Source organism: Nomascus leucogenys, chromosome 4, assembly GCF_006542625.1.
Source record: "Nomascus leucogenys isolate Asia chromosome 4, Asia_NLE_v1, whole genome shotgun sequence".
Taxonomy (NCBI): Eukaryota; Metazoa; Chordata; class Mammalia; order Primates; family Hylobatidae; genus Nomascus; species Nomascus leucogenys.
Genome location: NC_044384.1, coordinates 109,259,306 through 109,503,098, shown reverse-complemented (window position 1 = coordinate 109,503,098; position 243,793 = coordinate 109,259,306). Strand labels below are relative to the sequence as shown.

The following is a 243,793-nucleotide window of genomic DNA, read 5'->3' as shown; positions in this document are numbered from 1 at the left end:
GAAGAGGTCTTGTTACATTGCCCAGGGTAGAGTGCAATGGCTATTCACAAGTGCAATCATAGCGACTACAGCCTGAAACGCCTGAGCTCAAGCGATCCTCCTGCCTCAGCCTTCCAAGTAGCTGGAACTACAGGCACAGGCCACCATGTCTAGCTATGTAATTATATATAATATATATTTACATTTAATTTAATATAATAATTTATATAATATATAAATTATATATTATATATGAATGTATATATAATGTATATAGGTATTATATATAATGTTTATATAATATATAAATATTAAATATATACATATGTATTATATATAATGTATATATAACGTATACATAACATACAAATATACACATATGTGTGTGCTTGTGTGTGTGTGTGTCTGTGTCTGTGTGTGTGTATGTATGTGTATATATATATATATTTTCCCCCCCCAAGATGGAGGTCTTGGTCTGTTGCCCAGGCTGTAGTGCTAATGCAGTGGCATGATCATAGTTCTCTGCAGCCTCCAAACCCTGGGCTGAAGGAATTCTTCTACTCAGTCTCCTGGAGGAGCTGGGACTACGGGTACTGTCATGCCTGGTTAATTTCTTTCTTTCTTTCTTTCTTTCTTTCTTTCTTTCTTTCTTTCTTTCTTTCTTTTCTTTCTTTCTTTCCTTTCTTCTTTTTTTTCTTTTTCTTTTTTTTTGTAGAGATTGGGGGGGTTCTCGCCATGTTGACCAAGCTGGTCTTGAACTCCTGGCCTCAAGCAATCCTCCCACCTTGGCCTTCCAAAGTGCTGGGATTACACCTGTGAGCCACCATGCTTGGCTGTGATTCTATTTTTAAGTTTGAATTTTTTTCATAATAAAAAGCTTTTAAAAAAACTGCTGAATGTATTGGTGATGTTGTTAATCTTGGAAAATCAAAGGATGAGATAAGGACCCTAGAGATACAATATCAGGATCATCTCTTTAAAAAGAGGTAGAAGGCTGGGCACGGTGGCTCACGCCTGTTATCCTAGTACTTTGGGAGGTTGAGGCAGGCGGATCCCTTGAGTTCACCAGTTCGAAAGCAGCCTAGGCAACATGGGGATAAACCCCATCTCTACTAAAAATACAAAAATTAGCCAGGCGTGGTGGTGCACACCTGTTGTCCCAGCTATTTAGAGGCTGAGGTGGGAGGATCCTTTGAGCCCAGGAGGCAGAAGTTGGAGTGAGCCGAGATTGGGCCACTGCACTTTAGCCTGAGCAACAGAGCGAGACCCTGCCAAAAAAAAAAAAGGAAGAAGGTCAGACACAGTCGCTCACGCACTTTGGGAAGCCAAGGCAGGCGGATCACTTGGGGCCAGGAGTTCAAGACCAGCCCGGCCAACATGATGAAACTCCATCTCTACTAAAAATACAAAAATTAGCTGGATGTGGTGGCGCTCGTCTTTAGCCCTGGTTATTCGGATGGCTGAGGCACGAGAATCGCTTGAACCCAGGAGGCGTGGCTGCAGTGAGCAGAGATCTCGCCATGGCACACCAGCCTGGGAAACAGAGCAAGACTCTGTCCCCACACCCCCTAACCAAAAAAAAAAAAAAAAAAAAAAAAAAGGAACACTTAGAGAACCTTTTTGAAAGTATTTTCTGTGGACTACATACTTCCCAGGATTTTCCCCAGAACCCATGTTACGGTAGACACCATATGATTAATACAACTTCTTAAGGTTTTCTTCCAGTAAAACAGTTTCTATTTGAATTATTTAGAAACCCAAAGAATCTGGACTACTAAGAAGTAGAGAAAATAGTACCCCGCTAGATATAAAACTAAATTCTCACAGATATATTATTCTGTTTTCAACTCTCAGTTCTGTGCAATTGATGTATTTGTCTATTCCTATGACAGAAATAATCCCTTAATTACTGTGACTTTATGTTACATTTTGCTTTCTGGTCAGGAGTGGTACCAATTGATTTTTTAAAATAGTTTTAGATATTCGTATGTATGCATTCTTCCACAGCAATTTTAGAATATATTGTCATTTCCTTAAAATAAAATTTCTTTTTCATTTGGTTGGAATTACATAAAATTCACTGATTAATTTGGGGATAAATGACATATCACAACATTGGGTCTTTCCATCTGGTGAACTTGTAATTACTATCCTTAGGTCTTAATCAATTCTAATTAAACATGACAGCCTGATATTAGCTGTGCTTAGGCAGACAGTTGTGGGACCTTGAAGTGGCATAGATTGAAAAGATGTGCAGAGGCAAGAGACCTGCAATGAGTCATTTAGTGGCCCGAGGCAAGAGGTGACAAGAATAAGGAAATGGATTTTTGGAAAATGTAAACATTTTTCAAAATCCTCAGATTTACTGGGGAAAAGGGTGGAATGAACTGCAATCAGGCCTGATGAGGACCCAGGTTGTATGTGAGCTGACTGAGAAACACAAGAATAGAGATGTTAAGGATACCATGCTTTAGTAATAGAGTCATTATGCTTTCTTTTTCTTTTTTGCCTTTATTTACTGTGTATTCTTTTGTTATATTTTTGCCCTTCCCACAATTTTCAAATTTCAAAAAATCATGTTCTTTCCGATGTGGTTTTGTAAATTAATTCTGTGGAGTGTCTGTGCGCGGTGGCTCATGCCTATAATCCCAGCACTTTGGGAGGCCAAGGTCCTGAGGTCAGGAGCTCAAGACCAGCCTGGCCAAGATGGTGAAACCCTATCTCTACTAAAAATACAAAAAAATTAGGCCGGATGTGGTGGCGGGCGCACTGCACTCCAGCCTGGGCGACAGAGGGAGACTCCGTCTCAAAAAAAAAAAAAAAAATACAAAAAAATTAGCCGGATGTGGTGGCGGGCGCCTGTAATCCTAGCTACTTGGGAGGCTGAGGCAGAGAATTGCTTAAGCCTAGGAGGCAGAGGCTGAGGCTGCAGTGAGCCGAGACTGCGCCACTGTACTCCAGCCCGGGTGACAGAGCAAGACTCCATCTCAAAAAAAAAAAAAAATTCAATGGAGCTAGATTTTCTTTCTTCCCGCCCACCCAACCCCCAACACACACTCTGAGAGCCTTCTCTCTCTCTCTCTCTCTCTCTCTCTATTTTGAGAGAGGGTCTCACTCTGTCACCCAGGCTGGAGTGGAGTGGCATGATCCCGGCTCACCTGCAGCCTCTAATGCCTGGGCTCAAGCCATTCTTCCACCTCAGGCTCCTGAATGGCTGGGACCACAGGAAATTGCCACCATGCCTGGCTAGTTTTTGTATTTTTTGTAGAGATGGGGGTGTCTCACTGTGTTGTTCAGGCTGGTCTGGAACTCCTGAGCTCAAGTGATCCACCTGCCTCAGCTTGCCAGACTGCTGGGATTACAGGCATGTGCCACAGTGCCCAGTGAAGCCTTCTCTTTTTTTTTTTTTTTTTTTTTGACAGAGTTTCGCTCTGTCACCCAGGCTGGAATGCAGTGGCACGATCTTGGCTCACTGCAAGCTCTGCCTCCCAGGTTCACGCCATTCTCCTGCCTCAACCTCCCAAGTAGCTGGGACTACATGCACCCACCACCACACCTGGCTAACTGTTTTGTATTTTTAGTAGAGATGGGGTTTCACTGTGTTAGCCAGGATGGTCTGGATCTCCTGACCTCGTGATCCGTCCACCTCGGCCTCCCAAAATGCTGGGATTACAGGCGTGAGCCACTGCGCCCAGCCTCAAGCCTTCTCTTTCTAAAGGAGAATTTAACCTTTTAATATTTACTGTAACCACTGATAACTCATTGGCCCTATTCTTGTTATATTTCATGTTTTGACTATATTATGCTTTATCAGTTTCTCCTCTATTGATTTAGGTGTCCTATAACAATTTCAGCTAACACCTAGCATCTAAAAATATTATATTTCTCCATAAAAACTATACACTACATAGGATGAAACCTACATTTATTTATTTAGTTATTTAGTTAGTTAGTTAGTTAGTTAGTTATAGAGGTTCTCGCTCTATTACCCAGGCTGGAGTTCAGTGGCACAATCATAGCTCACCGAAGCCTCGATGTCCGGGCCTCAATCGATCCTCCCATCTCGGCCTCCTGAGTAGCTGGGACTACAGGTACGCACCACCACACCTGGCTAATTTTTGTACTTTTGGTAGAGACAGGGTTTTGCCGTGTTGTCCAGGCCAGTCTTGAACTCCTGGCCTCAAGTGATCTGTCCGCCTTGGCCTCCCAAAGTGCTGGGATTGCAAGCACGAGCCTCCATGCCTGGCTGAAACCTCTCAATTTACCTCAGTTCTCCATCCTCTTCCTTCTCCTATGACTTTCCAGATTTTGTAGAAATAGTATATTTTAACTTTAAATTATATTTACTTTTTATAGTTAAATATTTCTTTAGTAACTGATTCATTAAATATCTTAATCATATTACAAATTATTTAAACTATCTTTTTCTTTTAAAAATATTTAACCACTATACCACAAGGAACAAATTATTTAAACTTTATTTTATTATTTTCTTTTTTGAGACAAGAGTCTCGTTCTATTGCCCAGGCTGGAGTGCAATGACGTGATCTTGGCTCACTGCAACCTCTGCCTCCTGGGTTCAACTGATTCTCTCACCTCTGCCTCCCGAATAGCTGGTACTACAGGCATGTGCCACCATGCCTGGCTAATTTTTATATTTTTAGTAGAGACAGAGTTTCACCATGTAGGTCAGGCTGGTCCCAAACCCCTGACCTCAAGTGATCTGTCCGCCTTGACCTCCCAAAGTGCTGGGATTACAGGTGTTTGCCACCATGACTGGTCAAATTATTTAAACTTCAAATCATACTGGTTTCAATGTTTATCACTATTTTTAAAATAAACCTTTTATATTAGAATAATTTTAGATTCACAGAAAAATTATAAAGATAATACAAATTGTCTCCATATGCCCCACACCCAGTTTCCCCTATTATTAACCTCTTACATTAGTATGGTACATTTATCATAATTAATGAACATATACCGATGCTTGTTATTAATGATAGTCCTCGTTTTGTTCATATTTACTTAGTTGTTACTGAATGTCCTTTTTCTGTTCCAGGATCCCATCCAGGACACCCCATTACATTTAATCATCTTGTCTCTTTGGGTTCTGCCCCAGACAGTCTTTCATACTTTCCTAGTTTCTGATGACCTTTCAATTTTGAGAATTACTGATCAGGTACTTTTAGACTGTCACTTAATTGGGATTTGTCTGATCTTTTTCTCGTAACCAGACTGGGGCTATTGGTTTTGGGGAGGAGGAGCATGGAGATAAAGGAGATAAAGTGCCATTCCCATCACATACTACTAAGGGAACATACTATCGGCATGACTTATTACTGTTGAGTCAATCTTGATCACCTCACTGCCTGAGGTAGTGTTTGTCAGCTGTCTCCACTGTGAAGGTACTCTTTTTTTTGAGACAGAGTCTCATTCTGGAGTGCAGTGGCACAATCCCAGCTCACTGCAACCTTCGTCTCCCGGGATCAAGTGATTCTCCTGTCTTCTGCCTCAGCCTCCCGAGTAGCTGGGACTACAGGTGTGTGCCACCACACCCGGCTAATTTTTGTATTTTTAGTAGAGACAGGATTTTGCCATGTTGGCCAGGCTGGTCTCGAACGCCTGACCTCAGGTGATCTGCTCACCTTGGCCTCCCAAAGTGCTGGGATTACAGGCATGAGCCACGATGCCCAAGCCATACTGTACTCTTTTGAAGGAAGTCACTAAGCACAGCCCACACAGGCAGAGTGGGAGTTATGCTCCATCTGTTGGAAGTGGAGCTCTACATACTTTATTTGGAATTCTTCTTATGGGAGATTTTTTTTCCTTCTTCCCCATGTATTTATTCATTTATGTATTTATGTCAACATGGATTCATGGATATTTATTTTGTACTTTGAGTTATAATCCAATACTACTTTATTTATTTTGTTGCTCAAATTCTTCCAGCTTTGGCCACTGGAAACTTTTTCAGTTGACTCCCATGCCCCTTTGACATAAACCCCATGATTGTGGGTTTAGTTTTTGTTTTAGTATGTCTTTACTTCTTGGCACTACAAGATACTCCAGGTTCATCTTGCATCACTGTGTTTTGCATGTGGTCTTTTAGCCTCTTTATTTGGACTATTATTATTATTTATTTATTTAATTTTTTTGAGTCGGAGTTTCACTTGGTCACCCAGGCTGGAGTGCAGTCACACGATCTCAGCTCACTGCAACCTCTGCCTCCCGAGTTCAAGTGATTCTCCTGTCTCAGCCTCCTGAGTAGCTGGGACTATAGGCGCGTGCCACCATGCCCAGCTAATTTTCATATTTTTAGTAGAGACGGGGTTTCACCATGTTGGCCAGGATGGTCTCTATCTCTTGACCTCGTGATCTGCCCACCTTGGCCTCCCAAAGTGCTGGGATTACAGGTGTGAGCCACCGCGCCCAGCCCTATTATTATTATTTTGAGACAGAGTCTCGCACTGTCACCCGGGCTGGAGTGCAGTGGTGCTATCTCAGCTCACTGCAACCTCTGCCTCCCGGGTGCAAGCGATTCTCCTGCCTCAGCCTCCAAAGTAGCTGGGATTACAGGCGCCTGCCTCCACACTCGGCTAATTTTCTTGTATTTTTAGTACAGACAGGGTTTCACCATGTTGGCCAGGCTGGTCTCAAACTCCTGACCTCGTGATTTGCCCGTCTCGGCTTCTCAAAGTGCTGGGATTACAGGCATGAGCCACCGTGCCAGTCTTTCTTTTTTTTTTTTTTTTTGAGACAGAGTTTCACTCTTGTTGCCCAGGCTGGAGTGCAGTGGTGCGATCTCAGCTCATCGCAACCTCAGCCTTCCGGGTCCAAGCGATTCTCCTGCTTCAGCCTCCCAAGTAGCTGGGATTACAGGCATGCGCCCCCACATCCAGCTAATTTTGTATTTTGTTGTTGTTGCTGTTTTAGTAGAGATGGGGCTTCTCCATGTTGGTCAGGCTAGTCTTGAACTCCCTATCTCAGGTGATCCACCCACCTTGGCTTCCCAAAGTGCTGGGATTACAGGCGTTAGCCACCGTGCCAGTCTTTTTTTTTTTTTGAGACAGAGTTTCGCTCTTGTTGCCCAGGCTGGAGTGCAGTGGTGCGATCTCAGCTCATCGCAACCTCGGCCTTCTGGGTTCAAGCGATTCTCCTGCCTCAGCCTCCTGAGTAGCTGGGATTACAGGCATGCACCACCACATCCAGCTAATTTTGTATTTTGTTGTTGTTGCTGTTTTAGTAGAGATGGGGTTTCTCCATGTTGGTCAGGCTAGTCTTGAACTCCGGATCTCAGGTGATCCGCCCACCTTGGCCTCCCAAAGTGCTGGGATTACAGGCGTGAGCCACTGCGCCCTGGCCTTTTGTTTGTTTTTGAGATAGGGTCTCACTCTGTCACCCAAGCCGGAGTGCAGTGCCATGATCACTACTCACTGCAGCCCTGACCTCCCACCTGCCTAACCCTCCTAAGTAGCTGGGACCACAGGCACATACCGTCATGCCCAGCTAATTTTGTTATTATTATTTGTAGAGACGGGGTCTCCCTATGTTGTACAGGCTGGTCTTGAACTCCTGGACTCAAGTGATCCTTCCCCTTTGGCCTCCCAGAGTGTTGGGATTACAGGTGTGAGCACCGCCCCTGGCTCCTGCTGTGTATTCTTAAGTAAGATTAATGTCTCAAAGCATGATGTAGGCTGATGCAAGAAAAAATTAATGTCATATTTTGATAAATATAAAATTGTTAAACATTTAAAAATAAATATATTAAAGAAATAGAAACACATTGTAAAACTTTCAAAACAGTTGAGATGGGCAGAAAAAGAACCAATAAAATGTGCTCTATCCAACAGAGTTTTGAAATGGGAGGAGGGTGGTAAAGGAAACAATGACTTCATCAAGTTTCTTCAAATTGTGTGTTATTTCTTCTGCGTGCCACTGGGATGGGCAACCTTGAAGGATGCTTTGGACAAGGCTTCTAAATGGAAGCAAACACAAGTTTGAGTTCTTGTCAAAAGAAATACCCATCCTCTCTGCAGCAATGTCCAAGATGATCAGCCATAGATGTTCCTGCATTTTGGTCTTGGTTTTGTGCCTCTGTTGCAAAAACCATCCCACATGGGTTGGGGTAGTTTTTGTATCCTGTTACATTCAGTGATTCAAATAAAATGAAAGGCATAAACACTCCTCATTTCTATTCCTGAAAGTCCTTCTTTGTTGATTAAAGGGACAAGCCTGGTACCTTCCTTTAAGAGCCTGCTGCTGCTGAGACCTCAGTGTAATTGGTCTATGTGGCATGAGTTTTGGAAGAATAAATATACTCTCCCTGATACTTTCCCTTAGCTAAGTTAGCTTCATCTTTGCCAAGTTCTTACAATCCACTTGGAGGTCGTTTCTTTGGGGCTTATTTATATCTAAGGCCCAGTCAGAGCAAGAGGAATCTATTCATATGGGTCAGCTGCATGATTTTGTTAAATGTGTTAAATTTAGTAATACCAGGAGGAAAACATTCTACTAGCTAGTGCTGAGCAGTGCATGGTTGTTACTTTTGTCTTCTTCTCACAGTCCTTGCAGCACAGAAACAGCTGACCCTGCCACTCCTCACCTCATCGCCCAATGTGGCATCATCACGGTGTCTAAGAAGTTTCCTTGGAGGATCTGTGCTTACTTTGACAGTTGCCAACATATAGGCCTTGTGCTAAACTCTGACCAAATGCAAAACAGTAACAGTAAGAGAAGTGTCTTAGTTTGGGTTCCCCCTAAAGTAGCCCCTGAGATATGCAATTTATCTGGAAGCGATCCCAGAAAACACTGGCAGGGGGACAGAGAATTGAGACAGGAAAGGAAGGTAGCTGCTGATGAAGGGTGCTTTATCAAGCAAAAATAACTGGAGCCTAATCACATGAAGGAAGTCTGGAAGCCAGCAGAGAACATACACTGCCCAAAGGGACAAAGGAACAGGGACTTCTGGAAGATCTTCAATTCCCCATAACTTCCAACCCACTGCATCAAGCAGAGCAGGCTTCAGTAGCCAGAGGTTTAGGACAGCATGCTGGCAGCTGGTGCTGGCTCCACTACAGCTGTAAGGCTGTGGGGGATATGGGCAGAGCCCCAGCACTGTCCCCCACAATAGGCTTTTCCCAGTTCTTATCAAGTAATTCTTTCAGATGTCATAACATGGTGTGATAATGCTTGTACCTTGCCTGACCATATGTAGTGGCATCTTCTTTTGGTAACAGGCCCTAAACTTTAGTCCCAGCTGGGCCAATCATAAAATCTCATGCTTCCAAGTGAAACATAAAGTGAGCCAAAACCATAATCTTGTGATTTGTACTGATAAAGCTCTTTCTTTACAAAACATTTTCAGAATAACATAAAATAAATTGAATAAAAATAGTTATTTTGGCCGGGCGTGGTGGCTCACGCCTGTAATCCCAGCACTTTGGGAGGCCAAGGCGGGTGGATCACCTGAGGTCAGGAGTTTGAGCCAGACTGACCAACAGGGTGAAACCCCATCTCTACTAAAAATACAAAAAATTAGCTGGGTGTGGTGGCAGGTGCCTGTAATCCCAGCTACTCAGGAAGCTGAGGCACGAGAATTGCTTGAACCCAGAGGCAGAAGTTGCAGTGAGCCGAGATTGCACCACTGCACTCCAGCCTGGGCGACAGAGTGAGACTCCATCTCAAAAAAAAAAAAAAAAAAAATATATATATATATATATATAATATAAAATATAAAATATTAAAAAATACTCTGTCTCAAAAAACAAACAAACAAAACTGCTGTACTGTGGCATGACATTTTAGGTTTTATTTTTTAAGACAGAGTCTTACTCTGTCGCCCAAGCCACAGTGCAGTGTCACATGTTGGCTCACTGCAACCTCTGCCTCCCAGGTTCAAGCATTCTTATGCTTCAGTCTCCTGAATAACTGGGATTACAGGGGCTCACCGCTGCACCTGGCTAATTTTTGTATTTTTAGTAGAGATGGGGTTTCACCATATTGCCCAGGCTGGTCTTGAACTCCTGGCCTCAAGTGATCCGCCCGCCTCAGCCTCCCAAAGAGCTGGGATTACAGGCATGAGCCACCGCACCCAGCAGGTTTACTTATTTTTTATTTCAGTTTTGTCCACCCTAACAAATATACTCCCTGATGCCCACCCTTGAACTCCCATGGACTCTGGGCTTGGGTCAAGATTGCTCAGGGGAAAACAAAACAAAACACAGAAAGAGAGAGCTAGAAGCATGTTGCTACACTTAAAATATCAGTTACCAGAAACTCAGACAGGCATACAAATTTGGAAAGATTTAAATAAGAGCAACTGAAGAATTAAAATAGAGGTATTTTTCCATGAGGATAAACTGTGACTAACTCTCTTTAGCTTGGGGCTGAGCATGGTGGCTCATGCCTGTAATCCCAACACTTTGGGAGGCCAAGGTGGGAGGATCCCTTGGGTCCTGGAGTTCAAGACCAGCTTGGACAACATAGTGAGACCTCTGTCTCTACAAAAATTTCTTTTAATTAGCCAGATGTGGTGGCACACACCTGTAGTCCCAGCTACTCAGGAGGCTGAAGTGGGAGGATTGCTTGAGTCCAGGTGTTCTAGGTTACAGTGGACTATGATTGTGCTTCTGCACACCAACTTGGGTGACAGGGCAAGACCCAGTCTCAAAAAAAAAAAAAAAAGAAAAAAAGAAAAAAAAATACTCTTCAGCTTAGGAAGAAGATTAGATGAGCTCAAAGTCCATAAAAGCCTGAGATTTAGCTGGTGTCAACATATCATAATCGGAAAGTAGTACAGGACACTCATGACCCCAAGAATATTATTGTATAACTTGAATACAAATAGGATCTAGCAAGGTTTTGATAGGTGGTCACTTCATAATGGGTTGTGAAAGGGAAGTTAAGGAGGTTCAGGATATATTCTCAAGATCTTTTAACTTTGATATGAGAAATGAGAATTACTACACTCTCCACACCCAACAAAACAATAAAATGTTAATCAATGAAGGTACTCCAAGTCATATGGATCTTTGGTTAGATCCTGAAGGTTTGATCCAATCAACAAATATTTACTGAGCAACTACTATGTTCTAGACGTTGTGCTGAGAATACAGCTGAGAATAAGACTACCTTGTGAATTAAGAGGGTTTAAGAAAATAAATAATATATTAAAATGTGCTAAATTTTAAAAAAGACAGAGCAGGGTAAGGGGCATTGAGAGTGTCAGGCGAAAATAAGTGGCAGTATTAATGAGATGGTTCAAGGAGGCCTCATTGGTGAGCCATGTGGCTCATGCCTATCATCCCAGCACTTTGGGGGGCCAGGAGGGAGGATGACTTGAGGCCAGGAGTTTGAGACCATCCTAGGCAATACAGCGAGACCTTGTCTCTACAAAAATGAAACTAAAAAATTAGCCAGAACGATGATGTGCACCTATAGTCCCAGCTACTCAGGAGGCTGGGGCAGGAGAATTATTTGAGCCCAGGAGTTCGAGGTTGCAGACAGCTATGATCATCCCACTGCATTCCAGCCTGGGTAACAGAGCAAGACCCCTGTCTTGAAAAAAAAAAAAAAAGTCTTATTGAGATGAGGAGAAGAGCCATAAGGATAAGTAGAGGAAGAGCATTCCAGGCAAAGGAAATGGCCAGTGCAAAAGTTCTGAGGTGACAGTGTCTCTGGCATGTTCAAGGAACAGCAAGGAGACTATTTTTCCTGTGAAGTTAGTGAGTTGGAGAGAAGAGGAAAAATGAAGTCAGTGAGATGAGGGGAGTAGACTGTGTAGGTCTTGTGGGCCATGGTAGAGACTTTTTTTTCTTGAGACAGGGTTTCACTGTCACCCAGGCTGGAGTGCAGTGTAACAAACACGGTTCAGTGCTGCCTCAACCTCCTGAGCTCAAGCAGTTTTCCCATCTCAGCCTCTCAAGTAGCTGGGACTACAGGTGTGCACCACCACTCCTGGCCCTATAAAGACTTTTGCTTACATTCTGGGAGGAAGGGGAACAATTGGAGGGTTTTGAACAGAGGAGAGCCATGATGTGACTCACATTTTACAAGATCATTGGCTCCTGCATTGAAAAATGGACTGAGGTAGGGCAGGGGCAGAGGGCAGGTGAACAAGTAAGAATTTAGGAGGTTCTTGCAGGAATGCAGGAGAAATGATGGTGGTTTGGACTAGGATGGAGGCAGTGAAGGCGGTAAGAAGTAGGTTCTGGATTATATTTTGAAGGTAGAACCAACAGGTTTTCCTGATAAATTGGATGTAGGGTGATAAAAAAGGGAGAAGTCAGAGATAAATATAAGGTTTTTGCCTGGACAATTGAAATCTAGGAAACTGTGGAATAGTAGAATTTGGTAGAAGTCCAGCAGCTCAGTTTTGGGCATAATAAGGTAGAGATGCCTATCAGACATCCAAATGCCAGTGTCAAGTAGGAAGTTTGTTTACATGAGTCTGGAGTTCAGAGGGAAAGTCTGGACTGGAAGTATAAACTTGGAGTTATCTATGTGTAGATGGTGTTTAAAGCCTTGAGATTAGATGAGATCACTAAAGAGTGAGTGTAGAGTGCAGCTTCCTAGAATCCAAGTAAAGAAGGTGTTCCAAGAAGAAAGATGACAAAAGTTGTGTCAAATGTGGCTGAGAGGTCAAGTAAAAGGAGAACTGAGAATGGACCCTAAATGTAGCAATGTGGAGGTCAATGGTGACCTTGACTGGGTGGAGTAGTCTGAGTGGAATGGGTTTGAGGAAAAAATGGACAAGAATTGAGACAATGATGATAAGCAATTCTTTCAAATAGCTTTGTTTTGAAGGATGACAAAAAACAGGGTGGCATCTAAAGGTGGAAGTAAAGTCAAGAGAGTTTTTTTCTTCTATTCAAGATGGAAGAAATATAGGCCAGGCATGGTGGCTCAAGTCTGTAATCCCAGCACTTTGGGAGGCTGAGGCTGGTGGATCACTTGAGGCCAGAAGTTTGAGACCAGCCTGGCCAACACAGTGAAACCCCATCCCTACCAAAAAATACAAAAATTTGCCTAGTGTGGTGGCAGGCACCAACTACTCAGGAGACTGAGGCAGAAGGATCACTTGAATCCAGGAGGCGGAGGTTGCAGTGTCATGCTGCTACATTCCAGCCTCTGTGACAGAGTGAGAGTCTGTCTCAAAAAAAAAAAAAAAAAAAAGATAGAAGAAATAACTATGTTTGTATGCTGGTGAGAACGCCCCAGTAGAGAGGAAAAAAATTGATGATGGAGGAAGAAGGGGAGAAAATTGTAATGATATACCCAAGCAGGTATGTTAGTTTTCTAGGGCCACCATAACAGATTGCCACAAATTTGGTGGCTTAAAACAGCAAAAACTTACTCTCTCAGAATTCTAGAAGACAGATATCTGAACTCAAGATGTTAGCAGAGATGTACAGATATACTCCCTCTGGAGGCTCTATGGGAAAATTTGTTCCCTGCCTCTTCTGGCTTCTGGCAGCTGCTGGCATTCCTTGGCTTGTGGCTGCATCTCTCTCTTTTCTGCCTTCACATTGGCTTCTCCTCTGTGTGCATTCTACTCTTCTGTCTGTCTTAAATGTCCTTCTGCTTTTCTCTTACTAGGACACTGTCATTGGATTTAGGGCCTCCCCAGGTAACCTAGGATGATCTCATCTCAAGATCATTAACTTAATGACAGGTGTTAAGTTAAGACACCCGTAATCTCAGCACTTTGGGAGGCTAAGGTGGGCAGGTCACCTGAGGTCAGGAGTTTGAGACCAGTCTGGCCAACATGGCGAAACTCCATCTCTACTACTAAAAATACAAAAATTAGCCAGGCATGGTGGTGGGTGCCTATAATTCCAGCTACTCTGGAGACTGAGGCAGGAGAATCGCTTGAACCTGGGAGGCAGAGGTTGCAGTGGGCCAAGATCGTGCCACTGTATTCCAGCCTGGGTGACAGAGTGAGACTTCATCCCAAAAAAAAAAAAAAAAAAAAAAACAAACTTAATGACATCTGCAAAGTCCCTTTTCCCAAATAAGGTCACATTCATAGGTTCTGGATATTAGGACCTGAAATACATTTTGGGGGACCACCATTCACCCTAATGCAGTAGGTGAGAAGGAATGGGGTCTACTTCACATGGGAGGAGTCAGCTTTTGATGGGAGCATCACTAATTTCAGTAGGGTCAGTAGATGATTTGGTCCCAGTCACAACTAGGTGGGTAGACATAGTGGTAGGAGCTTGTAGAAGTTTTTTTGGGCTGGGCATGGTGGCTCATGCCTGTAATCCCAGCACTTTGGGAGACCAAGGAGGGTGGATCACCTGAGGTCGGGAGTTCGAGACCAGCGTGACTAACATGGAGAAACCCTGTCTCTTCTAAAAATACAAAAAAAATTATCCAGGCCTGGTGGCGCATGCCTGTAATCCCAGCTACTCGGGAGGCTGAGGCAGGAAAATTGCTTGAACCTGGGAGGTGGAGGTTGCAGTGAGCCGAGATCGTGCCATTGCACTCCAGCCTGGGAAACAAGAGCAAAACTCCGCCAAAAAAACAAACAAACAAAAAACAAGTTTGTTTGATTCCTTCCATTTCCTCAGTGAGATGAGAAACAAAGTCATCACCTGACAGTGAAGATGGGGAAGGAGTTTGGGGCGATTATAGATGAATACCCCACAATCATTTGGGGTGCTCTCAGTTCAATTCAAGCTGATACTTTGTCGTAATTGTTCCATTTCCTACACATGTAATAATAGAAAAAATTTTTCCCCTTTCCCTCACACACTAATTGTAAGATTGTCTGAGAGTTTTTTTTTTTTTTTTTTCTTTTAGACAGAGTCTTGCTCTGTTGCCCAGGCTGGAATGTAGTGGTGCAATCATGGCTCACTGAAGCCTCTACTTCCCAGGCTCAAGCAATCCTCCCACCTCAGCCTCCTGAGTAGCTGGGACCACAGGCGTGCACCACCACACCTAGCGAATTAAAAAAAAATTGTAGAGACAAGGTCACCCTATGTTGCCCAGGCTAGAAATATTGGTTTTGTTTGTTTGTTTTGTTTTTGAGAAGGAGTCTCACTCCGTCGCCCAGGCTGGAGTGCAGTGGCGTGGTCTCGGCTCACTGCAAGCTCCGCCTCTCGTGTTCACGCCATTCTCCTGCCTCAGCCTCCCGAGTAGCTGGGACTACAGGTGCCCGCCACCACGCCTGGCTAATTTTTTGTATTTTTGGTAGAGACGGGTTTCACCGCGTTAGCCAGGATGGTCTGGATCTCCTGACCTCGTGATCCGCCCGCCTCGGCCTCCCAAAGTGCTGGGATTACAGGCATAAGCCACCGCACCTGGCCTAGAAATATTGGTTTTAATTAACCTTCAGCTATGGAACCTGATAGTCTACCAATTGCCATTTTTGAGCCCATTTATGTTACAGTGGGTTTTAGCATATTCCCGAAGAATTACTGGTGGCAGTAGTGGTGGTAGAGGGGATGCTGTGGCAGCTGACCCTTCTGGACTGGTCTAGATGTGGTCTGGTATTCTTCACACCCTCCACAGCCAGCAGTGTGGAGGTTCTTGATTATCCACTTGAGTTCATCCTCTACACAGCGGCTAGAAGGAGGTTTTTAGAAAGTGAATGTGACCATGTCAGTCTTACCTAAAACTCTTTACTCCTTACCAGAACCATGAAGTCCCATTGCCTGGCTTTTCCCTGAAACCCCACCATGGCTCCAGCCATCGAGGGTCTTTCCCACTTCTGGGTCTGATCCTGCCCCTCCACTTTGTATGGTAGGTTCCTGTTCCTCCTTTGGGTCTCAGCTTAAGTGTTAGCTCCTTAGATCTTCCTCAACCAACTAATCTATCATAAACCCCCTTCTTATCCTACTTATAGCACCTGCATCCTTTTCTTCATAGCACTTTTCACAAACTAATTTTTTTTTTTTTTTGAGACAGTCTCACTCTGCCGCCCAGGCTGGAGTGCAGTGGCGCGATCTTGGTTCAATGCAGTCTCTACCTCCCAGGTTCAAATGATCCTCTCACCTCAGCCTCCCAAGTAGCTGGGATTACAGGTGCACACCACCATGCCTGGCTAATTTTTGTATTTTTAGTAGAGACAGGGGTTTCATCATGTTGGTCAGGCTGATCTCAAACTCCTGACCTCAAGTGATCTGCCTGCCTTAGCCTCCCAAAGTGCTGGGATAACAGGCGTGAGCCACCGCGCCTGGCCTTCACAAACTAATTAAATATGTATATGTGTATCACATTATCTGACTCCTCTCCTGGACAGAAAGGTCCATTAGGGCTAGGAATATACCCGTTTTTTTTCTCTTTTTTGACACTGGGTATCCTTCTGTCACCCAGGCTGCAATGCAGTGGCACAATTATGGCTCACTGCAGCCTACACCTCCTGGGCTCAAGCAGTCCTCCCACCTCAGGCTCCAAAGTAGCTGGGACCACAGGCACATGTCACTGTCCCTGACTAGTGTTTTGATTTTTCTGTAGAGACAGGGCCTCCCTATTTTGCCCAGGCTGAGGAATGCATCTGTTTTATCCACTACTCTATCACCCTAGCCTAGTCCAACAGACACAGGCTGGGCATGGTGGTGCATGCCTGTAATCCCAGCGCTTTGGGAATCCAAGGTGGGAGAACTGTTTGAGCTCAGGAGTTGGAGACCAGCCTGAGCAACACAGCAAGACCTCATCTCTAAAAAAAATAAAAACGAAAACCAAAAAAAATAGACACACATACGCAAAACTGTCAATATATGACTTATGGACCTACTTTTTATAGTATTTCATTCATTCATTCTTTTTTTTTTGAGATGGAGTCTCGCTCTGTCGCTCAGGCTGGAGTGCAGTGGCACGATCTCGGCTCATTGCAAGCTCCGCCTCCCGGGTTCATGCCATTCTCCTGCCTCAGCAGTCCAAGTAGCTGGGACTACAGGTGCCCGCCACTATGCTCGGCTAATTTTTTGTATTTTTAGTAGAGATGGGGTTTCACCGTGTTAGCCAGGATGGTCTCTATCTCCTGACCTTGTGATCCGCCTGCCTCGGCCTCCCAAAGTGCTGGGATTATAGGCATGAGCCACCACGCCCAGCTTCTTTTTTTTTTTTTTTTGAGACGGAGTCTCGCTCTGTTGCCCAGGCTGGAGTGCAGTGGTGAGATCTTGACTCACTGCAACCTCCACCTCCTGGGTTCAAGAGCTTTTCCTGCCTTGGCCTCCCGAGTAGCTGGAACTACAGGCATGTGCCACCACTCCCAGCTAATTTGTTTTGTATTTTTAGTAGAGACGAGGTTTCACCATGTTAGCCAGGTCGGTCTGGAACTCCGGACCTCAGGTGATCTGCCTGACTCAGACTCCCACAGTGCTAAGATTACAGGTGTGAGCCACCTCATCCCGCCCATTTTTTTTTTTTTTTTTTTTTTTTCTGAGACAGAGTCTGTTCTGTCACCCAGGCTGGAGTGCAACTGCATGATCTCTGCTCACTGCAACCTCTGCCTCCTGGGTTCAAATGATTCTCCTGCCTCAGCCTCTCAAGTAGCTGAGATTACAGGCATGCGCCACCATGCCAGCTAATTTTGTATTTTTAGTAGAAATGGGGTTTCACCCTGTTGGCCAGGTTAGACGTCAACAGAAGTTGAAGTGATCCTCCTCAAGTGATCTGCCTGCCTCGGCCTCCCAAAATCCTGGGATTACAGGCATGAGCCACCGCACCCAGACATCATTCTTTCTGTATTTATTTATTTATTTATTTATTTATTATTATTTTTTGAGACGGAGTCTTGCTTTGTCGACCAGGCTGGAGTGCAGTGGCGCGATCTCGGCTCACTGCAGGCTCCGCCTCCCGGGTTCACGCCATTCTCCTGCCTCAGCCTCTCCGAGTAGCTGGGACTACAGGCGCCCGCCACCACGCCCGGCTAATTTTTTGTATTTTTAGTAGAGACGGGGTTTCACCGTGGTCTCGATCTCCTGACCTCGTGATCTGCCCGCCTCGGCCTCCCAAAGTGCTGGGATTACAAGCGTGAGCCACCGCACCCGGCCTCTTTCTGTATTTATTGACTGGGCATCTATAGGTCAGGCACTGTTGTTGGTGCTGGGACTGCAGCAATGAATAAAGCTAGTGTCAGGCATCTTTTATATATGTCCCATGTTGTATCTTAGTTAGCTTTTTTTGCTTAGCATCTACTTTTTTTTTTTTTTTGAGACAGAGTCTTGCTCTGTTGCCCAGGCTGCAGTGTCATGGTTCAGTTATAGTTCACTGCAGTCTTGAGTTCAGGGGTTCATGCAATCCTCCTGCTTCAGCCTCTTGAGTAACTGGAAGTACAGGCATATACCTTCATACTTCTATAACCAATTTTTAAATTTTTCTTTTGTAGAGATGGGGGTCTTGCTATGTTGCTTAGGCTGGCCTTGAACTCCTAGGCTCAAGTGATCCACCCACCTTGGCCTCCCAAAATGCTGAGATTACAGGTATGAGCCACCACTCCTGGCCTCAGCATCAAGTTGGCCAATGGGAGATAGGAACTGGTGGCTAAATATTTCCTCCTCTGTCTTACATTCTGTGCAGTTCCTCAGGGGGCCTCAGTGGGACTAAGCTCCAGTTGTTTATAGAAATTTTGTATCCTTCGATAGGCTTTCTTTCCTTCCTGTTTCATTCTTTCTGGTCCCAATTTCTTTTTCTACCCATATCCTACAGGATCATTTTCCAAAAGAAAGTATCCGCCCATGAGTCCTTCTCCAATGCTGCTTTTGGGGGGAACCCCAGCTAATATAGTTAGCCTTTTAATTGCTTTTGTTGGGTCATTTTCAACATTTCCACCTTGGGTCCCTGGATGCATTCTGGGTTCCTAATGGGTAGGGATCAGATATTCTATTTTGTATTTTCCCACAGTTACTAATGAGGGCCTGGCAAATGCAAGTAAACATAGATTAATTTCAATTTGATTCAACAAAAGGAAAGAATACAGTGGCTATCTGTGGCTCAAGAGAAGCCAGTTGCCTCTGTTGCAGCTACTTCTGCCTCATGCTGGATAAAGGGAGGACTTGCCAGGGCAATTACTATTTTCCTTTCTTGTATCCATCCCGCTTCCCTCCCAGGTTCCTGTTCCACTGGCTTCCAGCAGCAGCAGGTCAGCAGCTGCTCCAAGTAGCTCATCAGCTCAGTCAGGCCCAGAACTGGGGCTGTCACTGGGGCCCCGCCTGCCATCTGCTTCCTCCAAGCTGGGAGTAGGAGAGGAAAACTGGTCCCTACTCCTCAGGGGCAGAATCCACATTCCTGTCATCTGGCACTACAGAACAAATCAGGGACTCCAAAGAATGAATGACTTCAAAATTCTCTACCAGCCTTAACTGAATCTCATAGATACAGGGAGTGACAGACAGCTGGTAAAGGTGTAAAGAAAGTAGAACATATTTGACAGACAAGCAGTAGTTAACGGGTCTACCGCTAATTTGATGCTCCTGTGGACACACGCTACTTTTCTGCCCACAGTTTCCAGAAAATGAGTAGGTTGGACTAGATGATCTCAAAGAACCCCCAGCTCTAGGATTGTTAAATTACAGAACTGGAAAGAATCTGATCGGTCAGTTATACTTCAAATAGTCTATTTTTTTTTTTTCTTGAAAGTCTTCACTGTTGGTAACAGCACCATGTCTATTCTAGATCCACTATGAGAGCTCCAGCATATCTGCCCTGGCATGCTCTCAGATGGGCATGCCCATTTACATATAGTTTTTTTGGAATTAAAAATGATTTTTTTTGTAATTAAAAATTGTATTGAGATAATGGTAGATTCACATTCAGTTCTAAGAAATAATATATTTGGGCCAGGCGCGGTGGCTCACGCCTGTAATCCCAGCACTTTGGGAGGCTGGGGCAGGTGGATCACCTGAGGTCAGGAGCTCGAGACCAGCCTGACCAACATGGTAAAACCCCATCCCTACTAAAAATGCAAAAATTAGCCAGGCATGGTGGTACACGCCTGTAATCCCAGCTACTCGGGAGGCTGAGGCAGGAGAATTCCCTGAACCTGGGAGGCGGAGGTTGCAGTGAACCGAGATTGCGCCATTGCACTCCAGGCTGGGCAACAAGAGCAAAACTCCGTCTTGGAAAAAAAAAAAAATACACACACACACACACCACACACACATACATATTTGGCCTAGTTTCCCCCAATGACAACATTTGCAAAACCTTAATATGATATCATAACTAGGATATTGACATTGATATAATTTACCTATCTTTTTCAGATTTTCCCAGTTTTATTTGTACTCATTTGTGTGTATATTAAGTTCTAGATAATTTTATCACCTGTACTACCATACTCAAGATGTTTAACAGTTCCAAATTCACAAGGATCCCTTGTGTTGCCCTTTTATATCATACCTGCTTTCTTCCCACCTTACTTCATTCCCCAACTTGATGGATTTTTCCAAATCTTTTTATTTGGAAATAAGTTCAAACTTACAGAAATGTTCAAGTACACTCTATATGCAGATTCACTGATATTATGCAGCTTACCTTTATTGCCCACTTGGCTTTATCATTTTTTCCTATCAAGATTTTTTTTTCCCCTGAATCATTTGAAGGTAAGCTGCATACATTATGACCTTTACCCTTTCAAGATACTTTCAGTGTGTATTTCCTAAGAATTAGATATTCTTGTACATAATTATAGAAGTTATCAACATCAGTACATTTAACATTGATCCAATACTTTAATCTCTTACATGGATTCTGATTTTCTCAGCTGGAATGTCCATGATTTATTTCCCCTCCTCTAGTACAGGATGCAGTCTAGGATCAGGCACGGCATTTAGCTGCCCTGACTCTTTTGCATCCTTTAGTCTGGAACATTTCCCAAGCTTTCTTTTGATTTTAATGACCTTGACATTTTTGAATAATACAGACCCTTCCTCTTTTTAATAGATGTTCCTCATTTTAGGTTTGTCTGATGTTTCATCATCATGATTCAGGTTATGCATTGTCCCCAGGAATACTGCATAGCTGATGTGGCCATGATATCCATCTGCTCTCACCGGTGATGTAAATTTTGATCACCTGGTTAAGATGCTGTCTGCCTGCCTCTTTGTATAGGTACTATTTCCGCTTTTGCTACTAACAGGTCTAAACCACCTATGGGGAGACACATCAACCCAGACAAATATCTGCCAGCCAGTAACAGCCCCCTAGAGTAAGCATTCATGGATGATTCTTGCCTGAGCCAATCTTCACTATACACTTGATGATCTCTTCAAGTCAAGTCTATGCCAGTATGACAAATCAGGTTTTGCAGGGTTTAGTTTCCTTACACCTTTGGTTCTGGTCTGAGTCTTCTTCAAGTCCTCCCAATGTCCTCTATGACCCTGGGTTGAAAAGAAGAAGTAGACTCAGTAGCCTCAACTGGAAATGAGATCATGTGGGTTTGTTCCCCGTTAAACCATCCACAAGTGATTTGCATAATAGAGTGGCCTGTGAGCTCTTACTTCCTGGATCGGTTCCTGATCCCCCCTCTGCTGTCCACCACCTCCCTGCCTGTCACCCTTTGGTGGCATCTTACCCCAACCGCCAGTTCCATCCCCTCCAGCCTTTTCCCCGTCCCCGGCTCCATCCTCTCTCCATTTAAGCCTAAGGGCGGCTTTGCTAGGAAACAGCCTGCCCTGCAGGAACAGAACGCCTGGACTTACACTATGTTCACGACAATCAGCGCCCCGGGCCGCGGGGGCCCCATCCTTCCCTTAGACTGACTCTGGAAGGACCCCGAGAAGTGCTAGAAGTAAATAAGCGCTCGGGGAGGGGTGTGATCAGCTTTTCCGGATCCAGGTCTTTACCGGATACTTCTCTGTGCCCCACGGCGTGGGTAAAAGTGCAGGGGCAGCCGCGGGCGAGGAAGGCGGGGCGCGGCTCCAGGCGACTAGGACATGGCCGGCGGGCATCCTGGAGGGCGGCCCGCAGGTGGCGGCGCGGGGCGGCGGGCGGGGCGGGGAAGGGGGAGGGCTCGGCGCGCGTCGGGCGGTGACGGCAGCGCGGAGGGGAGGTGCGAGCCGACCGCTCGCGGGGGAGCCATGGCGAGAGGCCGCGCCGCGGCGCCCGCAACAGTGCCCGCGTCCTCAGCAGCGCCCCCGCCCGCCGCCCCGGGGCCCACCCGGCCGCCGCCCCCGCGCGCCCCGAGCCCTTGACGCCCGCGCGCCTCAAGCGAGGCGTCCCCCGGAGTGGGGCCGCGCGCGGGAGAGCCCGAGCGCAGCCTTAGCGTCCCCGAGAGTCTCGAACGCCCCGACGACCCCCGCGTCTCGGAACCCGGGACTCCGAGCCCAGGGGCGCCAGGGCGGCAGGCGGGCAGCAGGAGGCGGCGGCACCAAAGCGGAGCTCCCGCGAGTGCCCCCGTGCTACCCGGCCGGCTGCAGCGGAGGGAACCCGAGCCGCCGTGCGGCCGGGGCCGGGCCGAGAACGACGCGGAGGAAGCCCCCACCGAGGCCCCCCGGCACCGCGCCTGCTGCTGGGTTGCGCTCGGTGCACCTCTTGCGGGTAAGCCAGGGGTCAGCTCACCCGCGCCGCCTGAGCCTCGGGCCCAGGGGCTGGGGAAGGACACGGGTGTTCCGGGAGTATCCGCGTGAGATAGTGGCGGCGTGAGAGGCCGGGCGCCGGGACCCTGCGGGGACAGCTCCCCCAATGCACCGGCCGCACCTGCAGGAGGCCCTCGGAGTCCGGAAAAGTGCCCCTAGGGCATCGTGTCGGCCACGCCGCGTGGCCTGGATTCCGTGCTCCGGCACTCCGAAGTGACAGTGAGGCGACCTTCAGAGAGCCTGGAGCTGAGCCAGGCCAGAGCGCGGGCAGCACCCCGATTCCCACTCACCCGCAAAACTTGATGAAAATGACATTATCTGAGCGTGTCAGAGAACAGAGAGCCCTTAGAGCCCTCCTTTGCATCCTTGAGAGTTAACAAGTTTACTTTGTCACTTTCTTGACCTGATTTTTAAAGTTCTTTTCTAGTCTCCAAGGTCAACCTCTTGTAGGTAAAAACAAATGTAATGAACTATATCGTTTCTTCTTTTGTAAAGTTGTGTTTCAGGAAAGATGTTAAAAGTCGGCCTGCTCTTGAGGCTGGCGCTGGGTGCCCCCTCCCCGTTAAGTTTGCCTGTTTTAGAACCCGTGGCTGCACTTGTTCAGACACTGAAATTAGCGTCCGCTTTGAGAGCCTTCAAAGTATTCGTCGTTGGACCGCTGATTTTTTTTTTTTTTCTGATATGCTTCACTAGAACTTTATTTGCTTCAAAAGTGTAAACGTTGTCAATACTGTCTGTGAGTGTGTATTCGGGACTGGTAACCTTTTCTGGAGGGTCTTTTGTTGATCTGGAAGGGGAGTGGAGGTTACCGTAGGGAAACGATCTAGTTCCAGGGTCCTTTCCAATTTCCAACTACAAGAGCAGCGAAGAGGAAGGTGCTCAGACTAAGCTCTGATTAGCCCTGGAACCAGTCTGCACTGGGGAGGGTCTCCCCAGATTGAGTGAAGGGACAACAGGCTGGGAGCTTGACTGGTAGATTTGGAGAGCTGGACCTGGAGTGACAGATGGCGCCTTCCCCTCTGTCTCTCGGTTTGGGATGGTCATACTTGGTTGCTCTTTGATCTTGGACCTCAGCTTTGTCACAGAGATTCCCAGGCCAGTGTAGTCTAAGCCAGCTGGAAAGTTGAGCCCGGCCCTGGGGGATGCTGAATCGGGTTAAAGCCCTTGTCTCAGGGCTGCGAGTTTGGCAACAGTTGGGTTTCAGCTTGGCCCCAGCACCAGCCGTTTCCTGTTTGATGCCCCAGGGACCAGTTTCCCATCCCCAGCGCTCCGTTGAGGGTGTCTCCACTCTGGCTGTGTTGCTTCTCCTTCTCTGTGGTCTTGGAGTGGGAAACCTGGACTGAAATTCCAACTCCTCTCTCTATTGGCTGTGTGACCTTACTTAACCTCTCTGTCCTGCTCTCCCCTCTCTGGGAGACAATGTTTTAAATGGAAGTGTCTGTAAAAGTTTGACTCAATGACTTGGGAGCGTTTTCAGGTCTCATTCCTACATGATTGGGTTTGTAATTTGGTAAGCTTTTTGAGCCCCAACAGGGATAATAAAGCATATAATAGTAATTATTGTTTTATAGGTTTATTATGAGGGTCAAATCAGGTAATATAAAAGAGCTTTGGGCCGGGCATGGTGACTTAATGCGTGTATTCCCAGCATTTTGGGAGGCTGAGGCAGGTGGATCACTTAAGGTCAGGAGTTCGAGACCAGCCTGGCCAACATGATGAAACCCCGTCTCTACTAAAAATACAAAAATCAGCTGGGCATGATGATGGGCACCTGTAATCCCAGCTACTAAGGAGGGTGAGTCAGGAGAATAGCTTGAAGCCGGGAGGCAGAGGTTTCATTGAGCCAAGATCCCGCCACTGCACTTCAGCCAGGGTGACAGAGCAAGACCCCATCTCAAAAACAAAAACAAAAAACATGAAAATAAAAGGGCTTTCAAAAATAATAGAGCACTATTCACATCGAATGGAGTTCTTAAACTTTCACTTTCCAAACTAACAACACCTTAAGGTTTGCCATCTTAAGTGAACTTTGCTCCTGTCATTGTATTCTGGTTTTTTTTGTTGTTGTTGTTGTTTTTGAGACAGTGTTGCTCTGTCACTGAGGCTAGAGTGCAGTGGTGCGATCTTGGCTCACTGCGTCCTCCACCTCCCAGGTTCAAGCGATTATCTGGCCTCAGCCTCCCAAGTAGCTGGGATTGCAGGCACCTGCCACCACGCCCAGCTAATTTTTGTATTTTTAGTAGAGACGGGGTTTCACCATGTTGGCCAGGCTGGTCTCAAACTCTTGACCTCGAGTGATCTGCTGGCCATGACCTCCCAAAGTGCTGGGATTACAGGCATAAGCCACCACTCCCAGTCCCTGTCCTTGCATTCTGAGTCCCTGCCTCTGACCTTGTATATAGTAGGCCACTGTAATTGTTTGGTGATTCTTGAATTAACCATCTGGGCTCTCCATCTTGACTGCGTGCTCCCAAGGTAGAGAACAGACCTTAGGCGTTCTCCTCTCCGTCAGCTGTTGGAGTTTTTATAGATGCGATTGTTCTGTTGCACCATATAGCTCATAAGAGAGCCAAGGAGAGTAAGCAGATAGGTGGCCAGTTTTTCTACAAGGGACAGTTCTTTTTTTACCCTTTGGGGCTCAAGTAAGAAAGGCATTGGAGGACGAACAGTCATTTAAACTCACTGAGGGTTGCAGATATTCAGTAAAGCCTTTTGTGCATGCCAGAGTTTAACACTGTATGGTTGGGAAGTTTAATAAACTTTAAAGTTACCATGACCAGCCTCTTCACATATATGATTCTGTGACCCTTGGTTTTGAAAATGGACTCTGATCACTGGCTGCGGTGGCTCACGCCTGTAATCCTGGCACTTTGGGAGGTCGAGGCAGGTGGATTGCCTGAGCTCAGGAGTTCGAGACCAGCCTGGGCAACCTGGTGGAACCCTGTCTCTACCAAAACACAAAAAAAGTAGCCGGGCGTGGCAGCATGCTTCTGTAATCCCAGCTACGTGGGAGGCTGAGGCAGGAGAATTGCTTGAACCCAGGAGGTGGAGGTTGCAGTGAGCCAAGATTGTGCCATTGCACGCCCGCCTGGGCAACAGAGTGAGACTCTGTCTCCAAAACAAAACAAAAGAAAATGGACTCTGATTTATTTAACTCATCTATATTTGGCATGCACTGTGATTTTTGTAGGGGAAGACAAGAGGATGCTCTTTTTTTTTTTTTTTTTTTTGAGACGGGGTCTCGCTCTTTCTCCCAGCCCGGAGTGCAGTGGCGCAATCTCGGCTCACTGCAAGCTCCGCCTCCTGGGTTCACGCCATTCTCCTGCCTCAGCCCCCCAAGTAGCTGGGACTACAGGCGCCCGCCACTGCGCCCGGCTAATTTTTTGTATTTTTAGTAGAGACGGGGTTTCATCGTGTTAACCAGGATGGTCTCGATCTCCTGACCTTGTGATCCGCCCGCCTCGGCCTCCCAAAGTGCTGGGATTACAGGCGTGAGCCACCGCGCCCGACCAAGAGGATGCTCTTTTTAAAAGTTTGAGATAGAACCCAAGGGCTTATGTGGGTTCTTAGATTTTATTTTATTCTTGGATTCTCTGTTGTGAGACAGAGATACACTGTTGAATGAATGGGTCTTCTGGCTTCTCACCTCCTTTTCCCCCCTTCTTTTCAAACAAATGTTCCCTATTCTGACTTGTCTTCTTAGATGTATCTAAGTGGAGGCCACTTGCAGTGTTGAAAAGTGCAAATTTTAGTGAAGAGACAGTAAATAATTGCATATGTGTAAAACCGGATGTCTCCTGAGTTACACAGAATACCAGTGATGTTTAGCTGCTTAAAGGCTTTGATAGGCATTTTATGAAAGGCTGTGTAATATGATTCATTATAGTGAGAAATTTAATTATTATTGTTAATAGTGCACCTGAGGTGGAACAGGGTGGAATGGGGTGGGAGGGGAGCTCTTGAAATCCTTGTTTGCACTTAATTTTTTTGTTTTCAAAATTTATTATTTTTATTTTACAGCACTGTTCCTTGCAGAGCAGGGCTAACTCATAGGCAGTGTGCCTGTAGGCAGCCTGTTTGGACTTCCTTAAACATTTTTTTTTCTTAGAGACAGGTTCTTGCTATGTAACAGGTGAAGCTGGTAATAGCCCTTCCTAGAATGCTGAGGTGGGAGGATCACTTGAGCCTAGGAGTTCGAGACCAGCCTGGGCAACATAGTGAGACCTCATTGTTACAAAAAAAAAAAAAAAAAAAGAAGAAAAATTAGTCAGGTGTGGTGATGTGCACCTGTAGTTCCAGCTACTAGGGAGGCTGAGGTGGGAGAATGTCTTGAGCCCAGGAGGTTGAGGCTGCAGTGAGCCATTATTGCACCATTGTACTCTAGCCTAGGTGACAGCGAGACCCCATCTAAAAAAAAAAAAATTGCTGTCTGAGTCAAAAACTGCTCTTAAGGAAAATGTACCTTGTTTTCCCTGAGGTTCTGGGGAATCCCCAGCATAAGCACATGTACCCCAGTTTGGGAATTGTGGAGCTGGATTATTTCTAGGGTCTCTAGTTCTAGGACATTCAAAAGCAGAGGATAATGTATCCAGAGGAAGTGGATTTTGTACTAACACGCGACAAGGATGCTCCATCACAGTATAAATTATCCACATTTGAATGTTAAATAAGACCATGCTGTGGGTACTCAGGTGACTTTAAAAATCTTTTTTTTCTTGTAAGAAGTAGGAGAAAATAACTGTGAACATGTGGACTAAGTGGCTTGACATTTTCTGAAAAGTATCTCTTTAGCATACTATTCAGAGCACTTGCTGCATTCCTCCTTAATGACTAGAATTAGTTACTAGATAACATGATTATGTTGATTAAAAGATGTCACTGTCTACTCATTTGTGTTGATACAGATGAACTATTAGCAAATTCTATCTTCCATTACATAGATGCAGGTTGATTTATGTCACTTAAAAAAATGCATATTAATGGCTGAGTGTGGTGGCTTATGCCTATAATTCCAGCACTTTGGGAGGCGGAGGCAGGTGGATTGCGAGGTCAGGAGATCGGGACCATCCTGGCCAACATAGTGAAACCCGGTCTCTATTAAAAATACAAAAATTAGCTGGGCGTGGTGGCGGACGCCTGTAATCCCAGCTACTCGGGAGGCTGAGGAAGGAGAATCGCTTGAACCCAGGAAGCAGAGGTTGCATTGAGCCAAGATCGCACTATTGCACTCCAGCCTGGCAACAGAGTATAAAAAAAAAAGAAAGAAAAAAAGCATATTAATTAGAATAGGGATATAGGATCTCACTTTTTTTTGTCTCTCTCCAGGATTACAGAGATAAAGCATTTATGCATATTGAGAACCATGGGATTTTAGAAGTTGTCCATCAGTTCCTCTGGTTGTTTTGGTATAATAAAAAAGTTCTTTTTTTAGAGATAGAATCTCTCTCTGTTGCCTGGGCTGAAGTGCAGTGGCCTGATCATAGCTCACTATAACCTTGAACTCCTGGACTCAAGCCATCTTCCTGCTTTGGCTTCCTGAGTAGCACGTGTGCTGCCACACCTGGCTAATTTTCTTTTCTTTTCTTTTCTTTTTTAAATTTTTTTGTAGAGATGAGGTCTTGCTATGTTGCCCAGGCTGTCCTAGCCTCAAGCGATCCTTCTGCCTTGGCCTCCCAAAGTACTGGGATTGCAAGCATGAGCCACTGTACCTGACCAGGCAGTTCTTTAACATAAACAACATGTGCTGTGGGTCTGGATTTTTTTTATGCTAACATTCTGTAAGCTCTCAGTTTTTAAGTTTTGCAAAATGTGGAACATATATGATACAACCTACTCCAGATACACAGCCTCTAGTGTAGGCTGCCTCCTTTTATTATGAGTTTCTATCAAATAATTTCCAGCTTGAGATTTGAGATGTGACCAAAGATAAAATGTCTCCCTATAATGTTAGAAGTGGTTTGGCTTCACCTGTATTGTTGAGTCAGGAATTTGGACCTTGAGGAGCAGGTAAACAATGAGAGCTGAAACTACCCTTGAATTTATGTTTGTCTGAGGACCATTGGGAAATATTTCTTGGAGAGTGGGGAAGACAAATTCCTTTGACCTCCAGAAGAATTGATTGTCCTCACTGTGATGAGAAAATCAGGGAGAGAATGACTGAAGACAGCTCAACTGTTCATGCCAAAGGGACTGACAGTCCAGATTCATGGTGGAACCAGGTGGCCGTGTTCTGGCTGGAGAACAGCAGTGGGAAGAGGACAATGCTCATGAGAGGGAGATCCTGGCTGTCTCGGTTTCTGCCTGACTTTTGGTTCCTGCTGTGTTCTGTGGAGCAAATATTTTATATCATGTTGCGTTGCCATCTAAGGTTGACAAGTTAACTAGAACCTTTAATTTCTTATGCATTGAACCTTTAATTATCTTAGCTCCATTAATTTTACTTACATACACCACTTGTACTGCCAGTAACTCCTTGTAGATAACCACTCTTGTGACCTCTATTACCATAGGATAATTGTGCCTGTTTTGGACTTCATGTAAATTGAGTCATATAGTGTGTACTTTTATGTCTGGTCTTTTGCTGAATGTTTTGTCTGCAATGTTCATCCATTTGTTGCATGTACTAGTGCTTCATTCCTTTTTAGTGTGGGATAGTATTCCATTTTATGGTTATATCATGATTTGTTCATACATTTACCTGTGGATGGACATTTGGTTTTTTTCCAGTTGGGACTATCATGGATAAAGCTGCTATGAACTAAGTATATAAGTACTCGTTTCTATCAGGTATATGCTCAGGAGTGGATCATTGGGTCGTAAGACATATGTTCGGCTTTAGTAAAAATTAAGCTTTCCAAGTGTTCATTCTTCTTTGGATTTGGTATATAAGACTTCCAGAATTAAAAAAGATAACTTAGTAAAAGAGTATGCTACATCTTGTGATTCTGAATACAGGGCTCCCACAGTAAACTGGGTTTGCCTGTCGGACTTCCAGTTGGGGAGTTTGGTAATCTGATATTTTAAGAGATCTAGCAAGACAGTTATAGTATCAAGGGTCATTTTTTATTTGCTGGGAGATCCAGAGGTGTGGGCCTTGCCTGCACTGAAGAATTTCAAACCTGGGAAGAAAATTGGAGGTTTACTTAAACTAAAGGGACAGATTCTTGTCATGTTAGGAAGTTGGAATTGGCAAGCTTTATACTGGAGAATTAAAAACGCAAAACAAACAAAAAACCAAACCTATGATTCAGGAATAGCATTATAACAATTTAGAGGAAAGGTGGGGAGGAGGAAAATGAGCAATTTGTTATGTGTATGACTCACTGGTGCTGTGTCTGTGAGTATTACATTTGGGTGCAGAATTTCCAAGACAATTGGTTTACTGGCTTTCATAGTAGAGAATAAAGGAGTGTCTCCTAGACAGTGAGCATTTCATTTCAACCTTTGCATCTAGAATATATTTTAAATCAAATGCGGAATACTATGGGAATTGTACAGTTGTACAATTGCTTTACGTACCTGAGTGGGAAGTAGCTTTGTTTTCATTCATTAGTTAAAAAGTAAAAACCTTCAGATTGAACAGTGTAGATACAACGCAGCACGCCATTGATGTGTTTGAAGCCATGTTCTTTTTTCCCCTGTAAGATTGTTGCTTAGGTGCGTTGAATCCAGCAACTCCTGTTTATGACAGGCAGCTTCGGAATCATTACCTTATATGATAACCTCATACAGTTATTATTTTTTTGAAATGGAGTCCCACTCTGTTGCCCAGGCTGAAGTGCAGTGGCACGATCTTGGCTCACTTCAACCTCCGTCTCCCTGGTTCAGGCAATTCTCCTGCTTCAGCCTCCTAAGTAGCTGGGATTACAGGTGTGTGCCACCACACCTGGCTAATTTTTGTATTTTTAGTAGAGATGGGGTTTTACTGTGTTGGCCAGGCTGGTCTCGAACTCCTGGTCAGTTATCCACCCGCCTTGGCCTCCCAAAGTGCTGGGATTATAGGTGTGAGCCACTGCGCCTGGCCCTCATACAGTTATTAAGAGGATTATGTGAACTTATACATATGCTTGGTGAGAGGAAGCATTTGTGTTAGCCATAATTATTGTTTTTACTGAACTCCTTATGATCCATTCATCCAAAGATAGTTTGGAACAGGTATTCTATGCCACACCTCAAGGGTAGGGTGTGCACTGGACTTCATCTATATGACAGTAACAGGAATAGCCCCCATGGCCTGAAGCATTGATGTGAGCTATGGTTTTTGCTGACCCATCAACTAGCTTCCCTGCTTTGACTTTGAGGAGAAAGGGTTAATTTTGCAGCGGTCCCAAGGCATTAGAAGAAGCGCTTTGGATTTGAATATCAAGACATTCCAAAGGTCTCTTGTGGAAGAAACATAGTTTGCTGTTATGTACTTGGGAAAACATCTTTCTATTTGAGAAAACAAGCAGATTGTTATTATTACAGCAGTGGATAAAAGGTGTGACAGGCAAATCATTGGCAAAATAGACTAAAATGTTGACTGGTGCAGTGGATGTTTTATACTGTATTTGAAAGATAGGAGTTAGTCTTGTTAAATAACTGGCTGGGTGTAGCAGCTCATGCCTATAATGCCAGCACTTTGGGAGGCCCAGGCAGGTGGATTGCTTCAGCGCGGGAGTTGGAGACCAGCCTGGGCAATATGGTGAAACCCCATCTCTACAAAAAGTACTAAAATTAGCTGGGCATGGTGGTGTGCCCCAGTAGTCCCAGCTATCTGCGAAGTTGAAGCAGAAGGATCACTTGAGCCCAGGAGGCAGAGGTTGCAGTGAACCATGATTACACCATTGTACTCCGGCCTAGGCAATGGAAAGAGACCCTGTCTTAAAAAAACAAAACAAAACAAAAAACTTTAGTACAAGAGGAATGTTTCACAACAATTGAGTGTTAACTTGCAAAACCTTTAGCTGGGCTAAGTCTATTGATGGTATAGTAGAAGTGATACTCATGGAAAGGAATAAAGAAAATAAATATTCCTGGCCTGGCGAAGTGGCTCACACCTGTAATCCCAGCACTTTGGGAGGGTGAGGCGGGCGGATCACGAGGTCAGGAGATCGAGACCATCCTGGCTAACACGGTGAAACCCTGTCTCCACTAAAAATACAAAAAATTAGCTGGACGTGGTGGTGGGCGCCTGTAGTCCCAGCTACTCAGGAGGCCAAGGCAGGAGAATGGCGTGAACCCAGGAGGTGGAGGTTGCAGTGAGCCGAGATTGCGCCACTAAACTCCAGCCTGGGTGACAGAGTGAGACTCCATCTAAAAAAATAAATAAATAAAAAATAAATAAATATTCCTGGGAGTTTGGCTATCTTATAATCTAGTTTTTGTTCTTTATAGTATACTGAATTCTCTGTTTGGCAAAAGGCAGCATGGCAGATTGATCATCACAAGCAAGTTTGAGAATTTCCCTCACAAACTCAAGTTGCATCCACATTTGGTCACTAGGGTGGAAAAGGGATGCAGTTTGTAGATGTTCCAAAGAGAAGGCCCATGGCAGAGTTGGGTGACATTAGGAGTAGTGGCTGGCTTTACTTTGGTAAACGTGTCCTAGGCCGTGTCCTAGGCCATATGTGATCCTAGGCCTTCTCTTACCTTCATGATGACTGAGACCCAGCTGGAAGCTCTGGCTGTACTCAAGGTGAGAGAGGGTGGGGGCTAGTGAGTGATAGTGTGGGTAGATGTTTAAGAGATAAGCCTTGGTTGTTGAAGAGATAGTGGTAGGGTAAAGGAGGGGGTGGAGTGAAGGATAAGGCTGAGGTTTCTGAGTTGGACCACCATTAATCAGTTGTCCCAGTGGTGAGGACCTGGGGGGTCTTGTTTTGAATATGCTGAGTTTGACGTGCTCATGAGGGTTTTTTTTTTTTTTTTTTTTTTTTTTGAGATGGAATCTCGCTCTATTGCCCAGGCTGGAGTGCAGTGGCACAATCTCGGCTCACTGCAACCTCCGTCTCTCGGGTTCAAGCAATTCTCCTGCCTCAGCCTCCCAAGTATCTGGGGATTACAGGCGCCCGCCACCACACCTGGCTAATTTTTATATTTTTAGTAGGGATGAGGTTTCGCCATGTTGGCCAGGCTGGTCTCGAATTCCTGACCTCAGGTGATTCACCCACCTTGGCCCCCCAGAGTGCTGGGATTACAGGCGTGAGCCACCGTGACCGGCCACTCCTGAGATTGCTAAGTGGAGATGTTTAGGGCAGTGGGACATCTGGGCCTGACAGTTCGAAGAGGGATAGGAGTTTGAGGCAAGGGTTTGGGGACCATTCCTGTGTAGTGATATCCATGTGTAGGAGAACTCACAGAGGAGTAGTGACTAGAGATTGAGAGAAGACCAGAGGTGCTAGGGGAGGGAGTGTTCTTTTGGTGAAGGGTAGGGTTCACAGGGTTACTCTGCTGTGAGAGGCCAGGTGAGATAAAAGCTAAAATGTCTTTGGGTTTGTTTATACATAGTAGCTCTGCAGATATTTCTAGTTGTATCATTTGGTTCTTTGTTTTTCAGAAGAGATGCTGGCTTAGCCTTGTAAACATCACAGTTGTATAAAAGTATTTATGATAGTCCTTAAAATGCCGTAATTATCTTTGAAGTTTTGTAATTTTGCAGTGTTTAGCTTATGGCAGCAATAGCATTGGTATTTTAAATCAAAACAGAACACTGTCAAGGGTTGCATAACTTATTTGTGATATTAACAAGATATAAAGCACCATGTTTTTGTGTGTAACTGTTTAACAGTAGATGAAGTTAATGATTGCCCACTTTCAGCTAATCATATGATTGCTATTGAAATAAGTACTTGCTAGACAGGGATAGAATCTAGTAATTTGTTAGCTTCAGTACTTCATGCTTGCATACACACCCATGCTATTGTGTTACCAAGCCTGAGTTTTGAAATGTGGCGTTCTTTGTCCTTTTCTGGTGAATAAACCCCATGTGTCTTACCATAGCCATTTGACTCTTCCTGGCTGTCAGGATGTGTTGCCCTGGACTGAGAGTGAGAGATCCCAGATTTTTCAGCTTCTCTTCCAATTGCTATGGATACCACATTAGTGCCAACATGAGTCTCCTCTTGTCACTTTCTGCTAGGCTTCCCCTTAGAAGCTGAAATTCTTTCCCTTCCTGATGCTAAGGTGCAGTTTCTTAAAATGCTAGAGAGTTTTTAAAAGTATACTGTGATGGGAATTAGTTTCAAAAGATTATGCCAGAGGGAGTTAAAGCTTCCCAACCTTGTAAAAACCTCACTTCTTTATGTCCTCCCTGCCCCGCTTTCTGCTGTGCTTGGTTTCCTCCTTGCAATATGCCTTGGTCAGTGGGAGAGTCTTCCTGTCAGACATAACTTCCCAGACCAGGGCTCCTGGAGGCGCCTGTACCTTGGACCCTGGCAACGAGGCACGCTGGGGCACGCTGGCCTTTCATTGTGGTGTAGAAAGTTTTTCATTTGGAATTCCATTTTAAAAATAGATAAAGGTTTATTTATATCTTCTTACATTAATTTTGATAAGTTGTGTATTTTAAGGGCTTTATCCACTTTATCTAAGCCACTGAATTAATTGGCACAATTATTACTCTTTCAATGTCCATAAGACCTGTAGTGATGTCCCTATGTTTTATTTCTGGTATTTGCCTTTCATGTTAAGAATGTGTCTGTTCAAAGGGAGAGGGGAAGGAAAAAGAAGAATGTGTCTGTTCAAAGCACTGCTGGATCAGAGTAACTTAGCTCAAGAAAATGGGAGGGGGTGGTTTCTGGAAGGGGAGAATGAAAGCAGTGGAGGAAATAAAGCATGAATGTGGGGGAGGGTGGGGGTGGGGACTACTTCTCTTGCTGGCTGCCTTCTCTCTCTGGAGAAGCTGCTGGAGAAGGAGCAGTCACGTGGGTGGTGAGCTCATTAGGCTGGGGACACCAGCTGTGCTATTATTAGGGCTTTTAATGTCCGTGGCAGATGTTCTTAGGCGGAGTTCCAGCCTTGTTCACTTCCCACATATGGCATGATACAGTACACAGAAAAAAGAGGGACTCTTTAACAAATAGCTTTTCCATGAAACACATCACTATTTTTTTCCCCGTGAACTTTTTTCTTTTCTTTCTTCCTCTGTCTCTTTCTTTGTTTCTCTCTCTGCTGTTTGTTCTTTCTTTCTCTTCTTTCTCCCTTTCTTTCTCTTTCTCCCTCTGTCTCTTGCTCTCCTCTTTCTATTTTTCTGTATTCTCATTCTCCCTGTCTCTCCCTCCATCCCTCTCTTCTACACTTCCTTCTTTTATCCTTTGAGGCCCTTTTTATTTAATCCTTTGTGGAACCAGAAGAGGACTCAGAGGCACATGAAGAAAGTTTGCCTATTTTAGATTAAAAGTGAGCCTTAGCATTTCATAGAAAGTATAAGAAGTGTGGGTAAGTCTCAGGGTGATCATATACTAGAGAATTTTTTTGACAAGAGCCTGTTTTGAATTGCGTGGTTAGCTTGCTGCCTCTTCGCTCCTCTGGCACAGTGGTAGTTTTGTACAGGACCACTTTTACCTCAATGGACTGATAAGCTAGCCAGGGCACTGATTATTTTTACATACCAATTTGTGTGTTTGTTTGGCTAATCACCCCTTCTGCAGCTGTTGTCCTGGGTCTCAGTGATTAAGTGATCAAAGAGATCAGTGATCTCTCTCTTTTTTTTTTTTTTTTTTTTTTTTTTTTTTGAGACAGAGTCGTACTCTGTTGCCCAGGCTGGAGTGCAGTGGCGTGATCTCAGCTCACTGCAACCTCTGCCTCCCAGGTTCAAGTGATTCTCCTGCCTCAGCCTCCCGAGTAGCTGGGACTACAGGCACGTGCCACCACGCCTGACTAATTTTTGTATTTTTAGTAGAGATGGAATTTCAACATGTTGGCCAGGCTGGTCTCGAACTCCCGACCTCAGGTGATCTGCCTGCCTCGGCCTCCCAAAGTGCTGGGATTACAGGCATGAGCCACCACGCCTGGCCAGTGATCAACTTTTGTCAGTAAGCTTCCATGTGTAGACCCTCCTTCTCCCCTCATATTTATGGTAACCCATGTCTTGGCTTGGAGTTACAGGGTATAATCAATATCAAATTTACTTAAATAACTGCTTGGGTAGACTGACTTTCTACAGGAAATGGGCTCATGTGAATATAACCTCAGTGTATACTCTTTAATAAATCTCAGAATGATGCAAGGTTCCTTATAGATGTTTCTTACTGTTTATTTCAAATTTCTGATATTTTGATATATTTACACTAATTTTACAGCTAAGCACAAAATTAATTACCTCATCATTTTTATTTCAAAAATAATAAGATAATATATGCATACATTAGTGGCATATCTTACTCTAATAATGGCCACAGCTTTCAGAAGTACATTTTTAGAAAAGCTTTTTGGCTGGGTGTGGTGGCTCACGCCTGTAATCCCAGCACTTTGGGAGGCCGAGACGGGCGGATCACGAGGTCAGCAGATCGAGACCATCTTGGCTAACATGGTGAAACCTCGTCTCTACTAAAAATACAAAAAATTAGCCGGGCGTGGTGGCAGGCGCCTGTAGTCCCAGCTACTCGGGAGGCTGAGGCAAGAGAATGGCGTGAACCTGGGAGGCAGAGCTTGCAGTGAGCTCAGATCACGCCACTGCCCTCTAGCCTGGGAGACAGAACAAGACTCCATCTCGAAAAAAAAAAAAAAAAAAAGTAAAGCTTTTCTAATCCAGGCATTTTTCTTCAAAATAAAGTAAATAAATCTATTTTCGAAAGGTACTTTTGTATTTAAAACACTATTTAGTTGTAGAAAATATTTTTTAAAAAGCCCCAAACCTAAATTATACAGTGAGGCCAGTATGAGAATAGAGGTACTGAAATGGGTAACTAATTATTTATTAATGTGTTTATTTCCCTGTGAATTCAGAGATTGGGAAAGAAAACCAGGAACAACCATTTTTCATTTCTCTGATTTTATCTGAAGGAGGGGAATCATAAAGTAGGAAGCCTTTTATCTCAATGGCAGACTCTGTTATTTTTTTTTGAGATGGAGTTTTGCTCTCGTTGCCCAGGTTGGAGTGCAGTGGTGCGATCTTGGCTCACTGCAACCTGTAGCTGGGATTATAGGCGCCTGCTATCATGCCCAGCTGATTTTTTGTATTTTTAGTAGAGACGGGGTTTCATCATGTTGGCCAGGCTGGTCTCGAACTCCTGACCTCAGGTGATCCACCTGCCTTGGCCTCCCAAAGTGCTGGGATTACAGGCATGAGCCACCGCCCCCAGCCACAGCCTCTGTTCTTACAAACTAGTGGATGCAGGTGCTGGAACAGCAGGTGGTGGGCCACCTGTTTACATGCTGCTCCCCAGTACATTTGCTGAGTGGTTTTTGTTTATTCCAGAAATATATGGTTCGGTCTGATTTCACAGGTCTTCAGCAGGTAAGAATCACCTTTGATTAGAGCCTCCAGCAGAATGGGGAGCTGGAGACCCACTTAGATCAATGATTGCTAAGTGTGAGCTGTGTGGCTTCCGTGGGCCAGGCACTGAGTTATGACAGTAAATGAGACAGTCCAGGTCTGGGGGCAGACCAAAGAGACCCAATGTAGTAATAAATGTAGGATATGATACCAGGTAGTGACTAGGGGAGAGAATGAGGTGACAGCAGAGGTGTCTTTAGGGAGGTTATAGGTGAGCAGAGATTGAATGGGGATTGGACCATGGGAACATATGGAGGAAAAGCTTCCCAGGCAGAGCAAACAGCAAGTGCAGAGGCCTTGGTCAGAAGGCCAGTGTGGCTGCAGTGCAGGGGCCCCTGGGGAAAGTGGACGTGGATGAAGCCAGGAGATAGTCAGGGGACAGCTGCATCCCACTGGCCTGCCGGCTGCTGTAAGGAGTGGGTATTTTAATCTGCATGTGATTGGGAACTACTGGAGGATTCTGAGTATGGAGGAAGCTGCAGGAGAGTGACAAGAATTGATTGATTTTTAGATTATTTATTTATGAGACGGTATATTAGTCTATTCTCACATGGCTATAAAGAAATACCTAGGATTGGGTAATTTATAAAGAAAAGAGGTCTGATTGGCTCGTGGTTCTACAGGCTGCACAGGAAGCGTGGTGCTGGCATCTACTTGGCTTCTAGGGAGGCCTCAGGAAACTTATAATCATGGTGGAAGGCAAAGGGGGAGTCAGCACTTCACTTGGCTGGAGCAGGAGGAAGAGAAAAGATAGAGGTGCTACATACTTTTAAACAGTACCAAGGGGGATGGTGTTAAACCATAAGAAACCACCTCCATGATCCAATCACCTCCCACCAGGCCCCACCTCCAGCATTGGGGATTACAATTCAACATGAGATTTGGGCGGGGACAGAGATCCAAACCATATCACAGTGTCTTGCTCTGTCACCCAGGCTGGCGTGCAGCGGTGCAGTCCTAGCTCATGGGAGCATCAACCTTCTGGGCTCAAGTGATCCTCCCACCTCAGCCCCTCCGGTAGCTGGGACTGCAGGTGCACGCCACCATGCCTGGCTAATTTTGTTTGCTTTTTGGTAGAGATGGGGTCTCACTGTGTTGCCCAGGCTAGTCTTGAACTCCTGGGCTCAAGGCATCCTCCCTCCTTGTCTTCCCTAAGTGCTGGGACTACAGGTATGAGCCAATGTGCCCAGCCTGATAGACTTTTTTTTTTTTTTTTTTTTTGAGGCAGAGTCTCACTCTGTTGGCCAGGCTGGAGTGCTGTGGTGTGATCTTAGCTCACTGCAACCTCTGCCTCCCCGGTTCAAGTGATTCTCATGTTTCACCCTCCCAAGTAGCTGGGATTATAGTTGCGTGCCACCATGCCTGGCTAATTTTTGTATTTTTAGTAGAGATGAGGTTTTGCCATGTTGGCCAGGCTGGTCTCAAACTCCTGGCCACAAGTGATCCACCCACCTCAGCCTCCCAGAGTGCTGTGATTACAGGTGTAAGCCACTGTGACTGGCCCTGATTGATGTTTTAAATGCAACCCCAGCTTCTGTGTGGAGAGCCAGAGTAGGGGAGGCAGGATTGGAAGCAGGGATGGTAGAGAGGGTTTTGCACTGGGATATGTGGGAGAAGGAGGGTGGTAGACGGTGGCATTTCAAGGCAGTGGAAGGATGTGATGTGCTCTGAGGGGTAGAGGGACAGGAGGAGCCAAGGGAGAGAAGAGACGAGGGTGATGCTGAGATCTCACAGACATCTAAATGGAATTTTTTAAGTCAGAAAACATTTACATAATTTTGAAATCCTGAGGTTAACAATTGTTGTTTGGCTGGGTGTGGTGGTTCACACCTATAATCCCGGCACTTTGGGAGGCTGAGACAGGAGGATAGCTTGAGGCCAGAAGTTCCAGACCAGCATGGGCAACATTGGGATGCTGAGGTGGGAGGATCCCTTTTGAGCTCAGGAGCGCAAGGCAGCAGTAAGCTGTGATCTCGCCACTGTACTCCAGCCTGTGAGACAATGCGAGACCCTGTCTCTAAAAAAAATATATATATATATATATATATATATATATATATATATATATATAGCCGGGCGTGGTAGCTCACGTCTGTAATCCCAGCACTTTGGGAGGCCGAGGTGTGTGGATCACTTGAGGTCAGGAGTTCAAGACCAGCCTGCCCAACGTGATGAAACCCCATCTCTACTAAAAATACAAAGATGGGCCAGGCATAGTGGCATATGCCTGTAATTCCAGCTACTTGGGAGGCTGAGGCAGGAATATTGCTTGAATCTGGGAGATGGAAGTTGCATTGAGCCAAGATTGCACCACTGCACTGCAGCCTGGGTGACAGAGGGAGACTCCATCTCAAAAAAAAAAAAAAATAGAATATATATATAATATGTGTAACTTGTTGGTCAGGCAGTTAGTAGGGACTGCTTGGGTTAAAGTTTTCCCGGTATTTGAGAACTAGGTGGAAGCATCTTCATCTCAAGCTAGAAGTAGTGGATGAAGAAGAAGGAGAATGTTCTTTTATTTTGTAGCTGAGAAATTACTTTCATCGGCAGAAATAAGAAGGTAAACCTCAAACTTCATCCCAAATCATTGAGCATGGTGTTAACTATTGAACAGAGTACAAAGAGAGAAGGGAACAATGTGCTCAGAGCACAGTGTCAGTGACACTTAACCTCAGCTATTTGAATTTATTTATTTATTTTTTTGAGATGGAGTCTCGCTCTGTCACCTGGGCTGGAGTGCAGTGGCGTGATCTTGGCTCACTGCAGCCTCTGCCTCCCAGATTCAAGCAATTCTCCTGCCTCAGCCTCCCAAGTAGCTGGGATTACAGGCATGTGCCACCATGCCTGGCTAATTTTTTTTGTATTTTTAGTAGAGATGGGGTTTCACCATGTTGGCCAGGCTGGTCTCGAACGCCTGACCTTGTGATCCACCCGCCTCAGCCTCCCAAAGTGCTGGGATTACAGGCGTGAGCCATCGTGCCCGGCCTTGAATTTTCAAAATTGAAAGTTTTCCGAAGATTCCTGACTGGGCATGGTGGCCGATGCCTATAATCCCAGCACTTTGGGAGGCTGAGGCAGGAGGATAGCTTGATAGCAACATAGCGAGACCCCCATCTCTACAAAAAATAAAAAAGTTAGCCAGGCATAGTGGTGTGCACCTGTAGTCCTAGCTACTCTGGAGGCTGAGGGAGGAGAATCACTTGAGCCCAGGAATTTGAGGTTACGGTGAGCCATGATTGTGCTACTGTACTCCAGCTCAGGGGACAGAGTGAGACCTTGTCTCAAAAAAATAGTTTTCTGAACATTCTTCAGGTGATTTGATAATACTTCCTCAGTATATGTATTGTAAAATTTGCTTAGGCTGTGTCTGGATGCAGTGCCTCATTTGAAATTTACTGTTTTAAAAATGATCCTTTTTAGAGTGGGGCTGTCTGAGGCGCGTTTCCAGTTTCCTCACGGTGTAGCTAATAAAATGTCCCCAGAGTAAAGATCAGAATTTCAGGGACCAGGGAGAGTATAAAAAGATTAAACAGCTGATCCAAGGCTCATCATTATCACTTTTGTTCACCTCAACAATCTGAGATTAGTTCCCTCCCTGCAAAGCTGCTGGCCCTGAGCACAGCATGGGTTGGGGGGCGGGGAAGGGACGGGGGGGGGGGGGGGTGAAGTCTGAATTCTTCCTCATCTTCTGAAAAGTGAGGGGAATCAGCTCCTTCATCCGCAGGCCTGGAGAGACTGAGTCAGGAATGCTTAGCAGGTTTCCTTTTTAAGTGTGTGCTGATGCTTCAAGTGAGTAAGTGGCTGAGGTTATCAGTAGAGACTCTAGAAGGTGCAGTTCTCTTGGAATCTCAAGTATTTGAGGACAGAAAATCATGCTGCTTTCTGGTGGAGTATGGTAAGAATAATCAACACGGAGAGTTGGGCTTGTTTGGGGATTGCAATGAGTGAGGCATGCCTGGTTAATGCAGAATGTGCTGCTCCTTCCCAGGCAGTGGCTGCAAGGCTTCTTTCCTTTCCTCTGTGCAGCGCAACGAGGCTGCCCATTGTCCCATGTTGTTCGTAACCAGGCGCGTCTTGCCAAGTACTGTGGGAAGCCCCAAGATTTTGCTCAAATACACCCAGAGTGGGTCAACCTGAAAAAGAAAAACAAAAATCATCTTTGCAACCTCCAGCCTCTTCTCAGGCTTTTCCACTATGTCTTATTGATATCCAAGTAAATAAATATCAAACAAATTAAGAGCCAGATGAATACCATTGGCTATCTTTTGTATTAATGTTGGCAACAAGACTATTGTCATATCTTTTATTTCCTCAGGGTTTCTTTTTGCTCCCAGTCTGGCAGCATTTTGTAACCCCATAAAACAAGTGTGGTAGGCTGCTTTTCTCCTTACAATGAAACTATGTTGCCATTGGAATTAAAACACTGGTTGCCAGGCATAGCGGTGCGTGCCTGTAGTTCCAGCTACTCAGAGGCTGAGGTGGGAGGATCTCTTGAGCCCGGGAGTTCAAGGCTGCGGTGAGCCATGATTGTGCCACCTGCACTCCAGCGTGGACAACAGAGTGAGACCTACTCTTGAAACAAAACAAACAAACCACTGACTGGCTTGTTTGGAAATGTGGGAAGGAATTTTTCCTGTGGAGTTATGATCAAGTCAGCTTTTTTAGAAATGTAAATTCTAGGCCAATGTTTCCTTAAAAACCAATATTTCGATGTGTTTGTTCTGGAAGTATTAGCACATCATATTCCCAGTGCTTTTTAATGGGCTCTGGGTAATTACCGTGGCCTCCCATCTCAGCCAGTACAGTAAGCCATTCAAGAGGACAGCCGGTGCTTATTACCCAGCAGCCTGGCAGTCCGTGACCCCTCCTCCTTGGAAATGGTGTGAGGTGTAATTAGAGAGCTCTGGTGTGGGGATAAGGGATTGCTGGGGCATAAATAATGCAATCTATGCTGTCCCTCTGTGAATGTGGTGGGGTGGAGTGGCTTTGGTGTTTGGAAGCCTGAACCTCAAATTCTGGATTCAACATGTTTAAGATCTGTGATCTTGGTAGCCTGGGTAATGTAGTGAGACCTCATCTCTACAAAAAAATTTAAAATTAGCCAGGCGTGGTGGCACACGCCTGTGGTCTTAGCTATTAAGGGGCTGAGGCAGGAGGATCACTTGACCCCAGGAATTTGAGGCTGCAGTGAGCTATGACTGGGCCACTGCATTCTAGCTCAAGCAACAGAGCAAGACCCTGTCTCAATCAATAATCTGTGATTTTGGGCAAGTCCTTAGCCTGTGAGCCACAGTTTTTTCATCTAGAATAAGACTGTGTAGTGTGGTTGTGGGGATTAGATAAGGCAATATATGTAAAGTTCTGCCTTGCTCTTGCTTGTTGACAGCATATAAGATGCATTCGGTGAAGGAGATCTCTGATCTCCATTCCTTTGGGACAGGTGATGTGTTGATATTTTCTCTTTTTCCTCCCTGTACTCCCAGACTCTCTGCCTCATTCCTTGAAGACTGGGAGATTTGGCTCAAGATCATCTTCCCCTGACGTACTGCTGCATCATTCGGGGTTCCGATGACTTACCTAGTATCTTGATCCATCTCCTGTCCAGTGGTGGCTTCTCCACCCTGCTTCACCCACTGCCCTGTCATAGCCTGGACTGTGTCATCTCCTGGAGTTACCTGTTCACCTGAAATCCTGAGTACAATCACCTTGTTCTCTGAATGCCAGTCCTCCCATCCCTCTGCAGACATTCCTTGCCCCATCCATGTTCTGGCTTTTCCTCTACACCCCATTCTTTCATCAGTGAGCACCCGTTGTCCTTCCTTTGTGCACCTGGCAGGACTCTGCCCCTGCCTTCTGAGAGCTGCTGGAGAAATCACATAGTCACCTATCAATCCAGCATGGTGACCCTGTAAACCAGCGTCAGCTGGGTCATAGGGTCCTTTTTTAAAAAATTTGAGACAGAGTCTCACTGTGTCACCTAGGCTGGAGTGCAGTGGCACGATCACGGCTCCCTACAGCCTCGACCTCCCTGGGCTCAGGTGATTCTCCCACCTCAGCCTCCTGAGTAGCTGGGACCACAGGCATGCACCACTGCACCTGGCTAATTTTTGTATTTCTTATAGAGATGAGGTTTCTCCATGTTGTCCTGGCTGATCTAACTCCTGGGCTCAAGTGATCTGCCCGCCTCAGTCTCCTGAAGGGCTGGGATTACAGACATGAGCCACTGCATCCGGCTCCTGTTGTATTTCGTTAGTCTTCTCTCTGCGTTTTGCCATGATTACTGTTCTAGACTTTCCATGTCTTTCTCAAACGCTGTACCTCATGCTTGCCCTTGGCCTTTAGAAGCTGCCTTAACAGTGTGAGCAGGAGCCACCAGGTGTGGTGCCTCCAGCCCTCATGCCCAGCCATGTAAGGGCTGTTCTTCTGGTCTGCCTCCTGTTAGGTGAAGGAGGGGCCCTCTTCCTACCTGAGCTAGTTTGTGCCACCTAGACAGATCCCATCCCACCTCCTTAGGAGCAGCACTTGGTCCATTAGCCCCTCTCTGTCTCTTCAGCCTCATCCTGCCTGTGGCCTCCATCTCACCATCCTGTAACATGCTCAGTTCTCTACCAGTTTTCTAGGCCACATCCGCTGCAGCCATTGCTCTTCCCCTACTTAATTGCCGGTCTCACCAAAGTGCCTTCTTTCTCCTTTCCCTGACCCTCTTGCCATCAGACACCTGAGCCTGTTATTCGAGCACCCATAACCCAGTGAATATGGTGCTAAGTCCATAAAACACCTTCTAGTCCTGGCATTCTTTGACCTTTGACATCATGGTCTATAATACCCTCATTGTTTCCTTCTGGAAATGCTGTTTCCCTTGGCTTCTGGGAAGCTACACCCTCTTGGTTTCCTCCTACTTCTCCAGCCACACCACCTTAATTGCCTTGTAGACGGCAGGCTCTTCTGCCCCCATTCAACTTTTGAATGTTGGTGTCCTTAGGGTGTGTCCTGTTGCCTTACGTGGCACACTGCTCCTGGTGATCTTGCCAGGCCAGTGCCGTGGTTGCCATCACTACCCAAATCTTGGTTCAGACCTGTCTCCTGAGCTCTGGACCTGTTCACCCACCTGTCTGCTCATTCCTGACCTCCATCGTAGCCTGTACAAATGCTGCCCGGCTGACCACCACTGCTATTACCCGCTCCCTGCCACCCCCAAAGAAAAGGGTCTGCCTGTGAGCAGTGACATGGAGGGCACCACTGTCCTCAGCTGCTCAGGCAGGAACCAGTACCTTTTCCTGACACTTCTTTTTGCTCTAGCCCCTTCTGGTCAGTCACTTCCCAGATCTCCCTGATTGTCCTGTTGGACTTGGCTGCTCTAATGTTTTCTCTACTCTGGTGTTAAGTGACCTCTCTAAAGTGCAAATCGAATCCCATCACTCCCCTGCTTAAAATCAGTTCGGGAGCTCCCCATGGGGCAAAAGAGGCTGCTGCCTCTGCTCCCCTTGCTAAAGCCATTCAGAGTGTTTTCAGTTTTCTAATGGGCCGTGCTTCTCCCTTCTCCCAGACTTTGCTTCTGCAGTTACCTCTGCCTATACAGAGAACCCTGCCCACCCCCAACCCCTACCTGCTTCTCTGCACAGCCTGTTCTGGTAGCTCCAGCTTGTTCTGGCAGTCTAGGTATTTCCTGCTCACCTTTTAAGTCAGACCTACGGTTGGCCTGGGATGCCTTCCCTGACCCCAAGGGAGCCATCTGTGTCAGCAGTTTGACAGTGGCCTGGCACTGCTGATATTTTGGTCTGCAGCCCCTTGAAAGTAAAGGGCATCCGTGAGAGGCTTTATTTGGACAGTGGGGGACACAGAGATGGCTGACCTGGCATCTGGCACTTGACCCAAAGGGAGTTCTTGTTTGTGTGTTACAGGGGCCTGAGCTTGTTGAGATCATTACTCCCAAAAGATTGTAGGTTCCATGAGGGCAGAGATTTTTGTTGGATTCATTTTCTGCTATGTTCTCAGCACTAGCAGTGCCTCACAGTAGTACCTGGTACATAGTAGGTACTCATTAAATATTTACTGAATGACTAAAAAGTGAACTTTTCAATCTTCACTTAGTGGGTTTTCATGATACCCAATGTGTGTTCCTCTTACAGCTCTTAGAAGTTGCTCTGTCTCTCTGCCAGGGTAGATAGATGGGCATGCATTTGGAAATGGGGACTGGCTCATTGCAGCAGCCTTTCTATGCAGCCTCTCTGCTCTTTCCCCACACATTTGTGAACCTCTTGAAATCACAAGCTGTAATCACCAGAGCAGTGTAACAGAATTCCTGGGTCATGAGATAGCCGTGACTGTTCTGACTCATGTCACACAAGGAGAAAATTAGAGTGTTTCTAGTCCTAAGAGTTACAGACTACCTAGGCTTGACTCTATAACAGTCAAATGCCTTTTAACTTTCTAGGGAGTTTATTGTACTTTTTATTTTCTATCTTTTTGAGACAGGGTGTCGCTCTGTCGCGCAGGCTGGAATGCAGTGGTGCACTCATAGCTCACTGTAGCCTCGAACTTTGGGGCTCAAGCAATCCTCCTACCTCAGCTTCCTGAGTAGCTAGGATTACAGGTGCATGCCACTACACCTGGCTAATTTTTATTTATTCGTTTATTCTGTTTTTGTAAATATTATTTTTCTTTTTTTCTCTGCTGCTTGAATCAGCATAATTTTTTATTATTTTTTGTAGAGACAAATCTCGCTATGTTGCCCATGCTGATCTCAGACTCTTAGGCTCCAATTATCTTCCCACCTTGGCCTCCCAAAGCATCCGGATTACAGGCGTGAGCCATCATGCTTTGAATTTAACCTGGCCAAGTGCGGTAGATAATGCTGTGGTACCACAGAGCAGAAATACGCTATTGTAGTGTGATACCATAGAAGCTGCTTTTAGAGTTTCAGGATTCAAGTAACTGGTTAGATAAGGTTCATCATCATTCTTTTATTGGACAAATATACATGATGTATCCATTTTAGACCCATTTTCTTTAATTATCTTATTCACTGGCTTATGGGTTTTGTTTTCGGCCTTCCCTCTAAGTAGACCAGAAGCTTCCAGAGGTCAGGGGCTTCATCTGATGTTTCCTGCAGATGTTCAGGACCTAGAGAGGTGCCTGGCAAGTGTTGAGTCAATGGCAGGCCAGGGTACTGGGGATGGTGAGCAGGCATGCAGATGCATAAACTCTCATGGTGTTTACAGTCTGGTAGTATAGACACATTAATGCAATTTCACAAACAAATGTCAAATTGTAACTCTGACAGTTTCTGTGGCAGAGACCATTGTTCTCAGAGGACTAACATAAGAGCCTTGGCTTAGTCAGGAGTTTGGGAAAACTTGCCAAGGGCTAAAGGAAAGGTACCCAGGTGGAGGAAGTCTCGTGTCCTGTGTCTGGAGAGTATGTGCTAGAGGAAACAACTGGAGCAAAATTGGAATCTTGTCTTTCTGTCTCTAAGAGCAGGTTCAGTCATATGCCTCTCCTTTCTTAATGATGACAACAAATAACATTTAGTGAGTGTTTGTGTGGATGATAGCAGTATAGTGTTCTATCCTTCCAGTGAACCCGGAGTGGAGCCTGGGAAATCCATTAGAGGTCAGGTGGCTGGGTGAGGGGTTCGAGTCCAGATGGCCTCTCCTTTTTCCTGATATGAGTTGTGTGTGGTGTGATGTGTAAAAGATACCATCAGTCCTAGATTCTTGAGAGGTCATTCAAAGGGATGCTACCCTGAAGCTGCTGGACCATGTTTAAGTGAAAGACAGGATTATAACATTGTCAGCCACTTGCCTGACAGAGATTTGGCTCAGAGAGGTCAATTGCCTTCTCTAATGCAGGACCTCAAATGGAAAGGGAGGCAGTGGGTCAGAGACCTCCCAGAAGTTTACAGCATGGTGGTGGCTTTAAAATCTTTTAAATTCATCTCTTTTCTAGGTGCAAGGGTGTTGGGATAGGGTCAGGAATACTGAATTGAATTGAATTTCTCTAGCCCAAAATAGCAAGGAGATATTGGTGTTTTTTTTGAGGCAGGTTCTCACTCTGTTGTCCAGGTTGGAGTGCAGTGGTGTGATCACAGCTCACTGTAACCTCAACCTCTCTGGCTCAAGTGATCCTCCCACCTCAGCTGGGACCACAGGTGTGTGCCACAACACCTGGATAGTTATTTTTAAAAATTTTTTGTAGCGGCCGGGCACGGTGGCTTGCACCTGTAATCCCAGCACTTTGGGAGGCCAAGGCGGGTGGATCACCTGAGGTCAGGAGTTTGAGACCAGCCTGGCCAACATGGTGAAACCCCATCTCTACTAAAAATACAAAAAAATTTGCCGGGCGTGGTGGCGGGCGCCTATAATCCCAGCTACTTGGGAGGCTGAGGCAGGAGAATTGCTTGAATCCGGGAGGCAGAGGTTGCAGTGAGCTGAGATTGCGCCATTGCACTCCAGCCTGGGTGGCAGAGTGAGACTTCATCTCAAAAAAAAAAAGAAAAAAGTTGTTTTTTTTTTTTTTTTTTGGAGAGACAGTCTCCCTATGTTGCCCAGGTTGGTCTCAAACTCCTGGACTCAAGCAGTCTTCCTGCCTTGGCCTCCCAAAGTGCTGGGATTTATTTTTAAAAATCAGACTTGAGATTAATTCATATACCTTATAATTCATCCAGTTAGTGATTTTTAATATATCATAGGGTTGTGCAACTGTGATCACGATATTATTTTAGAACATTTTATCCCAGGTGAAACATAATCCCATACTCATTAGCAGTCAATAATCAATCCTCCCTCCCTCTATTTCCCAGCCCTAATCTCTAATCTGTTTTCTGTCCCTGGATATGCCTATTCTGGACATTTCATGTAAACGGAATCATATAATATGTGGTCTTTTGTGTTTGGCTTCTTTGACTTGGCATAGTGCTTTTAAGTGTCACCCATGTTGTAGCATGTAGCAATTCTTCATTTCTGTTTATTTCCAAATATTAATCTGTCATATGGATATACCACATTTTATTTTCCATTCATCAGTTAGTTGGTGGATGTTTGGATTGTTTCCACTTATTATTTATTTATTTCTTGAGATGGAGTCCAGTTCTGTCACCCAGGCTGGAGTGCAATGGCATGATCTTGGCTTACTGCAACTTCTGCCTCCTGGGATCAAGCAATTCTCCTGCCTCAGCCTTCCGAATAGCTGGGACTGCAGGTGCACATCAACATGCCCAGCTAATTTTTGTATTTTTAGTAGAGACAGGGTTTCGACATACTTGCCAGGCTGGTCTCAAACTCCTGACCTCAAGTGATCCTCCCACCTCAGCCTCCCAAAGTGTTGGGATTACAGGCATGAGCCAATGTGCCAGCCATCCACTTACTGTTTATTATCTTATAAATAATGCTGTGAACATTGCGTACGAGTTTTTGTGTGGATGTATAACGTGTTTTCATTTTGCTCGAGTATATATCTAGGACAAAATTGTTGGTCATAGAGGGACTGCCAGACTGTTTTCCTATGTGTCTGCACCATTTTACATTTCCACCAGCAGTGTATTATGGTTTCATTCTCCCTAGATCCTTGCCAAAGTTTGTTATTGCTCATATGTTTGATTATAGGCATCCTAGTGGGTATGAAGGGCTATCTCATTGTGGTTTTGCATTTCAGGATGGCTGATGATGTTGAGCATCTTTTCATGTGCTTATTGGCCATTTGTATATCTTTGGAGAAATGTCTATTCAGGTCCTTTGCCTATTTTTTTTTTTTAATTTTGAGAGTTCTTTATATATTCTGGATACAAGTCCTTTATCAGATATAGGATTTGCATATATTTTCTTCTATGGATTGTCTTTCACTTTTTTGATGGTATCATTTACAGCACAACATTTTTAATTTTAATGAAGTCTTATTTATTTATTTTTGGTCACATGTGCTTTTGGTGTCATGTCTAAGAAATCATTGCCTACCTTAAGGTCACCAAGAGTTGCTACTATTTATTTATTAATTGATTGATTAATTATATAACTGCTCCTTGCAGAGCAGGGCTAACTCATAGGCATTGTGCCCAGAGTTGGTCTATTACTCTTTTCTGTTCTAAGAATGTTATAGTTTTAGCTCTTATATTCAGGTATGCAATACATTTTGAGTTAATTTTTGTGAGGGAGGAGTCCAACTTTGTTCTGTGAGGTGAAGGTCCAACTTTATTGTTTTACGTATGGATATCTGATTGTCCTAGTACCATTCGTTGAAAAGACTGTTCTTTCCATATTGAATTGTCTTATTGAAAATCAAATGACCATAAATGTAAGGGTTTATTTCTGGGCTCTTATTTCTGGGCCCTTAGTTCTAGTTCATTGATCTGTATATCCTATGCCAGTACCACACTTTTTTTTTTTTTTTTTGAGACGGAATCTCACTCTGTCACCCAGGCTAGAAGTGCAGTGGCACGGATCTCGGCTCACTGCAACCTCCACCTCCCAGGTTCAAGCAATTCTCCTGCCTCAGCCTCCTGGGTAGCTAGGACTACAGGTGTGCACCACCATGCCTGGCTAATTTTTGTATTTTTAGTAGTGACGAGGTTTCACCATGTTGGCCAGGTTGATCCCGAACTCCTGACCTCAAGTGATCTGCCCACCTTGGCCTCTCAAAGTGCTAGATTAGAGGTGTGAGCCACTGCTCCCAGCCACACTGTGTTGATTACTGTAACTGTGTAGTAGGTTTTGAAATTAGTGTGAGTCCTCCAACTTTGTTGTTGTTTTTTTTTCCCCCAAGATTATTTTGGCTATTCTAGTTTCCTTACATTTCCACATGAATTTTAAGACCAGCTAGTTAATTTATGCTTAAAAAAAAAACAAACTGCTGGGATTTTAGTAGGAGTTGCATTGAATCTGTAGATCAATTTCAGGAGTATTGACATCTTAACAATATTAAGCCTTCCAATACCTGATCATGGGATGTTTTCCCATTTATTTAGACATTTTTTCATTTCTTTCCACATTGTTTGTAGTTTTAGGTGTACAAATCTTTTACTTCTTTTGTTGAATTTATACCTAAGTATTTTATTCTTTTTGATGTTATTATAAATGGAGTAATTTTCTTAATTTCATTTTTGGAATGTTTATTGCTAGTGTATAAAAATACGACTGATTTGGTATGTTGATCTTATATCCTGCAACCTTGCTGAATTTGTGTATTTGTTCTAATAGTTTTTTAGTGGGTTCCTTAGGACTTCTATATGTAAGATAATGTCATGTACAAATGGTGATAGCTTTAATTCTTCCTTCTCAATGTGAGGGCCCTTTTTTTTTTTCCTAATTGCTCTGGCTAGAACCTCCAGTACGATGTTGAATAGGAGTGGTAATTGGATGCCCTGACCATAGGGGCAAAATATCGAATCTTTCACTGTTAAGTTTGATATTATCAGTGGGTCTTTGATAGATACACTGTATTGGGTTGAGGAAGTTCCCTTCTGTTTCTAGTGTTTTTTTTTTTTTTTTCTTTTTGAGATGGAGTCTCGCTCTGTTGCCCAGGCTGGAGTGCAGTGGCGCGATCTTGGCTCACCGCAGCCTCTGCCTTCCGGGTTCAAGTGATTCTCCTGCCTTAGCCTCCTGAGTCTGGGATTATAGGCACGCGCCACCACAGCCAGCTAATTTTGTATTTTTAGTAGAGACAAGTTTCTCCATGTTGGTCAGACTGGTCTTGAACTCCCAACCTCAGGTGATCCGCTCGCCTCGGCCTCCCAAAGTGCTGGGATTACAAGCATGAGCCACTGTGCCTAGGTAATTTTTGTATTTTCAGTAGTGACGGGGTTTCGCCATGTTGGCCAGGCTGGTTTCAAACTCCTGACTTCAGGTGATCCTCCCGCCTTGGCCTCCCAGAGTGCTGGGATTACAGGTGTGAGCCATTGAGCCCGGCCTATTTCTAGTTTGTTAAATGTTGTTATCATGTAAGGGTGTTGAATTTTGTCAAATGCTTTTTCTGCATCTATTGAGATGGTCATATATGTTGTGTCTTTTATTAATATGATATATCATAAATGATTTTTAGATTATTATTATTTTATTATTATTACTGTCTTGAGACAGGGTCTCACTTTGTTGCCCAGGCTGGAGTGCAGTGGTTCAGTCTCAGTTCACCGTGGCCTCTGCCTCCTGGGTTCAAGTGATTCTCATGCCTTAGTCTCCAAAGTAGCTGAAATTACAGGCACGCACCACCATACCTGGCTAATTTTTGTATTTTTGTAGAGATGGGGTTTCGCCATGTTGGCCAGGTTGGTCTTGAACTCTTGGTCCCAAGTGATCTGCCCACCTGGGCCTCCCACAGTGCTGGGAGTACAGATGTGAGCCACTGTGCCCAGATAGATTATTACATTACTTTAAAAAACATTGTTTAAACTTCCATTAACGGAACTTTTATTCCTTTCAGTGACATAGAGACTTCTGAGTAGAAATTTCTTCTGCTTGCAAATTGTTTTTCAGTGAACCCATGAAAACGATTGCTTCACAGTGTATGCTCCAGGATGGAATACAGTTCTTAATGTAGAGGGTGCACTAACTCTTCCTCTCTCTAGGGCGGGTCATCTGTTGCACTCACTGCTCTGATTACATTCTCTAATATTTAAGTAGACCATGACCTGTCATGGTCTGGACGTGTGGCTAATTATACTTATCTCCTTGTCTCATCTTTAAAAAAGAATGATCTCAGATTCTTATTACCACAGGATGTTGGCCTCCTTTGTAGAGAATACTTTGGGAAGGATCCTTCTGTGGAGTTTGATCCTGGGGACTCTGACTTTAGAGTTCTTGCTGATCTTTCCTCTCCCTTTAGGGGTAAGGATTAGTATATCTGCAGACATCTCCAAGCCTAAGCTTTGTTATTGTGGGCTTCTGGGCAGCAGCTTAGCAACCATTTCAAGGCACTCAGCTGTCCCATGGGTCTGTCTCTGCTTGTCACTGTCTCCTCTTGCCCTCCTTCTCTTCCCTCTCACATTGCCCGTTCCCCTTCTTTCTTCCCTTGTCCTCTTACCTGTCTCCTCCTTTCTGTCCTGCATTCCTCTTTTTCCTATCCCCTCCCCGACTCACACTCCCTCTCGCTGCTTTGCTCACCCTCTTCTTTCCCTCCTCCTTGTCCCTTTGCCTTTTCTCCTCCTAGTCCCCTCCTCCTGACCCCTGCCTTCCCACTGTCCTTTTGTCTTGGGAATCCTTTGTCCCTGCTCTGACCTCTTCCCCTCCACCCCTACCCCCAGCCCTGTGAGCAGACCTCTCCAGCTTCTGATGGATGTTGTCTTTGGCTTTTCCCCTGTGTGTTTTTCCAACTCCAGACCCTGTGTCTTGTTTTCTCTGTGGAGTTGGGGAGTAAAGGGGATCCTGGTTTTCATGGCCTCAGGCAGGCTCTGTCTGCAGCATTTGGCCATTTCTGAGCCAGCCCCTGGCTTTGTTTCTTGGTATCCCCAGTTCTCCCAGTGGCCTGTTAGGATGACAGGACCCACCCCCTCCCCCTGCCACCCCAACTCCCCAGAGGGGGCACAGGTTTGAAAGAGGACCATGCTTTGGTCTCTTAAGAGCGCTTGATTACTTGACAGACAGTCTTCTATACCTTTTAGTTGGCGGGAGGCCACCCTTTTTTTTTTAAATTACTTTAAAATTTATTATAAATAAAATTATTTCTGTGATCAAGTTTACTATTTTGAAAATGGGAACTCATGTGTTTGTCATCTGCTGGTGGGCCCTGACAGAAGCCCAGCTTTCAAGTGGCCCAAGGCACTGGATTGTTTGATTTTGGATCTTAAAACTGATTTTGGAATTTTAAATCCATTTTTCAGTTCTGCCTCGTGTCCAGTCTGTCCTTTTCATCCCCATCTGCTTTTCATTTTAGTTATTTATTTTTTGAAACAGGGTCTCGCTGTGTCACCCAGGCTGGAGTGCAGTGGTACAATCACAGCTCACTGCAACCTCTGCCTCTCAGGCTCAAGCAATCCTCCCACCTCAACTTCCCTAGTAGCTGGGACCATAGGTGCACACCACCACACTTGGCTAATTTTTTGTATTCTTCGTAGAGACAGGGTTTCACCCTGCTACCTGGGCTGGTCTCGAACTCCTGAGCTCAAGAGATCCACTTGCCTCGGTCTCCCAAAGTGCTGGGAATACAGAAGTGAGCCATTGTGCCTAGCCCATTTTATTTTCTTGAAGGCCATTTGAATATTGGTTGTGTTAAATGGAAGGAGTTTTCTCTGTTTAAGAGGGCAACTTTCCTAGAAAGTAGAGTCAACAAATTGGATTTGCAGAGGTTGGGCTCTGGAGCCAGAAGGCTCAAGTTCAAGGCTATCTGTGCCACTTGCCAGCTGTGTGTGGCTGTTTCTTGAGCTCTCTGGTAGAGCCGATGTAGGAGCCTCCTCCATCTGCCTGGGGAGAAGGGGAGGTGCTACAGGTTAAATGCTTATTAATAAATGCTCTATTTGTTATTAAGAAGATTTCATGGCAAAGATCAGCCACTGAAACAGCCACGAGTCTGCTGCCAATTTTCTCTGTTTTCTTTCCTGTGCTCTGTTTTTTTTTTACTTCAATTACACAATTTCTCTGGATTTTTATGTTACCTTAGTTTTGGAAGCTAGAGCTACAAAACCAATGTACTTAAGAAAATAAAATCTTTGCCAGCTGATGCTTGTGTGTTTTTAAAGATTTTTTTTTTCCTAATCAGGAAATTGGATGTGGCAATTTTGAAATGTGGTGATTAAAATTTTTCAAAGGAGAAATCTGGTGTTACCATAAATGTATGCTCTTGAGGATGCATTTCATAGTGCATTACTTCTCTACAAACATGTTTTTGTTTTGTTTTGTTTTAACCCTATTTAGAAGCTGGACTCATGCTTCTGTTAAAGGAAACCTACGTGGGAACTATTCGAGGGTAAAAATTTTGAAGGAGGAATCACATTATTACTCATTTAAACCATAAACCCAGGCCGGGCATGGTGGCTCACGCCTATAATCCCAGCACTTTGGGAGTCTGAGGTGGGCAGATCACCTGAGGTCAGGAGTTTGAGACCAGCCTGGCCAACATGACGAAACCCTATCTCTACTAAAAATACAAAAATTAGCCAGGCATAGTGGTGCGTGCCTGTAATCCCAGCTACTAGGGAGGCTGAGGCAGGAGAATCTGTTGAACCCGGGAGGCAGAGGTTGCAGTGAGCCCAGATCATGCCACTACACTCTAGCCTGGGCGACAGAGCAAGACTCAGCCTCAAAAAACTCCAAAAAACATAAACCCATTGTTCTCTGTGAGGTGGTGGGTCAGCATGGATCTGATCCTAGGTGGTGGGAAAACACCCTTTGCCTAATGCTAATGCTTAAGGTCTGGCTGCTGAGCGCACCTTGTACAGACTTTGGAGAGATGGGAGTAGGGGGCATTTGCTGGACTTGAATTTACACCTGTGGTTGGGACCCAGGACCCAGACTGAGGAGTCCAGTTCTTACCCCCACCAGCAGTTATTCTGTGATTCTGAGGCAGTGCCATCTGGCTACCACCCTTAGCCAAGACTCTTTCGCCTGGGATGGTTAGATATCAGACTGCTGTGTTTAGTAAGTTGAAACACTTTATAACATGCTTTATTCAGAGTTACTGAGTTCTGAATCAGGCCTATACTCCAGGGCCATTGCTATAATTGCCTATTAGCATATACAGACAGTTTGAAAAATCTGTTTATTTGAGCTTTTTGCTTATGTGGACTTTGGATAATTGAGCAATTCAGTATATTATATAGCGGGAGTCCTTGTGCCTACACATCTCTGAGCATGCAGAGAATGACCCTCTTCACCCTACCACTCTCTTTCCTATGTCAGGCCGGTATCTAAGCCAGTAATGTGTGTTCTGGGCCAGTGGTCCCTAAACTGAAGGGCAACCAGATAAAAACTGGAAACTTACATGGGTAGCAGATTACCAAATTTGGAACCGGAAGCTTTGCTTCCTTGATAATCATGGTTTTGACTGAGCAACTTTTGTAACTTTTTATCTTTTTGTTGATTTAAATCTTCTGTAGAGCACATTTGAAAAAAAAAAAAAAAAAGACCACACATAATTTTTACACCATTCAGGAACTCCTAAGAGACCCTTAGGAGGCCATAGCCTGGGAAGGGTGGGAATAGGGGTCACATCTCTACAGCAGGGTAGAGTTAGGGTAATGAGGGTTTCTGTGGGTTTTGATGGCCCTTTGGCTATCTTGCCTGGCTGCCTGGGCTTCCCCTCTGGAGGGATTTATTGGCTCATCTAACAAGCCAGAGGATAAATGAGCTGGTGCCTAGAGTTCCTCTGACTTTAGTATCCCCACTGCTGGGAAGATGGAATTAAGAGGATGTCTACAGAATGCTTGGAGCCCTTCTGAAGGGAGAAGATTAATCACTATGTTTACCGTTGTCAAGTCTGATGTAGACTAGAAGGCACAGTGTCTGCCAGAATTTATAGTACTTGCTTTGGGTGGAAGAAATGTAAATTTTTCCCCATAAGACTAATTCCCCATCATAAACCCCTAAGCACTAATGGTGCTAATTGAGTAGTTTTCTCTTCCTTTTCAATATGTGCATGCTTTTTGGTTATTGATTCTGGATTTCATGAGCTTTGGTATTTATTTCCTGAGTGCCCCGAAATAACTTTATTTTTTAAAAAATTAGGATGGCCTCAATTTCATTTAGTTTTTAAGGGGTTATGGAAACTGATTAAAATGGAAGATACTCATAGGTATATCTTATCTAATTTAGGATAACATTTTAATACTTACTATTTAAATTCATTCTTTAAGTTAAACATGGCCAAGGTATTAGCTTGTACTTTTTAAAAGGAAAAGCTGTTCTAAAAATGCATAGTTATTATGTACCTGAATTGTCTTCATATGTTTAATGGAGACAAGAGGAGTATAAATACTCTCACAAAAGGTGATCTTTTTTTTTTTTTTTTTTTAAGCTATCACCCAGGCTGGATTGTAGTGGCATGATCATAGCTCACTGCAGCCTTGAACTCCTAGGCTCAAGTGATCCTCCTACCTCAGCCTTCCAAGAAGCTGGGACTATAGGTACACGCCCCTGTGCTCGGGTGATTTTTTTTTTTTTTTTTTAACTTTTTGTAGAGATGGGGTCTTGCTTTGTTTCCCAGGCTGGTCTTGAACTCCTGACTTTAAGCCACATTCCTGCCTTAGCCTCCCAGTGTTGGGATTACAGGCATAAGCCACCATATCTGGCCATAAAAGCTGATCTTTTAGCAGATCTGAAAGGTAGAAAAATGGACTTATTTAAGATTTACTTTTTCTTTTTTTTTTTTTTTTGAGACGCAGTTTCGCTGTCGCCCAGGCTGGAGTGCAGTGGCATGATCTCGGCTCACTGCAGGCTCCGCCCCCTGGGGTTCACGCCATTCTCCTGCCTCAGCCTCCTGAGTAGCTGGGACTACATGCGCCCGCCACCTCGCCCGGCTAATTTTTTGTATTTTTTAGTAGAGATGGGGTTTCACTGTGTTAGCCAGGATGGTCTCAATCTCCTGACCTCGTGATCCGCCCGCCTTGGCCTCCCAAAGTGCTGGGATTACAGGCGTGAGCCACGGCGCCCAGCCAAGATTTACTTTTTCTAATTTCTGTCCCACACTTCTAGGTTTGGCATTAATTAGGTAAAGTCAGGACAAAAGAAAGAAGATGGAAACTCTGGCACCCGTAGATGTGAAAAATTAGCCCATAGATACCTATAGTTAACTTTAATGTAAAATAATGACTATTTTTGTGTTCTAACCAATTTTAAAGATTCCAATTATTTAGGAAAGAGATGAAAGTAAGAAACCATCCCAAATTATACTACTCAGAAATACTTAGTGTTGGTAACAGGGAACATCTTGCCAGAGAAACTTCTGTGTGTGTTACGTCTGCCTGACTTTATTTTTAAATAATTCATTTTCATCAAGGCAATCATATGCACGTAGCTTTTTAAAACACTCCCCCCCACAGTTTTTTTTTTTTTTTTTTTTTTTTTTTTTTTTTTTGGTAAAATCACATACAGATACAGAAAGCCACACAAAACAGTAATAGGTTGGTGAATTATAAGATAAATCCTTCTATAATAAGCATCCAGGTCAGAAAACAGAACTTTACCAGCTTCCTTAGCAATCCCTCTCTTCCCCACTCCAAGAGTAACTGCCATCTTTTTATCATAATCTCTAGGTAACATAAAATTTTGCCTGTTCTGAAGAGCTTGATATGTATGTTGTCTTTTTCAATCTGCAGATCCCCCTCCAGGCCTTTCTTTTCCTTACATTTTATCTACTGAGAGATAGGCCGTTGGACCTGTAGAGTTTACCACGGGTCTGAAATAACTTTACTTTTGTGCATACTCACAGTGCACAAAAGTAAAGTTTTGGGATTACAGGCATGAGCCACCACAGTGCCCAAGAGTAATGTCAGCATGGCTCTCAGTTCAGTGTTTTTCCTGCTAATTCCATGTATGTGGTTTTAAAAAAGGCAAATAACAACTCAAAGGTCAATGAAAACCACTGTGGATTCCGTTCTGTGTTCCACCTGCTCTACTCTTAGTCTTGTTCCCGAAAAGTCACTGTTTCTAACATGTAGCTTTTGCTTTTTCTTCAGTTACAGTTCTTTTTTTCCTCTACAGTTCTTTTTTTTTTTTTTTGGAGACAGTCTTTCTGTTGCCCAGGCTGGAGTGCAGTGGCGCGATCTGGGCTCACTGCAGGCTCTGCCCCCCGGGATTCACGCCATTCTCCTGCCTCAGCCTCCCGAGTAGCTGGGACTACAGGCGCCCGCCATCTCGCCTGGCTAATTTTTTGTATTTTTAGTAGAGACGGGGTTTCACTGTGTTAGCCAGGATGGTCTCGATCTCCTGACCTCGTGATCTGCCTGCCTCGGCCTCCCAAAGTGCTGGGATTACAGGCGTGAGCCACCGCGCCCGGCCTTTTTTTTTTTTTTTTTTTTTGAGACAGGGTCTTTCTCTGTCACCTAGGCTGGAGTGCAGTGGTGTGATCTCATCTCACTGCAACCTCCACCCCGGGGTCAAGGGATCCTCCCATCTCAGCTTCCTGAGTAGCTGGGACCGCAGGCACACACCAGCATACCTTACAACAAGTTTTGTACTTTTAGTAGAGATGGGGCTTCCCCATGTTGCCCAAGCTGGTCTTGAGCTCATGAGCTCAAAGCAATCCACTTGCCTCAGCCTTCCAAAGTGCTGGGATTACAGATGTGAGCCATTGTGCCTGGCTGCCTCTGTAGTTCTAAATAATATCCTTGTACATGGGACATTATTATTTTTATGTTTTGAGACAGGGTGTCACTGTGTTCCCCACTCTGTTGAGCTCACTGCAGTCTCAACCTTGTGGCCTCAAGCAATCCTTCTGCATCAACCTTTTGAATAGCTGGGATTACAGGTGCCCACCATCATGCCCAGGTATTTTTTGGGGTTTTTAGTAGAAACGGAGTTTCACCATGTTGCCCAGGCTGGTCTTGAACTCCTGGACTCAAGTGATCCACTCACCTTGGCCTCGCAGGCATGAGCCACCGCACCCAGCAGGGATGTTATTTTTATTCTGCTCTCATGCTTGACTGCTCGTTGGAATGGATGTGGAATTCTAGGTTGAAATAATTTTCCCTCATAGTTCTTTTAACCTCCTGTTGTTGAGAAGTCTTTTACCATCTTGGTTCCTCTTTCTTTTTTATGTCATTCATTTTTTTTTTCTCTGAAAGCTTTTAGAAATATCTAAATTTTGGGATGCTGGGTGGGACTTTTAAAATTCATTATGCCAGGCTCTCAGTGGGCCCTTTCCATCTATTTAAAAAAATTATTTATTTATTTACTTACTTTTTCCATCACTCATTTCTTAGTATGAACCTTTCCATCTAGAAGTTTATATTCTTTATTTCTAGGAAGGTTTCTTGTATCATTTCTTTGATAATTTCCCCCTCTCATTGTCCCTCTGTTTTCTCCTCCTGGAGCTCCTCTGGAATTGATCCTCTGTTTTTCTTCATTCTCTATTCTTAATTCTCATTCTTTTATTTTCTTGGTATTTCCTCAGCTTTATCCTTAGTCCTTTTATTTTTCTTATTTCTACTATTTAATTTTCAAAAGCTTTCTCTGTAGCTTTCAAAAGCCCCTCCTAACTTTTTTGGAATGAGTGTCCTAGTCTTGTTTTCTGGATACAATGCCTTCTCTCTCTGAAGGCATTAATGATGATTTTTGGAAGTTTTCTTCTGTTGTATGCATTGTCTCTGTTTCCTGGCCTCTTTTTCTGTTTGCTTTGGTGTCTGTCTGCAAGTTGGAGGCTTTCCTCAGGTGTCTAGTGATCTTTGGTTGTGTCCTCATTTGAGGGAGCTGGCTGGAGCTCTGTGTGCAGAGCAGGGCTGAATGATAAGACACTTGGCCTTTTTCACCGGGGACTGTTTGGGTATTGGTAGTTTTTTCCCTTGGACTGGTTGGTTTGCCCAGAGGGGAGCCCTCCAGTCCCCTGCCTGGCTGATGATGCTTTGTCAGTCGAGTTGGGGAAGGGAACTGAGGGTGGGGTGGTGTGAGAGTCGGGGGTCTCACACTGCTAAGTATAGATTTACAATCCATTCTCAATCCTACCTTCATTTGTGTGTGGTGTTCCAGAGTCTAGGCTTCTGTGTTCACCTCTGATCAGTTTCTGCTGCAGTGGAGAAGGGACCATTGCCCAGGCGTTCAGGAAGGCGAGGACCTGCAGGAGCTGGAGAGGTATTGAACCTTGGGTCAATCCTCCTGTTTTTAGCTATAAGCCTGATTCTCCCTCACTACCCTCCAAAGCCCAGTTCCTACAAGCCCTGAACCCCCTTAGAGTTCATTGCTTTTCCTTGGGACCCCTGCAGGTAATCTTGGCCTTATCCCACTAAGGCAGTTAGGCTTTGTCTAGCTGTTTTTTCATCTTCCAAAAATCTGTCAAAATTTTTCATCCTCTTTTCCGTTTTCTTTGTCCTTGTGGGTTTATTAAATCTTTTTTTTTAATTTTAATTTTTTTTGAGATGGAGTTTCACTGTATCGCCCAGGTTGGAGTACAGTAGTGCTATCTTGGCTCACTGCAACCTCCGCTTCCTGGGTTCAAGCAATTCTCCTGCCTCAGCCTTCTGAGTAGCTGGGATTACAGGCATGTGCCACCGCACCCGGCTAATTTTTGTATTTTTAGTAGAGAAGGGGTTTCACCATGTTGGTCAGGCTGGTCATTATTATATCTTTTAAAAACTTCCTTTATGGTCACTTTGGTAGGAATTAAGGAAATAAAGTCGGAGACCGTCTGGTTGACTTTCTTATTTTGAAGGAGAATTTTTATTTTTATGTGCAGAAGAGCTCACATTATACATTTAATTCTTAAAAATTTTAAATTTTATTATTTTTTGTAGCAGTTGGGTCTCGCCATGTTTCCCAGGCTGGTCTTGAACTCCTGGGCACAAGCAGTCTACCTGCCTTGGCCTCCCGAAATGCAGGGATTACAGGCTTGAGCCGCTGTGCCTGGCATTCATTTAATTTTTAATCCAGTTTCATGGCAACTTGTTTGGCCTTTGTCTTTTCCTGGTGGGCTGGGCTGTGCAAGCCTTGGGTTTGCGGCCCAGGGCATTGCCTCCCCAGCAGTGCAGATCTTATCATATCTGTCATTGTTGTAGATCCTGATAGCTTTCACCGTTCTAGCCAGAGAGAGCTCTTAGTTGTCTGAATTAACCAGTGAAGGTGAGGGTGGTGCAGATTTTTCTGTGGCATTTCCTTTGATAATTCAGTAGGGAGCCTCCATTCTATGCCCAAGAGAGGGAGGAAGACAGCCAACCCAGTGGATCCATGCCTTCTCATTTTCCACCAAGGTGGGGATGGTATTAACCCTGTTGGAAGGTCAGATGCTCTTAGCAGGGACTTCCCCTTTATCTGCAGCTTTCTCTAAATCCTGGGCCAACATCTGCAGCTTATTTTCTTGCTTTGGCTGTCCTTTCTCCACATGGACCAGCTTGAGCAGCTGAGTGGGTATTCGACGGCCCACGACCTGAGTGAACTGGCCTTCAAAGGCTCAGAGGAGATGGCTAGCCCTTTGCTACTTTCACTTGAATGAGCCATTATGAGAAAGAAGGGATGGAGAATTCTGAGTGATCTGGGAGACTGAGAGACCTTTATCTTTTAAGACATGAAAGACAATGGAGGTCTGGCTGCTTCACCCCCAGTTCCCAGAATACAGTCCTGGTGGCTATCCAGATGTGTGTGGCTGAGATTTTTTTCCTTCTTAAACTTATTCCCCTTTGAGCCCTATCTTCTCTACTACCCAGTGACGTGACTCATTTGGAAGCCACCCTGTGCCCTTGTGATATGACAGCTTAGCATGTGACCAACTTTTGAATGATTAAATCTGCAGACTCCATCAGAAGCAAGGAGTAATCTGTGAAGTCCAAACTCACAAAGTAGTTAAAGATGATTATAAATTAAAGAAGTGCCACCTGGGCGGGTCTCTAAGGGACATGGCATCAGCCCTGTGCTGAACAGTCCATTGTGTCATATCTTAGGGATTATGTGGCTTGACATTACTTACTCTTTCAGCAGTAGCCCTCAGTATAGTCCCCAACCAGTACCATCAGTGTCACCGGGAGCTTGTCAGAAATGCAAAATCTTGGGTCTTTAGACCTCAGAAACTCAGGCATGGGGTCCCAGCAATCTGTGTTGTAACAAGCCCTTCAGGAGGTTCTGATGCTCTTTACTGGTTTAAATGATCTTGTAGACTGGTGCAAAAGTCAGTCCTTCTGGGTTTGGGGGTTGCTCCCACATAGCCTGGAAGGAGGGAACAGTAGTGTCATCTGAGGCTTCCTCAGGGAAATAACCCTCCAGCTTAAGGCCCCTTATGCTCTTGTTGAGCGGATTCAGCCTCTTATTTAGGAAAGTAGCCAATTGGAGCAAAAAGCATGATTCAGTCTTGAAGGATAAAAATAACTTGGGTTACTCTGCGTCATGTGAAGAAGTAACGGGGTCTGCGTGTGGATGCCAGTGATAACGGTTGGCGTACTGGAGATTTCCTTCTAATCTTTATTCTGTGTGCATGCAGGATGTGCATTTAACCTAGTTGGGATCCCATTGTATGCATTGTTCTGTATTGCCCCCTCCCACATTATGAAAGAGTCCGTGACACCACAGTGTTAAGGACTGAGTGGTAAGGGCCCCAGGATGTCAGTGGCTATCAGAGGTCCCCAACTCTGAGAAAATTGGTGGCTGAATGCATAGGCCCCGAAGAAGTCATTTTCCCAAGGCATTTGGAGTTGCTGGTGCTACTGGCACATTTTGGACCACTGTTAAGGGGAAAGACAGGGGGAGCTGACTGACTGGGCTACTCCATTGCCATTTAGATTTCCTGACTCTGCAAGCTGGCTGAATGTTGCTTTTTCATGTGCTGCCTGGACTAAAGCTGTCTGATTGTTTCCTTCTGAACAATGGCTGTTTTTATGAGATCTTGCTTCTCCCAGGCAGTGGCCCACACAGTGAAGTCTTTTCTTTCCCGTTTGTGTAAGCTAGTGGACCTTATGGACTCTGTCTGGCTGACTTTTCTCTAATGTTTACAGTTCGTGTAGTGTGATAGCCGAGCTCATTTTCCGTGTGAAGAAAAAGAAAAGGTGGATGATGGACCGCCTCCCCCTCCCTGCCTCCAGAAAAAAAGGCACTCAGTGAGAGAGAAAAGACTGCAGTCCCATTCAGAGTCGGGGGGGCTAGGGGATGGCAAAGGGGGAGGGTAAAAGAGGACCCTTAGGGCAAGTGACTATTCTGGGGATGGGGTGGGGAGTCACCCTTCTTGGGGGAGCTGGGGATACTTTGTGTAGGACCCCATTCTGTGGTATGGGCTTCTTTCCTCCTGGACCCTGGTGTAGGCTGGCGAAATCTGTATTACGGAAGCCACTGCCTCCTCACCCCGCCCCCAGGATCTAGGCCCAGAGGACCTGGCAAAAGCTGGGTTGGCACCCACACCCAGGGCCTGCCCGAGCCAAGTCCACACTGCCCCTGCCTGACCTGGGCTGGTCAAGTAGAGTAGGCCTGAACTGCCCGGGTGAAGGAGTATCCCAAGTCCATCATACTGCCTTTCCCCTCCCTCACCAAGGGAAAATGAAACCCCATGTGCCGAGAGCCACCTTTGCTTTTTCTATTACCTTTGACGGATTGACTGCTCATCCCACACAATTGGGACCAAAATCTCTGGCCCTGCCATCAGTCTCCCCTACTCTGATGCTTGCTTAAGCTGTGACAAAAGATACTTGGATGCACAAAGGTCTCCTCTGAGTTTAATTGGAATTTCTCTAAACACTCTAACTCTCCCTGAATCTTCCCTGTTCCCTAAGACCAACATCATGGAGTCAATAGATTTAGTGAGCACCTGCTAATTACCACTGGGGTGTTGAGGATTCAGGATAGACAGCGACCTGTCCTTATAAAGCAAGCTAACATTTGAGTATGTGTGCATACTCAATGAAAAATGAATTTCATTATTTACCTGAATAACAAGATATTCAGGGCTCCTTATGTGCCAAGTACTGTGCTAAGCACTTTGTCAACATAATCAATAAATACTTGTTAAGTGAATGACCTCCTTCAGCACCCCCTTTGGCTGGAGAGTCAGGCCTGGCTGGTTTCATGGTCCACCCTGCTGTCCTTCCTCATCTGGTGCCCCAGCCTGGTAGGCAGAGGCAAGGAGAGGCAGGTACAGGGTGCACCTTGAGAGCCTTGCAAGCCAGAATCAGGAGCTTGGGTTTTATTTTAGCAATGATGGGAAGCCGTAGGTGAGTTTAAGCAGGAGAATCATAAATAACTCACCCCAGGTCACCTCACCAGCAAATCAGTTATATAGCCAGACCAAGAACCAAGAACTTCACATATCTACCTGGTGCCTGGAAGAAGAAGCATTCATTCCATTGGAAGACTCAGTTGTTTTTTTTTTTTTTTTTTTTTTTTTTTTTTGAGACAAGAGTCTTGCTCTGTCACCCAGGCTGGAGTGCAGTGGCTTGATCTCGGCTCACTGCAAGCTCCGCCTCCCGGGTTCACGCCATTCTTCTGCCTCAGCCTCCTGAGTAGCTGGGTCTACAGGCGCCTGCCACCACACCCGGCTAATTTTTTGTATTTTTGGTGGAGACGGGGTTTCACCGTGTTAGCCAGGATGGTCTTGATCTCCTGACCTCGTGATCTGCCTGCCTCGGCCTCCCAAAGTGCTGGGATTACAGGCGTGAGCCACCGCGCCCGGCTGACTCAGTTGTTTTCTATAAAAACAGCCTTCTCCTCCTTTCCACCATCATACTTGTTCCCAGCATGGTAGAAATATTTTTGAAGTTATTTTATATATGGTAGAAGTTGTATGTATGGTGAAAAGTGGAAATAACTTTTTTATTCCCTGAAGCAAATATAACTAAGTCAGCGAAAGTTGAATCATTTTCCGTTTTACAAACTAACCATTGCTATGATTATCTCTGAACTTTTGTTAATAATACATCAGCTGTGTATGCCCAAAGCTGTAGACTTACATTTTTTTTTTTAATTTTTAAAATGATCTACAGCAAACTAGACTTTTTTTTTTTTTTTATTTTTTGTTTTTGAGACAGTGTCTCACTCCATCACCTAGGCTGGAATATAGTGGCGCGATCTTGGCTTACTGCAATCTCTGCCTCCCAGGTTCAGGAACTTCTCCTGTCTCAGCCTCCATAGTAGCTGGATTTACAGGCATGTGCCATCACACCCAGCTAATTTTTGTATTTTTAGTAGAGACAGGGTTTCGCCATGTTGGCCAGCCTGGCCTCAAACTCCTGACCTCAAGTGGTCTGTCCTCCTTGGCCTCCCAAAGTGCTGGGATTACAAGAGTGAGCCACTGCACCCAGCCTGAATTTTAACACATGTATAGAGTCATGTAACCACCCCAAGGATACAAAATAGTTCTAACACCCCAAAGAAACTGCCTGTAAATATCATTTTTTTCATGTGCTTGTTGACTTTTGAAATTATTATTGAAATAATTCTTGGATAACAGATGTTGAAAATATTTCAACATAAGCAGAAATATTTTCTTTTATATAATTGATTTTAAAATTATATTGAGCAAAGTTATTAGCTGATTATTAAAGAGATTATTTTACCCTGGAGAATTATTAGAAATTTTGAAATTAAAAAGTCTTTTATTTACCCAGAAATCTAGAAAACATGTTAAAATTTCCGCTTTTTAATATTGTCCCAAGTGCAACATAAAAGTATGCATTTTTCATATCTTAACCTTTAAATGTATGCCATGTTAGGATACAATGTTGAGTGCTTGTATATTTTTGAATTCACAGTCCTTACTTTTTTCTGGCCCTGATTGTAATAATAGGCTATTCTACATCCTTCTTAATACCTTTTAGCTCAAAATTTCTATTTCCAATATTAGGATTTTGAAAATAAAAATCTTGTGTGAGAGACAAAGTACCAAAATTGCCTCAGTGAGAGGAGCCAGTTTTCTGTGGATTTGAACCAACCTGTAACCTGAGCCATGCACAGCTGCCATGAATAGAACAGGGGCCTGGTGAAGGGCACCTTCTGCCACTTTGGCCGACTTAGATCCAGCAACCTCCTGGCTGGCAGTGATCATGAAGGTGGGAACTAGGACACTGGTGCATTTTCAGGTGCAGTAATTAAAGGCACTCTAAATTACTCTTTGCTGTTTAGACCACCTGGGCTGTCCAGTGCTACTTTGGATACCAAGGAAAATGGAATATTCTTATTTAAATATAGATGGACCGTGAGCTCCTGGAGGGCTGGAATCCAGTTTTGTGCAATTGTTTTCTCCACAAAGACTGACAGTAGGTTCACGGTGCTGCTTCTTGAATGAATGAAGGAAGAAGGGAAGGAATGAACGGTGAATGATGGGAGTAACAGAAATTGATTGCCAATTCACATCCATCTCTGCCACACTTTCTTCTTTCCTAATAGAATCCAGATTTCGTTCCATTCTTAAGCCTCCTTTGCAGCATGCTGGAGTAGGGGTTGAGGAGGCATCCAGTGGGTATTGATTGGTCCAGGCCAATCACAGTGGCCCCATTCCCTCTGCTCTAGTTTTGACTGGGCCGATTGGGATCAGAACAAGTCGGCTGCAGTTTCCTGGGGAGGTTTTGTCATGTTTGCCCGTGATGCTGTATCTGCTGCTCTCATCTTGTGATCTGAGGAGAACCTGCCGGAAGGCGAGCACTGACCTGCCGTGTGTGGCCAAGCAGAAAGGGAGCAGACTCGCTTAGATTCTGGGGTTGGCTCCATCTCATTTGCATCTTGGGCATGCCACATGTCTCTCCTCCATCAAGTGTCCTGTAACCTGGAGAACTCACCCTGGTTCACCTGACATGTGGCCCACACCATGTTAATCAGTTTGTGCTTTTATTCTTAAGTATTTGAAGAAAACCAGAAAATACAACCAACTGAAAGGCGTTTTCATTTTAAATGCCTGTAAACCTGAACATGTCATTCAGTGAGCTTCCTTGTAAAGCTGAACTCAAATATCATTTCCTCCTTTACTGCTACCCAAGTTTGCCCTTCGCCCCTTGGTTGGGTTATTTTTGCCACCTTTGAGCTCTTCTGGTTTGGCTGCTGCTTTTCCTACTGCTCTGCCACAGTGGACATTTCACTGGAAAGTCAGACCTGTGGCCAGCTTCTGGGTAAAATACTCCTTGGAACCTCCTCATCTTTAAAATATAGATAATACTCATGTACCCTGGCAGTTGTGGAGATTGACGAAGATAAGGTTTGTTTGTAAGTATGCTTTTGCCCTTAAATTTCATTTTATCATGTTCATCTTTATTATGATAACTGAGGACTGGAGGGAACCTTTATTTATTAATTTAATTTAATTTAATTTATTTACTTTTTGAGACAGAGTCTCGCTCTTGTTGCCCAGGCTGGAGTGCAGTGGTGTGATCTCAGCTCACTGCAACCTCTGCCTCCCAGGTTCAAGCGATTCTTCTGCCTCAGCCTCCCCAGTAGCTGGGATTACAGCTGCCCACCACAACACCCAGCTTATTTTTTAATGTATTTTTGGTAGAGACGAGGTTTCACCATGTTGGCTGGTCTGGTCTCGAACACCTGACCTCGGATGATCCGCCTGCCTTGGCCTCCCAAAGTGCTGGGATTACAGGCATGAGCCACCATGCCCGGCCTGGAGGGAACCTTTAAAGTCAACCTGTCCTACCTCCTGGCTGATGCAGGGATCTCCCTTTAATGTCCACTGTGGGCCTTGCCCATTGTTTGGTGGCCCATTTGAATTGTTGCGCCGAGCTCCCACCCCCACACACAACAGATCGTAAGATACGCCGTTGCTTTATGTACCTCTAAGAAAGCAAAAAATGCTACAAAGTAAGCGTAGTAAAGGACAATTGGCTATAAGACAAAATTCAATTTTAGAGATATTAAAATGTGAAAAAATGTGTATCTTAAGAGATTTACTCTTTACCATCTGCTCTGTGTTGCAATTGTTTTTAAGATAAAGTGCTAATTTACTGAATTTAAAATAAATCCAGGTGTGTATGCATGCGTGTATATATGTGTATGTGTATGTATACACACATATGTACGTACGTATGATATAAGTAGGCTTTGGACTTCAGGGAACTTTTTTTTTTTTCCTTTTGAGACAGGGTCTTATTCTATTGCCCAGGCTGGAGTGCAGTGGTGCGATTCTGGCCTGCCATAGCCTCAACCTCCCAGGCTTAAGTGAATCTCCCCCTCAGCTTCCTGAGTAGCTGGGACTATAGGCATGCACCACTACGTCTGGCTAATTTTAAAAAATTTTTATTAGAGACGAGGCCTCTTTGTGTTGCCCAGACTGGGACTTCAGGGCCCTGTCAAGTGTGCTTCTGTGTGTATACAGATTTTGAGATTCCCATCCCTGCTCTCCACTCCAGGATAGGACCTGAGTTAACCATATTTTAGAAAGATAATGACTTGTCTTCATCAGTTATCTTTTTGATAGTCTTTATGAATTCTAATAAAATTTTCAAAACATTTGGCTAAAAGAGAACTGTGGCCTGTTTCTCCCTGTGCCTATCAGCAGGCCTTGGGGGTTTCTTTCTTCCTTGTGGACACTTCTGTGCATTTTCCTACAAGAATATATGTGATGGGTCATGTGTAGTTTTCCTTCGTATTTGTTGTCTATTAAAAAAATCATCCAACTCAGAAAGCTTTTTATTTTCTAGAAAAAAATTTAAAAGTGACTGATTTCAGAGTATTTTTATTCTTCTACAGAGAGATAGCTAGCTGTGATGGAGGCTCTTTTAGGCAAGATACAGGGTAACTTAGATTCTTGTTCTGGCTTCACCATTTGCTTGTGGTACTTCAGTTTCTTCCTCTGTGCAGTGGGCATAGTAACGCCTGCTCCTTTGACTTCACAGATCATTGAGGAATGAGTGAGATTATATAAAGTAATATACTTAGTGTGGACAATAATACAATATTTAAAGCATGGAGGACAGTGTTACAGGTACATAGCAATTCTGAAAGTGCTTGTTTGATATTAATCACTTCTTTCTTTCCTCCTGCATAAGAAATGTCTTTTCTTTTTAAAAAACATTCTGTTTTTTTCTCAATGATTCCAGAGAACCAATAAGACTCACAGGGGAAAGCCCATAGAAGGTTTTCAAGAAATCCTGTTAGCAGTGAACAAAACACACAAAAGTTCCATCCACATGGAGCTTACATTCTATTTGGGAGACAGGGGAAATAAACAAATTGAGTATATTGTAGTATATCAGAAGGAATAGCTTCTAAGAAGAAAAATAAAGGAAGGGGATGCCGAGGGGTTGAGGTGACAGCTAAGATATGAAAAAAGACAGAGATGGCTACAGCACCACGGTGGGGGGTGGGGGTGGGGTGGTGGGTAAGGGCGGGTGGTAAAGGGAGATTCCGGGTCGAGGGAATAGCAACTACCAAGACCCATGGGTTCTAAGGAGCAGGGAGGAGAGACCGGGTAGCTTTGAAACTGTGGGACAGGAGAGTAATGTAATGGTAGAGGAGTGCCTCTTTTCCAGGCGTCGTCCTTTAGCAATCTCACTGGTTTATAGTCTCAGTCTGTCATTGGGAACAAGCCTTAATGTGAATGTTGTTGTATTAATATCACACCTGTTTGTCAGGTCATTTTTGGCTGCTTTTTTTTTTTTTGAGACGGAGTTTCGCTCTTGTTGCCCAGGCTGGAGTGCAGTGGCGCGATCTCTACGCACTGCAACCTCCGCCTTCCCAGTTCAAGCCATTCTCCTGCCTCAGCCTCCTGAGTAGCTGGGATTGCAGGTGCCCACCACCACTCCTGGCTAATTTTTTTGTATTTTTAGTAGAAACAGAGTTTCACCATGTTGGCCAGGCTGGTCTCGAACTCCTGACCTCAGGTGATCCACCCACCTCGGCCTCCCAAAGTGCTGGGATTATAGGCATGAGCCACTGTGCCTGGCATTTTTTTTTTTTTTTTTTTTTGAGACGGAGTCTTGCTCTGTCGCCCAGGCTGGAGTGCAGTGGCGCAATCTCGGCTCACTGCAAGCTCTGCCTCCCGGGTTCACCCCATTCTCCTGCCTCAGCCCCTCCGAGTAGCTGGGACTACAGGCGCCCGCTACCACGCCCGGCTAATTTTTTGTATTTTTAGTAGAGACGGGGTTTCACCGTGGTCTCCATCTCCTGACCTCGTGATCCGCCTGCCTTGGCCTCCCAAAGTGCTGGGATTACAAGCGTGTGCCACCGCGCCCAGCGGCCTGTTTTTTTTTTTTTTTGATGTTGTTTGTTTTGCAGTTTTTTGGGGATCTCATCAGGTTCATTTAGGGCTAAATAAACTGACCCTCCAAGGGACTTAATGACTTATGCTGAAGGACCCTGTGAAAACCTAAATGGTATGCTTCAGGCCTCGAAGCTGACTTAAAAGTGCATTTTTAAAAGCTCTTTGTTATGGTATAATTTTAGATTTATAGAAAGGTTACAAAAAGTCGTGCAGAGTTCCCATACACCCTTGACCCAGCTTCCTCTAATGTTAACATCTTACGTAACCATTGACCTTAAGTTTTCAAGTGATAGGTGTGTGTCTACATCTGTGCATGCGTGAACGCACACACCCACCCACACACGAACCCCCCATGCACACCTCCCCCACGCACACCCCCCACACACCCACACGTGCTCCCCCCACGCACACCCCCCCCATGCACACCCCCCCATGCACACCCCCCTCACCCACACCCCCCCACACACGCGCACCCACACACATACACAGTGCCAGGGAGGCAGCCCTGTTGTCTGTCAGCCTTCTCATAGCTCATCATATTTACACCTCCTGGATACAGAGTGGACCCTGGCCATGGCAAAAGCAGGCAAGGAGCTACTTTGAAGCTGAAGTTCCAAAGCAGGAGATACAGGGAAAACAATCAGCTGCTACAGAGCTCTGAATATCATGTGAACCCAGTGTCACTTGAACTTTATTTAGTAGAAGATTGGCCTGAGATACTTAATATAGAAATCCCAGCCGTCATGTGAGAATTCCATTCCGTGCAAGTACAAATACAAGAGAATTTGGGAATGTTCACTTTGGCTTGTGTTATGCCAAGTCATCTCACTTCTTTCCCATCTAATTTATGAATCAGAACACCAACAATATATGCCAGTTTATTAACTAATGAATCAGGAGCAACAAGCCCATCCATCTACCCATCTACATGGATTTGAGCTTTATTCAGTAGTACTTTGCCTTGGAAGTGGTCCAGGTTATTTTGGAAACGGATATTCAGTTCAAATGATGACAGCCATTGGCACTCACTCTGGGGCTCAGGAGGGAAACCACGCCCTTCTAGGCTATTGCTGACGCCATCCCTCCAGAATGCAGCTGTCTCGGGTGAAGGCTCTGGGACAGCTGCTTCTGGCTAAGGCTGCCCATTTGGGAGAAGGGGACACTGAAATTGCAAGAGGAGTCATAGCTGAGAGAGATCCTGCTCATATGTGTGGCAGGAATCCTACAGCAGACAAGATTTTGACAATGGACAAGTCACTCACCTTCTAACATGTCCACTTTCCTGTGGATGAAGTGGAATTTTCCAAAAGCAGGAGTACAATGCTGCCTGTTACTCTTGTGAAACTCTCAATCTCTGGTGAACTACTGGTATTATAAAGGGGTGCTGTATTAGTGGAGGTGCAAACAAAATGCTTCAGTGCTTTTGATTCCTTTGGCTAAGGAGAGATCTTAATTTTGAATATTTTTTTTCCTATTAGGGCCAATTTCAAAAAAAATCAAGTTTGCATCCACATGTTTAATAATTCCAGTTATACTTTTAGCATTAAAAATATGCTTGTCTTGGAGACTATTTTTTAACATTTCAGAATCTACAAAACCAGCTTAAATACAGCATGACTATACTGCTGTGCCTCTGAAAAACTGTATTTGAGTCATGGCACCTCTGAGGCTTCTTCATGTTGGTGGTTTTTATTTTCCTTTTCACTGACCACGCATACTACTTTGTGTGAAATAGAGTTTGTGAAATAGGTTGTGTCAGCGCTATCTGTATGCCTTAAAACAGAGTATTATGCTGTAGAGAAAAAGCAAAACAATGATAGGTCTTTAACAAAGACTATTGAGGCTGCTGCTGCCTAATATAATTCTCATCGGTGAAGTCTTCACTTTGTTGGAAAACAGTGCCTGACACTCCCTTGTGTCCTGCCTGGTGGGACTTCCCTACAGCCCCTTGAGCTGTTTTCCAGGCTCTGCACTGCAGTGAAGGCGTGTTTGTCTTATGAGGGGTTGTGCACTGCACTTTCATCTGTATTACCTCACTCCCCAGAACCACCTTAGGAGATGGATGACATTATCCCGTTTTTGAGATATGGAGGACACACTTCAGAAATTTTAAGAAACTCAAACAAGGTCACACTGGTAGTGAGTAGTAAAGTCAGAATTCCAGGCCTGGTTTTCCAGTACCAAATCCAGTGCTTATTCTCACAGACCACGGGTCAGCAAATTGACTTCTGGGTCAAATTGATCCCACCGCCTGCTGTTATAAATAAAGTTTTATTGGAATACAGCCACACCCATTCATTTCCATATTTTCTGTGACTGCCCTCCTGCTACAGCTGCGGAATTGCAATGGAGACTGTATTGCCCTCTAAGCCTGAAGTAGTTATTATTTTCCACTTCGCGGGAAAAGTTTGCCAAGCCCTGCCCTAGGCCATAGCTGAAGGAGCATCCAGGTTTTGTCTTTCAGTACATTCCCCTCTGCCCCCACCCCTGCCCAACCAGGAATGCCTTTGTGATGGAGTTCTTGCTCTTTTGTAAAGGTGTGGCTGGGTGTGGTGGTTTGTGCCTGTAATCCCAGCACTTTGGGAGGCTGAGGCAGGCAAATCACTTGAGATCAGGAGTTTGAGACCAGCCTGGACAACATGGCAAAACCCTGTCTCTACAAAAATTACAAAAACTAGCCAGGCCTGGTGGGACACGCCTGTAGCCCCATCTACTTGGGAGGCTGAGGTGGGATGATTGCTTGAGCCTGGGAGGCAGAGGTTGCAGTGAGCTGAGATTGTGCCACTGCACCCCAGCCTTGGTGACAGAGTGAGACTCTGCCTCCAAAAAAAAAAAAAAAAAAAAAAAAAGTGGTGGGAGCCACACAGTGAAAAAGAGCATATGTGCCAGGGCAGCCCAGCTGTGCCTTATTGTCTGCGCTCTGGCCCTGTGGTGGGCTGAAAATTCTTACCATACTCCCATCCAGATGTAGAGTCTGTGACCTTTCCCCTTGAATCTGGGCTGGCCTAGTAACGTATTTTGACCAATAGTTTGCGGTAGAAGTGACACTGTGTAACTTTTAAAATTGAGTCTAAAGAGATCTGTAATTTCTGTTTCATACTTTGAACACCCCTTCTTGGGATCCAGCCAGCGCATGAGAAGCCCTGGTGGCCATGTGGAAATTATATCCACGTGAGAGAGAGGCCCAGTCATCCCTTTCAGAGCACTAGAGATGGGAGGGAACCCATTTTACATGCCCAGCCCTTACTACTATCTGACCTGAGGGAGATCACAAATGCCTTCTGTATTGGGTGGTAATGATACATCACAAAAATGCGAATGTTCGCAGCAGGGCGGGCGCTGTGGCTCACGCCTGTAATCCCAGCACATTTCAAGCCTAGGTGGGTGGATCCCTTGAGCCCAGGGGTTTGAGACCAGCCTGGGCAACACAGCAAGACCCTGTCTCTACCAAAAATACAAAAGTTAGCCAGTCTTATAACCCGGTTTCAAATGAATAAATAAATAGAGGGATACAAATTAAAAAAAAAACTTTTAAAAAGAATTCTCTTACAGTCTGATGTCAATGTTGGAAGATTAAGAAATAAAATAAATTTTTGAACTTGCTGTCTGAGTTACCCAAATGTAATTTCTAAGAACTCTAAAATATTATCACCTAGAATATAGGAAGCTACCATGTGATCCTAGACTAATAGCATAGAATGAATGTTGCTTCATTATGAACTTACTATGGAAATACAAGTACATAATAAACACTTTAAGCAGATTATAAAATGTTTCCTAAAATACTGAAGTTAAAATATTTGTGCTAGACTTCCTGAAATGAAAAGCTTTTCTCTTAATGATTTATGAATTAATTTTACCATGGAATAGTAAGGGTATATTTTTAGTGGGTTAAGTAGCTATACTTTAAAAAAAAAAAAAATACAGGACAGGCATGGTGGCTCACACCTGTAATCCCAGCACTTCGGGAGGCCAAGGCGAGCAGATCACGAGGTCAGGAGATCGAGACCATCCTGGCTGACACAGTGAAACCCCGTCTCTACTAAAAATAACAAAAAATTGGCCGGGCGCGGTGGCTCACGCTTGTAATCCCAGCACTTTGGGAGGCCGAGGTGGGCGGATCACGAGGTCAGGAGATCGAGACCACGGTGAAACCCCGTCTCTACTAAAAATAGAAAAAAAATTAGCCGGGCGTGGTGGCGGGCGCCTGTAGTCCCAGCTACTCGGAGAGGCTGAGGCAGGAGAATGGCGTGAACCCGGGAGGCGGAGCTTGCAGTGAGCCGAGATTGCGCCACTGCACTCCAGCCTGGGCAACAGAGCGAGACTCCGTCTCAAAAAAAAAAAAAAAAAATTAGCCGGGCATGGTGGCAGGCGCCTGTAGTCCTAGCTACCCGGGAGGTTGAGGCAGGAGAATGGCCGGAGGCTGAGGCAAGAGAATGGTGTGAACCCGGGAGGCGGAGCTTGCAGTGAGCTGAGATCGCACCGCTGCACTCCAGCCTGGGTGACAGAGCAAGGCTCTGTCTCAAAAAAAAAAAAAAAAAATTAGCTGGGCGTGGATGCACACACCTGTAACCCCAGCTACTCAGGAGTCTGAGGCACGAGAACTGCTTGAATCTGGAAGGTGGAGGTTGCGGTGAGCCGAGATTGTGCCACTGCACTCCATCCTGGGCCACAGAGTGAGACTCCCATCTCAAATAAATAAATAAAATAAGATAAATAAAAATACAGATTGAGTATCCCATTGCCAAAATACTTGGAACCGGAAGTGTTTCAGATTTCAGATTCTTTTGGAATTTAGAATATTTGCATTATACTTGCTGATTGAACATCCCAAGTTTGAAATTCTGAAATCCAAAATACTTCAATGAGTATTTCCTTTCAACATCATGCCAGTGCTCAAAAGTTTTGGATTTTGGAGCATTTTGGGTTTTGAATTTTCAGATTTGGGGTGCTCAGCCTGTGGTTATGTTGGGTAAAAGCTATTCAGTTTGATATTAATCAGACAGTATCCAACTGAATAGCCTTTACCCAACGTAATTGGGCCACAGAATTGTGGAAGTACTGGAATAGTTTTATTTATTTTTTAAGAAACGGGGTCTCATTTTGTTGCACAGGCTGGAGTGCGGTAGCGCAATCATGACTCACTGCAGCCTCGACCTCCTGGGCTCAAGCCATCCTCTCACCTCAGCCTCCCAAGTGTCTGGGACTATAAGAGTGTGCCACCACACCTGTCTCATTTTTAATTTTTTTATAGAGATGGTGTTCCACTATGTTTCCTAGGCTGGTCTCCAACTCCTGGGCTCAAGTGATCCACTCGTTTCAACCTCCTAAAGTGCTGGAATTGTAGGCATGAGCCACCACACCTGGCCACTGCTTGAAACCTAACTCCGTGTTGAGCTTTTAAAGGGTTTTCTTATTCCTTCTGCCAAAAATGCCTTTTCTACCCTTCCAACAGAACAAACCCCTATTAAAGTTTTAGTTGAGGAGGCTGGGCCCAGTGGCTCACGCCTGTGATCCCACCATTTTGGGAGGCTGAGGCAGGCAAATCACTTGAGGCCAGGAGTTCAAGACTGGCCTGGCCAACATGGCAAAACCCCGTCTCCGCTAAAATTCCAAAGATTAGCCAGGTGTGGTAGCACACACCTGTAGCCCCAGCTATTTGGGAGGCTGAGGCATGAGAATCTCTTGATTCTGGGAGGCGAAGGTTACAGTGAGCTGAGATCGTGCCACTGCACTTCAGCCTAGGCAATAGAGTGAGACTCTGTCTCAAAAAAAAGAAAAGTTTTAGTTGTGAAGGGGAAGCTCTGAAGTGTGTTAGAACCCCTAAGGCCATGGAGGGATTCACTTGCTCTGAAATGGGATGGTCATGGAGAGAGAGAGAGAGTGCCCAGCGTGGGAAGGCTGGGTGTGGACATTGACCCCCATCCCCACCCCAAGCAGCAAGGTCATGAGCCGTGCAGAAGTGGGACCTCCCGCCGTTGGTGCTCCTGGAAGTAGTGCCCAGCAAGGACCAGTGAGGAGCCAGTATTCCTTAGCTTAGGCATGGCTCAGTACTCCGTCTACCATGCATGCAGTTCGTAGCCTGTGGTTCCTGTTTTCATTTCCTATTTTGCTATTACTTTTATGCATTGGCTTATCACAGCCCACTCACTCTAAGGCCATCTTGCCATCCCATGACATGGTGACTGAAGGCCCAGCTGTCACTGTTTATTCACTTGGTGTGTACATGACTGTTTGGACCCGTTTCCTAGTAACGGCCCTGTTAATTTCAATGAGAAAGGCTAATGGGGTGCCTTTTTCAGGGGCCGGCGGGGAGGGATGATGTGCTCCCTTTAGCCCCTCTGTAGCTTTGGTCCTTGACCTCACTGTTTCCTGGGGGATTCTTATACAGAGGCTCTTGGCTTCTTCCCTCAATACCACACATTCCTAATTATTTGTGCTACTTCTTGAGTAATCCCGAGGTCTGCTTTGGATTACTTACCAAAAGTGGCTGATGAAATTTGAGCTGTCGTTTCCCAGATGTGTGTGTTAGTGCTTTGTAGAGAATTTCTTTTTTGTACTCAAGTTGATTTTAAGTCTAGAATCTGACTTTTAATTGTGGACCAAGCAAAACCCCCTTGCCTCTCTAGGGATTATTTAGAATTAATAAAATCAGGTAGTTTTTCACACGAGTCTGAAGGAATTGTTAACTGAAGGAACTTTTATGTGGTACAGTTTGTTCTGAAAATTAGGTATTTAAGGACTTTGTCAATTACGGTTAAGCACATTTTTTATTAAAAAGAACAAGATATGTAGCTAAGTGGCTGTGTCCAGGCTGAGATGTTTCTTCTCACTGGATCGTATAGTGAAGTCAAAATATAGTGACAGATTCAGTTTCCATAGCTGCGGAATCTGTTTTCAAAAACACAAGGCTGTGATTTCACTGTAGTTCAGTGCACATTGAGAAGCTAATATGGAAATAGAAATGAAACTTTTCAAAATACATGCCTTAAAACAAAGACTTCTAGTTCCCCTTTAGTGCTTAGATGAGATTTGTTTTGTTTTGTTTTTCAGGCTTTGTAAGTTTTGCAGATTAATTTCAGAAGTTGGCGGCGATGTGATCCTGGTGGATTGTCATTCTGTAGTGTTAGTCAGGAAGCCCCTCACACACTTTCTTCTCATTTCCTAATACGACAGATGGTTCAGTGAATATCCGTTGTGCTTTATAGGTTGATACTGATATGTTTGTAATTGGCCTATCACGTAGTTAATTTTTTTTTCTTCTTTGGCAATCAGCTTTTTCCACGTGAATTTTCTTTTTTTTTTTTTTTTTTTTTTTTGTGACGGAGTCTCGCTCTGTCGCCCAGGCTGGAGTGCAGTGGCGCAATCTCGGCTCACTGCAAGCTCCGCCTCCCGGGTTCACGCCATTCTCCTGCCTCAGCCTCTCCGAGTAGCTGGGACTACAGGCGCCCGCCACCACGCCCGGCTAATTTTTTTGTATTTTTAGTAGAGACGGGGTTTCACCGTGGTCTCGATCTCCTGCCCTCGTGATCCGCCGGCCTCGGCCTCCCAAAGTGCTGGGATTACAAGCGTGAGCCACTGCGCCCGGATTTTTTTTTTTTTTTTGAGACAGGGTCTCGCGCTCTCACCCAGGCTGGAGTGCAGTGGCGCGATCTCGGCTCGCTGCAAGCTCCGCCTCCCGGGTTCACGCCATTCTTTTGCCTCAGCCTCTCCGAGTAGCTGGGACTACAGGCGCCCGCCACCACGCCCGGCTAATTTTTTGTATTTTTAGTAGAGACGGGGTTTCACCGTGGTTTCGATCTCCTGACCTCGTGATCCGCCCGCCTCGGCCTCCCAAAGTGCTGGGATTACAAGCGTGAGCCACTGCGCCCGGCCTCCACGTGAATTTTCAAAAAATGTATTTATTTATTTAGAAGCAGGATCTTACGGCCAGGCGCGGTGGGTCACTCCTGTAATCCCAGCACTTTGAGAGGCCGAGGCGGGCAGATCATCTGAGGTCAGGAGTTCGAGACCAGCCTTGCCAACATGGTGAAACCCCGTCTCTACAAAAGTACAAAAATTAGCCAGGCATGATGGTGGGTGCCTGTAATGGGAGGCTGAGGCAGAAGATCACTTGAACCTGGGAGGCGGAGGTTGCGGTGAGCCAAGATCATATCACTGCACTCCAGCCTGGGCGAGAGAGCGAGACTCTGTCTAAAAAAAAAAAAAAAGAAAAAGAAAGAAGAAACAGGATCTTACTCTGCCACCCAGGCTGGAGAGCAGCAGTGGTGTGATCATAGCTCACTGCAGCCTTGAACTCCTAGGCTCAAGCAATCCTTCTACTTTAGCCTTCCAAGTAGCTGGGACTACAGGCGTGCCACCACGTCCAGCTAACTTTTTTTCTGTTTTAATTTTTTATAGAGACTGAGTTTCACTGTGTTTCCCAGGCTGGTCTCGAACTTTTGGCCTTAAATGATCCTCCCGCCTTGGCCTCCCGAAGCACTGTGATTACAGGCATGCCACTGCATGTGGTCCATGTAGCTGTAGTTAAGAGAAAAGAGTTGGGTTGGTTATTTTCAGTGCCTTGGGCATAAAGGGTGAATCATTAAGTTTGTTCTGCACTCATTGAGTTTTACCATGTTCCAGGCACTGAGGACACAACAGTGAACTAAAACAGGTAGAAGTGAGTCTTTAAGGAATGAAATATAATTCATCTCTGCTTGAAATTTGCACATAGTCTGTTTGTAGGACAATACCTATTGAAATAGGGTCTCCATTTCGCCAACAAGTTAACCCTTACTACTTATGGGAAATTACCTCAGTGGTAACTGTAGAGCAGTCATTTATTGAATATTAACTGTATGCTTAGAGTGCATTTTTCTTTACGTTATTGTATTAGCTCGTTTAATCCTTATAACAGCTTCCCATTTTATAGATGAGAAAACTGAGGGTAATAGGGGTTAACTGATTTTAACTTGGCCACCATCATACAGTGACCTATTCTGACTGTGTCTTTCTGTCCCTACAGGATTTGAACTTATAGTGGAAGTGCTTTAGGAAATGCATTTGTGTCTGTGTAGTCATGGTTAGGAAATGTGCTTATGTCAGGCTGTTTAAAAGTTGTGGAGGCGAGGCATGGTGGCTTATGCCTGTAATCCCAGCACTTTGGAGGCTGAGGTGGGTGCATTACTTGAGCACAGGAGTTTGGACAACATAGTGAGACCCTGACTATGTACACACACACACACAAAATTAGCTGGGCGTGGTGGTGCATGCCTGTAGTCTCAGCTAGAGGTGGGAGGATTGCTTTAGCTCGGGAGGTCAAGGCTGCAGTGAGACTTGATTGTGCCACTTTACTCCAGCCTGGGTGACACAGCAAGACCCTGTCTCAAAAAAAAGAAAAAAAAAAGTTATGGGTAGGTTGGATGGTGCAGTGGTGCTAAGCTCACTTAGTTGTCAACAAGGGAGGGCTGGGTTTGTCATGTTGGAGGTCAGACAAGTACCTAATAAGCAGGTAACTGAGGACTGTTGGATGTATTTCTCTGGGTGGGGATGGGCTGCCTGTGAAGATGAAATTCTACTGGAAATATTCTTTAATTATATTTGTACATGTCTCACTTTTATTTAAATAGAGTTACTATATTCTGCACTTGTTTTGTGATCTGCCGTTTTCCCACTTAATCTATCTCTAGAGCGTCTTGGCCACCATGTGATTCTCTGCAGTGTTACTGGAAATGGCGTCATGGTGAAAAATGTGCAGACATGATATATCGGAGGACCATGCCTTATTTAATCAAAATCGGTGTTATTAGACATTTTCATTTTCCAATTTTTAACAGTTATATAACTGCTGAGAAGAGAAAAGTTACATCTTTGTATGCAGATATGATTTTTCTTAGAAAATAACTGAAGTGGAATTGCTTTTTTTTTGAGACAGAATTTCGTTCTGTTACCCCGGCTGGAGTGCAATGGCACAGTCTCTCCTCACTGCAACTGCTGCCTCTTTGGTTCACCAGCCTCAGCCTCCCCAGTAGCTGGGATTACAGGTGCCCACCACCACACCTGGCTAATTTTTGCATTTTTAGTAGAGACAGGGTTTCACCATGTTGGCCAGGCTGGTCTTGAACTCTGGACCGCAGGTGATCTGCCTGCCTTGGCCCCATAAAGGCCGGGATTACAGGTTTAAGCCACTGTGCCCAGCCTGGAATTGCTTTTGATTCATGTTCCTGGGTGTGAGTGAGCTTGTTACGTGCACCCTTGTCAGCAGCAATAATTATAATTAATGCCATTTTGACAGATAACATGATAGTATCTCATACTTGTTTTATTTTTCATTTCTTTGATTACTAGTGACATTTTTTTTCCTGAAAACTTTTATTACTGAATTTTATTGTTGTTGCTGTTGTTTTGAGACAGGATCTTGCTCTGTCACCCAGGCAGGAGTGTGGTGGCGCCATCATGGCTCATGGCAGCTTTGAACTCCTGGGCTAAAGCAATACTCCCATCTCAGCCTCTCAAGTAGCCGGGACCACAGGTGCGCACCACTGTATCTGGCTAATTTTGTTTATTTTTTGTAGAGATGAGGCTTCACTATGTTGCCCAGGCTGGTCTCCAACTCCTGGGCTCAAGCAATCCTCCTGCCTTGGTCTTCCAAAGTGTTGAGATTACAGGCATGAGTCACCATGCCCAGCACAGAATTTTTTTTTTTTTCCTTTTTCTGGAGAATGGGGTCTCGCTATATTGCCAGGCAGGTCTCGAACTCCTGGGCTCAAGCTATCCTCCCGCCTCTTGCCTCCCTGAGAGCTGGGATTACAGACGTGAGCCACCGCGCCCGGCCTCTGAATTTTCTTTAATAAAGATATAGAAGGTGTGGCACAGTAACTTGTGCCTGCTGGTTGTTCTTTTTATGTCCCAACTGTTTGTTCTGATAAATTTTAAATCTGTAAGTGGTGAAATAAGAATACAGTGAAGTACATTGATGTTTATCGTATGCATTTATTAACATGTTTGCCAGGAGCTATTGTAATAAACAGCCTTGGGTTCAACACCAGCTTCACCTGTTGGTTCTTAGGCCTGTGGGCAAGTTACTTCCAGCCCTAGTTTCCCCATTGGTGACTTGAGGAGGGTGATGTTGTGGGCCTCATGGGCTGCTGTGAGTTTTTGGACAAATAACTCCTTGGGGTAACGCACCCAGGCTTGGCTAAGCACACAGTCACTGTGCAGTAAGTGGCAGCCAATATTGCTCTTTTCCTTGTTGGAATCATGATTTTTTAAAAGCCAAGTTCCTCCTAGGGAGTGAGTGCAGTGAAAGCCAGGACCTAAGGAGGAATCACAAACAGAACTGTTCTCTTCCTCTCCTAACCATGTCCCATATTCCCAGACCTCTTTCTCACTCTAGTTATTTTGTTAACTTTATCCTAGGCTGTGACAGCTTGGCAGCCGCTATTTTTGGCTGGGTAAGGTTCATTCCTAATCCAGGCCTATTCACTGGGAGGCATGAGGCACCATGTGCTTGCCTTCCCATAGATACCCACTCTTGGTGGGGCGTGGTGGCTCATGTCTGTAATCCCAGCACTTTGGGAGGCTGAGGTGGGCTGATCACCCAAGAGCAAGAGTTCGAGACCAGCCTGGCCAACGTGGTGAAACCCCGTCTCTACTAAAAATACAAAAATTAGCCGGTTTTGGTGGTGGGCGCCTGTAATCCCAGCTACTCGGGAGGCTGAGGCAGGAGAATCGCTTGATATCTTGGGAAATGGAGGTTGCAGTGAGCTGAGATCGCACTATTGCACTCTAGTCTGGATGACGAGAGAAAGTCTGTCTCAGAAAAAAAAAAAAAAAAAAAGATACCCACTCTCTCTCCCCCTTTTCTTTCTCCCCCAGAGACCCGCTGCCATTCAGAGTGATGACACATGCAATGTGGGCTGCAGGCCATCCTGCTTCGGGACATCTAACCCTTCTCAGGCAAAGTTTTCCTCTTCAAAGCAATAGCTGTTCAGCCTGGAGTCTCAGATTTCCAACAAGCCACCCCACAGGGATTTGGGATGAGGTTACCACTCCTACCACCCTTCCTGGCTTTGGCCAGCCTCCAAAATTCCTCCTGGTGTCCTGAGAATGTGGAGAGAACCCTGCTTCAGGTTCTGATTTTCTGATTGGACATTACAGTGGGGCATGTAATATCCTGCTGGGATGCCTCTCTGAGAACTGCCTCCATCCTGCCGGCTGCCTGTCAGGCTGGCCTCGTGCCCCTTGGCTGGCAGTATTAAGCGTCCGGAGGCCACTATGTACCCAAAACAGCAAGCCCGTTGGCCTGGTTTGCTGGAGAAGCCCCTTTGCAGAGCAATGTCCTGTGGTCACCATTCCTACACTGGCCTGGGAGTGCTGTCTCTCTCGGGAGTCGCCAGCCAAGTTTTGAATGTCTGACTCAGCTTTTTGGGTCTTTCAGGTGGTGCGTCTTCACTGGACCTGGGCCAGCTGGTCTCACTGAACTTGCTTTGTGCCGGAAAGCTCTGCTCGTAAAGGTTCCATTGTAAACGAAAGAGGAGGCCGGCTGTACGCAGGCTATGCAGCTCAGCCTCAGCCTGGTTTCCTGTGGCAGGAGAGGGAGCTATTTATGGCATTTTATAAATCTGCTGCCATCAGCCAGGGAGAGATGCAGACTGTTATGTAAGGCTGTCAGTGTGCAGCTTTTTTTTTGTTTTTTCTCTTTTTCTTCCTCATTTTGGGAGACAGGGGTGATCTTACAGAAGGCAGCGTGGTTTGGGATTTCTTTCCTCTCAGTTGCAGCAGAATTATTTTTGGAAATGGGGATTTGGTCACATGACAGCAGTTTTCATTCATGAGATGTGGATTGATTAAATGGATTTCTCTTTACTTCATAGGTGTTTACTGAGGGCAGTGCATGTATTGGGGTGTTTGCTTCTGTCCTAAACAAGGTTTAGAGAAGAGAGAGGGCTGGATTCTGGAACTAAATTGGGTTAGAGTTATTTTTCTCCAGTTGCCTTGAGTTGTGGAAATTTTCTGAGTGACCGTTGATTTATTATTTGGGAGGATTCACTTTTTCCAGGGCCAGAGAAAGGTTTAGCCTTAAAAGTGGCATTTATTTTGTGTATATCTGTGTGCATGTGTGTTTGTGTGTTCGTGGGCCTGAGTGTATATGAAATGAGAGCAAGAGAGGACAGACACGCATGACAGCATGCACGTACAGCCCCCAGTTCACATACAAGTCTGCCCTGAAGTCATTCGAGCAGAATCTGTAACGGGCTGCCTGGGCCCCCTAGCTGTTCTGGCTTGTGCTGTTTGGGAGGCCCTGGGGGCTCTCCCAGGAGCTCACAAGAGGCTCTGGCATTGTCCTTGACCCTTTGTCATCTCCTTTCCTGTGCCTTTGGTTACCCTGACATTGCTCCGACTTTCTGACTATAGTTGCTGCTGTCAGCTTGTCTAAATCTTTCTTATTCTGTGGGTGGTCACACACACCCTCTTCCAAGATGCTGCTTCCCTTCACAGCATAGTGTAGCAGTAGTTGCAGTTTTCCAGTGATCAGAAATGCTTCCCAGTCCTACGTCTACAATTATTTGAGATAAACTTTGATTAAGTCACTTAATCTTTCCACCCCAAGCCTTTTCCCCAACCCCTGCCTCACAAAATGGGGATGATTCTGTGAAGCTCTAGCATATGATTATTGTACGGGCAGGACCTGTGGCCTAGGGCATGTGAAAGCCCATCGTCAGCTGTATAGCATGAGGGTCCTGTGAGGCCGATAACGGCTTCTTGACAGCCTTGCTTTTTTGCTCACCTGGCACTGTTGCTGTAAACCTGCAACTCATCTCCTCATCTCCCACCTGTTCAACTTTTACATGATATTTTCCACCGCGCAGCCACTTGTCCAGTTATTTAAGGAGCTGACCTGGACTGATGGGCGTGCCAGAAAGGTCAGATGAGGTAGGAGAGTGGTAAGATGAAAGAAGGGAGGAACAGACTTCTTTGCATGGTTGCCTGTCAGCTGCCCCCAACCCAACTTGACCCCAGAGTTCAGACCCCATCATTGGCCTAGCTGGAGTATGCATATTTCTTATATGGACTTGAGCAGTCTCAGCGGGTCTTTGCTTTGAGTTCCTTTGCCCCTATTATGACAAGAGGGTTGTTATAAGAGAGAGTGGACAGATGTAGGAGAATGGTCAGTGGTCAAGGATCTCATGGAATGTCCGATTCTCCACTGGACCTTGAGCTCTTTTAAGAACAGTGTTACTTGGAGCCATCATAGTGCAAGCAGTGTCTTTGGATCCATTCAAAGCTAGACTCACATCCTAGGCAATGTTTAGTCTCTGTGTTTCCTCTCTTGTAAAAAGTGGGTGCTGATATTACTTTATAGGTTGTGAGCCTTAAACAGGGTCATGCATGTAAATTACTGAGCATAGTGCCAGACCACTGGCTTGTTTTATGATTACAAGAGTGCTGGGGCTGTCGACACTTTCAAAGAGCACATGTTGGTCTCATCACCTTCTACGCAGGCATCAGTTTGCTCAGAAAAGAAGCTGTAAAATGGCAAGAAAAAGAGTTGCCCTGGCTAGAGAACAGGGAGACTCTAGGGCTGGTTGCAGCTTAGGCAAGGCCCTTCCTGAGCGAGCTGGCCACAGATGAGAGACAAGGTCTTGGAGTGCCCACCCTGATTCCAAGTGACCGTCTGCAAATTAGCTAGCCTTCCACTGTGATTGTTCCTCAGATAGAAACAAAATGTTGAAAACATGCCTTCATTTAATGTTCAGCAGCAAAATGCTTATGATCCCAAGGGTGAGTCTCAGACTAGTTTTTTTTTTTTTTTCTTTCCAACTTTTATTTAGGTTCAGGTGGTACATGTATAGGTTTATTACATGGGTGAATGGCCTGTCACAGGGGATTGGTGTACAGATAATTTCATCAACTAGGTAATTAGCACTGTACCTAATGGAATGGATAGTTTTTCAATCCTCACCCTCCTCCTACGCTCCACCTTCAAGTAGGCCCCATTGTCTGGTGTCTGTTGTTCCCTTCTTTGCGTCCATGTGTGTTCAGTGTTTAACTTCCACTTACAAATAAGAAAATGTGGTATTTGGTTTTCTGTTCCTGCATTAAATCACTTAGGATAATGACCTTCAGCTCCATCCATGTTGCTGCAAAGGACATTATTTTGTTCTTTTTTTATGGCCGCGTAGCATTCCGTGGTATATGTCCACATTTTCTTTGACCAGTCCACCACTGATAGCCATCTAGGTTGATTCCATGTGTTTGCTATTGTTTATTATTATTTTAAAAATTTAAACAAATTTTAATTAAGGGATGAGGTCTGGCTGGGCGTGGTGGCTCACGCCTATAATCCCAGCTACTCTGGAGGCTGAGGTATGAAAATCGCTTGAACATGGGAAGGGGATGTTGCAGGGAGCTGAGATAGCGCCATTGCACTCCAGCCTGGGTGACAGAGTGAGACTCAGTCTCAAAAAAGAAAAAGGATGAGGTATTACTATGTTGCCCAGGCTGGTCTTGAACTCCTGGGCTCAAGTGCTATTGTGAAGAGTGCTGCGATGAAGATACATGTGCATATGTGTTTATGGTAGAATGATTTCTATTCCTTTGGGTATATGCCCAGTAATGGGATTGTTGGATTGAATGGTAGTTCTATTTTAAATTCTTTGATAAATCTTCAGACTGCTTTCCACTGAGGCTGAGCTAATTTATAATACATTTCTACCAGCAGTGGATAAGCGTGCCATTTTCTCCTCAAGCTCACCAGCATCTGTTATTTTTTGACTTTTTAATAGCCATTCTAACTGGTGTGAAATGGTGTTTCATTGTGGTTTTGCTTTGCATTTCTCTGATGATTAGTGATGTTGAGCTTTTTTTTCCATATCCTTTTTGGCCATGTGTATGTCTTCCTTTGAGGAGTGTCTGTTCATGGCCTTTGCCCATTTTTAAAATTTTTTAAATTTTATTTTATTTTATTTTTTTGAGACAGAGTCTTGCCCTGTTGCCCAGGCTGGAGTGCAGTGGCACGGTCTCGGCTCACTGCCACCTCTGCCTCCCAGGTTCAAGCAATTCTCTTGCCTCCGCCTCCCGAGTATCTGGGATTACAGGTGCCCATCACCGCACCCAGCTAATTTTTTGTATTTTTAGTAAAGATGGGGTTTCATGATGTTGGCTAGGCTGGTCTCAAACTCCTGACCTCAGGTGATCCACCCGCCTCAGCCTCCCAAAGTGCTGGGATTACAAGCGTGTGACCGCACCCGGCCTCCTTTGTGCATTTTTAAATGTTTTTGTTTCTTGTAAATTTGTTTAAGTTCCTCATAGATTCGGGATATTAGACTTTTTTTTTTTTTTTTTTTTGAGATGGAGTTTCCCTCTTGTTGCTCAGGCTGGAGTGCAATGGTGCGATCTCAGCTCACGGCAACCTCTGCCTTCTGTGTTCATGTGATTCTCCTGCCTCAGCCTCCCGGGTGGCTGGGATTACAGGTGCTCGCCATCACACCCAGCTAATTTTTGTATTTTTAGTACAGACGGCGTTTCACCATGTTGGCCAGGCTGGTCTTGAACTCCTGACCTCAGGTGATCCACCTGCCTCAGCTTCCCAAAGTGCTGGGATTACAGGTGAGAGCCACCAGGTCTGGCCAGATATTAGACTTCTATCAGAGGTATAGTTTGCAAAAATTTTCTCCCATTCTGTGGGGTGTCTGTTTATTGATAGTTTCTTTTGCTGTGCAGAAGCTCTTTAGTTTAATTAGATCCCACTTATCAATTTTTGTTTTTTGTTGTAATTGGTTTTAGAGTCTTTGTCATGAAATCTTTGCCAGGGCTCATGCCTAGAATGGCATTTCCTAGGTTTTCTTCTTAAATTTTTATAGTTTTAGGTTTTACATTTTATTCTTTAGTCCATCTTGAGTTGATTTTTTTATGTGGCAGAAGGAAGGGGTCTGGTTCCAATCTTCTGTATATGGATAGCCAGTTATCCCAGCACCATTTATTGAATAGAGAGTCCTTTCCCTATTGCTTGTTATTGTCAGCTTTGTGAAAGATCAGATGGTTGTAGATGTGCGGCTTTATTTCTGGGCTCTGTAACCTGTTCCATTGATTTATGTGTTTGCTTTTGTACCAGAACCATGCTGTTTTAGTTACTGTAGCCTTGTAGTATAGTTTGAAATCAGGTTAAGTGTGATCCTTCTAGCTTTGTTCTTTTTGCTTATAATTGCTTTGGCTATTTGGGCTTTTTGTTGTTGTTGTTGTTCCAAATGAATTTTAGAATAGTTTTTTTCTAATTATGTGAAGAATATCATTGGGAGTTTTACAGGAATAACATTGAATCTGTAAATTGCTTTGGGCAATATGGTTATTTTAATTATATTGCTTCTTCCTATCCATGAGCATGGAAAGTGTTTCTTTTTTTCTTTTTTTTACCTCGAGACAGAGTCTTGCTCTGTCATCCACACTGGAGTGCAGTGGCATGATCTAGGCTCACTGCACCCTCTGCCTCCTGAGTTCAAGCAGTTCTTTTGCCTCAGCCTCCCAAGTAGCTGGGATTACAGATGTTTGCCACCATGCCCAGCTAATTTTTGTATTTTTAGTAGAGACAGCATTTCACCATGTTGGCCAGGCTGGCCTTGAACTCCCGACCTCAAGTGACCCACCCACTTCCGCCTCCTGAAGTATTGGGATTACAGGCGTGAGCCACCATGCCCAGACTGTTTTTCCATTTGTTTGTGTCATCTCTGATTTCTTTCAGCCATGTTTCATAATTCTCATTGTAGAGATCTTTCATCTCCCTGGTTAGCTGTATTCCTAGGTATTTTGTTCTTTTTGTGACTATTGTGAATGGGATTGAGTTCTTAATTTGGCTTTCAACTTGGACATTATTGGTGTATAGAAATGATACTGATTTTTGTACACTGATTTTGTGTCCTGAAACTTTACTGAGGGTATTTGTCAGAACTAGGAGCCTTTGGACAGAGACTGTGGGGTGTTCTAGGTATAGAATGATATTGTCTGTGAAGAGAGAGAGCGTCTCAGACTTCTATCCAGTTTCAGTCCTACCATCCCAGGCCTGGCAGCCACCCACTTTCGTTGTGTCTACTTCTTCCACAGCTTGACAAGTGGGTGGTGGCACCACGTTTTGTAGATGAAAGAAATTTCAGAACCTGGCCAGAGGCTGCTGTCAGTAGGTAATGGTTGAGGTGGGACTAAATCCAGGCCTGTCTGGTATGTTAGATCTAAATCTGACCTTCTGGGGCAAAGGGTCTGAGTGGCTGTGGGGCAACTCTGGTTTGCCTTCCCACTAGGCTGGGGCAACATGGGGTCTCCAGAGACAGTTTATGCCTTCAGAATCAAAGGCCCCTGTGGGAGGCAAATCTAAACTCATCCCCTCAAGATTTCCACCCACTAGTTATTCAGTCAAGCATGGATCTAGATACTTCTGTAAAGGGACTGTGCTGTGCAGATGGAATTAGGGCTATTAATCCCTTGACCTTAAGATAGGGAGATTGTCCTGGATGATCTAAGTGGGCACCGTGTAATCACTTGAGCCTGTAAAAACAGAAAAGGAAGGCAGAAGAGGAGGCTGGAAAGATGAGGCAGAGGCTGGGCGTGGTGGCTTATGCCTGTAATCCCAGCACTTTGGGAGGCTGAGGCGGGCAGATCATGAGGTCAGGAGATCGAGACCATCCTGGCTAACACAGTGAAACCCCATCTCTACTAAAAATACAAAAAATTAGCTGGGCATGGTGGCGGGTGCCTGTAGTCCCAGCTACTCGGGAGGCTGAGGCAGGAGAATGGTGTGAACCTGGGAGGCAGAGCTTGCAGTGAGCCGAGATCAGGCCCCTGCACTCCATCCAGCCTGGGAGGCAGAGGGAGATTCCATCTCAAAAAAAAAAAAAAAAGAAAGAAAGATGAGGCAGAAGGGAAAGTCATGGAATTCCAAGTGTGAAAAGGATTCCATATGCTGTCGCTGGCTCTGGGATGTGGGTGGGAGCCACTTGCAAAATCGGGAGAGAAGCCTCCAGGAGCTCATGGAAAGCATAAGGAACACAGGAACAAAGGCTAGTGCCCAGCTGACGGCCAGCAGGAAACAGGGACTTCAGTCCTACAACCACAAGGAACTGAATTAGACTGGCAGCCTGAATAAGTGTGGATATCAGTTCTTTCCCAGAGCCTCCAGTAATGGACTCACACCTGTGACACCTTGATTGGAGACTGTTGAGATGCATGATGGATTTCCAATATATGGAACTGTGATCTGATAAATGGATATTATTTCAAGCCACTCAATTTGTGGTAATTTGTTACAGTAGTAATAGAACACTGACATAATCCCGGAGAACAATTAGTCCCTTTTTGAAAACTTTTGCCATACTTGGACCTGCTTATTTAGAATTGCTGAGTAAAATCCCTTGGTATATCAGATGCCTCTGCCCAGAAAGAGGAAACCTTGAAAGCTCAGATACCTGGCTGGCCATGGAGGGGGTCACCCAGGACTAGCTTCTCTTTGTCACCTTTTGGGCTTCAACCTGGTGCTCTGGTTCTCATTTTCTCCTTACAATCTATGACTCTGAGTTTGTCCTGAAGGAAGCTCCTTCTTTTTTTTTTTTTTTTTTTTTGAGATAGAGTCTTGCTGTCTTGCCCAGGCTGGAGTACAATGATGCGGTCTCGGCTTACTGCAACCTCTGCCTTCTGGGTTCAATCAATTCTCCTGCCTCAACCTCCCGAGTAGCTGGGACTACAGGTGCTCACCACCATGCCTGGCTATTTTTTTGTATCTTTAGTAGAGATGGGGTTTTGCCATGTAGGTCAGGCTGGTCTCAAACTCCTGACCTCAGGTGATGCACCCTCCTCGGCCTCCCAAAGTGCTAGGATTACAGGCGTGAGCCACTGCGCCCTGCTGGAAGCCCCCCCCCCCCTTTTTTTTTTTTTTTAAAACCCCTTGCAAAATCAGTGATGTATTGTTTACAAAGGGCAGCTCTGTCTGCTCGTGATCTCCTACTGGAAGTTACCTGTGTGTGGGTGAGAATGGTTTCACAATCGTTGCACCAGGGAGTGGAGAAGGACTTATCAGGATGCACAAATCCTTCTGCAATTCCACCTGCCCTCTTTTGTAGCTCCTGGAGTGGTATAGCTGGAAGGCAGTGTGTTGAAGGTTGCTCAATCCCTTCCTTGTCCAGATGAGGGGTCTGAGGCCCAGGGACATGACACAGTTTCCTCAGTGTCACACAGCTTTGAGTTTTAGTTCAGGTTCTGAGTCACAAAAATGACATAGGTTGAGGGTAGCGGGGAGAAAATATTAGGAACTTGCACATGTGTATTTTATTAGCAAATTTGAGTTCAGTAGCAAACTGGCATAATGTTGAACAACAGTGCGTTAAGTACTCTTGACAAACTGGGGGCTGGAATTGTTGATCATTGAGTTGAGAAGAGTGGGGCAGGGGACCTGGGCCACCCACTCCAGGCTCAGCTTTCATGTATACTTTATCCTACTACTTTTCCTGGCACCTCTTTTGCTGAAAAATTGACTGGTTGCAGAATTTCTCACTCCTCTGCTAAGAAAAATCCTGCCTTCCTGCAGCTCTCTGGGCAGAATTCAGTAAACTAAACAGAGGCGCTTTCATCTCTCAGGGCCATGCCATCCACTCTCACTTTTCTTAAGCCTTGTTTGTTTCCTCTGCCTGAAAGAAGCCTTTTGCCTGGTGTGCCAGGGTTTGCTGGAGCCAGAGAACATCCAGGGCAGTGGATGCTTTGTTCCTGAGCCCCTGTGAAACCTCAGAAATGCCTGTTTACATTAGAGTGAAGTTAGGCTGGCATCTTGGGGAAAGGTTGTCAACTTTGCCCTACAAATTCCTGGGTGTCCCCACAGGGCACATGCTGTGACACATTCTTCAAGCTAGAAAGTGGGTGGAGGCCTTACAAACCAGCTTTTGAGTAGTCTATAAATGAAGTCTCCTGATCCTTGAATTGTTGTATCTGGGTCATTTTACATGTTTGACTGTTGAACTACTCTTTTTTTTGAGATAGGATCTCACTGTGTCACCCAGGCTGGAGTGAAGTGGCACACTCATGGCTCTCTGCAGCCTCAACGTCCTGGGCTCAGGTGGTCCTCCCACTTCAACCTCCCTAGTAGCAGGAACCACAGACACATGCCACAAATCCTGGTCAATTTTTTGTATTTTTTTGTAGAGCTAGGGTTCCACCATGTTGCCCAGGCTGGTCTTGAACTCCTGGGCTCAGGCCATCCACTCGCTTGGGCCTCCCAAAGTGCTAGGATTATGGTGTGAGCCACTGGGCATGGCCCCTGTAAGCCACATTTGATGTGTATTGGTCTGTATTGTAAACAAAGTAAGGTTAAACTCGAGCCAGCCTAGAGAGCCCATGGGCTGTGGTCCGCATACTTGGAACACTTAGGAGTCCCTTAGGTGGTTTTCACTGATTGCCGTTAGTCCTCAAGGTTAGCAGTGTGAAATTTGGGAGTTTAGACCCTTTGGTTCCAGTATAAATGATAGAACCTGGGCTTTAAAGCTTCGGGGGATCCTCAGAGTCATTTGCACCAAAACCCTCCTTTCATTTGTTGTTATTTATTCTGCAGACATTTACTTAGTACCTAATATGTGCCAGCACCAGTCCATGCTTTCAAGGAGCTCACAATTTTTGGGGGGAGATCAGCCCTGGACAAATGGTGGTCAATGGACAATGCATCTTGTGTCTGAGATAGAGAGGCATTCCCCAAAATGTACTCCATGAAACAAATGCCATGTAGATAGGTATGTGGAGAAAGGATCCATGGTAAAGTAGGTTTGGAAATGCTGGCATGTGAATACCACAGTAGAACCAAGAAAGGTGCCTGATTCTGAGAATCTGGAAATTATAATGTTAATGACAGTAATTATTTTGAGAATCTAATTTGTACTAGACACAGAGGTAAGTGCCTTATATGGATAAGTGCCTTACATTTTACAGAATTCATTAGTTTGGATGTGCCATAATTTATAATTGTTTTTCTACGAATAGAAATTTGGTTGTTTTCCACTTGAATTTACTGGGTGAAAGCTTAGTTTTGTCATTTCAAGAGGGGCCTCTCAGGCTTCTGAATAGCTTTGCCAGTTGCTGCACGTGTAAAGTGTTCTTTGGATTTCGGAACTGTGGCTTGTGTTTCCCTTTTGAGTCTTGAGTGAGGTGAGCATTTGCTGATGTCTCCAAATTTTGTTTTTTTCAGGAAGTGCTTATACTTAAAATATTTATTTTGTAGCAGTATGTTTCTGGGTTAAGTGTCTGGCGGCTATAAATGGAAACATATATACTAGGAGGAGAAACAGTAGTGATTTAGGGCTATTGATCATGATTTAGGCCATATCCCTCATTTTATAGGTAGTGAAAGCGAAAGTTATATAAAGCTTGGTTGTAAAACCTCTTTAAGAAATCTTCACATGTTAGGGCCAGGCCTGGTGGCTCACGCCTGTAATCCCAGCACTTTGGGAGGCTGAGGTGAGTGGATCACTTGAGGCCAGGAGTTTGAGACCAGCCTGGCCAACATGGTGAAACCCCATCTTTATCAAAAATACAAAAATTAGCCTGGCGTGGTGGTGCATGCCTGTAGTCTCAGCTACTTGGGAGACTGAGGCAGGAGAATTGCTTGAACCTAGGAGGCCGAGGCTTCAGTGAGCCGAGATCGCGCCACTGCACTCCAGCCTGGGAGACAGAGCACAAAACCTGTCTCAAAAAACTAACAAACAAACAAAAAGCAGAGAAATCTTTACATATTGGAGCCTTTGTAAAAAAAAAAAACAAAAACAAAAACCAAAATCATATTGATTTAAATGAAACTGTCTTAGTTTTCAGAAGAACAATTGCATTTTGCAAAGGGAGAAAGTATTTCAAACTTCGGTGTATGGATCAGATAGAATATGTCTAAGTACAGGTTAAAGAAGGCTTGAACGAGGGTTCCATTTGTTAATGCATTTTAAAACCTTTTCAAGACCACATTCATCATCTACTGTTTTTCTGCCTACAGCATCTTTCTATGTTGATAAATTAATATCTGCTCTGACACTTCCTCTTGGCATGGTTGACTTCTTGATAGCTGTCGCATAATTAATGACTCGATCCTCTGTTGTGGCTTGTTGTTTGTAGCATTTCACTGTGCCGTACATCTTTGACCTATATGTACTTTAGCCAGAGAGCCACAGTAAATTTTGTCAGGCTGTTCTTCCAAATGTATACTCCTTGCCTTACTCCAGTAATACATAAGACTATAAGTTTCCTAAATCAGTTGTGAACTTCAGCGTTGTTATATTTTTTAAATCTTTGTTGTTGTTTTTTTAAAATCACTGTTAAGTTTCCTTAAACTGGGTGTGTATGTGTGTTGCGTTTTGGCAGGGGGAGGGAATTTTTATATCCTTTGCCCATTTTTCTTTTGGGCTATCTCTTTAGGTCTGTGAATGAAGTGCATTATTTACATGTTGATTTTAAGTGTTCCTGGTTTAATTTCCCTGCCAGTTTTACTTTACCATGTCTTCCCCACCTTTTGAGTTCTTTATGGTGACCTGTGTTAGTGAGAGCCCATGAGGTGTCATCAGCAGACTTGGAGTCCCTCAGGACCATCAGGGTCTTTGAGTTTCTAAATGTCTGCCAATTGTTTTTGTGTATAACAGTAGCTTAATTGGGTATAGACGTCTTATGTGACTATCTTTCACTTAAATTTCTGAGGAACTGGCTGGGTGCTGTGGCTCACACCTTTAATCCCAGCACTTTGGGAGGCCGAGGCAGGTGGATCACTTGAGTCCAGGAGTTCCATACCAGCATGGGCAACGTGGTGAAACCTCATCTCTACTAAAAGTACCAAAATTAGCTGGGTGTGGTGGTGTGCGCCTGTAGTCTCAGCTACAGGCTAAGGTGGGAGGATCACCTGAGCCCGGGAGGTCAAGGCTGTGGTGAGCTGTGATTGTGCCACTGCACTCCAGCCTGGGTGATGGGAATGAGACCGTGTCTTTATAAATAAATAAATAAATAAATAATAAATTCTGAGGAATTATCCCACTGGTATGGCATGTAGAGATGTGGGGATACCTTTTTAATGTTTGTCAGATTTTTATCTAAATCTTTGGAATTTAAAATTTTTACTAGATTATATCCAGGAGCTTATTATTAGTTTTTCATTGATTTTGTCTGGGTCTTGGTGTAGATCCTTTTGATTTAAAGGTGTAAGTCTTCACCGCTAGAAAATCATTTAAAAATTAATGTTTTTATATACTTTACTCTTTTTGTCTTAAGCCTTTTTTGGTTTTTCTGGAACTCTCATCAGTGTGCCTTTTTATCTTCTTGGTTTAGGGATGACTTCTCAAGCTAATTTATAGATTCGGTATCTGCATTCACTAATCTTTTCATCACTTAATTGAAATAGACATACAAAGAAAGTGTATGAGAGCTGGGCTTGGTGGTGTGCACCTGTAATGCCAGCTACTTGGGAAGCTCAGGCAGGAGGATCACTTATACCCAGGAGACCAACCTGGGTAACATAGTAAGACTCCATATTTTTTAAAAAGTGTAAAAATAGTGTATGAATTATAAAGAGGGCAGCTTGATGGAGTTTCATGCACTGATTCTAGTCAGCAAGTCAGTCTCCAGACCAAGAATCACAACTTGACCAGCATGGAGAAGCCCCCTTGGGCCCCACTGGGGGTGGGTTGTGGCAGTGCCCAGCTTCCCTTGGCTTCAGCCAGTGAATTCCCATCCTGGACCCTTGACCACCATTGGTGACTCTTGGGGGTCTTCTAGTTCATCCTGCTCAGTCCTCGGCTGTCTAGAATGTTCTGGGTTCTGCTTGAGGATTATAGGCTTTTGTAGTGAGGCAGCTTATCCATTCATCTGTATTTGAGTCACTGACTAGGCATGACAATCCAGTTTTCTTTTTTTTTTTCTTTATGCCAATCCAGTTTTATCTACATGTTGTTTTGCAGAAATTCCTAAAGGTTCCAAGCTTCTCTTGTTAACTTTCTTTTCTCACCAGGGATATACAGACTCTCCTACCCATACTTCCCATTTTCATGTTTATTTTTTCATGTTAATGAGGGCAGGAAGTTTATTGCCTGAGTATGTCTAATGTGAAAATCTGAAATTTGAAACTTTTTGAGTGTTTACATGACACTCAAAGGAAATGCTCATTGGAGCATTTCAGATTTCAGATTTTTGGATTTTGGACATTCACTTGGTAAGTATAAGGCAAATATCCCCAAATCTAAAAAAAATCATTTTTTTTTCTTTTTGAGACAGAGTCTTGCTCTGTTGCTCAGGCTGGAGTGCAGTGGCGTGATCTTGGCTAACTGCAACCTCCATCTCCCAGGCTCAAGAGATTCTTGTGCCTCACCCTCCCGAGGGGCTGGATTTACAGGCATGTGCCACGATGCGCAGCTACTTTTTATATTTTTTTAGCAGAGATGGGGTTTCACCATGTTGTTCAGGCTGGCCTCAAACTCCTGACCTCAAGTGATCTGCCCACCTTGGCCTCCCAAAGTGCTGGGATTACAGGTGTGAGCCACTGCGCCCAGTCAAAAATCCAAAATTTGAAACATTTCTGTTCCCAAGCATTTCAGATAAGGGATACTCAGCCTGTAATAGGAATTCCTGGTGTATTTTGGTAAATAAACTTGTTGGGAAAAATGTCACAGATTCAGGGCTGTAGTTTTCTTTCAGAACTGACTGTACCATGTTGGGTGAAATGTCTATTAACTTTCTCTTTTTGTGTGTATGTGTTTTTTAAACAAACGATAGTGCATCATTTATTAGAGCAGTGGTTCTCACACTTTTTTTGTGGGTGTGGTCTCAGGACGCCTCAAAGTTATTGAGCTTCCTAAAGCATTTTTATTTAAATGATTCTATTGTTTCATATGTATTGTATTAGAAATTGAAACATAAGATGTAAAACCACAGGGATATGAAAGTTCCATTAATTAGCTTTCACAGCAGTGGCATCATCACACATAATGTAGTCTCTGGAAAATTCCACTGTACATCCATGAAAGAGTGAGAGCGAGAGTGTCTGACTTTGTAGACCCTCTGAACTAGTCTCAGGAAACTCCAGGAATTCTCAGACCATACTTTGAGATCTCTTGTGCTAAGGAATGTTTTGTAGGTTTCCTTTTTTATTAAGCTCCTGTTTGACATTTTGTGTGTACACATGTGGTGTGTGTGCAGGTGTGCTGGGAAGTGAGGCAGCGGCACTCCTGAAATGTGTGGGAAATCGCCTGCATGTAGGTGTGTTGTTGCCGGCGCAGAGCGGAGTGTTCAGCAGCCTATGTCACATGCCATCATTTCTCAGCAGTTATCTTTAGTCCCAGTCAGATTTTAAATGAGGGCAAGTCTGTAGTTTTCATCAGATTCTTCTTTTTCTTTTTCTTTTTCTTTTCTTTTTTTTTTTTTTTTTTGAGACGAGTCTCACTCTGTTGCCCAGGCTGGAGCCCAGTGGCATAATCTCAGCTCACTGCAACCTCTGCCTCCCGGGTTCAAGCAATTCTCCTGCCTCAACCTCCTGAGTAACTGGGATTACAGGTGCCCGCTACCATACCTGACTAATTTTTTTTTGTTTGTGTATTTTTAGTGGAGATGGGGTTTCACCATATTGGCCAGGCTGGTCTTGAACTCCTGACCTCAAATGAGCCGCCCACCTCGGCCTCTGAAGGTGCTGGGATTACAGGAGTGAGTCACCTTGTCCAGCCATTTTCATCAGGTTCTTAAAGGAGTCCCCTAATTTCTCACTGTAGCCTAAGGTAGGGGCATACCTTAAAGTTCTTCGAGAGCTGAGAAGTTATTGTGGTTGAAAGAGTTTAAGAGAAACATATCTTATGTAATTCAATATACAAATAAAAATGTTACCTCTCTTTGTGTGTATAAATCCTGTAGGAATACAGGTTTTAGCTGTGCTCCAGTGTGTTTTGCTTAGAGCTGCTTCAAGGCAGATTTCAGTAAGCAAATGAAGCCATGTGCTCCACATTTTGGTCAGTATTGATTAGTTGAATGGAACTTTGCTGCCGTTATTTTATTGAAACTAAGCAATGTGATTGGAGATGCCTTGACTTGAGGGAAACACATTTCAGAATTCGCAGTCTGAACTCACGTCATCCCAGGGCCCTCATTTTCTAAAGACTGTCCAGGTTTATCGATAGACTCTAACTGTGTCCCTCTCTTTCAATTATCCCATAGATTCCCTGTAAGGAGCCCCTGCTGGTGCACCAGAACTACCGGGGGCCATCTGCCCAACTGCCCCAGACTCTGGCAGTGGGGCCTCCGATGGCAGTGGGCACCTCCCCGTGAAACCTGCCAAGCTGGACGCCACAGCTCTGCACGACGACACTTTGGCCAACTCTGTGCCCCCTTCGGAGGCATGCAACCATGCAGTCCTAGCCTGCAGCCCGGGCATCCCTGAGGAACACTACATAAGCGAGGCTGTGGAAGATGCTCCCAGCTACAGAGGGTACCGGGATGCCTGCACCATTACTGGTATGGGGGCCCTTTCCCTGCCAGGGAGGAAGGGAGGAAGGTTTCAGTCACTGAGGACTAGGGAAGGAATGCAGCCACATGGGAGGGTCTCACGGAGGTATGCAGAGAGGAACCACCAAAGTGCAAAAGACTCTGAGCTTTGGGATTGTGAGACCTCCCATCCAGAACTTGTTCTGCCAGGGAACCATTTTGTAACTTGTGTCAGTTGTTGACCTACTATCCTGACTGATATGCAGACAGCACTTCACTGAATTGTCATGAAGGTTAAAGATGGTAACATCCAAACCTGAGCAGCAAGCATGGCCCATCACAGGCACTCAGTGTATTGAACCCTTCCTTCTCTCTTTGCACTCAGCTTCTTCAGATATAAGACAAGTGTAGTGGGAATAACATGCACTGTCATTGTGGGATGCAAAAACAGAAAACTACATGGAGTGCCCCTTTGTACTCCATCAGGATTTGCACAGACATGGATTTTTACAGATACCTGTGTCAGTCATAACTCTCAGTGTCCCAGCTGGTAATCACCTCACAGTGGGAACGTCTGCTGTGCAGGCACTTAGTACTATAGCTATTGCTTTTTTATTTTCCCCAAGGAAGCATTGAGACAAGTGCTTGAAGCTAGCACAAGAGAGGGCTCTCAATGGAAGTGGTGTAGGATGGTGTGCATAACAGCAGCACGTAGCAAAATTATAGTTCATTCATATAATTGCATTCATATAGAAGTTTGCTTAATTTCTCATTTTTGTCTGCAGCGTTTGCTTTTGTTTGTCTGTTTGAAGTAATGCCTGATGACAGCTTAATATATGCAAGTTGGCTTCCAGTAGCTTCTCTTGGTTCTGTGTTACCAGTTAAGCCTTGAGGACCTCCTGTGTGTCAGGGGTTTCCTGGATACAGAAAGGCACAGAGAAGGCCGGGGGTCCCAGCCTGATGCCTAGCTCCTGTGCTAGGCCCCCACACACCTCCTCTCCCTTTTTGTCAAATGGCCCACACGTGTTGTCCTCCACTTGTGACTGAGTCCCTCTCCCGCTTGCCTGCCCCCTGAAGGACGCAGTTCCAACATCTCCCTTTTCTCTACTGCATCATTCTTTTCCCCTTGCACTTGAGTCTTTCTTATTAGTGCAGAAACATGCTATAATCTCCCTCTTTGGAAACAGAATCCTTCTCAGTCCCATGTTTCCCGCAGGCCAGTGTCTCTGCTCTTCTGTTTGCTTACTCTAGTTTTTCTTTTGTTCTCTCTGGAGTCCACTGCAGGCAGGCTCATGCCCCACCACACTGACAACCTGGTTCAGTCCAGGGGTCTGTCCTCTGCCTTCACCTTATTTCACTTTTCAGTGGTAGTTCACACTGTTGCCAAGTCCTGTGTCCTGGAAGTACAGTCTTTACTTGGCTTCTGGGTCCCCACACTCTCCCTGTTCTTCTGCCTCAGTGGCTACATTTCTTCTTCTCCCAAGCCTGGGAACGTTGAAGGGCCCAGGGCCCAGCCTTTCCGCCTCTTTGCTCTTATGTGCGCACCTGTGGAGCACTTGATCTCACCCAGCACATAGGTTTTAAAATCGCCTTCTAGGCCTGGTGCGGTGGCTCACGCCTGTAATCCCAGCACTTTGGGAGGCCGAGGCGGGCGGATCACGAGGTCAGGAGATCGAGACCATCCTGGTTAACATGGTGAAACCCCGTCTCTACTAAAAATACAAAAATGAAATTAGCCAGGCGTGGTGGCGGGTGCCTGTAGTCCCAGCTACTCGGAGGCTGAGGCGGGAGAATGGCGTGAACCCGGGAGGCGGAGCTTGTGAGCCGAGATCGTGCCACTGCACTCCAGCCTGGGTGACAGAGTGAGACTCCGTCTCAAAAAAAAAAAAAAAAAAAAAAAAAATCGCCTTCTGTACTGGCCGCTCAGTGGTTTCTGTACTCAGCCTGGCCCTTTCTCCTTAAGGCCAGACGTCTCAGACTGACTCCACCTGAGTTTCCACTCGGATGTCTAACAGGCATGCCAAACTCAAATGACCAAAAATGAGCTCCTGGTTTCCACTTGCACCTGCTTTTCTTAGGGTTTTCCCCATCCTTGTAAATGGTGCTTTCATTATTCTAGTTCCTCATGCCAAGAACCTTGGAGACATTTTTGATTCTGCCTTTCTGCGATTCATACCCCAGTTTGTCAAGAATTCTGTTGGCTCTATCTTCAGAGTATGTCCAGAATCTACCCAGCATTTACTATGTCCCAGCCACCCCCATCTCACACCTGGGTGACCGCACTGGCCTCCCAGTGGGGCCTCCTACTGCTACCCTTGCCTCCGTAAAATTCTTTCTCCGCCCAGCCATGAGAGTTGGCTTTTAATACAGTCAGATGGTTTAACTCTCCTCCAAACTTCCAGTGAGCTCCCCTTCTATAGAGACCCTGTAAGGAAGGGGCTGAATGATGGGAATCCCTCTTTGCCCCGCTGATCTGCCTCCTCTGTGCCCTCCATGCTCCGGGCACACTGGCCGCCTCACTTAACCTTGAACTCACCAGGCACATCCAGCCTCAGGGTCTTTGGATTGCCTTAACTCCAGATATCCTCATGACCCCCTCTTCCTTCTCCAAGTGATATTTTATTTGATGCTTTTTGTGACCCCCCAATACGAGTGATCTACCTCACCTTTCCCCATCTCCCTTTCCTGCTTAATTTTTTCCCCCAGACTTAGCCATCCGCTGAGCTACTACATTTGTGTTTTGTCTCCCAAACTTGCAGTAGACTGTAAACTCGCGGAGGGCAAACTCTGTGTCTGCTTTCCACACTCCTGAATCCAGTGACTAACGTAGTGCCTGCCTGTGGCCAGCACTCAGTGAACATTTGTTTGGTGTATCAGTTGTGTCGATTTGTGCAGTGGGTACTATTATCCTCTTTGTGTAGGTGAAGAGTCTAAATCTCGAAAGGTTCAGCACCTTGGTGAAACTCCTGAGTGGCAGGAGTTGCATCCAGGTCTGCAGGACCCCAGGGCAGGGGTTCTTTGCTGCCTAAGAATGCAGTCTAGTTGGGGAGACAGATGGGTGAGTAGAAATTGGCTGTACACTGAGGTTAGCACAATGATAAGCACAGCACAGGAGGGCACCAAGGAGGGTGCCAGGCTGAACCTTGGAGGGGAAAGGACAGGAGAAGACCACGAGGGCTTTGTGGAGGAGGCAACGACCCAACTGCATCTACATTAGTCCAAACACATGAATTGATCCTTGGAATTCTAGTGGCATCTGTACCAGTGAAATCCAGGAAGCATCCAGCCTGTTAAAGTGGTTTCACTTTCTCTGAACGTGACAATGGAGGGTAAAGAAATGGCAGAATGTAGCGCTGAAACTTCACAGTTGGGCACGGTGGCTCACGCCTATAATCCCAGCACTTTGGGAGGCTGAGGCGGGCAGATCACCTGAGGTCAGGAGTTCAAGACCAGCCTGGCCAACATGGTGAAACCCCGTCTCTACTAAAAATATAAAAACTAGCCGGGCGTGGTGATGGACGCCTGTAATCCCAGCTACTCGGGAGGCTGAGGCAGGGGAATTGCTTGAACCTAGGAGATGGAGGTTGCAGTGAGCTGACACAGTGCCACTGCACTCCAGCCTCGGTGACAGAGTGAGACTCTGTCTCAAAAAAACAAAACAAAAAAACAGAAAAAAACCCCAAAAAACAAAGAAATGGCAGAATGTAGTGCTGAAACTTCAAGCCCTATAGGATGTGGTGACTTGGGGGTTCTTTGTTGGGACCAGAGGAAAGCTGAGAAACAGCTCAGTGCTGTTGTGTTTAGCACTGGCTTGGTAAACAAGAGAGTAAACACAGACACTCTTATGCGTTTAAGGGATGGGCTGTCAGGTGATGGAGAACATGCTCGGATTAAAGTTTTATTAGGCAGTCATTGACAGGAAGACATTAAATGGAAAAAAGTTCTCCAAGAGACCTAGACTATCCCCAAGAATGCATCTGTGGCCTCCCAGGGCTTTGCCAAGTGCAGTCTCAGGACACCGCTTGGCATTCAGCCCTTGATAAATTCACTCCTCCCCCAGTTCCCAGCAAGCCCTGAGATGAACAGCAGCTTTTTGTTCCACTTTAATTTTTAGGCAAAACTGAATGCCCGTCACAAAGCCCCGTTCTCCTTGCTACTCCTCTACCCCCAACCTAGAGGTGTCACATTTTTGGGTGCGTCATTTTCTGTTTGGGGTGGCTTAACAAGATGAGCTGATAGGGTTCCCAGGCTGCCTGGAGTTACGTAACCCATTGTGCTTCCAGGACAGCTCACAATCTTAGGATTTGCCCTAACAAGCAAACTCAGAAAACTGCTGAGGAAGGCACGGGAGGGCGGCTGTGCGAGTCACTGCCGGGGCTGGGCTCTCATGGAGGCTCGCTCTCTTCGCTGAAGTGCCTTTGGAGTTTATGTCTGCACATGGCATTGGTTTTTCAATTCGGGCAGCCCGTCAGGGCTCAGCCTCTGCCAGGACTCTGCCACGGCAAGCTCATTCGGACAAACTCCTGTGGTAAGTTTGTTTGCCAGGTCTGTCTGCTGTCTGTTTTCTTTGTGGTGTGGTCGAAAGGAGAAAAGACCACAGGAGAAGCTGTCTCTCTCTTGCCCTGTGCTGCTTGGGAGGCTGTTCATGGTCATGTGGTAGAGAAATTGCCATGTTGAATGGTAGGCAGAGCAAAGGGACTTTAGAGACACAACCACCGCCCTCACCCCGCCCCCCCCCCCCCCCATCTCCCGTTCCCAGGTCTCCTGTCCCCTTGCCCAGGCTCAGTAGGTGCAGGTGATAGTTGCACGGCATGAGCACAGGGCTGAGTTGAGCCCAGACCCCCTGCACTCCTACTCCCTTTCCCCTCACAGTTCTCTGCAGTGGGTGGACAGGGTTTCTAAGGCCTCCTCTGCCTCTCCAGCTCTGATTTCTCTAATCCTATGTCTTGTCTTTATCCTGATTTCTTAGATGCTAACCTGGTGTCTTAGGTCAGCAAGGAGTTTTTCAGAAGGTGAAGGACTGAGTTAGACTGTCTCCCTCCCTCTCTCCCCTTTCCCTCTCTTCCACCCTCTGTTTCTTTTTTGTCCTTTACTACATGCTTGGGCCTGGGACTCAGATCCACACCCCAGTGATGGAGGGCTTGCTAATCAGGTCTGCTGTGGCTTGTCTCTCTTGCTGTGGGGCTGACACCTCTCACTTCCTCTAAGCTGGTCAGAGTCCGGTGGTTGATGACCCATCTGGTTTCTGTCCTGTCTACATGCTGCTTCCTGAGAGCTGTCTGGGCCAGAAAACAGTTAATTCCTGAGAGAAGTGAGCTCCTGTTCCATTCCAGTCAGTTTTAGGCTTTAAAACATGTAAATCTTATTGAATAAGCCTAAAGACACTTTAAACATGCATCTTACTGAGGCAATCATATTGATTTCTGCATGTTGGAGCAGCATGCACCCAGGGCCAGGTTTTTACTGGGGTTTGTGTTAATTCCTGGGGTCAGAGAAGACTGGTCCTGCCCTCAGAGCACAGAGGTGGGCCAGGGTGTAAAGGAGAAGCTGTAAACCGAGTGAGAATTGCCTAGGGAAAATCTGCTAACAGGAGTAGCCTTGCCTGGGAGGACTCTTCATCAAAGGCCCATGGCTTAGAATTTATTCCTTTTATTTTTTTTTATGTTATGTTATGTTACATTACGTTACGTTATGTTATTTCATGACTCACTGTGTTGCCCAGGCTGGTCTTGAATTCCTGGGCTCAAGTGATCCCCCTGCCTCGACCTCCCAAAGTGCTGGGATTACAGGCATGAGCCACCATGCCTGACCCAGGATCTTTTCCTTTTCTATCACTGATTTAAGCCATAAAACTTGATGTCATCCTCTGAAAACATGCTCAAATAAAACATTATGGAATTCTTACACATCTTATTAATTAAATTTAAGGCCTTGTCAATTTCTCTCTAGTATAATTTTTGTGTTTTCTATTGGAAATTTATAATCTAAATGGGTCTTTTATTTGGCTATATTAATGAAACAGGAAAGAATGGACAGTGAAATATATATCCCTTTTACAACAGAGTGAGAAAATGTAAATTACAATCTAAGGAATAACACATATTTTCTGAATGTGTAATTTAGAAGTTTTTTTTTTCTCCTCTCAGTGGAATCTCCTTTATTTCACAGTTGATTTGTTTTTGCAAATGGAATGCAGAAAGGGGCCCTGTTATGCTAATTTCTAGAGAGAGCATTTGATCTTTGCAAAACCACAGAAACATTCACCTCTGCCTTTTAAATATGCTATAAATGATTTGGGGGTCAGCAGCTAATCTTCCTACCCTTCAGTTCCCTTATGACTAGGTGAGTAGGTAGAATATTTATCACAAGTTTTTGACGAAAGTTGTGAAATTTATTTAAAACGTTACTTGTAAGTTTTTTTCATGTAATTTTGGGGCCATAGTTCTCAAGTATTTGATATATTTTTATCTTCTCCTAACTGGTTTTAGTTCTGCACTTGAAACAAATTTTTTCTCTCCTGTCCTCTTTCCCTCCCCTCTCTTCTCTTTTCCCTCCCCTCTCTTCTCTTTTCCTTCCCTTCCCTTCCCTTCCCTCCCCTCCCCTCCCTACCCTTTTTCCTTTCCTTTTTCCTTTCCTTTCCTCCCCTCCCCTCTCCTCCTCTCCTCTCCTTCTTTCCTTCCTTCCTTTTTTTTTATAGAGTCTCACTCTGTCACCCAGGCTGGAGTGCAGTGGCATGATCTTGGCTCACTGCAACTTCCACCTCCTAGGTTCAGGCAGTTCTCATCCCTTAACCTCCCGAATAGCTGGGATTACAGGCATGCACCACCACGCCCAGCTAATTTTTTGTGTTTTTAGTAGAGACAGGGTTTTGCCATGTTGCCCAGGCTGATCCCAAACTCCTGAGCTCAGGCAGTCCACCCGCCAAGGCTTCCCAAAGTACTAGGATTATAGGCGTGAGCCACTGTGCCTGGCTGAAACAAGCTTTTCGTGTATATAATGTATCAATCTTTGTTCACCCCAAACTATTTTTGGAAGTTGGCAAATAATAAATTATAATAGAAAAGAAAATGGCAGTTTCTGGCAGAGTGGCCAGGTATGGGCCTCGGCATCCTCTTCTTCCTGCTCAGCCAAGGTCTGTTGTAGGAACGTTGACTGGGAGTGACTGAGAGGATTCAGGGTGCACCAATGCCAGGCTCAGCCTGAGCAGCTAGGTTGGTGTGTGCGTCTGGGACTCATGGCCCCAGGAGGAACTTTGGAGTCAGAAACCTCTCTGTTTTCACTGATCCCTGATCTCTCATAAATACTGAAAAACTTGAGCAAGTCAGGCTGAAACTATCAGGAGCTGAAACTTTATTTTACTTTTAGAGTCAGAGTCTCACTCTGTCACATAGGCTGGAGTGTAGTGGTGCAGTGCAGTCATGGTGTATTGCAATCTTGAACTCCTGAGCTCAAGTGACTCTCCCACCTCCACCTCCCAAGTAGCTGCGACTACAGGCTGGAGCCACTGTGCCTGGCTATTTTTTTTTGGTAGAGATGGGATCTTGCTATGTTGACCAGCTGGTCTTGAACTTCTGGCCTCAAGTGATCCTACCACTTTAGCTTCCCAAAGTGTTGGGATTATAGGTGTGAGCCCCAGTGCCCGGCAAAGGTGTAACTTTTTAACTAGATCTGGAAGAAATATAATGTTATAAATCCTGTTCTAGGTTTCTCTAGAGAAACAGAGCCAATAGGAGAAACTTATATAGAGATTTATTACAAGGAATTGTGTTACTTGATGGTGGAGGCTGACAACTCCAAGATGTGCAGTTGGCAAGCTGGAGCCCTGGGAGACCCAATGGTATAGTTGCAGTCCAAAGGCTTGACAGGTTTGAGGCCCAGGAACTGGTGTTGCAGTCCTGAAGACCCTGGGGGTGGGTCAGCCTGCTTGCTCTATTCAGACCCCAGCTGATTGGATGAGGTCCACTTCACTCACAGTAAGGAGGCATCTGTTTTGCTCAGCCTACTTATTCATGTTCATCTCACCCAGAAACACTACCACAGGCACATTCAGAATCATTCTTGACCAAATTTCTGGCCACCCCATGGCCCAGTCAAGGAGACACATATTACACAGTTAGCCTTCACAGATCCTAACGGTGGCTGCCATTTACTGAGGAGTAGCTCTGTGCCTGGCAGGTTTCCAAGTGCGGCTCCTGGAACTCATGTTGTCCTCAGCACAGCTGTGAGGTGGGTACTGTTACCACCCTCACCTTTGAGGAGGCACAGAGTAGGCAGCTTAACCTGTTGTATAAAATAGGGATCCTTGAGGTTTAGACCCGGCAGCATTGTTTTCTGACCCTCTTTAAGTTACTGTTCTTCATTTTTTTTCTTTTTTATTAATTTCATTTACTGTTAAATGGGGTTTTAAATTATGAAAATAACACATGCAAGTGGTAAAACTTGAAAGTGTACCAAAATATGGTCAGTGCAGAGCAGCTGTCACTCCACCATCAGTGCAGTTTAATGGGTAAACAAATCATTCCAAGAAGTTTTTATGCACATATTCATTTTCTAAAAGACACAGATGGGACCATATTCTATTCCTTGATCTGCATTTTAAGATGATTAACCATATTACTTAAAATGAATTCACATACTATTACCTTATTCTTTAAAATAGCGACATGATATCCCATTGTTTGGCTGTATCATCATCATCATCATCATCATCATCATCATCATCATCATCAGTCATTTAATTAAACCAGGCTGTGGTCTGAATATTTGTCTCCCCAAAATGAGTATGTTGAAACCTAATCAGCAGTGCAATGGTATTAGGAGGTAGAGCCTCTGGGAGGTGGTTAGGTCACAGGGGCAGAGCCCTGATGAGTGGATTCGTTTCCTTATAAAAGAGGTTTTGGAGAGCTAGTTAGCCTGTTCTACTCTGTGAGGACAGAGTGAGAAGGTGCCATCCGTGAACCAGGAACCAAGCCCTTACCAGACATCTGCTGGTGCTTTTATCTTGGACTTGTCAGTCCCCAAAGCTGGGAGAAATAAATGTTTATTGTTGACAAGCCACCAGTTTATGGTATTTTGCTCTAGCAGCCTGAACAGGCTAGGAAAACTCAGCAGCTCTCAGTCCTGGAATACTTAATATTTCTTTTTAGAAGAAGCATTTTGTAATTCATTTTTTTATTACCCTTAAATGAAACTCATAGATAACCCTTAGGATTCGTAGAATCCTCTTAGAAACATAATTTTATTTATTTTATTTCTATCTTTTTTTGAGCTGGAGTCTCGCTCTGTTGCTCAGGCTGGAGTGTAGTAGTGTGATCTCAGCTCACTGCAACCTCCGACTCCTGGGTTCAAGTGATTCTCCTGCCTCAGCCTCCTGAGTAGCTGGGACTATAGATGTGTGCCACTACACTCGGCTAATTTTTTGTGTTTTTAGTAGAGGTGGGGTTTCGCCATGTTGGCCAGGCTGCTTGGTCTCAAACTCCTGTGCTCAAGTGATCCGTCCACCTCGACCTCCCAAAGTGCTGGGATTACAGGCATGAGCCACCGCGCATGGCCAAACACATAATTTTAAAATAATCAGTGTAATGCCTTACCGTACTGTAAAGGAGAAACTAAAGAAAAATGACATAGCTTGTATTTCAAATGTTGCTGAAGGGACATAGCCTCATTAGGACACATCATGAGCAGTTAGGCCCTGCCCCTGCAGGTAGAATTGCTGTGAAGGGGGCAGCCACAAAGGCAGTGAAGCATGCTGGCTACTCAAGGGTCCAAGACAGAACCACTGCAGCAGCCACCATTGATGGATGCTGTAAGTTGTTTTCAGTTCTTGCATTTTAAATGGTGCCTCAAGTGCCATTCCTACTCATTGGCTTAAACAGTGTGCAACAAGAAAAATGCATACAGCTTAAAGAATACACTTCGAGGTTTTCCACCTTCATCCTATTCCTAGCCCTCTGCCTTTCCTCCCAAGGGAATGACTGTTGCTTGTTTATGTTTCCAAAAATGTTCTGTTCATGCGTTTGTATGATATGTATGTCCCCTCCCCTGCTTTGAAAGCTTTCTACACATGGGAACATACACTAAACATATTGTTGCCTTTTCTCCTTAGTAATCTATATTGGAGACCTTTCCACTTAGCATACATCCATCATATTCTTTTTGCTGGCTGCCTATTTTTCATTGTCCATAAATCCCACGATTGATTTAATTAATTCCCTATTGTAAGACAAGTAGATTGTTTCTAGTGTTCTGCAAATACCACTGGGTTTGGGATAGCCATGTTCCCACATATTTAAACAAATAAGTGATGAATGTACTTGTGTGAATTCCTAGGCTGTGGACTATAATTTGATGGAGCGAGTCATAGAGGTTGTATGGTGTGTGTTGTTCAGACGATGTGGGAGGGTGTGTGGGCGCTCACTGTCTGCACCCCTGGTATGAGCACATTTGCTCTTTGCCAGCTGAGGTGTATAAACAGCAGCAGCCCTGATCTTGATTTATGTTCCTCAGTGTGTAGAGGCCGAGCATTTTTGGTATTTCCTGGAGGAATTTTTATTGTCTTTTCTGTGATCTGAGATAAATGCTTAACAGTTTCTACTTTTAGCTCATGGAGTGATTGCCTCCAAAATTGTAATTACTATTTATATCCTATTTATATACTTTCCTTTCCATCCCTCATGTAGCACGTCACTGCCTGGCAGGCTTGGATTTTGAATTCCGGATTTTGAATACCACGTGGCACCTGCTGGGCGTACCTGAACTTTATATCAAGGACTCACCACACAGTTTATGATTTGAGTTTTTAAATTTCCCAGACATCTGTCTTAGAAAACAGACCAAACACATACTGATAGGTTGGTCCATCAGAGTGTGCTCTGGGAAGGGTTGTGGAGGTCTCATCTTTTAAACTGCCGTGATACTGACAACTATGTCAACACCAGGGTCCAGTGGCGTTTCTATTTCCAGAGGAGTATCTTGGAGGACCTTTATTTTAAGTTTTCCTTTCCTCCCTTCTTTTCATTTTTTTTCTTCTCACCCTCTTCTCTCCCCCATCTCTCCTTCCCACTTTCTGTCTGTTTCCTCTCCCCTCCCCTCCTCCTCACCCCGATATCTCTCCTTCACCTTGCTCCCTCCTTTCTTCTCTTCCTCCATCCCCACTCCCCTCCTTTCTCTGCTTCTCTCCTCCTCCTCTTCCTTAAAGAAACAATGGCTTTCTTTTTTTTCTTTTTAATAATTATACAACTGAGGTGGATCTAGGTTGGTGACGCCTTTGGAAGCTTTGCAGCATTCAGTAGAGCTTCTTAGGTACAGGCAGCAGGCAGGTCACAGGCCGTACTGGGTTAATGTTCTTTGGTGCTTTTCCAGCACATGGAGGAAGGGAAGTTGGGCCTGTGGTCAACTGGCCCTTACCCAGTTGAGTCTGCAGGTTGTGAGTGTGCAGTAAGTCTTTTGAATTATTTGCTGGAGTTAAATGGGAAGGAAGAGGTGAGGATATCAATAACGTGAAGCGGGAAGGCTGAAGACCGTGAGTTCTGTGAAGGGAACCTGACCTGCGGGAGAGAGGGAGGCAGAAAGAGAACAGAGAGCTCCAGCCAGCTCACCCTTTGGGGTGACTGGAAGCTGCCTAGCAGGTGGTTTTGCCCTAATTTACAAATTTACCGCCCTATTAAGGCCTTATCTGGTCCAGGCTCACTTCCTACTCTGCCACCTTCTATCACGGTGTTGGAAAAGAAGGAGTGCCTAGCAGGGTTGGCCTTTTGAGCGTGGGAGTCCACGGTGTCCCCTTGGAGCCCAGTTGCAGGGAGAGCAAGGTGGACAGGTGGTTTCATCCAGAATTGGGTTTTGCTGTATGGGTGCTGTGAAAGTCCCACGAGAGTGAGGGAGGCCGAGCCTTAGGCACCAGTGTTGCTGGAGCAAAGGGCTGGGGGATTCCAGCTGGACAGGAAGGGGGTGGTAGAGGCCATGCAGAGGAATTGAGGGGCTGGGGGTCTCCATGGAATAGCGGGGATAACTGAGGGAGAGCTGTGGAGCCGGGGGGAGTTGCAGTCAGGGAGGGGGGCATCTGAATTCTAGATTTCAGAGGTGGCCCGGGTGTGGCTGGCAGAAGTGGCATGTGATAGGAGGGCCATGGAGGTCCCAGACTTGAGAGCTGGGGAGTCAGGTGGTGTCAGGTGTAGGGGTGGCAGCAGCAGCCTGGATGAGTGGCTGCACTCTGTGGAGATGATGGCCGCCCACCTCTACTGGGGCGGAGTTGCTGATGGGTGGACTAGTGGGCATAGGCAGGGGGTGACCCAGCTGGATGGCCTGAGTCTCAAGCGAGCAAGGATTTTTAAAGGCAGATGGGAGAAAATGAGAAGGGGAGGTGGCCCAAGGAGCCAGAGGATGCCGGCACCAACTCCAGACCTGAGTGTGGCAGCTCAGAGCAAGACCCTGATCTTGACCTTCCAGGGGGTTTGAACCCTAGTTTGATTTTGACCTAATGATGGAACATTTGCTTGGAACAAACTGAACCTTCTTAGTGGGAGAGATGGAAATGGTTGGGAAGATGACGGTGAGCTAAGCATGTGGCCAGGGACCTCTCCTTCAAACCCCAGCCACACAGAGAGGGAGAGTCATGCTGAGGGACCCTGACATTCTTCTCTTAGTAGGAATTCTGTTCTCTTTCCCAAACCAACATGTTCGGTTTCAGCTTATCTGATAAATATAATTATGCTCTTTTGTTCAGCTTTGAAAAATCCTGACCATAGACCATTCAGGTCGTCATACCTGCAGGTTTGAACTCATTGCCCAGTGCTATTTTAACGTTGTTTCTCCCTATTTATGTGAGTAGAAATGAGAAGAGGCAAAGCTGACTTTGTGACAGGGCCTGGAAGTTTTCTGTGCCCAGTGTCTCTTCCTTTGCCTTTAATTTGAATTCAGGCTGCCTGGGATGTGTGGTAAAGAATGGGCCTGGGATGTGTGGTAAAGAATGGGCCTGTCCAGGTGAGGATGCAGCACCACCTAGTGGGCCAGAGGTGCACTAGCAACAGGAGCCAGGTTTTTTGCAACTTTTGGAATGAAGGAAAGGGTAAGAGTTAATTGTAGGAAGAGACTGCCAGGGTTAGGGCCAGTGGCTGACGCCTGTAATTCCAGCACTTTGGGAGGCCGAGGCAGGAGAATCGCTTGAGCCAAGGAGTTTGAAGCCAGCCTAGGCAACATAGTGAGACCCCCATCTCTACAAAAAATACAAAGCTTAGCCGGTGTGGTGGTGCATGCCCTGTAGTCCCAGCTACTTGGGAGGCTGAGGTGGGAGGATCACTTGAGCCCAGGGTGTAGAGGCCACAGTGCGCCATGATTGTGCCACTGCACTCCAGCCTGGATGACAGAGCAAGAGACCTTGTCTTTCTTAAATAAAAAAATGGTGACAGGTAAGGCAGGTGACTTAAGTTGTGTAGAAGAAAAGAAATCTTCTCCCATCTCATCCTTTCTCCTGCCTTGTTCCATCTACCTTTATTCTCTTCCCATCCACTCTGTTTACTGGAACAAATTCCAGAAGTGGTTTTTGTAAGGGACGGTGTCATTATAGCCAAGTGTGGCCATGTTTTTCTTGCGTGGACTCATGTAAGGAGATTCTGATGAGGGTGTAATTTCATTCCCATGTAGTGAACTTTATTCGAGCTGTCAGTGATTGTACTTTACAAGACTTTATTTATTTATTTTGAGACAGAGTTTTGTTCTTGTTGCCCAGGCTGGAGTGCAATGGCACAGTCTCGGCTCACTGCGACCTCTGTCTGCTGGGTTCAAGTGATTCTCCTGCCTCAGCCTCCCCAGTAGCTGGGATTACAGGCACCTGCCACCACACCTGGCTAATTTTTTTGTATATTTAGTAGAGACGGGGTTTCATCATGTTGGCCAGGCTGGTCTCGAACTCCTGACCTCAGGTGATCCACCCGCCTCAGCCTCCCAAAGTGCTGGGATTACAGGTGTGAGGCACCGCTCCCGGCCCACTTTACAGGACTTTAAATTAGCTGTGTATTAGTCATATGTTGCTGTAGGAGTGCTAACAGCCTCCAAATCCTAGTGGTTCCTACAACATTTATTTCTTGCTCACAGACATGGGTCACCTGAGGATTGGCTTTGTTTGTCTCTTATTTGGGGATTTGGGCCACAAAGTTGGGACCTACCTAGGGACATGTTCTCCTCTGGGCAGAGAACAAGAGCTCAAGAGGACAGGCCCAACCACGCCACACAGGCATGCGCAGAGCCTCCCACTGGACATGGAGTTATGCCGGCCACAGCGAGTCATGTGGCTCAGCCTGAAGTCACAGAGTTGTGAAATATTTTGCCCATATTGGGCAAATAGTGAACCATAGCAAGAGTGATTCAGGAAGGATGCAGGAAGAATTGTGGACAAAGTGAACAGCTTAGAATTTAGAATATTCTTAGGTGACAGGAGTGGCACTGAATGGCCGAGGTACATTAGTTGCTTTCAGGAAAGCCTCGTGGTGCCAGTCACCTCTGAATTATTGGCTTCTTCTATTAGCCCTGCTTGAGGAGGGGAAGGACATGACTCTTACGGCCTAGAGCAGGAGTTGGCAAACTCCTGTAAAGGGCCAGAGAGTAAATCTTTTAGGTTTGCAGGTCAGAATGTCTCCGTCTCAACTGCTTGTCCCTGCTGTTGCAGCACATAAAGCAGCCATAGACATTCCCTAGAGGAACAGGTGTGGCTGTGTTTCGGAAACACTTTTCTTTATAAAAATAGCAGAGGGCTGGGTTTCCCCTTAAGCCATAGTTTGCAGACTCCTGGCCTAGACCTTCAAGGAATGACCTCTATCATGGCACCAACTTAACGGTAAGAGAGAACCACCTCTTTTTAGTTGGGAAGCCAAATAGCATTCAAAGAGCTGTTGGTGAGTCCAGCAATCCTCCACCTATTTACTCAGCGTTATTAAGCCGTAAGCAGTTGTTTCAGGTCATTGAAAATCCAGGCAACCAAAGCTTATTGTTCTTAAGTATGAAATATCACGTACTTATTTATTTATTTTTTGAGATGGAGTCTCACTGTATCACCTAGGCTGGAGTGTAGTGGTGCCATCTCAGCTCACTGCAACTTCCGCCTCCCAGGTTCAAGCGATTCTCCTGCCTCACCCTCCCGAGTAGCTGGGATTACAGGTGCACACCACCATGCCTGGCTAATTTTTGTATTTTTAGTAGAGACGGGGTTTTACCATGTTGGCCAGGCTGGTCTTGAACTCCTGACCTCCAGTGATCCACCTGCCTTGGCCTCCCAAAGTGCTGGGATTACAGGCATAAGCCACCGTGCCCAGCCAAAATCTCATTTTACCTACCTTACCCTATCTTCAGAAGAAATGTCTCTTAAAGGTATTAGAAGCTTCTTTTACCTTGGGTTTTCCAAACAGTTGATGTGGAAGGCAATTTAATCCTTCTCATGGATTCAGAGTTATCTTTTGTGATATCTTCTACTTTCCAGAGATTTGCTGATGTGTTAAGGGTATGGTACTGATGCCAGATGTTTTGCTCATTAGCCCAGCAAAGTCAAGGTTCTTGTCTCATGACTAGGGAGAAGTAGGCACATGGACACTCAAAGAGAGGGGTCCTGAAAGCAGGTTGCTGGTTCTCCCTTCACAGTTGAATACAAGGGCTTCTCTATCTGCTGATGGGGCTGTGTTCCCTATTTGTATAAGGTGTGAGTTTCTGGCGGCTCTACCCTGACCTTCCAGTGTGTGTGCGAGCCCCTAGTCTGAGCCATTCCACATTGATTTATTTCCCTTACTGTGCATGTGTTAAGGGACTGAATTTTTCACTGCTGGCATGTTTAGGCAAGCCCCCTGTGCACAATGACCTTGGCAGGTCGGAAGTTCTCCAGGGAACCTCCCCTATCTGCCTAGGAGAGTTCTCTGCTTCCTGCCCCTATCAGTACGTGTGCTCAGCAGGACTTACTTTCACATTTCTTGTGGTTACATTTTTTCTTGTAACAGCTTCATTGAGATATAATTCATGCTTCATACAGTTCATCCATATAAAGTGTATAATTTGGTGGTTTTTAGTATGTTCGTGAGGTTGTGCAATCATCAGCAGTTCAGTTGGTGAATCTGTTCAATTTCAGAACATTTTCATTCACCACCCAAAAAGCTCCTTTCGCTTTAGCAATCATCCCTCAGTCTCCTCACATCTCCCACAGTGTGGCTGCGTTCTTTTTTTTTTTTTGAGATGAAGTCTCCCTCTGTCCCCCAGGCTGAAGTGCAGTGGCGTGATCTTGGCTCACTGCAATCTGTGCCTCCCAGGTTCAAGAGATTCTCCTGCCTCAGCCTCCTGAGTAGCTGGGATTGCAGGTGTGTGCCACCATGCTCAGCTAATTTTTTTATTTTTTTTCTTAGTAGAGACAGGGCTTTGCTGGGTTGGCCAGGCTAGTCTCAAACTCCTGACCTCAAGTGATCTGCTTGCCTCAGCCTCCCAAAGTGCTTGGATTACAGGCGTGAGTCACTGTGCCTGGCCATGTATTCTTAATACACTTTCAAAACTCTCTTGATTTCTACTGTCATTGTTCTTGATTCCGACAGGCTTTCCCCTAACCTTGGAGAGTGGTGGTGGGGGATCTTTCTTGAGTGGTCATCGATGCTATTCGAGTGTACACTCAACAGACATTTTATGGCTGGGCTCGCGTCTGTGATCCCAGCACTTTGGGAGGCAGAGGTGGGAGGATCACCTGAGCTCAAGAGTTTGAGACCAGATTCAGGAGGAGTGGTTCCAACATGGTCGAATAGGAACAGCTCCAGTCTGCAGCTCCCAGTGTGAGTGATGCAGAAGATGGGTGATTTCTGCATTTCCAACTGAGGTACCAGGTTCATCTCACTGCAGTTTGTCAGACAGTGGGTGCAGCCCACGGAGCAGGGCAGGGCATCGCCTCACCCGGAAAGCGCAAGGGGTTGGGGAATTCCGTTTCCTAGCAAAGGGAAGCCATGACAGATGGTACCTGGAAAATCGGAACACTCCCACCCTGATACTGCACTTTTCCAACGGTCTTAGCAAACGGCACACCAGGAGATTATATCCTGTGCCTGGCTCGGAGGGTCCCATGCTCACGGAGCCTCACTCACTGCTAGCACAGCAGTCTGAGATTGAACTGCAAGGTGTCAGCGAGGCTGGGAGAGGGGCACCTGCCATTGCTGAGGCTTGAGTAGGTAAACAAAACGGCTGGGAAGCTTGAACTGGGTGGAGCCTACCGCAGCTCAAGTAGGCCTGCCTGCCTCTGTAGACTTCCACCTCTGGGGGCAGGGCATAGCTGAACAAAAGGCAGCAGAAACTTCTGCAGACTTAAATGTCCCTGTCTGACAGCTTTGAAGAGAGTAGCGGTTCTCCCAGCATGGAGTTTGAAATCTGAGAACGGACAGACTGCCTCCTCAAGTGGGTCTCTGACCCCCAAGTAGCCTAACTGGGAGGCACCTCCCAGTAGGGGCTGACTGACACCTCATACAGCCGGGTGCCCCTTGGAGATGAAGCGTCCAGAGGAAGGATTGGGCAGCAATGTCTGCCATCCTGCAATATTTGCTGTTCTGCAGCCTCTGCTGGTGATACCCAGGCAAACAGGGTCTGGAGTGGACCTCCAGAAAACTCCAACAGACCTGCAGCTGAGGGTCCTGACTGTTAGAAGGAAAACTAACAAACAGAAAGCACATCTACACCAAAACCCCATCTGTACATCACCATCATCAAAGACCACAGGTAGATAAAACCACAAAGATGGGGAGAAACCAGAGCAGAAAAGCTGAAAATTCTAAAAATGCAAGCGCCTCTTCTCCCCCAAGGGAATGCAGCTCCTCGCCAGCAACGGAACAAAGCTGGACGGAGGATGACTTTGACAAGTTGAGAGAAGAAGGCTTCAGATGATCAAACTTCTCCGAGCTAAAGGAGGACATTCAAACCCATCGCAATGAAGCTAAAAACCTTAAAAAAAGATTAGACAAATGGCTAACTAGAATAAACAGTGTAGAGAAGACCTTAAATGACTTGATGGAGCTGAAAACCATGGCACGAGAACTATGTGACGCATGCACAAGCTTCAGTAGCCGATTTGATCAACTGGAAGTAAGGGTATCAGTGATTGAAGATCAAATGAACGAAATGAAGCAAGAAGAGAAGTTTAGAGAAAAAAGAGTAAAAAGAAACGAACAAAGCCTCCAAGAAATATGGGACTATGTGAAAAGACCAAATCTACGTGTGATTGGTGTACCTGAAAGTGATGGGGAGAATGGAACCAAGTTGGAAAACACTCTTCAGGATATTATCCAGGAGAACTTCCCCAACCTAGCGAGGCAGGCCAGCATTCAGATTCAGGAAACACAGAGAACGCCACAAAGATACTCCTCAAGAAGAGCAACTCCAAGACACAATTGTCAGATTCACCAAAGTTGAAATGAAGGAAAAAATGTTAAGGGCAGCCAGAGTGAAAGGTCGGGTTACCCACAAAGGGAAGCCCATCAGACTAACAGCAGATCTCTTGGCAGAAACTCTACAAGCCAGAAGAGAGTGGGGGCCAGTATTGAACATTCTTAAAGAAAAGAATTTTCAACCCAGAATTTCACATCCAGCCAAACTAAGCTTCATAAGTGAAGGAGGAATAAAATCCTTTACAGACAAACAAGTGCTGAGAGATTTTGTCACCACGAGGCCTGCCTTACAAGAGCTCCTGAAGGAAGCACTATAACATGGAGAGGAACAACTGGTACCAGCCACTGGAAAAACATGCCAAATTGTAAAGACCACTGATGCTAGGAGGAAACTGCATCAACTAACGAGCAAAATAACCAGCTAACATCATAATGACAGGATCAAATTCACACATAACAATATTAACCTTAAATGTAAATGGGCTAAATGCCCCAAATAAAAGACACAGACTGGCAAATTGGATCAAGAGTCAAGACTCATCAGTGTGCTGTATTCAGGAAACCCATCTCACATGCAGAGACACACATAGGCTCAAAATAAAGGGATGGAGGAAGATCTACCAAGCAAATGGAAAACAAAAAAAAAAGCAGGGGTTGCAATCCTTGTCTCTGATAAAACAGACTTTAAACCACCAAAGATGAAAAGAGACAAAGAAGGCCATTACATAATGGTAAAGGGATTGATTCAACAAGAAGAGTTTGAGACCAGCCTGGGCAACGTAGTGAGACCTCTTCTTTATTTAAAATAAAAAATAAAAATATAATAATAACAAAATAGACACTGTGTGCACTGGAGTCTTGTGTATAGTGACTCTATCACCTGAATAATTACTTTTTAAAATTATAATGTTGTATTTATTTATTTGTATTCTGCTTTGTAAGTTGTCCTTTGGAATTTTCCACATTTCGAATTTATGTTTGTGTTCATTGGAAAATTGGTTCAAGTAAATGTGGAATCATTTTACTGTCAGGGTTTATTTGTTTTCCTTAACTGCATATTGTCAGACTAATATTTTTTGGATGAGTTTGAAATCTTTTAATATCCAGATGATCTCATCTGGTGTTTTGAAAAAGAACCATTGTTCATTTTTAAACAGAATTTCCTGTTCAGGAAATAATTTAGATTAACAATAAAACAGATGAATGCATTGAATGGTAGAGGCACAGTTGGCATTGTGAGTTCGTGAGATTTTGTACTATTAATAAAATAAGTTTTCCTAATGTGGCACTTAACTTTTCCAGAATTTACCCCTTGATTGCTAACTAACTTCGCTTGTCCCCTAGTTAGAGCCACCTTTGAAGGGGAAGACAGGACAGGCAGGACAGGGGGAGGGATGTGGGCCTTGAACTCTGGCAGCTGCTCAGGCTACCTTGAAAGCCTTGGAGAGTCTAATCATAAAATTGGGTAAAAATGTTTTTGGACAACAGAAAGCAAGTCTAAGAAATCAGTTATTTGGGCCGGGCGCAGTGCCTCATGCCTGTAATCCCAGCACTTTGGGAGGCCAAGGCGGGTGGATCATGAGGTCAGGAGATTGAGATCATCCTGGCCAACATGATGAAACCCTCTCTCTACTAAATAACAAAAATTAGCCTGGCATGGTGGCGCGCACCTGTAGTCCCAGTTACTTGGAAGGCTGAGGCAGGGGAATCGCTTGAACCCGGGAGGTGGAGGTTTTAGTGAGCCAAGATTGTGCTACTGCACTCCAGCCTGGCGACAGAGCAAGACTTGTTTAAAAAAAAAAAAAAGAAAAATTAATTATTTAAAAACAGGAAACTTCATCTGAACTCCCATATTAGAACAGTAAAACCCAAGAGGTTGGAGGGAGATGGTTGAGATTAAGTGCAAATAGATTATTCTGTTTTTGCTGTGGATAATTAGGAAAATACAGGTTAACCTCTTAGCCTGTAACCTCTTGGCCTGTTAACCTCTTAGCCTGTACAGATAGTACCTTTAAAGGTAACTATCTGTATCAGTAAGGATTAAGTTTGGCTGTATAGAACAGTGGCTTCACGTTACAGAATTTATTTTTCTCTGAAGTATAAGAAGTTCAGAGGGAGACTGCGCAGTACTGGTGCAGCCCTGCTGTCCCCAAGGTCCCATGCTCTTCCTGTCATTCAGTTCTACCATACTAGATGTGGTTTCCATCCTTAAGGTCACATCACATCTAAGAAGGCTGCTGAAGCTCCAGCCATCATGTCTGAATTCCAGGATGTAGGGAAGGCAGCCTTTGAGAAAGGCTCACACACCACTGCTTTTATCTCATTGGCCAACACTTAGCCTTGTAGTCTCATTTTGCTGCAGGAGAGGCTAAGAAATGCAGTTTTTCCATGGGGTTCAGAGCTTTGATACTAAGAAGAGTATGGATAGTGGATGGCCACTAGTAGTGTCTACCATGTCTCCTTGACTATAATTAAAAATATGATGCAGGCTGGGGGCAGTGGCTCAAGCCTGTAATCCCAGCACTTTGGGAGGCCAAGTGAAGTGGATCCCTTGAGCTAGGAGTTCAAGACCAGCCTGGGCAACATGAGGAAACCCCATCTTCACTAAAAATACAAAAAATTAGCCAAGTGTGGTGCTGCCTGCCTGTAGTCCTAGCTACTTGGGAAGCTGAGGTGGGAGAATCACCTGAGCCTAGGAAGTTGAGGCTGCAGTGAGCTGTGATCGTATCATTGCACTCTAGCGTGGGTGACAGGAGTGAGACCCTGCCTTTAAAAAAAGAAAAAGATTCAGACATTCAACATTAGCATTCACTAACCTAACCCACATCATGACCCTGACAAGAAAACAATGGTATTTGCATAGCACGATGGGTAAATGATGGAAGTAATTCTTAGCTGATGGTCACCCCGGACACTACCTGGCACCCTCCATTCCCAGCACTGCTTGTGGAAGCTCTGTTCTAAATCACTAGAAGAAAAAAGAATCTGGTGGCACATACTCTACAATGCAAAAAACAGCAAAGTGATGAAACCTCCAGAAGTTGAACCACCAAGAGGCATGACAGTAGTAAGATGAGTCTTACCCAATTTGACCATAATGCTCCTGTTTGAAGGCAAAGTCTCAGAATGGGTCAAAAAGTGAAGCTTTATCTATGTGCTTTGCTTAAGAAATTCTCAAAGTATGCAAAAGACTGGAAGTTGGGCTAGGAGAAAATTTAGAGAAAGAGGAGTTATAAGGAGGGATTGTTTAATCAGTGAGGTCAGGATCTTTGGGGCCAGAGGCAGGCGTGGGTGGTGGTTAGGATTTTGAGGTCCCAGTTCAGGCTCTGTTAGAAAACCAGTTCACTATTTACAAGCTATGGGATGTGGGTCTAAGTATTCAACTTCTCTGTGCTGTAGTGTATTCATTCTTCTGTCAAACGGGGATAAATGTTAGGACTGTTAGGAGGATTAAATGAGTTAATGGATGTAAATGCTTATAAGTGCTTATGGTAGCATTCCATAAGTGTTTACCATTATTATTGATGTGTTTGTTATCATTATAAGAAAGTGCAGCTGGATCCCTACATATCTCCATCAAACCCAATAAAATCCAGATGGTTCAAAAGGTGATTCAAGGATGTAATGTTGGCTGCTACCCTAGGCACACTGCCTGTGAATTAGCCCTGCTCAGCAAACAGCAGTCAAAATAGTAAGAAAGAAAAGATATAATGTTAAAAATTCAACCATAAAAGTGCTAGAGGAAAATATTACTGGATATTTTACTAATCCTGAGATGGGAAAGGCCATCCTAAGCATGGTATAAAGGCTAGAACTGTAAGGAAAATGACTGATCACTTTGAGTGTGCAAAATTAAACTTTACACAGGCATTCTTACTCTAACTATGTATTTGTTCCTGAAAACATTGTGTGTGTTCATGCACACGTATGTTTATTGCGACACTATTCACAATGGCAAAGACTTGGAACCAACCCAAATGCCCACCAATGATAGACTGGATTAAGAAAATGTGGCACATATACACCATGGAATACTACGCAGCCGTAAAAAGGATGAGTTCATGTCCTTTGTAGGGACGTGGATGAAGCTGGAAACCATCATTCTCAGCAAACTATCACAAGGACAGAAAACCAAACACCGCATGTTCTCACTCATAGGTGGGAATTGAACAATGAGAACACTTGGACACAGGGTGGGGAACATCACACACCGGGGCCTGTCATGGGGTAAGGGGAGGGGGGAGGGATAGCATTAGGAGATATACCTAATGTAATGACGAGTTAATGGGTGCAGCACACCAACATGGCACATGTATACACATGTAGCAAACCTGCACATTGTGCACATGTACCCTAGAACTTAAAGTATATATATAAAAAAAAAACCTTGTGTGTGTTGCAAAATTGGACACTAAAAATACCAGGAGTAATGCAACTCTGTAACCAGAACACTTATAAAAACTGTCCATGTGGGGATAACTTGAATAGTCCAGACAGGCAGTTCCCGGCTGTGGCTGGAGCCACACAAACAATAGAGGGAAAGGCTGTGGTGTGTGTATGTGTGTGTGTGTGTTGGGGGTGGGGGTTGATGGATCTGGGCTTCTGGGGCTTCTGCTAAGGTGGGCACAGGAGAAAGTACAGCCCCCTGCAAGCTGAGAGCCATGCAAGGCTGGGGTGCTCCTCTCTGGGGATGGAGTCCTACACACAGCTTTTTAAGTTCCTATGAAGTAGTACTGAAAGGGTTCCTCCTGCCTTTGCAGCATAAGAGCTGAAGGGCTTTTTCCCGTTGAGGGTTGTAAACGTTCACACTATTCTGACTTCCCTTGCCCAATTCAACTTCATGTGTTGAATTTGGTTGTCCTGGCTGAGCCCCTTGCCTTTTATAGGTGGGGTGTGAGCTTTGCCATTTGACAACCAAGCTTTTTGTGGCCCAGGAAGGAATAGAGGAGTAGAAGACAGAAAAGCAAGTCTTGCCTTGTGCATTTTTATGACCAGGAGAAAGGCATCATTTTGGCAACAGCCCCAGGTATCCCACAGGTGTTCAGTGAAGGTCCTGGCTGCTCTGCTGTGTGTTTGTGAGGGTCGATTTTCCCAGTGCAGGGCACTGCAGGGCTTGTGAAGAACCAGATTGGCTGCTCATTCCATTCTGCAGCATTTATTGAGTGTCTGCTCTGGCCCTGAGCAGACCCTGTCCTTGCCCTCTTGGAGCTGTGTAGTCCAATGACAGAGACTGCTGGTAATCAATCACTAAATTAGTGACTACAAATTGTGATGGGTGGAAAATGCCAGGTGCCAAGGGGGTAACTTAGCCCACCTATCTAGGGAGGTGGCCCTGAAGAAGTCACTCCATCTGGGATCAGAGGGCAAAGGGGTGGTTGGCAGGGAAGGGAAAAGTGTTCCAGACAGAAGGCCCAGAAGGAGCTGTGAACCCAGAAAATCAGACAGTGAAAAAAGATTTGACCCAACTGACTCCATCTTGCTCTTAACCTCCAAGCTGTCCTTATTCATTCCTGGACACAGGTAGAACTAACTTTAGGAGGAACTGATAGTTTAGCTTTGAAACAAAGACGATACCAGTCCTTTCCCAAAACAAACCTCCTTATTGTCCGTGGACTAGACTGCCTAAAGCCACAGGATTAGAAGTTATGATAATCTTTTTTTTTTTTTTTTTTTTTTTTTTTTTGAGATGGAGTCTCACTCTGTTGCCCAGGCTGGAGCGTGGTGGCACAATCTCGGCTTACTGCAAGCTCCGCCTCCTGGGTTCATGCCATTACCCTGTCTCAGCCTCCCGAATAGCTGGGACTACAGGCGCCCACTACCATGCCCGGCTAATTTTTTGTATGTTTAGTGGAGATGGGGTTTCACTGTGTTAGCCAGAATGGTCTCGATCTCCTGACCTCATGATCCTCCCACCTAGGCCTCCCAAAGTGCTGGGATAATAGGTGTGAGCCACTGCGCCCAGCCCTAGTTATGGTAATCTTACTAAATTCAAAATGCATCTATTTTGATTAAACTCATATTAATGTCTTATTTATTAAAAATTACACGAAGATCATTCTGTTTTGGGCTGGGTTTATAGTTCTGTAACCCCTATGCCAAATTTTGACACCTTATATAGTATTTTACAGGGATAAGTATGAAATTTGCCAACACTTTTGAAAGATGCTGTGGGCTGGCATCTTTTTTTTTTTTTTTCAAACCTAGAAAAGAGTTTTCATACTTCCTGAGCCTATCCCCTTTTCAGGAGACTGGTTTTCAAAGCACTTTTCTGTACCAGGTGTGTGTCTTCTCTGGTCAAAAAGTAGCCCCTACTCCAGAGTGTACTAAGACTCCAAGGAGAGTTTGGGAAGAGGAATTCCATGAACCTAATGGTAATCTAATCCCTCTCCTCAGTTCTTACTTTTTGTTTTTTTTTTTTTTTGAGACGGAGTCTTACTCTGTTGCCCAGGCTGGAGTGCAATGGCACGATCTTGGCTCACTGCAACCTCCACCTCCTGGGTTCAAGAGTTCGAGACCAGCCTGGCCAACATGGCAAAACCCCGTCTCTACTATAAATACAAAAATCAGCTGGGTCAGCTACTTGGGAGGCTGAGGCACAAGAATCACTTGAACCTGGGAGGTGGAGGTTGCAGTGAGCCGAGATTGCACCACTGCACTCCAGCCTGGGCGACAGAGTGAGACTCCATCTCAAAAAAAAAAAAAAAAGAAAAAAGAAAAATTAAAAAGGTCAGGAGCGGTGGCTCATGCCTGTAATCCCATCACTTTGGGAGGCAAAGGCAAAAGCACTAATCTGCTTTCTGTCTCTGTGGACTTACCTGTTCTGGACATTTCATACCAATGGAATCATTCAATATGTGGTCTTTTGAGGCCGGCTTCTTTCACTTAGCATAATATTTTCAAGGTTCACCATGTTGCAGCGATATCAGTACTTCATTGCTTACTATGGCTGAATAATACTCCAATGTATCTACACATTTTGTTTATCCATTCATCTGCTGATGGGTGTTAGGATTGTTTTTATCTATGCTACTAAGAACATGGGTGTATAAATATCTGTTTGAGTTCCCACCTTCACTTCTTTTGAGATATAAGCAGTGGCAGGAATTTGCTGAAGTGAAATTGCTGCAGCATATGGTAATTGTGTTTGACTTTTTGAGGAACCTGGTTATGCATGTTTTTAACTTTGTCACGTGTACCATAAACATGCTTATGAATTTTACACTTTAGATTGTTTTTATTCCTTTCTTAGATTTAATCCTAGGTGTAATTACTGGTTTAAGGATCATGGACACATTTTTGGTTCTCTAAACATACTGTCAAACTGTTTACTGCAAGTGTTATTCCAATTTACAGCAGCTCCATCTGTCTAAACACTAGTTCAGTTGTGAGCACTACATTCGTACGGCACTGGATATTTTCATGTAAAATAATCTTCCCTTGGTTATTTAATAATTGTAGCATGTAACATACTTAATTTTTTTTTTTTTTTTGAGACAGAGTCTCCCTCTGTTGCCCAGGCGGGAGTGCAATCGTGCGATCTCAGCTCACTGCAACTTCTGCCTCCTGGGTTCAAGTGATTTTCATACGTCAGCCTCCCAAGTAGCTGTGATTACTGGCGTGTGCCACCACGCCTGGCTAATTTTTGTATTTTTTGTGAAGATGGGGTTTTGCCATGTTGGCCAGGCTGGTCTTGAACTCCTAGCCTCAAGTAATCTGCCCACCTCCGCTTACCAAAGTGCTAGGATTACAGGTGTGAGCCACTGTGCCCAGCCAATATATGCTTTTAAGAGAAGTTATAAAGACTTTTGGAGATCGAAAGTATTTTATCTTTTTATTTCCTAGCAAAACAAGTTCAAATCGACAGTAACAGTCCATTTTTTTGAGTATTTTCCTGGAGATTTAACTCTGGGCCGAACTTATACACGTTAACTTTTATGTTTAAAATAAATTTCTGTACAATTTTTGCGTTGTGTTTTAATATTAGAATCAATCTAACACTAATAACGTGTACTGTAATTATCGCCTGTTTTTTTTTTTTTTTAATTTGTGGCATTTTGGGGCCTCCATAACAGGATCCTTCCTCCCTTTCCTTTGCCCTGCCCTTCTTGTCCTTTCTTGTTGTGCAACAAACTGGCATGCCCAAGTAGAATGCACCACATTCAGTTGCCCTTTAGCCTCACATCGGACACCGTGTTTCCAAACACGGCTGACTTGGCTGGATTGGCCGTTTCTGTGCGACTGCTTCTTTGGCGGTATGTGTCACCAGGGCTGGTGCATGTATGTGTGAGTAGATGGTAACTCGGTAGCTGACACCAGGCTATGTGGAATTCAACTGTGTAATTTTGTGTCCATTTTCTTAGAAAGTGTTTCTTTTGTTGGTAATTAAGGCCACGGCATTCTAGAGAACTCCGCAGTGTTGGTTTTCGTTCCTGTCTCTGAAGCATAGTTTGTCTTTCCTTTCCCATTCTATGAGGTTTCTCTGCTTGTCCTTCTCTCTTCTGGAGATCCCCTTTGCTGTTCACAGCAAGTGAGCTGTCCCTCAGTGGGGAGAGAGGCAGAAAAGGAAGACTTGGACCTGTCCCTTGTCCCTTTGTGGCGGGGGTGTGAGCCAGGGTGGAGTCGGAGGTCTTGCTTCCATTTCTGCCACTGCTTAGCCTTGAGACTTCCCCCATGTCTCTGAACCTTGCAGGGCCTCAGTTTCCCCTTCTGTCTTTTAGATTTAGGTCTCCTCCTTTATGAAATGTGTTCCCAACCCTCATCCTGCACTGCCTGCTGGCTTGTGAGAGTAAATGAAAGGCAGTAATAGATACAAGTGCTTTGCGTTGTTCAGCAAACATTTATTGAACACTTACTGGTTACTAGGCAGGGTTCTGGGTGCTGGGCAAACAACGGAAAGCGTATCAGCATCTGGAGGTGCTGTTGCTACATCCCGAGGCCCCTTGCATGGTGGGACCTGCCGCAGGCCAGGCACCCATCTCGAGTCTGCTGCTGGTTTGCTCTGTGACATTTGGCCACCTCCTCAGCTTGAACAGTGTCCTTTTCCATTCAATGAGGAGGTTGCGCCAGTAGGTTTTAGCTCTAATGTCCTCTTTGTAATTTGTGGAATCACAACTTTTGTGGTATGGAAAGTAATTACTAAGACTGAATCTCTGAAGATGTTCAGCTAAAGCTCTAAACTGCATGGTCCCTTGATAGGAATTTTCTAGAAGGTTGTCTGTCAGATACCACTTACAAAGTATCACATACATCTCCAGCACCAGTGTGGCCTGTGTATGAGTCTTTATTCCTGCCTTTTAATCCTTATAATTTTAAGAAAATGGAATTGTTTCCAAGTCTGTACAGAATGGTTTCCAAGTGGCTGAGTAGGTGAGGAGTGTTGTCTTGTGAAGTCATTAAAACAGTGCTGTGGGTTTGCAGTCACTGCCATGGGTAATGTGTCATGAGAGAGGCTTATTGCCTCTAGCCAGAACGCCTCCCCAAGCATAGCCAGGGGTCATGCTCTGCACCCACCTCTCTGATGGCCAAGTGGAAAGTTGGTGGGTAAAGAAATGGAGTGGGAGAGGGACAGGGAGGAAAAAAATAAAAAAGATGGACCTCTGTACGGTGGCCATTATTTGATGAGTGAATGTCCCTTTTCTTGTTCTTTGTCACCTTTAATGGGGTCTGTAGCATTCTCTGAAGTCCCAGAGTGCGGCGCCAGGATGGAAGTCCCAGTATGTAGACTGGAGGCATGCATGTTTAATCTGGCCCTCAGTATTCAACATTTAGAAATCAGGGACTCTCATAAAAATACAGATCCCTGGTCTCTTGGGTAGAGTTAGCACGTTGAGGACCAGGGGGCGTCACCGGGAAGTGCTGTGAGTGGCGGCTGCCCCCAGACACAGCCCTCAGAATGTGCAACTCTTGCTGTCACCACTCAGAGAAATTTAGGGTATGAAGAAAGCTTTTCTGCAGCCACGCACCTTTGCTCTACAGATGAAGAAACTGAGTCCCAGGCATATGAAGATGTGATTTGCCAGAGTGATAGGATGAAGTCGAGGGGGCAGAACCAAGGCTGGGAGTCCTTTCTCCAAACTCTTGAAACCGTGCTCCTGGCCGGCACCCAGGGCCTCTCGGCTTCTTCCAGCAGGTGGCAGTTGTGGTGCTGGTTGCTTGCCATTGCCTCTTTCTGGCATTCCTTTCCCCCCTCTCCTGTTCCTCTCTCCTCCATTGCTTTTGCTTGAGCTTTCTCTCACTAGGTTTTTCCTCTTTCTCTCTCCTGTCTTTTATTCTTCCCTCTCCCCTTGCTGTTTTCTCAGATCTCCTGCCAACCGGGTGAGTGTCTAGGGCTACTTTCCTTCTAGACAGCTCTTCTGCACATTCTGCTCACCTTGCAGCTACTCAGGTCTCTGTTCTCCTGGGCTTAGAGCCCTCAAGCTCCCGCGTGTGGGCACGAGGCCCAGAAACCCTGTTAGAATGATCGCACTCCCTCTCTGGAGGTGGCCACTCAGAGCATTTAACTCCTCTGTGGAGGAGGAGGTCCCTTGATCCTAGATAGGCTGACTTCTTCTGAGAGGCCAGAGATCTGTATTTCTTCTTTTTTTTTTTTTTTTTTTTGAGACTGAATCTAGCTCTGTCACCAGGCTGGAGTGCAGTGGCCCGATCTCAGCTCACTGCCCAACCTCTGCCTCCTGGGTTCAAGCGATTCTCCTGCCTTAGCCTCCTGAGTAGTTGGGATTACAGGCACGTGCTGCCACGCCCAGCGAATTTTTGTATTTTTAGTAGAGACAGGGTTTCACCATATTGGCCAGGATGGTCTCGATCTCCTGACCTTGTGATCCGCCCACCTTGGCCTCCCAAAGTGGTGTATTTTTATTGTTTTTAGACGGAGTTTCACTCCGTCGCCCAGGCTGGAGTGCAGTGGTGTGATCTTGGCTCACTGCAACCTCCGCCTCCCGGGTTCAAGCAGTTCTTCCTGCTTCAGCCTCCCAAGTAGCTGGGATTACAGGTGTCTACCATCATGACCAGCTAATTTTTTTATTTTTATTTTTTATTTTTAGTAGAAACGGAGGTTCACCATGTTGGCCAGGCTGGTTTTGAACTCCTGACCTCAAGTGGTCTGCCCGTCTTGGCCTCCCAAAGTGCTGGGATTACAGGTGTGAGCCACTGCACCCCGCTGAGATCTGTATTTTTACATGAGGTTCTCTGAGTGTTAAATGTTGGACGCTAATTTAGAGCTATTGCCTTTGCTGTAAAATGTAAGCATTGTCTCAGGCACCTGGCAGGTTTTGTGAAGCTGGCATGTCACCTGAGAATCAGTGCAAATCCCTAGACGGAGGAGCCTTCTCTTAGCCGCTCTCTGCAGGTGAGGATCTAGCCCCAGTCAGGTGGAGAATGGATACAGCTGCTTCTACAGCTCCACACCTTCCAGGTGCCAAGCAGGCCCCAGCACGCTTTCTTCACTCCCTGGTGGCCCTAACTGAAGCCCACATCCTGGGTAGGAGGGTCCATTCCAAATCTTATGCCTTGGAAAAAACCTAGGAAGGGTTATACCTCTGAAGAGGTAAAGAGTCCTTTTAGGTTATTTTACTTTCAAAGTGGTGCCATAAGAATGGTAGGTATTGGATTGACATCTGCTGAGCAATTGAGGGGACATTTACTATCCCATGGGACTTTCCTTTATGCTGGATGAAGACCTAGGGCGATACTGAGGTGGGTTTGAAAAGACCTTGACACTAGATGGCTCCACCTGCCTCATGCTGCAAGCTGGCCATGTGTCTGTTCTGGGTAGGCAGGGGATTCACAGACTAGACCTGCCACTGGCTGCTGCTGTCTCCTTCCCTTGTTCCATCACTCATCTCACACTTACTGTTGCCTGGCAAAGTAGTAAGGGCTGGGCTGAAGGTAAGGTGGATAATTCAAAGCCTTTTCTCTTGTGGGGCTCACAATTAGTAGGGAAGAGCCACGGAGAATACACTTCTAACATCGTAGTGAAATCATTTACGTACTGAGAACTGTGGAAGCCAGAGAAAAGAGGTTAAGGGAGGCTTTGCAATACGGAGTGACATTTGAATGATATTTTAAGATGGAGTTTGCTAGGCAATGAAGGGCATTCTAGGGAGCTAAAACAGCTGATCTAAAAACTCAGATTTGTGAAAAAAATGTGTTTGGAAAATGGTGAGAAGTTGGTATGCCTTAAGTGAAGGGAAATTGGAGAAAATAGCAGAGGCTGGGCTTGGTAAGAAAGGCTGTTCAGGTGTTGAGTTAGCTGCTTTAACAGAGACCAAAGTAATTGGAACTGTGGCCTCAATAAGGTAGTTGTTTCTTTTACTTTTAAAAGTCCAAGTGGAAGGAGGTCCAGGAGCTCTCTCTCCACCAGGGTGTTTCAGGCAGCTGAGGTAGCTCTGGTCATTTCCTGGGCATTGCCTTTACTAATTCAGCTGAGCATGGCTCCAGCACCAGGCCAACTCTGCAACTGGACCGACGGAAAGGGCATGACTTGGAAGTTCTCTTATGTCCTGGTAACCAGGCATGTGGATACACCTTACTGCAGGGAAAGCTGGGAAACACAGTTTTTAGCTGGTTGGCCGTGGGCCCAGCCACATCTTGCGGGGGGTTGCATGACCAAAAGGAAGAAGTGGCAATTGCATACTGGGAAACACTCAGTAGCCTCTCCCATAGAAATTTAGAGGCAGAATGATGAAGCACTTTATAGGGAGCTGGGAGGTTTTTAAAGAAGAATAATAGTATGATTTAAAAAGCTCTTTGAGAGACTGAGATGGGAGGGTCATTTGAGGCCAGGAGTTCGAGACCAGCCTGGTCAGCACAGTGAGATTCCATCTCTATTTAAAACAAACAAACAAACAAACAATAAATAAATAAAAAGCTCTTTTCCAGGAATGGCACCAGCCACAATTTGGCCAGCCACCATGGGGCATTACAGTAACTGGGCAAGGAGGGGATGCCGAGGGGTAGGCCTCCACTGATATGGTTGAGCCTGGCCTTTTGATGGTTTGACAGGCTGGGGGTCGGTGGGATTTTGGGCTGTTGTTATTGCATATCTACCTGAAGCCATGGACCTTTGGGCTCTGGGATTGGTCAGGAAATTGATGCCCTTCATTTGAGACTTATTTGAGAACACATTTTTATAGCTTGTTACTAATGTGAATTACAACTGTGGGGAAATGGTGACCACAGCGAGCATAAAGGGTTCGTTTCCTCCAGGGTGGGCCGGCAGTGTCCATTCACAGCAGGAACTTGAATAAGCTCCTGTCCTACACAGGCCCCTGACCCTCCGTGGTTCTGCAGACAAGTTAGTAAATTCTTGCCTCTGCTTCCTGTGCTTTGAAGGGGAAAATTATTCCAACACCTCCCTAATTTGTGAGTATGTTTCATTTTACATGCCTACCACATGTATGAAGTCTTCCACCTGTTTAGAACAAAAACTTTCTGATGATGACATCCTGGGAATTCCCCAGCATTTCAAGTGCACCCTCCTAGGAGCTGGGTAGCAGGTGTTGGAGGGAAGATCACAGCTTTTGGTGGAACAGCTGAGGCTGCTCCTGCCTGATCTGCTGCTTAGCTGAATCAACTTGACCAATAAGATGTCCCACAGCCCTCGTGCATCCCAGCTTACCGATCTGTAATAACAGGCAAATCTGTGTGCCGGGTTGCTGGGAGGGTGAGACGATGCTCTGGCTTGATGTTTGGCATGGTGAAAGCATTCCTGGGGAATTCTTTTTTTATTTTTTTGAGACAGAGTCTCGCTCCGTTGCCCAGGCTGGAGTGCAGTGGCGCAGTCTCGGCTCACTGCAAGCTCCACCTCCCGGGTTCACACCATTCTCCTGCCTCAGCTTCCCTAGTAGCTGGGACTATAGGCGCCCACCACCACGCCTGGCTAATTTTTTGTATTTTTAGTAGAGATGGGGTTTCACCGTGTTAGCCAGGATGGTCTCGATCTCCTGACCTCATGATCCGCCTGCCTCGGCCTCCCAAAGTGCTGGGATTACAGGTGTGAGCCACTGTGCCTGGGCCAGAGTTTTTTAAAAAGGCATTTTGTCATAGCCTTACCTTTTGATACTTTATCTCACTGGTCATATGCTTTAAGGAAAAAGATATCACATGGGCACAAGGACCCACACTGTAAATAGGTTGACCTTCAGCCCTGGAAACATGGAAAGACAGGTCAAGTCTCAACTTTTGAGCAACTGGAAGCATGCTCATAAGTGAAACATTCTTAGATTTCTTAGAAGGGACTTTTTTTTTTTTTTCCTGGAGTCTGTTGCCTTCCCCACCACCAAACAGCATTGACACCAGATGATTTCAGCCTGTTGTGTGGGTGTGTCATGCGGGAATGTGTTGGTTCCCTGCCTGTTCTACTAGGGATAGGCTGGCACTGCCTTTTGTGGAGCTGCTATGGAGACAATTTGACCAGATCCATGTTTAGCCAAGAGATGCTTGACCTGTTTGACCCCATGTTCCCTCAGTTACGTGGTGGCATTTTATGGCTATGAGGTCTTTCCCAGAGATGAACTTCATGGGAACTCACTCGTTACTTGATAGTGAGAAGAGGAAATATTTGCTTATTATGGGCCCATCTTAAGCCTTTGGATGGTGGTTTATTGCTAGTGGGAGATGGGAAGAAATATGAGAAATCTTCTGCCTTGAGGCTGGGCTATTGCTCTGCCTGGGGGAGGACATAACTTCTGTTCCCAGCAGAGCTTTGCAAAGTGACAGAGCAAGTCTGGCCTTGTATTTGGCTGGCTGAAATACCAAGTATGCTTGCTGTGACATTTCCCCCACGAGGCAGAGAAGTCCCAACAGTGAGATTTAGTCCCCCCTCCAGGACTAAAGCTCCAACTAAAATTCTGAATGTCCTCACTTTCTCATTTTTAACCCTTTCCTTGGCATTTTGGAAAACCATGCTGACTCCCTCAGTAGCAATGCTCTATGGCAAAGCTTTGCATATTGAATTGAGGGAGAGCAGTTAGTATGGAATGGTAGGACGCTGCGGGAGGGGTGGGTGCTGACAGGTGTTTTCAGTGGGCTCCTGCCCAAAGGGTGATGAGTCATAACTCTACATTCTCTTTTCTCACAATCCATATTTTTTTCACCTGTTGAATGGCCTTCTTATTTGACACAAAGTCTCTGGCATTGCCCTTCTTCAGGCAGAGGTGTTCCATGTTCTACCTGAGTGTGTACAGGCCCCACAGTTACTGCCTTTCTGCCTTCCTGGCCTTGGCTCAAGCAGAGGGAAAAGGGAAGGGACTGGTCCTCCCTGCTGTTCCTGCTTTGGTTCTGCAGTGAATCCCTGCCCCTGGCCCTTCCTGCTCCCTGTGACAGTAGCCTCCCATGTGGAGCACCCCAGGATCTACTCCCACTGACTGCACCAGTCATTTCCTGTGTGTGTGCAGACATGCACGCATGTGTGAGTGCATGCTCCTGTGTAAGACTGGGCCTTTCTCCTTTAATTTTATCTTACCATGTTTAGGAATACCTCATACTTTTGGTTTGTCCTCAGCATGTCCTCTTTATTTTCCCTGCTGTTGTGTGGTTTTACTTATCACAAGTATTTTTCTTTTTTTTCTCTCCTCTGCCCCTTCTAACATCTTGGAGAGGGATGGAGACTGAAGAGTGAGTTTGGTCCTCCACTTGATCCAGGTTCTCATTTTTGTTTTCTACTTCAAAGCAAGAACATGGTACTATGACTTTGATAAGAATTGACCTCAGGCCCAGCAAGATTTCTCATGCCTGTAATCCCAGCACTTTGTGGGGCCAAGGCAGGAGGATTGCGTGAGCCCAGGAGTTCGAGACCCACCTGGGCAACGTAGGGAGACGTTGTCTCTACAAAAAATAAAATTAGCTGGGTTTGGTGGTGCACATCAGTGGTCCTGGCTACTCAGGAGGCCAAGGTGGGAGGAATGCTTGAGGCCAGGAGGTCAAGGCTGCAGTGAGCCAAGATTGTGCCACTGCATTCCAGCCTGGGCAACAGAGTGAGACACTGTCTTAAAAAAGAAAAAAAAAAAAGAATCAACCTCAGTAATATTCTTATCTTTTGAATAATTTTTCTTTGTTGAAAACTCATTCCTAGAACAAAATACCAAGTTAACTCTCCTCTCCTGTCTAGTTGTGTGCACCACAGGCACTTGGTTTATTTATGGGTTGACAAAACCACTGCTGCTCCCATGGGCTGTTTCCCATCATAGGGAATGCCTTATGCAAATGGGCTGATATAGTGGATGATGCCAGAATTAGTTGATAGATAATTATCACTTACCCATTAGCACTTATTTAATTCAGTCTCTGTGTTCTGCTTTGATGAGTAAGCACTAGGATAGAGAAGTAGGGTACATATCCTGGTTATGTTTGCCATGTTGTCATGTTTGCAATTTAAAGGCCTGCATTAATGTGCTTTGTGTGAATTGGTTCTCCGTCACAGGCATTAATATGCACGCCCTGAGCACAGCCTGGGCCAAGAGCTGTGGGGTACAGGTGGTAGATCAAGGGTAGCTGTGCATGGAAGTTTGCCCTCTCCCAACAAGATGAGTCAGATACTGAAATACCCACAAGACACTTCATAAGTGTACTAACTGAGGTTCTGACAAAATGGCACATCAGTATAGAAAGGGTAAGAGAGATTAATTCTGCGTGGTGTGCTCAAAACACCAAGCTGTTCTTTAAAGGATGGGCACCTATTGGTGTAATTGCTGGATGCCCCATAAGGATATAAGTGTTTCAAGGGCAAGACCGTGACTCTGGTGTTCATCACTGTGTCTCCTATGCCCCTGGTACTCAGGATTCAAATGGATGGATGGATGGAAGGAAGGAAGTGTGGATGAATGAACAGATGAATGAATAAATTAAATGAAGGCAAAATTCTAGATGGGAGGATAGCTTCAATGGTAAAACAGTGGCATGAAGAAGTTAGGCATATTGGTGAAATTAATACTGGTTTGGCTGACGCTTGAAGGAGAATGACCAGAGAAAGGGTTGGAGGAAAGACTTAACTCAGATGATAAAAGCTCAAAATTTTTGGCTTTTCTTCCTAAATAGTGGACACTAAACAGCAGGAAACTTTTGGGTAGGTCTTGGCCATAAGCATGCACAATTCAACGTTTTGAGAATAGAATTTAAATTGGAAAAAGACTCCTGATATAGCCTTGTCTAGCTTCTTCGTGCTGTAGATAAATAACCGAAGATATCTGCCGCAGGCTACAAGTTTAGTTAACTAACAGCAAGACCATAGCCATTTCTGGGCTCTCATTTCTTGGTTGTCTTGTCTTTAGATGTGTGCAACAGCACCGATCTTCCGGAAGTCGAGATCATTAGCCTGCTGGAGGAGCAGCTGCCCCATTATAAGTTAAGAGCTGACACCATCTACGGTTATGACCACGACGACTGGCTCCATACACCTCTCATTTCTCCAGATGCCAACATTGACCTCACAACCGAGCAAATTGAAGAGACGCTAAAATACTTCCGTAAGTAGTTGTCCATGTGTGTTGTGATGGCAGTATCATGACCAGGTCTTCTTAGCCATGGCCCCAAATAAGATCTTGTACTGGCTACCCTGTGCTGTGGCTTGCCACCTCTGGAAAGGTGGTCAAAGAAATGCAGCTGTAGGGGTTAACTGCACAAAATGTCCCAATTTTAAATGTTCTGAATAGAAATTTTAGAGGAGTGAGGACCAAGTAAGATTTTCATTTGAACCAACTTTTTATGTATTTATTTTTTTGAGATGGAGTCTGGCTCTCTTGCCCAGGTTGGAATGCAATGGTGCGATCTCAGCTCACTGCAACCTCTGCCTCCTGGGTTCAAACAATTCTCCTGCCTCAGCCTCCCGAGTAGCTGGGGCTACAGGCGTGCACCACCATGCCCGGCTAATTTTTGTATTTTTAGTAGAGACAGGGTTTCATCATGTTGGCCAGGCTGACCAACCTGACCACTCTTGACCTTAAGCCACCCACCTTGGCCTCCCGAAGTGCTGGGATTATAGGTGGGAGCCAAATTTTTGTTTTGACTGTACAGAAGAATTTGAAAATGTTCCTATTTCTGTTTCTTACCAAAAATACAAATCCTTAGAAATTCACTGGGAAGGAGTTTGTCTAAATTTAAAACCAAAGATATTGGGAATATCCAGGCTTCTCATTTATGTGACATAGCAAAATATGTGTACCAAGGCTTGTGTACCAAGGCTCTTGTGTGAAAGCTCACTAAGCTGGATATTTGGAGAGTCCAAATATCGCTGCAGCAGCAAACCAGTCATGCTGATGGGCTGCAGAGCTGATACCTGGTAGGGTGAGCAGTAAACTAGGTGAGTGTTTTCAGTGTGGTCATGATGGCCAGGGTATGAAGCTTGATATTGCAGACTTGAAAAAAAAGGATAATTTAAAAAATGAATGCTTTATGATTCTGATATTTATTCAAAATGTGCCTTTTTAGAAGTAATTTCACTCTTTAAAAACTTATGGCAGCCAATAATTTACATATCTATGTATCACTGTGTCACTTAAAAAAAAGTATAGCAATCCTCCTACCTGCAGATAACTTGGTTCAAGTTATGTCACATCTTTAAAGATTTCTTGTAATTATTTTTACTAATGCAGGCTGATCTCTCCAATTTTCTTGCATTTGTGAGGTTATTTGTAATAAACAAATTAGTACTACAAGTTTCTCCTTTAGGGGGTATCTAGGGATGTTTTCAGGTTCTCTTTATTAGATATTAATAAGAAAAAAGTTTTGCTTACCTTGACCCATAAACTCTACAGAGTCTTTGTGAATACTGCAGATAATCAGTTTCAATATGGATAATAATAGAATAATCCACACCAGGGTAGATATGAAGCATGTTAGACTTGTACTCATATTGAAGTTGAAGCTTTAGAATTTCTAGTGTGTCTTGTAGCATATAGGAGGCTCTTAGCAAGTCATTTTGTTGATTCACGACGTCTGTACCACCAAGGAGATATGTGGTATTGTATGGAAAACTGAGTCTACAGTAACCTCCTTGGTAGATTTTGTATTTGCTTTTTTCAGACTGTAGACGTCTGCAAAGAAATTCACAAGAGAATAGTAGAGTTTGTAACAGAATTATTTTCTGGGAAATCTCTCTGTGTTACTTACCTTTCCTCAGGAGACCCTCTTGTGATTCTGCAGTAGCTATCATGGCCACTTCTCTCACAGGAGTCTCCTGGGTCCCACTCACACACTTTTTTTTTTTTTTTGAGACAAGGTTTTGCTGTGTTGCCCAGGCTGGGGTGCAGTGGTGCACATATGGCTTACTGCAGCTTTGACTTCCTGGTCCCAAGCAACCCTCCCACCTCAGCTTCCTGAGTAGCTAGGACTACATGTATGTACCACGTACCACCACGTCCAGCTAATTTTTAATTTTTTTTTGGAGAGATGGAGTCTCCCTATGTTGCCCAGGCTGGTGTCAAACTCCAGGCCTCAAACAATCCTCCTGCTTCAGCCTCCCAAAGTGCTAGGAAATCAGGTGTGAGCCACTGCACTTGGCACCATTCACACTTTGATTAATCACTGACATTTACAGTGTAATTGGAAGACCATCCATGGGCAACACCACACAATTTTCAGAGAACATTGACGCAAATTGCCTCATTTCATTCCTGTAAAATGCCTACAGTTGGGTAGGGCTGGTTTTATTATAGGTGAAATGGATGTGTGAAAGGCTCAGTGTTTACTCCATTACACTGAGCCACAGTTTCTAAAATCTGTTTAACAGTAGACTTGAGGCCAGGCGTGGCGGCTCACACCTATAATCCCAGCTCTTTGGGAGGCCGAGGCGGGCGAATCACCTGAGGTGGGGAGTTTGAGACCAGCCTGACCAACATGGAGAAACCCCATCTCTACTAAAAATACAAAAATTAGCCAGGCATGGTGGCAGATGCCTGTAATCCCAGCTACTTGGGAAGCTGAGGCAGGAGCATCACTTGAACCTGGGAGGTGGAGGTTGTGGTGAGCCGAGATCATGCCATTGTACTCCAGCCTGGGCAACAAGAATGAAATTCCATCTCAAAACACACAAACAGTAGACTTGAACAGAGAGAGAGTGTCTTTTTTGTTTTTTTGCTTTGTTTTTAGTTATACAGTTAAGAAAAAAGAAGAAATCCTGTTAGTAGATAATACAACTTATGATAAAACTGAAAGAACCAAAATAAACATTGAGCAGAGATTCTGTAAGTTCTTAGAGCATGCTTGCCTCCAAGCCTTAACTTAATTCTGTATCTTCTTCTGTGGTTCCTGTAGTTAGAGCAACATAGCTATTTCCTAAATATCTGTTAATTGAACGATCAGGTGTTAACTCTTAAATACAGGACCCTGGAGAGCGGAGCTCTCTCACTAAGGTCCTGCGACCCCTAAAGGGTCTGTAGAGAGGATTTAGGGGTTCCATGCACTTATAAAGGGGCAAAAAAATTACACTTTTATTTTTATTAACTTCTAACTGAAATGCAGCATTTCCTTTAATTATGAACATAGACACACATAGGCACAGTGGTATTAGCAGAACCTGTGATATTGTCACCAGTAGAAATCACAGATATTTTCATGTCATGCTTCAGTGGAAGCAGATACTTTGAATTACTGCCTTTGTTCATCACTGCCATGAAGTTGCATTTGTTGTTAAATGTGCTGATAGATCTTTTATTTCATGTTACAGTTGGGTAGAGCTGTTTTTATTATAGGTGAAATGGACGTGTGGAAGGCTCAGTGTTGTGGCATACAGTGTTATGGAATCTGTCTTATTTTATTTATTTAGATCTTTTATTTCTTTAATAAAGAAGCACTTATCAGATATCACAGACTTTTTTGTCGTTGTTCATATCCCAGAGTTTTTCAAGTTTTAGATGCAATTGTTTTCCTTTTCAGTCCTTTGTATTTTATGTCTTCAAAGCTTTCCTCTGAGGGAAGGGTCTGTGAGCTTTGCTAAACTGGCAGAGCGGTCACCAGAAGGCACAGGTTCAGAGTCCTGCTGTGTGCATGGTATCCTTTTTGGGCTTCGTGTGTTTACACGTGTGTAACCCTGGAGATGCTGTGACTCACTAGTGTGTTGAATCAGTTTTGAGGCGTGTGAGAAGACAAGGTAGCCTGCATCGATTAGGGCAGAGGTTCTTGGTTGTGGGTGGACATGGGGATAAGGAGCTCTGGGGTTCTGATATGCTCCCTTAGGTGAGAAATCCTAGAGAAGAGGGCCAGCTACACATTACCACGCAGATCAGAGCAGACACAGCCCCTTCCTGCACATCCTCCCCCTGAGTGGAGAAACGCAGCTTTACCTTTTAAATTTGGCCCTCACTTGGCTTCTGAAGAAGAGGTGAGAAAGCTTTGGGCATCCACCTTTGCCAGGTGGTAGAATGACGTTTTCAGAGAAGTTTTAGTGCTTCTCCCAGTCAGGTGGACTTACAACTCCTGAGTCTGAGAAACACAGAAAATTAAAATGACCCACAAAACAAATATACTGACAACGATGGGACATTTGGGAGAAAGCATAGTCAACATACAGTACTTGCAGTGTGCTGGGTACTCCTCAGAGTGGCCTGAATTTAATACTCTTGCATTCTGCAAACGAGGATGGCGAGGCTCAGGGAAATTAGGGAAAAGTTACATACCTAGCAAGGTGAGTCAGACCTAGTTTGTCTGGTCTGACTCCATCTCTTACCCAGTATCTCAGATTAGCTACAAAGGGGACAAGAAAACTTCTTGTTTAAGAATGAAACTCATCTGGTGAAATACAAAAAAACCAAAAACCCCATCAAAACCTTAGTTTCAAAATCTGTCAGTAGCTTATTTATTTATAAAATATATGTCTAACATATTCAAAATTCACTTTTTTCATGGCTCAGGGCGTTGTCCCAAGTGACACTTAGCTTGATACAGCTTAATTTGAAGATGAGGTTTCTTTCTTCCTTGTGATTTTCACCTCCATCCTGTGGCTTGTAGGTCACACTTCTCTAATCCCTGGTGGAAATGACAGTGTGTGCTATAGACTTTTGTAGTCACATAACATGCAGCAGACACTGGACATGAAAGCTGCTGCATTCGTCTTTAGGTGGCTATGAAACTCTTCTTGGTCCCTTCTTCCAGGGGCTGTTCTATGTAACTTTTTGGTTAAGGAGCATTGATTGAAGAAAAAAAAAATCCATATCTCACCTGCGTGTGATCTGCTGACCACCCTCCCTGAGTTTACCTGGAGCAGCCTTTTTCCTAAGAAGAAAAGGTTATAAAGCAAATAAGAGTTTCAAAATATTGTTCCATCGTTTGCTTTTACTGTAAAGTAATATTAAGGAATTAGCCAACAGTATTTACTGAGTGACTGGTATTCACCTCTAATCCTTTGAGGACTTGTTTGCATTTCAGCTTAGGTTTTCTGACTAAGGAGATAAAAACATCTCCTGGACTATTTATTTTTTTCCATGTCCTAACCCAAGGACTTTGCACTGGGTTGGACCAATGCAGGCAGCTCTTGAGGCCTTCGGTGCCATCCTACCCTGAGTTGCTTACCTTGCTTATGTGGGAGGAGAGAGGGGGGTCTGGGAACCTGCATATTAAACCAGCTCCCCTTGCCATTTTAACTTTTAAAAATTGAACTTAAAAGTAAACAACAACAACAAAGACCTTTAATCTAGTCCAACCATCATTGTTCACATGGGGCCCCTGAGGTGTGGGGTGCATTCACTTGCTAAGCCTTGCACAGCCAGGGTATGTGGGGCCAGGAATTGTGTGCAGGTCTCCCCACTACTCTAGAGTTGTGTCCATAAAGTAGAACCTACAATAATATTATTATACCCCATTTTCACCTTTGCTCATTCACTTGTGTCCACACGGTCACAGGCATAGCAAGCGTTTATACAGTTGGTTTTATGGGGCAACAAACCTCATGTGTTTTACTCATACAGGGCTCATCCCAGCAGAGTGGGAATTTGCTCAGGATAAGGCATGAGGACCTAGAGTATCTGGCATGGGGTTTAACTGGAATCCCTCTACCTCCACCACTGTACCTGGAGGCTCCTGTCTCCCTTCATCCTGTTTGACCCTTGAGCAGGGCCGACACAGTGGTCGCTCCCTTCTGGGCACTCTCCCGGCTTGGCTTCCGGTGCCTCACTTGCTCCCAGAGTTCCCTTTTGTCTCTCTGGATAGTCTTTCCAGCCTCTTTCACCAGTTCTTTCTTTTTCCTCTTCCTCTGAGCTTCCAAATCAGTGGCTGTCAACCCTGATGCACTTAGAGCTTTAAAAAATATAGTCTGCCAGATGCTGTGGCTCATGCCTGTAATCCCAGCACTTTGGGAGGCTGAGGTGGGTGGATCACCTGAGATCAGGAGTTTGAGACCAGCCTGGCTAACATGGCGAAACTCCGTCTTTACTAAAAATACAAAAATTAGCCACGCATGGTGGCATGCACCTGTAATCCCAGCTACTTGGGAGGCTGAGACAGGAGAATCTCTTGAACCCGGGAGACAGAGGTTGCAGTGATCTGAGATTGTGCCACTGCACTCCGGCCTGGGTGACAGAGTGAGACTTCATCTCTCAAAAATAAATAAATTAAACAAACAAACAAATAAAAAATAAAAAAAAAATACAGTCCTAGGCCAGGCGTGGTGGCTCACGCCTGTAATCCCATCACTTTAGGAGGCCAAAGCAGGCAGATCATATGAGCCCAGAAGTTCGAGACCAGCCTGGGCAACATGATGAAACCCTATCTCTACAAAAAATTAAAAAAAAAAATAGCTGGGTGTGATGGTATGCACCTTGTAGTCCCAGCTACTCAGGAGGCTGAGGTGGTAGGATTGCTTGAGCCTAGGAGGTGGACGTTGCAGTGAGCCAAGATCGTGCCACTGCACTCCAGCCTGGGCAACAGAGCGAGACTCTGCCTCAAAAAAAGAAAAAGGAAAAAACCAGCCGTGGAACCAATCCCCTGCAGATACCAAAATCCATGGATGCTCAAGTCCCTGATATGAAATGGCATAGTATTTGCATTTAACCTGTACACATCTTTCCATATACTTTAAGTCTAGATTACTTGTATTACTTGTAAATGCTATGTTTTTTGTTTTTGTTTTTGTTTGGTATATTTTTTTTTTTTTTTAGTCAGTCTTCTCCTGTCACCCAGGATGGAGTGCCTTGGTGCCGTCTTGGCTCACTGCATTCTCAACCTCCCAGACTCAAGCCATCCTCCCACCTCAGCCCCCCAGTAGTTGGAACTACAGGCACATGCCACCATGCCTTGCTAACTTTCGTATTTTTTTGTAGAGACAGGATTTTCACCATGTTGCCCAGGCTGGTCTCAAACTCCTTGGCTCAAGCATTCCTCCCACCTCAGCCTCACAAAGTGCTAGGATTATAGGAGTGAGCCACCATGTCCAGCCTAAAATTTTGTATTGTTATTTTATATTGTTTTTTCCCCCTGAATATTTTTGATCCATGGTGGATACAGAGGGCTGACTATATATCCTCCCCAGGCCCCACCGTCAGGCATAGTCATTCTAATTGATCCTCAGCTGACTGTGATGTATGTACTGCTCTAAATGTTGGCGTGCCCAGCCTGCTTCTGTCTGTATCCTCTCTCCCAAGGCTGTAATACCAGCCACATGTTGGTGACTGCCAAATGTATGCCCACCCTGACCTTCCCTTCCTCCCTCAGCCTCATGTACCCACATACTGAGATTATTAACTCATCCATTGCGGAAAGTGGATTGTTCCCCCCTCCACACACATTTGTCTTAATAAATACAACGTGGTTTACCCCATTTCTGTATCCTCCTGGCCATCCACCAGCCCTGTTAATTCTTCCTCTAGATATATCCCAGACCTGTTCTTCGACTTGGCTGTTGCCACCCTTGATGAAGCCACTGCCATCTCATCCCTGAACAGCTGTAACTGCTCTCCCAGCTTCCACTCTTCTTCTCAGCAGCCTGGCTGGTCTTTTTTTGAAATCCAACTGGGTTATGCTGCTCCTTTGTTTCCCATTGCCCTTTGGATAAAATGCAGGGTCTTCAGAGACTCTGTGACCTGGCTCTTGGCTCTATCCAGCCAGCCTCGTTCCAGCCTCCTTACCCTATAGCAGCCCCACCAGTGCTTTCAGACCCTCGAATACACCAAACTCCCATGACCTTGGATCATGCTGCTCCCTCGCTACCCCTCTTCCTTTTCTTTTTTTGTTTTGTTTTTAAAGTTTTTATTTATTTCTCTTTCTTTTTTTCTTGAGACTGGGTCTTGGTATGTTGCCTAGGCTGGCCTCGAACTCCTGGGCTCCAGCAGTCCTCCTGCCTCAGCCTTCCAAGTAGGCTGGGACTACAGGTGCATGCTGCTGTGCCCAGCTTCTTTTCTGTTCTTTGGTTCTCAACAGAATGTGCTGTCCATGACAAGCCTTCCTTGACCATCCCATCTGTGGCATCCCCCACTTCTGTTGTCTTTTTCCTGCCTTCACAGCTTTCATCACTCTTTATTTGCTTATGTAAAGATAACCAATAATTATAATAATGACTCACATCTACTGAGTGCTTACCACTTGCCAGGGTTGTGTTAAATGCTTTACCTTTACGAGCACTGCAGGACATAGACAATAGATTTGTTTTAGTACATAATCCTCTTTTTGTTTAAATGATTTTTTAAATATATTATAATTGTTTTATCTAAATCGAATTGGCCTTTTAATCCTTAATTGTTTCAAGATATTAAAGTTAGTTTACATAGATTTAACACTTTTTATAGCAATGTAAATGGGCTAAACATTTTTTTAAAAAGAACACTTTTAATACTATCCATGAAATTATAAACACAATGATATAATTACATTAATAAGCAAAACAGGTGTGAACAGACAGGTTGGGAACACACACATGACCATTTTTCCATTGGGAAAATACTCAATTCACAAGAGCCCAGATGCCTAGGCAGATGAGACAGTGGTCAGCTGGCTGGCAATATCAGCAGGCTGTGGGCCTTTCCTTCCTTCCTCCCCTTCCCCTTCCTCCTTCCCCCCCTTCCCCTTCCCCCTTCCCCCTTCCCCTCCCTCCTCCCTCCCCCCTCCCTCCTCCCCCCTCCCCCCTCCCCTCCCTCCTCCCCCTCCCCCCTCCCCTCCCCTCTCCTCCTTTCTTCTTTACCTTTCCTTTCTTTTTACCTTATCTTACCTTACCTTAATCTTGCTCTATTGCCCAGGCTGGAGTGCAGTGGTGGCGATCACAGCTCACTGCAGCCTCCACCTCTTGGCCTCAAGTGATCCTTCTGTCTCAGCCTCCCCAAGTAGCTGGGACTACAGGTGCATGCTACCATGCCCAGCTAGTTTTTAAATGTTTTGTAGAGACAGGGTTTTGCCATGTTGCCTCGGCTGTCTCATGCTCCTGGCCTCAAGTGATCCACCTGCCTTGGCCTCCCAAAGTGCTGGAATTACAGATGTTAGCCACCGCACCTGGTCATTTTTTTTTTTTTTTTTTTTTTTTTTTTTTTTTTTTGAGACGGAGTCTCGCTCTGTTGCCCAGGCTAGATTGTAGTGGCACGATCTCGGCTCACTGCAAGCTCCGCCTCCCGGGTTCATGCCATTCTCCTGCCTCAGCCTCCTGAGTAGCTGGGACTACAGGCGCACGCCCAGCGAATTTTTTTGTATTTTTAGTAGAGTCGGGGTTTCACCGTGTTAGCCAGGATGGTCTCGATCTCCTGACCTTGTGATCTGCCCACCTTGGCCTCCCAAAGTGCTGGGATTACAGGAATGAGCCACTGCGCCCGGCCTTTTTTTTTTTTTTTTTTTTTGCTTTAGAGACAGTCTTGCTCTGTCACCCAGGCTGGAGTGCAGTGGTGTAATTATAGCTTACTGCAGCCTCAAACTCCTGGCCTCAAGCAGTCCTCCTGCCTTTCCTTCCCAAAGCTATGGAATTGCAGACAGGAGCCACCATGCCTGGCTGGTTTTTGGGGGCCATGGCAAGTGCAGGCTTGTTAGAGGAATTGGAGAAGCAGGGATTAGTTAGGAAAACCTCTCCGCTTACTGTGTTTCATGCCAGGTAGTGTTTGTAACTTCAGAACCCGCCCTTACCTTACCTACCTACCATGTTATGCTCATTTCACCTACTGTCCCCTGCTGTATAGGGAGTGCCTTGAGGGCAGAGATCATGTTAGTTTTGTTCCCTCTTCTGTACAGAGGGTGGAGCCCAGTACCTGGCCCAGCTGAAGGAGGAATGTGCTGCTGCTGTCTCTGTATTTCCAGGTACTCCTTGTTGACCTCTAGCCAAGACGAGGAACCTCCTTATGAGATGTCATCTTCTGAGCTCTCTTGATGGAGGGAATACCACGGTGATGACTGAACATGAAAAGTCTTGGCACAGTGGCTCACACCTGTAATCCCAACACTTTGGGTGGCCGAGATGGGAGGATTGCTTGAAGCCAGGCATTTGAGACCATCCTTGGTCACCAAACAAGACCCCATTTTTACAAAAAAAGAAAAACAAAAACAAAAAAACATGAAAAGTCTCATCCAGAGTATTTCCCACTGGGAGTTTTACTTTCGGCCTTTGTTTGTGTGGAATTGGACTGTGTGTGGGAATATCCCAGCTCTCTTCCTCCTCTGACTAGTCATCCTGGCTTTTTGTCTTTGTTTTTAGCTAAGTCCCTTTTTCTTTTTCGTGTGCTTAGATGCGGACATCTGTCAGTGCTCTGGCTTGGGGTTTCCTCTTGCCTACATCTTCTTTGCTTTGGCTGTTGCCTCTCTGCAGGTGATGGCTACGTTTCTCTCTACTGCCTGGATATGTCGCCGGAATCTCATAGAAACTGAATGTGTGCTTGTCATCCTCATGCAAGCTCTTCTTACCACCTGCCCGACTTTCATAGAAACCCGGGGTGGACATGCGCCAGGCCCTCCCCAATGACCGTGTCCATTCTCAGAGGCGCCTTCCCCTGCTCTCCTGAATCCACCGATGCTAAATTTGTACCTCAGTCCTGGTTCTGAAACCTGTTTCTCTGTCATCATAAAGAAATCATGGAACCTCTCTGTACTTTGGTTTCCTTTTTTGGTGGGTTTAAGGAAGATTCTGTGACTTCGTTGGTGATGACATGGCATTGGGAGATAGGGTCCATTTCTGATTTTCAGAGTGAGGAAGCAGGCGTGTGTGTTACTGTTGTAGAGAATTGTGGCGCCTACCCTGTTCTTCAACTCTTGGTACCTGGCCTTGTAATGAACACAAATGATCTTTAAAAGAAGTTAGATTTTAAAAATAATATTTTTGTGGCTCACACTTATAATCCCAGTGCTTTGGGAGGCCTAGGCCGGAGGATTGCTTGAGACAAGGCATTTGAGACCAAGCTGGGCAACATAGGGAAACCCCCATCACTATAAAAAAATGTTTAAAAATTACCCAGGTGGTGCATACCTGTAGTCCTAGCTACTTGGGAGGCTAAGGTGGGCGGGTCACTTAAGCCCAGGAGTTCAAGGCTGTAGTGAGCTGTGATCATGCCAGTGCATTCCAGCCTGGGCAATCGAGTGAGACTCTGTTTCAATAAAAAAGAAAAATAAATAAATAAATAAAATAACATTTCTTTTCTTTTCTTTTTTTTTTTGAGATGAAGTCTGGCTCTGTTGCCTAGGCTGGAGTGCAGTGGCACGATCTTGGCTCACTGCAATCTCCACCTCCCAGGTTCAAGTGATTTTCCTGCCTCAGCCTCCCCAGTAGCTGGGATTACAGGCATGTGACACCACACCAGGCTAATTTTTGTATTTTTAGTAAAGACAGGGTTTCACCCTGTTGGCCAGGCTGGTCTCAAACTCCTGATCTCAGGTGACCCACCCACCTCAGCCTCCCAAAGTGCTGGGATTACAGGCGTGAGCTACCACGCCTGGACAAAATATTTCTCGCTATCACAAAAGCATGCTGATTTTAGGTGATTTTGAAAATAAAAACAAAAAGATGACTAACATAGCAACCACCACTCACTTTTCGTGAGATTTTTTTCTAGATTTTTTTTTTCTGCAACACATTTATTTAAGGACATAATGCATTTTAAATAAATATTGTATGTTGACCATTTCCCGTGGCATTAAATTTCTTGAAAAACACAATTTTCAGCATTGCTTAATATCTGTCATTTATTTTTGACCATTCATCTATTATTAGGAATCCAGGCTATTTCTACTTCTTCCCCAAATAACACATGGGTGAATACCCTTTTACTTCCGGATATCGGGCCGGATAGTACTTACAAGCAATTTGCCTGAAAACACTGAATTTGGTATTTAAGAAGCCTGAACACATCCTAAAGATTTTTTTATTCGATACCTGAGGAGGGATGTCTTACCTCTTTCTTAGTTTGTGCAGGTTGTTATTCATTAGTGAATGTTTGTAAAATAATGAACAGGTAATGGTCAGGAAGGTGATGACTAAAGTTTATGTGAATATGGCATATCATTTCAAGAAAGATGGGTTTTTTTCCCTTAAACTCAAAGTTATCAAGAGATCAACTTCTCAAACTTTGTACCAAGGGCAGTTTTGTGGGGGAAAGCAGTAATGTATGCTATTTGTGGAGTTTAGCTAGAATTGTTAGATGCACCTGATCCCTGTGAAGTAGTTGATATCTCTGTGTGGGTTGGGTAACGTTGCTTTATAGTGAAGCTTTTCTTCTTCCCAGTGCCTCTGAGAGGAGAGAAAGTGGTTGGAGACCCACCAGTCCTGCATGAGAGGCCCATTTCTCCATCATCCACTGACTAAATATGTGACCTTGGGCAAATCACTTATCACTGCATTGGGACTCAGTTTCTTATCTGGAAATTAATCAGCATTAAATATTTTATGGTTCTCTGAATGTTTCTTTGAGAGATTTTCACTCTGTAGTTAATGGTATCCCATGATGAAGTTTTTTAAAATTGTTTTTTTTTGTTTATGGCCATTTCTTAATTTGAGTTTCTCTGTATTGCAAAATAGGCATTAAGAGAATAGGGACCTTTAATTTTTGTTTTATAGAAATTGTAGTGTTGTTTTCTTTTCCAAATGCAAGTGCTATTAAATTGCTTTCAGGTGATAATGTAGGGAACATCTTATAAGTATTCTCAGAACACTATAGACATATGCACTTAACTCTCTAAGCATGTTTTAAATTACACAGGACTTTTCTTGTTAAGATATAGATATGTACAAGTCTTAAATTCTAGTAGATTACAAATTGTCAAAAATAATTTTCATCTTCAGAGAGTAAATTAATGGAGCAGAGTCCATGTCTGCTTGAATGGGCCAATATCCTCTTCCCAGGGCCTTGTGTTGAATAGGTGCCTAATGAATGCTTCTTAAATAAGCGAAAATGCAAAGACATGTTTTTAAATTTAAAAAATAAGCTTTCTCCTTCCTTATCTTTTTTCATAAAAACAAAACAAGATTTAAAACCCATGTATAGAATAACAAGATCATTTTATTTGTTGCCACCTTCTAAAGATTGCCTTCATTTTAATTAAAATCCTAAGTGAAACAAAAATAGAGACACTGGCCAGATGTGGTGGCTCACACCTATAATCCCAGCACTCCCAGGGGCCAGGCAGGAGGAATGCCTGAATCCCGGAGTTCGAGACCAGCCTGGGGAACATGGTGAGGCTCTGTCTCTATTGAAAAAAAAAAAAAAAAGTACACACACCACAAAATGCAGTACACCTATACAAATTAAATGAATAAATAGCATACAGTGCTGACCTTCTGAAGGGGAGTGTGGTCATAATTTTATTATTTTATGAGGTGGTGACCTAAAAGAAAGCATAGGGTGGTTGTGTGTGTGTGTGTGTGTGTGTGTGTGTGTGTTGTGTGGAGGAGGGGTACCTCTTGGAACATCAAAGAGTCTGTTGTCACCTAGACGTGTGTGTGGTGAGGCAGGGTTGAATGAAGGAAGGAAGGATAAATTATTGGGGTGGAGTAGGGGTTGTGCTGAGCTGGAAAGGGGATCTAATTGCCAGGAACTTTTCATTATCATCTGCTAACAAAGCTAATGGCAAGATGTATGCATTATAATGTATTTAAAAGTAGTTACCAAGAATTTCTCTTGTGTAAATGCCCAAGTACTCTGGCTATGTCCTTTCTGCTATCCCCAAGCTCTGGGGCCATTTTGTTTACAGGCAAGGACCTAAGTGAGCCCTGAGAATTGTGCCTTCTCTCTTCTCTTACTGCTCACATATGCGGTCTCTTTCTTGGGCCCATTTTTCACCACTGTTATTTGACACAGAGGTCTGCAGGATCAAAGGTAGAAGCAGAGACACCTTGGAGCACAGTCACTTCCTCTACATTAGCCAAATGCAGTCATGATGCCTCCACCCAGATGTGGGCCTGGGTGCCAGGTGCTGAGTGGAATTGAGGGTGCCCGTCTTGGGGAAGTAATCAAAGGCAGCCTCGTACCAGGGTGCACGACAGCACCAAGAGCCTTTCACAGTGTCTGGTGAGCACTGCAGCCAGGTTTTCATACTGGTCAGCAGACCTACCCTCATGGTCCCTGGGCTTGCTTACTTTGTCACCTGTCACCTTCCAGATTTCATTTTTTCTCATCAAACCAGATTCCAATGTTGAGTATTTATTTTTTTCTTTTTAAGAAGAAAAATGCCTGGCAAGCAATTCTGTACAGATTTTTCTTTTTCATGTTATTTCAGCATATCTAAGACAAAGCTGGAATGGACTCAGGTGGGAAATTGACATGACAGTTCAGCTCACACTCCACCTCCCGTGATGGGCCCAGGCTACTGTGGTTCAGCTGAGTTTTGGCATGAATGGAATACGGGGCCGTTTGAGCTTCTGGTTTACTTGTGTTTTGAGGCCTGTGGCACCTGCTGCGTGACTTGCTGGACATAGGTATGAGATTTCCCATACAGCCTCCCAGGCTGGCAGGAGGCAGACTCAGAACCATGCAGGCCGTGTACTGATGCTACCATACCCAAGCCCTTTTTCTTCTCTCTGTCCTTCTCAGAGGTAGGGTTGATTTTAATGAGAACAACATTGAGGCCAGGATGCATGTTGGCTCCTCAGTGCTCTGCCAAATGCCATCTCCCTGCTTTTGGATATGTTCTCTAAAAGCCAAGCTTTGTTCCCCCACCTTCCCCTGGAGGTGGGTTGGTGCCTGTGCCTGAAATGAGGAGGAGATGGTTTGGGAGGGGGTAGTTGACAGCAAGCTGTTCATTAGCAGCCTGCCTTCTGCCGTGGGTGCTCAGTGACTGGCAGCGGCAACGTTTTAAAAAATAAAGATCAGGCTGGGTGCAGTGGCTCATGCCTGTAATCCCAGCATTTTGGGAGGCTGAGGCAGGCGGATCACGAGGTCAGGAGATCGAGACCATTCTGGCTCGATGGTGAAACCCCGTCTCTACTAAAAATACAAAAATTAGCCACGTGTGGTGGCACATGCCTGTAGTCCCAGCTACTCGGGAGGCTGAGGCAGGAGAATCGCTTGAACCCGGGAGGTGGAGGTTGCAGTGAGCCTAGATCACACCACTACACTCCAGCCTGGGCGCAGAGTAAGACTCCATCTCTGAATCAGTAAATAAAATAAAGATCAGAAAGAGAACTCTGCAGAAAGAAGCACCCTGCTCAGTTAATTTTCTGAAGCAAGTGGAAGGAAGGCCTGCTTGTAAGGCTGTCTTTCATGTGAGCCCTATGTCCCCCTTAAGGACGGAAGGTTAGGAAGCCTCTTCTGGGTCTTCCTCTCTTCTGCCGTAGGCTTCTTGGCTGGCCCGGCATACAGGTGCCCTGACCAACAGGGAGGAAAGCTCTGGAGTCTGGAAGCAGGTTACAGAGGGGGATTGGGACCTCGGAGGGCTCTGTGTGCTAGCAGTAAGGAGGAGCACTGGGGACACAAAGGAATTGGGAAGTTGTTTTGTTCAGACGGCCACATCGGGGCCTGGGGCATGCCTGTGCTGATCTCCTGTGAGGCATGGGGGAAGGTGGGATGCGGCAAGATCTGTGAGGTCTGAGACACTCGGGCAAACTCATAACTGCATCATTTATATACTTTATCACTCAATTGTTAGTGTTCATTCATCTTTTTAATATATAAATTGAAATATTCATATATTCACACAACTAATAAGTACAGACTTAGAAATTTTATTAAATTCTCTTAAACATTTAAATTTGATTAAAAACATATTTAATTAGATCTGCCTTAACATCACAGACCAAATCTATTAGATTCTCTTAAATGCTCACAAAAGAGAACATGTAGTTGTAGTAATGACGACAAAACTCCTGATACTCACACTTAACATAAGCATCAGTACTGTGGGTTTAATTCATTTCTTTGTGAATTTCTGTATCTGTTTTATATTTTTCCAGTGATCTAGTAATCTTAATAGATATTAAAGAAAATACGATCTCAGCACCTGTGTTAGATTCCTAGGGCTGCTGTAACAAATTACCACAAACTTGGTGGCTTAAGACAATAGAAATTTATTCTCTCACAGTTCTGTAGGCCAGAGGTCCAAAGTCAAGGTGTTGGTACTGCTGGTTCCTTCTGGTCGCTCTGAGGGAGAATCCATTCCCTGCCCCTCTTGCAGTTTCTGGTGGCTGCCGGCTGTCCTCGACGTTCCTAGGTTTGTGGCTGTATCTCTCCAGGTTCTGCTCTGTCTTCACGTTTCCCTCTCCTCTGTGGGCCTTTCTTCCTCTTCTCCTCTGAGAACACTTGTCATTGGATTTAGGGCCCACCTCAATCCAGGATGATGTCATCTCAAGACTTTTAACTGAATTATGCCAGCAGTGCCGGGCACGGTGGCTCATGCCTGTAATCCCAGCACTTTGGGAGGCTGAGGCAGGCAGATCACTTCAGGTCAGGAGTTCGAGACCAGCCAGGCTAACATGGCGAAACCCTGTCTCTACCAAAAATACACAAGATTAGCCGGGCATGGTGGCGCATGCCTCCCAGCTACTCAGGAGGCTGAGGCAGGGGAATCGCTTGAACCTGGGAGGTGGAGGTTGCAGTGAGCCGAGATTGCGCCACTGCACTCCAGCCTGGGTGACAGAGTGAGACTCTGTCTTAAAAAACAAAACAAAACAAAAAAAGAAGAAAATGAATTACACCTGCAAAGACTTTTTTTACACCGTCACAGCTTCCAGGTGGACATTATCTTTGGAGGGGCCACCTTCAACCTGATGTCTTTTCCTGAAATGACAGATTATTTATATTTGGCCACTTGTGGTTGTGACCTGGTGTCCCATCCAAATGACACATTTCACCTGAAACATGTTTGAAAATACGTACAAGGTTTGTTAGTGTCTTACTGTTATCATTAGCAGCTTTTATTGAGCTTTTATCTTCTAGGAATTTGGGGCCCCAGTGTGGGCAGTCAGCTCTCCTCTGGAGCCCTCTGGCCAATCCATCACCTTACAGCCCTGGGGCTGATCCTGCTCCTACGTGAGTATAGTCTGTGCCCACAGCGTCAGGCCTTTCTATTCTTGATACTTGCTTCCTCCTTCCATGTAGGGTTGGCTTATTCAGAACCATTCTACTTAGAGACATATTTTTACACTGTTTTATAAAAGGTATTAGTGGCAGAAACAGAGCAATCATACACACCCACCTTTGCTGCTTCCTAAAATGGATTAAAAATAACTTCCTAATATATTCTCCCTTCCTTTATATATCAGTTGCCCTGTTCACTTGGTTGCCCTTTTCATTTTGATAGTCATTGAAGATTCATGGCCTTTACAGACTCACCTTGTCTCTTTTAACCATTATTGACTCTATTCTCTTTTGGATGTTCAAATTGTCACAACACAGTGCATGGTAGTCCTTTTAAGATGGCTTTTATATACCTTATCACTTCTACCCCAGACCTTTTGAAGTGGTCTTTGCTTTCTTGAAACCTGGTGTTGCAGATCCCTCTTGATTTTTCCCTGCCCCAAGACATGGAATCAGCCACTCTACAAGGAGCCCTGTTAAGGTCTAACCTAAATCTGGGCACCAGAATGTTGACTTGCTGCTGATGGATTGGAGGGGTGTTCTTGTTGAGCCACTTATGTGACAGAGCTGGAAAGAGTTGTTTTGTTTGTTTGTTTTTAATATCATGAAGTTACATAGATATTTTCAGTTTAACTCTTAACTTTCCTGATCATTTATTTTGTTCTTAAAAAAAAAAACAACAAAACTTCTCAATTTGTTTTCTCTGTGAGGTGCTAACTTGAGTCTTTATCTTCTTTAATTGTACCTCTTCTTTTTTTTTTTTTTTCAAATTCCATTAGCAAATAATCCTTGGATGCTTTTTCATTCACTTATTGAGAAGTGGAAAAGGCTTAGGACGGGGATCATTTCTGGTTTATATCCAGATGCTTTTGGTATTCTCTGTGCAATCCTGGGCAAGTGACTTAAACCACTAAGACCCCTTTCCTTGTCTCCACAATGGGGGAGCCATTAGGTCACAGGGGTCTGAGGAGTAAGTGAGATATAAAGTACTAAATGCCAGATATACAGTCAGCACTTTCTAAATGGGGCAGCTGAAGATGCGGTGACTAAGGAATGGCTGACCAGGTGGCTGTGAGGCTTACCTGAGATGGCTCTTGGGACCTGTTCTTATTCCTGACTTTCTGGTGGCAGTGGTGGAGGAGTGTCGGGTCATGGTAGGGAGGAGGCTGCTTTTTCAGCTGCAGTAAACCTGGGCCGAGGGAGGGCTGTAACCCTCAGGAGTGTTGGGACTCTTGGTGTGAAGGAAAGTGGATTTGATGTCAGATAGACTTGGATTTTAATTGTGAAACTCTTTGCAGAGCTGTGGACAGATTACTTTGTTTTTCCAAGCATATGAAAGACTTTTGGTGTAGTTCACTTTGAAATTGCTTGAAGCTTATAAAAATCACCCCTAAATGATGCTGTTTCCTTTGTGCTTATTTATACATTGTTTTGTTTCTTTCCTATTTTCTTAAAAAGTGAATTGGATATGTGCAGCTTTGGACTTAATGTAAGCTGTGCTCAGTAATGTGTTGTCACTGTTTAGAAATGGTGCCTCACTCCCTACCTCACCCCACCTGTCACTCCTGCTCATTACTGTGAACTCAGTGCCTTTGAATCAGTTATGCTGGAAAAAGCTTATAAATGGCATTTCTACCTCATTTCCCTAATTATAGCTTAGGAATTTGTACCCTCTTTTTAATTGTTCATTTCCTGGCTTATTTCCCTTAAAAAAAAAAAAAAAGATTAGAGTGATGAAGATGATCACAACTAACATTTATTGCAAACTCTCTTTGTTCCAGGCACTGTGCTAAGTGCTCTGCCATACACTAATTGATTATAGCTTCCCTGTCTCTGTGGAATGTATTATAATCACCCCCATTTAGCAGATGAGACTGATGTATCTAATAAGGTCACAGACATGTAAAACAAAGAGCCCGTACCAAACCTCAGACCATCTGACTCCAAAAGCCCATGCTCTTAACTAGGAAATCTGTTATTTTTTACTTGTTTTATGTAATAGGGTAGGAATAAAATGTTAAACAAATTCATAGTTCTGTAAGGTAAATGTGCCAAGTTTTATTTAAGGGGTTTCTATCAAAACAAAAAAGCAAGCAAATAAGGGATTTGTATCCTTGTATTTTTTTTTAACTTTAACAAAATTTATTCTTATAATTTGAGAATATATTGTTCCATATAAATTGGATTATTTTATTATAATGTATTTGTTTCTTGATTCTGTTACATATAAAATTGTACGTGGAGAAAACGTGCGAAGAGATGGCTAGGATTTCAGTAAAACACAAAGGTTTATAGTGAAAGCTAATCTTACAACTCTTGGGATCAGTTGAACCCTGCTGAAGTATTACATTTCTTCAGTTATTCTAAATTTCATAGAATGTCAGTTTTTCTATGTCTATTGTATTTAAGTAATATTCATTGCATTTTTCTTTTATTTTTTAATTATACAAGTAATACATGCAGATTGATTGGTAAAAAGTCTTGCAGTCTGTAAGTAAGACACACAGTCATAATCTTCTACCTCCTCTCCTCCCCAAAGGAGCTACTTTAACATTTTAGTATCTACTTTCTTCTAAAAAGATATATGCAGTTTTGAAAATTTAACAACTGCCTAATTAAGAATGGGCAAAGGGAGCCGACCATGGGGGCTCACGCCTGTAATTCCAGCACTTCGGGAGGCTGAGGTGGGCAGATCACTTGAGGTCAGGAGTTTGAGACCAGCCTGGCCAACATGGTGAAACCCTGTCTCTACTAAAAATACAAAAAATTAGCTGGGTGTGGTGGTGCACACCTTTAATCCCAGCTACTTGGGAGGCCGAGGCATGAGAATCCCTTGAACCTAGGGTCAGAGGTTGCAGTGAGCCGAGATCGTGCCACTGCACTCCAGCTTGGACAACAGAGCAAGACTCCGTCTCAAAAAAAAAAAAAAAAAAAAACCTATGTGCATTTTTGAACAAAGATCTTTGATATGATTTGTAAACAAAAAAAAATTTATGCATTACGTTTTCATGCCTTAGCATAATTTTCAATTGCTGAAACTCAAAAACATGTTGATGTTACTTGATTTTATTTACATCTGATTTACTTTTCTGTAAGTAGATCCAACTTTTCAAAAATGTAGTCAATTTGCCAACTTTCATGTTGTTCTTCAAAAGCATTAATCTTCTCAAGACAATGAATATTGCATATTGTACTGAACAACCTTTCAATTTCAGCATGTGGAACATAAGATAGTGGGCCTGCATGTTTAGTTGGGTCATAAGAAAGAACACACACGAGGTACTGAAACCCTTTTCCCAGGAGGGACAACGTTGTATCTGCATAGTGTTTGAAATCTCCTAGATTAATGGCAGCCAGTGCTCCTCTATCCCAAATTCTGTCAAATTTGTCGATTTGTGTTTGGGGAAGATAAAAAATGCTGCAACAGTACAATGAAATGTTCTCTGAAGAACTCTTAAATACTTTGTCTTCAGGAACTTTGCTAATTGGTTCTTCTGAGTAAGAAAGATTCTGCTCTGTAAAAAATTCTCGTATCCCAAGTGCACTGATTTATACACCAACTACACTGTGTCCTTGGTCTGCAAACCGTTTCATCTCTACAGGGAGGAAAAAATACCTTCAGTCTACTCTTGCCTTTAAGAAAAGTATCCAAATGCTTCTTCAATAGCTGATGTCCTTGTTCTTGATGGAAAGCAGTATTGCCATTCACTACTTGTCTTGCCAGTCTTCCAGAGTTCATACTTGGTTTTCCTGACCTCAGTATTGGGATACTCTTCCATATCAAGTGAAGCTCTTGTATCATCCATAGTTTCATAGATACCATTGTCTCATAAGTGTATGTTTTTAATGCCTTTACTGGATTATTACAAAGGATTCTGTGAAGGATACAGATGAAGAGATATGTAGCTCCAGGAACCTCCATGTGTTCAGCTATTAGGAAGTTTGTCTGACTTTCATGTGATGCTTTGAGGAGTTTGCATTTCCTGTTCCTTTATTTTATTTTTTTAGTTTTTGAGGTAGGGTCTCACTCTGTCACCCAGGCTGCAGTGCAGTGGCATGATCACGTCTCACTGCAACTTTGAAGTCCTGGGCTCAAGTGATCCTCCAGCTTCAGCCTCCCAAGTAGCTGGGTCTACAGGCATGTGCCACCATGCCTAGCTGGTTTTAAAATTTTTTTTGTAGAGATGAGGTTTGGCCATGTTGTCCAGGTTGGTCTTGAACTCCTGGCCTCAAACTATCCTTCCTTCTTGGCCTCCCAAAGTGGTAGAAGTACAGGCATGAGCCAACGCAACCAGCCCTCTGGTTCCTTTATTAAGTCATTTTGCAACTTCTTGTTGGACCTCCCCCACCCTGATTGGATTGAAGTGGTGAACATTGCTGATTTTTTAGGAGTTTGTTCTTAACTATTTGCCTGTTTATAAGGCCCATCATCATCTTTTTAGAAATACCTTAAGGTATCTCAGAAAACCTCAGGACACCAGCCTCCATTCACCTGTCTTGAGGTGAACTTCTGAGGGGCTATTTGGGGGCTTGCAGTGGGGCTCTTGAGAGGCACCATCATGGCCAGAGATAGGACGATATTAAAGACTAGAGGGAGAGATGACATGTGTCAGATAGCAGGGGCAGTTATAAGAAAGCAATTAAAATCATTGTCTGCTGACTTTAAATAGTCACAAGTTCTAGAAAACTTAAAATGTATATTCAAGTTGGGATCAGGGAGAGGAAATAAAGTAAGTGAGGGAGGTTATGGGATCTGATATCTACTTTGACCAGAAAGAATGTGCAGTTGGGTTGGGAGTGCCTTGGAGGAGGAAGAGATGATGACAGAGGGGCACAGGTCCTCCAGGGTGTAAGTGGTAGCCAGGAGACAGTAGGGCCAGGGATGGTGTCATTCCCTTGTCTCCTACATTTTCTGAACTTTTTTGGAATCCTGTTAACAATTTTAGCCAAAATTCATCATCAACATCAGTGGTTCCACTGCCACATGCAGGGATGGTTTCTTTGTCTGCTTGTGGTCTGGGCCCCTGCCTTTAACTTCTCTTTTCCCTCCGGGACTTGAGGCTCTGTTATCCACAGTGAGTGCCAAAGGGTTGGAGCCCCTGCAGTCCACAAAGGGACAGGACCTGCTCTCACTAAAGGCTGGGCCAAATGGGATCGGCCAGCCACCTGGCAAGTGGGAAGGTCTGATGTGGTATCCTGCCCGGGTGTGCAAGCAAGGCCCAATGATGAGGGCCAGACATGGCTGTAACATGAGGAGAGGGTACCCCAGAGCAGAGAGAGATTTCTTTGAGGACCTCACAACATAGCGTTACAGGCTCTTCAGCTTCCAGTGATTTAGGAAGATTGAGATAGATCGGTACAAAGTATGGATTCCATCTAAGATTCTTTATATAAGATGTGTGTGTCTATGTGATTTTCCTTTAAATTTTCTATTTTACACACAGAAGCAGACATACACATATATGGAAACACACACACACACACATGCTGTTGACACTTACAGTACCTGGCCAAGAGGACAATGAAGTAAATAAATAGTTTTGGTAGGCCGGGTGCGGTGGCTCACGCTTGTAATCCCAGCACTTTGGGAGGCCGAGGTGGGCGGATCACGAGGTCAGGAGATCGAGACCACGGTGAAACCCCATCTCTACTAAAAATACAAAAAAAAAAATTAGCCGGGCGTGGTGGCGGGCGCCTGTAGTCCCAGCTACTCGGAGAGGCTGAGGCAGGAGAATGGCGTGAACCCGGGAGGCAGAGCTTGCAGTGAGCCGAGATTGCGCCACTGCACTCCAGCCTGGGCGACAGAGCCAGACTCCGTCTCAAAAAAAAAAAAAAAAAAAAAAAATAAATAAATAAATAGTTTTGGTTTAGGGCAAGGTTCTCAACCAAGCAATTTTGTAGCCAGGGGACATTTGGCAATGTCTGGAGACATTTTTGGTTGTCACATCTTGGGGGTGGAGAGTAGTGCTACCTGCATTTAGTGGGTAGGCACCAGGGTTGCTGCTAAACATCCTACGATGCCCAGAATAGCCTTCCACAACAATAATTATCTAACCTCAAATGTCAATAGTGCTGAGATTGAGAGACCCTGCTTTAGGGAATGAAATTTAACGTATAGGATAGTCTAAAATCTGTCTTGTTATCCACTACCTTGTTTTATTATGAATATTTCAAACATATCAAACATTTAGAACTAATATTAACTGTATTTTTTTAAGGAAATAAAACATATGGGTGCATTTATAAGGAAAGTTTTAAAACCTCATTTCCTCACTCCTTCCCCAGAGGCAACTTCCTGCAGATGGACTGTTTTCTTCTAGTGTGCATTTTTGCACCTTGATTATACATATAAGTGTCCATGAAACAGCATATTGTATTGCACAAGCCCTTTGTGATGGCACCCTCCTCTATTTGTATGACAGGCTGTTTTTCTAGAAGTTTGAGCAAAAGCATGAGCAGAGAATAGTAGTGCATCTAAATGAAAATGTTTCCATTTTCTAAGTAATTTACATTTCCTTTAAGTGGTGGTCAAAAATGATAAAAGATGTTTAATGCGTTAAATCAGGTTGAGGAAAGGAAACCAAATGTAATGATTTGCAGATTTTAAAAGGTGGCAGATTTTGAATCCAGAATCTTCTTTCTATTGTGACCCAGAGTAGGGTGAATAAGCTTGTCCTTACATTTGTTGAAGGTGATGATGGTGCTGACCACCCCGTCTCTCCTTTGCCTGTACCCTCTCTTTTCCCTGCCTGGCATCTCTCAGCCTCTGCTGCCAGCATCCTTGGAAGACATTTCCTCCATCTCTGCATCATTTTTCAGAGCCGGCCAGTTTCTATGGCAACAGTTAGATTGAAAGATGAGCGGCGAGCAGGAGACGAGGCTTGAGTGAGACAGCCGGTGGTGGTGTGTGTCCCTGACGTCACCCTCTGGGCGTCTGGATAGGACGATCCTGGCTACTCCCATTCAGGGCTGCTGTCCAGTGCCGCTTTATTGGCAGTGCTGTCAGGGTCTCCGGTAGCTCTCTGCAAATTGCCTTCCTTTCTGCTCCTCCTACTCCCTCCTTTCCCCGTAGAATTTTTCTTTTCATTGCCCACTTTCCTGTTTTGGCTCCAGACTGTTGTTAAGAATGTACAGCCTAATTCTGGTGTGTTTCGGGATGTTCTTCTGCCCAGTATTCTGGAAGGGCGGGGAGGCATGGCAGCGTTTTACTTGACGTTGATGGCGCTGTGAAGTCCATTCTTTCCTCTGCGAGACTACTGACTATGCAGAAATTTATCGAAGCGGATTATTATGAACTAGACTGGTATTATGAAGAATGCTCGGATGGTAATTATGGCCCCTGCAAAATAGAGCTGGGATGTATAGAGGCATTGTCTCCTTCTGGGTGGGGGGGTCCTGAAACCTTTAGGGGAGACAGGCGGCTGGCGGGTGGGGGGTACCAGAACTATCACCACTGGCTCTGACAATTCCAAAGGCATGGTGGAGGAGGTGGCAGGTGGGCAGGGCTCTTTACTGTGAAAGACTCCTGCAGTATGTATGATCGTTTGCTTAGAAGGGGAGATGGTTTTTGGTGTGCTGGGCTTGTAAGTATTATACTTCTATTGGATTGAATTTTCTCTGGTGTGAGACGTGAGTGTGTTGTTGATGCATGTATGTGTGCAAGTGGAAATGTGTTCACTGCGCTCTTGCTGTTGGAGGGGTTAGGAAACTGGGGGCTTGGAATAGTGTGTTCAGGAGGTGGCTTCCTGGACTGTCAGCAGCAGGTCTGGAAGACTCTGCCCTTTTCTGAGCCCAGACCTGGGAACCATCAGAGGCTGGAGAAAAGGCAGAAGCAGCTTACCACTTAGCGGGTGATTCAAATGAAGTTTGCTTGTTGTATCCAACAGAGATGGGGGTGGGGAGGTGATGGGAGGGGCAGGGAAAGAATGTGTCCTTCTGTCACTACCTTGGTTTGTGCAGGGAGGGTGTGGCACATTCCAAGGGAGACTGGGTGGAGGCCAAGTTGTGTGGCTGGACAGGTCTCAGGAGGTTTCAAGCACACACAAAACAGCACTGAGTTGCGTTCTCAGAGACATCATAGTGGGCGGGGTCTCAGGTTCCTGGGGTGTTGGACATCAAAATTGTGTATTACACAGTTAATCTGTCTTTAATTTCGTCTTAAAAATGACCCTGATATCATATGCCTTCACAAAAAAGGAGCACAATTAATATATACACTTTGAGGGTCTGTTCCCCGGTGATGATATGTTCCCAGCCCTATATGAGCCATTAATAGATAAGGTAAGTGCTTTTTAATTGAGTCGGGAGTTTCAGAATGCTCTATTCCTGACTACATTTGATTAACCTGAATGATGTAACAGGCTGGGACTTGGCCTAGTTAGTAAACTGAAAAACTGCATAATTATCTCTTATCCACTGATTTTTGCCTCGACTGTGGCTTAAGGCTTTTTCAGGGGATGGTATTTAAATGTGCGGAAAAACTATGCCAGTTCAACCTCACTGTCCCCTGGCTTTAGATGCAGACGTTGTCATATTGGTTCTGTGTATGTCTTTAACTATCTTGAGTAACAAGGATTGGAGGCAGTTCCCAGGGTCATGAGGGGAAAGGATGAATGAATTCTTTTTTCTTTGGAATATATTCATTCTTAAAGCAAGTTCCCATTCTGTTACCTAACTCCAAAAGGAAATTCTAGAGATGCTCCTTTTTGGAAACCATCATTGACCTCCTTCTAGTTTCCTTGGTGATTTGTGACTCATTGAACCCTCTATAACTTTTTAAAGTAAGGGATTGAATACATCCTCACTGTACCATTGGATTAGGGAGCACTGGTTACAGCAGGGTGCTGTCAGAGGCCCGTGGATGAGTCAGGTGTGGCCATAGCTCTGTGGATGCCATCCTAGAAGTGGGGGAAGAAGGTTTCCTAATACCATGACCCAATTGCCACACCATCCAGTTCCCTTTACACCCTGAAATAAAGCCAGTCACTTGTCATGGTCAATCTGGAGGGTGAGCGGAGGCCTGCCCTTATCTGGGTGTCCATCAGAAGGATTTTCTTACCCAGCATTTCCTCAGTTGAGTTTTTTGGCCCTGAGAGACCCCGATCTGTCTTCCTCTAAGAGCAAAGGAAAATGGAAGAGGAGATGGCTCATCCGTTCAAGGGTAAATATATTGATTGCTATTATTGTCTGAATGTATGTTGAGCAAAGTACTTGTCTTTTATCATCTATCCCATTTTGGATGAAGGGAAGAAGGTTTTTGACACAGAATTTACTGGGACCACTGGTATTTTCATAATCCCATTTAAAGAGATAGCAAAGTAGTGAATAAAAGGAACAGAAGTCCAGAAATAAACTGGTTTAGGAAACGTACAAAAAGGAGATTTCAATTATGTGCTAATTTTGTGGTTACTTGCTTACACATTTCTAACTAGTTGGGTTCCTTCCTAGCTTCAGGCAGGTTAGTCTGGAAATGAAATTTGCCCCTGTTTATATGTACCTGTCTTTTATTTGCCTCTGTCTTTTTTATTGCAACTCAATAGACACACACCATTGCTTTGTCTCTGATTATTTGGCATTTGAATCGTCAATGAGGGAAGCATTTATGGAACTTTTGATACTAATAAAAGGTGAGTCAAATGTTTTTAAAAAGATGCAGAATCATCATTTATGTCAGAGTTACTGACTCACACTTAAATTGCAGTGTTAGCACTGAAAAAGAAATGTATATAGATGGGAATATAGATTGCAGGCCAATTAGGACCCCTCTTTTGAAGTTGGAGTTAAGGGATAGCCACTGTTCTCTTCTATCTTTGAGGGTTAGGAGAACTTTATTCAGTGTTGAATAACTGTATTCCTCCCGTTTATTAATGTTTGTTGTGGTGGTCTTCTATTCAGCACCCATCTCTGCCTGCCCTGCTCCCCTGCCCCCAGAGGAGGATATAATAAGAGGCATGGGACAGGGGCTTATAATAATAAGACATTGGAAGGGTTGATTACCCAGTGTCTTCAAGTAACTTTTACAAGAGATTTGAAATAGCCAGCTATCAATGCAAAATAAGAATAGCTTTGGCAGAATTTGCACATACATACTCAATGTTTACAGTTTAAACTCCGGTGTCAGACAAAGTCATAGTTACCCAGATTGGATGCATCCCATCTCTGGTGCAGAAGCTCTAAAACTTGGGAAATCATTGAAAGTCATCTGCTTATTAAAAAAGCAGATTCTCAGACTCACATCAGACTAGGAGAAGTCCTGAGAAATCTAAATTTTTAGCACATGCTTTGGGGGATTCTTTACATCACGTGTGTTTGGGAAACTGTGCTGATGTCCATGGAAAGCAGCCTCAGGCATGGGGAGGGGCTGGAAAAGAATTATTTAGTTAGGTCAGTTTCGGGATCTTAGATTGTTTCTTGGCAACACTGGTCACTTTTTAAAGTGTGCTTAGAAAGAGTATGACACCTTTTTAATTTTCAAAAGGACTTGGGTTCAGTGTATGTCCTTATATTAAAGAAACAGCCCTCTTTGTAGTTACTCTAGAAATAGGTAGAATGGCAGAAAGAGCGCTGGCTGTCTTTGAGGCCTGTTTTGTACTTCGTGTGGCCACGTGGTATGGGAACATCCTGGGATTTCTGTGAGCCTCGGTGAACTCAGATTCCCCATCTGGAAAACAGGAGTAACAACACTGGTTGGAGCCTTTATGGAGTGTAAATAAAGTAATAGCTCTTTGTAAGCGACGAAGAGCCAGGTCAGTGTTTAATTTTATTTTCTCAGAAATAGTACTAGTTATTAAGGCCTTTAACAAAAAAAAAATCTCTTTGAAAAGGCTAATGGGGGCCTGGTATAGTGGGTCACGCCTGTAATCCCAGCATTTTGGCAGGCTGAGGTGGGAGGATCACTTGAGGCCAGGAGTTTGAGAGCAGCGTGGGTAACATGGTGACATCCTGTCTGTACAAAAAATAAAAACATTAGCTGAATGTGGTGGCACGCGCCTCTAGTCCCAGCTACTTGGAAGCTGAGTTGGGAAGATTGAGCCCAGGAGGGTGAGGTAAGCTATAATTATGCCACTGTGCTCCAGCCTGGGCGACAGAGTGAGATTCTGTCTAAAAATAAAAAAAAGGAATGGTATTTTGAACGAGGTACAGCATTTTGACCACCTGTTTGTTGCATCAGTTTCTTTTGTAATCAGACTTGCTCTCCATCCCCGTTCACCTCCCCCTTTTATAACCTGATAGATTTGAATGTCGGGGCAGGAGGTGGTCTAGTTCATACTGATTTCACAAATGAAGAAACTCAGGTAGATTGTTGCAGAAGTTATTCTTACAGCCTCTTACTCTATAATGAAAATTTATGGTATGTGCAAGGGCGGTCTGGTGTGCTCTGTTCCTCACTTGATTTCAGTGATCTCTGAAATGTCACCCAAGATGGCGGTGGCTGGTTCGTGAGTGTTTTTTTTCTTTGTTTTTCTTTTTGTGCGTGAGTGAAGTTTTGTTAGAGGTATTTTAAGCATTAATGGAAAAGCTGCATTTCTGAACTGAGTTTTCGAATTTTCCTACATGTTGATGCAAACAGATCCCCATTTCTCTGTCTTGTGTTTTATTGTGTGATGCGCCCGTGAAGGTAGAGGTTGACTTCTCTCTTTCCACACACAGCACTCTGCTCTATGGTTATTAAGGGGATTAAAAAAAGAAAAAGAATGAAATGTAAACAGTTTTATAATGTAACTGTTTTTATTAATATCACTGGCTATAGTAAAACAGAGATAATGTCCTCTCTGACATAGGAGCTGAGGACTAGAGACTTGGCAAGAAAGCCAAAGCAAGCCCGGAACCCAAGTTTTTGGAGCTTTGTGGTACTCTTGTTTATTTAATTTTAATTACTTTTATATTTTTTCTTTCTTTTTTTTGAGATGGAGTCTCGCTATGTCATCCAGGCTGGAGTGCAGTGGCACGATCTCAGCTCACTGCAATGTCTGCCTCCCAAGTTCAAGCGATTCTCCTGCCTCAGCCTCCTGAGTAGTTAGGATTACAGGTGTCCATCACCATGCCTGGCTAATTTTTGTGTTTTTAGTAGAGATGGAGTTTCACCATGTCGGCCATGCTGGTCTCGAACTCCTGATCTCAGGCGATCCGCCTGCCTTGGCCTCCCAAAGTGCTGGGATTACAGGCGTGAACCACTGTACCCAGACTTATTTATTTATTTATTTATTTATTTAGAGACAAGGTCTTCTTGTCACCCAGGCAGGAGTGCAGTGGCATGATCACGACTCATTGCAGCCTTGACCTCCTGGGCTCAAGCAATCCTCCTGCCTCATTTTTTAATTTTTTTGTTGAGATGGGGTCTCACTATGTTGCCCAGGCTGGTCTTGAACTCCTAGGCTCAAGTGATCCTCCTGTCTCAGCCTCTCAAAGTGCTGGGATTACAGGTGTGAGCCTCTTTGCCCAGCCGTATTTATTTATTTAAATTGTATGAGCAAGGTCTTTGGGGACATGACCCTCAGTCGTGCCAGCCTTGCTCTCTAGGAGCAGAGAAGTGAAATGTGAGTGAGGAACATTGAGCATCAATGGGACAGGTGAAGTGGAGAGAAAGATGCTCATACCTGAAGGAGATGGGGAGCAGTGCTGAACCAGACCTTGAAAGATAGGAGGATTCGGGCCTAGGGAGGTGGGGATGTTGAGGTATAGCAGAGGAAAAACTTTATGCCTCTACCCTGCTTGATTCAGTAGCTAGGTGCCCTGAGAAACAAACTGATAAAAAAAATTAACAAGAGAAAAATCAGTTTTAATTATGTAAGTAGGCACTGGCAATCACAAAGAAATAAGAGTCAAAGAGGCAAGTAGAATTTGGAGGGTTCTGTATCATCCCAAAGGGCAACAAAGTATGGAGAAAAGGTGAGACAAAGGAAAACGGGTTTGGGGTTCCTCTGGAGAGTCAGTTACGGGAAGGCAACTTGGAAACGTGGGATACGAAAGACATGTTTAATAAGGTATGTGCAGATTCAAGTGGGTGCCTCGTCCATAGATAAGAGATTGTACAGGAGATGGAGACACCCTTCCAAATGTAAATTTCCTTTGCAAAAGGAAAATTTATGCTCCGTTTTTAGAGCTTTTCCGGCATCTGCTGTTCTTCAGTTGCTTCTGCTCAAAATAATCCTTATGCCAAAGAGGCATATTTTGTTTGGGGGGGGGGCAGGGGGTGGGAGTCTGGTCCCCTTCATAGGGGAGCTAAGGCAGTAGCATTATGTGGACAGAAGTTAGCAGCTTGTTTTGTCTGTTTGAGGTGTGCTGGGAAGCCAGGCTGGAAGCAGAGGCTGCAGGGGAGATGCAGGATGTGGAAGCCAAGAAAATATAGAGCTCCCATCTTGAAAATAAGGGGCACCCTTTAGATCAGTGCTATCCAGTGAAGCTTTTTGTAATGCTGTAAATGTTCTATTCTCTGCTGTCAAATATGGTAGCCACTGGTCACGTATGGCTGTGGAGCACTTGAGATATGGCTAGTGTGACTGGTTTTTGAACTTTATTTAATTTTAATCCATTTAAATGTGAACATAAATAGCCCCAGTGGCTCGTGGCCACTCTTTGGACAACACAGGATAGAGCTTTGGGAAGATGACTTCTATGGAGTATGTCAAGTTGATGTGAGCAGGAGACAGAGAACGATGTGCCTTTGCCCTGCAAGAGGTGATTGACCCTCCCCTCCACTGGTCTTCCTGTCCAGTGTTCCTGGAGGTGGATCAGGAACTCACTCTCTGCTTCCCTGCTGTGGGTCCCAGTGTCTAGTCTACGCCTTTGATACGGCACACACATCTGTTACTTAACTGCCTTTCACACCTCCAGCTCCAGGCTCCATGTCCAGCCTGGCCCAGCCGTCTTCATCCCTCGGTTGGCACGGGGATTCCCAGGCTTTCTTGGAGGTCTTTGGGGGTTGTGTTTTGCTTTGACTTTTGGAGAAACTACACTCTCAGGGAAGATGCCCTTTGGCCCATCTCTGCCTTTAACCGTGAAGTGAAGGCAGATGTGCACGAGTTTTCAGAATTCCTCACACCCTTGCAGCAGGAGGGGAGGAAAGAAGAGATTGGGAGAGGGATATCCTGAAGAGTGTCTAAACCCAGAGAAATGGGGTGACATGAAGAGTCTAGGGTGGTCCTGTGTTCAAAATTTCATGTTTTACACAGCAGCCAGCCTGAAGGGGCTTCCACTGGCCTAATATGGGGCAATTTGAACATCGAAATAAATAATAGTAGTCAAGGATTATGACTTATAGAATAAAGGAAGAATCCATGAGTCTATACTGATAAAAATAAATGAATGACTAAATAATGGGAGGGAAGAAAAAGTTATTGCTAACAATAGAAAGCCAACTAATAAGTGTTGGAATGATGGAATTAGAAATTAGAAATTCACCACCTTCCCATCCATCCACATAAATGACTAAGACAAGACTTATTAAAACTAGTGGTCTCAAAGTATATCACCATGAAACACTGTTGAATAACAAAGGGAAACATAATAGCTTCACAGTGAGGAAACCAAATGATCAAAGTAAACATTGGGCTTTAAAAACTGGAGCTTTAAAAATTACCGATGGGGGCCGGGCGCTGTGGCTCATGCCCTTCCGTAATCCCAACACTTTGGGAGGCCGAGGCAAGTGGATCACTTGAGGTCAGGAGTTTGAGACCAGCTTGACTAACATGGTGAAACCCCATCTTTACTAAAAATACAAAATTAGCCAGGCATGGTGGTGGGCGCCTGTAATCCAGTTACTTGGGAGGCTGAGGCAGGAGAATAGATTGAACCCAGGAGGCAGAGGTTGCAGTAAGCAGAGATCGCACCACTGCACTCCAGCCTGGGAGAGAGAGTGAGACTCTATCTGGAAAAAAAAAAAAAAAAAATTACGATGGGACCAGCATGGTGGCTCGCACCTGTAATCCCAGCACTTTGGGAGGCTGAAGTGGGTGGATTGCTTGAGCCCAGGAGTTTGAGACCAGCCTGGACAACATAGTGAGACCCTGTCTCTACAAAAAATAAACAAATTAGCGAGGCATGGTGGCATGTGCCTGTGGTGCCAACTACTTAGGAGGCTGAGGCGGGAAGATCACTTGAGCCTAGAGGTCGAGGCTGCAGTGAGCCATGATGATACTACTCCTGTCCAGCCTGGGCAACAGAATGAGACCCTGTCTCAAAAAAAAAAAAAAAAAGGTTAACATTGGCAGTAGTGGGACCGCTCCACAGCGGACGCCTCCTGAGAAGATGCACTGAAGAGAAAGTAACACCACTTCTGTGTTTTCTTGCTGAAAGTTCATAAACAGAATCTAATCATAAGAAAACACCAGGAATACCCAAAGTGAGGGACCTTCTACAAAATAGTTGGCCTGTATTGTTCAAAAAATCTGTCTTGAAATATGAAGACTCAGAAATTGTTCCAGATTAAAGAAGACTTAAGAGACCTGACTGTTGAATGAAACACATGATCTTGGATTTCTTTTGCCATAAAGGATGTTATCGGGACAACTGAAGGGAATCTCAGTAAGATCTATGGGTAACAAAATAGTGTTTCAGTGTCGAGAAAGAGAAAGTAAATATAGTAAATGTTACCATTTGGGGAATCTTTTTGTACTACCCAGGAGTTTTCTGTCCTATTCTTGTAACTTTTCTGTAAATCTGAACTGTGTACCCCCCAAAAACAAAATATTCATTGTTCATTTCTGATGGAGGCATACCAGTGTTCACTGTAGTGTTCTTTATTCTGTATATTTTAAATATTTTTATAATTAAAGGTTGGGGAAAAGTAATAAAGTCATATTCTAAATATTGTGTAATATATAGAGTCTTGGACATCATTTAGAATATCTAAGTCTGTATATTTCATAATAGGAATGCTCTAGATTTGAATCAAAAGATGAATATAAATGAATTTATTATGAGTAAAGTCACTTGATAGTATTTTTGAATTGGTGAAGTTAGCTTTTGTTTTCCTTTATATACACTGTGGCCAGCACAATATCCTACTCATCATCAATCTGATACTTGCTGAATGAATCATGCACAAGGTGGAGGTTCTTCCTCTCTCCCGCCTTCTCGGGTTCAGAATAACCATTTGTGTCATTCACAACACTTTATAGATGTGCCCACTGTCATCTGAATTGAATCAGTCTAATCGGATAAAGCTTATTGATATTAAATAAATTTTTTGAGTGTGTTTATATTTAAAGCTTATGCAGTATTTCAAAATGGAATTTTGAACTCTCTGCCTGAATTTCTACACTTTTTTTTTTTTTGTTTTGTTTTTTTTGCCGAGAACACATCTTTAACATGGTAAAATACAGCTCTAATTTTCAAGTTCCGAAAAAATTAACTAGAGGGCCGGGCATGGTGGCTCACACCTGTAATCCCAGCACTTTGGGAGGGCAAGGCACGGGGATCATGAGGTCAGGAGATTGAGACCATCCTGGCTAACACGGTTAAACCCCATCTCTACTTAAAAAAAAAAAAAAAAAAAGCCAGGTGTGATGGCAGGCACCTGTAGTCCCAGCTACTCGGGAGACTGAGGCAGGAGAATGGTGTGAACCTAGGAGGCGGAGCTTGCAGTGAGCCGAGATCATGCCACTGCACTCCAGCCTGGGCCACAAAGTGAGACTGTCTCAAAAAAATTGGCCGGGCGGGGTGGCTCACGCCTGTAATCCCAGCACTTTGGGAGGCCGAGGCGGGCAGATCACGAGGTCAGGAGATCGAGACCATCCTGGCTAACACGGTGAAACCCCATCTCTACTAAAATACAAAAAATTAGCCGGGCGAGGTGGTGGGCGCCTGTAGTCCCAGCTACTCGGGAGGCTGAGGCAAGAGAATGGCGTGAACCCCAGGGGGCGGAGCCTGCAGTGAGCGGAGATTGTGCCACTGCACTCCAGCCTGGGCGACAGCGAGACTGTCTCAAAAAAAAAAAAAAATAATAATAATAATTAGAGGATGCGTATGTCCTTAGACTTTTAAATAAAATCTTTATTACCTCTGGTTTTCTATTTAGAGGCACTTGTATATGACCTCATATTAGTCTTTATGGAGGTAGTAATTCAATGTAGCTGACATTTTTAGCCACCTGAGCAGAATTCTCGGCCCTAACGATTGAAAGATGAATGAGATATGGTTCCCGAACTTGTGCAGAAAATTGTTTTATGAAGACCTTGTCTCTGCTAAAATCTTCTCTCTTGGCTACCTGGGGGAGGCAGCTTGTTCGAGAGATTGGAATGAGTGTCCTGGTGTAGCTGTTAGGAGCAGGAGACCTGCACAGTGTAGCTGGGAGATGGCTGAAGCACAGAGACTACAGAATGAGCTGTGATTCTCTGAGCTGCTAACACCCGGGGCTGCCTTTCGCTGGGTTTAACGGAAGAACCTGCCGTTCTCACTGTTACAGGCAAAATCAAACAGTATAGAGGAACTGATACCAACGTATGCAATTAACCTGTGGCTTCTTCCTGCAGGCAACTTTGCAAGCTGTTAGGCTTTAGATTTTTTTCTTACCTTGTTCTAGCAATTAGAGAGATCTTTATAAATTTGGCTGTGGAAACACAGATTTAGGGTAAGAGCCGGATTTTATGAACTGCAGATTGACAAAGAGAAAATGGAGGTTATTATCAAAGAAGGACTGGGATGAATTAAGTTTAACGAGGTAATGGTCACTGCATTTTTTTCCCTTTTGCTAGAAATCAGAATGATCCCTTCCTTCCTCTGCTCAGCACTGTCAGGCAGTTGTCACAGTCATATTTGTCTCCACATCTTAAGCCCGCCCACAGGAAGTCTGTCATCTGGGGGTGTTGGGCAATGCTTCAGCAGGACAATTCCTCTGCCAGCGCCCCACCTTTAGACAGGTGTGCCTGCTCAAGGCTTAGTTGGTGTTGCCCCATGCAGTTGCTGTGAGACTTCTAGGAAGCTACCACTCCTCATTGCTGCTGGGGGAGGAAAGGTGGAGAGGGTCTGGAGGCCGAGAGCTTGCTGAGGTCCTGTACCTGCCTGCAGGGCTTTCCTCTGAATCTCCTGCGCCTGGCAGGGCATTCCCACCCCACCAAGTGCTTCACCCCGCCCCGCCCCGCCCCTCCTCCAGGCTCATAGGAGCCACCCCCTTCCGGGTCCTGCCCGGGTGATGCTGGGCCAGGAGCTTTGTGTACACCCCTCCACTTCAGCTGAGCCAGGGCATGTCTGCGGCCCAGGCCAGGGCGCAGTGTGTGCCCTGGGGGCCTGGGCCTGCATGGCTCCTCTGGGTAGGGGGTCAGGGGCACCTCCAAGGATGGTCCCTTAGGGTGATGTTTTGGCTTTGGGGTGACTTCAGCAATGTCCGTGAGAGACAGGGGCGGGGAAGAAGAATGTTTTGAATATGACTGCCAGGATGAAGAGAGGAAGCCAACCCACAGGCAGCATGACACCCAGGACCTCTTGGAAGAGGGTAAATTCTGTACTTGGCTCAGATTTGATCCTTTCCTTGTTAGTATCTAAATAGGCTTGAATGTTTTACTGATTTCATAGCACTGTTTGTTTGTTTTTTAAATTGAGGTCTAAGAGATCTTATGCAAATGGCTTAAAGGTGTCCTTGTAAGAGCCCCCACCCCCTCACCCAGAGAACAGCATTTCCAGCTCCTCAGGAAGTCCCTTGGTCCCTTTCTAGTTTACATCTACCTTCCCGGAAACAATTATTATGACTTCTGTCACCTTAGATTTGTTTTGCCACTTCCCGATCTTTGTAATGGAATCAAACAGGGTGTATTCCTTTGTGTCTGGCTTCTGTTGCTTTGACTGAGGTCTTTGAAATTCGTCCTTGTTGCAAATATCACTAATTGTTTTTTTGTGCATGGCATTCCAGCATTCTGTTTGAAGAGATTCAGTTGCTATCTTGTGACTGGTTGGGTTTTGGTAAGTTAATGGACAAGAGACCAGTCTTATTAAATGAAGCATATTTTTGTTCTGGCAGTGTTTATTTATTTATTTTTTTTTTGAGACGGAGTCTCGCTCTGTCGCCCAGGCTGGAGTGCAGTGGCGCAATCTCGGCTCACTGCAAGCTCCACCTCCCCGGTTCAAGCCATTCTCCTGCCTCAGCCTCCCGAGTACCTGGGACTACAGGCGCCCACCACCAAACCCGGCTAATTTTTTGTATTTTTAGTAGAGACGGGGTTTCACTGTGTTGGCCAGGATGTTCTCGATCTCCTGACCTCGTGATCCACCCGCCTCGGCCTCCCAAAGTGCTGGGATTACAGGCGTGAGCCACCGCGCCCGGCCGGCAGTGTTTATTTTTTTAAAAATTATTAATCACATACCTGAAATAAGGATTTTGTAAATCTTAGAAATATTTCAAAACGAGTAACCCAAGGCTGACATTGAAATCTGGGAGCCCACCGCCAGCTCTCTTAAAGAGATGCTCCTTTGCAGGGAAAAGGGAGGATGTTAGGTAAAGATAGGCCCAGATGCTGCTATGAGCTTTCTAGTTGGCCTTCCGGGGCTTTCACCCACAGCCCAGAGAAAGGGGCTTTGGGGGCTGATCAGGATGTTTAAACAATGACTAATGTTCCTTAGGTCCCTTGAGTAAAAACAATCAGAATATGTTTCAAACTTCTGCTTTAGGATGGTCTATTTTCCTGTCTCGGGATAACTTTTTTCTTTCTTTTGGGACAGGGTCTTACCCTGTGGCCCAGGTTGCAGTGCAGCAGTGTGATCCTGGCTCACTGCAGCCTTGACCTTTTGGGCTCAAGCGATCCTCCCACCTCAGCCTCCCTAGTAGTGAGTAGGTGGGCCCACAGGCACACACCAACTTGCCCAGCTAATTTTTAAAATTTTTTGGTAGAGACGGGATCTCAGTAAGTTGCCTAGGCTGGAACTTTTGTTTTCAACATTATTTATAATCAGCCATATACTGAAAGTATTTTTCTTTTGAAGTTACTGTTCTAAAAATATTGTTAACACTTCCCCTCCAGGACAACTGCAAATATTTTATTGCAGGAAGGGAAGAAACTGGGAGAAGCCAGGAGAGGGACCCAGTGCTGAGGCCTGCGTTCTGGCTGGTGCCCTTCTGGCCTTGTCTTGAAGGAGATGGGGGAGGGGGGAGGAGTGATAGGATTGAGGATTTGTTAGGTCCCTGGAAGGGATCAGGAGAAAGGTGTCCATCTGCCCTTGTAGAACTAGGGCTCCCCCAGATTTAGCTGGATTAGCTTCCTGCCCCTTTAATCTCTGCTGCTTCAAGTGCAGCCAGTGCCCTCATCACCTGGGAGCTTGCTAGAAATGCAGAACCTTAGGCCCCAGCCCAGACCCACTGAGTCAGCATCTGCCTTGTAACAGATGTCCAGAGGATGGGTACGCATGTTGAAGTATGAGATGAGCTGCTGCCTTAAAGCCTAGCAAGATTTTTAAAAAACTGGTCATTGAACTGTATGATTCTAAATTAAAGGCTATAAAATATTCTGGAGCAGTATAATATATCCTAGTCAAGAAAGGAAAAAAATTTGTGTTGTGCCCATTTCATGTATATAATGTATATACATATGTGATGATATATCATATATAAACATATAAATATATATTACATATAAATATATGAAGAGAGACAGAGACTCTCTCTCTCTCTCTCTCGTCATATATTTTGTCAACTAAGTGAAATAACAGGCACTAGAACTTAGAGAAATCACAGTTTATTCTGATCCAGGCTTGAGGACTTGAGCCCAGGAACACAGGCTCAGTATAGACTGAGAATGTGTCCTGAAGTAGACGGCTTGAGGCACAGTAGATATGCATTTTCTAATAGGGGGATATGTGTGACACAGAAGGTGGCGGAAGAGGATAGTGAAGCAACAGTTCCTTTCCTGTAATTCTGTTTGGTGCACAGCAATGCTGTACATAAGATAAGGTAAATATGCAGTTGAGCAGTAGGGAGAAAGTTTAGGTATCTTAGGGGTCTAGTGGAGGGTGACTGATTTTGTCAGTCCTGCCTTTTGTTCTACATCTGATAAACAGATTTCTGACCAGTTCCTGTCAGCAAAATATTTGACAAACTCCAGTTACACAGGCAAGAGGTCAGCTTTAGTTTATAGGCCTAGGTCTTACTACCCTCGTGCTCATCTGCAGCCATCAGGGGCCACTGTTAAATTTTTCATTAGAAATTTTCTTTTCCTGAAAATTTATGTAGATACATGTATTAAACTTTTTTAAAAAACCAAGAGCCAGATGATGATGATAGTGAATGTCATTGTGCACTTCCTAAGTACTTGGCACCATTTTAAGTGATATTAAATCTCTGCTGCTTCAAGTGCAGCCAGTGCCTTTAGGTGGATTCATGCATTGAACCTTTAAAACATTCGAGGTCAAGTACTGTTATTATTCCCATTTTATAGGTTTATGGGAGGAAATGTAAACAACTTGTCTAAAGTCACACAGTGAGTTAAGTGGTCCCAGCCTATTTAGAATGGCTGTAGAACTCTGCTCTTAACTATGATGCTAGCAGTTCTCAAAGTGGGGTCCCTGACCACAGCATCAGGATCACCTAGGAACTTGTTAGAAATGCACCTCCTTGGAGGCCAGGCATGGTGGCTCACACCTGTAATCCCAGCACTTTGGGAGGCTGAGACGGGTGGATCATGAGGTCAGGAGTTCAAGACCAGCCTGGCCAAGATGGTGAAACCCCGTCTCTACTAAAAATACAAAAATTAGCCGGGCATGGTGGCGGGCACCTGTAATCCCAGCTACTCAGGAGGCTGAGGCAGGGAATTGCTTGAACCCAGGGGGCGGAACTTGCAGTGAGCCAAGATCGCACCACTGCACTCCAGCCTGGGTGGCAGAGCAAGACTCCATCTCAAAGAAAAAAAAAAAAAAAAGACATGGACCTTCTTGGGTCCCACTCCAGACCTACTGAATCAGAAACTGGGGTGGGACCAAGCAAGCTGGGTTTTAACATGCCCTCTGGGTGATTCCAATGCACATTGTCCTGTGCTAATCCACACCTCATAGATAACAGTGTATCTGCCTTATAACTGGATTCAAGGGAAGAGATTTTGACTTGTATTTGTCATCTTATGATAATTACTGCCTATTCTCTCCTTCTCTTGTTTGTTTCTATCCAGTTTTCCCTCATATTCCAAGAAATCATTTTTAGCAGTCCTGTAGGTGAGGTGTTAACAGTATTTTTAGGATAGTAACCTCAAAAGAAAAACACTTGCCAACATGCTTCGTTTACTTTGTAAAATGAAACAAACTCACTTTTAAGGTTTGCTCCTGACATGAAAGAAGCAAGGCTGTGGTGCAGATCAGAAAGATAGCAACTTAGAAAGTTTGGTGTCATGGCCAGCTTTGCTGGAAACGTGTTATCTCAGAGCAAGCTGGGCAGGACCCCATTTTTCTCTGTTGTGATCACACCACCCTTGTCTTGAGTTCACAGGAAGCCAGTCCCATGTGGAGCAGAAATACTCTGTGAGTAGTGAAAATATGTGTGTGGATTTGGATCTAACTGTGTTACCTGGATTTCGAGGTGTTTCTACATTGTCAGCTTGTCTAAAGGAGGTGCTTTTGGTTGAAATCTGTAAGATACAATTAGTATTTCAGTTGCCCTGATAGTTACAGATACAGGATACATTTGTTGTTCTCTCCAGGTCACCTTATGGGATACTAGGCACTTTCTCGTGTGACTCATGTAATCTTTAAAACGAACTTTCAGGTAAACATCCTCATTTTGCAAGCAAAGCACCCGAGGCTCAGATAGTTTGCACTTGTGTAGAGTCCCTCAGCTCGAAGCACAGAGCTGGGTCTTCACCCTGCCTTGTGGGGTTCTGTGTTTCACCATGCCCAGGCTCTAAGCTGACAGAGTTCTAGGCCCTTCCCTTGTATTATCTCATTTAATCCTCTTATCGCATGAGGTGGGTGCTCCTGGGAGACCAGGCAGCAGGAGAGGGCTTGGCTCTCACTGTCTTTCCAGGGAGAGGAAATATCCAGGCCCTGTGTCTTCTGGCTCCTGAAAACTTGCACAATGAGAAAGCAAAATTGATCTCAGGTGCTTAGTGACATATTTAGAGGAGGGCTCTGTCTGCTTTTCGTAATCCATCCCCTCACTATGAGACTGAGAGAGCTGAACTGCATGAGTGAAATAGTGGGTCCCGCCCCGTCTCAGTGCCTGGGCAGCTGCATGAGGAAAACACTGGTGAAAAAAGAAGTTTCATGGTCACTTCCTTGTGGCCTATTACCTGGCAAATTCCCAGTGTTCTTTTTCTTTTTTCTTTTCCTTAAGTGAAATGCATCAAGAAGCTTGACTTCCTAGTTTCTTCTCATCACAGTACTTCCAAACCTATTACCCATTTGGAAAGTGAATCACTAAATTTCTGGCAAATGGTATTCAGGATTGCTCAGGAGAAGGCATGATTTGGATAGAGATGCACAATGGTCTGGAGTTTGCTGGGTGTTCTCATGACCAGGTTTAGATTCCCCGAGAACACGGGCTGCAGGAGAGAGAATGCATTCCACTTTCCTTAGGGGTGGCTGCTAAGAATATGTGAGCGGGCAGAGTCAGTCTTCTGCACAAAGGGCAGTTTTCAGGTGTTGAACACTAACCAGACATGATCCTCTGGAAAAACAGGGGTGAAAAACATGCCAGTCAGTGGTGGGAACCCAGAGCCTTCTGTGTCTGTGTCCAGTGGCTGCACCTGCTGGCCATTCAAATTCTCCATCTGGTTCCCAGGCGAAGCTGGAGATTCAGAACAGATGGAGCACATTTCTCCAGCTTGGGAGAGCATTCCTGGGCTGCAGAGAAAGGACTGGGCCCTGTGGGGGAATAACTGGATCCAGGAGTGCTGTGTCCCGGAGGTGGTTGTGATGCGTCAGGCTTTTGTGGGCTGTGGAGTTGGGAATGTCGGCCCCAGAGAAGGGGCCTGAGTCCTGGGCCTTTGTTAACTGGCAGCACTCGAGGGTGCTGTGCACAGCTTTCCCGATGGGTCAGCGTCGAAGGAGGAACTGACCTGGCGCATCAGTACCTACCGCAGCACTGTTACAAAGGTCTCTTGGTTCATGGTTTTCATTGTCCTTGTCTCTGCTTGGGATTTGGTCCTCAGTATCCATGGCTACCCCACGCAGGCCTCCTGTGGGGTCAGTCACTCTGGGTGGTTCTTTTAATAGTGAGGTACCAGCATCACCCCAAGGCTGGCCATGGACAAAGAGCCTACTCACGTTCTCTGTATTTTGGGGTCCTTTTGCCACTCTGCCCACTTCTGGGGCCTGTCCCGTGTCCCTCTGCCATCCCCAGCTTTCTTGTATCATCTGAGCTGCCTAGCAGCGTCTCTCACCTGACACCTTTCCTCCTTGTTCCTCTGTGTTATGCCAGTTTATGCATGTGGCATACCTTCTCAACTAGGTCAGGAATTCCTCGAGGGTACGATTCATTTATTTACTCAACAGACATTGAGAGATCCAACTTAGGGGTTAGACAGATCAGGCCCTTCCATAATAGCTCTGTGACCTTGGGCAGTTTCTTTCTGTCTAAAATGGGACAGTAGTAATACTTTCCTCATAGGATGGATGTAAACGTTAAAGGAGGTGACATACAGACAACTCTTAACAGAGTGCCAGGCTCATGGTGAGGGTGCCAGAGCGAACCATGTGTTTATTGCCTTATTAAATGTCTTGGTGATAAATGGCCGCTGTAGATCAACACTGGGTGTTCCAGTCTGGGGTGGGGTGGGTGATTATAGCATCTAGCAAACCTGCTCCAAGTCCATGGTTGTGTCTCTCTTGACCTTGGACGAGCCACTGGCCTTTCTGTCTGGTTTGTTAAATGAGGCTCATATGTATGTTGTGGGCTTCTTCTGAGTTTCAAGTGAAATAATACTTGTAAAATGCCTAGGAAAGCAGTTGGCACATTGTAGATACCCAGTAGTCGTATACTCGTTTCATTTATTCTTCTCTGCTTCTTAAATAACTTGTATTGGTGTCCTGCTGTTAGCCTACAAGGCAAGGGAAAGGGAGCCAGTAGAATAGTCACACTACAACTTCAGTTAATAGTGATACTGATAAGCAATAAAAGGAAGCCATAGCTGTGCTGTTTTGGTCTCTGTCCTTGGCAAGTGACACCATGCTCCTGCCTCCCAGTGCAGAGACCAGGCACAACACAGACGTGGGTAGTGGCTGTACAGACCATTGTTCATACAGCTCTGGGTCAGTCTCTGCCCCCACTACTGTTCCGGCCACAAGGCTCCCTGCAAAAATGAAGTGACACAAAGAGACAAGGAGATGGGGAGTTGCTAAGACAGATGCATTAAAAGGATGGCATCAGTTAAGTGGCTGTGGTCCTAGGCCAGAAGCAAACGGGCAGACTGCTACTGCTTCTCCCAAGTAAGAGGCGCTGGCTTACCATGCCCCTTCAGGCCTGTCTGAAGTTCAGATGACTTGTGGCCGGGATAGACTCACCAGGACTCATGCTCATCTTGAGGGCATGCACGGTGCACCAGGGCTTTGTTTTCACCCCTCTCTGGGGGTCGATTAGAAATGAGCTGTTCTTTGCAAGTAGAACAGAGTTTTGTTTTGTTTTGCTTTTTGAATATCAACTGTGTCTGGCCCAAAATGAGAAAGACTCAGCTGCCTTCATGTGACCTAAACAGCCCAGGTGGGAAGGGACATTTGTAAGCATTTGTTGAGTTTGTTCTGCCTGCCCTGTTGTAACCATTTTTGACATGAGGACACTGAGATAAGAATAAAAAGAAATTGTTCTTTCTTTTTATTGTAATTGCTGAGAAATAAGCATTGTTTTTTATTACCAAGTACTGTGGGCCCTCACCCTGTTCCAGTGGCCACTTCAAAGTCTTCATCAAAATAGCTACATTTTGTTTTGTTTTTAAAACCAAGTAATGGGCTGGGCACGGTGGCTCATGCCTGTAATCCCAGCACTTTGGGAGGCTGAGGCGGGCAGATCATGAGGTCAGGAGATTGAGACCATCCTGGCTAACATGGTGAAACTCTGTCTCTACTAAAAATACAAAAAATTAGCTGGGCGTGGTGGCGGGCACCTGTGGTCCCAGCTACTCGGGAGGCTGAGGCAGGAGAATGGCATGAACCTGTGAGGCAGAGCTTGCAGTGAGCTGAGATCACGCCACTGCACTCCAGCCTGGGCGTCAGAGCGAGACTCCATCTCAAAAAAAAAAAAAAAATACCAAGTAATATGTGTCTTAGGGCTTAGTAGTTAATTCACTAGGACTATTTGGTCAAGTCTAAATTATTTTGGAGATAAGTATTGAGGGTCAACAGGCAAGTGAGGGACTTGGCCAAGCCTTCAAGGTGGTGGCTGTAACTTGGGAGAAGATAGAAGAGGTTTATGCCTAGGAAAAGAGTTCAAAGTCAAATTCTTCTCAGTTATGGCTGTATCATGAAATTATTTCTGCGATCTGACTAAATTTTATTTAATAACAATTTTCTAATTTTAAAATAGTCTAGTCTAAGTGGGGCAGATTAGTACCTTTATGTGCTGTTTATCAGTGCAAGTTTCTCAGTGGGTGATTTGCCATTTCTAAACAATTTTGCTATCTGATAACATCATTGTGGACCCAAGGAAGTCCAAGTCAAGGGTTGAGACAATACAGTAATGGTTTTTTTGTTGTTGTTGTTGTTGTTTTTTTTTTTTGAGACGGAGTCTCGCTTCTGTTGCCCAGGCTGGAGTGCAGTGGCTTCTGTCGCCCAGGCTGGAGTGCAGTGGCGCGATCTCGGCTCACTGTAAGCTCCACCTCCTGGGTTCACGCCATTCTCCTGCCTCAGCCTCTCCGAGTAGCTGGGACTACAGGCGCCTGCCACCACGCCCGGCTAATTTTTTTTTGTATTTTTAGTAGAGACGGGGTTTCACCGTGGTCTCGATCTCCTGACCTCGTGATCCGCCCGCCTCGGCCTCCCAAAGTGCTGGGATTACAAGCGTGAGCCAACGTGCCCGGCCTACAGTAATGTTTTTACATTGTCATTTAACAGGGAAGTGGCTGGAATATGGCATGGTTCGGGGATGCTTGCTTGAGTGTTATTTATTTGATAACTTAAATATCACCCACTTTAACTAGACAATTCAAAGATTTTCATTAAATGCACTGAGTTGTGTAACCATCACCATAATTCAGTTTTAGAACTTTGCATTCCCCCAGCAAAGATCTTTTGTGCTTGTTTACAGTTAGCTCCTATTTCCCACTTCTGATCCTAGGCAACCACTAATCTGGTTTTTTTTTTTTGAGACAGAGTCTTCACTCTGTTACCTAGGCTGGAGTGCAGTGGCACAATCTTGGCTCACTGCAACCTCCACCTCCTGGGCTCACCCACCTCAGCCTCCTGAGTAGCTAGGACTATAGGCATGCCACCACGTCTGACTAATGTTTTTATTTTTTGTAGAGATGGGGTTTTGCTATATTGTCCAGGCTGGTCTCAAACTCCTGGGCTCAAGTGATCTACTTTTTAAAAATTGTTGTTATTTTTTGAGATGGAGTCTCACTCTGTCACCCAGGCTGGAGTGCAGTGGCAGGATCTCAGCTCACTGCAACCTGTGCCTCCCAGGTTCAAGCGATTCTCCTGTGTCAGCCTCCCAAGTAGCTGCGATTAAAGACATGTGCCACCATGCCTGGTTAATTTTTGTATTTTTAGTAGAGACGAGGTTTCACCATGTTGGCCACGCTGGTCTCAAACTCCTGACCTCAGGTGATCTACCCGCCTTGGCCTCCCAAAGTGCTGGGATTACAGGCATGAGCCATGGTGCCCAGCAGAGTGATCTACTTTCTTTCTTTCTTTCTTTTGTTTTAAGTGATCTATCTATCTCTATAATTTGCCTTTTCTTATACATTATATGAATGGAATCATACAATATGTGGTATTTTCATGTGTTTTTTTTTCTGAGCATAAGGATTTTGGGGTTCATGCTATAGCATGCATGAACTTCATTCCTTTTTATGACTCAATATTCCATTGTATGGGCATACCTACTGTGTTCATTCACCAATTGATGGACTTTTTTGGCTATAATGAATGACGCTGCTATGAATGCTTATATACATATGTTTATGTTTATGTGTGCATATATGGTTCCATTTATCTTGAGTAGATACTTAGGATACTTTAAAAAGTCTTCGTGACCTTAGGCAATTCACCTGACTTCTCAGAACCTCAGTTTCCCTGTCATATAAAATGTGGCGATACAGCTACTAGGGAGGCTCAGGCAGGAGAATTGCTTGAACCTGGGAGGCAGAGGTTGCAGTGAGCTGAGATCGCGCCATTGCACTCCAGCCTGAGCAACAAGAGCAAAACTCTGTCTCAAAAAAAAAAAAAAAAAAAAAAAGTGGGGATAAAAGTATGAGTTACTCTCAGCACTGTATCTGGCAGAGATAAGTGGGCATTGCTGCTGTAAGCTGAGTCACAACAACCATTTGAAGATGTTCCCCTGATCAAAAGTGCTTTGCCAAATCAGCCTGGTCTAGGTATCTGGGCAGACTGTAAAAACTACAGATTTTACAAAAGTGGGCAGAAGAGCTGACACTTGGATAGAGTGTCAGCTACAGGGAGGCACCTTCTTTTTGGCCTGTGGGAAGAGCAGGAAATTCCCAGATGAAGAAGTGAGAGAGAGACAGTCCATACGAGAAGGAAATGGCATGCACACAAGTACCAGGCCAGACATCTGAGAGTGGCATCACTGGGTGTGGAGGAGCTATGGTGAAGAGTCAGCTTGGGTGGCAGGGGAGGAGGCAGGAGGGTTGGGCTGGGCCAGGTAGGGATGGTCCCTGTATGTCCTGTGTGTTGAGGCTGCTGCTTGTAGGAGGTAGAAGAGCTGGGAAAGATTATTAAGCAGAGCAGGGAGTAATTAAGTTCAAAAGCTACAAGCTTTTAACAAACCTTTAAAGGACATCTATTTTGTAATGCCTGGAAACTTGGATGACTGGTGACTCATTTAGAATTTTATGGAAAGCTTTTTAGTTCCCAGGTTCTGGGACCCCAGGTTGGCTCCCAGGTTCTGAACCTCTGTCCCCTGCCCCTGTGAACAGTGCAGACAGTAAGTGCTTATTAAGTTTACTTCCTGGGGCATCAGGGGCCAGATGTAGTGTTGCTTTTTCATCCTGACAACTGCTGCTGCTATCAAAAGCGAGAGGTGATCAACTGGTTTGTGGACCATTCTTTTCTTTGGCACCTAAGTACCAGCTCTGTTTCAACTGGGTATATCAGAATTGCTAGGGGTACGCGTCTACTTTGAATGTTTATTCAATCCCTTTGCAGTTTTTATAATGAAAATTATAGAAAATTGACTTTTAAAAACACTGATGCTAAGGTGTAGAAGATAGGAGGAAAAATTATTGAGGAGAGGGTGGAGCTCAGTTTCTTAATAAAACTTTGGGAAACACTGTTTTAATTAAAGAAATGACCTATACGTAAGGCAGAATGCAAACAGCCCAAAATGCAAATATATCAGGCAGTCTTGAATATCTTTTTTTTTTTTTTTTTCTGAGACAGAGTCTCGCTCTGTCGCCCAGGCTGGAGTGCAGTGGCGTGATCTCGGCTCACTGCAAGCTCCGCCTCCTGGGTTCACACCATTCTCCTGCCTCAGCCTCCCGAGTAGCTGGGACTACAGGTGCCTGCCACCACACCCCGCTAATTTTTTTTTTTGTATTTTTAGGAGAGACGGGATTTCACCGTGGTCTTGATCTCCTGACCTCATGATCTGCCTGCCTTGGCCTCCCAAAGTGCTGGGATTACAGGCGTGAGCCCTGAATATCTTTTGTACTCGTGGCTACTTGGTCTTTGAGTTATAAGTGTCTTCTTGAGGGTTTGGGAGGTTTTTCTTTTTATATGTACACACATGCATACACACATATGTACATGTGTGTGTAAAATATTCATTTATTCATGCCAGAGATAAGTAGAGCTGACATCAATGGGAGGAATGTTACCAGAATTAGGTTAAGTAGTGATGAGAGTTATTCATTCTAACAACGTTTTGAGAATCTTTTCCTCCAAAATACATGAATGGGAAGTGAGGTTTTCTAACTATATTTTCTTAAAGAAGACTGATAAGACGAAAATGTCAAGAAAGCTTTTATCAAGCTTGTTAATTTGACACACAACATAGAGACACAGGGTCCCTTGGGGAGGGCAGGTTGCTGTGATGGAACTGTAGAGATTCTCCCCACCCACCCCTCGGGTTAGGCCTCTAGGTTCTGCTTTCTGCGTGGGTCTTAGATCTTTTGCTCCAGCCCCACCACTCCCTGAGCTCTGCTCCTTCCCACTTCTCCCGGCTCCTTCGGAAACTCTGGACAGTGTCAAGATACAAACCCCAATGCCGCACCACCTTTGTTTTCTTCCCATGGGGTTTTCCTCGGGGTCTTCAATTCCAGTCACTCCTGAGCTTCCCACTGGCCAAATCTCCTTGGCATCAGGCAGGGAGATGTTTCTGTTATCTTCTGGGCCTGCACACTGTATGTTTGGGGTTTTTTGGCTGGCATCTCCTGGATGCTGGAAGATGGTTGCCAACATTTATTCCTTTTTTTTTTTTTTTTGAAAATCAAACATTTAATAAACTGCGGGGCTAGGGGTGGGGAGAACTTGCCAAGGGTGGGGAGCACGAAGGCTGGGCCTGTGGCAGGGGCTGGACTTGCTACATTTTGGGAGTTCAGCACAAGGAGCTTTGGGTTTTTGTTTTTTTCTGCCAAGATGCATTATAGAACCATGAAAAACAATTTCTCAGTGTGGCCCAAATGGTGGCCTCACAGTCTTCTCCTGGAGACTGTCACTAAGGCGTGAGTCTCCCGGCAGCTGTCAGCATTCACCATCTCTGTGGGTCTGTTCTTCTGAAGCAGTGGCCTGAGAAGTAGTTTCAGCCACAGAAGAAACGAACACGTCTGGGGGCTGTGAGTCGCTGGGACGTGGTGGGGACTTTCCCCTAGAGTGGTCTGGCCCCCGTCTGAGTCTTAGGCTCTCAGGCTGGAGACACAGGTCTTTGTACACAGTCTCCACGCTGTGGCAGACTTGTTTGAGCTCTGTCTCCAAATGGCTGATCTTTGCCATTTTCTGGGTGAACTCTTGGAGCTTTTCCTGGATGATCTTGTTGTGGTCATTATAAATCTGATAGATCCTCTCCTCTAATTTCGCTGTCAGATCCGAAACCTTGGTCTTCAGGCTGTTCCTGAAGTTGGTCATGAGTGCGTGGTCCTTTTGTCGGCTCTCGTTGATGTTTTCGATCAGCTCCTGGGCTCTCTTCTGCAGGATGTCAATGCTTGAGTCCAGAGAGGAGAAGTAGAGTCCCGACTTCCCTTCCAGGACTGTCAGCTGGCAACTGGCACTAGCTGGCCCTCCACCAGCTTCCTCCTCGCAGTTCTCTTCCCACCGCAGATGCTCCTTGCTCTCCCCCAAGGGCTGCGGCTCCTGGTCTTTGCATTTCACACGGGGCACGTCCACTCCCTGTCGCTCCATTCCGTATTTTCCCGCCTTCCAACATTTATTCTTAAAATTGTTTTGAGCATGGTTTAATTTAGTATAAAGGCTGCTTTACTGGTTTTCAGAGTAAGGCATTCCATGGAGCTCACCCCACCTCCATCCCCCTCTCTGTCCCCATTAGCTGTGACAGCCCAATCATATGTCTCCCTCCCTCTGTTCAGCCAGCCCAGGGCTCCTCGTTTGAATTTGGCTTCATAATTCCTTACTTTACCTGCCATCCCAAGAAGAAGGACTTGATTCTCCTCTTATCTCAAAGTGGATTCTGCCAAACCAAAAATCTCCCTCCTCCAGCTCCTAGGAGGGTGTTTCTGTCAGGCAGACCTCCTGTCACTGTGGGTTGTGGGCAGCCCTCTGCCTGGCACATTATTACACAGTGACATTAACTACTGTCCCAGTGCCAGTTCTTGGGGGCACTGCATCTTCCCTCTGATTTTCTAACTCATGCCCATCTCCAAAGGGGACATCACTCTTGTCCTTGTTGTCCCAGTGAGAAGCCCTGATCCAATGCTTTTTGATTTACCTCCCACTCAGTTTTAGTTCTTAAATCTCAGGGTAAGAGCCCACTTCTTGCCACCTACACTTTCCTTGCATTAATCCAACAGCCTCGATGCTTGTCAATCTAAATTGCCTTGCACCCCCTCCCCCATTGCTGCACACTGGAGCCAAAATGCTTCTGAAATATAAACCTTATTGCATAACCCCCCTTCAAAAACTCTCTAGTGGCTTTCCATTTAATTCCACACTTCTTAAAGTGACTTGTCAGGCTTTGAACCCCCTGAGCCCCATCCCCCAGGCTGCCCTGTTTTCTGTGTGCCCCAGGAGGGCAGGTGTCCTGCCTTGTTCACTGCAGAGCTTGGTGCGTGGTAATGGTTGTTTGTTGTTAGTCAGAGGTGAGGCGTGTGTATTTTACTATGATGGGTAGGCAGCAAGTTGCATTTAACTTCTTTTTCTAGGAGATGGACCATAATTTTCTTATATTAAGTTATCGTAGAGACTGAGCACGGTGGCTCATGCCTGTAATGCCAGCACTTTGGGAGACCGAGGCAGGCGATCACCTGAGGTCAGGAGTTCGAGACCAGCTTGGCCAACCTGGTGAAACCCCGTCTCTACTAAAAATACACAAATTAGCTGGGCATAGTGGCAGGCACCTGTAATCCCAGCTACTCAGGAGGCTGAGGTGGGAGAATCGCTTGAACCAGGGAGGCGGAGGTTGCAGTGAGCCAAGATTGTGCCATTGTACTCCAGCCTGGGCGACACAGCGAGACTCTGTCTCAAACAAAAGAAAAAAATATTATTGTAGAGGTTTATGGTGGCTCCTTTATTTTACTTTTCTTTCCTTTTCTTTTTTGAAACATCTTTTGGGTGGAAGTGGATTTATTTGGTAGCCCTCCTTGGGTCAGAAATGGAACTTCTCTTTGAAATACGTTCTTATAGAGAGAGACACTTGACCACGGTTGATTGAAGATTTAGTGCCTAGGAAGTTGGTATTTGAAAAGCATAACCTGTGGTTATGCTGTCTGAAGGCATGGTTTATTATTTTTTCACCTTCATTGGTCTCACTCCTGCTTCCTTATTTCTTGGAACAGGAAATCGAAAACATAGAAGTTAATTGGTGGCTGCTCAGAGCCCCTTGGCTTGGATAGAGTCTCCTGAGAAAACCTAAGCCTCCGAACCCAAGGTCAGGGTTCTTTTTTCCCCTAGGCCCAAATGCTGCTTGCTCTGTTTACACACTTCCTACACATCGGTGGTTTGTGCCTTGCTCTTGTGTCCTTTATGGTCTTCCGTTTTAGTCCAGGAGCCAGACTGGCCTAGGTGCAGTCCCTGCAATGCAGCCTCATTCTCTGTGACCTCAGTTGGGTCCTTAACATCCAGATTCTTAATGTCTCAGAGCCTCAGTTTTCTTATCTGTGGAGTAGTCATCTCGACTACCCTGCAGGGTTGTTGTGAAGATTAATTGAGAAAGCATGTTAAATCCCTTGACATAATAAGGGCACCATCAGTGTTAACTGCTGCCTCTACCGAGAGTCCGTTATTTTGACATTTGCCACCTGCTAGCTGCGTGACATTGGGTGAGTTATTCAGCCTCTCTGGGCCTTAGTTTTCTGTTGTAAAATGGTGTTAATGTAAGTGCTTACCCCTTATAGTATTGCTCTGAAGATTACATAAAATAATCCATATAGAGGGCTATGAATGGTGCCTGGCCATGGTCACTGTGCTTAGTAAAGGTCAGCTCACTGCAACCTCCACCTCCCGGGTCCAAGCAATTCTCCTGCCTCAGCCTCCCGAGTTAGGATTACAGGCGTCTGCCACCACGGCTGGCTAATTTTTGTGTTTTTAGTAGAGACAGGTGTGCATTTGATTGGGTTCAATTTTTAAAATATTTTAAAGCTTTATAAAAGAGCAACACAAGGGGTCCTTGTAAGTGGTAGATACATGAACCAACACAGGTAATAAAATTATATAGAGCTTAATACACACATGTGCACAAAAATAAGTGCAAGTAAAATGGGAACCCTGAGGAAAAGTTATGGATTGTATCAGTGCTGATATCCTGGTTGGGATATTATGATCTTGCAGAATGTTACCATTGGGGGAACTGGATAAAGGGTATACAGGATCCCTCTGTATTATTTCTTCTTTTTTTTTGAGATGGAGTCTTGCTCTGCTGCCCAGGCTGGAGTGCAGTGGCATGACTTCTGCCTCCTGGGTTCAAGCGATTCTCCTGCCTCAGCCTCCTGAGCAGCTGGGACTACAGGTGTGTGCCACCACACCTGGCTAATTTGTGTGTGTGTGTGCGCGTATGTGTGTATATATGTGTATATATATATGTGTATATATATGTGTGTGTGTGTGTGTGTGTATATATATACATATATATATATATACACATATATATTTTAGTGGAGACAGGGTTTCGCCATGTTGGCCAGGCTAGTCTCGAATTTCTAACCTCAAGTGATCCATCTGCCTCGGCCTCGCAAAGTGCTGGGATACCAGGTGTTAGCCACCACACCCGGCCCCCTCTGTGTTATTTCTTCTGTCTGCTTGTGGTTATCTACACATGACTGACTATCCGAATAATTAGTTACCTTAATTCAAAAACTTAGCCTTAAAAATTTGAGTGTTATCTCTAAATAATATAGTGTTAGAGAAATAGCAGCTCTGAATCTTCTTGTACAGAGAATAGAGCCAGGTTAGTTAAAATGTAGCCCAGTTTTCTTTTTTTTCAGGAAGGCAGAGGACTCAGTTTTTTAAGGAGAGTGGGCGCCAGTGAGTGGGGGTAAGCAGGCCCTCAAGTGACAACACAGATTTAAACACAGAGGCCACTTAGTTGCTGTGGTCTGTTACCTGGTGTATAAAGGGTGCTGCAGATGCTTTGGCGTGCTGGCTGGGGGGTCCCAGGGTTTTTATCTGCACTCCTGCAGACCATCACAGCTGTGCATGAAGAAAACTAACTTGGGTTGGTAGCATAGGAGTCTTCACTTAAGTACTTGTTTGACCTCGAGCTGATGGACTATCTGGAGCAATTTGAGCTGGACTTCATCTACATCAAATTAGATCCTGGCTTAAAGCTACCCTTATAAATCTCCCTTGCTTCTCCCTCCCTGGCAGCTCTGTCTGAGGCAGCATATTCCCCCCGGCTTGGACAGGAGGGATCTCATGAAAGTGTTGGGTGGAGGGGTCTCATCTGCTGGCTCTGGTGGTGCTGTCTTGGTAGGGTTTCAGATTTAGAACCAGATTTCAGGTCTCCTCCCTAAGCTAGAAAATCATTCCAACAGATCCGATTTCTCTGAGCTAATTTACTAGGATGATCTCTACTTGCATTTAATAAAATATTCAGAGACCTATTGAATTCCAGTTGCTGTTTGCCATTTGTAATGCTACTGAGTTTGACTTAGTAATACGCTTCAATTCCCAAATGCGTCGCATGGGCTGTTACTGAATGTGGGTCATTGGGAAAGCTGTGACTCTTAACAGAATTATTCACTGAAGTCTTAGTTACAAAGCATTACTAAGAAGTTATTTATTTAGTCCCAAAGTGACAGGTTTCAAAAAATTTTGCACGTTGGCCGGCCATAAATCCATTTATATTCACTCCTCCCCCCATAGAATAAAACTTTTGCTACCTTCTTCGTGTTTGTTGAGCTGCGAATCAGTTCCTTTTCATTGATTTAAAATAAAACAACCCTGATGTATCTTTAGCAGACAAAAGCCTTCTTTTGTTTCACAACCCATTTCTCCAACGGAAGGAGAACAAAGACCCATAGTCCTAAAGTGCTTGTGTGCAGCCTTGTATGACCACAGTAAATTGTACATGTAATGAAATATTACTCTCTGTGTGTGTATGTGTGTGTGTGTGTGTGTGCAATCATAGTAGTCTTTTTAATGTATATTTAAAAAATAACCTAGTTTTCATGGTATGGAGCTGGTTGCATAACCTTAGAATGTAGGCCGCTTGAGGAGGAGGGGGCTATGCCATTACGAAATTATCAGTTTAAGACTATTGTTTAATAATTATGCCAACAGCTGCTTTCTGAAGGATCCCAGTCTGTTCATATGGTTGAGTCTGTATGGTTAGTGGAGTCTAAATCCTACAGGCCTTCCTGATCAGTCACACATGGGTGGCTGTGCTGCTGGCCCCCACGCCACCTACTTCAGTTTGCTGAATATCTGTGAGGCTAGACCCCCATCCACTCCATTGCTTCACCCTCAGCACATGCTCACACACACAGACACACAATGTCAAGATTTCACAGGGGTTACAAGTCCCCCTGCCCCCAGACTCATCCTCCAGTCGCTGGAACTGGGAAATGAAGTCTGGTGGTGGTGAGTACATTGCGGGTTGAACCCAGCAGAGCCAGTGACCCTCTGTGTCTAATGTGCAGGCACAACATTAGGGGTGCTTTTTTAGATGAGTCATTTGTTTGGCAGGTTTGTGACATTGGGAGTCTCATTGTCATTTTTATTTCTTACAGTTTTATGTGCTGAAAGAGTTGGCCAGATGACTAAGACATATAATGACATAGATGCTGTCACTCGGCTTCTTGAGGAGGTAAGTGCTCTAGGGGAAGGCAAAAGAGTTGTTTATAATTGACTGGTTTTCATGGATACTGATTAAAGAATGCCTTATCGCCTGTTTCAGTGAGGAATCTTGGAAATTGGTCTCTTTTGAGGTACAATTTAATGGCTTTACTTTTTGAACTAGTAGCTATGTAGGCCTTTATAGCTGTAATTTTGTGCAGATATTTTAAAGGAATATATTAATGGCACTAAATGTAGTGTGTTTAAATACTTGGTAGAATATCCAGTTGTAAGTATAAAAAATCCTGAAACATTGACTAATGATATATTTTAAGTGCATTCTAAAAATGTCAGAAAAATATATCATCATCTGTGTCTTCCTAATGTATTTAAGTTTTTACTTAGGCTAGTGGAATATTATGCAGTGTCAGCATGGAAATAAGCAAAATAAGCATGGCAAGAAAAATTTAAGAAAGTTGCTTAAGATTAGGTGAGCTGCCTGTATTTTAGAGACTGTAGTTTTCTGAATTTCTTCTCAGTATTCTGTTGCAATTGAGGATTAAGTATTATGAAGGTCTCTAGAAACAGATGAGTATAATATGTGTATCTGCATGCCTGGAACAGGCCAGAACATGGTAGGTTCTTAGTATTTGTTGAATAAGTCTCCATCATTAATACACTGCCCCCTTCACTGAATCAGGCCTTAAATGGACCGGTGCTGCCTTCTAGACCCTTGCTTCTGCTCTGGAATCTGGAATGATTTTGGGGCGTGTGACTGTGATGTGGAGGACACAGAAATCATTGTTATTGTTTTCAGCCAGTGGGAGGTCAGGGTTGAAGCTCAGACAGAAACTGGGCTAGCTTGTTTCCCAGAGGTTTTTTTGGAGTGTGTGGCGTTCTTTCACCGTTTTTATGTGTCTCTCTTCCCGTGTCTCTACCGCTGCACATCCAGCATTCTCTTCCTGGTCCTGCCATCTACTCCTGTTTGATCCTCTGAGGTGGGGAAGTCACAAACTCATCAGCTCCCCAGAAGTGATGTCAGGGTTTTTGGCTATGTGACAGGGTGTCAAGGGCGGTATTTTGGGGCACTGACCTTCAGCCTTCGGGTGTCACTCCAGTTGCAGCTGTCTTTGGTGTTAGCCACGTGGCAGGCTGCCTTGGTTGGCACCACCGACTTTTGAAAATGGTTAATCGCTGACCCCTTTCTGCTGCATCTGTTTCCCCCAACAGTGCTCTCCAGATCTTACAAAGTGCTTCCGGCGCCCGCTCATCACCCCCTGTTCAGGTCATTGAGTCTTCTGAGAGGGGTCCTAAATCTGTACCTTTATTTTTATTCCAAGGCCACCACTCAAGCTCTTGGGGCCTCAGCAGTGAGATTTTAGCTTCTCTCTGCTTTACTCTTCCTTGCAGTTGCCACTGTCCATGCCCTCTGTGAGCCCCTCACCCTTTCTCTAAGGCTCTTCGCTGTGTAGTCAAGGCCACCCATTGCTCACGGTCCTGAACCCTCCTCTTCACTGTCCTGAACCTTCACTGTCACTGGGGACATGGCTCCTGCTCTCCCACCCTTGGCCCTCTATGTCATTTAACTGCATTGGTTCTTTCCTGCTTCTCAGTCTTATGCTGCACGGCCTGCCGGGGACCTTTGAAGTTGGCCCCAACCCCATCCCCAGGTAGTCTGTGCCCTTGCTGCGCCCCAGACATAGGAATCACCCCACAGTCCTGTTTGTTTTGTTCATCTAGCTGGATGAACAATTTATTTTTTATTTTTTTGTAGAGGTAGGATCTCCTTATATCGCCCAGTCTGATCTTAAACTCTGAGGCTCAAACAGTCCTCCTGGCCTGATGCAGTGCCTTACGCCTGTAAATCCCAGCACTTTGGGAGGCCAAGACAGGTGGATCACTTGAGCACAGGAGTTTGAGACCAGCCTTGCCAACATGGCCAAACCCTCTGTCTACAAAAAATACAAAAATTAGCTAGGCATGGTGGCGTGTGCCTGTAATCCCAGCTACTCGTGAGGCTGAGGTAGGAAGATCGCTTGAGCTCGGGAGGTGGAGATTGCAGTGCACCGAGATCATGTCACTGCATTCCGCTTGGGCACCAGAGCGAGACTGTGTCTCAAAAAATAAAACAAAACAAAACAAAATTAGAACCAAACTACAGCCACTGTTTATTTGAATCTCTCACATGTTTAAATTAAAAAATTCTCTCACCTTGGCCTCCCAAAGTACTGGGATTACAGGCGCGAGCCACCGCACCCAGGCTGTTTTATTTTTAAAGGGTCTTCATGGCAACAGCGTCTGTTTGTGTCTATGTGTTCCATGTCTAATGCCATTCTGTTCCTGTCCTGATAAGATTCATGCCTGAGTTACTGCCTTTCCTTGGAACTAGGAGGGTGTCCTGGTTAAAGTCTAACTGTCCCAGTCATGAGGCTGTTGCACTGTGCCATGCTTTTCCTGGGCTTTGGCTCTGTTTATTCTGTTCTCGTGCTATGGTTTGCATGCCTGCCACAGGCAGGCAAGTGGGGGATTTGCACAGGATCCCAAAGCACAGCCTTCCACCAGCGTGGAGAGTTCACTTCGGGTTTTAAGGGGAAGAGGATGCTGTGGCTCACCTGGGCTTGCTGCTGTCTGGAATGCACCTTTGGGCAGAGCTTGCCTCCTCCTCAGTTACAGAGAGGGCGTTTCCACTGGCCCCTTAGTCATGCTTTTTATCCTGAAATTGGTGAATGAGATGAGTCAGTTGCTAAGTGTAGGCAGCAGGCTGTTCGGAATCTCTAGTGGGTGTGTCAGTCAGTGCAAGAGTTCATTGGTAAGAAGGGGCTGAGACTCAAGTTACAGTCTTTTTTAAGTCTATGCTTTTAAAGCATAGTGAGGAGAGGAAGCAGGCAGTTAGCATGAGCTCTACCTTGCCTCATTTCTTGGGAGAATAAAGGAACTAGTTCTTTTAATAGCTTATTTCCAAGGGCCTGAATTACTTGTTTGTGGTCTCTTTTTCTCATTGTAGTTTAATCCAGTGGCCATCTTCTAGCTGTTTTCTGGTTTTTATCCTTTTTTTTTTTTAGTAGGGATGGGGTCTCACTGTGTTGCCCAGGCTGGTCTTAAACTCCTGGCCTTCTCAAACTCCTGATTCTCCCACCTTGGGCTCCCAAAGTGTTGGGATTACAGACATAAGCTGCCATGCCCAACCTGTTTTCTTGTTTTTAGAAGTAAACATTAATCATATTTTGGCTAGAGAAGTAGGAGGTTTTTTTTCATTCTTGTAATTCTCAAAGAAAAACCCAACCAGCTTGTTGCCTCAGTAAAATTAAAGAGAAGAAACTAGAGACACTACAATAACGTTTCTGTTTAAATTTTCATTTGATCTATAAAATTTTTTTTTTTTTTTTTTTTTTTTTTTTTTTGAGACGGAGTCTCGCTCTGTCGCCCAGGCTGGAGTGCAGTGGCGCAAGCTCCGCCTCCCGGGTTCACGCCGTTCTCCTGCCTCAGCCTCTCCGAGTAGCTGGGACTACAGGTGCCCGCCACCACGCCCGGCTAATTTTTTTTTGTATTTTTAGTAGAGACGGGGTTTCACCGTGGTCTCGATCTCCTGACCTCGTGATCTGCCCGCCTCGGCCTCCCAAAGTGCTGGGATTACAAGTGTGAGCCACCGTGCCCAGCCTATAAATATTTTTAATATAACTTTTTATTTTCAATTTTTTGAGTACATAGTAGGTATATATATTTATGGGGTACATGAGATAACTTTGATGAAGGCATATGCTGCATAATAATCACATCAGGGTAAATAGGGTATCAGGCTGAGCAACGTGGCTCACACGTATAATCCAGACACTTTGGGAGGCTGAGGTGGGAGGATTGCTTGAGGCCAGAAGTTTGAGACCAGCCTGGGTAACATAGTGAGACCCTGTCTCTACAAAAAGTTAGACGCTGTAACTGAGGAAGAGGCAAACTTTGCCCAAACGTGCATTCCAAAAAAATTAGATAGGCATGGTGGTGCATGCCTGTGGTCCTAGCTACTCAGAAAGTGGAGTGGGAGGGTTGCTTGAGCCCAGGAGTTCGAGGCTATGGTGAGCTGTAATTGCGCCACTGCACTCCAGCCTAGGCGATAGAGTGAGACCTGTCTCAAAAAAAAAAAAAAAAAAAAAGGTGGAGGTTGGAGAAAGAAAGGAATATCATCACTTCAAGCATGTATTATTCCTTTGTGTTACAAACATTCCAATTATACTTGTAGGTATTTTTCAATGTGCAATAAATTACTGTTAATTGTAACCACCCTATTGTGCTATCAGATACTAGATCTTATTCTAACTATATTTTTATATGCATTTGCTATGACTTCTTGCTTTTTCTTCTGGCAGAGAGTATTCTTTAAAATTACTCTAAAGATTACATTTCTGGTATAGACCAGGGAAGTGTTTGTCCTTCGTGGGGCAAGAAGAGGCGAGGCAGCCCTTAGGTGCAGGGTTTGAGGTGTGACAGGTAGGACAAAGGACTTCATTGTTGAGCTCACTGCTCTACTTGTTTTTCTTCCCCTTCCTGTCTCCCAATTCCTGTTGGTTTCTGGCCGTTTGTGTGCTGGAAGCCTTCCGCATCCTTCAGGTGCTCTGGCAGTCCCTTGCCATGCCTGAGCCATCTTCATTATTATGCTGTGTGCTTGATTTGTTTGCATTGAAATGTGCGTACAAAATGTGGCTAAAGGCCGGGCGCAGTGGCTCACACCTGTAATCCCAGCACTTTGGGAGGCTGAGGTGGGCAGATTACCTGAGGTCAGGAGTCCGATACTAGCCTGGCCTACATGGTGAAACGCCATTTCTACCAAAAATACAAAAATTAGCTGGGCGAGGTGGCGTGTGCCTGTAGTCCCAGCTACTTGGGAGGCTGAGGCAGGAGAATCACTAGAACCTAGGTAACGGAGGTTGCAGTGAGCTGAGATCATGCCACTGCACTCCAGCCTGGGTGACAGATCGAGACTCCATATCAAAAACAAACAAAAAATGTGGCTAAGGCATGCAAAATATCAGTGCTTGTTGGAACTTGGCAGCCTGGATGCATGAAGGCAATGCAGAACAGGTAGTCAGGTAGTGATCTGAGGAGCACTGATGAAGCACCTGCTGAGTGTTCAGTCTGAGAACTAGTTCTAGTAGAGACATTTGGTAGACTTGAGTTAGATTTTTGGAGACTATACTTCCAAAGAGAAGTGAACATTGGTATTGCAGTTTTAACCAAATCCAGCTGAAACCACTTGGGCTAGGTGCTAATTTTGAGTCAGCCCCTGGAGACTTTAATTCTGTGCAGTCTCCCTCACACAGTTCTTTGAATCCTTTCCTCTAGGTACCTAATAAGCACAGCTGTTGAGTCTGAGAAATGACAAAGGGCCATGAAATAAGGTACCTTTTTTTTTTTCTAGTTTGTATTTTGAGGTGGGGGGTCTCCTGTGTTGTCCAGGCTGGTCTTGAACTCCTGTGCTCAGGAGATCCTCCTGCCTTGGCCTTCCAAAGTGCTGGGATTACAGGCATGAGCCACTGCACCCGGCCAAGGGAACTACTTGGTAGACACTGACCAGTGTGGATAAATGTGCAGAGATGAGCATCTCTGTTGATTGGGCAGATTCACCATGTCCCCTTTGCCCCATGAGAGGGCCGTCTCCACATGTACTGTGTTTCCAGAAAGGCAAGGTCATGATGGGGAGGCACAAATTGTGGGAATGAGTTGGGGAATTTGCAGCTCTTTTTTTTTTTTTTTTTTCTTTTTTTGAGACAGAGTCTTGCTCAGACACCCGGGCTGTAGTGCAGTGGAGTGAGTGAGCCCCGCCTCCTGGGTTCAAGCGATTCTTCTGCCTCAGCCTCCCGAGTTGCTGGGATTACTGGCTCCCGCCACCACGCCCAGCCAATTTTTGTATTTTTAGTACAGACGGGGTTTTGCTATGTTGGCCAGGCTCATCTCAAACTCCTGACCTCAAGTGATCCCAAAGTGCCAGGATTACGGGTGAGAGCCACTGTGCCTGGCCTATTTACAGCTCATTTTTGATACTGTGATACCTGGCTGGCTTCTGGGACTGTGGTGACAGCATTGCCAGTTTGGGGACTGTGGAAGGCCTGGAGGAGAGAGACCATCATCCTGCAAGAGGGAGCCAAAGTGCTGTTGAATCCAGTCTTCTCAAACTGTACTTGACCTCAAGTGCTGTGCTCATACTGCAGTGAAGTTCCTGTGGTTAGCAAAGGGAGATGTCTGCTATTGCATGGAATAATTGGGTGGATATCTAAGACATTAGAAATAAAAGCTGATTATTCTCTTTATTCTAAAACTCAGCGAATCATAAAGCTAGAAGAGTTTTTCTAGAATATCTCAGCTAGCCTGCCCCTTTACTCTACCTTCATTTAACAGTTGAGGGAACCCATGTTCGAATAGAGAACCCATACTCTCCCAGTTTACAGTAGGATAGTTCACCTGGAGCAGTTCAATTTGTGACCAGTACCTGCTGTAAGAAACATAGCTTAGGTTGTGACCTAGTACTCACATAGTAAATATGTGACAAACAACAGTTTAAACATGAAATAATACTCTTATTACATATAATGCACTTTAGTGTTTTCAATTCTGTGCCATTGTATTTAAGTTAAAACAAAATGTCGATTGCTGTTACTAAAATGGTTTCTCAACCCACTAATGAGTTTGAAACCTGTGGCCTGAAAAATGAATCTGTTGGCCTGGCGCAGTGGCTGACACCTATAATCCCAGCATTTTGGGAGGCCGAGGAGGGTGAATCACCTGAGTTCAGGAGTTTGAGACCAGTGTGGCCAACGTGGTGAAACCCTGTCTCTACTCAGTTGTTTCAGGAAGCAGAGTATGCTGCTTTTGTATTTTTTCCTTAGCCACTGTGGTGCAGAACCTCATCTTCAGATACTTACAAAATAGATCGCGGATTCAGGTGTGGCTCTATGAGCAGGTGAATATGCAGATAGAAGGCTGTATCATTGGTTTTGATGAGTATATGAACCTTGTATTAGATGATGCAGAAGAGATTCATTCTAAAACAAAGTCAAGAAAACAACTGGGTCGGATCATGCTAAAAGGAGATAATATTACTCTGCTACAAAGTGTCTCCAACTAGAAATGATCAATGAAGTGAGAAATTGTTGAGAAGGATACAGTTTGTTTTTAGATGTCCTTTGTCCAATATGAACATTTATTCATATTGTTTTGATTACCCTTATGTTATTACAAGATGGCAATAAATACTGTGGGATTGTTTGTATTAAAAAAAAAAAAAAGAAACCCTGTCTCTACTAAAAATACAAAAATTAGCTGGGTGTGGTGGCACATGCCTGTAATCCCAGCTACTCAAGGGGCTGAGGCAGGAGAATTGCTTGAACCTGAGAGGCGGAGGTTACAGTGAGCTGAGATCGTGCTACTGCACTCCAGCCTGGGTGACAGAGTGAGATTCTGTCTCAAAAAAAAAAAAAAGGAAAAAAGAATCAATCTGTAGTGTACTTTATCCCTGTGAAGCAAAAGCCGTTTGCCTGGGACCATGCGGGTAGTTAATAGCAGGTGTTGGATCAGAACCTAGGACTCCTCCCCAGCGTTTTTCCTACCCCAAACGACATGTTTCCATTCTTTCTTTCAAACAGGATGAACAGAGTAATTAGCACAGACTTCTAAAATGATTTAATTTTTCTGACTTCTCCCCTTGCCAGAACCCAAGTTGAATCTGACTGTGGTAGCAACTCGCTAAGTCTGCATTTGCTGATGGCGTCTGTCCACTGTCAGGGGACGTCTTTCTTCCCACAGAGGCTTTCCTGCCTTTATATGCCACTCCAAATTTTCCTCTGTGTACTGGCTCTGCCTAATTGATGCCATCAGCTCAGCTAACAGAAAATTCTGTGCCCTTAAGAGTGTTTTTGTCTCTGAAGTATGGCAATTTTATGCATAACGTCTCCATTTTGAAAGTTGTTTTTTTCTTAAATGAAACCTAAGTAGCCTTTTCTAAGTAAAAAAACAAAAAAGCATGTAATTGTTTTTGAGAGTAACTTTAAACATTTTTGTTTCACATGAGGCAGAAATAAGGAATTCAATGCATTCCAGCCTAATGTGTGCTAAAGAGGCTGCCTCCCTGTGTTAGCTCTTGGCTTCGTTGTAAGAGCATTTTAGAATTTCTATATTTATTCATTCATTCACTTAACAAATAGCTACTGTTTCCCTGTGCCAGGCCCTGGCAATACAATAGCCCAACCCTCAGGTGGAGAGACAGGTTATCAAGTGATTGCACAAATATCAAAAGCAGTTGCAAATAATTGTTTTTAGAAGCATTTTTTTCTTTCCTGTAGGAACAAAGATTTGTTTTCATTACATTTTCAGGCTTCCCTTTCCTTGCGTGATGTCTGTGTAGCTCTCACACACTATGTGGGCAGAGGTTATGCCTGTTTTAACAGGCATCAAATGCCAACACAGATGGTGAATTATTAATTCCTTTGTGATTTCTAGATGCTCATGTTTTCCTCATTTGACACTGAGCACCATTGACTCCTTCAGGAAACACAGGTCTTTTGAATCCCTGTTCTCCCTCTTTCCTTTCGTAGAAAGAGCGGGATTTAGAATTGGCCGCTCGCATCGGCCAGTCGTTGTTGAAGAAGAACAAGACCCTAACCGAGAGGAACGAGCTGCTGGAGGAGCAGGTGGAACACATCAGGGAGGAGGTAAGACACTGGAGGCCGAGGCTTCCAGAGGGGCCTGCCACAGGCCTGGGAGCCGTGGGCGTGGCTGAAGGAGATGACAGAATGGGGTCCTAGTTGGAAGGACACCCCCGAGGGCACGACCGCGGCCTAAGCCCGGAACTGTCTGTTCTGAAACAGTCACCTGGGAACTAAAAGCCACCTTCCTGCAGCTCCTGCTGCTGCTTATGTCTCCTTTCTTTTCTCAGGCCATGTGGATTGGATGGCTCAGGGCGGGCACAGTCTTCACTTAGTCATACATCTGTGTGCCATGTTGGGCCAGCCACAGTGATTGTCCTTGGAGAGTCTAGACTCCAACCATGCAGGCTGATCAAGATGCTCCACGCTTGGCAGAAGGGCACCCAGGCTAACACAACAACGAGCAGGGGTTCCTGAGTCAGGCTGGGCATGGGCAGCTGGAGAAGGAGCCCTGTTAGGAGGCCAGCTCGTGTACACAGAGAAAAGTGGCGACTCACATTCATCATTGCAGTATAATTTTGTGTGTGTAAAACAAAACAAGACAAAAATGGCATATTGTTTTCATGATAGAAACCCTCTTATTTCCATGATATAAATCTTGGCTGATGGATATCAACGGTGAGAGGAAGGGCATGGAGCTTTTAGGCTTACCTTAGGGTACCTAGGTTTAGAAGGAATGATGCTGATTTTCTGGAAGGGACGTGGTGTTGACAGAGGAGAGCGGCTGTGGAGTCACATGGGGTTGCTAGGGCAAGGATAAGAAGCTTAGAGCCAGGCCCTACTTAGTAGCTTCTTTTCTATCACCCTGTTCTTCTAACAGTGAATTTTAACCAGTGAAACAGCACTCCTCCTTGTTTCTTTTCCCCTTTTCTTTTCTTTTTCTTTCTTTTTTTTTTTTGAGATGGAATTTCGCTCTTGTCACTCAGGCTGGAGTGCAGTGGTGCTATCCCCGCTCACTGCAATCTCCACCCCCCAGGTTCAAGCTATTCTCCTGTCTCAGCCTCCCGAGTAGCTGGGATTACAGGTGCCCGCCACCACACCCAGCTAATTTTTCAATATTTTTGGTAGAGACGGGGTTTCACCATGTTGGCCAGGTTGGTCTCGAACTCCTGACCTCAGGTAATCTGCCCGCTTCAGCCTCCCAAAGTGCTGGGATTACAGGCATGAGCCACCGCGCCCAGCCTTTTTTTTTTTTTTGAGATAAGGTCTCACTCTGTCACTCAGGCTGGAGTGCAGTCGTGAGATCACAGCTCACTGCAGCCTTGACCTCCTGGATTCAAGTGATCTTCCCACCTCAGCCTCCTGTGTAGCTGGGACTACAGACATGTGCCACCATGCCTGGCTAATTTTTTGTGTTTTTTATAGAGAAGGGTTTCACTATGTTGTCCAGGCTGGTCTCAAACTCCTGGGCTCGAGCAATCCACCTGCCTCGGTCTCCCAAAGTGCTGGGATTACAGGCGTGAGCCCCTGCGCCTGGCCTCTTCTCCCTTATTTTCTATCAGAAACTTTCTTGGTGGGAGTGGATGCCCTTGTTCACGTTCCTAAGATGTATTCAACCTTTTTCCTTGTTAAAGCTATTCCTAGTGCATTGTTGTCTGTGTTTAACAGTAGTTAATGTGATGAAATATGATGAAGCATAGTCGCCACTATATAAGAAAAGTTTTAATCCTGGGCTTTCTTTAATATATAATAAGGGAGAATGCTGTTGTATTTTAGGAGAAATAAAGTGATTCCTGCATTCCCTGCCCCCAGCGTCATGACCTGGATTCCCTCTCATGTGACTGGTGGGAAAGCATGCTGGGTCAGCCTGGCCCCCTCCCAGCCACTTCTGAGCAGAGAGGGACACGCCACCCAGTAACTCACAAATGGTCACCCGTCAGCTTCTTCACTATATTGTTCTTGCTTGGGACAAACCTCACCTTGCACAAAGAAGATCCAGCTCTCTGGGAGTGGAAATGCCTTTTTCCCCGTTGGAAAACCTTTGAATTTGAAGGCTATAACATGTTTCCCTTTGGCATATTATTAAATTATCAGTCTAGGTGTTGAAGCTAAAACTTTTATGCACATAAAATTGTCTTCTTCATGGAAGACATAATAATTCACTCTGTTATGTAGAAAAGTTGCAATAAACCATAGACCCTAAGTCAAATTATAAACAAGAAAGAGTTAAAACGTAACTGCAGTTTTTCTTATAGCACTGGTTCCCTATTCATCAGTACTGCAGAGTGAAAGGGCAAATGAAAACTTCTACAGTACAACTTTATTTAAAAACCTTAAGTACAAATCAGGGTGATTTGCAAAGCCATCTCAGCAGGAGTCAATGTAGCCATTCCCTGATGGTTGTCTCTTTTCTTCCTGTGTGTGAAATTCCTATCTAGTAAGCATTGAGCACGGAATGAGGTCTGGCTGGGCTTGGCCAGGAGCCTTGTGAGGGTGCATCACAGAATGGGGCTGTGTGGTCATCCAAGTGTGAGAGCAAGGGTTGGAGAGCTGCCTGTATTAGCCCGTGCAGAGCTGGCATCTCCAGGATCCTATTTGGAGTTGGGATTTGGTTCTGGCAGAAGTGAATGAATGGCCTTTTCTTTCATTTAGTAACATGATCAATTTTTCTGGCTATTTGCCCAGCTGGTTATCTGGCTATTTCCAAAGCCCCTGAACAGTTGTATCGCCACAAGCATCATTCTTTTTTTTTTTTTTTTTTTTTTTTTTTTTGAGATGGAGTTTCTCTCTGTTGCCCAGGCTGGAGTGCAGCGGCGTGATCTCGGCTCACTACAACCTCTGTCTCCTGTGTTCAAGCGATTCTCCTGCCTCAGCTTCCCGAGTAGCTGGGATTACAGGCACATGCCCCCACGCTGGGCTAATTTTGTATTTTTAGTAGAGATGGGGTTTCACCATGTTGGTCAGGCTGGTCTCAAACTCCTGACCTCAGATGATCCACCCACCTCGGCCTCCCAAAGTGCTGGGATTACAGGTGCCAGCCACTGTGCCTGGCCCCCAACCATCATTCTAGTCCCCTCTCTGCTCCTCCCTGTACCAAAGTAAAAATTACGAATTTAGACAGCTTTCTACCAAAAAGTAATTGTGTTTCTTTTAAATAGATCAAATGAAAGCCTGTTTTTTTGAATAGCATGAAATCAGTTTAAATGCTTTCACTTTCAACGGTGAATTTTAAGAAAAATATTGTCACTAAGTGGTAAGTATTGGCATGTGAATTGAGGAGACAGTATCACCTTTTGGGAAGCAAATGATGGGCCCCCGCTCTGCTTGTGCAGGTGTCTCAGCTCCGGCATGAGCTGTCCATGAAGGATGAGCTGCTTCAGTTCTACACCAGCGCTGCAGAGGAGAGTGAGCCCGAGTCCGTTTGCTCAACCCCGTAAGTCACCAGAGGGCTGCATTTCTGGAGGCCAGAGCACAGGCTGGCCGCTGTTGATGTCTTTGGAGTCACCTAGACAGGGTCACCTTCAGCAGCAATGGAGGTCAGCTACTCTCAGCCTTCTCTGGACAGAACACCTCCAAGTGCCTCAAACAGATTGATTTTACCATTTTAGCGGGATACGGATGGACAGGTTTTTAGTTTTCCTTTTCCTGGGTCTTATTGCTTGTTTGTCAATTTAGATTGATTTGCCCTGGCACATTAATGGATAATGGGTTAGGCTGTGCTGTTGGAGAGAATTCAGGGTTCTGGTGCCAGAGGTGCTGTGGCACGTCCTTGGGACAGAAGGCGTGGTGTTTTCTCTGAGAGTCAGCAGATCCTCATGTTGGGAGCATGAACTCTAGAGCCCAGTGGGCTGGTTGCAGATCTTGGCTCTGGGACGTACTAGCTGCATGCTGTTGGCTAGGTTACTTAACCTCTGTACTTGTTTTGTCATTTGTAAAATGGAGGTAACAGTAGAACTTAGGTCACAGAGTTATAAGCATTAATTGAATTAAAACATACAGAGTACTTAAAAGAGTTCTTGGCACATACAAATGCATTATGAGTATTAAATAAACTCCCAGACATCCTGGAATTGTGTGGGCTTTAAACAGAGTTGGTCCCCTGAATTCTAAGGTGTTGTGGCAAGTGTGGATAAAGGGTTGAGATGTGGGTTCTGAATTGGTGGTGAGCCTGTGCACTGGGGGCGCTGTCTTCCTGGAGTTGGGAGAGCGGTCTGGTGGGTCATTGTCCTTCCTGCAAGCCCTTCTTTGTGTCTCCACATGGTTTGCCAGGTGGTGGGAGGAAACGCGTCTCCCTAGGTTGTGAGCGTACTTTCTCCCCCAGGTTGAAGAGGAATGAGTCGTCCTCCTCAGTCCAGAATTACTTTCATTTGGATTCTCTTCAAAAGAAGCTGAAAGACCTTGAAGAGGAGAATGTTGTACTTCGATCCGAGGTGATGTGCCCTCCCTTCTCATGCCCCTGCTGGAAGGGAGGTGGCCCCATTCGCCTTATCTGGCAAGGACAACCATGGTTAAGTGCCCTCCTCAAAGGTGGCAGTCTGTGAAGAGCTGTACCAGGCGCTCAGCAGACGTGCCTCCTCTGTGCTCTGGGCACTGCCTTCCAGCCCAACACATGCCTCCCTGGCTGGGGCAGGCAAACCTGGTGAATGACATGGTGTGTGGACCAGGAAGAGTTGGAGATCCCCTCCTTCACAGTTGCTCCTGCAGTGAGGTCTCCCCTGGTGTTCTCCAGCTCTGACCACAGCACCTGTGGAGAAACCCAGCCTTATTTTCATGCTGCCACTGATCAGATGCTCAAGGAAGTAGTCCATGGGTGCTCAGAGAGAGCCATATTTCTTTTTCTTTTTTTTTTTTTTTTTTTTTTGAGATGGAGTCTTGCTATGTCACCCAGGCTGGAGTGCAGAGGCGTGATCTTGGCTCACTGCAACCTTCACTTCCCAGGTTCAAGCTATTCTCCTGTTTCAGCCTCCTGAGTAGCTGGGGCTACAGGCGCATGCCACCATGCCTGGCTAATTTTTGTATTTTTAGTAGAGGTGAGGTTTCACCATATTGGTCAGGCTGGTCTCGAACTCCTGACCTCAGGTGATCCACCTGCCTCGGCCTCCCAAAGTGCTGGAGTTACAGGCGTGAGCCACCGCACCTGGCAGAGCCATATTTCTTAAACAATTAACTCAGAAAGGTTGAGCTGAGGCAACTTGGGGACTCATGCTTTTGAGTTTGTTTTATTGGCAAGGCATTATGCCAGGCATTTTGCCCAAGTTATTTTTTTTTTTTTTAGAGTTCACAACAGGGCCGAAAGCTGGTTACTTTGATTCTCATTGGAACAGTGGGTCCCAGGCTGCTAGGTGTTTTGATAATCCAAGGTCATTCGAGTGAGTAAATGACAAAGCTAGGATTTGCAAGTCTGTGACTCTAAACCCCTTGTTTTTCGCCTTCACCCACTGCCCCTCTCTAGAAACACCGATACGTGCAAATTTAGTACTGTTTGTCTTAATTAGTGGTGATTTCTGTCCTCTAGCCAAGGTATGGTGTGGTACAGTACAGCCCTGTTTATCAGGCCCCTGTGTGTCAGGTTGGAGCTGTGTGCCCACCTAGGCTGGCCCTGGGTTCCCGAGAGCCCCTTAATAGTGCAGACCGTCTGTCAACTTGAACTTGCCCACACCTTGGTAAGATCTTCATGTCCCGTCTGAACAAGATGCTCTTCTGCACGTCTTGTTCTGTTAGACCTCCCCTCTTCCAGCACCTTGTTCACTGATGGGTCATGTAAACCCAGATTGACCAAGAAGTCTGCCCAGGTTTCCTCTGCCAGCCAGTAGCTGAGCAAGGCAACAGCCCTGTGCTCCCTATTCTGAGTCCAGTGCTACCTCTTCCAGCACTTGCCCCAGGTAAATGCTCCAGCCCTGGGCGCCCAGCAACTCACCCAAAGCCAGCTGAGGGAATCTGATCCCAGCTACAGATTCTTGCTACCCCACATCCATTTTCTGAAGTGTAATGATTTTCTGGGGCCAGGACTGAGGGCTCAGAGACACTTCTGTCTAACTGGGGCTCTTGCTTGCTTGCTTGCTTGCTTTGTCTCTTTCTCTCCCTCTTTCTCTCTCCCCTCCCTCCCTCCCTCCCTCCCTTCCTTCCTTCCTTCCTTCCTTCCTTCCTTCCTTCCTTCCTTCCTTCCTTCCTTCCTTCCTTCTTCCATGGGAGTCTTGCTCTGTCACCCACGCTGGAGTACAGTGGCATGATCTTGGCTCAAGCAGCTCTCCAACCTCGGCCTCCCAAAGTGCTGGAATTATAGGTTTGAGCCACTGCACCTGGTCTCGGGGCTTCTTCTTTGGGCCTTCATATCTCTATCATCCCACCCTTTTCAGCCAGGGCAAGTTGTCCAGAGTCCTGGGATGGCTCTTGTGCCTCTGCATTTTAATGCTTTTGTGTTGGACCTTGTTCTTACTAAGCTTGAACACAGCAGGTTTAACTCCAACTTGGGACCTCATGGTTCAGTGCCTGGCACATGGTGTTAGCCATTCCTGTGTGGTTATCCTTAGGATGCCTGCTGTGGGCAGGATAGTGTCCTAGGCACTGTGTGGGTCACAAAGCATCCATATTTATGAGCCAGGACAGCCACAAATAACAGATACAATGATAGGATGGTGGTGTTTGCGGTGTTTTTAACAGAGCAAGCTGTAGAGCGCCTGTGCCCGTAGCTTTGTGTTGGCTCCCTCTAGTGGTATGCATTTTTCAGGTTTTCAGCTTTGAGAGTGCACATCCATTAAGCTGGGAATTCAGATGGACTTTCTGTATTTGAGGGTACGATGGGTGACAGGTGGGGGAATGCTGAGGGCAGCTTCCCAGACCCCGGTTAGCCCTTGCTTTATGCCTCAGCCCTTGCCTGCACCACCAGGCCAGGTGAGAATGCAGGGCCTCTGACCTGGGTCTTGTCTACAGGCCAGCCAGCTGAAGACAGAGACCATCACCTATGAGGAGAAGGAGCAGCAGCTGGTCAACGACTGCGTGAAGGAGCTGAGTATGTCCCTGCACTGCTGTCTTCTTACTTCCTTGCATCTGCTGTCATGATTAGGCAGATTTGCGTCAGCCTTGCTAAAGTGCAGTCTCCTGCCAGCCTACGGCTCAGCAGCATTTTTCTTAAAACTAGAGGCCTCCCCAACCTTCCGTGGCACCCCCTCTCTATTATTTAGTGCTAAGTTGCCAGCTATGTATTATCTCAGTTTATCACTGAGGTGGATATTTAAATTTAATTTTGGCTTTATACTGGAATATTGGATTTTTTTTTTTTTTTTTTGAGATGGAGTCTCACTCTGTCACCCAGGCTAGAGTACAGTGGTTGCAATCTTGGCTCACTGCAACCTCTGCCTCCCAGGTTCAAGCGATTCTGCCAGCCTAGCCTCTCGAGTAGTAGCTAGGATTACAGACACCCACCATCATGCCTGGCTAATTTTTGTATTTTTGTAGAGACATGGTTTCACCATGTTGGCCAGGCTGGTCTTGAACTCCTGACCTCTGGTGATCCACCTGCCTTGGCCTCCCAAAGTGTTGGGATTACAGGTGTGAGCCACCGCACCTGGCCAGAATATTGGAATTTTTTAATGCCTAAGTTAGGCCCAGCTACAGAAACCTGTGTTGAAAATGTGGAAGAACAGCTTACTACCAGTAATTTGATTTGTGGAAGTTGAAGCCAGGGTTCTCACCTTTGCAAATAAATATTTCTCTCTTCCTCTTCATTTTAAGTTTACAAGTTAAGACCAAAGGTCACAATACTAAGTATTTTGCATTTCGTCAAAATACTAAGTATTTTGCATTTCAGCAAAATACTAAGTAATGAAACACACCTCATGTTCAAATCTAGTCAAGTGAGTTATGGCTCTGAATATGGGTTGAAAACGCCAAGGAAATTGCGCTGTGCAGTCAGTAGTTCCTTTTTAGAACTGGGTGCAGCAGGGGATTCCTGTTTAGTCACATGGGTTGCTCATGTGTGGAATGTGAGGATTTGGCTAGATGCACTCATGTTTTGTCACTTTCTATCTGACCACTGGAGCCTCCCTGATTTGTTCTGGGGAGACAGCCTTGGTTGGTGGGCTAGGGACCCTACACTGAGCTCAGGAGTGCTATCTAATGGGGTGAGGTTCTTTTTCATAACTGATTGAGCCCTGAAGAAGCTGCTTTGCTTCTCCATGTAGGAAAATGGTCACTATGAGTTCCTTCCTGCACCCTCCCCACTCTACCCTGTCTTTTAGTAAGGGTGGTTTTTCTTGTGCAAACCACAAAGAAACCATTCTCTCTGGGTCTGCATGTGTGGTTTTCTGACTTCCTCTCATGATTGTTGTTTCTTTGTCAAAGGGGATGCCAATGTCCAGATTGCTAGTATCTCAGAGGAACTGGCCAAGAAGACGGAAGATGCTGCCCGCCAGCAAGAGGAGATCACACACCTGCTATCGCAAATAGTTGATTTGCAGAAAAAGGCAAAAGCTGTAAGGCTTCTCTGTTTATCTGGCTGATAAAACAATGGCCATGCTGAGATGGGGAAGGGACATTTACTCCAGAAGGCAATGCTTTTTAGTTTCATATCTTAGCAGTTCGTGTTGCCTCTTTGCAGAAAAAGCTTAGTGGACTCAGTAGTATAAAACTGATTACCCTGAATCGGTGACGAGTCTTATTTGTGGCCTCTTATCTCCTAAAAATTATATGGAATTCATTAAAAAGATGTAGTAAATATGGACTTTTGCAGTTTAACTTATGGATCATCTAGTCTAGTATTTGTTTTTATACAGTGCACTAGGTATGTGCTGCAGTAGAGCAGTATCCTCTTCAGATTTAAGAAGAGGCAGCGAAATGGACTTTTCTATTAGTATGGGGTAAAATGCTTCCAGAGAGCTTTGGAAGATGGGGGTGGGGCGGTGGGCTATAGAGAATGAATGTGGATCTAGGAAAGAGTTTACCTTCAAAATTATATAAAAAGCAGAATTTGAGTATAAGATGAGCATGTCCTTGTAGAAAGTGATGAGTTCACAACGGATTAGGTTAATAAGAGGGAAAAAGTTGGACTTTTACTAGGTATCTTAGATAGTGATCTATCTTTGCCATGCTTCAGTGCGCAGTGGAAAATGAAGAACTTGTCCAGCATCTGGGGGCTGCTAAGGATGCCCAGCGGCAGCTCACAGCCGAGGTGAGCACCTCTCCCTCATTCCTTCAGTGCCTCTGATTGCCGCAAAGGTGGATTAGCCTTCCCGGACAGCTTTAGTCACGTCCATCGCAGCTACTGTTTTTATTTTGAATTTCATTTCATTTTTATTTGTGGGAGAGTAAACCCAGTTGCACCTTGATTCTGTGCCCACTGACACTGTTACTGGTTATGGGCACCTGTGTGGCAGGGCTCTACGCCAGCTGAGCCTGGCACGTGCAGGTGCCCAAAAAATGTTCAAAGAAATGAAACAATACAACACAGAGCACTCTGGGAGAGGAATCTCACAGGTGTGGCTTGAAACATGGGTGTGACGATTTTCTTTTTCTTTCTCTCTTTTTCTCTTTTTGAGATGGGGTCTCATTCTGTCACCCAGGCTGGAGTACAGTGGCATGAGCATGGCTCACCGCAGCCTCGACCTCCCCAGGCTCAGGTGATCCTCCTGAGTATCTGGGACTACAGGTGTGGGCTACCACGCCCACCTAATTTTTGTTTTTTTTGGAAAGATGAGGTTTTGCCATGTTGCCCAGGCTGGTCTCAGCTTCTGTGCCCAAGCAAACCGCCTGCCTTGCCCTCCCAAAGTGTGAGATTACAGGTGTAAGCCATCATTCCTAGCCTGATTTTTCTTTTGCATAAAGTTGGTTTTGTTTCATTTGCCCATTGTTGGTATTTTAGAAGATTTCTGAGTCTGTAAGCTTGCCTCAAGTCAAAGAAAAAGCAAGCCTTTGAAAATTCTGTTATTTGGCCACAGGCGCACAGGGCAGCTTGTTCCACACGTGCTGGGAACTCTGTTAGATTGCTGTGTCTTTCTGGCCCTCGGATGGGCAGATGTGTGTACACCTAGGTGCTCAGGAGATCCTGACCCTCTGTGTCTTTCCTGCCTGCAGCTGCGTGAGCTGGAGGACAAGTACGCAGAGTGCATGGAGATGCTGCATGAGGCTCAGGAGGAGCTGAAGAACCTCCGGAACAAAACCATGCCCAATACCACGTCTCGGCGCTACCACTCGCTGGGCCTGTTTCCCATGGTGAGCTGTGCTTTCTTCCCAGCCAGAGGACAGGAGGGGTTCTGGTGATAGGAGCACAGTGTCTGACATTCTGGCCGCTGGAGTTGGGTGTTTACAGTTCGCTTCTCATTGTACAGTTCAGATCTGAGTCTGAATCAAGGACACTTGAGTCTGACTGGTGGTTTCTTAACTACATAAGACAAATTGGTTCTTTATTTTCTGTTCCTCTAAATCTGTTGTCTTTTCTACTCCTGCCATTAAAAGATAAATTAGTAGGAACTTGCTTTAGTGGGAACCTCAGGTATTTGGAAGATCTGACTCATACAGGTTGAGCATCCCTAATCCAGAATGCTTCACAATCCAAAACTTTCTGAGCACTGACATGATGCTCAAAGGAATTGGTCATTGGAGCATTTTGGATTTCAGATTTTCAGACTGGTATGTTTCAGCTGGCATGTATTCTGGAAATATCCCGAAATCTGAAGCACTACTGGTCTCAGGTATTTTGGATAAGGGATACTCAACCTGTTGCTGATTTTTTTTTTTTTTTTTTTTTGACCTTATTGGACTGTGTGGCTATTTTGGCCACACAAAATTCTGGAAGAACATTTCAGAATTTTTAAAATGCCATTTCAGTTCTGCTGATTCTTTGTATGCTTATTAATCATTCTCTTGGCGACTTTCAGTATCTGTTATCTGAAAAAAAGAATTCTCTCTGTACTTAGGCTGGTAATTTTCTCCCTCTCTCTCACTCTGTCTCCTTTCTTTCTTTCAAAAATAGAGATAGGGTCTCGCTCTGTTGTCCAGCCTCGTCTTGAATTCGTGGCCTCAAGTGATCCTCTTACCTCAGTCTCCCAAAATGCTAGGAGTATAGGAATGAGCCACCGCACCCAGCCACATTATTCATGTTATTTTACTACAGTCTGTTTTTTTAGCCCTGGCCTTATTTGCTTCATGTGCTTTGGGGGAACATGATTGAGAAGGGGATTTTCCAGGAATTAATTTCCTTGTGGAAGTTGGGCAGCACAGGGCTGAACCCCTTGGCTGATCATTGCACTGTAAGGAAGCATTATCAGGGATTGAGCTTCCTCATGTTATCTTCCATCAGACTAAATACCCTGGAAGATGGGGACCTTGTCTTCTTTGTAACTTTTCCGCCTTCCTCTTTTAATACTGTGTACCTGGCACAGTGCTTGGTATGCTGTAGAATTGTAGACATTTAATAGACGTTACATTTAGATGGATAGATGGACAGATAGACAGATGGCCTAAAGAGCAAACTCAAGAACTCCTGTATATTCCAGCTCTATTTCTATGGTTTGATGAAATGCTAAATGCTCTCTGAGGAGAGAAGAGCTTTTGAGAGAAACTCCCCCAAGTGAGTTAGGAGCGGATGGCTGCATAAATGCTTGTGAGATTCTGTCCCTTCTGAAATTGGCCTTTTCCTTGGAGCTCTTTCCCTTCAGCCCCCATTGCTGACCCCCAGCAGATACTGTCCCCATCCCCCACTCCTTGTTGTCTGGCTCACTTTCCCTAAATCATGATTTCTTTTCTTCTTTGCTCCCATACATCAAAGTGAGGAAGTCAGGCTAGAACAGCCACCACCCCCTCTCCGCCTCAAGAAGCTTCATTGAAATCTGAGGGAAGCAAAAAGAAAGACATATAACATAGTCAGCTTTCTAGGGCACAGATGGGTGATCCAGTGATTCCAGGAATCTCAGTAAAAGCAGCAAAGAATATTCAGTCCCCCAAGTTCCCTGATCTAGCGCTAACCACACTTGGCTCACACGCTGGCCTGTGTAGCTTTGCAGGCTCCTTGCCTGGGTTCCCTCCTTCCTGGCTTCTCATCTTGGTGCAGTGAGCTCCTGGCGCCATCTTGTTTCCTGGGCACCTAGGATCCACTCCACTGCCTTCCCCACTCTCAAGGACAGACCTCTTTTTGAAAACTAAACTATTGCATGAGAAAAGTTGAATTGAAATTTGCATTTCAGTTTCCTCTGGAGGGATTCTCAGCTTTCATATTTGCTGAGGTAAAGTTTTTGTTTGCCTTTTTCTGTAGCTCTTGGCACAGCCCAGTTTTTGAAGATAGCTATTTTTAAAGTGTATTATGCATTAAAGATATTTAAAGCAGTCTAAAGATTGCATCATGCAGAATGCCCAGATCTGCCTCTTTTGTTCCTAGCCATTCTAATCGCTGAATAAAACAGTGAGTAGCAGTTTTTGCACAACTATGTTCCCAATTCTCTCGCCTTATGGCAGGAGTTCATCTGGGATCCACAGATGAAATTCGGGGGGGCCTGTGAAATTAGTTCCTAATTGCACTCAATATTTCTTTCCTTTATGAAGGTCACCAGGTCATAGTGATATTAGCATTGCTTGTGACTTTGTCATCATTAGAAATTACAGGTATTTTTATGGCACATTTCTTTTTTTCTTCTTCTTCTTTTTTTTTTTTTTTTTTTTTTTTGAGACAGAGTCTTGCTCTGTCATCCAGGCTGGAGTGCAGTGGTGCGATCTTGGCTCACTGCAACCTCCCTCTCCTGAACCTCCCGAGTGGCTGGGACTACAGGCATGTGCCACCACGCCCGGCTAATTTTTTTTTTTTTTTGTATTTTTAGTAGAGATGGGGTTTCACCATGTTGGCCAAGCTAGTCTTGAACTCCTTGCCTCAGGTGATCCACCCGTCTCGGCCTCCCAAAGTGCTAGGATTACAGGCATGAGCCACTGCGCCTGGCCCTATGGCACATTTCAGTTGTTACAGATGCCTCACAACACCACAGATGCTGATCTCCACTTCAAAATGACAGCAGTAACCAGTCGTGAACTCATTTCTCTCTCCTCTCTCCTCTCTCCTCTCTCTCTCTCTCTCTCTCTGTCTCTCTCTCACACACACACACACGTTGTTATATTGATCTATATCTGCCTTCTTTTATAATCCTCATAATTTTATTTGCCTAAAAATATTATTCCAAGAAGGAGTCCACAGACTTGCCTGGATTGCCAGAGGGGAGAGGGTCATGGCCAAAAACAAGTCACAGAGCCTGCATGTGACTTTATCTCAGTATGGCTTTGAAATTACAGTCATCCCTCAGTATCTGAGGGGGATTGGTTCCAGGATCCCCTGCAGATACCAAATCCTTCAATGCCTAAGTCCCTGATATGAAAGGGCATAGTGTTTGCTTATAACCTATGCATGCCCTTCCACATACAAAAAAATCATCTCTAGATTACTAGTAATACCTCATACAATGTAAATGCTATGTAAGGAGTTGTTATACTGTACCGATTTTTAAATTTGTATTATTTTTTGGTTTTTTTTTCCCCCAAATTTTCTAAGATTAGTTGAATCTGAGGAAGTGGAACCCACAGATACGGAGGGCCGACTGTAATAATTTGACACTTCATTTTTCTTAAAGTGTATAAAGGTCCTTTCTTCTCTATTTGTAAATTATGTGGTGAATAACAGTATTAAAAAATAAGCTGGCTTAAAAGATGTCAGACTCACCTAGGGAAGTCCTTACTAGACATGATGTTTAATGACAATCTGTGGGTAATAATTACAAAATAAAATGCATATTTGTGAACAAGGATTGAAAAAAGCCTGCTAGCCCTTTATTCATCTCGCTTCCTGCTGACTCCTGTGGAGTCTCCCCACTTGGTTCCAGCCTCCAGACTGGAGCATCCCCATGGACCATGAAGCCGCTGAGGTTGATGCTGTGGAGTCCCCAGGCGCTATCTGCTGGGAAGCCACTGGCCACATGTGGCTGTGCAAATTTAAATAAATTAAATTAAAATATAATTACGAATTCAGGTCCTCAGTCACTAGCCTTATTTCTTGTGCTCACTAGCCACCCCTGGCTGGTGGTTTCCACATGTACATATGTCCCAGCACAAAGGACGCATCCATCATTGCAGGTTGTTCTGTTGTTTTAACATGAATTTAGCCTTTCCCTTCAGGTTATCCTCCATGGATGTCCTCCTGTGGTGCTGAACTGGTGCTTTTCTGCACACACCTGGTCCTGTGGGTATCTACCATGTTTAAGGGATTGTGTGTTAGGCTCCACCTCCTACAGTGCTGAGTGATGAGTGGTACAGGAGAGGGGGCATCCATCTGGTAGCCTTTAATGTTGAGTCTCAGCTTGAGGCCTGGCCCATTGGTGAAGTGAGAAGCCATCAATGACTAGCCTTCCCCTGACCCACAAAGCTGGAGAGAGAAATATGTGAGCTGTTGAGAAAAGCAGCAAAGACTTACTGTGTTTGGTGTCTGCTTCAGAAAAAAATGTGAGATTCCTAGTGGAAACAGGAATCCTACATTTCCTGGGCAGGTTGTTTAAAGATGGGTGGGCCATGGATAGTTGGCGGTGAGAGGAACTTCCCTTGCAGGAGGCCAGGGAGGATGAAAGCAGGGACCTAGAGATGGCAGTGTGCATGACTCACGTCATGTATGTAGAGACCCTCTCACTAGCACAGAACCAGAGTGCCCTTTGGAGGTGGGAAAGGCTTCCCCAGGAGCCGAAGTTAGAGGCCCTTGGTCTATTCTCGGTGTCAGAATCTTAGACACAGAGGGGGTGTGACAGACCCTGTAGACTAGGGGGACAATAGCTTTGTGTGGCTTGTGTGGGCTCTGGTGCCATATCTCACTGTAAACTCAGAGGTATTTGGAAATTCACCTGTCTCCATCATTCTGAACACATCACCCCTCCCTCATAAGTTCTGCATCCCATCTTTTAGCCATGGTTGCAGCCCCATGGTTTGGCCAATGGAGCATAGGGTTTGCTTTTAGACACCTAATGGCATATGAGTCAGCAGCTTTATACTCAGTGCCCAGTGGCGCTGCCACACTCAGAACCTGCCTGGGCAACTGCTCAGCCAGGGTCTCTGACAACAGAGAGTGCTGTTAAGTTTGTGTTGTGGAAAGACTGTGAGCTTCTGATGCCTTGGTTTACTCTCCATGGCCCACCTGGGTGCATACCTCTTTTAGAGACAGAGCATTTGAATTGGCGCTCACTTGACATTTGTCTTTCTGGCTTTTCCCAGGATTCCTTGGCAGCAGAGATTGAGGGAACGATGCGCAAGGAGCTGCAGTTGGAAGAGGCCGAGTCTCCAGACATCACGTATGGCCACAGTTTTTACAGTTTTGAGCTTCCCAGAGACCAGCTTGTGACCAGTGCAGTGTTCAAAACCTAGCAATGTTGAGGCTCTGGGTACCAGCAGTGATTGACTATTGTCCTTCCCAGTCCAGATTAAGGGAAATAATAGAACACAGCTGACAGTATCCCTCAGCTCCTCTTATTAGCTTTTGTTAGTTAATTTTTATTTATTTATTTTTTAGAGATGGGGTGTCTCACTTTATTGGCCACACCAGAGTGCAGTGGTGTGATCATAGCTCACTGCAACCTCGAACTCCTAGGCTCAAGTAATCCTGCTGCCTCAGCCTCTTGAGTAGCTGGGACTACAGGCGCATGCCACCATTTCCAGCTAGTTTTAAAAAAATCTTTTGTAGACATGGGGCTTCACCATGTTGCTCAGGCTGATCTCAAACTCCTGGCTTCAAGTGATCCTCCTGCCTTGGCCTTCCCAAAGTGTTGGGATTACAGGCGTGGGCCACCACTGGCCTGTGAGCCACTGTACTCCTCTTCTCCTTAGGTTTTAAAGATAAATTGTGAACTTACAGAAAGTCCTAGAAAAGGAGAGATGTCTTTCCCATCTCTCTTAACCAAAGCTTCGTCTTGATATAACTGCACGTTTTTATCTTTCCTTTCAGTGGAAAACATTTAAAAAATTTAAAATCAACGTAGTGTGAGATTCAGAGGGGTCTTCAAAGATTTTGTGCAAGACTTCCATCTCCATCTGAATACACCTAGGGATATGAGCTTCTACCATCTCTCTTCCTACCTCAACTCTTGTACTTAGCCTGCCCCAAGGTGCTTGTAAGGAACCTGTGGACCAGGTTTCATTGTGTTTTCTGTGTACCCAGACTCCATAGACAGAACTTAAATGAGATCCTGGGAGTGACAAGTGTCCAAATGAGGTTCGGTATATGTGTGACACCCTCTGCAGCCCAGAAGGAAGTGGCCATTGTAAAAACATGCCTACCCTTTTCTCTTTAAAAGGGAACAAATGAGCATCAAAGTGTGGTTCTGCTCCTAAAATAACACTTTCCAAAAATAGACAAATGTAGTATTTATCATCTCATTATAGAAGTGAAGGACTAACTTTAAGTCTTCATTTTTTTATATGAATGTTCAACAAATATTCATTCTGCAAGTATTGGTTGATTTCTGCTGTGCTGAGCAGTGAACACTGCCCTGCTGCAGTGTGTATTCTAGTGAATATTATGAAAAAAGAAATCTAGGAGACAAAAGTCATACTTAAGCATTTTTATTTGTAGGTTAAGCCTTAGGGATGTGAAACACAATTTCACTTTTGCTGGCATCACCTTTAGGATACAACCATGCATTCAAGTCCTGGATTTAGTGGCTGTTGAATCTCTCAAATTTTCGCATTGTGAAGGAGGCAGCCAATACCCTAAGAAACAGGTGGCAGGCACAGGATAGCGGGCTGCTTGGGGACTTGTCACAGGCCAGGTGCCCTTTTGGCTGGTTGATCATTTTTGGAGGGTTAAACTCCAGGGTCGTGCCCGCATTTGCTCACTCACGGATGCCGTGCATTCTCCCTAGTCACCAGAAGCGTGTCTTTGAGACAGTAAGAAACATCAACCAGGTCGTCAAGCAGAGATCTCTGACCCCTTCTCCCATGAACATCCCCGGCTCCAACCAGTCCTCGGCCATGAACTCCCTCCTGTCCAGCTGCGTCAGCACCCCCCGGTCCAGCTTCTACGGCAGCGACATAGGCAACGTCGTCCTCGACAACAAGACCAACAGCATCATTCTGGAAACAGAGGCAGCCGACCCGGGGTGAGCAAGCTGGGAGTTTTCACTTCTCTGTTTTGGGGTGAGGAGTGGTAGTATGGATTGTCTGCAGGCTCAGTAATTATTAAGAGGAAGGTAGATGAGAGTCACCTAAAAAATACAGACCTGGCCGGGCGTGGTGGCTCACGCCTGTAATCCTAGCACTTTGGGAGGCCGAGGCGGGAGGATTGCCAGAGCTCAGGAGTTTGAGACCAGCCTGGGCAACATTGCAAAACCCCATCTCTACTAAACATACAAAAAATTAGCTGGGCGTGGTGGCACGCACCTGTAATCTCAGCTACTCAGGAGGCTGAGGCAGGAGAATCACTTGAACCCGGGAGGTGGAGGTTGCAGCAAGCTGATAATTGCACCACTGCACTCCTGCCTGGGTGACGGAGTAAGACTCTGTCTCAAAAAAAAAAAAAAAAAAAAAAGCGGACCTTGCAGTTCTCCAAATCTGTTCTACCTACCCACTGAGCCTATGCCTATCCTTGATATGGTATTTTAATCAGCTTAAAGGTGTATAACAAGATGATACCAGAAAGTCTGCTTTCCTGTGAAATGCTTGGGGGGAGGATTAATGAATTTTTTTGTTGTTGTTAATCTTCACGGTAAGGCTACAGAATAGACATTTGTTTTGTGACCCTTTTGTAGCTTGATGTTGGAAAGGCTGAGGAGGACTCAGGCTGTCTGTCTTGTGACCAGAATGTGGTCACAAGGTTCAGAGGGTGGGGTGCAGGGGGGCCAAGGTGCCCAGGACTGGGCTTTCCTCAGGAATGGTCAGTTCCTCTTTGTCCTGAAGCCCTGCAGAACCTGGACACACACACACACACACACACACACACACACACACACACACCATTGTCCACTTTGTGCATCCTTTTCCTCTGACTTAATAAAATTGATTCTTCCGAACCAGTTGGAACAGACAGATAGGAAGCTCCTTGATCAGAGCAGGTTTTGTTCAGAGTTGAGGTCTGGGCTCTTTTCCTTCAAGAGGAGAGAAGCATGCCTTAAACCCATTATCCTTCTGGTAGCCAGGAATGGCAACCTACAGGTTTCTTCCTAAAGGTTCTTCAGGGAGATGTTTACAGGGACTGAGTTTACTTAGTCTGTGTGCAAATGTTCATCCCGCCTTAGTCCTCACGCCACCTCAACCCCACTAAAAAAGACCCTTGGCAGGAGTAGTTCTGGACACAAATCTATTTCCCCCTGTTGCCTAAATGTCAACTGCTTGCCTTGGTTCCCATGGGGAATCCTGTAGCCCCAGGGAACGTCCACCGCTGTGCATTGAGCAGTCGGGCCTCTGTGGCCTTGGAGCCCTGCTAGCGTTCCACCCTCATGCCCCTTTCTTCTTCCAGAAACGATGAGCGGAGTAAGAAGCCAGGGACGCCGGGCACCCCAGGCTCCCATGACCTGGAGACGGCGCTGAGGCGGCTGTCCCTGCGCCGGGAGAACTACCTCTCGGAGAGGAGGTTCTTTGAGGAGGAGCAAGAGAGGAAGCTCCAGGAGCTGGCGGAGAAGGGCGAGCTGCGCAGCGGCTCCCTCACACCCACTGAGAGCATCATGTCCCTGGGCACACACTCCCGCTTCTCCGAGTTCACCGGCTTCTCTGGCATGTCCTTCAGCAGCCGCTCCTACCTGCCTGAGAAGCTCCAGATAGTGAAGCCGCTGGAAGGTGATCGCGCAGGGCCTCGGCCCCTCTCTGTCCTCCTGGGGGACTCCCTGTGGTCCCTGATCCACCTGCGGAAGGCGGGGCACCTCTGTCACGCCTACTCCTTTTTCTTCCGTGACAGCCACCCGCGCTGCTGGTTTGAGTTCCTCTGAGGGTGGTGCTCAGCCTAGGCCTCCGTCCCTCCCCTCTGGCTGGCAGGTGTGACAGTGCACACATAGGCCACCAAACTCGCCAAGGAAAGACAAGCATGTGCACTGTGGTCTTCTAGTTCTTTCCTTTGCCTTTAGAACCTCAGAAATAAAAACCTTTTGTGGTGGTAGAGGCACTGCTAACAGATTCAAAAATTATTAGGTTTTGCCTTTGGGTGTGAGGAATGCAGAGAATTAATGCTTTAGCTTTTCCACAGTTTTGGTGTCAGGGAGAGAGTCCAAGCAAACTCTATTAAATGGGGATTCTTTTTTTTCCCCCACAACCACCTGAATGTGATTTGTGGGCTTATGTGTTCTGATTTGAACTTCATATAGCAAGGTTGTGGCTTTTGGCAGATGCAGTATATTCTGAGCTCGGCTCCTAGAGTCTACAATTTGGAGCCCAGGAAGGGGTGGCTATGGAGACAAGTGAGTTTTGTACCTCCGTAAGCCACCCTTTTTCAGGGTCAGTTCATGTGTTAGTATCAGGGGTATCTCAGATGATTAAACTCATGGGAAAAACTTCCTCCTTCCCTCTCTCCCTCTTGCCCTCCCGCCTCTTTTTTTTTTATTTTTTTATTTAGGCATTTATAAAATGTTTTCTCTCTACCTACCACTACCCTGCCAAGAGCCACCAAGTGTTCATATTTTTCATTTTTTACTCCTTTAGTTTGGAAAGCCATATAAGTTTGAGAAGGTGTTTTAAAACTCTGCGTTACACTTATGATGCAAAGCCAAATCAGAACTTCTGTAAGGCAGAACTTTCCCAACTTTAAAAAAAATTATTGTCCCCTCTAAGGAGCCTTCTTAGATGTTTTTTCCTAATCACCCCCCAAAGACATTTTAATACCACATATATAGTTTATGTACTATATGTATATCCATATACAGTATATATAAACAATACATAAGCAATACATCTGTGGTATTAAAATTAAAAAGAATCCAATTATGTTTACCTCAAAAGAACCTGCTTTTGCTTCTTGGGAGCAATATTGCCCCTGTGAGACTGCATGCTATAAGGTAAGGTTGTGCTTGTTAAAGACCCAAGACATGACTGGGTTCCACAGTCTCCAAAGGAAGAGGGCGGGCTAGTTTGTTTTTATTATTATTTTAAAATTGTATAATTGGGGTCTTTCTTAGAGTTCAGAAAAGGTATGGCTTACTCTTTTTTAATTGTTTATTTAGTTGTAAGCTTGGTGATTGTTTTCTGATCCACATTGTGTCTGTTCTTCAATAAAATCTTTCATTTCTGCAATTTTACTTTCTGCCTTACTTTTCGTTTTTCTCCTTTGTCACTCAAAGATGATTGGAATTTATCATCTCTGTCTTGTCTGCTTTCTATATTTGACTCTGTGTTTCATTAGATCATCTAAGAATATGTTTTTGAATTTATTTTCAAAGCACATGTTTTTAGTCGGTTCATCTTTATTTCTTTTAATTTTGCAACTTGGCAGTATTTTTGTGATTAGTTAATAGGATAATAGGGAATCCTGTTAGATTAGCAAGGTGAATTTCATCTATAGTGCTCTGCTACCCAGGAGGCTAAAACAATACAATTAAAAAGTTATTTGTCTTATCACAGTGGCCTATAACACAACCTCATGATACAGATTCTTTTGGCTCCATTTTGTAGTTCTCTGACTTCTCAGCTGTTTATTTATGTATTTAGTTTTTGAAACAGGGTCTCGCTGTGTCACCCAGGCTGCAGTACAGTAGTGTGATCATAGCTCACCGCAAGCTTGAATTCCTGGGCTCAAGCAATCCTCCTGCCTCAGCTTCCCAAGTAGCTAGGACTACAGGAGTGCACCACCACACCTGGCTAATTTATTTATTTGTAGAGACAGGGTCTTACTGTGTTGCCCAGGCTGGTCTTGAACCATTGCCCTCAAGTTACCCTTCCACCTCAGCCTCCCAAAGTGTTAGGATTACAAGCGTGAGTCACCACACCTGGCTCAGACTTCTTAGCTATTACAACCAGTATTTTCTTTTTTCCCTCCCCTCTACAGTTATTTTTTGTGTTACCATGTTTAATATGATAAGATGGGATGCTGACACAGAAGTCAACCTGGGCTAGGTTCAGTATAGCTCTGACTGTGATATTAGATAAATCACCCCACTTTTTGAGCCCTGTTTGCTATTTAATTGTGGTTGTGAAATAGGCTGATAGCCAGCAAACCAGATTGTGGTGAGGAGTAAATGTGAAGTATTTTATATTGTACCTGGCATCTAATAGGTGCTTATTAAAATGTTGGCTTCCCAAGCTTGCTCCAATCCAGGGCTGTAGAGCTGAGTTACTAGTGTTGAGATCTGGACCAGCACTAGGGTCATGTTCTTAAATTATCTTTTTCTATTGGCTCACTGAGAAGCTAATAAGATTCCCATAATCACCAGCAGCCCAGGTAAATGTACCTGGGGTGAGGTCCGTAGAGACTGTTGGCTGAGATCATAGCAGATAGCCAATCAGTGTTTTCCATCCGGCTCCCTTACCTGTTTAATTAATCTTGCCATCTGCTTATTGTGAAAGCCAAAAAGCTAAGTGTTTAAGAGTGCTAGCACTCTCTTGTCTCTTCATCTCACCTTACCAGTTTTAAGCAGGTGAAGAACAAACAAACCATTCAAACTAGAAAGATATCTGTGTTAAAAAGACCAAGGCGGGCAGTATTTTTTTCCTGTAATTTGCACTTCCTTTCTGCTTAATTGTAACCAAAGTAGCATTTCCAAATAAATAACATGTAAATAAAGGAAAGGATACACGTCAAAGCTGTACATTATCCAGCAGGTTTCATTCTAGTATCTAAGCCCTGATGCTTCTCTGACATCAGTGGATTTCCTCTCCTTTGATGACGAAAATGTTTTAGCTGGAACACTCGGGTATGGAAGGAAAGCAGAGGGGGGAAGATGCAATGACCATAGTTATGTTTTCTCCACTGTCCCTGCCCTTTTCCCAAAGAACTTTATCTTGGGGCCAACCAGGAACATGAAGCATCCTCTCTTTCCTTGCCCTGTTTGCCCAACTCCTGCCTGGTTTTAATGTGGGTGGGAGGAGTGAGCAGGTCTTGAGTTGGTAATGGGAGGTAGCTCATATTACAGTGTTTGGCAAGTAAAGGAAGCCAGGCTGGGGAATGAGCTGGAGAAATGGAAAGAAAGAGGTAACTTGGGCTCTGAATAAGATGCAATTCATATTTATTTTTTAATTCATATACCTTCTTATGTCAAAGGAAGGACTCCAGGCAGCCAGGAGATTGGTAGAATTCCCACATGATGGTTTAGGCAGCAGCAGGGAGGTGAAGCATGAGGTGTTCTGCCCAGTTGACGGGCTTGGCAAACCCTGCTGGGACTTTGGAACCAGCCAGGAGTGGAGATAGTCTGTGAACCCCACAGCATGACATAACTGAAATAGCACAGTCAGGTTTGAGAAGGCACCTACATGGGAATCTAGAAAGCCATTCAGGTGTGTTATTGACTAGGTTTTGGAGGCTCTCATGTGTAAGGCCTCTCACTGCTGAGAGTTAAGAGAATGGACACTGGAGCCAGCCTTGGTTTCAGTCCCAGATCAGTCAAGCCACTTGCCAGCCATGCAGCCTCTAGCAAGTTACTTTCCCTTCCAGTGCTCAAGTTTCCTCATCTGCAGAATGCAGACAGCAGGGATAACGTGAAGATTAAGTGAATTATAAATGTAGACCTCAGAAAAGTACCTGGCGCTTAGTAAAAGCCCAGTAAAAGTTGGCTGTTCTTACGTGAGTAAAGGATGCCCAAGGCATGGGATGAAAATCTGAGCATGATGCGTCTTTTCACATAATGTTTTAGTTGTAATTTCACTAAATTTCCTTGGCTGTGGAGTGTCAGAGAATGCAAGTAACTCCATGCATTTCTGTGGCCTCCTTAACTCCAAACAGCAGACCCTTTGTAGCCTCATTTCTCTCTCTTCAGCCCATCCTTGGGAGCGGGTGAGGAGAGGGAGTGATGGGGCAGCCTGTTGAACAGGTGGAGGAGAAAGGCCTATGAAACTCTTGTCAGGGCCCATGAAACTCTTGTCAGGGCCCAGACCTCCAGCCGCCCTGGGTTCTTTCCCAGTGAATTATAAACATCTCAGACCCCCTTCAGAAGGATGAGGGGGTTTGGCATTTCCTTACCAGGGTTCTTCACTTCCCAGAGTCTATTGGCGTACCCCCCTTTTCCCTTCCAAAAGTAGAGGTGATGTGGCCATATTGTACCTGGGGTTTTCTCATCATCCTTCTCAGACTCCAATGTACAGTCCCAAACTGAACATGGCAGTACAGTCGCTACTTTAAAACTTCTCATGGTGCCGTTTTGTTATCAGGAATGTGCCTGCACAGCCAGTGAGCATTTGTACTGGGGCCCATTAGGTAGTGTGAATGGGAGTCCCCAGGGACAGCAGAGAACTCCTATCAGCAGGAATATCTCCTGGTAGGCCCTGGACACCCATCTGGAAATTCTGCTGCTGACCATTTGTGCAGCTGGGACAGTGATGTCCTTCTTGTTCTCAGACCTGTGGGTTTTGATGGGTGGGCAGTGTGAAAACTTGGTCTTTAGTTCTGAACCCCGGCTATGCCACCACTAATTAAGTGGCTTTGGAAAGTTATCTAACTTCAGGCAGCCACCATTCCCCTATCTGTAAAGTGTATAATCATACTTAGTTCCTAGGATGGTTTCGAGGAGTGAGTTGGTATAATACATGTAAAACAAACTGCCATGCAGGCCTGCCTCAATATAGGGAAGCTTAATTTAAAAAATCACAGTGATGCTGTGGCATCTGGGACTTGGGAGCCCATGAACTGGTCTCCGCAGGTCTGCGAAGCCCCGGCCTTGTTTGCACGGTGTTGGCAGCATGCGCGCTTCCTTTAGGAAGTGGGTCTACAGCTTCCTTCAGATTCTCGAAACATCTGAGAGTTAAGAGCCACAGCTCTAGAGCAAGGCTTCTCGACCCCAGCCCTGTTGACATTTGGGACCAGTTCATTCTTTGTTGTGGGGGCTGTCCTGTACGTTGTGACATGTTTGGCAGCATCTCTGGCTTTTACCCCCTAGATGCCATTAGCACTAGATGCCGTTCCTTCACAGCTGTGACAGCCAAACATGTCTCCAGACATTACCAAATGCCCCTTGGGGGGGTGGGGTACAGGGCGCAAAATTGTCCCTAGTTGAGAACACTGCTCTAGATGCATCTTAGCACCCAGTGAGAGAACAGATATGTGATACCCTGTTTCATTATAGTCATTCTTTCCTATTTCTTTTTTTCTTGAATTTAGAGTATTTTCTATTTATATTTAATAGATCCAGATTAAGTATGTTGCTATCATACCCGCGAACCCTTAAAACTGGGATAAACCTTGATGTGCGTGTCTAAGAACTCTTTAAACATGTATTGGCAGTGTGCACCTTTTTTTTTTCCTTTTAAGTGGATTTGAAATTGTTCATTTATAAATTCCTTTCAAGCCTCCCTGGCTGAGATCTACCCATGAGAAGTTATTTCCAAGGGGTGTTCGGAAATGGCAGACTCTGCGCACACCACGGGGCCTCTCCCTCACTCCACCGCCTCCCATCTTGGCATACCTGGGTTCCCTTCTCTTTTGTCTTGACTTCCTGAGCTGCTGGCGCCTGGCATCCTTGACTCCCTTTTCTTTGCTCCCCAGGGCAGCTTGATATCCTGGAGGGCTTCTTGCCTACCCAGAAAGTATACCCTTGGTAAACCAGTGGTGACTGCCCAAGCATCCATTTGTGCAGGAAGGCTCCTGCCTTCCTGTGCCCGAGAACCTCTTCAGAAGTCTCTCCTTTGAGCATGGAATATGTATTTGTGCGGCCATGCACATTTGGGTGCCTTCTTAATCTGTAGAATGGGGCTAGCCCTACCAGCCTCATGGGCTGTGCACTAGCACCGTGTCAGGTGAGGCGTTAATAAGTGTTCCAAGGGTAAAACGGGTTGCTCTGTCAAGTAAGTTGGGCAAGAACACTGTAGCATACTAAAGGTTCTGTGATGCCCCTCAGTAAAAACACTTAAGTTTCCTGAGCATGCTTGGCCTAGGAACATTTCTCTTTGTAGAGCACCTGTGACACCTTGAGGTCTTCAGGGACACACTCCGGTGTTATTACAGACCTTGCATGATGTCATCTGAGTCCTGGGGCTTGGTGTCATTGAGAAGATGGGCTCCCCTGCTTTAGACCTCTGTGTGGACTTACTGTGTTCTTAAGTCACACCCCTTAACCCGATTCCTTCTCCCTAACCCGGCAGCCTCTCAAAGTTGCTGGCAAAATACAGAAAACCTAAGTAAAGGAGGTGATGGTCACATGTACCACATATCTCTGTGTGCTGCTTTCATTTCTTTTTGCTTTTCTCTTGCTATGGGTCCTGGGCTTGGTTTGACATGATCTTATTCTGCCTGAGCTTATGTCTTCCCTGTTCCCAGGAGTGTGTATTTGGCATAGGATCCGTACACGTGGCCCCCCTTTTGTGCTTATCTTGCCATTTTCCCCCTTCCATTTTGTAAAATGAGAAGGTGTTGAGCTCTGGGGTTGACATCGGTTGATTAAAATAAAGATCTCGCCCCAAACCTCTTTTGCACATATTATGGTGTGGATTTTACTTAAAAAAAAATTGTTGATTTCTTAACGTGCTATTCCTTCTGAGCATGGTGGGGTTTGGCTTCTGTTTCATGGCAGGAAGGGCTAAGGCAGCTCCACTGAAGTTCCCGCTGCAGTCCACCTGGAGGCCCAGACCCTGCTGGGGTTCACACTAAGCACTTTGAGGGTAGTAAACAGCCATTGTCTTGGACTTCCATCCTAACCCTCTCTTCTCCTTGTCCTCCTTCTTCCCTTCCCTTTCTCCTGCAAGGTTCTGCCACCCTTCACCACTGGCAGCAGTTGGCCCAACCTCACCTTGGGGGCATCCTGGACCCCCGGCCCGGTGTGGTCACCAAGGGCTTCCGGACGCTGGATGTTGACCTGGATGAAGTGTACTGCCTTAACGACTTTGAAGAAGATGACACAGGTGACCACATTTCTATCCCGCGCCTAGCTACCTCCACTCCAGTTCAGCACCCAGAGACCTCAGGTGAGAGGTCCCGAGCACGTGTGACTGTCTCAGGCAGCAGAAGTTACCCGAGCCGGCCTCAGGCTTCCCCAGAGGAGATGCAGGAGCCGCCAGCGGCCACGGAGGAGGAGGAGGAGGAGGAGGAGGGGTCTGGTGAGGGCACCACGATAAGTCCTGTAAACTTGGCACCTTTCCCGGAGGCAGAGTTTTGGGCCATTCTCACCTCTGTTCCGGGCACCATCCGTAGTGGTTCTCTGTCTGTAGCTTCCGCTCGTCTGTGTGGGTGATGATTAAAGCATTCTCATTGCACAGTTCTGTTTTTAAGTACAGAGTCTGATGCCTCCTATTTGTAACAGTGGGTGTAGCTCCCCTGCCCATCTTGGAGGTGCATGGCCCAGCAGGGATCTTAAAGTGGGAGCAGGAAAGGCTGCTAAAAAAAAAAAAAAAAAAAGTGGGCTTTTGGGCCCCTGAAAACATCAGTGCCCTTCTTCCTGGTCTGGGTGTCTCCCTCAGTCTAAGGGGAAGATTCTCAAGTCCCCTGGTGATTTCCAAGTGGAGCTGAGCAGTTTAGGGAAATTGAGTGCTGGGTCATTCAGAAGGTAAATGAGCTCATCTGTTACCTGTATGCTGTATTAAAATATAAAGAACCAGGAAAGGTTCAGGATTTCAGACACTTCGTCAGTCTTTTCACTTTCCCAACTTCACTGGAGGTAGATATGTCATTTTCTTTTCAGCTTACATGTGTTCAAAGTGGATATTTAAAAAGTGTTTTAGCAATACTTCTTAACCAAATAAACCTTCGGAGAACGTCACTAAGCTTTTCCAGAGAGAAGACCCTAGATGAAGCTGGAAAAGAGCTCTGGCTGACTCCACCCACTGTCCCCAAGCATTAAAGGTGTGGCCATGAGTTTACAGAATGACCCACATCCCAGTTGCCACTGGGAGGAAAAGCTTTGTGCTCAGAGCCCTGGGAATCATGGGATCACATGGTTACTGTTTACCCCAACAGCATGCTCTGTCTAGACTGGACCTCCCAGCCCCTTGGGTTGGGAAGACAAAGCTTTTGTGGAGTCAGGGGAGAGACTGAGAAAAAATGAAGTAACCCTGTGTTGTCATCCTCATGACATTCCCGAGGATTCACCAGGTTTGAAGTGAGGACGTTCATCTTTGTGGTTCATAATTTTCATTTGTGAAGGCCACAACAGTCCCCTTGAAATACAGGGCAGGAAAGAGCTGAGGCTCTTGGTGGTGCCTCCCATTCCCCTGGCTAATTTCAGACAGCTGTGGTCAAGGGATTTTACTTGGGATCAACTTTTCCTTTTTTCCTTGACATTAATTTTAGAGAAGTCATCAAGTCATGTGATTTGTTTAGTACATAGGTTTATTTATGGTTTGATTTTTTTAAGCAGTTAAATTACTAGATTAAGCTTGTGAGGGAATGAAAATGTTTTTTATTTCGTGTCTACACACTTGAAAAAGAGAAACCAGCTTCGGTACTGTCCCAGTTTTGTCATCAGCACCAGTGCCCATCAGGAAGGCAGGCGGTGGTGCAGAAACATGATGCCCGGCTGATTTTTGTGGCTAAAGGGGTAGACCTCGTGTTGATTGGGATGCTTGCCTACAGCCTTACAGGTAGAGTGGAAGGTGAGTTCTGGAAGTGCAAAGAAGCACCATTGGGTGCATCTTCTAGAAGTTGTACGGAAGGACTAAAGCTTATCAAGTCAACAAAGAACTTATCCTGGAGGACAGAGAGAAGGGATCAATTATGAGGACTGACATCCTGACCACTCTCCTTAACATAAACACTGACATTTTTCTTGCTTGTTACCTCTGTACTCAAACTTGTAGCAAATTCATCCTAGCAACGTTATTTGAGGAGGGGCATGAACATTTATAGTTGAAACTGTAGAAAGGGTCAGTTTGGAGGTGTGTAATAAAAAAGAATTACCCAGATTGCCAAAGGTAATTTAGGAAGGGTTCTGATCATTTTGATGTGAGTTCTTTGGGGCTTATTTTCTGGTTAAGGCTCATCTTTAAAAACTGGCTTCAGAGGGGAGAGGGGTGAACAATGAATTGGCTCTCTTTTCTCTATTGGGAATTACAGGACCATTTTGATTCTCAGAATGTAAAAAGCATATCACTAAGTAAATCATCCTGGAGGTCCCAAGTAGCTCTATGCCTGCAATCATGGAGACACAGGCAGACAGATAAGCTTCATGGGGAAGGCATGGGGTATCCTCTGTCTTGGGATTTGTATCAATGGTGGTCTGGTCCCTGCCTTTTAATCCGTCCTCTACGCTTGGGCTTTTCTGTTGCCAAACAGCACTATCCCAGGAGCTGTTGTCTGCCTGGGAAGACTCAGTAGGGAGACACTTTGGAGACAGAAGGTGATGAACCTTTTTATGTGCAGCTGGTATGATAGAAGGAAATTGGGAAGACTTGTATGCTAGGCACTTTTGTCCAGAGCCTGCTGTCCCATAAAGAAAAAGTTTTAAGCACTGAAAAAATTTGATTAGTGTATTTAAATGTATTATTTGAAGCATCATTCACTTGTTGATTTTTACAATCCCATGTCTTTTTTTTTTGAGATGGAGTCTCGCTCTGTCGCCCAGGCTGGAGTGCAGTGGCACGATCTCAGCTCACTGCAAGCTCTGCCTCCCGGGTTCACGCCATTCTCCTGCCTCAGCCTCTCCGAGTAGCTGGGACTACAGGCGCCTGCCACCACGCCTGGCTAATTTTTTGTATTTTTAGTAGAGACGGGGTTTCACCGTGGTCTCGATGTCCTGACCTCGTGATCCTCCCGCCTCGGCCTCCCAAAGTGCTGGGATTACAAGCGTGAGCCACCGCGCCCAGCCTACAATCCCATGTCTTAAAAAGGATGATTCCATGTTATTGTATTGTAAATAATTTAGATGATTAAAATGGATTGTTTAAAAAATTTTAGATTATAGTTTTACTTTATTTCAGTGATATGTTTCATGTTTTAATTTATATAGAAAGTATAGTTTATCAGAACTGGTTATCTTTTTCTGTCAGTACTCTGTATTTTAGGCATTTGTGTGGGGAAGAGCCTGCATATGGCAAAGGATTAAGAGTTAAAGTCACACAGTTAAATCGGTAGTTGGCTAGTGGATGGGCAGTTCAGTTGAATTATCTTGAATACTTTGATCCTTAAAGGTGAGAAAGAAGTGGGATTAAAGCCACATGGATAGAGAAAATTAACAGTCAGTTTATTTTAATGCTTTTATGCATCAAGACTGGTTCATATTGAGGGGAGATATCCTCAGAAACTTACACGAATCATGGCATCTTGACATCTTACCTGGCAGTGGCCCTGCAGTAGAACCATGTCCTAATTGGAGCTGAGATCTTTTTTTTTTTTTTTTTTTGAGACGGAGTCTTGCTCTGTTGCTTAGGCTGGAGTGCAGTGGTGCAATCTCAGCTCACTGCAACTTCCACCTCCTGGGTTCAAGTGCTTTTCTTGCCTTTGCCTCCCAAGTAGCTGGGACTATAGGCACACGTCACCACTTCCAGCTAATTTTTTGTATTTTATAGAGATGGACTTTCACCCTGTTAACCAGGCTGGTCTCAAATTCCTGCCTTCAAGTGATCTGCCCGCCTCGGCCTCCCAAAGTGCTGGGATTCCTGGTGTGAGCCACCACATCTGGCCTAGAGCTGAGATCTTGAAGTCAGAGTGGAAGACAAAAAACACACTTGGCTAAAATTGCCCTTGAAAAATTCCGTAAATCTCCAGCAACAGGGCCACCAAGGCAAAAGCCAAGAATCAGCTTCTTTCGTTGCCTCCTTGTTTGATACATAGGCCCAAGGTCAGGAGCAGTGACTGAGTGAAGAAAGGGCAGAGAAGGGCTTGTGGTGGGAAGGAGCCAGGCGGAGTCAGGCCAGCCGGGTGTTCCCGCAGCTTTTCCCGGGCCGGGCAGCTAGAGCAAAGCTGAGCCAGCTCGTATCCTGTCCCCCCTTCAGTACACCACAGACCACAGAACTGGGGTTCAGACAGGCTTGTGAGAAGTTGGTTTGGGGGCTTGATGGGTCTGGAAGGAAAAGTCTGGTATGCTCGATTCACAGACCCTTGGGTGCAGGCAAGTTCCTTCCCATTGTCTACACTGAGAGAGTTGATGTGAGTTCCCACGCTGTTGGGAACACTTCGATTCAGCCTGGTTTTGTGGCAGTTATGAGAGAGTTTGGTTGTTATGGACAGAGTGGATGGTTGGCTCACACCCACCTGTATTAGGAGATGCTAAGGAAAGCCCTGTGCTGTTCCGTCAGAATATATATTAAGCCAGAGTAAAACAGGCCAACTGCCACCTGCAAGTGGAAAAATGAATGAAGAATGAAAGAATTGACTCCTTCAAGACAAACAGCATAGAGTCAACCCTGCTTAAAATGTCCAGAACAAAGCCCACTTGTTGAGCATTTTCTCTCTGGTATCCTCACCTCTGAACACTACAGAGGGCCCCCTGGTGCTCCTAGAGGTACGTGGGTTGCAGAGGAGATGTCTAAACCTGACACCCTTCTAATGTGGAGGGCCCTTGAGGGAGCACCTGGTGTCGAGAGGAGCTGTGCAACCGCACTGCCTAGTGAAGCACAGGTGAAGTGCTCTCTTGTGCTGGCCTTGAACGCACTAGTGGGGAAAGGTCTTGACGCAGCTCAGCCAGGCCAGCTCCCTTCACCTGTTGGTGTCTGCCACAGAAAGAAGGACAAGAGGACAGAGGGTATAGGGTCCAGCTTTGTTGGTGTCTGAAGACTACAAAGGGATTTCTGCATTTGCCCTTTGGATATTTTAACAGCATTCTAAAAATCCCCCTCTCTCTAGAAGATACCCCAGGGGCACTTGAGAGAATTTCTGACCCTCTCTGCACAATGCTGTGAAATTGTTTATCTCTTAAATCACATACTTTTTAGATGAAACAGGGTAGGCAACTTGGTGTAGTGGGAAGAAGAGTCGACTTTTAATTTTGCAGAAACCAAAAATAAGTTGTGCAGAAGCCAGAAAAAGATCTTGTGATGTGTAGTTCCAAATCTCTGTGATAGAAACCTCCCAGGTTCCTGCTGGCCAGATGTCTGATCACCAAGGAGCTCAGGGATCTCTACAGAGCTGCAGGGGCAGTCGAGGGCTCTGTTGAAGAAATGCTTAAGCAGAGAAAAAAATAAATACCAAGCCTCTGTGAAGCCCAGAACTAAGGCCTTTAAAAGTGTTGTCTTGTACAACATATTACAGTTTAAAATCACTTTTGTATTTTTTAAAACAAGAAAGCTGCACTGCTGCATCTAAAACTGCTCTTGATTCCCCCACTCCTCACCTCCAGAGAAAACACTTTTTAAAGCCACATGAATCCCTAACATAGTACTTGTATTAATGATGACTCGTAGGGCAAACTATTTATGCAGCTTTTCCCACATGAACTCATCATAGAACTTTTTTTCCCCTGAAAATATCATGGGCAGAGTTACATAATGAAGAGACAGGAAAGTCTTTAGAGCATCTTCATGCCCTGATATTTTAGTCTTTTAGGAAGAGATAAAGCATTGCTTCTTCCCTATCTGTTTAATGGAAAGGGAACTGTTTCTCATGCAACTGACAGGCAAAGACACATCTTCCTCTCCCCCTTCCACCCCTCAAGCAAAAGGCAACAAAGTCATTAGAAGCTGGGCATTAAACAACTAAAATATACTGATATTCCTAGGGGATAGTCCAAGACACACCCTTAAGCTGGATGGACAATGGCTTTTATTTTCAATAGATTTGTTTTTACTTGGATAGAACGGGCTGGCCTGTGGGTGCCACTGTTGGTGTGTGTGTGTGTGTGTGTGTGTGTGTGTGTGTGTGTACTGGTTGAGGAGTTTATAGAACTTGCAAAGCAGATCCAAGTCATGTGATAGCAGCATCCCACTACATGCTTAAGTTAAGAAAAGGAAAGAAAGGTCAGGGTCATAGGGTTTATTTTACACAAGTCGGCCACTTCCCAAGAGTGGCAAAAAGAACATGGAAGGCCCTCAGTGCATCACAAAGGTGGAGTCCTTTTCCAAGATTTTGAGATGCTTTTGTAAATTTACATTTATAGAAGTTACTTATGTGAGTTTTTAAAATAGCTTGGGTGTGTGTGTGGCATGGCCAGTGTTTCTCTGTTCTCAGAGGCTTCCTCGGAAGCAGCTGTGTCTGGGTGTATATTGCACCCTCAATTTCCCCATAGCAACACGCCAAGTACAGTTGCATTTTCCAATGTCTCTGGGCTCATGTGAGGGTTCTTTTAAGGACTAGGTTCTATGATGGCCTTTAGAGAGAATAAAGCTTCTGTTGTCCCCAGCACTTCCCAGGGATGGGGGAAGGAAAGTGCCATTAGAAGGGAAGGAAATGCATGAGCAGGTGTGTACAAATTGTATTATGGGCGGCCAGACGGGCAGAGTTCCAATCATCCTGCAAATCCCTGTGGAACCTCTGGGCCCCACCGGAGTGTCCCAGCCTCTTCTGTGCCTGCTTCTCCTCACTATGAAAGCACTGGGCCATGGGAAGCAGTGGGCTTCCTACCTATCTTCCCTGGGAGGCCTGAGCAGTCCACAGAGCAGCAGCCACCCTGCTCTATATAGTGCAGTCTGAGGGGCATCCAGGGAGTGGGGGCCGTGTCAGGACTCCCTCCTCACTGGCTGCAGCAGAAGGATCCCAACCACCCAGTTTTCCAGTCAGTCCCAGGCATCATGGGCCCCCAAGGAGCATGGGCACTCAGTGCCACTTACCAGGCATACCTACTCCAGGCAGAAGGCTCACCAGAGTCCAACCAGAGAGAGCAGGTGAGCTCTCACTCTGTAAGAGTGAAAGTAAGAATGGCTCTCCCTCTTGCAAAGTCCTCTGATGTGTCCACCTGTAGCTAGCTGAAGGATGTGTGCTTGCATATGGTGTGTTTTAAGAACAAAACATCTGCACAACAGCTACGGGCAGTTCATCAACACAGGAGATCTTGAATAATAATCAAGGATTAATTAAGTTTAAAGCGTATCACATTTTGTATCAGTGTCAGAATCTGGGGGAGGAAGAACAATTAAAAAAGAATTAGGGGTTTTTATTGGTAAATCCAAATTCATTCCTAAATCAAATGATGAAAATATTTGTCGTCGTTAATACTCTAACCCATTTAACATGTGCCTGTCCCTTCAAAACACTAGGAAGCCCTCCACTCAGGTTGAGAGAAAGAATAAGAATTTAAATAGGGAATTAAAGCCTTAAATCCAAGAAGCTCTATCCTTTGAGCCACCAAATGAGCAGCATGGGATGAACACCTAATACCATCTTCTGCAAAGAACTTTCTGTTTAGATAAAGAAGGGGGCTTTGGTGCGTGGCATGGGCTTGGTGACTTCACAGTGAGCCCTCACCCCAACCCCCCTATTTCCTACCAAGAAGGATGTTTTATGTTTCTCTCTTTTTTTTTTTTTTTTTTTTTTTTTTTTTTTTAGAACTTGCTCTCTTCCTGCACCCAGGGCTTTAGGAATCAGCCCGTTGCTTCTCTGTAGCAAGCATGAGGAGCCTCTGACGATCCCAGTGTTGGGTGACTCACTGTCTCTCTGTTGTGTCTCAAGGAAGGGAGGTGCAGCAGCATCCTGGCAGTCAGTGGTGACATGCGGAGAGCCCACGGGTCCAGGCGTCCTGGTGGTATTTTGGAAGGGCCAAATCTCTGGCTTTAGCACTTTGGAAACTTGTTGATCTTCCTTGGTCTTCTACGGCTATTCATTGCTTCTGGGGAATGGTGACTTGCGAATTTTTAGCAGCCTTTTCCTATCCCCAAAACCCATTTGTATAAGATGGGTTTGCTTCTGCTGATGCAACTATGTCTCTAAAATGTCCATCTTACACTCCCTATTGCAATTGAAGATCCAATATGTAAGAGGGTGGAGGAGGAAGTGACCATTTGCGACCTTTTGATTTGATATTCTGGCCATGTGTTTAAATGGGGGTATGCTTCTGATTTTAAATCCAGCCTTCCCTTGTTTGATTTCTTTTAAATGTTATCTCTCTTTCAATTGTGTTGTCTTATTTCTATTTACTGCTTTCCCCCTCTCCTCCTTCCCAAATAACCCCTCATGCCTGTTATTTGGGATGCTCTTCCCAGGCTTTTTGTTATTTTTGTTTCTAGACCTTATTGCAGGAAGAGAATCGTGATTGTTTGGTTGCCTTCTCTTCATAGCTTACTCCATTTTTATTTTGCTTGTGGCAGTTTCTTACTTATTGGAGTTCCTGAGCCATTATGTTCCCTGATTGAGAAAGATTCATAAAGGCTATTTTTATGTGTTTTTTTTTTTCCCCTCTCTCCTGCTTTGCCTGGAGCTCCCCGTGGCTGAGAGTTTTCTCCTGTGGCCGTGATGCTGGCTGTCATGTCAGGTGCCATGGGAGCCTGCTTTGACACACAGACCCGAGTCAGACCTTAAAAATCAGGGCAAACCATCTTGCCTTGTTCCTCTAGTCTCCATCACTTTTGTACTCTGGATTTGTCCTGCCTGCCTTTAATTTGTGTCTCCAGCATTTTTTTTTTGTTTGTGTCATCGGGTTCCTGGTTTTCTTTTAAGACATAGTCAGCTGTGTGGACCTGTAGGTTGGGGGCAGCAACCAATTCCATTGTTTTCCTTTTTGTCAAATCCAAAAGAAAATACACCATAAGGAGCTAGAAGATTCTAGTTCACAGCCTTTTGAATCTTCATGGCCTTTGAATCCTCATGGCCTCTGATATCTGAATCAGTTTTCTCCCAGGAGGTCTCTGGGGGCTGAGCTGCTACAGGGGCAGAGGGTGGGGTGGGGTTGGGTGGGAGAATCATCCCGGCACTTCATCGTGCATGCTATTTGGGGCAGCATCTTTTTTTTTAATTTTATTATTATTATTTTTTCCTGATGCTTGAGTTATGAATGAGGATGACCTCTGCAATCATGATGTCTCCCACAGACTCTGTTCCTTGTTCCTTTGCCAGCTTTCTCATGCATGGTCCTAACACTTCCATGGTTTACTTTGCTCCAGACCATAGTCTTCAGCCGCCTCAGCAATAACTTGTTAGAGCACTAAAAGGAAGTAAATTGAGAAAAACTTGTTGCCATCCCATTGTCATTAGAAATCAGACATCTTAGAGATGTCAAGAAAGCAGCTAGCAGCTAGGGGGTAGGGAGAACTGTACTGCTCACGCTGCTGTGTGTCAGACCAGACCTGATACTGGAGCTCAGGACCCTAGAGAGTCCTGATCTGTGGAACTCTTGCCACATTGTTGCTGAGGCAGCTGAAGTCCCCATCTCCCACCGTAACGATCGCAAATAGACAGTAGTGGAGCCAGCATCCCCAAGCCCCTTTTTGTGTAAGCAGAAAGGGAGCTGTGAGCCTTGCCCTGTTTCCAGGTGTCAAGTGCCTCTTCTGCCTGTACCTCTCCCCTTCCTCTGAGCAGAGCTTTGGTAGCTGTTGCCAATGCAAAGAAATATAAAGCAGCAAAAGAAGACAGCAGGTTCTGACCTGAGGAGAGAAACCAAATTTATCCCACAAAGGCCCATTACCCCACCCCCCTCGCCTCCCACCCCCAGACTGGATCCACTACTGGCCCAAGAATACTGATGAGAAACCTTGTCTGGATTGGGTCGGAAGCTGGAATTTGGTGCTCTGCAGACCAGTGCTCAAAATTGTGGTTATTTTTGAGGACTCGCCTTCAATCCAGAACATTTGCGTTTCACCTTCCTCGCCCAGATCCGGTTAACAAGGTAGCTCATCACCTCTTGCATCTGTTGAGTGACATGCTGGATTTTAATTTTTATTGTGGTTGTACTTGGATGTAAGGAATATGTTTTGTTCCTCCCAATTTAGCGCACCATCCTGGGAAGTGCATGTCTCAGACCAACTCCACCTTCACCTTCACCACCTGTCGCATCCTGCATCCTTCAGATGAGCTCACTCGGGTCACACCAAGGTAAGGGACCCTGGCTCTGGGGTGGGCAGGGGTGGGGTGAAGTCAGGGCACTCCCTTCCCTGCAAGGCTTAATGTTGAGGAAAGCCAAGTAGAGAGGCTCATAGAAAAACCAACTCAAGCCAGTGTAAGCATCTCAGCATTTGCAGGCACTTGTTCTGGGTCCCATCCTTCCTTTTGTTTGTTTGTTTTTTTTTTTTTGAGGCAGAGTTTTGCTCTGTTGTCCAGGCTGGAGTGCAGTGGCATGATCTCGGCTCACTGCAACCTCCACCTCCTGGGTTCAAGCCCTTCTTTCCTTTTGAGTTGAGGCTATTATTTATTTGGATCTGGCTCAAATAAAGAGACCTGGACCCACCTTTAGTTGCCCTTTTAGTTGGCCATTTAGTTGGCCATGGAATGGATTCTTAGGCCTCTCCTTAACCAGCTGAAGTTGACACTACCCAGGCCCTATGGCTAAAGTCTGTTGGATTTTTTGCCCCAAAGTTTGTCAGGAGAGCACAGAATTCTTTTATTTACGGATGGAGTTACTGAGCCCTGTGGAACCCCTTGTGCCTCTGGAATAGGCCCCAGGAACCATGCAGCAAAGCCAAACTGTAATGACCAAAATGAGAAGACTCCAAGACTGAGCCATGTGCCCAGCATGGTCCATTTCTCTCTGGAGCACCATGTATGGGGAGGACTTGTCTGGTGTGAGTTGGTCTGTTTGGCCTGATTTCAGGCCTTTCACTGCTGCCAGCAAAAGAGAAAATGCTCTCCCCTAACAAAGTAGAGCGAGCCCTCAACTGTTCCCTCTGTGGTGTAAGATGCTGGGTTGCTGGAAGGTAAAGCAGAAGGGGCGGGAGCAGTCAGCCAGGGAGCACCTTAAACTATGAATAATTCTCCGCAGGTCATGTGAGGAGGATGACGAAGCAGCCATATGCCCCGTTGAGCTGAGAGGAGATATAGGGCAGAGAGTCTGAGCCCACGGGCGAGGCAGGGGGTGAGCACACCGCCAGCAGTGCCTGCCCTGGCAGGGCCCTGTGGAAGGAGCTGTGTGTGCACGCGTGGCCGCCACTAACCCGGGGACTTAGGCTTGGATGTGTCTCTGTGGTTGTGCCTGGCTAACTCGGCCTTGATGGTGGATGCCCCTAACCCAGCTAAACACCCCCAGTCAAGCCGAGTGCCAGCACTAATACAGGCCTAACCCTAAGTTCTCACCAGATGGGGATCATAAATATTAGCTTTGTCTCCTCCGTCTCCCTGCCCCTGGAGAACTTGGCTTCCTCGTCCTGTGGCCTTATGTTGGGAAGAGATTGTTTTCAGAACCATGGAACCAAGCTTCTCCCTATGAGAGGCTGGTGCCCTGGGTAGCTAGATGGCACTCCTGACTGTAGCCATAGGACTCAAACCAAACACGGGTTTTCATGTGGCTGTGTCAGGGCGGAACAAAGCCTGGGAGGTCAGTAGCAAGAGAAGGCTTTATTTTTTGGCCTGAGTTTGAAAGAAAGGCTGCTTGAAATAAAATGGAAACAAATCATTTGAAACAAACAAAATGGAAACAAAATCTCCCTAGGGATGGCCACATCAACATGATTTTAAGTCTGGAGCTTTTTTGCCCTGAGGGTACAGCAGCATTTGTAAAACTCCACACATGCCTTTTGAAAAAATCCACGTTTGACCTTAGGAATCTGTTGTGGTTTCTAATCATGCTTTTCTGAGTCCCCCAGCCCACCAGCATCCCCACCCCTGAGCCTGTGTGAGATGGGCCTGTTCTGGGATCCCCACCCCGTGCTGACCTCCCAGGGCTGAGGTCACCTGAGTGTGGGGCCAGTTGGTTCCCCTAGCTTGTACGTTGCTTTGAACCTCGTGTTCCCCACGAGGGAGGGGGCCCCTTCTCTGGTCATTCCAAAGACCTGCTCCAGAATGGGCCCTTTTCCTTCCCATTCCCTCCTTTGGTGCCTTTCTCAGAGTACATGGACTTCCTTCTGCCAGACTGGGGAGAGAAGTCTCCATCCCCAGCTCCTGGGGACCACACAGCTGACCTGCTCCAAGGCACACTGGCAGCCCCAGCAAAATCCTGGAGCCGGCACCAGGGCATGTCCCACAAGACTGTTAGGAGGGCTGTGCATCTTTGCCCCTGGGTTGCTCATTGAGAAGCAGTATAGGGCTTCCATGCCTGTTTGGCAGCGCCTGGGGATCCCTGTAGCAGCTGTTAAAAGAGAACCTTTCCAAGCTTTCCACAGTGGCAGTATCATAGCCAATGCGGTTTATTACTAGTTGAAAATTTTTCCCAATACCCTGCCGTGACGACTTGAAATAGAGGCGGCATTGGCAATTTTTGACAGTCTCTAGGGATACTGAATTTATTAGGTTAGTGCAAAAGTAATTGCAATTATAAAAATAAAAAACCTTCCCTGCTTTTTAAGCAGACAGCAATGCATTCCCCTCTGCTGCCCTTCTGGAAACTTTTGTGTCCTAATGGACTCCACGACTGGATCCCAACTGCTGGAACCTAGCGAGTCCCTAGTGAGCACAACACGAGTGAATGAACAAATCTTTCTGCTTTCCTTCCGTAACTCAGGCCCCACACATTTCAGTGGGCCTGTCCCTGGGTAGTGCCGTTGATATAGATCTCTTCATATGTGACATGTCTCCCCCTGACCCTCTAACTCCACTGGTTAGAGTGGATTTGGGCAAGGATATAAAGAGGGTTAAGGGCAGCACGGTGCAGAGGAAAGGGCTCTGCACCCGGGATTCAGGAACTCACGGCCACAACTGACTGGATGGGCACAGCCTGGCCTCAGTCCATGCACTGTGGTCATCCTTCCCTTTCCTAAGATAAGGAGTATCTCATCTCTCAGAGTCCTGGTTCATGTCTTGCTTCAGGGAGAAGTAGGTACTAAGAAGGAACACTGGAATCTGGGTAAATTTGGTGGAGAAAGAATGCCTCTTTGCCAAAGGGCTTCCTTTCCCGTTCTCTAACAGATTTAGAGTTCCTCAACTTGGGTTGTCCACTTAACAGCCAGATGTGACACCAAGTAAACCCTTAGCTCTGAGCCTGTTTCTTCATCTGCCCAACCAGGGATGGGCAAAGGGGATCATGTGCAGCTTCCTGTTAATTTAAACCATGCTTCCCTTGAAGGGTGAGAGGGAGGAGCAGACGTGGACAGAGCCTTTGGGGGCCTCAGCTGGTGGAACCTTCTCATCGTGTCCTGGGTCGTCCCTACCCCCCCCCCCCCCCCCCCCGCCGCAGGAGACTGGCCACTGACCCTTTCTATGGAGCTCGTGAGCATTTCTGGTGAATAACCTGTCATCTCTTCTTTCAGCCTTAACTCAGCCCCGACTCCAGCTTGTGGCAGCACCAGCCACTTGAAATCCACACCGGTGGCCACACCGTGCACTCCACGGAGACTGAGCCTGGCTGAGTCCTTCACTAACACCCGTGAGTCCACGACCACCATGAGCACATCCCTGGGGCTTGTGTGGCTGTTGAAGGAGCGGGGCATTTCTGCTGCCGTGTACGACCCCCAGAGCTGGGACAGGGCCGGCCGGGGCTCCCTCCTGCACTCCTACACACCCAAGATGGCTGTGATCCCCTCTACTCCGCCGAACTCGCCTATGCAGACACCCACATCCTCCCCACCCTCCTTTGAGTTCAAGTGCACGAGCCCTCCCTATGACAATTTCCTGGCTTCCAAGCCAGCCAGCTCCATCCTGAGGGAAGTGAGAGAAAAAAACGTCCGCAGCAGCGAGAGCCAGACCGACGTGTCCGTCTCCAACCTCAACCTCGTGGACAAAGTCAGGAGGTTTGGGGTGGCCAAAGTGGTGAACTCAGGGCGAGCCCATGTCCCCACCTTGACTGAGGAGCAGGGACCTCTCCTCTGTGGGCCCCCGGGGCCAGCACCAGCCCTTGTCCCCAGAGGCCTGGTACCTGAGGGCCTGCCCCTCGGATGCCCCACTGTCACCAGTGCCATCGGTGGGCTGCAGCTCAATAGTGGCATCCGGCGGAATCGCAGCTTCCCCACCATGGTGGGATCTAGCATGCAGATGAAAGCTCCCGTGACTCTCACCTCAGGCATCTTGATGGGTGCTAAGCTCTCCAAACAAACTAGCTTACGGTGAGGACTGGAGGGGGGCCAGTTGCCCTAGAGGAGACCCACGTTCTCCTCTCTTGCTCCCACCTCCCTTTCTTCCCCTCACAGTGCACTCCCTCCCTCTGCCCTTCTCTGTCCACCCCCTCCTGAGCTAGACAAATCAACCTCGTGCCTAATGGAGGAAGTGTGGAAACTTTGTAAAATGTGTACATAGGACTTGGAGACCTCGTGTCCGCCCTGCTCTTTCTTCCGGTCCCACAGGAAGTGCCCCTGCACTGTCATCACTCTCATGAGGACGTCACCTGTGCTAACCTGGGGGAAGGTGGGGTCCTTTCTTCTTTTGAGAAGCACTGAAACTCCCAAGTGTGTTCTTATCCCATGGATAGGAAACCAGTGAATTCCGTGGCTGGCACACCACGAGCTGTCACACGGCACGGGTCATAACACATCTGGGTGTCATCGGACACCTCACCTCGCCCACCCTGTAGGAGCGTAAGGAGCCTCCATCCTCAGCCACGTGCAGCTGACGTGGCTTTCCTGATCGGAGGGCTTTTCTTTCTTTTATGGGTGGCCCAGCTTCTTCAAGACCTTCACTACTCTGCCTCAGTGGACAGTTGTTTCTTTTTTGAGGTGTGACCTTTTGTTTTCATGCCTTCCCCTTGAAGTCATCCTGTGTTTTGTAATCAGCTGTCAGGCCAAATGTCTGACCCGAAAGAGAATGTATTTACACTCGTGCTGCGTTGTTCAGCAGCCCCTCTGTGTTCTGTGTGATTTGTTTTATTTTTCCTTTTTTTATATATATATATGCAGGGAAGTAATGGTACTGGTAGTGTATGTTTTCTATGTGATTCAAATATGAATTTCAAACACACCAAGCCGCTAATGAGATAGCAGCTTTTTTCTGGGACCCAGAGTCACAACCAAATTGATTTAAGACCGGACCCAAGACACCTTTAACAATAGGACTGAAAGGAAAAAGGATAGGGAAAAAGCTTATTAAAGAAATTTGTCAATACCAAACATAGAGGGGAAGAACCACAACCAGGCATAATACCAAACTGGTTCCAGGGGGAAACAAGGCTTTGGCATTCCACTGGCTCCAGCGCGTTTTCTGAAACCTGCGGCTGGCCAGGGTGCTGTCACCGTACAGTCTTTGATTGCAGCCATTCAATGCCCACGTGTTTTGCCTTCTTATTTCAGAACAGCACATGGTCACAACAAGATATTTTCTTTCCCTCCAAAGCCTTTTGTCTCCTTGTGCCACTTTTTATCCTTAGGAAAAGATCCAGGTGCTTGTGAAAAGAAACATGAATGCAACAAGGGAGGCTGGTCCTGTTGCTGTCGCCGATTAAGTTTTAAACTTTTATTTATTATTTATGTCTGCTGTATTTTAAATAAACATTCTCATTCCTTCCAGTTCCAGTCATAGTGTGTCTGTGGCATTCCAGTCCAACCACGTGACTTATTTATTCTAATTTGAGGGCTGCACTGTACACCATGGTGTCCCGTGACACTGTGTTCCAGACATTTATGGAAAGAAAACATCCCATATAAATGAAACTGTCATTCTGTGTCCTCCCCCGCAGCAGAAGATGTGTCCTTCCATTGAGTGAGGGTAACCTTATGTCCACCAAGGATACTTTGAGAAAGCCCCTAAGGAGCAAGCCTCAGTCCCACAGTTTCAGACTATTTATTCTCTGAACACAGGAGTATTGGTTAATTACGTTCTCAGCTCTCCTTGCTGTTGTATGTGTGCATTCACTGCAAGTAACTTATATCTTTTTATTTGAATGTATTTTAAAGCAGTAGATAGAATAACAAAGGAATATGAAAACCATGGACTGAATGGACCATTTTATGTATTCAGAGAGAGAAGCCACTCATCGTTGCCAGAAATACCATGTAAAAATTGGCAGTTCAGAGGTTGCAATATTTAGTATAGTAAATGGTCAACATTGTGCAACCACTACCAAAAAGTGTGTTGTAATGCATCACAAATCAACAAAATTTTATTCACTAATGAGTATCAATAAAATAAGTTCAAATGATGGAAACCACACTGGTATTCTGATTTGTATTTTATCTTTTCATCAAGGAGACGATCTCTTTATGTAAGACTTGAAAGTGTTTAGCTCTTTGCAAAATTAAATGAAAGGCATATACTTCACATACTGTTATATGCCTTCTTTCTTTCAACATGATATCATACCTTAGACAACTTTCCAATCAGACTCTGAAGATGTCCCTCACTTTTCAGGGCTGTGTACTATTCCACCGTGTGCATACATCTGCTGTGAATTATACATACCTTTATGAACCATCCCTTACAGATGGTCACTGGGATAATTCTTTTTTTTTTGGAGACAGGATCTCACTCCATTGCCCAGGCTGCAGTACGGTGGCACAAACATGGCTTACTGCAGCCTTGACCTCCTGGGCTCAAGTAATCCTCCTGCCTCAGCCTCCCAAGTAGCTGGGATCACAGGTATGTGCCACCATGCACAGCTAATTTTTATTTATTTTGTATTTTTTGTAGAGGTGGGGGTCTCACCATGTTGCCTATGCTGTTCTTGAAGTTCTGGGCTCAAGCAATCCTCCTGCCTCAGCCTCCCAAAGCACCGAGATTACAGGTGTGAGCCACTGTGCCTGGTGTCACTGGGTTAATTCTAATCTTTTGCTATTGCGGTACCGTAATGCAAAAACCTTACATATATGCAATTGTCCACATATGTGAGTACATCTGTGAAATAAATTCCTAGATGGTTATTGCCAAATTGCCTTCCATAGAGTTGTGTTGAGACAACCAAGGACAGTGGAGGTCCACCAGATGGAGAATTGTGAGAAGAACAAAAGAAAAAAATATTCTGCCACCTCAATATTTGAAAGCAGTGAGATTATGCAAATAAACACTGTGGTAGGATGTGGCATCATGGATTTTAAGTCAGGTGCTAACCATTTGGCAGTGGTGTGACCTTGGGCAAGCCACTTACCCTCTTTAGGTCCTCCATTTTTTTTTTTTAAACCTGTGACATGAAAACAATAATGCACCTCAGAGTTAATTAGTTGAGTAAATGTATTTTGAGCACCTACCATGTGCCAGGTGTTGTAGGTACTGGGGACGAACAAGTGTGCCAGTTTCTGCGGTCATGGAGTGTACAATCTAGAGAGAACAACAACAAGTGTAGAATAACAAGGGCTGTGCAGAGAATTAAAACAGGGTGGTGTGAAGGAGTGGGTGGCTGCTTTGGATTGGACAGTAAGAGAAAGCCACTCCAGGGAGGGGCACTTGAGTGAAGCACGTGAGATCTGGCACAAGAGCATTTCTGCAGAGAGAGCAGCTGGTGTAAAGGCCTGGAGGCAGAAAAGCACTTTGGTGGGTTCGAAGAACTAAGAGAAGGCCTGTGTGGTAGTGGGCTGGTAGGATCAAGGGAGTGTGGTGGTAGCAGAACTTATGGTGCTCACCAAATGATTCATCAGATCCCCATTTCCCAGCCATTGCAGTCGAGCAGGTCACATGACTAGTGGCTGTCCAATGGGCAATAAGTAGGGAAAAATCCATGCATGACACTGTGCTCCTCTCTTCCTGTGTGTTAAACCCTCAGGTCACGTATTGAAGTGCTGGAGTCTCCATCATCCGGAGTCTCCAAGTATGTGGACCAGAGCTTCCTGCCAACCTATTTGACATGTAACCTGATGGAGAAATAAACTTTGTTGTTAAGCCAGTAAGATTTTTTGATAGTGCATTAGAATCCCAGCTATAGGGCCCAGGTATCTGTGTTTTAACAAGCCCTCAAGGTGATTCTGGTGTGCACCAAAGTTTGAGACCCACTGCACTAGACCAGGTGGAGTTTGGGTGGGAGTTCTGCTGTGGGGAGCAAATTCCCCTTTCCAGTATCTCCTTGTCTCAGAGGCTCTAAGAAGGTCAGATAGCCGCAGCCCATCTTAATTGAAGGGAAGAGAGACAGAGAGAGAGTGGGTGGGTTTAACTGCCCAGCAAGGGCAGGGAAAGCTTTGAGGTGAGGTGACCCTGTATCTGGGTTTCCAGGATTTGCCAAGTGGGGAAGGCATTCCAAGCAGAGGAAGGATGGAAAGGGGATCCTAGAATGCATTCCTCTATGCCCTTCCTTACAGTAGAAGGAAAGTGAATGACAAATACAGAAGGGACAATAGAATTAGAAAAACCATCGTTTCACTGGGTGTGGTGGCTCATGCCGGTAATCCCAGCACTTTGGGAGGCCGAGACGGGCGGATCACCTGAGGTTGGGAGTTCAAGACCAGCCTGAGCAACACGGAGAAACCCCGTCTCTGCTAAAAATACAAAATTAGCCAGGCACGGTGGCGCATGCCTGTAATCCCAGCTACACAGGAAGCTAAGGCAGGAGAATCGCTTGAACCCGGGAGGCCGAGGTTGTGGTGAGCCGAGATCATGCCATTGCACTCCAGAACAAGAGCACGAAACTCCGTCTCAAAAAAAAAAAAAAAAACATTTTGAAACCATAATACTGATTCAGACAACAATGGATATTAAAACCATTGGGTAAAAATTCGTTAGGCAGCAGAATATTTACACCCATTGTATCTTCCCACGGAATGCTTATTACTGACAAAGGGGGACAATATTTTTGCAGTGGATAACTCTGTGGTACGCCACTTTAAACAAGTGGTAAAATTTAACGTTACCCAAAATGGGACAAACTGCTATAAGACATCACCTGTTATGAGATGTACTGGGGGGGACACACATCATGCTGTGCTGTTCCTGCCACAAATGCAAAACCTGAACCATGTGGCTGACATTTTGAGGGATATTTACTATTTTGTAAAACAATGTACCTATCCCTTTAAAAATTGTCAATGTCATTACAAAGACTGAGGAACTGTTCCAGATTAAAGGAGAATAAAGAGACAAGGCAACGAATGCAATTCATGATCTGAATGGGATACTGGAGTGGGAAAAAATGCTATAAAAGACAGTGTTGGGACAATCAGATATTTGAATATTATAGCATGTATTTTTAAAATTATATCAATATAAAATTTACTGAGTTTGATAATTGCACTGTGGATATGTAAGGGCATGTCCTATTTCCTAGGAGCTAAAGGATTAAGATAAAGGGGCTTGGTGTCTGCAAGTCACTTTGAAGTGTTTTTGGAAAAAAGTAAAGAATAAACTTAAAAAATAATAAAAAAGGCGTGGGAGCAAAAAGTTAATCTCAAAAGATGGGAAGCCCTCTAATGCCCTCTACTGATAGATGTTTTGTAAACCCTAGAAGGCATTCTTCTGTCTCATGTATGTGACGGGAGGATGTTCAAGGTGGGTTGGTGCATCGTCCCTGTTCTATGCCGAATTTCTTCACGTGTATCCCAAGCCCTCCCAGCCCAGGAAGTTCAAAAGAGGATGTCATGGCCTAAGGGAGAAGTTGTTAAAGAGGCATTTGGTGAGACTAGAAAACAAAGATAATAAAATTCCTGGTTTTCAAATATGAAAGGAAGGAATGACAAAACTAAGTATATGTTTTGGTGTGAGACCAAAAGATTTAGAAGGAAACTTGGGGAGCCAGTTTTTCTCTCTCTCTTTAAAAAAAAACCATATATTTTAAAATTTTTAAAGCATCAAGTTGGTGAAACAGTTTCTCTTTTTACTGCTTACTCCTCCTCTGCTACTCCTGCTTGCCAAACACAAAGGACAAGGACTTGATGCAGATTCTCCAGGCCGTGGGAGTTGGAAGGGATGCCAGCGTTCAACCGGTGTGGGAGCCTTTCTCCTTTCCCTGTCTGTGGGCCACATCCAAGGTTCTAGGAGAAGCCCCTGATGAGTTTGGGGCTCTAAGGATGGATGAGCTCATTTGGCAGGGGTCCTGGGGAAGTAAGGATGTTCCAGAGCCCCTCCCCAGCAACTCACCCCCTCACAGGGCAGGGACCACATGGGGCAGTGAGGAAGTAGAAGTGCCAGCAGATACGTCTCAGTGGAGAAGTCCCAGGAGATCCTGAAGTACCTGGCCCCAGACAGATGTGGGAATCATCCCACACACTGCCTGGGAGCAGAGAGGCAGGTACGTCCTGAAGAGCCTTGCCAACAGGACAAAGGAAGTGGACACCAGCCTCCCCCGCAGCTCTGGCCAGTGCCAGCACCCAGAATCTAGATGCCACCTGGGGAGAAGTTGGTGGAGGAGGAAAGTCATGCTGAATTACCTGAGTCAACTGAGAGCTTATAATAAGGATTAAGTCGAGATTTAGAAAAAAATGAAATTTTTTGTACATCTGAGCTCATGGCTCGAAAACGTCATATCCTAAAAGGATTTCTTTTTCTGTAGCCAGCAGAGGGCACTTGGAGACAGCAAAAGACCTGAAGAAACTGCCCTAATCCAATCACAAGATCAGATGGGTTTGCTTTTCCGTGGAAAGTAGTTCAGGGCGGGCAACTCTGCCTCCTGGAGCCCCCAACATCCTCACTGTAAACAGAGCGCTTGTTTCTGGGGTGCAAGTCGAGAGGAAACGGCCAGGAAGAAGGCCTGGCTCCTCACATTCCAGAGCCCCTCCTTGGGGCCAGGAGTCTGACATCCCTTCTGGAGCTTCAGTGGATTCTCAGGGCGCTGTGGTTGGCGGGAGGTGGGGAGGTGGTGGAGTGGGGGAAGAGGGGGTGGGTAGGGGTGCATGCCAGATCCCCAAGGACTCCTTAGGTGGAGGAGTCTTCCCTCCTGAGCCTGGGTTCCTCCGTCCCACTCTTCGTCTCAAGATGTCCTGAGTCCTCCCTCAGTTGGACTCAGTTCCATGCTGCTCTGGGGATCCAGAGAGGAACCAACACAGTCGCAGCCCTTGAAAGGGGCTCCATCTGCGCAGGCAGCAGAAGTGGTCATGATGACAGTGGAGGGAGTCCCTCTGCTTGGGGGCTCAGGAGCCACTTGAGGGAAGGCATGAGCATGGTCTCAGTTCTCCAGGGGAACTGGAGGGAGGCATTCCAGAACAGGAGGACAGCATGTGCACAGGCTTGGGGTGCAAGTGAAGAAATTAATCATAGAATGACGAGGAAGCCAACTTGCCTATCATCCTGCTGCACCAGGAAGTAGAAAGGCATTTTTAAAAAGAGCTTACAAAACGTATTCTGTGTTAGAGTGCTTCCCACTTTGTGAAATCAACCCGCTCCTTTCTAATGCATCTTCTTTTTAGAAAATGTTTTCTTTGCTTTTTTTTTTTTTTTTTCCTGAAAATATCTGAAAGTGAGAGCCTTTTCTCCGTACTACTTTAGCCTGTAGTTCCTAAGTTCTATAAAGCCACAGCGCAATGACTGAATCCAGGGTTAAAGGAAATGTTTGCTCGGCAGTACTTGGGCATTCACCATGCCAAATGCCCAAAGTTCAGGCTGATCCTGCTCTGAAGTCCCAAAGAACTGAAAACCAGTGAGAGAAATCCAGGCCTTTAGCTTAGACCAGCAGCCTCCGGGACCAGCAGCCTCCGGGACCAGCAGCGCTGAGGCTCAGCAATGCCTGTACATCGATGTGACAAGATTCAGGGGAAAAAAGTAAGAGGAGGAACCTAGGGCCCCCCAAGAGCAGGGAAGGGCAGAATCCAGCAGGGTTTCCAAGGGCCAGGCAGCTCGTAGCAGTGGGGACCATTGATAGAGGAGATTCTCAAGTGACAGGCAAAGGCTTAAGTACCTCTTTTTAGAAAAGAAAGAACAGTGATGTATTGTTCTCCCACACCTCAATTGCATAAACTCATAGTCCTCCCTGGGGCCTCTATTAAGTCACCTGTGACACTAAGGCCCAGAGTAGCAGCAGTAGCCTTGGACCCCGACTCTCCTGCTTGCATGATTTCCAGCCAATGGTGGCCTTTGCCACCCTTGGGCCACTAGCCTGTGACTGGAGAAGAAATTGTGCTGTGTGTTTAGCTGTTCCAGAGTTCTGCAGAAACTGTGGAAGTGACCCACCAAAGAAAGTGGAGTTGCCTGGCTCAGGAACCCAGTATGTAAGCACCCCCAACCCCACCAGCTGTAGTCCTGGCTCTGGTACCCCCCTGCCGCTGCCCTCTCAAGGCTGGAGTCCTGACCCAGAGTGAGTGTTCACAGGGGTGAAGGGCAGTTAATCTGGTGTAAATAGCCAGCCACATCTCTGGGACTTTACGGATGCATAGAACCATACTTCTCAAATCTTAGTGGTGAAAGACTGGTGTGTTGTTTTTTAAAATTTGTATCATCTGTCCATCATGGGCCAATATTTTTATAAAATACAATAATAAAGAATTTCAGGAAAAATAAAATACACTCAAAGAAGTATAAAATACAAGCCAAATTTTTAAAATATTAGTTTCAACAGACATTAAATTACCTTTCAAGGCCAGGCGCAGTGGCTCACACCTGTAATCCCAGCACTTTTGGGAGGCCAAGGCTGGTGGATCACCTAAGGTCAGGAGTTTGAGACCAGCCTGACCAACATTGTGAAACCTCGTCTCTACTAAAAATACAAAATTAGCCGTGCCTGGTGGCGCATGCCTGTAATCTCAGCTACTTGGGAGGCTGAGGCAGGAGAATCGCTTGAACCTGGGAGGCAGAGGTTGCAGTGAGCGAGATTGCGCCATTGTGCTCTACCCTGGGCAATAAGAGTGAAACTCCATCTCAAAAAAAAAAAAAAAAAACCTTTTAAAAATATGAGAACAAACAGGGAAATATAAAAGAATTATGAGGTTAGTACATATTATTCATTGAAAGTGTACCTAGAGCATTTAATACAGATTTCACTATTATACTCCTGTCATTCTGCAGTTATAA

At 45.1% G+C, this 243,793-nt stretch overlaps 3 protein-coding genes and 2 pseudogenes across 13 annotated transcripts; 3 read left to right on the top strand and 2 right to left on the bottom strand.

The window, feature by feature from the left end:
• Nucleotides 1-22,114: 22,114 nt before the first annotated feature.
• TRAK1 (trafficking kinesin protein 1) lies at nucleotides 22,115-237,086 on the top strand. Of its 11 annotated transcripts, none has more exons than XM_030812060.1 (17): nucleotides 22,115-22,470; nucleotides 96,886-97,182; nucleotides 132,800-132,994; nucleotides 186,337-186,413; nucleotides 194,959-195,075; nucleotides 198,342-198,442; nucleotides 199,331-199,439; nucleotides 201,940-202,018; nucleotides 203,350-203,480; nucleotides 204,101-204,175; nucleotides 205,078-205,215; nucleotides 210,232-210,308; nucleotides 211,875-212,111; nucleotides 213,467-213,783; nucleotides 220,819-220,974; nucleotides 230,857-230,959; nucleotides 234,262-237,086. In XM_030812060.1, exons 4-17 carry the CDS (start codon nucleotides 186,363-186,365, stop codon nucleotides 235,055-235,057), a joined length of 2,487 nt encoding a protein of 828 aa, XP_030667920.1. In that variant the 5' UTR covers nucleotides 22,115-22,470; nucleotides 96,886-97,182; nucleotides 132,800-132,994; nucleotides 186,337-186,362; the 3' UTR covers nucleotides 235,058-237,086. The 11 variants fall into 11 exon arrangements, with proteins under 11 accessions (XP_030667920.1, XP_030667919.1, XP_030667921.1 ...); XM_030812059.1 differs by having other exon boundaries at nucleotides 220,819-221,037; XM_030812061.1 differs by lacking the exon at nucleotides 22,115-22,470 and adding an exon at nucleotides 66,354-66,713.
• On the bottom strand, nucleotides 152,861-153,948 carry LOC100585541 (annotated as a pseudogene).
• Nucleotides 180,563-181,337, bottom strand: LOC100585195 (synaptonemal complex central element protein 2). The gene has a single exon (XM_003256908.3). The coding sequence runs from the start codon at nucleotides 181,334-181,336 to the stop codon at nucleotides 180,683-180,685; it is 654 nt and encodes a 217-aa protein (XP_003256956.1). The 5' UTR covers nucleotide 181,337; the 3' UTR covers nucleotides 180,563-180,682.
• Nucleotides 191,997-193,653, top strand: LOC105740278 (small nuclear ribonucleoprotein E-like). Its single transcript, XM_012509154.1, has 2 exons — nucleotides 191,997-192,033; nucleotides 193,255-193,653. The coding sequence occupies exons 1-2, from the start codon at nucleotides 191,997-191,999 to the stop codon at nucleotides 193,491-193,493; spliced, it is 276 nt and encodes a 91-aa protein (XP_012364608.1). The 3' UTR covers nucleotides 193,494-193,653.
• Nucleotides 233,167-233,290, top strand: LOC115834848 (annotated as a pseudogene).
• Nucleotides 237,087-243,793: the final 6,707 nt, after the last annotated feature.

Excerpts from the sequence above, each read along its gene's own strand:
- TRAK1 (XM_030812055.1), top strand. The coding sequence starts at position 101,590 with ATGGCATTGGTTTTTCAATTCGGGCAGCCCGTCAGGGCTCAGCCTCTG. Across the intron at positions 212,112-213,466 it reads ACAGAGGCAGCCGACCCGGG|AAACGATGAGCGGAGTAAGA; the intron begins GTGAGCAAGCTG and ends TTCTTCTTCCAG. Across the intron at positions 230,960-234,261 it reads CTCACTCGGGTCACACCAAG|CCTTAACTCAGCCCCGACTC; the intron begins GTAAGGGACCCT and ends CTCTTCTTTCAG.
- LOC105740278 (XM_012509154.1), top strand. The coding sequence starts at position 191,997 with ATGTCCCCTTTGCCCCATGAGAGGGCCGTCTCCACAT. Across the intron at positions 192,034-193,254 it reads TGAGAGGGCCGTCTCCACAT|CCACTGTGGTGCAGAACCTC; the intron begins GTACTGTGTTTC and ends TTTTTTCCTTAG.
- LOC100585195 (XM_003256908.3), bottom strand. The coding sequence starts at position 181,336 with ATGGAGCGACAGGGAGTGGACGTGCCCCGTGTGAAATGCAAAGACCAG.